Source organism: Panthera leo, chromosome F3, assembly GCF_018350215.1.
Source record: "Panthera leo isolate Ple1 chromosome F3, P.leo_Ple1_pat1.1, whole genome shotgun sequence".
Taxonomy (NCBI): domain Eukaryota; kingdom Metazoa; phylum Chordata; class Mammalia; order Carnivora; family Felidae; genus Panthera; species Panthera leo.
In genome coordinates, this window is record NC_056696.1 from 68,726,538 (window position 1) to 68,998,627 (window position 272,090).

General features: G+C 50.7%; 16 protein-coding genes, 2 long non-coding RNA genes, 1 other non-coding gene and 1 pseudogene across 76 annotated transcripts; 10 read left to right on the forward strand and 10 right to left on the reverse strand.

Annotated features, from left to right (window-relative positions):
• Positions 1–7,736: 7,736 nt before the first annotated feature.
• Positions 7,737–28,371, reverse strand: ATP8B2 (ATPase phospholipid transporting 8B2). 4 transcript variants are annotated; one of them, XM_042925272.1, is made up of 28 exons: positions 28,290–28,371; positions 24,909–24,976; positions 22,877–22,935; positions 22,437–22,550; positions 22,222–22,320; positions 21,933–21,994; positions 21,767–21,839; positions 21,395–21,465; positions 21,086–21,165; positions 20,106–20,264; positions 19,833–19,921; positions 17,875–18,071; positions 15,610–15,818; positions 14,918–14,961; positions 14,468–14,633; positions 14,157–14,345; positions 13,891–14,006; positions 13,643–13,807; positions 13,444–13,555; positions 13,239–13,344; positions 13,004–13,148; positions 12,621–12,804; positions 12,295–12,518; positions 11,844–11,927; positions 11,328–11,573; positions 11,082–11,220; positions 9,363–9,493; positions 7,738–9,180 (listed from the first exon to the last, which is right to left on the reverse strand). In XM_042925272.1, the coding sequence occupies exons 2-28, from the start codon at positions 24,937–24,939 to the stop codon at positions 8,914–8,916; spliced, it is 3,561 nt and encodes a 1,186-aa protein (XP_042781206.1). In that variant the 5' UTR covers positions 24,940–24,976; positions 28,290–28,371; the 3' UTR covers positions 7,738–8,913. The 4 variants fall into 4 exon arrangements, with proteins under 4 accessions (XP_042781203.1, XP_042781204.1, XP_042781206.1 ...); XM_042925271.1 differs by lacking the exon at positions 28,290–28,371 and adding an exon at positions 25,162–25,270; XM_042925269.1 differs by lacking the exon at positions 28,290–28,371 and having other exon boundaries at positions 7,737–9,180; positions 13,643–13,762.
• A 540-nt stretch (positions 28,372–28,911) lies between these two features.
• AQP10 (aquaporin 10) lies at positions 28,912–34,183 on the reverse strand. 2 transcript variants are annotated; one of them, XM_042926201.1, is made up of 7 exons: positions 32,972–34,183; positions 31,595–31,748; positions 31,127–31,253; positions 30,465–30,602; positions 30,248–30,366; positions 29,783–30,000; positions 28,912–29,331 (listed from the first exon to the last, which is right to left on the reverse strand). In XM_042926201.1, exons 2-7 carry the CDS (start codon positions 31,697–31,699, stop codon positions 29,178–29,180), a joined length of 861 nt encoding a protein of 286 aa, XP_042782135.1. In that variant the 5' UTR covers positions 31,700–31,748; positions 32,972–34,183; the 3' UTR covers positions 28,912–29,177. The 2 variants fall into 2 exon arrangements, with proteins under 2 accessions (XP_042782135.1, XP_042782134.1); XM_042926200.1 differs by having other exon boundaries at positions 31,595–34,183.
• A 1,460-nt stretch (positions 34,184–35,643) lies between these two features.
• HAX1 (HCLS1 associated protein X-1) lies at positions 35,644–38,263 on the reverse strand. The gene is made up of 7 exons (XM_042926261.1): positions 38,116–38,263; positions 37,388–37,650; positions 37,023–37,216; positions 36,494–36,545; positions 36,263–36,369; positions 36,044–36,134; positions 35,644–35,891 (listed from the first exon to the last, which is right to left on the reverse strand). Exons 1-7 carry the CDS (start codon positions 38,166–38,168, stop codon positions 35,806–35,808), a joined length of 846 nt encoding a protein of 281 aa, XP_042782195.1. The 5' UTR covers positions 38,169–38,263; the 3' UTR covers positions 35,644–35,805.
• Positions 38,264–38,529: 266 nt separating this feature from the next.
• LOC122212392 lies at positions 38,530–39,455 on the forward strand. The gene is made up of 2 exons (XR_006199121.1): positions 38,530–38,644; positions 38,746–39,455. It is a non-coding gene; the product is annotated as an uncharacterized LOC122212392 (long non-coding RNA).
• On the reverse strand, positions 39,171–78,713 carry UBAP2L (ubiquitin associated protein 2 like). 16 transcript variants are annotated; one of them, XM_042926249.1, is made up of 28 exons: positions 78,639–78,713; positions 74,521–74,650; positions 73,759–73,836; positions 73,090–73,200; positions 68,468–68,669; positions 68,005–68,100; positions 67,554–67,599; positions 67,040–67,152; positions 62,980–63,032; positions 61,320–61,405; positions 59,314–59,485; positions 56,113–56,311; positions 55,245–55,522; positions 54,910–55,082; positions 53,255–53,444; positions 52,492–52,546; positions 51,702–51,876; positions 51,311–51,383; positions 50,145–50,340; positions 49,976–50,064; positions 48,953–49,006; positions 48,282–48,363; positions 47,328–47,545; positions 46,769–46,874; positions 42,134–42,201; positions 41,208–41,405; positions 40,752–40,802; positions 39,192–39,249 (listed from the first exon to the last, which is right to left on the reverse strand). In XM_042926249.1, exons 2-28 carry the CDS (start codon positions 74,608–74,610, stop codon positions 39,211–39,213), a joined length of 3,291 nt encoding a protein of 1,096 aa, XP_042782183.1. In that variant the 5' UTR covers positions 74,611–74,650; positions 78,639–78,713; the 3' UTR covers positions 39,192–39,210. The 16 variants fall into 16 exon arrangements, with proteins under 16 accessions (XP_042782190.1, XP_042782189.1, XP_042782192.1 ...); XM_042926254.1 differs by having other exon boundaries at positions 39,193–39,249; positions 41,208–41,402; positions 68,501–68,669; XM_042926253.1 differs by having other exon boundaries at positions 39,193–39,249; positions 68,501–68,669.
• LOC122212514 lies at positions 48,426–48,561 on the reverse strand. Its single transcript, XR_006199190.1, has one exon. It is a non-coding gene; the product is annotated as a small nucleolar RNA SNORA58 (small nucleolar RNA).
• Positions 77,738–89,367, forward strand: CF3H1orf43 (chromosome F3 C1orf43 homolog). Of its 3 annotated transcripts, none has more exons than XM_042926264.1 (8): positions 77,738–77,944; positions 79,553–79,654; positions 83,209–83,292; positions 84,042–84,159; positions 84,365–84,418; positions 85,029–85,195; positions 85,283–85,341; positions 88,922–89,367. In XM_042926264.1, the coding sequence occupies exons 2-8, from the start codon at positions 79,592–79,594 to the stop codon at positions 89,115–89,117; spliced, it is 741 nt and encodes a 246-aa protein (XP_042782198.1). In that variant the 5' UTR covers positions 77,738–77,944; positions 79,553–79,591; the 3' UTR covers positions 89,118–89,367. The 3 variants fall into 3 exon arrangements, with proteins under 3 accessions (XP_042782198.1, XP_042782196.1, XP_042782197.1); XM_042926262.1 differs by lacking the exon at positions 77,738–77,944 and adding an exon at positions 78,970–79,286; XM_042926263.1 differs by lacking the exons at positions 77,738–77,944; positions 83,209–83,292 and adding an exon at positions 78,975–79,286.
• Positions 89,368–89,469: 102 nt separating this feature from the next.
• CF3H1orf189 (chromosome F3 C1orf189 homolog) lies at positions 89,470–95,159 on the forward strand. The gene is made up of 4 exons (XM_042926265.1): positions 89,470–90,186; positions 90,486–90,526; positions 94,227–94,356; positions 94,922–95,159. The coding sequence occupies exons 1-4, from the start codon at positions 90,154–90,156 to the stop codon at positions 95,021–95,023; spliced, it is 306 nt and encodes a 101-aa protein (XP_042782199.1). The 5' UTR covers positions 89,470–90,153; the 3' UTR covers positions 95,024–95,159.
• Positions 92,685–93,400, reverse strand: LOC122212376 (annotated as a pseudogene).
• A 1,810-nt stretch (positions 95,160–96,969) lies between the features above and the next one.
• Positions 96,970–105,690, reverse strand: LOC122211901 (translation initiation factor IF-2-like). Of its 5 annotated transcripts, none has more exons than XM_042925428.1 (3): positions 105,182–105,690; positions 97,709–97,963; positions 96,970–97,289 (listed from the first exon to the last, which is right to left on the reverse strand). In XM_042925428.1, exons 1-3 carry the CDS (start codon positions 105,664–105,666, stop codon positions 97,256–97,258), a joined length of 774 nt encoding a protein of 257 aa, XP_042781362.1. In that variant the 5' UTR covers positions 105,667–105,690; the 3' UTR covers positions 96,970–97,255. The 5 variants fall into 5 exon arrangements, 4 of the variants coding, with proteins under 4 accessions (XP_042781362.1, XP_042781364.1, XP_042781363.1 ...); XR_006198893.1 differs by lacking the exons at positions 96,970–97,289; positions 97,709–97,963 and adding exons at positions 97,977–98,439; positions 100,815–101,034; XM_042925430.1 differs by lacking the exons at positions 96,970–97,289; positions 97,709–97,963 and adding an exon at positions 100,535–101,034.
• TPM3 (tropomyosin 3) lies at positions 100,164–128,508 on the forward strand. 14 transcript variants are annotated; one of them, XM_042925414.1, is made up of 10 exons: positions 100,175–100,332; positions 101,002–101,127; positions 112,411–112,544; positions 114,123–114,240; positions 114,357–114,427; positions 115,073–115,148; positions 116,484–116,546; positions 116,716–116,785; positions 117,805–117,883; positions 118,635–120,612. In XM_042925414.1, the coding sequence occupies exons 1-10, from the start codon at positions 100,216–100,218 to the stop codon at positions 118,636–118,638; spliced, it is 858 nt and encodes a 285-aa protein (XP_042781348.1). In that variant the 5' UTR covers positions 100,175–100,215; the 3' UTR covers positions 118,639–120,612. The 14 variants fall into 14 exon arrangements, with proteins under 14 accessions (XP_042781356.1, XP_042781354.1, XP_042781348.1 ...); XM_042925422.1 differs by lacking the exons at positions 115,073–115,148; positions 117,805–117,883; positions 118,635–120,612 and adding exons at positions 115,704–115,779; positions 125,935–127,147 and having other exon boundaries at positions 100,164–100,332; XM_042925420.1 differs by lacking the exons at positions 115,073–115,148; positions 118,635–120,612 and adding an exon at positions 115,704–115,779 and having other exon boundaries at positions 100,164–100,332; positions 117,805–118,394.
• Positions 128,509–129,471: 963 nt separating this feature from the next.
• Positions 129,472–215,538, forward strand: NUP210L (nucleoporin 210 like). Of its 5 annotated transcripts, none has more exons than XM_042925404.1 (40): positions 129,472–129,695; positions 130,829–130,965; positions 139,788–139,937; positions 141,295–141,388; positions 141,959–142,109; positions 143,052–143,184; positions 144,561–144,719; positions 145,811–145,879; positions 146,923–147,029; positions 147,647–147,787; positions 161,893–162,030; positions 162,734–162,889; positions 165,675–165,873; positions 168,077–168,222; positions 175,643–175,864; positions 177,151–177,324; positions 183,919–184,111; positions 185,876–185,964; positions 186,388–186,492; positions 186,796–186,897; positions 187,846–187,974; positions 188,321–188,448; positions 189,243–189,375; positions 190,034–190,096; positions 190,462–190,641; positions 191,257–191,337; positions 191,432–191,563; positions 193,943–194,101; positions 195,419–195,510; positions 197,861–198,035; positions 199,183–199,358; positions 200,177–200,394; positions 202,189–202,325; positions 205,748–205,874; positions 208,730–208,879; positions 210,255–210,505; positions 211,199–211,400; positions 214,094–214,198; positions 215,169–215,243; positions 215,321–215,538. In XM_042925404.1, exons 1-40 carry the CDS (start codon positions 129,496–129,498, stop codon positions 215,416–215,418), a joined length of 5,676 nt encoding a protein of 1,891 aa, XP_042781338.1. In that variant the 5' UTR covers positions 129,472–129,495; the 3' UTR covers positions 215,419–215,538. The 5 variants fall into 5 exon arrangements, with proteins under 5 accessions (XP_042781338.1, XP_042781339.1, XP_042781342.1 ...); XM_042925405.1 differs by having other exon boundaries at positions 139,806–139,937; XM_042925408.1 differs by lacking the exon at positions 190,462–190,641.
• A 485-nt stretch (positions 215,539–216,023) lies between these two features.
• On the reverse strand, positions 216,024–217,435 carry RPS27 (ribosomal protein S27). 2 transcript variants are annotated; one of them, XM_042925438.1, is made up of 4 exons: positions 217,322–217,435; positions 216,623–216,731; positions 216,396–216,506; positions 216,024–216,107 (listed from the first exon to the last, which is right to left on the reverse strand). In XM_042925438.1, exons 1-4 carry the CDS (start codon positions 217,418–217,420, stop codon positions 216,079–216,081), a joined length of 348 nt encoding a protein of 115 aa, XP_042781372.1. In that variant the 5' UTR covers positions 217,421–217,435; the 3' UTR covers positions 216,024–216,078. The 2 variants fall into 2 exon arrangements, with proteins under 2 accessions (XP_042781372.1, XP_042781373.1); XM_042925439.1 differs by lacking the exon at positions 217,322–217,435 and adding an exon at positions 217,013–217,085.
• On the forward strand, positions 217,102–222,801 carry RAB13 (RAB13, member RAS oncogene family). Of its 4 annotated transcripts, none has more exons than XM_042925434.1 (9): positions 217,102–218,406; positions 219,155–219,190; positions 220,500–220,560; positions 221,347–221,407; positions 221,673–221,750; positions 221,858–221,947; positions 222,036–222,101; positions 222,202–222,255; positions 222,433–222,801. In XM_042925434.1, the coding sequence occupies exons 1-9, from the start codon at positions 218,367–218,369 to the stop codon at positions 222,508–222,510; spliced, it is 564 nt and encodes a 187-aa protein (XP_042781368.1). In that variant the 5' UTR covers positions 217,102–218,366; the 3' UTR covers positions 222,511–222,801. The 4 variants fall into 4 exon arrangements, with proteins under 4 accessions (XP_042781368.1, XP_042781370.1, XP_042781369.1 ...); XM_042925436.1 differs by lacking the exon at positions 217,102–218,406 and adding an exon at positions 218,413–218,571; XM_042925435.1 differs by lacking the exon at positions 217,102–218,406 and adding an exon at positions 218,419–218,571 and having other exon boundaries at positions 220,500–220,555.
• On the reverse strand, positions 220,375–221,016 carry LOC122211905. The gene is made up of 3 exons (XR_006198894.1): positions 220,896–221,016; positions 220,604–220,810; positions 220,375–220,520 (listed from the first exon to the last, which is right to left on the reverse strand). It is a non-coding gene; the product is annotated as an uncharacterized LOC122211905 (long non-coding RNA).
• Positions 222,802–225,954: 3,153 nt separating the features above from the next.
• Positions 225,955–228,178, forward strand: JTB (jumping translocation breakpoint). The gene is made up of 5 exons (XM_042925437.1): positions 225,955–226,141; positions 226,318–226,355; positions 226,552–226,634; positions 227,193–227,272; positions 227,656–228,178. The coding sequence occupies exons 1-5, from the start codon at positions 226,059–226,061 to the stop codon at positions 227,810–227,812; spliced, it is 441 nt and encodes a 146-aa protein (XP_042781371.1). The 5' UTR covers positions 225,955–226,058; the 3' UTR covers positions 227,813–228,178.
• CREB3L4 (cAMP responsive element binding protein 3 like 4) lies at positions 228,084–232,575 on the reverse strand. 3 transcript variants are annotated; one of them, XM_042925410.1, is made up of 10 exons: positions 232,104–232,575; positions 231,842–231,948; positions 231,407–231,656; positions 231,132–231,250; positions 229,615–229,707; positions 229,378–229,484; positions 229,190–229,258; positions 228,931–229,015; positions 228,658–228,754; positions 228,084–228,534 (listed from the first exon to the last, which is right to left on the reverse strand). In XM_042925410.1, the coding sequence occupies exons 1-10, from the start codon at positions 232,243–232,245 to the stop codon at positions 228,341–228,343; spliced, it is 1,263 nt and encodes a 420-aa protein (XP_042781344.1). In that variant the 5' UTR covers positions 232,246–232,575; the 3' UTR covers positions 228,084–228,340. The 3 variants fall into 3 exon arrangements, 2 of the variants coding, with proteins under 2 accessions (XP_042781344.1, XP_042781345.1); XM_042925411.1 differs by having other exon boundaries at positions 231,842–232,016; positions 232,104–232,196; XR_006198891.1 differs by having other exon boundaries at positions 228,444–228,534; positions 228,658–228,789.
• A 3,682-nt stretch (positions 232,576–236,257) lies between these two features.
• On the forward strand, positions 236,258–240,031 carry SLC39A1 (solute carrier family 39 member 1). Of its 3 annotated transcripts, XM_042925890.1 has the most exons (5): positions 236,263–236,289; positions 236,456–236,595; positions 236,835–237,053; positions 237,220–237,350; positions 238,422–240,031. In XM_042925890.1, exons 3-5 carry the CDS (start codon positions 236,867–236,869, stop codon positions 239,073–239,075), a joined length of 972 nt encoding a protein of 323 aa, XP_042781824.1. In that variant the 5' UTR covers positions 236,263–236,289; positions 236,456–236,595; positions 236,835–236,866; the 3' UTR covers positions 239,076–240,031. The 3 variants fall into 3 exon arrangements, with proteins under 3 accessions (XP_042781825.1, XP_042781824.1, XP_042781823.1); XM_042925891.1 differs by lacking the exon at positions 236,456–236,595 and having other exon boundaries at positions 236,258–236,289; XM_042925889.1 differs by having other exon boundaries at positions 236,265–236,595.
• Positions 240,032–240,570: 539 nt separating this feature from the next.
• CRTC2 (CREB regulated transcription coactivator 2) lies at positions 240,571–249,808 on the forward strand. The gene is made up of 14 exons (XM_042925561.1): positions 240,571–240,772; positions 243,748–243,849; positions 243,937–244,053; positions 244,569–244,630; positions 245,208–245,276; positions 245,428–245,531; positions 245,635–245,664; positions 245,805–245,869; positions 245,952–246,001; positions 246,120–246,370; positions 246,675–247,105; positions 248,202–248,456; positions 248,903–249,089; positions 249,217–249,808. The coding sequence occupies exons 1-14, from the start codon at positions 240,620–240,622 to the stop codon at positions 249,435–249,437; spliced, it is 2,097 nt and encodes a 698-aa protein (XP_042781495.1). The 5' UTR covers positions 240,571–240,619; the 3' UTR covers positions 249,438–249,808.
• Positions 249,809–250,894: 1,086 nt separating this feature from the next.
• DENND4B (DENN domain containing 4B) lies at positions 250,895–263,300 on the forward strand. 8 transcript variants are annotated; one of them, XM_042925808.1, is made up of 29 exons: positions 251,298–251,482; positions 251,809–251,891; positions 252,142–252,481; positions 252,902–253,154; positions 253,350–253,419; positions 253,631–253,800; positions 253,875–254,119; positions 254,414–254,480; positions 254,582–254,640; positions 254,834–254,978; positions 255,181–255,356; positions 255,491–255,591; positions 255,869–256,084; positions 256,375–256,520; positions 256,845–256,984; positions 257,064–257,190; positions 257,585–257,791; positions 258,056–258,184; positions 258,952–259,123; positions 259,378–259,545; positions 259,740–260,128; positions 260,241–260,363; positions 260,453–260,622; positions 260,708–260,843; positions 261,034–261,270; positions 261,727–261,844; positions 261,936–262,101; positions 262,192–262,256; positions 262,386–263,300. In XM_042925808.1, the coding sequence occupies exons 3-29, from the start codon at positions 252,165–252,167 to the stop codon at positions 262,529–262,531; spliced, it is 4,458 nt and encodes a 1,485-aa protein (XP_042781742.1). In that variant the 5' UTR covers positions 251,298–251,482; positions 251,809–251,891; positions 252,142–252,164; the 3' UTR covers positions 262,532–263,300. The 8 variants fall into 8 exon arrangements, with proteins under 8 accessions (XP_042781744.1, XP_042781746.1, XP_042781747.1 ...); XM_042925810.1 differs by lacking the exons at positions 251,298–251,482; positions 251,809–251,891 and adding an exon at positions 250,895–250,914; XM_042925807.1 differs by having other exon boundaries at positions 251,298–251,903.
• The last annotated feature ends 8,790 nt before the right edge of the window (positions 263,301–272,090 follow it).

The following is a 272,090-nucleotide window of genomic DNA, read 5'->3' on the forward strand; positions in this document are numbered from 1 at the left end:
AGCTTTCTACCAATCAGTTTCTCCTGTCATATAACGGATTTTGTTTAGAAAATGTCTCTCTCTTTGATCCTCTTGTCTATCCTTGGCCCATGGCACTGGAGGCCTAATGCCACGATAGCGCATAAGCCATTTTGGACTTTCTGGCAAATAAGCAAGACCTCCACACAGCTCAAGGGTCTTTCCAAAGTGGAAGCCAGTATGACCTTATGCCACTGAGACTCAGGCAAGAAGAGTTGATTTAGAGCCCCCGTCACCACCACCACCACCACCACCACCACGGTCCTCACCTGGGATCCCCTCCCGTGAGACGATGCATCAGAGATGCTCAAGGAACTGGCCTTACTAGAACCCACCTTGACCCCTTCTGGCGCTATTCTGAGTGCGGTTGTCCAAACACCCCCAGTGTGCAGACTGCTTGTGGCCAGCCCGCCTGGTGCTAAGTACACAAGTTGAAAGCAAGCATTTAGAAATTTTATTGCAACATGGTGGCAGAGAGGGAGGACCCTAGGCTCACCCTGTCCCATGACTATACCCAGATAACTATCAGATCCTCCTAAACACCCCCCAAAACCGACCTGAAGACTACCAGATCAAACTCCATAACTAGGGGTGGAAAAGAAGCCATGCTGAAGAAAATAGGAAGACATGGTTTGGGAGGGAAACAGATTGCGGCCACTGTGGTGGGGAGGGAGCCGCAGTAAGTCACGGAGAAGGGTGAGAGACAGACTAGCGTACAGGGGAGTACAGGGAGACAATGATTCCCCATAGCAACTGGCTGGGAAAGCAGAAGGTGAGAGGGGCTGAATTTCGAGTACTTGCAACCTGGGGCTTAAGGCCTGGAGTTTTAAAGGTCGATGGGCATGGGAGGGGAAAGTGTTGGGAGCTGGGGGGAGGGGGCATCGAGCAGCTCCTGGACAGAAAGCAGAGCAAACAGCTTGCAGACACACAGCATGGAAAAAGAGATCTGAAGAGCATCTGGGACACACAGTGGGGAGGTTATCTGCTCTTCTCCAACTGCATCCCAGAGAGGCGGCATTCACAGAGAGACCCTTCCAGAAACAAAGGCACTAGCAGGCACCCTTTCCCTCCCCTGCCTCTCAGGGTAAGTACAGGGCACCTGTGGGAACCAGTGCAGTGCCCACATCGCTACCTAACTTGCTTACACCAAGCCCCGCCCCCTCGCACTCCAGAGGAACCACCGCTGCCACTTACGCTCGCCCCACTCCCAGCACAGCAAGCTCCCAACCCCAGAAGAGCGGTCCGAACTCCTGCCCACACCACATCTTTCAACCCAGGAGTTTTGCAAGGCCTGGGTTCTGGCGGTGGTGGCAACAGGTTTCATCTCATAAGCAGACCAGAGCACATCGACTTAAAAGCTGCCACGTTCAGGCCAGGGACCAAACACTGCCCACAACAGGCACAGAGAGCCTCTGCAGACGACTGGCTTGGAAGGTAAAGCAGCCAGGACACGACAGCAGAGTACATGCAGGCAGCACACACTGGAGATACTCCCGGAAGCGCCAGGCCCTGGGCAACAGGGGACACTATGAAGCAGGGCACTACAGGACCTCTTTTTCATAAGGCCATTACCTTCAACAGCAGGAGATGTAGCTGACTTTCTTAGTACACAGAAACAGGCACAGAGACTTCGACCAAATGAGAAGACAGAGGAATCTGTCCAGTGAAAGAACAGGACAAGACCACAGTCAGAGATCTAAGTGAAACAGATAGAAGGAACAAGCCTGATGGAGAATTTAAAGTCATGATCATAGGGGCGCCTGGGTAGCTCAATTGGTTAAGCGTCCGACTTCGGCTCGGGTCAGGATCTCATGGTTGGTGAGTTCAAGTACTGTATCAGACTCTGTGCTGATAGCTCAGAGCCTGAAGCCTGCTTTGGATTCAGTCTCCCTCTTTCTCTCTGCCCCTTCCCTGCTTGCACTCCATCTCTCTCTCTCTCAAAAATAAACATACATACATACATACATACATACATACATACATAAAAATAAAGTAATGACCATAAAGATACTCGCTGGACTTGAGAAAAGAGTGGAGGACACCAGTGAGACCATTAACACAGAGATAAGGAATAACATAGCAGAGATAAAGGACTCAATAAGTAAAATGAGAAGCATGCTTGATGGAATGAACAGCAGGCTGGAGGAAGCAGAGGAACGAATCGGTGACCTAGAAGACAGAGTCATGGAAACCAACGAAGCTGAACAAACGGGAGAAAAAAAAGAATTACGTAAAACAAGAAGAGACTTAGGGAACTCAGTAACTCCATCAAACGTAAAAACATTTGTATTATAGGAATCTCAGAAGAAGAAGAAAGAGAAAAGGGGCCAGAGAATTCCTTTGAAGAAATAACAGCTGAAAACTTCCCTCATCTGGGGAAGGAAACAGATATCCAGATCGAGGAGGCACAGAGAACCTCCAACAAAAGCAGATCCACACCAAGACATATTGTAATTAGAATGGCAGAATAGAGTGGTAAGGAAAAAATCTTAGGGACGCCTGGGTGGCTCGGGTGGTTAAGGGTCTGACTCTTGATTTCGGCTCAGGTCATGGTCCCACGGTTCATGAGATTGGGCCCCATGTCTGACTCTGTGCTGACAGCACAGACCATGCTTGAGATTCTCTCTTTCTCTCTCTCCCCCACCCCTCCACCGCTGTCACATGCTCTCTCTCTCAAAAATAAACATTTCATTTAGTTTTTTGAATGTTTATTTATTTTTGAAAGGGAGAGACAGAGCATAAGCAGGGGAGGGTCAGAGAGAGGGAGACACAGAATCCGAAGCGGGCTCCAGGCTCCGAGCCGTCAGCACAGAGCCCGACACGGGGCTCGAACTCACGGACCGTGAGATCATGACCTGAGCCGAAGTCAGACGCTCAACCGACTGAGCCACCCAGGGGCCCCTAAATAAACATTTTAAAAATCATTTAAAGGGGCGCCTGGGTGGCTCAGTCGGTTGAGCGTCCGACTTCGGCTCAGGTCACGATCTCGCGGTCCGTGAGTTCGAGCCCCGCGTCGGGCTCTGGGCTGACGGCTCAGGGCCTGGAGCCTGTTTCAGATTCTGTGTCTCCCTCTCCCTCTGCCCCTCCCCTGTTCATGCTCTGTCTCTCTCTGTCCCAAAAATAAATAAACGTTAAAAAAAAATAAATTTAAAAAAAATAAATAAATAAAATAAAAATCATTTAAAAAAAGAAAAAAAGTCTTAAAAGCAGTAAGACAAAAAAAGACAGTTACCTAGAAATGTCGTCACAATCCCCCTTTGCTGCAACATCCAGGCTCCTGATCACTTTCCTTCTTCCGGTAATCTGGTGTAATACCTTGTATTGCTAGCACCAATGCTAATAAAAGACATTATTCTTTACAGAAGTAGGAGTCCATTGCAGAGCGGAAACTGAAAAGGCTGGCCGTTCACCAGAAGCACTGTTTCATCCGGCATTTTCTGCCCAAATAGCCCTGAGCCCACTTCTAGGGTGTCTGCAGTCCTCTTCCTCTGCTGTCCTTCGTGTCCCCTCTGTCACTGTGTACACCTGGCCCTCCCCTGGTACAGGTGGAGCCCGGACTCGTGAGCTCATGCGTCTCCTTGTGTGCACCCGAGGCCCCTCCCAGTGCGCCACAGGGAGGGGAGGAGATGGGAAGGAAACGGGGGAGGCTGAGGGTCGGGGAGCCACGGACAGCGAGTTGTTACGAAGACGTCTCTGTTAAGGTAGGGGATAGAACACGCTCTAACAGTCTGTTAGCCTGACCCCTTGACTTCCTCAGCGCTTAGACAAGTGGTGTGTGGGCCTCCTTGTGTTACTTGCCCCCAGACCCATAAAGGCTCCAGGCAGGCCCGCCCGGAGCATCCCAGACGACTGCTGGGGAACTGTGTGCGCCCTGTGAAGGCACAGCAACGTTTTACCGCGTGGCCTTCAGGGGACCCTGAGCCCATATGACTAAGAACCACTTGTGAGATACCGCAGAACATTTGACTGAGCTTCCGGACGCAGGGCAAGGGCTGCTGTGGGCTTAGACCTACAGGACGGCCGTCATCGCTGACGACGTCGGTTACGTCTCCACAGAGCAGACACTCCGCTCCGCTAGGGCTCATCCCTTCCCCTCCAATAAAGGCCCGAGCTCCAGCTCCGGCAAACCCACCTTGAGTGCCTTTCCCGGGCCCCGGGACAGCGGCTGGCACCCATCGGTTTCCGGCACGGGGTGGGCCGGTGCCCGGGAAGGGGGCGCCTTGGGCTTACCGCTGTGGGACGAGAGCGTGGCGTGCACGAGGGAGTGGGGAGTAAGCCCTGGTCCTTCCCTTTCTCCTGCAGCTCCCTGCTCACCCCTGCAAGACCTCAAGTAAACCTGGTGTCCCATCCTCCTCCTCCCCATGCTGGGGCCCACGTGGGTCACTGCTGGGCCCCGAGGGACAGAGACAGTGTCCTTCCCAGGAGTTTTAACCCCGCCCCCTGTCATAGCAGGGTGGACAATTTCTGCAGAATCTCCAGCCCAGGAAGTCCTAGCGTAGGGGACTCCTATGTTCTCTGTCCAGAAACATTTGTTAAGGGAAAACACCCCAGAGTTTTGTTTGTTTTTATCGGTTCTAGGCCCTAGGGGATGTTTGGGAAAGGCCTCCCCTCCTTGTCAGCCCAGCAAGATGGAGTACCGGATCCTTCTGTGCAGAGAGCTGCACGCCCCAGCAGGTCTGGGAGTCACTCCCTGGGGTCGGACACCGAGGCCGCAGAGGAGGGCCTGCACCGGATTTGAGAGCAGACCAGAACCAGAGGAGGGCCTGCACCGGATCTGGACCTCTCCTGTCCCTGACCTTAGGGTCCAGTACGCCGAACTCACACCCCCACACAATGGTAACACATGGGTGTAGGCTTTCCCGACTTTGTTCTGGAAACAGAGATAAGAGGGAGAACTCAGCCCCTCCCTTCAGCTCCAGAGCTCAGCTGTTAGTGCTGGGACTCCGCTGAGAGGTCCCTCCTCGTGGAGACTACAGTCCACAGCCCTGCGTCTTCATGGGCTCTGGCGGGCACGCGGCTGGACGCGGCAGTCTGTCTGGTCCGGCACATCTCTCCCCTTCCCCTGTGTGACCAGGGAGGCCAGCGTGAGACTCTCTGTTTTCAGGCTCCTCCTGCAGGGGCAGATAGGGCCGTCGTGACCCTGACTCGGTCGCCGTCCCCGGGAAACAGCAGCTCAGGACGTCAGTTCAATTGGTCCCATGCTCCGCATCAGGGAGCATAAAATGTACGCATGACGGCACCAGAACAGACGCGCTGGGCTTTCCCCCGGGACTTGTGTGTCTGGCTCTAGTGACTGTGGTCTGGTTCGGGTGACTGTGGACATTGTTTGCCATTCACCGAAGTGTGGGACCCAGCAGGAGGAGCGGATGAGGAAAATAACATTCGATCTGGGACATGCTGGATGTGAGCGGCTGGCGGGTCATCGGAGAGGAGACGCCTGAGGGTCGGTCAGATACAAAGGCCTAGAGTGTGGGGGGCGGGCAAAGAAGTCCAGTCCGTAGGTGAATGATAGGGACAATCCCAAATCTCACTTATTTTTACTTGTTTATGTTAAACGTTTATTTATTTTGAGAGAGAGAGAATCCCAAGCGGGCTCCACGCTGCCAAAGCAGAGCCCAACGCGGGGCTCAAACCCACAAACCGTGAGATCACGACCTGAGCGGAAATCAAGAGGGCGACGCCCGACTGACTGAGCCGCCCAGGCGCCCCTCCCAGATCTCATTTAAACCCCGGGTTTCAACGGAGCCTCGTAAGGACCTTAAGCAAACCAGAAGAGCTCAGAGCCAAGAAGGAGCCCTGGTGGCAAAGAGCAGAGGAAGATCTCCCAGAGCAGCCAGGGAGCAGTGATGACCGTGGCCAACAAGGTCAGATGCAAGTACGAGACCGCAAGCAAGGTCAGACCTGGAAATGGCCGCTGGACAGCCGCCGAGGGTCGAAGGTGATCCTAGTGAAAGCATTTAGGGGGTGGGAGATGGGCAAGGGCCGGGGAGTGGGGTGGGGGGGGAACATTGGGCTGAGCTCAGGGAAACAGGTGAAGGGAAGGTCAGGACAGGCAGAGAGGCCCCTCCAGGGGTGGGCAGCTGAGGCAGGGTGTCGGAGGGAAGGGGCAGAGGAAAGAGGTGAAATCCCAGTAGCCAGAGGGGCCTGCTGGATGGGGGCCGTGCCCTGTTCTGCCCACGGAGCAGGGGACTGTGGCCCGGGATCTGGCAGGAGAGCGAGTGAGCAGCAGAGGTCAGAGGCCATCTGTGTGCAGGGAAAGGACGGCTGAGCCCCAGGCTGCAATCTGGGAGGACACGGCTCCAGGCACTTGGGGTGCCCGTGGGAGCGTGGCGCCCTCAGACCCATCTGCCGAGTCCGAGTGGACAGGAGAGCGGTGGCAACAGGGACACGTGCCCAGGTCCACAGCGCGTGCAAGGAAGCGGGAAGTCAAGGGGGAGCAGTGGGGGCCTGGCGCCAGGCGCCTCATACGGTTCACACGGTGGAAGGTGTGTCGGGCGGCCGTGGCAGCAGCTGGTCCCCACGTGCACCTGGGGAGCAGGGGGAGGACAGTCCCTCCATGGTTGAGCAGGACCTCCTCTCCCCTCCCATCCCCCCCCCAAACCCACAGCATGGGAGGGTCTGTCTCAGGCGGGGGTGGGGCTGGGGGCGTCGCCAGAAGGGTGACCCAGACAAGGAAGCTGGGAGCCCAGCCAGCCTCAATGGATTAAGGCCTGTTTCCCTGTCCTGGGGGGGAGGGGAGGGGGGGGGTGGTTGCCGGAGGCTCAGGATTCTGGAAGGACCCAGGGAGAGGCTGCAGGCAGGTGCCAGCGTGTGTGCAGGGCCCTGTGGGGCCACACCACCCTGGACGATTTCTCCTCAAGGAGAAAAGCGATCTGGTCTCCACTCCCCCCTCCAGCCCCATTAGCAATGAAAAAGAGGAAGATTGTCACTCGTGACAGAAGGCTGGTTAGGTCACAGGGGAAGGGGGGGGCGGGAGGGGCGCCACTTGGCCCCCAGGGATCCAGGGCCTCCCCCACTCCCCCTGCCCTGCAGGAAAGCTCACTTTATCTGCTGACCTCAAATTCCTGCCCCTGCCTCGACAACAGGAGACTGGAGGGCCAGGCCAGTGGGAAAGGCTCCAACTAGGGGCTAAAAAAAAGCAACTCACACTGTTTACCTGTTTCTTTCCCCACCCACTTGGCATGTGTTAGGAAGGTGCGGTTGGCTGCTGTTTGGAAAAGCAGATGGTTCAAGGCCCTAAGCACCCAGCCATTGGCCGCACACACAGTCCCCGAGGTCTGCCCACCTTCTAGCTGACACATGGTCCCAGAAGCCTGCAGAGGGCACCTAGGACCCACCAACAGCCCTCCTCACCAGCGGCACCCCCCCCCCCCGGCCGGCAGCCCCCACCACCAGCCCCCACCCCGCGGCCCTCCCCAAAGCCCCCACCCACTCAATTCCTCTAAGAAAGCTGGCCTTTACTTTTACCACCAGCCTTGATGAAACGTTAGAAAACACACAAATGACACACGTCTCAGAAATTGGAATTTTATAAAAAGGCATTTTTTCTCTTATGTCCATAAAATGATAGAATTCTTGCAAGTATAGAAATGTGTCATAAATTATACAGAATGTTCCTTAATTACAGCTCAATGCAACTTGGTACTTTCCTCCCTCCCTGAAAAACGAGAGAGAACCAAAAAAATAATATATATATAACTGTATATATATATATATATATATATATATATATTTATATAATATAGACAAACCAAATATGAAAAAAAATCATTTCCTCTTTGGTATAAAAATCAGACTCTCACCTTGAGAGACACACAGACAGACATGATGTTGGGTTTGTAAACTGTGCGGCCAGAAGGGACCCCTGCCCTTTCCCCCCTGCCCAGTGCACCTCCCAGGAGGCGCCCACATCGAGTGTGAGAGTTGCACACCCCTTCCAGCCACACGCCATCCCTCAGCACCCCCCCCCCCGCCACTGCCAAGACTGAACTGGTACCAAGCAGCCCAGGAGAAGCCTGATGGGCGGTGTGGACAGTGGGGAGGAAGGACAGGCGCCCGGGCCCCCCTCCCGCGGGCTACTGGCGGGAGGGGTGGGACCCCTTGTTTACCAGAGGGAGGAGCGTGGACCCCGCCGCAGGCTGGGTGCGGGTGCAGGAAAATGCCAGAGGAGGAGGAAGGGAAGACAGGACTCTGCAGGGAACCCAAACCCACATTTAAAGAAATCTTTGTTTTTAGGACAACATCTTACACCCAGCTTGACGTCACTGAGAAGGACAGGCCACCCTCCCAAGGCCCCAGCCCAATACCAGCAGGACTCAGGACCCAGGAAGGGACGTGTGTTCGGGGAGGGGTAGCACTTCACTCTCAAGGTGAGGAAGGAGACTCCGATGGGACCAGATCCTCCTCTGTGCTCCACCAGCCCCAAGGGCCCACCAGCAGCTGGAGGCCCGGGCAGGGGTCCCACCCCAGCCACCCAGCCACCCCGTGCAGCCCGGTGGCTGGGGGGCGGGGGGGGAGGGACCCTCCTGTGGACCAGCCCCCTCTCCTACAACATAAAAGTCGCTCAGAGGCCCCCTCCACTTGCCAAATAAAAAAGACAAAATGGAACCAGACACAAACACAAATCAAGGAGAGACGCACACGACGTGAGGGGCACGCGGGCCCCAGCAGGTCCCTGGCTTCCCGGCGATACATTCTCGTGTAATTCAGGAACAGGGGCTCTCGGCCCCTGGGGTGGGGGTCGGAGGGAGTAAAAAAATACAGAGATTTGAGCCTCCCCACGGGCCCCGGGCAGGGCAGGGGTGGACCCAACCTCGGGCCCTTCTGTTTTTGGTTCCGCTTCTGAGCCCTGTCTGGGCCGGAATCCGCAGGGAGGGGTGGGGGGGGCGGGGAGCGTCACCCCTTCAGGGGCTTGTCAGGGGGGCTGCCCGGGCTGTCGCTCCTCTTCCTGCGCAGGCTCTCGATCCAGCCGGAGCCGGAGCGCGTGGCGAAGCCAGCCAGCCCCAGGGAGCTGAGCCGCATGTTCTTGCCGGACATGATGAGCTCCCCGAAGCCCTCCTGGTGGGCAAAGGCGTAGCCCGAGCGGCGGGAGCTGGTGCGGCCGGGCCTCCGCGTGCAGCGGTGCTGGGCCCTCTTCTTCCTCACCAGCTGGCTGTAGCGCACCTGGGGGGGGTGGCGAGGGGCCGCGTCGGGGGAGGACTCCTCGGGGAGGGGGCCCGGAGCGCCCGGGACAGAGTAGGGCGGGGCATCTCTCGGGACCACCAGGCGGCCCGGAGTGCGGGCACCCGAGCCCGGGGACTTTCTGACACGGGGTCCCACCCCCAAGCAGACAGCCGGGCGCTCACCGTGTCAGAGAGATCGGGCTTCAGGCTCAGCTTGAGGAAGCGAAAGGCGACCACAGGCAGGATGCAGACGACCGTGGTGAGCGCGATGGTCAGCCACACGGTGGGCTGGGCCAGGCTGCTCTGGGCGTTGCCTGCGGACGTGGGGGGCCACAGGCAGACGAGGGGCAACCCACGTCAGCTCCCGAGCCGTCCCCGCCGCCCAAACGTGTTTCCCCAGAACCTCGGACCTCTACCGGACGCCTCTTCTGCCGTCTCACGGCCCCCCTGCACCCCCACCCCTACTCCCTGCTCCAGGGCCTCCCGGCTCAGGAGATGCCACCCCCCGCTCAGCTGCTCCAAAAGCCCCGAGTCAACCCTGACTCCTCCCTCGGACGCCCCGTCCACCTGGGAAGGTGGCCGCGGCCGCCTGCCTCCCTCACGCCCTCACCCAGATGGTCACCAGAGCCTTGCTAACTGGTCCCATCTCCACCCTTGCCCTCTGTCATCCACGAACCAGTAAGAGCCGCCCTTCAAAGAACCATCGGGTCTCTGACGCTTCCCTGCCCCTAACCCTCCACTGACCTCCGGCCATATTCCAATTATACTTCAAACTCCTGACCCTGAACTAGAAGGGCTTAACGATCTGGACCCATTCTTACCCCCTGACACACACAGCCAGGTCCTGCCCGCCAGCCTCCCCTCTGCTGCGGGGACCCCTGGGGAAGCCCCCTCCCTTCCGGCTTCCTCGTCCTGGCTCTCTCCCCCCAGCTCTGCCCCCCCTTTATTCACATTTCTCTGTGCCGGTGTCCCTTCTCCAAGGTCTTCCCTCACCGTCCCTGTCCCTCTCCACCCTCTTACGGTTTTCATAAAACTTACTACTTCTAGACGTTTTATCTGTTGATGTGTAAGCTCTCGTGTCTCTCACTGAAACACGAAATCCGTGAGAGAAAGGATGTTGCCTGTTTCTGTCAATTCCTACAGCAGGTGCTGACTAGATGCCCCCGGGACAGACAAAATCCCCAGCACCCGGGAGAGTGGGAGGCGTACAGCAGGTGCTGACTGGATGTCCCTGGACAGACAGACGGACAGACCCCCACCACCAGGAAGAGTGGGAGGCATACAGCAGGTGCTGACTAGATGCCCCTTGGACAGGCAAGATCCCCAGCACCTGCGAGAGGGGGAGGCATACAGCGGGTGCTGACTGGATGTTCCCGGATGGACAGACGGACAGACCCCCAACACCTGGGAGAGGGGGAGGCATACAGCGGGTGCCACTGGCCACCACACTGCTGTTTCTACAGTAACCCTTTGACACCACGCCCCTCCCTTTCCTCACAAAAACAACAGAAAAAAGCTCCTGGTAAGTCAGCAGCACGTCTGACAGCCTGACGATCCACCCGACGCCTCGGATGTCCTACCTTTCCAGCCATTTCCGCTTCCGGCATTCCGGCCTAGAGTCAGAACCCACAGCCCGGGCTCCGCTCCACCCACGGCAGCCTCCTCTGTGGGGCTGCCCCTGACCACCCCATGCAGTCGTCTCACCGGCCTGGAGGTCGGCCCCTGCTTGACCCTGACGTCCCTCTGAGCCTGACCCCGCGCGGCCTGGTGGGACCACTCCTCACCGTCACGCCCTCTGAGGGCCTCGCAGAGCGCCTCGCACACAGGAGCTGGACAGACGCCCCGTCAGTCTGGAACAGCTGGCCCCCCCCCCGGACTCCAGCAGCAGCCCTGGGGACTCACCCACGAACCGGAACTGGTTCGGGAACATGCGGAAGAGCCCATCGCTGTGCATGGCGAAGAGAATGGCGAAGTAGACCGCCAGGCTGCCCCAGATGAAGAAGTGGTTGATGGCCGTCCAGTAGCCCGTGTCCAGCCCGATCTGCGGCAAGCGGTGGTCACAGGCAGGCGGAGCGTGCCCCCGTGCCCCTCCCTGCCCAGGGCAAGCCCCAAGGCGGGAGCGGGGGCGGGGCTCAGGTCCCCCCTCACCTGCACGCTCACGACGATGACCAGCGAGGTGGCCACGGTGACTGCGAAAGACTGATAGTCGGCCAGCTGGGCGCCGTCATCCCGCGCGGCCTCGGCAAACACCCCGTAGGGGAGGAAGAACACGAGCACGGATGCGTAGATGCCCTGCGCGATGCAGATGAAGAACTCCCGCTTGTTGAAGAGGAGGTTGAGCTGGCCCGGCTCGTATAGCTTAGGGTACTCCATGCTCCGCTGCTCGGGGACGTCCTGCAGGGCAGGCCCGGGAGGCCTCAGGATGGGCGAGGGCACAGCGCGCCTCGGCCCCCGCCCTTCCAAATTCTTTGCCCGAGAAACTCCACCTCGAGCCAGCTGTCTCCCCCCCCCCCACCCCCCCGTCTTTGTCCAGCACCCCAAGGGGTCACGGGCCACTGCGGCCAAGCGCGAGAGCCGCCTCCCGAGGCACCACAGGCAGTGGGGACACGCGCCGCCATCCGCGCAGTCCCTCCCCACCCCGCTGGATCCCCCGGCCCTCCTGACCTGGTCGAAGACCCCCATAGCCAGGACCGGAAGGGAGGTGTACACGATGTTATAGAGCGTGATGAAATATTGGTCGTAGACGGTCTGCAGAGAGAGCAGAGAGCAAGAGAGGCGTGAACAGTAGTCTCTCTTCAGCACAGATCAGGCAGAAACAGGATGCTGAGCGGCACGCGGCGCCCATGGAATTTTCTGGAACCTGTCTCTATTCCCTCGACAAACGTTGGTTTTTGTTTTAAGTAGGCTCCACACCCAGTGGGGGGGGGAGGGGCTTGAACTCATGACCCCAAGATCAAGGGTCTAGTGCTCCGGCTGAGCTGGAGCCAGCCGGACCCCCCCCCGGGACAACCAGACGTGAGCCAGACAACAGCCGGGCCCTACGGGGACTGACCGACGGACAGGATGGAAGGCCTGTGCCCCGAGGAGCTCAGACAGGTGAGCAGCAGGCCCCTACCTGGGCTGAGAAGCCACAGAAGAAGCCAAACCAGAAGTGGACCATGGTGAAGGCGAAGTTCTTGTAGAAGAAGTAGCAGAGGAACTTGCACATGCGCAGGTAGGACCAGCGCCCGTGCACCAGCAGGAGGCGCTGCAGGAACTTGAACTGGGAGAAGGAGTAGTCGGAGGCCAGCACCGCCTGGATGCCCTCCTGTCCGCTGATGCCCACGCCAATGTGGGCCGCTGCAGGGACGAGTGGGGACGGGGTGGGGGGCGGAGGCCACACGTTCAGAGTCCCCGTAACGGCGGACCCCCCCCCCACCCCGTTTGCACATCCACCCTCACTTTTGATCATGCTGACGTCGTTGGCTCCGTCCCCAATGGCGAGGGTCACGGCCTTCTTGTGCTTCTTAACCAGCTCCACCACCTGTGCCTTCTGCAAGGGGGTCACGCGGCAGCAGATGACGGCCTTGCAGGCACAGGCCGTCTCCAGGAACTCCAGCTCCATGTCTGCCTCCAACGCGTGCGCCTGCAACACAGAGCCTGAGAGAACACCGTCCTCCCCGGGGGACCGGGAGCCACTCCTCCCAGCCCATGAAGGCCACGGCCCTGCGGTGAGGTCACGGGCGTGACAACAAGGGACAAGGGGAGACAGAGCAGGCGCAGCAGCCGTGCGGGGAGAAGCGCTCTCTGGGAAGGCCTCCCCCACGACGCACGGGGACGCTCACCAGGCTGTGCCCGTTGATGACCAGGGCGTACTCCCCAGCGACAGCCTCCAGGACAGACGTGAGCTTGGAGGAAGGACGTTTCTCCTGGCAGGTGAAGCCGTTCCCCATGGTGTGGGGTGAGTCCATCATCTTCTCCCGGGCTTTCCTGGGGGGTCGAAACGCGGCTGTGGGCTTCCGGGACCGGGGCAGGGCCTTGGAAGTGGGGGACATCTGCCTGCCGCGGGCCTCCGGCTACCTGAGCTCCTCCCGCACTTCCAGAACAGTGTGGCCGGTGACGACGAACACCTCCGTCACATCGTCCGTCAGCATCTTGCAGGAATAGCCGATGTTCACAGCCGTCTCTACCAACAGAGAGGCCGACGAGGTCAGCACCCTGTCCGGCCTGAGGTCTGACTCGCGACAGGCCCGGTGCTCCCGACGTAGTTTCCTATGCCCCTCACCTTGCTTGTCCCCGGTCAGCACCCAGATCTTGATGTTGGCCAGCGTCAGGAGGGCAATGGTCTCCGGAACCCCCTGCTGCAGCCTGTCCTCAATGGCCGTCGCACCCAGCAGCTGCAAATCCCACAAGGGGCCCTGACGGGACAGCCCCAGGCACGAGCCCTCCCCGACTCCCCCCCCGGCCCACGCGGCAGCCCGTACCATCATGTCGCTCTCAACCTCCTCGTACACGCTGGCCAGCCTGTCCTCCCGGCTGTCCTGGGCCAGGCTGGCTTGGAGCCGTCGCTGGGCCCACTCCTCATAGTACTCTTCATCCAGGTCCTTGTAGGCCAGAAGCAGGGTCCTCAGCCCTTCCCCTGCGTACTCCTGGGGACGGAGCCAAGGTCACCCCGGCCCCGCCCCTCCCAGCACACGGCGTTCAGAACCGAGGCCCTGCTCCCCACACCTACGTTCAGGTGGTCAGTGGTGGTGTTGAGCAGCTCCTGGGTAGAAGGGTGGAGCCTGTCCAGCAGGATGGTGTCAGCCCCTTTGCAGTAGAGTCGGATCCTCCCCTCTGGGTTCCGCACTATGCCGCCCACAGGAGGAGAAAGTCCCAGACTCAGGCAGGCGAAGACCCCCAGCCTCAAGACACGAACGAGGACCCCCCGGCACACCTTACCCAGTCCGGGCCAGGACGCTGCCCCGCATGCCCCCAGCAGTCCACTCCCGGCCTCACCTACGACCGACATCCGCTTGCGGATATTATTGAAGTCCAGGATGGCCAGCAGCTGATAGGTGACGGCGGTGCCCATCTCGTGGACAGTGATGGTTTTGGGGGTGCGAGAGCGGAACACGAAACCGAAGTTCCTGGCCGCGGTCACCAGGGCCCCCTCATCCGGGGACTGGGCTTTGTAGTACAGCTCTCCTGTGTGGGCGGGAAGGACACACACGCTGGAAGCGGCCACCTGGAGCCACACGTCCCGCCAGGACCCCCCTGCCTGGCCGCGCCCCAGGACAGACTCGAGGCTCCGAGACTGCCCGCCTCACCCTCGTTCTTCTCTTCCGACATGACGGTATGACACAGGGAAAGGAGCCGGAAGAACTCATGGGTGTGGGGGTCCCCCATCTTGACGGCCTCCAAGAGGGTGGGGTCCCAAAATAAGAACTTCTTGTCAGCCAGAGGATTGAAGGAGAAGTCGACGGGCTGTGGTCTCTGCAGAGGAAAGGGGGCAGCAAGCAGAGGCTGGGGGTCAGCCTCAGGCTGCATCTGGGGGGGCTGCCCCCACCCTGTCTCCTGCCCAGAGGATCCAGATGCTGCCCACTGTGAACCCCCAAAACTCTCACTTCTGCTACCAGTTCTCCCTGCAAACACCCGTTTCTCCAAGCAGCTTCTGCTGCTTGACCAGAGAACGCACCCCACTGTCTACACCCACCGCTACCGGTCAGGCGACCGGTATTTAATCGGCACGGAGAGTAACCCTGGAGGCTGGACCTTACCTCTCCCAATTCAGCTTTGTGTCCCAGGACATCAAACACGTCCCCTACACACTCCGGGACAGAAGGAGAGACGCGGTCAGAGCTCTCTCAGAGCAGCAGAGAAGCCGGCACAAAATCCCCACAGCGTCGGGGACCCTCAACCCCAAACCCTGAGCCAACTAACACAGATTCGCACCCCTGACTCCAGGCACCTGGGCCTGAGGGTCACGGCCCCCGAGCCCCCCATCCCTGACCCCACCTGCTCTCCTGCCAGGGCTCCCCGGTCCCCGCAGATGCTGGTCACCCTACAGGCCTAACAACAGATCAAGCCCCACACGCCAGCCGTGGGCCCGAGCTATTACAGAAAGCAGAGAGGGGCTCACTGTAAGAGCCAGGTCCCACACACCCTGTCCCCAGCCACCCCGTGGCTCGGCCGCCCCGAAGACACAGTCACATTCCAGAGACTCACAAGGGCCCTGAGCAGCAGCACGGGGAGCCGCACGGACGCCCAGCGTCTCGGGCTTCACCTCAAGCAGCCGGGGAGCCCCCTCCTGCCTGGGGCCAAGACCGGGGTGAGGGCATCCGCAGAGGGCAGGGGAGGGGCTCCGCGGCCGTGTCCTGACCAGGGGTGCCAAGCGCACGCTCTCCTGGCCCCCCAGACCCAGCAGGACGGAAGCGGGACGGGGGCCCCAGGCCCTCGCCGCGTGCCCTACCGTAGCTGCGGCCGCGGACGGAGCACTTGTGGAAGACCATGACGTTCTGGGTGAGCGTGCCCGTCTTGTCGGAGAAGACGTACTCCACCTGGCCCAGCTCCTCGTTCAGGGTGGTGGTGCGGGCCTCGGCGGGCGTCTGCTTCTTCACGCAGAACATCTTCCTGTCCCAGTTGATGAAGTAGCTGTGGCCCAGGCGGATGACCTCCACGCTGCAAGGGGCGCGGGGGCAGGACACGAGGCTCAGGCAGGAAGCCGAGGAGGCCCCCACCCACAGGGGCCTTCGCCGCAAGCCCCCCGCCTGGGGACGGACGGACGGACGGACAGAGTGGACGCCTGGGCAGGAAGGGCAAGGACGGCCCCCGACCCCGACCCTCCGGCGCTCTCCGGACAAGAAGGTGCACGGGGCCTGGGCAGGCAGGACACACAGTGCAGGCAGACAGAGAGGGACCGCGGACCAGGCTCTCGGCGAGCTCTTACCTCGGCGCTAGTAACACAGAGCCCGTGCGGAGAAAACAAGAGAAAGTGTGTGAGGAAAGAAGAGAAGACAGACAGACAGGGGGGCCCTGGCGCTCACTGCCCACAGCGAGCCCTCTCCTTCCGCCCGGCTCAGGCCTCCGGCTCTCTGAAAGGGCGCAAGGCGGCCGCAGACGCCCACTCCGTGTGGGGAAATAATGCCGAGCGACAGGGCGCTTTCCACATCCCAGGGTCCTCCCCGTCCTCTTGCCTGCAGGGCGCTGCCTTTGGGGTACGGACTGCCAGCGCCCCAGGGAGGCGGCCGTCGGGCCAGCACACATCGGGGCGTGGGGCACACCTGGAACCCTGCTTCTGACCCGACCGAGGCTGGACCAGGGTCCAGTTACCCGGCAAACGCGCAGCTGGCTGGACGTGTCTTCTCGGCCTTCTCCCCACCGAGCGGGTCGCGCCCCCCAACACACCCTGGAGCCTGACTCAGCAAGCGGCTTTCTCAGGCTGCAGCCAGGGGCACTGGATCCGAAACCCAGACAGCAAGCCGACATGGGGGAGAGTCAGATTGCAAACGAGAAAGCATTTCAGCAGAAACGAGGAACCAGCGATGGCAGCAAAGCACACGGTCCACGTGAGGGCTCACAGGAACCCCCTTCGAAAGCTTATTTTCCAGTCTAGTGTCTCCTGTCAATGGAGTATCAAGGCGTCCCTACAAAGAAGGTGGAACCGGACTGTTCCCGTTTTACATGTGGCCACACCGCCGCTCAATGACCTAGAAAAGCCCCCACTCTACCCCCCAGGGCGCGTCTTCTCCCACTGCCGTGGGGGGGGGGGGAGGGGCGGCAAGGGAGGACTACCTGGGGGTGCCTGTGAACCAGACACGGCACGTGGGAAGAGTCCCGAGCACCCGGAAAGTATTTCCTTCCCAGCGTCTCTGGTCCCCTTATCTTAAGCACAAGGCTCGAAGAACAAAGGGAAATTTCCTCCTTCCTCTCTTCCTACTCCTTCCTCCCCGGCGGGTCCCTGTCAACATTCTCTTCACCTCAAACACCCTAGAGATCTGCTACATCCCGGTCCGGCTGCTGGCCATCGACAGCCAGCGCTTCCCGAAGCATTCCTGGGATCCGCTGTAAAGAATCTTCCGATGGTTTACTACGAAGTCTACCGGCACAGAGCCAACACCCTCCAGGGCGAGGACCGAGACCCTGGGCCCCGGGCTGCCCTCTCACCCACTCCCCGGTCCCGCCCGCATGCCTCCCCACTCGGGCTCCACCTTCCCTCGGCCCAGCCGCCTCCTCAGATGTGTCCCGACCCACTGCCCAGCGAGCGATGCCCTGCCCACTCCTGTGGGACTCTGTGCCTCCCACACGGCATCGCGGCGGGAGGGCGGCATCTCCCCTCCCCCCAGCCGCCCTGGAGGGCGCCCACAGCTGCGCCCCATGCCGGCCTGCAGGTAGGCTGACTTCACAGCCCTCGCACCCATCAGGGTTCAGATGGCTCCCTCCCCAGACCGACACTCGGAAGGAGGCCCGTTCCTAACACTCTCTGGAGGTGGCACAGTACAAAGGTGGTGCGCAAACGACACGTGCCCAAGAAATCCACACGGATCTTGCTCTGACACGGTCCAAAGTGCCGGAAGCCGCGCGAAGTCTGCTCCACGCGCAGAGGATCAGAGGGCAAGAAGCTCGAGGCACAAACAGCAGGTCTGGGTTCCTCCCCCAAAGGGCTCACCTTCACAGAAACGTTTGCCTGGGGGCCACCTGGGCTGCCCGGCAGACTCCGGGGCGCAGCACTGCGTACCTGACATAGAGCGATATGGGCACGACGGTGTTGAGGATGATGATGTAGGACCAGAAGGAGAGGAAGCCAGAGAAGAAGGCACTGTCCACCGCCTCGTCCCAGGGCAAGTAGACCTGGAAACGCGTCCCGACCTCGTGCTCCCAGATGGCGTTGCCGATGGCCAGGATCACCCCCATGCAGACCAGGAATCCAAAAATCTGGCGACAAATGAGAAGCAGAGGCTAGGCTCTACTTGGGAACCCTCCGAAATCAAGCACCTCCCTGAAGGTCACCACTCATACGTCCACACCCTCAAAAGCTCAGACATCTTTAAAATGGCGGCATGCTCCAGCGGGAAGCGGCCAGAACCGGTGACCGTCACGCGGCCTCTCCCCGAACATCTTGCTTAACTGTATGATGGGGAAGCCCCAACAGCCGCGCAGCTCCCCAGTCTGCCACCACGGAACCTTCCGAGATGGCGAGAACGGGTGTGAGCAACCTGCTCCCAACGTAACGAGGCAGTTTGGTGGAAACCACCCATTTACTTGGGCTAATTAAGCTTCCACAAGCCAACAAAAACGTCCAGTTTCTGTGACGTTCGCTATCTCGTACGGAGTACCAAAAAGCTTTTTCAATCAGGGAAGCAAACGGTGTCTTCACAGATGCAGATTACCGTGAATAGAAAATCTTCTAAAGGTTGTAAAAAATTCTTTTGAATGTCTGAATCTGGGGAGTGCCTGGGCAGCTCAGTCAGTTAAGTACCCGACGCTTGATTTCAGCTCAGGTCATGGTCTCATGGTTCATGGGATTGAGCCCCACATTGGACTCTGTGCTGACAGCATGGGGTCTGTTTGGGATTCATTCTCTCTCTCTCTCTCTCTCTCTCTCTCTCTCTCTCTCTCCCCCTCTCTCTGCCCTTCCCTCCCTCTCTCTCTCTCTCTCTCTAAATAAACAAATAAACATCTAAAAAAAATAAAAATGTAAATCTTGGGAGTCCCTGAAAAAGGATCATAAAAAAGTTTCAGTGGTCAGAAGAAAAAACTGACACCACTCTATTTCCAAAGCAGCATCCACTGACAGGAGCCACCCAGGTGCCCAAGGACCGCCAGGGGCGATGAGAGCCTTCGTGCGACAGGCTGAACCACGCTCCCAGAGGCTGGGTCTCCACAGACCCTTTGAGGCCAGAGCAGAACCTGGCCCACCGGAACCTGGCCCAGCCTTCGCAGGCTGGCAGGAGGGCAGGGGCTCCAGAAGGGGAGGAGAGCCCAGCAAGGAGCTCAAGTTTCTAGCCAGACAAGACGAGAATTCAGGAAGTGCCAAAAACTAAAACAGAAACTTTTCCTTTGGGGTCCTCCACTCTTAGAAGTCGGGGAAAAGGCCTAAAGGAACTTTTTCTTTCCCCTCCCTCCCCACCCCACGGAGGCCTCCCTGTCCCTCTGGCAAAAGCAAACAGAAGGTCACAAGCTGCACAAAGTTACCACCGTGACTGGAACCCAGAGAGGGGAAGACGTGATTTACTCCCTTCAAGTTCTTGATTCACACACGTTCCTACGGGTTTTTTAAACAACATCCTCCAAGCCTGAAGGGGGCCCGAAATCAACACTGCCCGTGAGTGGCTGACCTGCCGGTGGCTTTAAAACCAAAACCTAGGGGCGCCTGGGTGGCTCAGTCGGTTAAGCGTCCGACTTCAGCTCAGGTCACGATCTTGCAGTCTGTGGGTTCGAGCCCCGCGTCGGGCTCTGGGCTAATGGCTCAGAGCCTGGAGCCTGTTTCCGATTCTGTGTCTCCCTCTCTCTCTGCCCCTCCCCCATTCATGTTCTGTCTCTGTCTCAAAAATAAATAAATGTTAAAAAAAAAAATTAAAAAAAAAAATAAATAAATAAATAAAACCAAAACCTAAAGCTCCACTGCTGACCAGGCAGGCAAGGCGGGAGCACCGGCCCGGGCACCGGAGGCCAGGGGCCTGTGTGAGGACTCACCCAGAGCACCAGGGTGTTCATTAGGCGATCAATACTCGTTCTCTTGAACTTCGTCCTGCCGCTGTTCTGCATCAGCTTAGTGTCAGGACCTAGGAAGCAGTGGCAGGGGCTGCGGAACGAACAGCCCATCTGCCCCCGGGCTCCTGCCCGTGGACCCCAACTGCAGCACGGGAGTGGAGGAGACAGAGGCTATCCCGAGGCGCCTCCCACGTGCCTGAGGGCGGCCGAGGCTCCACTGCTTACTCTTCTTCCCCTGCACCCCAGGAGGCTCACCTGCGAAGACCACCAGCCCGAAGCACCACTCGGTGTTACGCAGCACGCAGCCCCGCAGGAGCATGTTCTGGTTGCTCAGCGGGAACTTGCTCTCCTTCCAGTAAAGGACCCCACTGAACTTGTCCAGCTTGTTGTTCGGAGGCTCGCAGACCACCTCACCTGAGCGGAACGCAGAGCACCGTCACCGCTGGCGCCGTCCACAGTCTGACGGCGAGGCGGCCGGCGGCCAGACAGGTACCGCCACACACGGCCGGGAGCACGCGGACCCGGGCAACTTTGGGGAGGAATGAATGGAGATCGAAAGTCACGGACCCTCGGGCCCAGCTCTGGGGACTGTGTTCTACGGCAAGCACGGCATAGGCCACAAGTTTACCGAAGCATTCTTTGAGCGGCAAAAAGCTAGAAACAACTGAACAGTCGAGGGGCAGTTGAATACAATACGTCGATGGCGCAACTTGACGCAGTTGCTACACCGAGGTACGTTCCTATAAATAACGGTAAGACACAGACAACGAATTTAATAGCTGAAACAAAGGCAGGACGTAGAGATCTGGGTACAGTAGGATCCCACCGCTCTGTGCTCACAGTTGCCTGAACACAGACAAAGCGCGGACGGATACAGTGTGCCTGGCCGTCTAAAGAGGGTGGAGCTGGGTGGTTTTTCCTTACACCCACTACGGCTCCTCTTGTTAGAAGGACTACGTGTCATCATTTGGAGCTGAATGAGAAGAAGAAGAAACTGAATTTCTCTCAACATACACAGCCAGGAGGGAGCTATCAGCCCTGAGGACCCCCGGAAATGGCCATGAACTCGAGAGCCGCCTGGCATCCTGACCCCCACCGCCCCCCTCCCGCCAACCACCACTGCGACAAAGACAGGTCCCGGGAGCTGCAGCACAGCAAAAAGGAAAACGTGCAGGTGAAACCTCAAAACCCAACTCACGTCCTCTACCTGAAGGCCGCTCCCCCAAATCACTCACCGTCAAACTTGGCGAGCCTGCTGATGTCCCCCAGCTCCGAGGTGACCGGAATAGCCTGCCGCACTTTCATGTTGGTCTCTCTGGAAGGACAGCATCCCTGAGTCCTGGTTCTCTTCCCTTCCCCCACATTCCACCTGGGGGCACCTGACCTCAGGGCATCGCCCTCCTCCACATTACTGAGTGGCTCAGAGCCTTCAACCCCTAAAGTTTCCAAAGGGTATAGATCCCAGACCTGGGAACCTCTTCCAAAACACAAGCCTCCTACCCTTAAGGAGGCAGAAGATGTGTGACACCAGGCGTCCGACTTACCCATCGAGCTCTGCTGTCTCGATGTAACACAGACCGTGGGGCTCACTGCTGGAAAGGAGGAGGAGATCCGCCTGGAGAGAAAGCCTGGTGAGGAGCCTGAAGACCATCCTGCATCACAACGCACGCTTCCCTGGTCCCTCCCTTCCCTCAGTGTTCTGGGTTTGCTTAGTCCCAAGCATGAATGGCCAGAAAGGAGTCAGGCCCAGGTGCGCTAAGAGGACAAGAAGTTTCCCACTCAAGGAAGTTTCCTTCCATAGGTGTTTAAGAGGCAGTGGTAAACCATGAAAGACTTGCTTCTTTCTGCCAAAACAAAACCAAAAACAAAAACAAAGGGAAGAGCCTCGTAGGCCTAGAGGGGCACCTGTCCCTTACCGCCACAAACTGGTTATTCTCCAGTTTGATGATATCGCCAACACGGACGTTCATCCACTGCTCTTGCTGGAGGCTGAAGCAGTGACCAGAGCAGAGAGGTCAGGAGCTAGAGGAAGTCCCGGGGACCCTTCCTCCCGAGGGCCCTCGGTGGCCAGCAGGCACTCACCTTCCATCGATCAGCACTTGAGACTGCCGGTTATTCACCTGGTTGTCACTCTTGTGGCGGAACTGAAGACGGGACAACGGAGACAGTGAGACACCGCCCCCGCCTTCGGGGACCGAGAGGACTGCGGGATGCAGAGAGCGCCGCCCCCACCTTGTGTGCACCTGTCCACAGATCTACCCCCTCCCTGGCTCTGGCTCCGCCCCCGGCCCCGGCCGAGATATCAAGGACGTGGAGGACAGCGAGGCGGGAGCGGAGGCGAGGAAGGGGCGCGGGGACAGGAGCGACTCACGTAATCGTCGGTGGCATCTTTCACAGCTGTGATGGCGAGGACAAGGACCAAAGGCACAATGGTGGTGAACCAGGACAGGGAAGACACCTGCGGAATCAACTACAAGGGCAAGAGGGCTCTGAGGCCCCATCCACGCCAGTGCTCCCGCCCGACCTCTCTCCCCCTGACTTTACTCGGCTTCGTGAGCTGCAGAGGGTCGGCTATAGGACGCTCACCTGCAGAATGAGAAGGAACAGGAAGTAGGTATTGGCCACTTCCTGGAACTGCTCGAAGAGGTTGACAGGCAGGAAGGTGAGAATATTGTACTTGGAGGTCTTGATGCAGTTACTCTACGGCAGAAGATGACAAGGCGGCTTCTCACCATGACCCAGAACCAGAGGGAGGCTGCACCCTCCCCCTGCACTTCCCAAACCTCTGCCCCCAAAAGCCAGCCACCACAGGTGTGGGAGGAGGAGAGGGCAGCGACCAGGGAGTCTCATGGGCTGCACGTGCCCTCCTGCGCTGACAGGCGAAGGAGCGAGAAGTTAGGTTCAGCGGTCGCAGGCGGAGCGGTGCCAGGAGGCTGCCTGCCCCCCCCCCCGCCCCCCCAACCCAGGCCTTTGCCCTTTTGCACGCAGGAGGGGAGCAGGAGGGGAGCAGGCGGCTAGTCACTTACCGCGTACTGGAACTTCTCATTGTACTCTCGGTCGTTGGCTCGCGCCCTCCTCTCTTCTTCTGCAACAGAGTGACGCGGCACTCAGCGGGGGCTACCGGCCGCCTCGTCAGGGCCTTCCGCTGAGGGCCCGTGGCTCTTTCCACAGTACACAGTTTGAGGGAGTCGATCCCACGCCTGAGGTGTCCCTCAATTCTTCCCTCTGGTCCCTGTCACCACCAGCCTGGCCACGGGGCTCTGCGGGCATTTGTTCCCAGGACAAGACAGCCTCTCCCTCTCCCTTCCTCACCGACAGCAGCAAGGCTGCTAGGGGCACTCAGGTCCCCTCCCCCGTCCCTTTAATTAACACCTTAGGCTTTATGGCCTCAGGAATCCCCAGAGAAATAGCAGCTGAAGACAAAAAGCATCCTTCTCCTGGGAGCACCGCCCCCCCCATCCCCCCCAGGTCCAGCCATGGTGGCCCTGCTCCTATGCTCCTAACCTGCGGGGGGGGGGGGGGGGGACAGCAAGACAGGGTCACCGTGCTCTACAACCGCTCTGCCTCTGCGGCAGCATCCCGGCCCACGGTCCCACGTGTGTACCCCCTACAGGAGCCTCTGCTTGTCACATGTCACCAGCAGCGCCTTCTGACTGGCCCACAATGACATCACCTTATTTCAAAGCTCCTCTTCAAGTAGGAGAAGGGGGGGTCAGGGATACGGGTCATGCAGACCAAGACAGGGACGAAGGAGTCAGGAACGGGATGTACTCTGAAGGGCTGTTCCGAACTGTAACCCTTCCTGTGCCATCCGCACTTAAACAACACAGTTGCCACTAACCAAGTGACAATTGAGCAACACCTATGCGGAGCATCCCCCAACCTGGGGCTGCAGGCAGCACGTTTGGGTCCCGGAACATGGGGGCGCCCAGTGAAGGGCTCCCCAGCCCACCTCTGTCCCAAGGGCCAGAGGCTGAGAAGGGGGGGTGTCTTGGGGCAGTAAACACCGCATCGGGCCCGGGCTGGAGCCAAAGGCAGCATTCCAGAGCCTGCCCCTCCCCTCTCCAACCCTCACCCCTCCGAGCCCGCCTGCAGCAAAGCCTCAGACCACAGCATCCTCTGCCCACTCAGCGGTCCGTCCTGTCCCCGTCCCCACGGGGACACTTCACTCCCAGGAACTGCCGCAGCGCAGAGGGGGCCCCTCGGGCGGAGACTCCTACCAGGGAGCGGCAGGGACCTGGGGGTCTGGAACGGAGAAGCCCAGGAAAGGCTGGGGGCACCAAACGGGAGGGCGCAGAGGGGAAGCACGGCTCGGGCGGCCGCCAGGCGCAGCTCCCGTTACCTGTCCCCCAAGAGGGCTTCTTTCTGCTCCAGGAGGGGGGCGCCCCGGCCCGGGCCCACTTCTCGGGCATCTCCTTGGGGACCGTCATGATCCCGGTTTGAACGGGGGCAGAGCGGGCAGTCTGTCGGTCTGTCCTCGGCCTCAGCAGCGCCGACGCGGCGGCCCCCCCGGCAGGCGCAGGAGCCCCGGCCGCCGGGCGCGCGCCCCACCTGCAGCCCCGGCCATCCCCGCGACCGCCGCCGCCCCCAGGCCCGGTCGCCCGCGCGCCCCGGCTCCGCCCCCCGCCCGCAGGGCAGCGCCTGCCAGCGCCGCGTAGGCGATGCCTCCGAGCCCCGCCCCCGGGGGGGGGGGCCTCCCGCCAGTGTCGTCCGGGCAACCGCTTTCCTCCCGCCCCCGCCCGCAGGAAAACCCGGCGGGAGGGGGCGCCGAGGGAGCGATGCGCTGACAAGATGGGAACACGGCTCCCCAGGCCCAAGACGAAGCCTCCCGAGACGAGGGGCAGGTGCCCCCGCGACCCCGCTAGGACCACAGGGGAAGAATTCGGGCATCCAGGGGAAGAATTCGCGCCCCTAGGCGCCCCCCCCAGGATGGGCGGGGCTGTGAGCCACCCTCCTTCACACCCAGCCAGTGGTCCCCGTTCCCTTTGCTCCCTGAGCCATGGTAACACCCAATCCCCACGATCCCGCGATTCCCCCCGCCCCCGCCCGCCGTCTTACCTGGGGGGCGCTTTTTTGCACACAGCGCCATTTCACCCAGCAAGGTCCCAGCAATCCCATGGGAGACCCTGCAGGAAGGTGACACACGCGTGAGGTCAGAAAGCCGGGGTACCTCTTTATTCCCCTCTTCACACTCCTCGGAAGGTTCCCTCCCCCAGCTCTGACCTTCCCCCACTGCCTCCCCCAGGCCTCGGCCCTGGAAGGGGGTGTGCGCGCGCGTCAGGACTGACGCCTAACAGAAGCCAAGACCTACAGGGAAAGGAAGTGGCCACACGGGAGGGCACAGCTCCCCGGAGACCCATCCCAGGGGAACGGACGCCGGGTGCCCTCCGCGTGCCCTCCGGGTGGCCGGGCTCACTGGAAAGCAGAATTTCTACCAAGGGTGGGGCCGAGGGAGCCCGGGCCAGGAAACACCTGGCAGAGCCTCAGGAAACGGGCCGCAGCTCCGCCCTGCTCAAAATTTACACCCCCCAGCCCCCACCACTGGGGCCTCCATTCTCACCTCCTGTGCTCACACCTCCCAGCCCATTCTCGCCTCCTCTAGGGCTCACACACCCCCCAGCCTATTCTCACCTCTAGTGCTCACCCCCAGCCTATTCTCATCTCTAGTGCTCACCCCCCAGCCCATTCTCACCTCCTCTAGGGCTCACACACACCCCAGCCTATTCTCACCTCTAGTGCTCACCCCCAGCCTATTCTCACCTCTAGTGCTCACCCCCCAGCCCATTCTCACCTCCTCTAGGGCTCACACACACCCCAGCCTATTCTCACCTCTAGTGCTCACCCCCAGCCTATTCTCACCTCTAGTGCTCACCCCCCAGCCCATTCTCACCTCCTCTAGGGCTCACACACACCCCAGCCTATTCTCACCTCTAGCGCTCACCCCCAGCCTATTCTCACCTCTAGTGCTCACCCCCAGCCTATTCTCACCTCTAGTGCTCACCCCCAGCGCTCACCCCCCAGCCCATTCTCACCTCCTCTAGGGCTCACACACACCCCAGCCTATTCTCACCTCTAGTGCTCACCCCCAGCCTATTCTCACCTCTAGTGCTCACCCCCCCCAGCCCATTCTCACCTCCTCTAGTGCTCACCCCCACCCCATTCTCACCTCCTCTAGTGCTCACACACCCCCAGCCCATTCTCACCTTTAGTGCTCACCCCCCAGCCCATTCTCACCTCCTCTAGTGTTCACACCCCCCAGCTTATTCTCACCTCCTCCAAGGAGCTCACCCTAGAGGCATGGCCTTCACTTCCTGAACACAGCCCCCAAGCCACTTCCTCTCAGTGTGGGTCAGCTGCCCTTTTGGGCCAGCAGCAGGGCCTTGCCAACCCCGGTGGGGAGTCGCCCTCTGTTGCCCCCACAAGTCCAGCCCAGTCAGGGTGGCAGGAGTCGCAGGCTCCGGGAGCATCAGTCACACAGCCCCTTGCTTCCTTCCATCTTCCCCCGTCCCTCCCTTCACCTATAGAAGTAAAAGGCCTGACCTATAAGGCGGGGTCACAGAGCCTCATCCCTATCCCCAGCATGACCCACAGGAAACTGCCGGCCAGGCTCCAGGCACTCTTGTGACCCCTGCCTCTGTCTGGATAAAAGTCCCCCCCGCCGCCCCCCCCTCCCCCCGTTCGTTCCCCTGACTCCAGTCTCCTGTGCACAGCCTGCTTGCCTGTCAACCCAAAAAGATACTAATTGCCTGTCTGCCCAACCTCTGTAATTACAGACTCAGGCCACAGCCGGGGGCCCACACCAGCCTCCGTCCCTTCACTAACCCTGACTCCCTATCTGAGCCCCAGATCAGGCAGAAATCCTCCCAGACCCTCCCCAAAACCAGCCTCCAAGGGTGCCTGGCCCGGGAGGAAAAACCTCATCCTCGGTTCAGGGATGCCAAGCCCTCCTCCAGGGGCCCCGGCCAGGGTCTCCACCCAGTCTGGAGTATGAGTCACGGCAGGGTGGGGTGTGGACGGAGAGCGTAAAGGGGAGGATGGAAGGGTGGGCACCACAAGCTGCAGCCCCACCCTCGGCAAGGGAGGCAGTCAAGAAACACCACTGGCCTGAAGATGTGGGTTTGGGACCCTATGAAGGAATTAATAAAGGAACCACACACCCTTTTAGGAGTCAGGAAACTGCACGCGGAGCCCAAAAGTTGTTTTACGCCTCAGACCCTGGGAGGAACCAAAGTGAGACTTGGTCCCAGACCTCGTCCCCAGAGGGGGGAAGGGGGGGGGGGCGGAGGGGCGGACTCATAGGGAGAGAACAGCAGTGGCGACCTGGAACAGGGACCCTCTCACTCCTCCCAAGCCTCACACAGCCTGGGTTTCCTGAACCATCAGGCCCACCGGCCACGTCGTCCTGCCTGTCGCCCTGCCCCAGCCCCCTCTGCAGCCACATTTGGGATAAAAATAGCCAGTTCTGGGAAGAAGGCAAGATCCATGGAGGAACACGGCTGCTCCTGCGGGACCGGTCCCTGCTGCCTTCCAGCCCAAACCCTGAGAGGCTGAGCCCTTCCTTCCGAGGAGGCAGGCAGGTCAGGGGGAACAGAAGGAAGAGGAATCCTAGACCCCCGGCGACCCTGCCACCTTACATCGCCAAGGACGCAAGCCAGGACGCGGCCCCCAGCTCCTAATCCCCAGGGCCCCTCGCCACGGCACCCCTGGCAGTCCGCACGCACAGAGACCTCCTCCACCCGCAGAAGACCAGCCCGAAGCCCCTTCTCAGGGCGCGCAGACCCTCGGCCCGGGGTTACTGCGCCGTGCCCCCGCCCTTAAGCACCCCACCCTCCGCCGGGCGCCCAGCTCCCGGGCACCCCATCCTCCGCCGGGCGCACGCACCCCAGACCCCCAACCTCCCGGGCCCCTCATCCTCCGCCGGGAGCACGCACTCCGGACCCCCAGCCCCCCCATCCTCCGCAGAGCGCAAGGCCCCCGGACCCCCAGCCCCAGGCCCCCCACCCTCCGCCAGGCGCATGGCCCCCAGACCCCCAGCCCCAGGTCTCCGGACCCCCATCCTCTGCCAGACGCACGGCCCCCGGACCCCCAGCCCCAGGTCTCCGGACCCCCATCCTTCGCCAGACACACGGCCCCCGGACCCCCAGCCCCAGGCCCCCCATCCTCTGCCAGGCGCACGGCCCCCGGACCCCCATCCTCTGCCAGGCGCACGGCTCCCGGACCCCCATCCTCCGCCAGAAGCACGGCTCCCGGACCCCCAGGTCTCCGGACTCCCATCCTTCGCCAGACGCACGGCCCCCGGACCCCCAGCCCCAGGCCGCCGGACCCCCCCAGCCCCAGGCCGCCGGACCCCCATCGTCCGCCGGGCGCACGGCCCCCGGACCCCCGAGCCCCAGGCACCCACACCCTCGCCCCCGCGACGCCCCGCCCGCCCCGCCTCACCTCTCAGCGCGCCGCGCCCGGCGCCCGCCCCGGCCGCCCCGTGCTGCCCATGCCGGGGGCTGCGGCGGGGGGCGCTCGGCTCGGCTCCCCGCGGGCTCCCGCCCCCAGCTGCAGCCCCGCTCCCCCGGGGCTCGGCCCGCTACTTTGTGTCAGTTTCGGCCACGGCGGGGCGGAAGTGACGGAGGCGGCGGCAGAGGCGGGGGGCGGGAGGGGGGTTTTGGGGAGGGGGGAGGGGAGGAGAGGCGGAGCCGCCATCTTTATGCGGGGCGGCGGAGGGGTCTTAGGCCTTCCGAGGCCGCGGCCCCCACCCCAAAAAGCCGAGTCAGCCGGGGATAGAGAGCCGGGACGTTTTTATTCGGAGGAGAGGGGGCCGGGGGCGCGTGGCGGGGCAACGAGTACCCTCCCCCCCAGCGCGCGCCCCCGGGCCGGGGCCCGCACCCCTCTCCGGGAAGGACGGCCGGAGCGCCTGGGCACTGGGCCGTGCTTCAGTTTCCCCCCTTGAGCCCCCTCCCCATGTGGGGGAAGCCGCCCCGCGAGGGCAGCGCGGCCGCGCCGAGGTTCTGGGGCCGGGAGCCCGGGAAGGGGCCGAGCTCCGCGGGAAGCGCCCCTCCCCCGGCCTCCCCCAGGCCTCCCCGGGCGCACCCTCTGGCGGCCGCTTTGAGGCACTGTGTCCGCGGAGGCCCCCAGGGTCCGAAGACCTGCCGGGGTGTGGAGGGCAGCAGGGGCCTGGCCCTCCCAGTTCGCCCTCCCAGTTTGGGAGGAAGCCGTCCTCTGGCCACCGTCCCGGATCTGCGGCCCCTCTTCAGTGTCCACAAGCGAGGCGAGGGCTCCGTGTCGGGATCAGAGCTCACGCTGCGGCAACAGGGCAGAGGCAGGAGTTTCCAGGCCTCAGGCTGTATGTTGGGCAAACTCTAGATCCAGAGCCGGCTCTGACTTCTCCTCGGGGTGGTGGAGAGCCACCAGCAGCTGGTATGTGGCTGTGCCAAGAGTCGCCCCCACCAGAGGGGCCACCACAGGCACCCACCACCAGCCATTACCAGCACTGCAAGAGAGGGACATAAGGAAGGCTTCAGGGGGAGTCCTCTGGCCTCTCCCTGAAGGACCAGGGGCGGTAACAAGAGAACCTCCCTAAAGCAGCCCCAAGGGGGATGGACGCCAGGAAGACCAAGTCTTGGCAACACAGCACAGCGGTTAGGGTTAGAGAGGAGCCCCCAGGAGAGCTCGGTCCAGCCTCTTGCCTCAGGGAATTATGTGAATATACCCATCTTGTGATGCGGTCACAATGCCAAAAGGTAACAGGACAGACGTGCCTGAGAACACAGCCTCTACTGTTTCCGGGGAAAAGGTGGAGGAGAGAAGAAGGGGTGAGGGAGAAAAGGAGAAGCAGGACTTAGATGAGGGGCACTGTCCTGAGTCCGCGAGGACTAGGGAAGAGGAGAGAGCTGGGGACCCAGACTCAGAGGTGTCAGGGGAGGGGCGAGGCTGTCTCTCACCTGAAGACTTCAGGGCCCCAGCCAGCCACGTAGGTGAAAAGCCGTGGGCCCAGGTCCCGGGCAGGGTTGAGTGGGAACCCACAGTTGGCACCCAGGGATAGCCCGATGGCCAGGATCAGCAGCCCCACAGCCACAGGCTCCAGACCTGCAGGCACTCCCTTGTTCCGTGTGTCCAGGATGGCCAGGATCCCCACAATCAGGATCCCCGTGCCCAGCACCTTGGAGTCCACAGAGGCAGAGGGGCCCCCATAAGCTGTCAGATGACCCAGCTGCCCCTTCTCTCCCAAGCACCCTAGGCCACCACCTCATGTCCTCTGACTGTCCAACACAGGCAACTGGGGTGGGGGTGCTACAAAGACAGACTCAACCCCATATCCCACCCAGAGCCCGGACAATAAGTCGTCTGGGAGCCCAGGGGACAAGGGCAAAAACTGGGGCCTTCCCAGGTCTCCCCCTCACACCTACCTGATCCAGGAAGCCATTGTTCAGGGACAGGTAAGGGGCAGGATAGGTGGCAAAGATGGAGGCTGTCTCCTTGGGGCCGGTCACCGTCAGGTTCCCGCCTGTATAGTTCTGTAGGGCATCTGCAGGAGGCAGGGGAGGCTCAGGACTTCCATCTTTGTCCATTCAAAACCATTGCAAGGCAGTCCTGGCCACACCCAGACGGCCCCGACCCTGTTACCGTAGTAGACAGCATAGGTGGCTCCAGAGGCACAGAAAGCAGATAGAAGCTGCACCAAGCAGTAAACGGGGAACTTGGCCCAGGGGAGGCGTCCCAGCAGGCACATGGCCAGGGAGAAGGCTGGGTTCAGGTGGGCCCCTTCAAGGATCGGGAAGAGAAAACCAACATCATTAGGTGTGGCCTCCTGGTGCTCACCAGGTCCCGCCGCTGTTGCGTCACAACTCTCAAGGCAGATGTTACTTGTCCCCACCGGGTGAGCGGCTCAGCTCTAGGACATTCTGCAGCTTGCTGAGCTCACACAGTAAAGCCCAGGGTCTGCCCGCTCTTTCTACGACGTGTTTGTGTCTTGTGATGGGGCTCAAGGCAGACACACTGGCCACTGGCACAGCATGTGTCTGGGGCACAAGAAGGTGAGGCCCCGGGGCAAGATGACACCGAGGCCTTCAGGCGGGGGACACAAGAAGACAGACTTACCCTAAAGCCTTGCCACAGCTCCCTGCCTAGGTGAGTGGAGGAGAGAGACACGGAGGGGAGGGGAGGGGCTGGCCCGGGGCCAAGGCATATCTGGGTCCAGGGCACTAGTCAAGCTCAAGGAGACAAGTCCATGAGTCACCGTCACCACACACTCACACATGCACGTGGCCAGACCCCACCCTCCTCACCTGAAACGTTACCACCCACGTAGATGGCTACGGTCACGGCCAGAGAGCCAGCCAGAAACATGGTGAAGAAGTTGCCTTTCGTTTCTCCACTGGTGACGGCCTGGGCTCCAGCCCCCTGGGTGAGCAACTGGTGGGGAGAGGGAAGATGAGGAGCGGAGGACCAGGAATGGGGAGCCTGGAAGCCTGGAGCAAGGCTGGGAAGGGGAGCGGCTGAGAGAGAGAGGGCACCAAAGTAACAGGAGGGGTCAGCAAGAAAGGGGGAGGAGCAATAGAGGGAAAGGAAATAGAGGAGCTGTGGGGGAGGAGTGAAGACTGGGAAGGGAGAGATGGACGGGGGCTGGAACGGAAGGGACAAGGGCAGGGACAGAGATGGTGCACAGTTGAATGAAGTGAGACACCAGGATGAAGAGATAGAGGCAGAAACGTTCGCCCTCCTCCCCTCTCTCCTTCCCCCGTTACCCGGCCTACCATGAGCACAAATACACCCAGAAACTCTGCCAGGCACTGCCGGGCCAGGTGGCTGCGGATCCGGAGCCGGCCCTTGACGTCGGCCAAGGGCTGGCTATGCAACATGGTGGGGACACCTTGTCTCTGGCTGCTGCCACACAACCACAACCACCGCCTGCCAGGGAGCGGGGGAATGATAAGGGAAAGACTTTAAAACCAATTAGCGCAGCGCCTGAACAGCAATGTCTGCACACGTGTGTAGGCTAGCGAGCGCAGAGATAGTAGAGATAACAGGAGAATGTCCAAGGGCCGGCTCTTGGACCAGAGCCTGGAGTTTGCCCAGGCTGTGTCTCTTCCATCTGTCATCCCCGTTCCTCCCAGGAGTAGCCCCCTCCTGTGCCGATGGATGGGCCGGTGGGCCGGAGGAAGTATCCCGTGCCAGCCCTTGGCCTCGGCAACCTGCTCCCGCCCCGCCCCTGGTGATCTGGAGAGCCTCAGGACTCGCCAAGGCCGCGCAGCTACTTAAGGGAGACGTCTGAATTCCGATCCAGACCTTCTGACCCTCCGTCCCCTATTGCACAATGTCACTCGTGTGGAACATGAAGCTTTCCCCCCTGCAGAACGCCACGGGCATCCAGAGAGGCTGGGGTGAAGACCGGAGACTGCAGAAAGAAAACCCACTCACGCGATGCTTGCGCTTCCCTCGCGCGGAGCCCCACCCCGGTTAGAGTGCCCTAGCTCTGCCTTGGCTCCAGACGAGTGTGAAGCACTCGCACCGAGCCCCACCTCCCTTTCTCGGCACGCCTGTCACCCCCAGATTCCGCCTAACACACGGCAACTTCTTGGTTCTTATCGCAAGCCTCCAGTTAGGTTCATCCAACAGGAGTCAAATTCTAGACGCTGGAGAAGCGGTGGTAAGCAAATGCGTTGCCCGCTCTCCTAGAGCTTATGTGCCGGTAGGTGGAAACACGTACATTTACAAAATCCCGTATATAGTTCACGAGGTTCTTGAGCACTGGGCCACGGGCTCTGGCACAGTCCCGGGCACATCTGTTCACGATACTCCTTTACTAGGTTTCGTGGGTAAAATGCTCTACCCGGATGCCCTGTTTGGGACCAATGCACCCATTTCCCAGCTGCTGGGAATATCAGATGCTGATTGCACACAGCTGCTTCCCTCATGGCAATGCCTCCCGTGGCAGGAGACGCCTCACCCAAGGTCACACGCCCTCCTGTGGGGCCTGTCGACGACGGTTGATGCAGGATACAAAGACGTGGCCTCTCCGTCTCAATATGGAACAACCCTGAAGGGGCCACTCCAACTTCCAGGTTCCCCACGGGATCGGCTGAAGCCTCTCTTGTAACCTCGTTGCGTGTCAGTTTCCCCGTTCGCCTAACCTTGCCTTCCTCACTTCCTTACAGGTGCATCCCGCGAGCACTAGGACTTCCCGGTAAACCTTGTTCACGTAGCTTCTCGTTGGGAGTCTTTCTCCAAGGAACCCAATTCAAGCCCGTTGGTTTCAGACGTGGTTCCACAAATTCTAGAATGAATCTGGGTGACTGTTCACAGTCTGGCTGACAAGAACCCACGGTAGTAGGTAGAATACTGATAGTCTCTAGCTTGCCGAGGTGGGACAGTTATTAAAATTGTCAGCAGTGGCCAGCTGCGAGGGGTTACTGGTTGAAAGGATACGCGTTAATGGTCTCTGCGGCAGTTGAGAGCCTGAAGGAAACAGAAACTAAGTCCACAGAACTGATCACCAAGTCCAGGCAGACTGTGAAACCAGGTGGCCCCACGACAGCCCTTAAGGGAAGCCTAACCTATATCCAGTGGGCATCAGAGTGGAGGGCCAGCTCCAATGTTAATTGTTGAGAATGAATTCTCAGCCCCGGGCTTCCTATGCCAAGGCTAGGTATTTTAGGACCCTAACCTTGAGGAGGTTAGGGTAGGATCCCGACATTTGAAATAGGGACATCTGGGTAGATGCAACTGAGAATCTTGAATCTCGATTCCTCTGAACCCTCCCTTATTTAGATTTTTCCTTTGTCTCGAGCGTTCTGAAATAGTGGGTTTATTTTCATCCTTGGTATTTAGCATATGGTGGGTCTTTCAGGTTAGAAGTAAATATTCTTCACTTCTGGGATATTTTCTTGGTCTGTTTCATCGATGGTTTGTACCATTCCAGTTTTATTTTTTTTCCTATTTTCTTTGAAAATAATCTTTTTCAATCGAAGTATAGTTAACATATAACATTACTTTCAGGTGTGCATTGCTGCCTGTTTTCTATATATCTATTACTTGGTCTACCTTCCTGGAGAGTTTCTCAACTTTATCGTCAGAATCGTTTTATAGATTTTCATTTCTGCCATCACATTTTTTTTAACTCCCCAAAGTTTATTCCTCTTCATAGGAGTATGTTCTGGCTGTATGGACGTATCCTCTTATATTTCTAAAGACATTAAAGACGTATCCTTGCTAAATTTTCATCTCTCTGCAGACTGTTTCTCCCAAGTTGCTTCTTTAGTTTGTATGCGTCTCCAGCTTTCAAGCTGTGAGCCATCCACAGATGTCCGCTAGTCTCCAGCTCCGTGTGTTTCTGTGATGCTCTGAAAAGCTGGTTAGAAAAATCAATCGCATTCTTACACGTTAGAAGTTAGAGAGGGGAGAAACAAAAGTGGGAGTGTATGTTCTACTAAATACAACTACACAATTTTAAGATGTGATATGGGCACAGAGGTGGACAAATAGATTAACAGAAAAGATAGACCCAGCACAACGATCTGTGTGTATAAAATATATTTATAGTATTTGTATATACATATGCATATGTACTTTTCCAACTAGAAAAAAACAAAGTCGGTCCCCTGATTCATAGATTCGTAGCAAATAGGAAGATACATTACAGGTGGATCTAAAACCAAAACGCAGGGGCGCATGGTGGCTCAGTCAGTCAAACATCCGACTCTTGGTTTCGGCTCAGGTCATGACCTCACAGTTCCGTGGAGTTGAGCCCCACATTGGGCTCCTTGCTTTAGCTGTCCCTCTGCCCCTCCCCCGTGCACTCTCTTTCAAAATAAGCATTAAAAAACAAACAACACCTAAATGTAAAAAACAAACCTAGTAAAATCCGTGAAGGAGAAATAAAGGAGAGTGTCCTTTCAACCTTGGGTGGGGAGGTGTCTAAATGACACAAAGAGCACTAAACATAAAGAAAAATATAAACTTTGCTATGGTAAGTCAGCTTCTGTTCACCAAAACATATAATAAAAAGACAAAATTTCATCAGTGTATATCTTCTTTGTTCTTGTGATACGTCTCCTTAGAAAAATCCCTTTATCGTGTGTCGTTTTGGTAAAGTTTTGAGGAAACAGAGGTAAACATACAAAATCAGCCCCTCCCAGCCACAGTACTAAAAGAGTTTTTAATGAGAAAAAAAATCTAGTAATGTTTGTGCTAGTTATATTTTCTCCAACATAAAGAAAAAAAAAAAAAAAGAACATAGCCAGTAAAGGAAGAAATATTTGCCAGTGTATTCCCTCAAATTCTCTCATGAACTGCCCCATCCTAGGGAAGCAGCCATCACCCATTTCCACACGGGCTTCCTCTTTTGAGAATTTTTTTTTTTTTAATTTCTTAAATGTTTTTATTTATTTTTGAGAGGGAGAAAGAGAGCGCCAGCAGGGGAGGGGCCGAGAGAGAGAGAGGGAGACGCAGAATACTAAGCAGGCTCCAGACTCCAAGCTGTCAGCACAGAAACTGACGCAGGGCTGGAGCCCACGAACCGCGAGATCCTGACCCGAGCCAAAGTCAGACGCTCAACAGACTGAGCCACCCAGGTGCCCCCCCTTTTGAGAATTTGTGCATTCCCCGATAGAACTCTTCCTGGAGTTGTCTCTATAGTTATCTCTTCCACAAGAATAATCTACCGGGGACCTGACCCTATTTATCAAATCAGGGTTTGGAAGCAGAAAAAAGTTAAAGAAGAAGGCGGCCGTGGGCCAAGATAATCTGGGAACCCCTGGATGGTGCTAGAAAGTGGAACAGCCTGGACAGAACTAAGACCAAAGAATTAGCATAAATAAAGGTTTTATTGGTCACTCCGGGTGAGTCACATACTGACATACCCCCAATTCACTGCTCCGCACACCCCAGGCCGAGGTGGCAGGACGCGGAGACACGGATGGTGAGCAAAGCGTGGAAGGGATCTGAAGGCCGCTGAGGCTTAACAAGGCTACCGGGGCCGGAACCAGCGTCCTAGGAACAAATCCAGGATGGAATAGGTGTCATCCAGGCCTGGAGGTGCTGGTGATTCTGGATCTAAGGAAGAAAGTGATACACAAGGACACACTAAATGAAAGAGGATGAGCAGAGGACAAGGAGAGGAATAATATTAAAGGCTAGAAAAGTAAGGGTTCCCCTTTCCCAAGGAACTAAGAGACAGACCCTTTTGATTCACACTCTTCACTCACCATCTCTAAGGCCGCCGTCTGCTTCTTGATGGGTTACTGTGGTCTCTGTCCGGCCCTCACTGTCCACCACAGTTCGGCGCTCCTCTACCGTCTACAAGGAGAAGCCCCGACCAGATCTCTAACAGCAATAAAGGTGAGCCCACTGGTTTCTTTACCTAGATTGCGCTCTCCATGGCATCCCCTGGCCACAGTTCCTTTTACCCCTCTCTTCCAACTCACCCCATCTGGCTTAGTGATCTTGGTCACAGAGACGCTCTTGAAATAGGATTTGGGCTGGGGCTGCAGAACTGGACCGAGGCCCTCCTGGGAAACCTGGGAATCAAGATCTAGAAGGGCAGAGAGAGGAAACACAAAATCAAGAGTCCAAGGGAAAGAAGGGGTCAAGTGTGGCAACAAAAACTTCAGAGGAGAAGAGAGGGCAGGTTAAATGTCCTCTACCTCCACACTCACCGTTGTCTTCTCTGGCTCTAGAATGGGGGGTCATAGGCCACAAATCATCAAACTGCAGAAGGCAAAGGAGGTGAAATGATACCTTTCAACTTGAAATTTGAGAGGTCGTAACCCAAAGGTTCCAATACTACCTTTCCCTGGGAGAGAGAATCCCACCTAGGACAGCTTTTGTTTTACTCATCTCTTTCTCCTTCCTACCTGTTTTCTCTCTTCTTCTACCAAGAAAGCTTTCCTGAATGGACGCTTTCTATCCTTCCTGACAATCCTGCCTTGTCCCAGAATTGTAACAGACCAGTGATTTTTTTTTTTTAGAGAAAAAGCAGAATCCCCATCCCCTCTCCCTCAACCTCCCCCCCCCCCCCCCCCCCCCCCGCTGCCAAAATCCTACAAGAAGCTTAGTATAGAGAACAGATAAACACACTAAGTGGAGAGCCTGGGATCCCACCCCGTTAGATTCTCGCACGGCTCCCAGCCCTTGCCCTCCATTAGCTGTCTCCCACAGGCTCTCACTCCACCCAGAAGCACTCACCAGACCAAATGGCCTCTGGGAGCCCCAGTCCGGCGTTGGTTTGGGGGATTCACTTCTTGCATCACTCTCCAAGGTCCCCCCAAAGATCCTGGGCTGGTGACTATCTGGATACTTAAGCATTGAGTCCCGGAGAGTCTGTCCCTCCTGCCGTCTCTCACCAGGTGTCTCTGACTCAGGACCAGGACCGGGAAGTTCTGCAGAAGGTGGCAGATTGGTGCTGGGGGTGGGACAGGACTTGGGCTCTTTGAAACCTCAATATCACCCATCTTGTCACCCCCCCCCCCCAACCCCCAGCGAATCTTGGCAGGCTAATGTCACCCTCCAACCCAGCAGGAACCACAGGTTGACCGGGGACAGCCACACACCAGGAGGGCGGGAAGGCAAGGTCCAGGCCCCCATCTCGCTGAAGATGTTGTTAAAATCCTGCATTAGGTCATCAAAGCCGAAGTTATCATGGAAACGCATCCCTCCTCCCGGACTGAAGCTGAAGCCGAAGCCAAATTCCTCCGGGGGCTGCGGACCCTCAAACCTCGAGCTCCCACGGCCCCACGTGGCTCCTTCTTCTTCCTCTTCTTCATCATCCTCATCTTCATCTCGAGTCATCCCTCCAAAAAAGGGGTCTCTGTGGCTGGGAGTGAAGGCAGGTCGACCAGCAACATTTTAGTACTTTAAGCCACAAAGTCAGCTCGTGGGCGGCAGAGCGGGACGCGAATCGGGTGTGCAGAACGGAGGTGAGGGTTGGAGGGCTGGCCCTGGGTTTTTGTTCGCTTCGTGGGTGTGGATGTGTTTTCTACGGGAGGCCGTCGGCTTTTTGCTTTGTTTTCGTTTCTATCAACGCCAGTCCTCACCTGGCGGCCCCCCGCAGTGACCCAGGGCCCTGCTCACCTGCCCACTGTCCCCCCGCCCGGGCCCCTGTTGCATCACCCCAGACCGCGGTTATCCCCGCCCCCGGCGGCCGCCCAGCGCGGCGCCCTCAGTCCCGCCCGCAGCGGGTGACGGAGGGCGGAGGAGTGCGGTTTCCCAAGGACTGGGCGTTAGGGCTCAAGCTCCCCTCAGAAGACCCCACCCTCGTCCGATCCCGACCCACTCTAACCTCCGAGGTGGAGAAAGGCCGAAAAAGCCCCGAAAGAGATCAAAGAGGCTCATCCCCGAGTAGGGACTCGAACCCGCGGACCCCACCGAGGCCCATTCGCACCCGGCGGCAGCCTGGGCCCCGCGACCGGAAACTGAGCGAGGCGTCGGGCCACTTGCCGGAAAGCAGGGCTGCGAACGAGCACACTGTCGCAAAACGGCCGTCAGCGCGGCGCGGGCGGGGCGGACAGCGCGACTGGGTCCGGGCGGCGGGCGGGCGTCCCGAAATCGCGTCTCCCGAAGCTCGCCCGCCTCACGCGCCGCCTCCCCCCGCGCCGCCACCGGATGGCCTGGGCGCTTCGACGGCGTGAGGCTGCGTGGGGCCGGCCGCCGCCGCCAGGGGGCAACCGCCGCCCGCGCTTCTGGTCTGAGTTCCCCGGTCGGTCTCGGTCGGGGACGCGCGGACCTAGCGCTCTCCCGCTAAAGGGGTGTCGTTAAGCGGAGTCCTGAGCCCACCGGGCAGGCTCTGCGACCAGCAGGGCAGAGGCTCGGTGAGAGGGCGAGGGGAACCCAGGGAAGGCTTGCGGGGGGGTGGGGGAGGGGGGGAGTTTGGAGCTGTAAGTACCCCCTCTCCTGTCTCTGAATTTTCCAGCCTGCCGTTCCCTGCACCACCCCCCCCCCGCACCGGGCCCCGGCCTTGGTCTCCAGACCCCTCCCGTACAGAGAACTGCCGAGAACTGCTGCGCTGACCTCCAGGTTCCCAATCTGACAGCTGCAGGTCACCCTGCCTTCTCTGCAGCTCATTTGCCCGGACCCATCTGCATTACACTTGGGTTCTTCAAAGCCGTTTTTTCCAGCTCCTTATTAATCCTCTCCCTTTCCACCCAGTATCTGCTCCCACTCCCTCCACAGCCCGAAATCTGCTGCAGATGAGCAGTTTCCGGAGGAGATGCGAATTTGGGTGGTTCTTTCTAGGCTGTGAAGTTCTTGGGGGAGGAGGGCAGGGAATTCCCTTAGAGCAAAATACTAGCAGCACTTTTAAGGGCAAAGAGCTCTTTTTATTCCATGGCCTTCGGGGAGCCTGGAGCCCGCTAGAGGCCCGGCTGGTGTGTGACGCTCATTCACCAAGCTGGTCACTGACGAGACTGAGGAAGTCCTAGACGGAGCAAGAATGGGCAGAGGCTGAAGGTAGAGGTTTTCTTTTTATATATACAAGACACATTAATCCATTAAATTTGAGGACACAGTACAAAAAAAAAAAACAAAAAAAACACTTCAACTAATTCATCTGACAATGCTGTTCATATTCATGACGCCATTTTTTTGTTGTCTTGTTTCCTAATAATAAAGGAGGAGACTTAGGGCTGTTGGGCTGATATATATTTGGGGGTCCCCCCTCCCCACCTCATCCATACACCACCAGGGTGAACAGGAGGAGAAGGAAGGCAGGGCCCACAGCAAAGTTTCATAATCTTGAATGCAAGGGGGGAGGAAGAGAGGAAAGGGGGGAGGGAAAGGAGAAAATACAAATCCTATAATACATACAACAGAGTGGGGGGTGGGATGGGAATGGACAGACATGAAGCTGAGGCATGGGGTGGGCTGCTGGGGGTGGGGGGGGCAGCAGAACCCCCCCCCCCCCACATTCCTTTCTTTGATGCCGTTTCCGTAGTTGCCAGGCTGAGAAGCCCTCTCAGAAGATGGGACCAGGAGAAGAGGCTCAGGGCCTCAGTTGGCCCCCCAGCTGTAGCTGTTGTAGGCAGACTTGTTGGTCTGGGGCTTCTGCGGGATGGAGCTGGTCTGGCTACGTTGCCCGCTGCCCGTCTGCAGGGAATGGGACGATGAGGAGGAGGAGAAAGGTGTCTAGTTAGTGGGACAGATCTGTGACATCTTCACATGCAGATCTGGAAACTCTTGCTCTCCCCTTGCTTAGAGAAACTACTCTGAAGTTTACTTCCAAACCACAGAACATTTAATTTCTATAGCTGCTAGGGTGCCTCGGACAGGGAAGAAAGCATTTCCAGCCTTTAAACGGGGGAACGATGACAAGACAGCAGGACACCTTTCAGAGACAAGACTGTGAATGAGTCCTACCCACTTTCCACCCCACCTTCTCCCCTACCCTCACTGCTCTGAGAAAAGGCTACTCTCTCTAGAGAGTTATGGCCTCTTGGAGATGAGTGACAAGATGATTTCGTTTTCGTTGATCCCACGAATACCTCAACTGGGAAGGCTGTCTCTGACAGCAAGGCAGCCCTTACTTATCCCAGCTCCCCAGCTCCCTGGGACGCAGGAGAGGTCACCTGTACCAGCCCATGCCCCCCCCCCTCCCCCCATGGCACAGCGGAGAGCCCATTTCAGCCAAAAGGCAAGAGAGACAGTCTGAGGCCCCAGGCTCCAGACGCTGCCCCAAGAATCCGTTCCGATCCAGTAACCAAGTGTTTCCAGAGTCGCGGAAGGGCAGAAAGAAAAAGAGGGCACCAGGGAGGGGAGGGCAAGAGAGGAACAGGAGGCCAGAGAGCTCAGCAAGGTGTCTGTGTCTGTGTGTCCTGATCTGTGACGGTGCAGCTTTTTGTCTTCGAGTTCCCTGAGGCTGTGGAGGTGAAGTGGGGGCCGGGAAGGAGTGGGTTCAAGCACATCATCATTCAGTTTCATTACCTGCTCCTCCTGCTGGCGCGGGCAACACAGAATCATCTGCAAATATGGTAGCTGAGGCAGAACCAGGATATATGGAAAATAAAGGGACAAACTTTGACAATAGAACTCCACCATTAGAAGGGAAAGCTACAATGTTGGGAAGGGGGGAGGCCGGGAGAGGTCAGAGGGTAGGTGTGACCCAGGTCTGATGGGATGAGGGCAGCTGTGCTACAGGAGGTAGAGGAGAAAGGCACCGAAGGAACCGGGCGGAGAAGGTTTCAGCCCGGCCCCTTCTCTGACCGCTCCTCTGCCGGCAGCTTGTGTCGTGTGCGCTTGTGTCTGTCTGTGCTGTGTGCCCATGGCTGGCGCTGGGAGGGGTGGGTGAAGGCGGTGGTGAGGAAGGGTAAGAGAAGGAAAGGGGGGAGTTTCAGGGGACAGGAAGGAAGAGGAAGGGAAAGGAGAGGGGAGAGCTATTACCTGGCCGTCCTGCTGCAGGTGGTGGTGGAGGATCTGGGAGTGCGGCTGCTGATGGGGGGTCAGAATGTGCATGAAAGGGGCAGGTGGGTAGGCAGCAGCTGTGGCTGGATTGATGGGCCCCCCGCTTCCTAGGGCTGAAGGCAAGTTGAAGGAGGCGGCAGGAGTGCCGGAATGAAAACCTTGTTTCTCGAAGGACTGCTGTCCAGGGGGTGGGGAGAGACAGCAAAAGGGGTCAGCAAACCAAGCCCTGGACTCTCTGAGCCCAAGCCCTCCACCCACTGAGGGCGGCACGCAGCAAAGGAGGCGCACCGCACCTGCACCGGGTGCCCGGGTCTGCCTCCGCTGTGCTCTTTGGGAGCCGTGTGATCCTGACAAAAGTACTCCCTCTCTGCCTCCGTCCTCTCCTACATGAAGCAGGGGTGCCGTGGGCTCCCTAGCCGTGGGGCCCACACGACAGGACGGGTGTGAGGCTGCCCTGTGACTCTACAGTCGCAGACCATCTGCAGCTGCTCCCCTACTGCCACCCTGGAGCTTGGCCACGAAGCGCTCCGCCAGGACTCCTGATACTTCACGGTCGCTCCCACTGTGTCTTTACAAAGACTGGATCGCACCAGCTTCCCTTCAGTCCGTACTCGTCATCTTGGAAAGTTACAAGAAGGCTGGCGGTGGGCAAAGTCAGGACAGCTGCACAGTAAATCCCGCATCACAGCGATCGGCCACACCTCCCCTTCCTGAACACTTCTCTTGCTTGTTCTCAGAGGGCTAACTCCAAACTTCTAGAAATTGAAATCTAGAGACCACTCATTTTCTGGGATGGGCTTCCTGACATCTCTCAGGTTGTTCTTGTTCACTGAGCTTCTGTCATTGCAACGCCACCTCCTCTGCGTCCGTTATCTTTCCAGCTGTACCTCGAGCAAGGCACCTACCTGGGTCTTGGAGTACACGGAACCCGAGATATCTGGCACGCCCGTGTTACTGGAGGTGACTGACACACCTGGGGGAGGAGGAAATAGGAGTTAGCTCAGCTGGCTGCCCGGCCCCCCTCTCGGGGGGAGACGGTGTGCGCAGCCTCTAGCTAGAGCACTGCAGGGGGTCCTGCTGTGTTTCCAGCTCAGGTCAGTCCTGAGAGATGAGGGTTCATGCCCCAAGTCTGCCCTTTCCAGGTGCGTACTGAGTATGTATGTGAGGGGGCGAGTGAAGGGAGCTGCTTTTTGTGGGGCAAGGCTACAGGCAAGCCTCACCAGCATATACCTTTCAAGACGCTTTTGTGCCAAAGCCCAAAAGAAACGTATTAAATGTTTAACATCCGTTTCAAATCAACGCACCCAGACTCCACTCGGTCCTGCTCCTGAAGACAGGTAGTCTGGGATCTTCCTGTTCACAAAGAGACACTTTTGGGCTCAGGACTGCATGCTTTCGCAGCCTAAGGTAAGCACCCAAGGAGCATTCCAGTCCAACCCCAAGAGTACGGCCCGTTGTCAGTCTTGGCTCACCTGGCCCCGCGTCTCCAATTCTGGCGCTTCTAGGCCACGTACTTAGGATTTAAAGAGCCCACACAAAGGTGCATTTCCAGCTAAGTAACTGAGGCCCAAGCACGGGGAGGTGGGGAGGGTAAGGAAGGGAGTGGAGTATGTTGTCTCCTCCAGTCCAGGTGGAACACAAAATCCGACGTCCTCATGCTTTACACCCTGAGCTTCTCCCGGGGACACAGGCTCTCATCCACACTCCCGATGACTTGTGTTCCCCGGGTAAAAACCCCCTGCCGCCAGGCCCACTCCAAGGAAACCAGGACAGCATATTCCTCGTCTCGATTTCTAGTCCTTAAACTGAAATACACACTGTACCCTGGGGTATGGGGCAATGGATCGAGAAAAAGCCATCAGATAAAATAATCCAGCGTCTTACTAAACAAATTTTCTGCAAAGATTTGAGGAAAAGCAATTCAAAATTAACTCAGAATTTAAAACACACTTAAGATATATTCGATCTCATCACAGGAGATAAAATGAAACTTCAGAAAAACTGCATTTCAGCCTGTGTCCCTGGATCCTTCTCCTGCTGTTCGAGGCCCTCGGATGGAAGAGCTTCTCAGAAGCACCGTGCCAAAGTGACCAAATCACAAGTCCCCCCACAACTCAAGAGCAATTCCCCCGTCCAAGTCCAGAACCCAAATCCTCCCAATGCCTAGGATGGAGGCAGCCTCCCAAGGTGGAGTCCACCTTGGACAACCACTTCAGGATCCTCCCGGTACGTGTGGTGTCTTCACCTGGAAGCCCCGCCCATAGCACAAACCCAGATCGCTCCAAGAAGGTGCCGAAGAAAAATCGCACAACTGCAGAAACAGCATGGAAAATACCACCCCTCCTCAAGCGGCAATTCCCCCCCAAAGGCCCTGAAGGAGAAGAAGGGATGATACAGGGACTAACGGGGTAGTGCCTTCCCTTTCCTTCTCAAACCCCAGGTGCCCGTGTGCCAATCACTGGTGGTGGACCTGACTTTAAGGACAGTTCATTTGCCACGGCACCGAGGAGGTTTGTGCGGAGGGCCGACAGTGAGGTGGGACGGACGGGATACAAACGTTTTTGAGGGAAACGAGAGACGATGATTGATCTTCACTGCAAAGGTTCTAACACCTTGTGGACACCCTGGGCCACCCCATGCAGGACAGGACAAATGGCTAACTGGTTTCTCGAGCTGGGTGGTAGGGAGCAATTTAGCTCCGGAGTGCCCCTGCCCCACACACCTGGGCTCAGTCTTCCCAGAGGCTGGACCAGCTAAAATCCAGCTTCTAGTCCTGAGGCCGTGGTCCGGGTGTTGGGCGAAAGGACTGGAGACGCAGGACACGAGAGAACACCGCAGCAGCCCTAACAGCCCGAGTGTGAGCACTAGAGGCCCTAGACGTGACCTGTGTGGCTGCCCCACTTCCCCTGCACCTGCGACAAGAAAGCTCCTCAGACTAGAGTTCTCTGGCTTTCCAACAGTCAACGCCCCGCCTATCCCCCCCCCCCCACCCCCAAGCAGCTACGAGCACACTGACAGGAGGTGGACAGCAGGGAGGAGAAACGAGAACCAATGCCTCCCCGCGTGGCAGCCCCAGAGGGCTGGGGACAAATACAGAGGAAGTGGAGTATCCAGGTTTGCACTTAACGAAGGATGATGCTCTCGCCGGACGAGTTAACTCTGTAAACAAAGGGGCGACGGTGCGCCAGCAGCTGGATCGAGTGGGGAGAGCTCCCGTCGTCACGGAGAAGTGGAACGAAACCTCTCCCGCACATCCTTAGCTACACCCACAAGTGCAAAGCAACGAGTAGTCCACAACCCCCGAGCAGTCTCGAGGGACTGAGAACAGTGCTGCAGGCCAGCACAGTTGTCACAGCCGGAGTCATCAACTAGCTGGTCACTAAAGACCCGATCAGCTCTCAAGCAGCCATCTGGCCCGGGGCCTTGGAAGCCACTTCCCTAAACCAGCTCCAAACGCCACCTCTTTCTGCCTTTCGCCATGACATGACACTCCAAGCTGTTTTTGTCCTTTCCCTCTGCTTCCGTCAGAGGCACAGGAAAGATCTGAGTGAAAAGTGAAGCGCTGTACTAAGCATGGAGAATCAGGGATTTTCTGCAAATAGCTTTCTGTACCATTCAATCAAAGGGCTGAAAACTGACGCTGCCTCCCCCTCTCCCACTTGATAAAATCACCACGCCGAGAAGGTAACAGTTCTCCATCCTTTGGCTACACTGGGGTTTGATTGAGAAGGCCCCCCTCCACCCTTCATCCACAGCACAACATTGGCTCCTAGTGTCCAGAAAGACATGCACGGAAAGAACGCCAGAGTTAGCTAAAGAAATACCACAGTTTATTGAAGACTACAAATATTTTGTTACAAGGTGAAACTACATCCTTCCAGAAATCAAGAGCAACGGCAGGTGTGTGCATTGATGCTTCGGAGGCGCTGCACCGCTTGGACTCGGAATGGGTAAGACAGGGTCAGACACGTGGGGGAGGGGGAAACGGGGGCAGGGCAAGTTCAAAGCCCAGAAGGTATCCACCAACTCATTTCCCCAAGCCACGCAGGCCATGGCCTCAGCTCGGCAGGCTCTCCTCAGTGGTCTGGTTTCTGAAACAAGACTTCAGTGCAAATTTATACACACACACAAAACACAGCCCCCAGCCTTGGGCCAAATTAGCTCTCTGCCGTCCAGAAATGCTTGTAAGGGGGTGGATATTTTCTTCCTAAAAGGAATCAAATACATAAAAATAAATGAATTTAGAGGTTGATGAGGCACGGGATGACAAGAGCCCTCCGCGGGGTTGGGAACTGGGGGTTCTCAAAAGACTGTTACAGCGGATTTCTGAACTCTTATTTCTGAACTCCATAAGAGCCTTGGATTTCCAGAATCAGGTAATGCCATTCTCTTTTATTATCGATCACCTACCTCTTAAAATTCTTGAACCTGGTCCGGCTAAAACCTAAATCTAACGTTCTCAGAATGGGGCCGCGCCAAGTCAGAAAGCTGACAATCGTCCCCACCAAGGATTAGGGTGCACCTCGCCCGGTGAGAGGGGCAGCCACGAGGAGCGGGGCATCTCAGGATTTCTCCAGGCTGAATCCGGACTCGCTCCAAGTGCTCCAACAGTTCAAAGCTCCATCTGGTTATTAGTTCCCAGACCTACTGCCCTCTGTGCTCAGCTCAGAGTTCCCCGATGACTGAAACCCTCGGGCAGCTGACCCACCTGGGGCCCACACAGTGGTGAAGAACACAGACGCAGCCCCCTCCGAATCACCATGACACCACACGTGAGCTTAGGATTTTGAAGAGCCCTCAATCCCAACTCTTTCCACTGCAAAATCCTCCTCCCCACATTCATCTACAAGTCACTGAAAAAAGCCGATGGAACTGTCCTCCACGAGTGGGGTACAGGCCTCACTAGAGGAGCAGGGGACAGACCAGTTATCTTTCAGGTCAGTTCCTACGTCTCTGCCCTGCCATCAGATATGCAGACTTTGCCAAGAGACCAGCCATACAAACGAAGGACCCTCTCCCTCTGTTGAGCTCTCGCACCCCACACCTTTCTCTCCATACCCTAGGGCTCCCAGCTAGGGAACGAAAAGGGGCTGTGTGAGAAAAGCAGTGCCACCGAAAGGTTTAAGCCCAACCCGCCGGGGCACACTGGCTAAGAACCCACCCAACGCTGCTGGGCGGGGATTCTCCTTGAGAACTACCGGTACCAGACGTTCTCACGCCTGTCCCCACTGACAGCACAGTAACGTCTTGGGGCCCCTTGTCCTGCGTCCCACCCGAAGTTTAGGCCAGCCAACATATTCTGACAGCCAATGCAGGCCCCGGGGCACTCCCATCGTGAGGGCTGGACACACGTTCTGACACCAAGCACGTCTGCTGGTGCCGCTCGGACACCCGTGTCGGTCAGACGTGGACAACCCTACGTACAGATGCTAGCACGCACACCTCACCAACCCTGTTCTCTCAAGCACATCCTCCTCCCCCAAACTCCTTTAGTCACATCCTGCAGAAACCACGGACAGCTGGGGTCAAGGGGTGCTTACCAGTGTTGTATCCGTGAGACCCATATCCACTTGGCTGTTGGAAAGGGGTGGCTGATGCGTTCACACTGACATTCACACCATGCTGCTTGGAAGAGGTAGGAGCCACCTGGAGAGCAACAGGGCCAGAAGGGAGGTGAGAGAGTGACAGAGAACCGTCACCAACCTGCCCCGGGAACTAGGCACTCAGACGGCTATGGTCTTGAGGCAAGCTGACCACAGTCTGCTTAGGAAAATGGGTTCCCTACGGAGCTTTAGAAAATCTACCAGTGAAGTCAAGAAACGGTAGTTTGAAGGAAGGGCAACTGCCAAGTGGCAGGAGGGAGTGAATGACAGTCTAGGGTCCAAAGCTGGACTGTATCATCTCCCCTCTTTAGAGAACTCGAAGAACAGGTAGTCTCTATCCCAGTACCTCCAATTCCAGCCCCCACCTCTCCCAGGACAGAGGGGGAATGGTTTTTCCTCATCCATTATTAAAAAACCATTTAGCCATGAAGGCAGCTAGGATAGGGTCCAGGGGCTGAGCTTCTTCACCAAAACGAAGCCAAACCCAGGTACTCACAGGGAACACAGCAGGCCCATACTGGAAGGTGCTGGGGAGGCCCGGAACCCCTGTGTAGTATGGCAGGCTGGTGTAACTGTAGCCAGGAGGCAGCGCCGGGTTCAGGAATGTCTGCTGCGTCGTGTGGTGAGTCTGCGTCTGGTTCTGTTGGGGTTGGGCCAAGGTTGTGGCCGGGGCCGGGGAGGAGGCATCCCCGCGGCCGAACTTCGTGAGGTCACCTATGACAGGAGAGAGTAAATATACCGGCTGTCTATTTCACCCCCGACCCCAGAGCACAATTACTTCTCCCGGTTTCACAGGACTCCAGAAGACGCCGATTAAAGACCGTTAAAGGTCAATTCTTTGAATGACATTTTCTCTACGGCTCCATTTGGCATTGCTGAGCACACACTCCGCACTGTGCTAGTCGAGCCTGATGTCAAATGCCTGGGCAACGATGTGGGAGACAGGCTCCCAGAGTAAAGCATGATTTCAGCCCCACCCTCCCTGCCTTCCCCTGCTTTCCCTCCACAAGGAACACTCCATGCTGCACTCAGCAGACAAGGACAGGTCAAGGAAAATGATACGTCAGAGAGGTCAGGCATAAAAACAAGGATCACAGCCTAGTGAGGCAACCAGATTGCCGCTGTGAGCAGGGAACAGGAGCAGAGACAAGCAGAGGAAGGCCATTTCAACCCCTGCACTTCCCGGAAAACACTGCAGAATGGCAGAGAAGCCTGTCGGGGGGTCATCTGGAACCACAGGGAGACAACAAAGTAGGACGAGAAGGAAATGGCCATCTTCAGTAGCATCCCAAATCTACCAACCCGGGTTCATCACATCTGTTCCAGACCTTCCGCCAAAGGTCTTCATTAAAGTGAGAACTGGGTCCCTGCTCGCCATTAACCAGGTTTTTGCCACCAGTCCCAGCACACACTCCTGTCATCTGCACCCCCCCCCCCCCCCAAGCCGTACCAGAGTAGGGGTTGCTGGCCAGGCTACCGTCCCTCCCAGTCAGCGGTGTGGTGGGCGTGGGAAATGGGATGCTGTAGTAATCCTAGAAGAGACAAAGGGCACACACTGGATGCCACTCATCTGCTCAGCGCAAGGTGAGAAGCAGGATGTCGGGAGCGCTGCATTTATCCAGCCGGCGAGCGAGCTGGCTGGAGCTGGTAAGAACTCCCCGTGACTCTTGCACACACTGTCCCCCTCGCCCGGCCACGGGCAGAGTCAGGCGAGGTCTACGGGTGTGCCCAACGGGAAACAGGTCGGGACCATCGGAACAATAATGCTCTCGAACCATTAGGTGTCGTCCCCAACAGTCCACTGCTACCAAAAAATAGATTCTCCTTCTGTAATTCAAAGTGTCTGACGTGTCAGAAAAAGCATCCAGAGAGCTCTAGGGTATTCTGAGCTATTTTTAAGGTTAAAATTTGTTTACTTTAAAGAGGTCACAACTGACGAAAAAAAAAAGCTACCTTAGAGCTGACCCACTCCCCCAGTCCCTGATCTCGAATCGGGGTTTGCGTCTGGAGGTATAGGTTGGGAAAGAGCTAATGGGGGGGGGACTTATCAACCGAGCACCTGAAACAACCCCCTCAAGGCTGTAAGGTCGCTCTCTCCTCCTGCCCTAAGCACACACTCACCAAGGGGAATCTCGTCTGAAGCATCTGTAAGTCATCGTAACCATATACTTGAGGCTGGAAGACACAAGCATGTAACAGTGTTCACGTAACAGTGTTCACAGGGATTGGCTACCACAGAAGCCAGCCAAGGTGCCAAGGGACAAAGTCAGTCAACAGAACATCCATCCTCGTTCTTAGGAGGAACAGAACATAGGTTACTTCCGGCAGTTCCCTTTAAGAAGAAAGAAGTGAAGTACAGACTGGGTGATTTATGAAAGGTCTCGAAACTTGCCATGAGCCACATACCACCGATCCAACCCAGAGGCAGCGGTGGGGCAACAGGAGCCAGGTACGAACGGCCGTCAAACACACAGCTTAAGACTCATCTCTTTCAGAAAGGATTCACATCTTACTTGTTTTCTCTAACGTATGGGGACTAAGACGTTATGCTGATTATTAAAAAATGTGCAAACCATTATCGAACGTTTCCTGTGTACGATGCTCGCTTAGACACTTTCTGAGAGGCAAGAACGGGTGTCTTTTTAAACATTTCAAATAAATAGCCTTTACCTTAACTGGCACCAAATCTATGAATCTGACAGAAGATACACCAGGACACAAAGCTACCACTTGTCAAACCACCTACTCTCCAGCAGTCTCAGATCAGGTCAGGGAGCTCTGTTCTTCCCAGGTCACAGCCAGCTGAGAACCTCACAGACAGGGACTCAATCCTACCCAAGAAAATAATTCTCTGAGAAACTGAGAGGGATTCCAGGCGGGCACTCTGGCCTTTAGCTTCTGAAGCCTAGAATTTGTTTCACACAGAGAAAATATACAATAGGAGGAGTAGCCTCCGTTTAGTCCTTCCCCTCTAGAAATGACGATTTGTGCCCCAAACTACGAAGATCAAAAACTGGTTTGCTTACATGCGACAACCACTCGTTTATTCTCTATTTTAATTACAGTCTTCCACCCGGAGCCGGAGCTGTAAAGAGTAGCCACACCGTCTTCATCTTTTGCAGAAGCTGCTTCAGCCTCACTTACCGGGTAGGCGTGTAACAGCCCCGGAGCCATGATGTACGGATTAGGCAACAACGGCGGGACCCCGGGAGGGAGGTTGGGAGGAGCTTTTCCTAAAAGAGAGATCCCATTTTTACCCAGTCACACGATCACTCCTCTCCTCCATCCCAGAGGAATGCCGTCCACCTTCTACCTGAAGTCGTAGCGACCGAGCTCCGAGTCGAGGCTGTGACGGTGGAGTTGCTGCTGAGGCTGAGGCCTAAGCTGCTGCCGCCGTGGAGACTGGAGGAGACACTGACCACCGGGGGAGGCGCAGAGACCGCGCTGGACGTGGTGGAGAAAGTGCTGGAGGAAGAATGGAGGTTCGCCTCACTGTCCACGCTTGTGTGCTTCAAAAAGGGGGAGCAGTGGATGAGAAGAGGAAACAGCGATCAGCAAGACAGGTCAGGAGAGGCACAGCCCCTTCTGCAGGCGAGAGCACATCAGCCTCCCAATTAAAACGGCCGAGGCAGAGACCTGGGTGTCCTCCACCAAAGGAGTTAGAAGAAATCGCGCAGTTTGCTCCGGCTGCCTGTTCCCCAAGACGCAGCGTCAGGCAGGGATCTAGTTAACAACACCGGCTGCACGCCCTCCCGTCAGGGCACATGCGGACAAACACGCCAGGAACCAATGCTGGCTGGCCGGCGAACAGTTCGGGTCAGGGAAATACAGCCTAGCCTTCTCTCCCACGTTCCCCTTCAGTAGTTCGCCAAGTTCTAATGAACTTAAACCAGAAACAGCATACCTGAGGAAAAAGAGTCTTCCAGGGGAGCCTTAGCACTCGTCTGCCCCCCGGTTTCCGGCAGACTAGACACCTTTGCCCCAAATGGGTCTTCCTCGCCGTCTCAGCTTAACCCCACAAATGCTCGTCCTAGATCACCCCAGTGAACTTAATTCTCGGATCGAAAGCTTTCCTCTGGCCTTAACTTTCAGAGGACACCCGGACCCTGATTATCTTCAGCAGCCCTGTCCAACACACCCCCCACCACGGAGTGAGAACGGCTGCACAGAGGCTCTCACAGGCTCCATCAGAGCTATGAAGCCCCGCACACCTCAGTGTTAAGAAGGAATAAAAAAAGGCAAAGCTTCAGGAGTCACGTCCAGGGCTTTGAGAATTGGCCCACAGCTCAGCAGTATCTCTAGGTTCTCCTGCCTCTCCTGCCTTCCGACATCCTTTTAGTCCATTCCTGCAACCTCAGATCAACGATCACTCCGCCACCGCACGAAGGGATTTCCAAGAATCTCTTCTCGGGAGTCTCGCCGCTAGACTCCTCTAAGCGTAAGAACACCACCCTTCCTCTTCAGCCGCATCACACTTACCAAAAGAGTGGATGTAGAAGTGCGCCCAGAAGACGTGGATGACGAGAGGGTGTTCTGCTGCGTCGATAACGTGCTGCAAAGAAGAGGCAGCCGTCAGTCACGGTGCTGTGGTGACCGACCTGGAGCTTCCATCAAGAACACTGACGAGGACGTGCGGCGGTATATGGGACCAGGAGGACCGGAGACCGGGGGGAGCTCCGCGGCCGGCCAGGGTGGGGAGCAGACACAGCGAGCGGGGCTGCTGAGGAGAGAGAACAGGCCTCTCTCTCCTACCCCACAACTTGCAGGTCGTGCCCGCTAACACGGCCCCTGGCAGGCAGCAGGGACAGGGCGGAAGCAGAGAACTCTACCTCTCCTCCCAACCCCAACATCCACCTGTGACCCAAATCACCTGCTGTGTTGTGTGGTGGGAGCGTTTGCACTCTCCTCACCGTGGCTCAAGCCACCCAGGGGGGATGAGTGTTGACTGGCCGCTGTCAGCAAGGAGGCTGCGGACACCGTCTCGCTGAGAGGGGAGATGCCGGAAGTGGAAGGTGAGTCAGACTTCACTGCAGAGCCTGTAGCACCTGGAAATAAAGAATAATTATCTATCCCATCAGCGGAAAGGGAGTGTCTCTGACAAGCGAATGGACGACTCCGGTCTCAGCCATCCCCGAGACAAGAGAGGAAGTTATTTAATAAGGGACTACTGTGATTACATAGACTCTCTTATTATTTTAAATTTCTTGTACATTTATTTATTTTTGAGAGAGAGAGAGATGGACAAAGACAAAGCGTGAGTGTGGGAGGGGCACAGAGAGAGGGAGACACAGAATCCGAAGCAGGCTCCAGGCTCCGAGCTGTTAGCACAGACCCTGACACGAGGCTTGAACCAATGAATCGTGAGATCATGACCTGAGCCGAAGTCGGGACGCTTGACCGACTGAACCACCCAGGTGCCCCTAGACTCTCTTATTTCCAACATTTCAGAGCACTGATCTCACTTATCCAGTGAAGGGAACCGAGGGTACTATCACTCTTCTAGTCAGAGAGCCCTGAGACAGGTCTGAGAGAAAACAGCAGGGCAGGACCACACGAAGACTGTGACCAGAGAAGCCAGGGTGCTTCCCACTATGATCGAAGAAACGCAAACATATGAAAAAGAGAGGAAAACCACTACAACATAGAGGAAAAAGCCTCACCTTCAACAGATTGCGTGGTCTGTAACTGTGTGGCCTGCACAGAGCTGAAGCCATTCTGGAACAAAAAACAGAAGAGTAAAAAACAAACTCAAGTGAAAAGTCGAGTTAGCACAGACTCCGCTTAACTTCAACCAACAAATCTTTCAGAGACATTCTGTAAGCTAACCAAAGGATTAACATAATGCAGACGATCTAAACAAAACGAATTTAAAATGGCAACAAGATAGACCAACCCCGTGTGACCCAAAGCAACAGAAGGCAGCGCCCCCAAACTGCTCAAGAGATCCCAAACCCAGAAGAGACACAGGAGAGGCCTGGGGGTCCCTGGGGGAGGTTGGGGAAGGAGGACCGTTCAGCCAAAGCACCCACTGTTCTGGCTGCACGGGACTGTCAGTCCGCTCCACAGCACCTCTGGCATATGCTGTCCCCTCCCCGGGCCGAGACACGGCAAGGTGTCTATCGATACAGACCCAGAAGTCCAGCACTCAGATCTTCGCGAGAGAGAAAACGAGTACTTGACCTTGATCCTACGACAAAGAACGAATCTCTAGTGCTGGCTTTAGTTTTCTGACTATGAATCTCCAGGCTTGCTGCAAAGAACTTTTTTATTTCTCCAACCACAGAAATGTGTTTTTTTCAGCTTCTCAGTCAGTACTTCTGTGGCATCCCAGCACCATTTGTCAAGAAGGGAAACACTAACACTGGAGACACTTTGCCCAATATTGTCTTAAACAGCACCCAGGGACTCTCAAAGCCACACTACCTTTGCCTGAGTCAGGTCCTTTTGGGGTGATGAGGAGATGGAGCTGGGGTACCGTCGAGTCTGTGTGGACCTCTGTTCATACAGAGGGCCCTGAGCATTATTTGGGGAGGTATAGGTTGTCGACTGAATTGGACCGCTCTGATAACCGGACTCCTGACTCTGGTTAGATGAAATTGTAGATGAAGATTCACTGTGGGGAGCGCAGAAGGAAAATCTCAGAAAACCAAAACAGAACAGATCCACGGATACTAAGGACATGCTGGAGACCTACTAGAGTAAGTTGATTATAATCAAAAGGAAAATTCCCAGCAGCAAATAAAAGACAATTTTCTCTTGACAGCAATAGGAATTTCCACATCCTACAGAGTCAGGGGTCTGAACTCAAACTGCTCGCCTACATTCTGTTTTAAGAGAAAGAGGCAAAAGCAGAAAGGATAGACTTTTTTGATCCTTCTGATATATCCTAACATGAACCCTACGCACAGGGAAAGTCATCTGTTTCTCACATTCATTTTAAGGAATTCTGGGCTCCTGGCTCTGTCAGAAACCCTATTAAATATAAGGTACTGGGTAGAAACTCTTGAGAAAAACTATGAAAATATTCACATGACTTAACGGCAATTATAATCCAACAGATTAGGCAAGGACCTGATGCTTGTATTTTTAAATTCAAGGGACTGAAGAAAATAGCCTAGTCCCTTAAACTCTGCCAGAACTTTTTCTTTAAATATTTATTTATTTTAAAAGAGAGAGAGCACACGTGCACACAAGGAAGGGGCGGTGGGCAGAAAGAGAGGGAGAGAGAGAATCCCAAGCAGGCTGCGCGCTGTCAGCTGACGAGGGGCTTGACTTCACCTATCGTGAGAACATGACCTGAGCTGAAATCAAGAGTCGGATGCTCAACTGACCAAGCTGCCCAGGTGCCCCATCCTCCAGGGTTTTCTATTGCTTATGTTGGCCCTTTGTGACACTTACCAGAGAAGGTAGGAAAGTCTCTTTTTTACTTGTGTCATCTATTGATGCTACCTCTTTCTTAGGAGGCCAGAGTCCTACCCTTCATATGCATAAGGCCCACACCAAAGGACCAAAGATGTCAAAAGCATTTTTAGCCAGATGCCAAGGTCCTCCTGTTAGAGGTGCTATACGCACCTCTTAAGAACTGGGCGTGGGGACGCCTGGGAGGCTCAGCCAGTTGTGCGTCCGACTCTTGATTTTGGCTCAGGTCATGATTTCATGGTTCAAGAGTTCCAGCGTGGAGCCTGCTTGGAATTTTTCTCTTTCCCTGCCCTGCCCCCCCAGCCCCCCCCCCCCCCCCCGCCCCAAGGAACAGCACACGGACATGTGCTCTCTCTCTCTCAAATAAAAACTTAAAAACAAAAACAAAGTGGTGGATGTTTCTGTTAAAAAACCAAAAAAACAAAAAACAAGAACTAGGCGTGGACACTCCAGAAGTATGCAAGAGGTATATTTCCATCTGTTTAGTGTTACAGATAATCTTAGTAACAGTATTTTGAAATGCTTAACAAAATGCTACAATCGGCTACTTTTCCTTCAATCAGAGGCTTGGGCCTCTTTGGAGTTCTAGGAATCGGCAAGAGACAGAAAAAGTGGTAAAAGCCTGACAAAAAAAGTCTTGGTTGAGGTTTCCCCTCTACCTGGCTGTGCTGGTATAGAGGCTACTTGGAGCCTGGCTTGAAGAGGCGCTCGTGGTGGGGGTGGACTCGTAATCAGAAAGGACAGGCTCTGACCCAAACTGCAATGCCCCAAACTGCAGGTTTAGCCCTGAGATATCTGCTGAGCCAGGCATCTCCACAGCCAGAGCAGGAATCTGTAACGAGAAGGTAATGGTTTTATTACAATCTTACTGTAAGACTGATAAAAAAACACAAAAAACCTGTCTCAAATTTGCAAACTATCCCCTCACAATCTTGATTCCCAAATCCCGCATCACCTTTGCCCTAAAATGACACCCATCACAAAGTTCAAGTACCTTAGAAGTCAAGGAGGCCTTTTTCTTCTGCTGTTTCAATTTCTGCTGAGCCGGCTGAGGGCTGGAGGACTGGTTATCTGAAGACCCGGGAGACATCTGTGGGGCCGAGGTGGATTTGCTCGGCAGAGGAGAAGAGGGCGGTGGAGGTGCAGCAGTGGAGGTGGCCACCGTGGGCGGCTTCTCCTGAAGGAACACCTCCATCATGGCTGAAGACGGGGTGAAAGCCTGGCGTTTGCTGAAGGGGCTGTGTACTGTGGAATCGTCTGGGTTCTTCAAATCTGCACGGAGAGTCCCGGTACATATGGGGTCAGGGATGCTGATGATCGTCAGTGAAACGCTATTATCCTCTCTCGAGCCATAAACAAGGCCCTCAAGAATCAGTACGTCACATAAACGAGTCCTCACCTAGGACTCACTCTCATTTCCAAAAGTGACAATCACACATCCTATCTGTTCTAAGTACAGCCTAATCAAATCAGCACTATTAGCCTGCTTGTGTAAGACAGGAACCTACAAGCTGTCCGTGTTTAGAGCGAAAGGTCCTACATAATGCCAAGCCCACAAACCTCCTAAGGCAACGTTCTTTCAAACACTGAAGACCAATCTCGGGAGAGTCCCAACACTCCGTGGTCAACAGAAGACTGCAACTACGATGCAGATGTCTAAATTCGGTTAAAGAGACACCGAGCCTCCAACTTTTTACTACTTCCTAGCTTTCTGAACTCAGCCTGTGTGACTAGAGGGTATCAGTCATGGGAAACTAGCCAGGTGGCTGTCCTTCTCCTGACTTCAAGAAACATTCTCCACCCCCGACTCCTGCAAGCTCCTGGTGGTAATGTTCCAGCACGTCACTTTCCACCCTTCTCACCGTACTGCACCAGCGATGGGGACTGCGAGGCGGAGCCCATGTCCCAAGAGGAGGTGGCGGTGGTTCCAGGCTGAGAATGCTGTGCCGCCAGCTGGGCCAGGGCCTGAGCAGTCTTGAACTGCTCCAAGAACTGAGAGCCCGTGGTGCTGCCACCTTTGGCTTCGCCGACATCGCCAAACCCTTTCCCCAACATGCTCACCTGCAGACCGACACAGAGAGGGATGAGAGAGACCTACGGCAAGCAGATGTGTTCACCGCTTGGAAACACTTGGAAAGTCACTCAGACACAGGGGGAGCCAGGAGAGACCCGACAAGTAAAGAGTATCACCAGACTGAGTACACAGTCTAGTCCATTAGAGCACAGTCTCTGGAGTCAGACTGCCTAGGTCCAAATCCTGGCTATGTAAGTATGGAAAAACCTATTTGTGATTTCTCTGTACTTCATTTTCCTCACCTGAAAGCAAATGAAAATAGTATCGCATAAAGCTGTAGGGGGATGAAATAATGTATTAAAGCATTTAATATGTGTATGGTACATAATAAGCACCATTAAAATTTACACCATTACTTCCTCCCCCCTCAGGTATAAAGATCTAATGACTGGTGGAATTTTTCTCCTTTAAAAATTTTTTTTATTTTTTTGTGTTTTTTTCAAATGCTTATTTATTTTGAGAGAGCAGCAGGGGAAAGGGAGAGGGAGACAGAATCCCAAGCAGGCTCCACACTCAGCACGGAGCCCAGTGTAAGGCTCGATCTCACAACATGACCTGAGCCCAAATCAAAAGTCGGACACAACCAATTGAGCTACCCAGGCACCCCGGAATGTTTTTCCTTTTAAAGGTTTACATCAGGCATCTAGGTGGCTCAGTTGTTAAGCATCTGACCTCAGCTCAGGTCATGATCTCACGGTTCATGAGTTCGAGCCCTGTGTCGGGTGAGCAAGAGCCCCACTTCGGGCAAACACAAACCCTACTTCGGGTGAGCCCTGCTTCTCTCTTTCTCCCTCTGCCCCTCACTCACTTGCACACGCACACTCTCAAAAATAAGTAAATAAATAAAAAGGCTTCAATCAACCAGTATTTGATTATTTTTTTAAACTGTTTTTTAATGTTTGTTTATTTTTGAGAGAGAGACAGAGTGTGAATGGGGTAGGGGCAGAGAGAGAGGGAGACATAGAATCCAAACCAGGCTCCAGGGTCCGAGCTGTCAGCACAGAGCCCAACGTGGGGGGCTCAAACCCACGAACTGTGAGGTCATGACCTAAGCTGAAGTCGGACACTTAACTGCCCAGGCGCTCCAAGCAGTACTTGATTACTAAATTAATATGAAGGCTAATACGAAATTTCAGTTCAGCCATTAAGGCTCATTTTGCCCCTTCCATTAAACAGCTCAAAAGTAACAAGGAGAGCTAACTGGAGCCTCACTTCAAGACAAAGAAAAGAAAGCTAAGGGCCTGTCAACATCTCTGCACCACACAATCAAATAATGAGTCCGTATGATTCATTTTCTCTGTGTGTATCCAAGTTCTATAGGACAATCACGAATAAGAAAACAAAATTTACTCTTATGCTTTTGGGGGATTTCCCCTACTCCCTACTGCTAGGTAAGACCGCCAGCCTAGTCCAGCAGATGAACCACATGGCCTTGACTACTCCAAAACATCTTCAGGGAGTTTCGATCTAGTTTCCCTTAGGTTCTTATTCAACCATATCCTTCCTCATCACCATCAATGAGCAGCGCTCTCTTAAACGAAACCAATCAGTCCAACTCAAGGGAAGACATTTTTCCCACTTCAGTCTATGTCACAAAATTATACGAACAAAAACACAAACACCCGAAGTTGAGTTAAAAGTATAGGACTATGGCAGGGAGATGATCCCACATGGTAACGATCATCAGATATTCTACAAGTGCAAACCTTTAAAGATACAGCAATTATGTAATGTCCGTGTATAGGGAGCTCCTATGTTATTTAGATTAAAATTTTGTTTTACATCTATTACATTTTAGGGAAAATTGGTTCTCTAATGTTTCTTTCTTTCTTTTTTTTTTTTGAGAGAGAAAAAACACAAGCAGGGGAGAGGGGCAGAGGGAGAAAGAATCTTAAGCAGGCTCCATGCTCAGCACAGAGCCTGACATGAGGCTTGATCCCACGACACTGCAATCAGGACCTGAGCCAAAACCAAGAGTTGGGACGCTCAACTGAGCGAGCCACCTAGGCGCCCAAGCATCTGACTCCTGATAGCAGCTCAGGTTGTGATCTCAAAGTCATGGGATCCAGCCCAGTCCCAACACTGAGCTCTGCGATGACAGTGTGGAGCCTGCTTGGAGTCTCCCTCTCTCTCTGCTCCTCCCTGCACACTCGTGTGCACTTTCTCTCAAAATAAACAAACATTAAAAAATAATAAAAATGAAGTAATCGTTATAATCCTACTACTGGAAAAATAAAATTATACGCAAAAAGAAAAAAAGAGAAAGTTTTTCTTATGATTTGTTAAAAAAAACACTGGTCCTTGCATCACTGTTTACCCTTAAATGATTCCTCTGCTATAGTTAACGACCTCGAATTTCTTAACTGAGTCAACAATTCCCATGCCTGAAGTACTCTAGGTGTTAATAACCAGTACCACTGCTGCTCCCACATTTGTGTGGCCTGATCCACAATCTTATTTCATGTTCCCACAGCCCTGTATGGCAGGCAGAGCAAGTGCTCTCATCCCCACCTACAGAGAAGGGGAGGGGCAGCTAGTAAGCAGAAACATTCAGGAAAACCCCAAGTTTTTGGAAGCCGAGTCCAGAAACATCTGGTTTAAACAGATTTATATGGCAATTCTGCTATCGAGAAATAGGGAAGTGCTACAACTTCCCATCAAAGTTTAACTAGAATTGAAAAAGGATTAAAATTTGATGTCATTTTTTTTTCCTCTTCAACAGCAATGTTATTAATTAACACTTGGCACAGTGAGTGTCTGGTAAGTGATACGGACTCACTTTTAGAGGAAGATTCAGTCTGTCCAAAACTAAGTCCTCCTACTGCACAGCACCCTACTACCCAACTCTGTGTCCCTACCACCAAGGCTACTTAGTGGGGGCTACTTAAGGCTACTTAAAGGGGATGTTTTACCCCACCCCAAACCTGTCACCGGAAGGCAGTACTCCACGTACGTGCTGGAGTTAAAGGGCACTGGGTCTCCTACTTACCATACTGTGATGGGAGAATGAGTTTCCTGAAGCAGGCTGTGTTATGGCGCTCTGCTTTGAATTACTGAACACCAGAGGCTGCGCAAGAGAAGGAGCCTGAGATGGATCCAGATTAGAGGAATCATTCTCCATTGAAGATGGTGTCTTCCCCAACAGAACAGCAAGGTCGATTCTAGTGGAGAGACAGAACATACTCATGAATAATGACAGAACATTCTAGCATTCCCAACTCCCAGAGTATGGTCAGATCAAAATAAAGTCACTCATCAAAAACACAGAGACCAGAAATGCTTAATTGACCAAAATAAATGATGTGTAAGAACCACTACAGGATCTAGCTGTGTTCTAATGGCACTGTCAACCATAATAACGTTAAATATTTCAATTTAGTTAAATTAATTTCATGGAATAGCAAATGTTAGTTTTAATGCAACAGCTTCACATTTGGGCCAAAATTTACAAAATTTTTAACGAATATTTTAATAACGAATACCTGCCATTACCAATACCTAATACACAAAAACTTGCCAGAGCACCGGCACCTTCAAATATCTTTGGAATTGACCTCCCAACTTCCATAGAACTTCCCAAGTCACCTGTGGTCTAAGGAGCACACGTATAGTTCCGCTTTGCCTCTAGTTCTCAGCACAGGGCTCCTAAAACCCTTAAAATTTCCTAAGTGTCTCTTGCTATTCGTAATGAGCCTCTTTCAACCAAAGTCCATGCTAACGAGGTTACTCAGGGTGGGAGCCCCACCCCCCCAGAGCCGCAGGAAGTGGGCTGCCACCAGGAATACCAGCAATGGGATTAGAGGGTTAGAACTCTCAGCCCCAGCACTCTCTCTTTACCCACTTCTAGAATCAGAACGAGCTTGGAGACTGCCTTCGACAGCCAAAGGCTTAGTCAATCAGGCCCATCTAAGTAATGCAACTTTGATTAACACTCTAGAACAGGGAGATTCAGTGAGCTTCTGGGTTAGTGGATGCACTGAATGTTGATGAATGTACTGGGAAGGCACCCCACCCCCTGCCCTGCGTGTGCATCTCTTCCAACTGGCCACTGTACCTGAGTACTGGTTATAACAAACCGGTTATGGCAAGTAACTCTTCCCTGAGTTCTGAGTCATTCTAGCAGATTTCTGAACCTAAGCAGAGGATGAGGGGTGGGGTAGGCTTTGAGAATCCCCACATCTGCAGTCAGCCAGGCAGAAGGGTGTGGGCAGCCTGGGCACTCATCTGCAGTGGACCTCGCACCTCGGAAGCAAGGGCAGTCTTCTGGGATGGAGGCATCAGTCAGGGTCTGTGCTAACTCTGGCAAGTGGCAGAACTGAACTGAATTACTAAATACCTTGTTGGTGTTCAGAGAATTGAAGGACTGATGTCAGTAAAATGAGATACTGGCGTCAGAAAAACAACACACATCGCCTCTGATGCCCCTAATGTCCTATTCCTAGCACGCTTCAGGCTTCTGAGTTAACGGCTATCATACCCAGGTCTAGAAATAATCCAAGAGGCTTTCTGGGCATAAAAATATTCCTAGTAAGTGCACCTCCCTCTACTAACCCCAATAACTAAGGTTCAAGTTCTAAAAAATTCATTAGCCAGATCCTAGGGGAAAAATGACCATTTTACTCAGTAGGCTTAGCAGACAAAGATTATTATAAAGCAAGAGAAGCAGCTACTGAACAGTTCTGCAAACTGAAATAAATGAAAACATTTCCATGTTTAACTTTACCTTACTACCGGACAAGCTCAATCGTGCTAAGTTTTAATTCAGGTTGACCTATGTAATTAAAGGGGCTATTCTGGAAAGAATCATCTTTAAAATTGTAAAAAATGGACTCCCATTCAGTAGACCAACTCTTAGAACCCGATCAGCCTCACATGCTTGCTTCCCGTTACTGCCAGCACCATGGGAGCTCGAGAAGGCCCACTGCTGCTCTTCCTTACAGCCCCTTCTCACCAGCCCCATTTGGGAAAGGACACTGAACTTTACCACACACTTGCCTCTGACCAGCAGTGATTGTCACATTCTCCGCAGGCAGAGGCACTGAAGACACATTAGAGGCAGTGAAGATCTTGGTCTCAGAAAGCTGGAAAACAGAAGGATTAGTCACTTCTGGTGTTAAGTGGACTACAGTCAGAAACCTGGCTCAGGCAAGGGGAACTTAACACCAAGGCAAAGGGAAAACGCTCAGAAAAGAAAGCCGCCCAGCCAGAGGAACCTACGTGGACTGACCTCCATTACCCTTCTAGATATGACTTTATCAAAAGAGTGTAAAATCAAGAAACCCTATGAAATACAATGGGAGTCACATGATATGCACGCTGAACTTACAGAAAGCTGAATACACATGCTACAAAAAAGAGAGAAAACCTTTTATACTTTCCCATTAGAGTTCCCAACTCACACCCTTACCCAAACCAAACTTTATCTTCCACTGCTCCTCTCAAAGAAAGAAAGGTTACAGCCAAGACAAAGACAAAATGAAAGAAATTAATTCCTGGCTTTTGAGCAGTAAGGACCCAAGTGCTGGTGAATTAGGGTCTCTGTAGGGATGATTTCAACTATATGCAATTTTTGCCTTAATAGTGACTTTATTACACCTACCCTTTGCATTCTAAGACCCTAAAATTAGGTAAACAATTGTAGGGAATAACTCATTCCACCATTCAAAACTTGCTTTGGTTTTGTTTTCACTTTTTGACTAAAATCTCTTCTCCAAAAACAGGGAATCCACTTCCCCAAATATATCATTCTCTGAAAGTTGCTTAAACAGACCAAACCAAATCCTAGAAAGTATTCACGAGGCAGTCTAGCTCAGTTACAACAGAAAAGAAATCATCCTCTAATGCTGATGCATCTGAAATTTCAAACACTCAGGTCTGGCAAACCCAAAGTTTGGTCACCATGTCACCATAAAAGCTGCCTTGCCTAAACGTATACGAGTATAGAAAGCAGACTGAAAAAATGTTAAAACAGGATTTAATCCATGATCACTGAAAACTACAATTCACAACAAAATCCTGACTGTGACCAAGAACGAGCAGAATTCTTTTACTCAAGTGCTACTCCAGTAAGCTCAGAGTGCCGGCTTATGTGCCACCTCTCTGACACCCATGACTGAGCTGTCCATGTTAAGTCACGCTGGAAGATCAATACTTTCATCTCAACTATGAAGCTGGGCTTCAGAACCAACCAGATTGTGAATTCGAGGACGCGGTACTCTCTCACTTCGCACCCACCTCTCAGCCAATCACAGGACCAAACACCAGTGCCCGAATAGGAACTAAATAGCCGAACTGGCTCAAAAGAAGTCATGGGCCACCAGCAGCTGTTACTCAAGGCACTACCTGCCTAACTCCATTTCTGGTGCTCTCCCCAACCACCATCTCTTGCTGGGACAAATCCGACAATCAGATATTGGACTTACACAGGTGCACTTGCCCTTTCCATAGTCTGGTTCCATAGAGTCCTGTTCATGCCCAGTCTCCTTCATATAACATATGTGAAATGTTCTGGCTCAGAACACTATTTTGGATGTAAAAGTTTTGGGTCAGAATCTTAAGGGTGAATTTTGAAGGGGTAGAAATATACCCATTTTCTATCCCTAAACACCACTAAGGGACAGAAAGCACTAGTGAGGAGTGACCCGGGAATACCTACGTCTTCATTCCAGTCTTCAGTCCCCCACTCCTCTGCCGCGGTCCTCCACGCACCTGGCAATAAAGGAAAAACAGTGAAGTAACTTAAGTGCCAGTACACAGCATGTGCAAAAACACTAACATATTAATAGTTCCGGCAGCCGGAAGAGTAACCAGATTTTAGTAATCAGAAGAGATTCCTAGGTTCCAGGGGGGAGGAAAAGACTATTTAGAAAGGGATACGTCAGAAGACCAGGGTTTTTCATAAGATTATGACTTCACACCTACTTCCAGGCTTTGTTACACAGCTTTAACAGCAGAGATAGTGGGGAGTGGGGGAGCGAGGGGCAACAGGTCCAATGCTCCAGGCAACCTCTTAAGACCCCTCAAGCCCTCTGCCTTAGTGGTCAACTCAAGTGACAGCAGCAGCCAATTTACACCAGAACGTACACTACGCCTTCTCACCTGGTAGGAGACAGCACGACGGGCAGAGAGAGAGTGGCGGTGACGGGGGGAACACGAATGGCTGCCATGTGGCAGTGGAAGGGCAGCGGAAGGCAGGCTTCCAAACTGCGGGCACTGACAACTACCTGCTATCAGAACTCAATGTAAAAATGCACACTCAGCAGAAGTCAAGTGTATCGACCTCACTGGTCAAACCGTAAGAAACCCTCATGGGTCTGTTCTTTTCCACGCCTTTTCAGAAGACATTGGACAAAACTGAAAAAGCAAACACGTCTGTTATTATCCTGGTCCTAATCCTACAGAACGTGACCTCTAACCTGCCAAGGGCACAGCGCAGACAACGCAGTCGTATACTTGCCCCATGTTGGTCATAACAAAGTCAGGATGGTTTCTATAGGAAAGTTCCATCAGCAGTAAAACCACCTTCCACACTTCCCTTGTTTTGCTTCACGTGTACATATATCCTCAGAAAAGGAAACTGTTCTACGAGAAGCAGGATTCTTCCCTTCAACTGAAAGACCACAGTAAGAAGTAACACCTGACTACCGCAAAGAACAAGAACACTCCTTATTTTCTTCTCTAAAACAACAGTACATGTTGATCAATTCTTCAAGCCTTCTCTCCAAATGGAGAAAACTTCTTTTAAGAATTACAGTCTGGGGCTCCTGGGTGCCTCAGTGGGTTGGGAGTCCGATTTCGGCTCAGGTCATGATCTCGCAGTTCACAAGTTTGAGCCCCTCATCGGGCTCTGTGCTGATGGCTCGGAGCCTGGAGCCTGTTTCAGGTTCTGTCTCCCTCTTTCGGCCCCTCCCCCACTTGCTCATGCACACTCTCCCTCTCTCAGAAATAAACATTAAAAAATTTTAAGAAAAAGAAAAAAAGAATGAAAATCTGGCATTCAGATATTCACTGTCACCGAAGAGAAATCTTCTAATACCTATATTCCCATATGAAATTCTTCTAGGGGCCCCTGGTAGGCTCAGTCAGTACAACATGAGATTCCTCATCTCAGGATTGTGAGTTCAAAGCCCTACATTGGGTGTGGAGATTTCTTAAAAATAAAATCTTTAGAACCCTATTTCATAAAGAAAAAGATAGTCATTATAATGCTTCTTCCAGGACCACTTATAACCACACAAGGGAAATTCCGAACCACTTAATAATGGCAACGTTCTCCAAATCACACTAAAGTCCAATTTCAGTTCAGACAAATTACAAACCACATTCTTCTCTCCCTCTTTGGTGACACTACTCTTCCTCTCCATTGGCATCCAACCTGCCTTGGATAAATGGAACCCAAGATCTGGGTTAACACATATACATAATCCTGGAGTTGGAAGTGACCTGAGAAGTTATCTCCTATTGATGGGCTCTCTGTCAAGGCAGCAATGTTCTCCTGCACTCTCGTGACTAGTCTAAGACGCAAAGGAAGAATGCGGATGCCTACTTGATCCAAGACAAGATGCACAGTCATGGCCAAGAAGGCTGTACTGAAAAGGCACGAAAGAACAGTAGGAGTGCTAAGGCTCTGAGTGATAGGTAAGGGTTTCCATTCTGTCAGCAGAAAGCAGTCAATGTAAATGTTAAATAGTCATTAAATGATCAAAAATTTTTAAGAAAAAACAGGCACAGAATATGAGAAAAAAAGGCAGAAAAAGAAAAAAAAAAGCAGGGAAACAGAAAAATGACATATCCACAGATATTCCAATTCATAAAAATCTATAAAAATATCTGGGGCAGTTAGGCACCTGGATGTATCATACCAGGAGCAGTCTCAAATTTTCGGGGATAATTTGACCCCTCAACCCCACTGAAATCAAGTCCTGAAACAAAAAAGAAAAAAAAAACAAGCAATGAAATTTTGCTTCTGAATGAGAACATTTGCCCCAAAACAATTCCCACTGTACCTGTGGATATTTTAAGGATAGGTTTCAATTTCTTTTTAAATAAAAAAGGGGATTTGAAGTTTGCTATCATGAAAACACAAAAAGAGATCATGCATGAATGTCACTTCATATTGTGAAATTAACAACAGCAGGAACGCATGAAGCTACACCCAACACGTTCACACGCACAAGACGAGATCAGCATCACACAGCTTTTCATTCAGCCACAAATCCGATTTCGGATTCTAACCTCCCAAATCCGCTATTCTCTCCTCAGTATAAATAAACACACACCTCATCCTTCCTTGCTTTCCAAACCAGATCCTCGCTGAAAACAGCTAAGGCTTGCAATCTAGGACTGGGACTCCATGCCTGATTTTCTATCCACAACTGAAAACAAATCCCTTAATGTCTACTATCTTTTCTGCCAATGAGAAAAAAGCCAAATACCCAAAAACTAGTGCTCAAAAGCAGTCTTCTGGTATTCAGACTGCTACCACACTGCCTCTACAAGCCATCAAGAGCGGCGTTATACTTCCTAAAATAACAAAAAGACAGTTCATAGCCAAATGGTCCGGGAGTTAAAACAGATTTCCATCTTGTCAATAACTCAACTTCAGCCCCATCAATGGGATAACTGTATTTAAAACAAATTTGTAAAATAGCTGGTAAATTAAAAGCACATAACATTCAGGATCTGAGGTATAACGTCTTGTGGGCAATCGATGAACTGTTTGTGCCAGAGACCCTCCTAAAGAGAGAGAGAAACATCAATGATCTTTGAAAAGGGGCAAAGCAAATAAATAGATAAGGAGTTAAAAAGCTGAATTCACACTCTACTATTAACTCATTCCCCCCTTTATAAGGGAAAAAAGTCTCAAGTTCTTCCTGTGCTGGCTCAGCCACAAAGAAGCAGGGGATCTCGTAAGAATACAATACAATACTCCGCAGCCCAGGGGCTGTCCTTACTTAAAGGGGTAAAAGTATCTTTCACTCCCAAACACATTGTGGGTTGTCTGTCCCACAAGCCTAACATACCCTTAAATATGTATAGCCTACTCAGACACAAACACCAAAAGTCAGCTAACCAAAAAAGCAACCTTATTCAAATCCCATAATATTCTTCCACACCCAGAAAACTATTCAATAACAGCTAGAAAGCTGCGGCTTCCTTCTTGCCCAGATACTGAGATTTTCCAAAAATGAAGGTAAAAAAGATATTATCTCAGTGCCAGAAAACAAACTGACAGTGGGCTTTGATTCTGGGCCTTGTTCATCTCTACAAGTGGTGACATAATTAACTAATTAATTAATTAAGAATACTTTTTCAAAAGACAAAGCTAGAAACCCTAACAGAAACACTAGGAAACACACCTGGAGCTAATGGCAGCCACACGGTGTAACAGAAAGAGCATGGGCTCTTAGGGTCAAACAATTCTGAGTTCAAATACTAGCAAATTTCATGACCACCCTTTGAGTATAAGGTTTGGCATGTGGAGATGACGAACAGTGTCAATTTCACAGGTGAGTGATGAAGACCAAGAGAACCAGCACGTGTAAAGTGCCCACAGGCACACAGTCAGCAAGGAGAACACACAGTATTTCGATCGCCATCCCTTCCTCCCTTATCTCTGCACCAAAAACTATTCCTCCACTTTTTATATGACCATAACCTCAAAATAGTTATTTCCTTAGGTTTTTAAAGACCAGAAACAATAAGCAGTCACTCACTCGTCCCATCATCTGGTTCGAAGTGGCCAGTGTTGTTCCACGTATTCCCGCTATTATTGCCATAGTTGTCATCGGTATTGGCCGGTTCTGCATAATCAGCTGGGTTAAAGGTTCTGAGGGTGTGGGGAAAAATAGCTTAAAAGAGTCTGTGACCTCCAAGCAGCACCAGCAAAAATGAACAATCCCATGGAATAATCTCAATTTATGTCTACTACCTATTTTGGGTTAGGACACCTATAATCATAATAAAATCCACACTGAATTTTGGAAAACAGCAGATACATGCATTCAAATGAAGTTATGAGCTAGAGGTGATCCAAGTAGTAAATGCTTATCTCCAGCACTACATCTACACACTCATCTGATTAAGTGGTCTAGAAATCTTTCTGATCACATTTTGGTTAAGGCTGCACATTATCCTCAGAGTATCAGGACACTAGCCGCTCTAGGATATTATGTTAACGATTAGGGGGAAAAAATTTAAAGACTGTGACATCAAATCAATGAAACTTACCCCATTCCTTGAGCAGAAAACCTTCCTCCCCGTCTACCAGAGCCACCTTAAAGGAAAAAAAGACACAAAGAGAGGAAGGGAGAAATATTTTAAAAGTCGATATAAAAAGTACCTTGCCAATTGAGGCAACTCTGGAATAATAAGTGGTTGATATTATTAGATGTTCTTTCTTTCACCCTGTAGTATAGTTAATATAACACAGTAGGCAATCACTACTATTGACAGATTGTTCCTTTGCTGACCAAGCTTCTGGGTCCTTAAGCAAATACATTAACATAAACGACACCTACCTTCTTTCCCACTGCTCACTCAGCAATCTCTAGAATTTGCATGATTTCTCAACAATTTAGGTAATGAGATGTCATGTGAATGTTTTCAAATAAAGACGACCCCTACAGAACGAATAAGAATACCCTGCCCCCCATATCCGACCCCCCAAGAAACTGATCACCTCTGCCTCTGCCACGTCCTCTTCTGCCTCGTTCAGTGCCTCTTCCAGAAGGTCCTCCACTCTTAGTGCCATCTAATCCGTTTTCCTGACCCCGAACTAAAATGAAAAACACAGATAGCCAAAACAGAGTCAATGGAATTTATGTAAATATGTAAGCGGCACATACAGATGGTGGTGGGGAGACAAAACCAAGAGGAGATAATGAGATGGAAGGATGGGACATGATGGTTACCAGGGGAAAGGTGATGAACCACAACAGAGAGCTAGAAGTCAGACAACTTTATAAATGACTGCAAGGTAATTTCATGCCAAACTGGTAGCTGTAGCTAGAAAACGCTACATGTAAGAGATACCAAGGTCTCAGAATAAATGGTGGCAAGAAAAAAATCAGAAGGATGATATAATGGTTACTAGGTCCAGCCTACCAGGGCCCTGACATCCCTGAAATCCAGACATTACTGACCCACAGCTGGTTTTGTTAAAGCCCCATGCATACACTCTCGTCCACGGCTGGCACCTCTCCCCCGTCTTGGTGGCCCACCACGTCGCCGACTATAGTCTCTGTCACGGTCTCGATTTTCTTTGCCTTCCTCGTTGGATTCCGTTTGGCCACCATCCTTCTGTCCTGAGACTCCCTTCTTCTTCCCGACCATCTCCCACGAATGCTAAAGAAGGGCAGAGCATTCACATCTAATCAATATGGATTGCTATCGGGAAACCACAGATAAAAGCTGGGAAACTGTTAACCATTCTCCTCTCATCATCCAAATCTAAGATACTTCCACTAACTTATGTCTGCTTAAATGGAGGGTACAGACAGAACCTCGAAACAAATTCTATACCTATCACTGAAAAATTGAAGTCCTTCTTATAGGGGAGGCGCTTATAGCTAATGGACTGCAGGGATCGCTTCCAAAAGGATTGCCAAGATCTGGATCCGGTGCAGTCACGTGGCGTATCAGTCAAAGGCCTAGTTATTGGTCCCCATCTTTCAAGTGTGTTTCCTGGGCTGAAAAAATTAATTTCCTTCAGATTCAGTGACTCCTAACTTTTTCATACACAGTCTTATTCATGTCAAAGGAGAAAAGGAAACTAAAAGTTTCTAAAGGTTAACTTTGAATTCAGAATGAATCAACAGCATTTGACCCTTGGGCACATTCTCTAATCAAACAACCCAGCATTTAGAAGAATAATAACTACACCTAGTCCTCACCACCATCCCCCAGCCCCACTCCCTGACACACGCACCAATTTCCTTTGCTTTAAAGACGAAGTAACAGCCAGGAAGGCATAGCCCTGGCCCGGACACAGTGGACTACAGGGAGCCTTCTGTTCCAGGTTTTACATCTGTATTCTCCCTATACTCCCTAAAGTGATATAACCCAATTAAACTTTCCCCAAAGCAGAATAATCTATAATTCATTCCAGACTGCAGAAGGGAAAATTCGTGGTAAGGAAAATAAGCTAAAAAGTCCTGCAAAAAACCTCATTCCTCAAAAAATGAATTTTATAAACACACACGCCTTGATTCACAATTATTTTTGCAGAAAATATGTACAAAAATTCCCAAACACCAAGACTACCATATCTTTACTATCCTGGTTACCATCTTACTCAAACAACAATGACCCAGTGCTCCGCAACGGCTAATTAATATCTAAAGACTTCCAAGAATGTGGACCAAGTAGAATACAAAATGGCTATTAATTTTTCCAGGATTGATAACATGGTCATACAGAAAAATATCCTTCTTTAAGGGAAGCATGCTGCAGAGGACTTTTGACGTCTACAACTTACTTCCAGCCAATTCCAAGTGTCCATAGATGGATGAATAAACAAAATGTGGTATACACATTTAATGAAATATTTTTCAGCATTAAAAAGGAGCGAACTTCTGACACATGCCACAATATGGACAAACTCTGCAAACGCTATGCTAAGTAAGAAGACGCAGAGAGACAAATATTGCATGATTCCACTTACATGAGGTACCTAGAATAGGCAAATTCATAGAGACAGGATAGAAAAGGTTACTAGGAGCTGGGAAGATGGGGAAAGGGGGAGTTACTGTGTAACGAATACAGGTTTTTTTAGGAAACGACAAAGTCCTAGAGATGCATAAAGCTAATGACTGCATAACATGGTCAGTGTACCTAATGGCACAGAATCATATACTTAAAAATGGTTAAAATTATACATTTTAAACATTTTTACTACAGCTTAAAAAACTTAAGCTAAAAACTACATTTAAAATTATACCAAAATCATACCCACACGTTCTAAAGAGCCTACAATAGTTTACTAATAGTTTTTGAAAAAATTATCCACCCAGGACCCGGTGGCTCCTTGTTGCCTACTCTTCCAGTCCAAGCTTATTCCACATTACGGCTTCTGAGTCATTTTATGCTCACAGTAGCATCAATTCTTAAGTAACAGTGCCGCTATTATAATTAAATCTGCAGCAGGAACCCTGGAAACTACATTCAAAATAGTTAGCTTATAGGGGCATCTGGGTGGCTCAGCTGGTTGAGCATCCGACCTCGGCTCAGGTCATGATCTCATGGTTCGTGGGTTCAAGCCCTGCATCAGGCTCTGTGCTGATAGCCTGGAGCCTGGAGGCTGCTTCGGATTCTGTGTCTCCCTCTCTCTCTGCCCCTCCTCCACTCGCACTCGGTCTCTCTCTCAAAAAAGTAAATAAACGTTAAAAAAAAAAAAAAATAGCTTATAGACTTTTCAGCTGGTCTATCTCAAAACCTGTCAAGTTTCAGAAACCTGTCCCCTTTTCCGTTCTCTATGGTATGCACCAGCTGCTGGAACTACCTGGGTTCTATAAGGAAAAGGAATTACTATGATCTTCCCAAGGGTGGTGCCAGTTTTCTGATACGATCTCATCTACCCAAATACATCCAACACCCCCTGGCAGCAAATATTACTCCCAACTGGTTTCATTAGCAACTTATTTATGGCATAAGCCTATGTTCTCCAGTTTATTTTCCTTTTTGACATCACAGAAGGTTAGATTTGTAGCACTAGGCAGAAGACGGTGAAAGGTGAAACAAAATGTGACTTTTGCAAATTAATTAATTTTAAAAAATCCAGCTCAGTTGGTTAAGCATCAGACCCTTTAAATATTTTTAAAATGTTTAGTTTTGAAAAAAAAGAGAGAGAGAGAGCGAGCGAGCAAGTGAGCAGGGGAGGGACAGAGAGAGAGACGGACACAATTCGAAGCAGGCTCCAGGCTCTGAGCTGAGCTGTCAGCACAGAGCCCAATGCAAGGCTTGAACTCTTGAACCGTGAGATTGTGACTTGGGCCAAAGTTGGATGCTTAACCAACTGAGCCACCCAGGTGCCCCGTCAGACTTTAGGTTCAGGTCATGATCTCACAATTTGTGAGATGGAGCCCCACATCAGGCTTTGCACTGACAGCAAAGAGCCTGCTTAGGATTCTCTCTCTGCCTTCCCCTGCTCATGCATGCACTTTCTCTTTCTCCCCTCAAAAATAAACAAACTTCAAAAATAAAAAAAAATCTAAACTTTTAAAAGGCGTAAGTACTCCTACATCCACCCCCTATCCACAATTATTCTAAAGTAAACTCAAAATAAGCCAAAGACTCTATTATCTGATTATCCAGGCAGTCATCTTCAGATAAGGTCAATAATGTAAAATCTAAGACCACACTTTTTTTTTTTTTTTTTTTTAAAGTAAAGTCTACGCTCCGAGATCAAGAGTTGCCTGCTCTACTGACTAAGCCAGCCAGGTACCCTAATACCACATTTTTGAAGAGAAAAATCCACAAATTTAAATTCAGTGGTTACAAAAAGTTTTCCAATGGGGCACCTGGGTGGCTCAGTCAGTTAAGCATCTGACTCTTGATTTCGGCTCAGGTCATGATCTTGTGATTTGTGGGATCTGCTTAGGATTTTCTCTCTCTTCCTGCCCCTTTCCTGCTCCCACGTGCACATGCTCTCTCTCTCTCTCAAAATAAATAAAAGGTTTTCCGTTATTATTTCCTATTGTCTCAAGGAAAATGACAAACCCCCAACATTTAGTTAACGTGATACTCTAAAACTAGTAGCCTGACCTCTCTAAGGATAAACTCTGGGTATCTATCCCAACCAAAGATCCCCAATGTAAGACCAAGGAAATGAAAATTAGTTCAAAATGATACACTGCTCATTGAAACAAAACAGTTCTCTACTAAGCAGCACAGGAACACCCCAAAGGTTAGTAAGGCAGAATCCCTGTTCTTAAAGGACTTAACAATTTGGGACAATGATAAGACAAGCACAAAATTATAGGGATCTCATTAAGTAGAAAAGAGAAGAGGTGAAATAAGTGAAATTCTAGGGCAAGCGCTCCTCCAAGATGATAGGAGCCCCTATCATCTCCAGGGTGGTCAACAGGCCGTTAACTCTTTTTCTGCCACCTCAACAGAAATAAGTTCAAGCGACGAAAACGTACTGTAAAATGTAAAGGTGATATTGATGAGAATGTCTTCAATTCAGAATCTACCAGTTTGTGACTCTGTTCAACAGCAATAAAACAGGTGAGCAGAATGTTCTCTGATTAGTAACGAAGGCTATTATATACCATTTCTAATTCAGACTAACCCACTCTTGAAAACAGTCACTAGCCTGGAATGAATAATTTACTCTGGGCTAATTAAAAGAGATGGATTTTGGGGTGTCTGGGTGGCTCACTCGGTTGAGCGTCCGACTTCAGCTCAGGTCATGATCTCACACTCGTGGGTTCAGGCCCCACATCGGGCTCTGCACTGATAGCTTGGAGCCTGCTTCAGATTCTGTCTCCCTCTCTGCCTTTCCCCCACTCACACTCTCTCAAAATAAACAAACCTAATAATAAAAAAAATTTTTAAAGAGATGGATTTTATCTGTTTTCTATTTATTGTACATAAATTTTCGGTACTTGCCACCCGCAGAAAACAACCTCCTCGACCGTTCTCTGCTCCATTTGGAGAATAAGGTACTCTCCTTTAAGTTGAGTTACTCCACTTGCTATTTTTAGAATATTCTGAGCTTCTCAGCCAGGGACCCACTTTCCAGAACGCTCTATTAACACTTTACCGTATCTGGGTTTCCTTCCAGTAGGACATTGATGGCTCTGTTGACATCTCCATTGCAGTCATGTAAAGCAATGACACATTCATCCTGGTTCTTGCCTGTGATATCAATCAACTGAAAGAGAAAAAAATCAGCAACATGAACGAACTTGCACTCTTCATAAAAGGAAGCCAGGTGAAGAGAGAAGACACCAGCTGAATCCAAAAGAACCCCAGACTTAAAAAAGCAAAATATGCAGAATTTTGGTATTCTAGCTCAATAAGCAAAACATTAACACCTGTGATTACAGATGATGTCAAAAGTATTTACACAATAAAGGAGCTTGTAGAGATCAAACCCAGAAGCACACAGGTTTCAGCATACCATAAATTTCTACATTTCCTAGATGCCACAACTGCTCAAAGTTGCTATAAAAATGGCATCAACAAAATCATCCAATAAACAAGAAGTGAAAATTAAGATAAAACCTTTTCGAACATGGTAGCTGTCCAAAGAAGTACGGTAAATCAGACAACAAGAGCATTTATTTATTGGCTTAACCTATTATGTTTCAGGTCATAATTCTTTTAATATCTGCAGGAAAAAGTACCCTAACAGACATCTATGATGTTAAACTATGCTTTAATCCTGATGTCTTTTTCCATCACTGCCAGCAATTAGCAATACACTCACTTGTTTCACCTTTTCCTCAAAGTCAGCATCATTATGGTCTGAAATCATCTGTGCAAGTCGAATCTGTTCCGCAGTGGCCTAAGAATGGAGATGAGTTCAAGAAAGCATGATCAAGAGACAATAGTTTAGAGAAATAAGAGGGACCTATGTAGTCAATAATCCACCCCACCTCTCAGCCCAATTTCCTTCTCCTTGTTACAAATGACCAATAAAGTGCTAACACCAGTTAAGATGCTTACCTCTGCAAAATGACAAAAAAATAAACAATGAACCTGTCACCATTCCACTCTACAATCCCTAAAAAAGCAGGGAGCTTTTTCACCAATGTTCACAGTTAAAGAAGCTCCCATTGTGGGATCACAGCACCTCTTTTAAACATCCATGCCTTAAATAATTGACATTAATATATTTGCAAAGTCATGTATAAACCCCGTTCCTGTTTCTGCAAGGACCAATGCCACCCTCTTATATCTGGCCTGACGATAACCTAAGATTTAGTCTGAGGAAAACGCTACCTTGGAGATACAAAGTACAGGACCCCTTCTCTCCAAGTCTCATAATACAGCATCAAAAAACAAAAAGCAAGCATGCTCATCATGGCCTACCACAACAGTCATCAGGCCCTAAGTAAAGAGGAGAGGCAAGGACTAGAAAACAAAATAAAAAATGCAAACCGATAATCCAGAGCAGAGAATGATGCTGCACTGGATGGGAACCAGTATCAATCAGCAATGCTGGCAATGGATCCCTTGGGTTCTTTACCTGTGGCCGCTGCTTGTGCTGTGTCTGGTTTTGGTTCTGAGGTTGTTCCCAGTTTCCCCGGGCTCGGTTCGTGCCCACCGACGTCATCATTTACAGTATATACAAATAACAGTATTTACAAGGTAGAATACTGAAAGATTAAAAAAAAATTCAGATATTAAATATGGGCAAAACAGGTTTTCAACCTCTTTCATCAGCACCTTCAACCAAACATGTTCACCAACCAAGAAGAGTCATCTGTTCTTGAGACATACTCAGTTTGATAAATTCCTTAAGGAACAATTGTTAGTAGTCCATTTTTATAGAAGAAATATATAAAGCATAGGTGACGTGCCGGTTTAAGTCATGCGCATGGTTTGGTTACTAGTCCCTATATGCAGCTTTGTGAAGTTTCGCAAAACAATGTTAATAATCAAAAGCTTTCTACACACAAATATCTAAAGCCCCTTTGACAAAAGGAAAGCAAATCAGCAAAACCTGGAAACAAAAGCCTTCCAGGAAGGGAACTTAATCTATACTCCAAACAAATAAAAACAATTTAAAATAGAGAAACTCAATCTACCTATGAAAACCGCCCTACCTCCCTTACAATATGTAAATTGCATGCAACCCCCATCACTTGGGAAAGGACAAGCTCAAGTCTAGATTTCCTCCCTCAAGCGCGCTCGCGCTCGCTCGCTCTCGCGCGCTCTCTCGCGCTCTCTCTCTCTCTCTCTCTCTCTCTCTCTCTCTCGTCATGCAGTGGGTGCTTCCATAACCTTCAACAAGGCAAGTATTAGCCCCAGTGACTTTGCTCAAGAACCTCAGTTCCCTGGATAATTCCAACACACTATTTTTGCAACTACTTTCTGTTGCTCTCCTAGTCCACTGTTCTGAGGCACCAGAATTGCAATTACCCTTTACCACTCACCTTAATATACAGAGAATTCCAAATCTGTCCCAAACCAAAAGGGTCTGGCACAAAGTTTTTATTTGCAAGAAAGGGCTTCTAGGATATCATTTTAAACGAGACATTACTGCCAGCAAGAGGACTTTGTTGAGACAGAAAACACACAGGGCCTTCCCAAAACCAGAACGGTTTTTGTTATTAACACTTCCAGCAGGCTACGATTCTCCTGAACTTAAGTTCCTTCCGTTCATACTTTGCTTTATATCGCAACCTCAGCTGCTGCGGTGAGTAAACAAAGAAAATACTCCTCCTACGACAGAGTGGCTCAAAATCAGATGTTTAATCTGCATGGTTTTATTCCCTTCCAAAAAAGGTACGTTTATATTTTCTGTTCTACATGTAACTTTTTTCATTAATGAAACTTTATACGGGATAATTCTAGACTCCCCAAAAGCCATTGCTGGATTTGAGAGACATAGGTTGGGCCTCTAAAGAAATACAGAAGGATTAATTATTAGGGAAGTGAATCTTACTGTTTCTCAGGTCTCAAAGAAAACAAACTTCCCTGAAGATAAATTCTTCACCAAAGCGGATCAAGAGGCTGCAGAGGTCTCTCTTTTGATGCAGTCATTCAGACTGAAGAGTTTTACATTCTCTATCACCAAAATTTTTAAGAAAATTTCAGAGCTAATTCTTTAACCCTTACCTCTTTCTGCTACATATGTGCACAAAGGCCTGTAAATATTTCTAGCTACTACAAAACTATTTGCTACACAAATAGTCCATCTTCCCAGACTAGTCAAGTTTCAACACTCACACACACACCAAAAAAACACGTGTTCTTTAACCAGTACCCCTGGATTCAAATCAAAGAAAAAAATTAAAATTAGACGAAAACTAATTACGCTTTTAAATAATTGGCTCTAAAATGAAATCTCTAATGGAAATAAACACTCCTGTAGCTTACAAATACTGCTTTCTACTTCTCTTGTGATTTCAACTTAATAAGTTAATACTAGATATGAAAGCTGTGACTAGCAATATGAACTCCATATACCATACCGGTCAATGTAGATATATTAAAAAGTCATCTTGAAAGCCACATAATGACTCAAGGGAAATAAAATGAAACAAAAAAAAGAACAGTCCAGAAGACTCCCTCTGTTAACTTCAATTTCTCTCTTACAAGTGCTTTGAAATGTGCGACTAAGAAAACTTTACCACCTAGGTAGTAACAACACTGAGCAGCAGGTCAAAATTAAATGACCTGGGATGGATCACTGGAGGGCACGAAATTAGTAGCCTTTTGGTAGCAAGCAGGGACACATACCTAGAGTTATCACAGTGGAGAGGAAGAATCTTGTTAAGTATTTTTCCTTAGAAAATAAAAATATTTACGGGCAACATGTGAGAAGTGTTGGAGACCCAGGGAAAAGTGCAGGAATACAGGTTTCAACACAGGAGTGCCTTTGACCATTTTTTGAAAACCAGCTACTTAAAAAAAATAGCCAAAGAAATTTTACAGAAAAAAATAAAGATCAAGTATTTATTGAGTATCTACTATGTGTCCAGTACTTTAGAAAATACAAAAGCCATAGGACTTGGTTGCTGCCCTCAGGGAGCTTACAATCTAAGTAGAGAAACAATTCAGACACTCAAGCTGGACTGGGGTAGCTACCTGTAACAGAACAGCTGATTCCCCTGGATGTTTTGTGGAAATGACCCCTGCATCCCCTCGTCCACAAACTTGAATCTCGTTTTAAAAAGCGTACTTGCCAGTTAGGGCACATGTAGCAAAAAAGGGGCTTTAGGAGTCGGCAACAGTACATGTTAAGGTCTCTCATCCTCAGTTACATGACAGCAGTACTGGCTGCTCACAAGGGAAACGGTCACTGGCACGGTCCGCTCTTTTAAGGACAATGGTGTAGCATCTCAAACCCGCTGTAGCAACCCACGCGTAACCAACACGTTCCGGTTCTCCGGGGATGCTGGCTGTCACGGACCCCCATCATCTGCCAGCAAGTCACACCACACATCCCCACGGCGGGATAAGGGCGGTGAAAGGTGGACGGGGAGAGAACAAAAAAAAGGATTTCTCCATCCAGCAATCGGGGCACTCAGAGGCAAAAAACGGTAACAACAACAACAACAACAACAACAAAAGAGCCTGCTCCTGTGGTGTTTTTCCTTCCCCATCACCCTACACCAGAGGTGGCTACTTTTCGAGACGGGTGGCGGAGCGGTCTCCTGTTTGTGACATCAGTTTGCAAAGCCATTTAGGGACTGTCCACAAAGTGGAGGGTCTGAGGAAATTCGGGATTCCTGTCCTATTAGGCGAAGAGCGGACCCGCACCCCAGGGCCCCAGGGACGTCCCTCGGGCGTAACACACCCTGTGGGGGTCGGCCCGCCCAGCTTCCCCAACAACATCCTAATCGTCCGGGGTCCCCCAAACTCCAGCGTGGGCCACGGCACGCTGGCGACAGCGGCAGGGAAGCCGTCCCCCATGCCGGGGCGCTGAGAAAGCAGGACGGGCGGTAAGAGGAGCTGACAAAGAGGCTGGAAGCGGACAGGGGACGCGAGCCCACGCGTGGAGGATGGGAGGCTCGCCCCGCTCAGCGCCACATCGGGAGCTCCCGGGGCCAATCGCCGCCTCACCTCCCACCCGGAACAAATTAATCCTCCGCACTCCGAACTGAGGGCCACATGGGGGGGAGTTCGGGGCAGCTCCACCCCGCCGTCCTCCCTCCCCCCCCCCCCCCGCCACCCCCAAACCAGGCCGGATCCGGATCCGAGAAGGCCCGCAGCGGGCTGCAAAGGGACGCCGGCCCCCGCGGCGTCCTCACGGCAGCGGCCGGGCCGGAGAGGGCCCTACCTCAGGCGGGGCCCAGGCCGCGCTCGCTCGCGCTCTTCCTCGCTCTCCCCGCTCGGGCTCTAGCCGCATGGCCCCCCCCTCCGGCCGCCCAAGCCCCGCCCCGGCCACGCTCCCAAATCGAGGCCCCGGCTCCGGCGCGGCCCACTAGGCCGCAAATCCAACCATAAACAAAACCTCCGGCGGCCAACTAGGGGGGAGGGGGCTGGGGAGGGCGCCGGGCTCGCACGACCGGGAGGGGTGTCCAGTGGGGGAGCGCACGGGGCGGGGGGCCGACTGGGGGGGGGGCCCGGCGGGGTACGGGAGAAGGGAGGGAGAGGAAAGGGAGACCGCGGATTTAAAGGGGCCGCGGACAATACCCGGCCCCGCCGCGCTGCCGCTGCCGCCGCCGCCGCCGCCAACGCCGCTGCGCTCCCAACTTTACCTCAGTCTCCTCCACACTGACACCCCGGGCCGCGCCGCCCCTGTCACGTGATGTAAGGTTCCCTCCTCCCCACCCCCTCCCTCCTTTCCCCTCGCGCGCTCGCTCTCGCGCCTTCCCCCTCCCACTTGCCTGCCTGCGTCCCCCGGCACGTGACGCGAAAAGGGACGCGCACGCAAGCGCGCGCGCACTGCCCGCCACGAGCCCCGGCGCTGCGGCTCCGCGCGTCCGCCCCGCCTCCGCCGCGTGACGCACCGTCGGCATCCGCTTCCTGTTCCCGGCGTCGTCCGGCGTCGCCCGGCGTCTCGGCGCGCGCCGGTGCGGGCCTGGGTCACGTGCTGGGGGGCAGCGGGAAGGCGGCGTTCTGGTTTCCTGGGCCCCTGTCCGCCATGTTTTCAGGCCGGCTGAGCGTCGGTGTTTCCCCGTGAGGAAATGGCCGGGGAGTTTCGGGGAGCCCAGGCGCCGGGGCCTCGGCGGAGCCCAGGCTGACCCGGAGCGGTTGTGCGCGGGGCGGGAGGCCATGGCGTCCGGCAGTAACTGGTTGTCCGGCGTGAACGTCGTGCTGGTGATGGCCTACGGGAGCCTGGTGAGGAGACCCCGCGTCCCGGCCCTCCGCCCCCAGCTGCTCGCTCACCCACCTGCGCCTGCCCTGGGCTGGGACTCGTACCTGCCCCCGGAGCGCCTGGGGGGCCGAGCGCCCTGCCCCTCCCCCCTGGCCCCCGGGCGTGCCCCGAAGCGGCCCTGAGCGCTTGCAGCTGGGGACCTCAAAGGAAGACGTGCCCCCCCCCCCCTTTTTAAAAATTACTGTGTTTTTGCTAAAGATACTGTCCTTTTTTCCTATCTCTTGGACAGGTGTTCGTACTGCTGTTTATTTTTGTGAAGAGGCAAATCATGCGCTTTGCAATGAAATCCCGAAGGGGACCTCACGTCCCCGTGGGACACAACGCCCCCAAGGTAGGTCCTTAAGGCACGAGGTCGGCCTGGTTCTGCAGCTCCGTCAGGGCCTAGAGTGAGATGGCCTTCGCCTTCGAGATGGCTTTGGTTCCCAAGGTCCCTTGTCGCTCTCGCCGCGCTCGGCCGGAGAGAGAACGGTCGGCGTGGCTCTGGCGTCCGCTCCCCCTGCTGCGGCACAGCGTGCACTTGGCGCAGAAGCAGCAGTTTTGGCATCTGCGGAGTGAAGGATTGGGACTAAAGTTTGCTAACTCTGTGGACAGAGTTCGCAAGCTCCACGTGCCGCCCAGTGTTTCCTGTTTTAAGGTTTGCCTTAGGGCGGCGGGTTAGCCCCAGGTCCCGGAGAAGGATCTGCCGCCGCACTACCTTCCATTCCTGGGGGCCTCGTCAATCCCCTAGTCCCCCTAGTCCTTCGTGTTAGGAGCTGAAACCTGAGAAGGAAGCAGCTGACCCCAGGACATGCCCAAGGGGAATAGTCCAGGAGTCTTCACACTTTCCCCGGTAACTATCTTCCTTTCCTTGGCTTGTAGATCTCTACTGATGACATTTTCTCCGTCTCCCAGACCTCTTTCCTGAGTTCCCTGTTTTTATATGTACCGCCTTTGTAGCATTTCCACAAACCTAAGCTGGAAATCAGAGGTCTAAACGCCACCCCCAGTCCTGCTTCTGTCTTCGGCTTCTGGCTCTCTCTGATCCAAGGATCCAGCCGGGATCCGGCTACACATGTTAGGTTTCCAGTCTTTGCCTGTGCTGTTGTTGGGGCATACAGTGGTCTTTGGTTTTCTCTTGGCTAGCTGGTTTGCTCTTTAGATCTTAGCTCAAATGTTGTTTCCTCTGAAGAAGAGAGTTAAAACAGTTACTACCTGTTTTAAAGTAGGTGATCTTTTTTTTTCTCATAGTATCCTGTTTTTCTGGATACAGTTTTATCACAGATTTTCTTTTGTGTTTGCTTGTTTAATGCTTACCTTCCATGAGACCATAAGCTTCAGGAATGCAGGCACCATGCCAGTTTTGTTCACAGTAAAGCCAGGGCCTGTGTGTAGTGGGCGCTCAGTAACGTGTTACTGAGTGATAAACAGGTTAGTGGGAAAACCGGAGCTAGTACACAGTTCGCTCAACTCCTGGCTGGGTGTCCTTTCAACAACCAGTGCTGTCAATCTTCCTTTTTTTTCGTTCTTGGCTGATGTATTTCACGGAAAGCCTTGAGGAATGTGTCATGGTGTAAAAACTCAACGGTGCTTCTTCTATGTTCCCTCAGTTCTCCAGATGCCACCTGCCATCCATAAGATGGTTATAGGGTTGGCTACCAGTACACCATGATCCAATCAAAACTTTGATTATTGGGGCGCCTGGGTGGCTCAGTCGGTTAAACGTCCAACTTCTCAGGTCATGATCTGACAGTTTGTGAGTTCAAGCCCCACGTTGGGCTCTATGCTGGCAGCTCGGAGCCTGGAGCCTGCTTCAGATTCTGTGTCTGTCTGTCTCTCTCTTTCAAAAATAGTATTTTTTTTTTTTTTTATTTTTTTTATTTTTTTTATTTTTGGGACAGAGAGAGACAGAGCATGAACGGGGGAGGGGCAGAGAGAGAGGGAGACACAGAATCGGAAACAGGCTCCAGGCTCCGAGCCAACAGCCCAGAGCCTGACGCGGGGCTCGAACTCACGGACCGCGAGATCGTGACCTGGCTGAAGTCGGACGCTTAACCGACTGCGCCACCCAGGTGCCCCTCAAAAATAGTATTTTTAAAAATCTTTTTAAAAACTTTGATGATTTTGGAGCATCCTGGACTACATAAGATTCCTTTCCTTTTAAAAAATTCTCTCATTTAAATTTGTATTCAGCAGCTCTTCCTGCCCATGGGTCCTGTCCCCATGCTTTAATAGAATGACCTTTTTGCACCAAAAAATAAAAATAATAAAAAATAAGTTTGCATTCGTTGCTAGTGGAAGTGTAAATTAGTAAAACTTCTTTGGCCAATAACCAGGTATTATCTAGTAAGATTACACATGTACCTCATCCCATGGTGCAGGAGTTCCACTCTTACCATACAGAAAGTAATTTTTGTTCGTGTTGTACCAGAGGACATGGAAGAATATTCGTGGGGCAGGGCCTGCCTGGATGGCTCAGTTGGATAAGTGTCCCAACTTCAGCTCAGGTCATGATGTCATGGTTCCTGAGTTCGAGCCCTGCATCAGGCTCTCTGCTGTCAGCACAGAGCCTGCTTAAAATTCTCTGTCCCCCCTCCCCCCCGCGCCTCTCTCTCTCTCTCTCTCTCTCTCTCTCAAAAATAAAACATTTAAAAAAAAATTTTTTTAAGAATATCCATGGCAGCAATTGTGATATTTCCAGAAGAAATTCTTAGGCCAAACGTCTACTCAAGAATATATCTATGATTTATTTGTATTTTGGAATACTAGGAGTGAAAGTAAGCTCAACAACGCGAACATATGGACACACATGAATTTCTAAAGCATTTTTTTATTTGTAAAATGTTTTAACATTTATCTTTGTGAAAGAGAGAGAGTGTGTGCAAGCGGGAGGGGGGGGGGGGGGGGGGGGGAGAATCCCCAGCAGGCTCCAGGCTCTGAACCGTCAGCACAGAACCCAACGTGGGGCTCAAACCCACGATCGTGAGATCATGACCTGAGCCAAAGTAGGACGCTTAACTGACTAAGCCACCCAGGTGCCCCAATTCTAAAGCATTTTTAAAAAAGAAAAAGACAAACATGAGTGAATCTCAAAAACATGCTGAGTAAAAAAACCCAGCAAGCCATTCAAAAAAGAGTATCTTTTGTTCCGTTCCATTTATATGAAATTCTGGAACACACAACTGTATCGTTAAAAAGTACATAATTATTGCCTGGAGCAGGGAAAGAGGTTGACTGCAGAGGGACATGGAGAACGTTTTGGGGTGATGGAAATGTTCTGTCTTGGTTGCAGTGGTGGTTGAGTGGGTGTATTTATTTGTCAAAACTCAGTCCATGCAAATTGGTTGCGTTTTATTCCATGTAAGTTCTAACTTAGTAAAGTATTTAAAATTTTGAAAAGACAAGTTGCTGAGGAATTCAAAAAGTATTTTTTCATTTGTGTGAAGTTTGAAACCAGGCAAAGGTAAACAGCTTGTTCAGGTTGATATGTGATAAAACAGTGAAGAAAAGTAAGATTGTTGACAAATGAACATTGGGGGTGTTGCATTTAATCAGAACTAGGCACACATGGCTTCAGGAGAGCAGACATAGATGTTCATCTTCACAGTTTTCATAATTACTTAAAACGTACATAGCATGTATTTCACGTATGATCTATTCCACGGTGGCAGTTGCTAAAAAGTTACAGGAAGCGGGGCGCCTGGGTGACTCAGTCGGTTAAACGTCTGACTTCGGCTCAAGTCATGGTTTCACGGTCCATGAGTTCGAGCCCCGCATCGGGCTCTGTGCTGACAGTTCAGAGCCTGGGGCCTACTTCGGATTCTGTGTCTCCCTCTCTCTCCGTCTCTCTCCCACTCACGTGCTGTCTCTCAAATAATAAATGTTAAAAAAAAATTTTTTTTTTAAAAGTTACAAGAAGAAAAATCTGCTGGGGCTCTGGCAGCCCTTTTAAGTGAGAGAGATGGACGTGGACTTAACAGTGGTTGCTTCGGGGTGAGTGAGGGGTGACTGTAGTATCTCTTCGAAGTTTGTATCATGGATGTGAATTAACCTACTTAAAAAATTAAGTGTACTCCAGAAGAAAGCTTTTAGAAGTCCTGTGATCCACCAGGTAGGGTAGTCTCCACACTGTTGGAAACCACATACAGGTATCCTCACAGATTTTTAGATTATGATTTTCACTTGCTGTCCAGTTTTTCTCTTCCTCCAGAAGTTTGTTAGAACACCTAACCAAGATCCTAAATTCAGTTGAGTCAGAAATCATGTTGATGCCATAGAACTTGAGGAAATTCTGGCAGGTCAAAGGTCTAGCTTAGAGGGTTGCGTGCGTGGCTCTGTCAGTTGAGCGTCCAACTCTTTGTTTTGGCTCAGGTCGTAATCTCACGATTTGTGGGTTCAAGCCCCGCGTGGGGTTCTGCGCTGCTAGTGCAGAGCCTGCTTGGGATTCTCTGTCCACCCGCCCCTCCCTTGCTCACACACTAGCTGTCTCTTTCTTTCTCAAAATAAACTTTACAAAAATTTTTTTAAACGGAGCTAGGTTAGAGATGTGCAGTTGGGGGAAGTTCTTAGAGAACCCGAGCCTATCCTTATATTTTTCGGCCTGACCTGGCAATGTTACCAGCAGATGAGCGTTTTTTGTGCTGCTTTTGTCATAGCTGCTCGCTTGCTCTGCCCCATTTCGAGGCTGACGGGAAGCAGAGTACAGGATAAGTGATCGCACGCTCTTTTCTCTGTGTGAACAGGACTTGAGAGAGGAGATTGACATTCGGCTGTCCAGGGTTCAAGACATCAAGTATGAACCTCAGCTCCTTGCAGACGGCGATGCGAGACTGCTCCAGCTGGAAGCCCAGGGAAATCAGAGTATGTGGCGTGCTCTCGGAGGACGCTTGAGTGAGGAATCCCATGCGTTCAGAATTCCTTTGCTCTCTGAGCTGTCAGCATAGCTGCTGGGCACCTGTGGTTCCTCTGTCGCCGGGCACATGTGAGATGTGGGGAGGCAGTTTATTGGCTTGCTGGAGTTTGAGGAATCTGAGGTCATGCCTGTGACCAGTCTCTTTCTCAACAGGCTGCTACAACTACCTGTACAGGATGAAAGCCCTGGACGCCGTCCGCGCCTCTGGTAGGGGCGACTTGATGGGAGGCTGAGGGCCTGGCCTGGGAGGGGGTGGGGGGGCTGTGTATATTAGAGCTTATGCTGCTTCTGCCCCCCGCTGGGAGGAATTTCCTGGAGTTTTGAGAGTACTGGGTTATTTTGTCTAAGGAAATGATGGCGGCGAGTTATTTCTTCTTCAAAGGGTGAATTTGTTTTATTGTTTAGACCTTTAGTTTCGTGAACCGGATGGTGGTAATTTGCTTGTTTTTCTACACAAGACAAGTGACACCCACGCTTTTTCAGTAAGACCGAGATAAATGGTTCTTGAATTTTTTCTACCGTGTGACCATTGTCAAGTATGCTTTGTTTCTGCTGAAACGTGGTTTACGTCTCAGAGCCGGAGTGAGCGGGGGGGAGATGGAAAGGAGACACTGTCGGTACCATCAGTGGAGCCTCCGGTTGTGTTGCCAGCACCCCGTGACCGCTCAGACGCGGCTCTGGGCCTCCGGTCGTCTTCATTCCATTAGAATTGCCCCCCAGTTCACTCATTCGACCCATTCCTAAATTTGGAAGGTTAACTAAAAAGACTAACAAACGGGAGAAGGGTTATCACTGTGCTGTGTGATTGTCTCCTCAGAGATCCCGTTTCATGCTGAAGGCAGGCATCCCCGTTCCTTAATGGGCAAGAATTTCCGTTCTTACCTGCTAGATCTCCGGAACACTAGTACTCCTTTTAAGGGTGTGCGCAAGGCCCTCATCGACACCCTGCTGGATGGCTATGAGACAGCCCGCTATGGGACGGGGGTAAGCCGGATGGCCACTTTTTCCTTCAGGGGACTAAAGGGATGCCCCAGCCTGAGGGAGTCCCACTCTTCCTTCCTCTTTCCTCAGGTCTTTGGGCAGAGTGAGTACCTGCGCTACCAGGAGGCCCTGAGTGAGCTGGCCGCCGTGTAAGTGCGGGGGGCGGGTACCGGAGACGACACCGGTGGTGCTGGCCCACCCCCAGCAAGATGCCCTTCGTGAGCAGTAGTAACAAAATCACAATGACGAGCTGTCTTGTTCTGCCTTGCTTGCCTCTGAAAGCGTGTGCTGCTCTATAAGAACACAGTAGGAGAAGCTTCTCCTACTTTTGTGCTCCCTCTTTTTTTTTTTTTTTTTTTTTTTTTTTTTTTTTTTTCTGTTCAGCTCAGTAAAATGTCAGAATTGGTGTAAAATGTAGACCAGTAAAGGGAATAAAGTTGAAAGTTGGGGCACCTGGGTGGGTCAGTTAAGTGTCCGACTTCTGCTCAGGTCATAATCTCGTGGTCGTTCGGGCTCTGTGCTCACGGCTTGGAGCCTAGAGCCTGCTTCCAATTTTGTGTCTCCTCTCTCTGCCCCTCCCCTACTCACACTCTGTCTCTCTCAAAAATAAACATTACAAAAATTTAAAGGGGGGGGGGCTAAGGTTCCTTTTTTCTTTTTTTTAATGTTTATTTTGAGAGAGAGAGAGAGAGACAAAGCATGAGTGGGGAAGGGGCAGAGAGAGGGAGACACAGAATATGAGGCAGACTCCAGGCTCATAGCTATCAGCGCAGAGTCGATGTGAGATTCAAACTGAAGAACCATGAGATTATGACCTGAGCCCTAAGTTGGACGCTTAACCGACTGAGCCACCCAGGCGCCTCCAGGGAATAAAGTTATTTTTATGTTTTTTTAATGGTAACTGGATCCTGGACGCTTTAAAAAAATTTTTTTTTGAGAGAGAGTACAAGCGTGAGGGGGGCAGAGAGAGAGGGAGACACAATCCAAAACAGGCTCTGAGCTGTCAGCACAGAGCCCAACACAGGGCTGAAACTCTAGAACTGTGAGATCATGACCTGAGCCAAAGTCGGACGCTTCACTGACAGCCCCCCAGGTGTCCCAGAATAAAGTTTTTCAATACAGAGATTCTTCCTCTTTCAGGTTCCAGTGTTTTCCTTTCATGTCTTGGTCTGATAACAATCACACGTGCCCCCCCCACCCCATTTTTATTACCACTCACAGCTTTAGGAACCTTGTTTGAAACTAAGGGCATCACTAAAGCATCAGCTGTTGAGTTTTTGTGTAATAGGAATCTCGACTTCTGTCTGACAGTGTTTAAAACATGCGCTGGCGTGGGTTCATGGTGTTGTTCATACAGATGTTCAAAGGGTGGAGAGGGAAAGCCCATGTAGAAATAAAAAGTTAGTTACCAGCCTTGAAAAGAACCGTGTCCATTTTCTGCCGTGTTGAATAAGGCTCTTTCTGAAAAGGTAAGGAGTATGTCTGTCCTGTCTTTTCTCTGTTCTTAAAACTAAACTACCTTGTTCCAAAAACAAAGGGTTTGGTAAAAACTGCTCAGAAGAGGAGTGAGAGCAGGGGAAGACGAGGAAGGGTGCTTGTTCTGGAGGTCAGGCAGAAGGCCTGTTCAAAGCATGGTTTCTTTGAACCAGAAATACCTTCTGGTTCTAACTCAGGTGAAGTCTCTAGAGTCCTCAAATTCATAAAGATGGGAAGGTGACAGTGCCGGGGGTGGGGGGTTATTGCTTACTGGGGACAGAGCTTCAGTTTTGCAGCATGAAAAGAGCTCTGGAGATGGGTGGTGGAGATGGGAACACAGCGGTGTGAATATACTTAATACTACTGGACTGTAAACATTTAAAAACGGTCTATTTTACCACAGTTTTATTAAAAGTTCAGTCCTTGAGAGCACCTATATGACTCAGTTGGTTAAGTGTCCCGACTCTTGATTTCTGCTCAGGTCATGATCCCACGGTTCGTGGGATTGAGTGCAGTCAGCTCAGAGCCTGCTTGGGATATTCTCTCTCTCTCTCTCTCCCCCTCCCCCTCTCTCTCTCTCTCTCTCTCCCCCTCCCCCTCCCTCCCTCCCTCCCTCCCTCCCCCCTCCCTCCCTCTCCCCTGCTTTCGCTGTCTCTCTCAAAATAAACAAATACGCTTTATAAAAAATCTTTAAAATAATAAAATCAGGGCACCTGGGTGGCTCAGTTGAGCATCCAATTCTTGATTTTGGCTCAGATCATGATCCCAGAGGTCATGGGATCAAGCCCTGCGTTGGGCTCTGCGCTGAGCATGGAGCCTGCTTCAGATTCTCTCTCTCTCCCCCTTTGCCCCTCTCCCCTGATCACATGTACTTTCTTTCTAAAATAAAATACATTCTTAAAAAAATAATTACAAAAAACTTTAGTCCTCGTCAGCATGTGGCTGGCTCAGTTGGTAGAACGTGCAACTCTTGATCTCAGGGTCATGAGTTCAAGCCCAACATTGGGTATGGAGATAAACTTTTAAAAAAATAAAAATTCAGGGTACCTGGGTGGCTTGGTTGGGCGTCCAACTTCAGCTCAGGTCGTGATCTCACGGTTCCTGAGTTCAAGCCCTGCATTGGGCTCTGTGTTGACAGCTCAGCCTGGAGCCTGTTTCGGGTTCCGTGTCTCCCTCTCTCTCTGCTCCTCCCCGCTTATGCTCTGTCTCTCTCCTTTGAAAATAAAAACGTTAAAAAAATTTTAAAAGAAAGGGACGTAACAGTAAAAAAGTAAATAAAAATTCACTCCTTGATTTCTGGTTTCTAGAGCATTTCAGTGAGGTTAGTGAAGACGAGGCCCTGAAATCTGACAGATTCCTGTCCCAACTCTGTCCCTTACTAGCTTTGTGACCTTAGGCAAGAGGGCCCTCAGTTTCCTAACTTGGAAATTGGGGATATTACTGCCACGTAGGGATATTGGGATGGCAGTAAATTAGATGTTGGTAAAGGACCAATTTAATGTCATAAGTACTTGATGGCTATTTCTGTTCTTATTTTTTGGTGTTCAGTTTTCAAGGGACTTTTTTTAGATTGGGAGTATATTAGTGGCATAGATGCAGGAGGTGAATCAGCAGAATTAAAAAAGTTTTCTTTGGGGCGTGTGGGTGGTTCAGTTGATCAAGCGTACAGCTCTTCATTGTGGTTTCTCAGGTCATGATCCCAAGGTCGTGGGACTGAGCCCCATATCAGGCTCCACACTAGGCATGGAGCTTCCTTGGGATTCTCTCTCCCTCTGCCCCTCTCCACGTGTATGCACGTATACTCTCTCTCTAAAATAAACTTTAAGAGATAACAAATAAAGGTTTTCTTTATAGCGAGATGAAAATGTTGAGCCAGGGGTGCCTGGGTGGCTCAGCCGGTGAAGCGTCTGACTTCGGCTCTTGTCATGATCTCACAGTTTGTGAGTTCAAGCCACATGTCGGGCTCTGTGCTGACAGCTCAGAGCCTGGAGCCTGCTTCGGATTCTGTCTCTCTCTCTCAAAAATACACACTAAAAAAAGAAGATGTTGAGCCAGAGGCAAGGACTCTGGGAAAATTGTTTTCTCTGCTACTTCTATCAGATGGGCTTTTAGTCACTAGTTTATAAGATAGGACAAGGACAAGGGATCACTTGTGGCTACCACCATGTTTATGGAGTGGTTGAGTCTTGCTTGAATTGCCTTCTCGTGTTAGTCGTCATTCTGTCCGTGACCTGCCCTCTCTGTATCCTCCAGGGTCAAAGCACGAAGCGGGAGCTCTCAGAGACAGCACCAGTCAGCCGCCAAAGACCTAACCCAGTCTCCCGAAGTCTCCCCGACAACCATCCAGGTGACCTACCTCCCTTCCAGTCAGAAGAGTAAACGTGCCAAGCACTTTCTTGAACTGAAGAGCTTTAAGGACAACTATAACACACTGGAAAGTACTCTGTGACGGGCTGACGGACACCGCTCCTGCTGCTGGTAGCCTCGGGTCGTCTGGCCGGTGGGCGCCAGTCAGCCGAAGTCCCACTTCGTCCAGAGCTCGCCTAGAGGATCGTTCTCCAACCTGTTCTTACGGCCAGTTTCAGAGAATTGGTTAGGACTTGATTTTCCCTTGGTAGCACTTTTTTCTGGAGTTGAATTCAGATGTTTTTCTTAATGTTTCCATCATGGCTTCCTTAAAAATCCTCACTTGGTTTTGATTATAGTTTGTTCATTGGCCTTTTCCCCCCGTCCCCAGACTATAAATAGTCCTAAATTGTAAGAGTTGGGGGAGCCGGGCCTGGTGTATTCTATGTCTGCCCCTTCATACGTAGGTGGATGGGAACCGTTTGTGTTTGAGACATCGAGTTGACTGGTTGGAAAGGCAGACGTGAGCTGGTGGGGAGGTCTGGGGAGGCCGTGAGGTACGCAGAACAACTTGCCTGGTGCTCCGTGGAAACCAGGCTGTGTGGAAACGTTAACCCGACCTGGTCCCCGGAAACGCGAGGATCGGCCTCAGGCTTTCTTTACATGCTGTCCTGAATAAACGGGAAAGGGAATGTTGGCACCTGACACGATCCCACCCCCCCTCATTTATTGGGGACGCTATATGGGACAGTGAAGCAATGGTCAGACCGATGCCCTGCTCTGACGTTAAAACTAATAAAATGAACAATTAAAACACGTGATTCACTCCTTTATAGGTGCCTTTTAACCAAACAGGCACAGGATATGTTCTTTGGACCTAGGATCATATGGATGCTCCTTGAGACCCCGCGGAAAAAACCCTAAAATGGGGGCTCTGGTCTTTGCTCCTAGAATAGCCTGACAACTGGGACTCGCTTCTGGTCTCCAGGGCAACAGGCCAGGTGACCAATCGGGTCGCAGACCCGGGGTCATTGTTGGAGGCAGACGTGTTGCCATGACTCCCGAAACCTGGGTGACTGGATGATACAGAGACAAGAGCCTGCTTGTGTCCTGGGCCGGTGTCCCGCAAGCGTGTGGACATGTCTGGGGGAAAGGCCACGAAAGTAGAAGAGGTGTGCAGAGCTGGGGGGTGGGGCGGGGCCGGACGAACTTCCCAAATGGGTGACCCTCCGGTTTCCTGAGGTGCCCTGAGGTGAGCGGGTGGGAACAGCAGGAGACTGGGTGGTTCCACACCGGCTGCTCCCAGGCTGCTCCCTGCGCACTTTCTGGACCCAGTGCCCTCACTTCTCTCTCGGGAAAGGCCCATGAGCCCCCTCCGGGAGGGTGCTGGGGACAGGGCGTTGGACTGAGGGGAGGGTGCTGGGGATGGGGTGCCAGCCAGAGGCGGATCAGCGACTCGCTTTTCTTGCAGAGTTTTCAAAGGGTCCTGGGATTTAAGAAGATGGCCGACAGGTAATTCCTGCTTCTGTCCTTTCCCTTTCCCCTCAGCTTGACCCCTGCACCCTCGTGTCCTCCCCACCCCCCTGGCCACCTCGGAGACCTGCTTCGCCCTCCGGGGCTCCCGAGGAAGGACACTGTGGTGTGCAGGCCGCAGCATGGACCGGCCTCCCGGTGCTCACTCGAGCTCGTTCCCCGTGCCACCCAGATGGCTTTACTGTCCCTTTCTTCCCATCCTCCCAGGGAGAATTGGAGCAAGTTTTTGTTGTTGTTGTTGTTGTTGTTTTTTAAGAAGAATGCAAGTATTTGTTGTATCAATCGCGTGATTGGTGCGCCGTATTTGTTGAATGAGCGAATGACTAGACTGGGCTCTGTGTCTTCACCTGGGGAGCTTTGTAAAACACGTCCGGACCTCAACCCAGAAGACGTCACCGCGTGGTCTGGGATTGGGGAGGATAAGCCTGGTTTTTAAGGTTTAACAGGTGGTTGTGCCCAGAGCTGGCAAAGATGTGAGGTGGCAAAAATGCATACAATTTTAGTGAGAGTCCAGATGGATGCAGCCTTTTTACAAACACAGTCTGATGGGGGTGCCTGGGTGGCTCAGTCCATTAAGGGTCTGATTCCTGATTTTGGCTCGGGTCATGATCTAACGGTTTGTGACATTGAGCCCTGCGTCGGGCTCTGTGTTGTCAGCCCAGAGCCCACTTTGGATCCTCTGTCCCCAACTCTCTCTCAAAAATAAATAGAAATTAAAAATATTTTCGGAGATGCCTGGGTGGCTCAGTCGGTCAAGCATCAGACTTCGGCTCAGGTCATGACCTCACAGTTGGTGAGTTTGAGCCCTGCCTTGGGCTCTGTGCTGAGAAGCTCAGAGCCTGGAGCCCGCTTCACATTCTGTCTCCCTCTTTCTCTGGCTCTCCTCCACTCACACTCTGTATGTCTCCCTCTTTCCCTGTCTCTTTCCCTGTCTCTTAAATGTTTAAATAAACATTTAAAAAATTAAAATCGTCAAACATGATCAGTTCTTCAAAAAAATATTTTTACAACATAAACAAAAACAAAGGTAAGTTTGATGAAATCTGTCAAAACTTAAGATCTCAAAATTCACACGTCCTTAGAAGTGGCAGCTGTACTCCTAGGGAGTTGACCGTGCATATATATGCCTGCAAAAGCTCTAGAACATACATAAACAGCATTCTGGACAGCATTGTTTACAAAAGTAAACCAGGGCACCTGGCGCGCTTAGTCGAAGGGCAAGTGACTCTTGATCTCGGGGTCTTGCGTTGCAGCCGCGTGTTGGGTGGAGAGATTACTTTAAATTTTAAAAAGTAGGAACAGCCTACCTCGTTAAGTGATGATATAAAAATACTAGGCAGCCTTTACACAGAATGAAGCAAGTGTGTATGTGTTAGGAAAGTCCAACTGTTAACTACTTCCAACAAATGTATGAGTGCGTGGTAATAAAAAAATATACTTCCTAGTATATGATAGAAAAACTTTCTGGAAAAATACACAAACTGGTAACTTTGAGAACTGGGGCAGAAGAACAAAGCTTTCAGTTTTCATTTGGTGTATATATATACATATTTTTTTGTTTATCCCGAGAGTGAGTGAGCACATGCAGTAGGGCAGAGAGAGAGGGAGAGAGAATCCTGGCCAGGCTCCACGCTGTCAGTGCAGAGCCGCACCGAGGTCGAACCCCCAAACCGTGAGATCGCGACCTGAGCCGAAATCAAGAGTCGGACTCTTAACCCAGTGAGCTACCCAGGTGCCCCAGGATTTTCTTTTTATTTTTTTTTTAATTTTTTTTTTTAACGTTTATTTATTTTTGAGACAGAGAGAGACAGAGCATGAACAGGGGAGGGACAGAGAGAGAGGGAGACACAGAATCGGAAGCAGGCTCCAGGCTCTGAGCCATCAGCCCAGAGCCTGACGCGGGGCTCGAACTCACGGACCGCGAGATCGTGACCTGAGCCGAAGTCGGACGCTCAACCGACTGAGCCACCCAGGCGCCCCCAGGATTTTCTTTTTAAATAGTCTGTACACCCAGCATAAGGTTTGAACTCAGGAACCTGAGATCAAGTCACGTGCTCCACCGGGCTAGCCAGGTGCCCCCCCCCCCCTTTTTTTTAAGCCCAATGTATTTGTTTACTATATTCATCACCACAAGGGCTCAACCAGAGACTTAAACCAGAGTGACCCCACAGCTTAAGGCACACAATCCTAGGGGCACCTGGGTGGCTCAGTCGGTTAAGTGTCCAACTTCAACTCAGTTCATCACCTTGTAGTTCATGAGTTCAAGCCCCACGTGGGGCTTTGTGCTGACAGCTCAGAGCCTGGAGCCTGCTTCAGATCCTCTGTCCCCCATCTCTCTGCCCTTCCTCCCTCTCGTGCTATCTCTCTCTCTCTCTCTCTCTGTGTGTCTCTCAAAAATAAACATAAAAAATAAGAAAGATAACGTAGAGAGGCTACACAGTCCGGGTTCTTGGCTAAGGACCAGCTTTGAGCAGCTTTCTTGCAGATACTTGTTAAAGGCTGTGGGGGTTTCTCCAGGCTCAGCAGCGCGTGTGCTCAAAGGACTCTCGGTGTTGAGTTCTCGCGGGCCCTGGGTGGGCAGCGGGATGGTGCCGATGTCATACAGGGCAGACCGCTTGTCCTTGAGGATGTCCAGGCAGATGTCACCCTGGGTGTCCAGGTCTGGGTGGCAGCAGGGCATGAGGACCCTCCCCCCGGGTGTGTTGTCAGCACTGCGGGACTCCTGGGGGAGCTGATAACTTCAGGTCTTCACATGCTGTGCCCACCGCTCCAGGGATGGCCCCACCCGTGTGAAAGGTTGCCTGATTCAGGGAAGGCAGAAGTTCCTTTGTTGCCAGACACCACGGGGATCATCGACTCCTGCTGGGGCATCTTGCCCCCAGGACCCCCCCCCCCCCTCGCCCCCAGAGGCAGTGACACTGGCAGCCACTGGGTCACGGCTCTGGGAGCAGTGAGGGCAGTGAGACAGGAACTTAGAGCGTGATTGCAACTCTCATTTAGTATATGAGTCTTTTTTTTTTAATTATTATTTATTTATTTTGAGAGAGACTGCGTGCACACGAGCCGGGGAAGGACAGAGAAGGAGAGAGAAAATCCCACAAACCGTGAGATCGTGACCTGAGCCGAAACCAAGAGTTGGACGCTTAACCGACTGAGCCACCCAGGCGCCCCGGAGCGTGTGACTCTTGATCTTGGGGTTGTGAGTTTGACCCCACGTTGTGTGTAGAGATTACTTAAAAATCTTAAAAAAAAAAATAAAACTCAAGGGTTCTCTGAGCAGAGGACACGTGTGAGAGAGGTGGGGGGAGAGAATGCATATTTCTCTCATGAATTAAAAAACCTTACATGATTGCAGAATGTTGTCTAGCTAAGGATGAGAATCATGGTGTAACGGAAGGTATTCATTTTTAGACTGGATTTTGATACCCAGGTCTGCCATTAAGTGACCTTAGGCAACTCACTTGAACTTTGTTTCCGTGCGTGCCGTGCAAAATTAGTATCTCTGACGCACGGTTACGATGATCAAGCAGCCTGTGTATTCAACGCAGACTAGGTTCTTAGTTAGTTACCCTTCAAGGAGTTGGCCGTGTTCTGACATGCGCACAGAGGGTCCGGTGATGGGGTTTGTGTCACCACTCCTAACTGACCCAGTCAGCTCCTTCCTCTGTACCTGGGGCAGGTGGCAGAATTCACACAACCACTGTGTGTGGCAGACGACGCTGGGCCAGAGGAGAAACCTGTATGCTGCCCTAAGGACGCAGGACACCAGGGGACAGGAGTTGGCACTGGCCGACAAGCAGCTGCTGATGGTGAGTTCTCGCAAGGGTGACCTGAAGCCTCACCCTCACTGCCCCGCAGAGTCCGCCGGGGTCCCAAGCTCTTCACTGCTGCCGGTACTTGCCCAGTGTATCTGCCTCTGAGGTTTTCAGCATTACACTAGAGCAGTACCGGGTCTCGTCAAGTGGCTCTTCGCATCCAGCTGCAGGTGACCCGGCCTCAAGTCCCGGGGCGCGGACTAGTCCTCGCTCCCCTCGTGTCCGTGCCCAGCACCTGCCTCTCACAGCCCCTCTCTCCCGGGAGAACCCGGTCGCCAGCAGGTCGCCACCTGCGTGTCCCGGTGCCTGGCAGAGGTCACGGTTCATGGTGTTCTCGGCAAGTAATTGCCGAACGTGGGGTTTCATCCACGGAGAAAGACTTGCGTAGGCTTCCCCTGCAGCGCGCAGCCTCCATGCTACCGCCTAGCTTTGTGGCGCAGCTGAGTCCAAAGCCAGGAGGACGCACGCTGGACTGCCATCGCGGGAGAACGAGGAAAGGGCCAGCCTAACGTCACACTCTGTTCTGCCCCCCCCCCCCCCCCCCCCCCCGCCCCGCCAGGCCCGGCGAGCGGCCCTGCACCAGCTGCTTGAACAGGAGCATCGGCAGTACCAGCAGGAACTGAATCTGACGGGCAGAGCATTTTACGTGGAGAGACTCTGACGGCGCCCAAAACAAAGCTGGCTCTTAACGGCTCGAAGGCGGACATATGGCTCCTTCCACGGCCCTGAATCCCTATTGGTTGCAAAAGTGTTTAGCTGTACCCGTGATCTTAAAACAGCTTCCTGGGTTTTGCTCACTTGCCTCTCCGATCTCACTTCCTCTCGTCTTTTCCGTCTTCCTGGACAAATAGCTCTGAGTGTGGCTGTTCACCCGTGGGTGCCGTGGCGCTTGGCTGGCAGGAGGCCTGGGGTCCCGTGATGAGACCTGGGACAGGTCTCTTCCCTCTGGACTCGAATTCCCACCTCTGCAAATTGACAGGGTTCCAAACTCCAGTGCAATGAGGGGTGAGGCAGCTATAAGGAAGTAAGGAGCAGCGATTTATGTGAAGCTGCTCAGAGCGTGTACAATCTCACGGCCTTCAGATTCTCAAGAATTCTAAAAGGTACTGGTTGGTCACATGCATCTGTAGGCCACAGAGAACCTTACTTATGAAGATCTGCTTTACATAAAATGACATCACAAGCCAGAGAGACCCCCGTTGTGCAGCCGGTAACAGGTGCCAGGACACATTGTCACCGCCAGGCCAGAACAACTTCCCGGTCCCCTCACCGGCTGTCAGCATCCTCGTTGGCCACTTGTCCTGTCCACACGGAGCTTGTCCTGCCCTCTGCCCCGTGCGGCTGTGTGCGCTGCACAACTCTGGTCTCCCCGTCCCGCCGCCACCCCCTCCCTCCGTCTGGCTCCAACCCTCAGTGGGCATTTCTCCCCTCCGACACCAGAGCCCCCTCCTTTTCTCCCTGCACACCCCACCGATGGGCACAGAGAGGCAGCAGGTATGGAGAAGGGTGTGGGCTTTGGAGTCAGGTGTGGGTTCTAAGTCTGGTGCCTCTTAATTGTTGTCACCTTGTGTAAGTTACTTCTCTGAGCCTCAGTTTCCTCTTCTGAAAATGGGGACAGTGATGCCCATCTCATAGGATCATTATGAGGATTAAATAAAATTTCATAGCGAGCAAGCCTAGTGCTTGGCACACAGCCGGTGTCCTTCCTTTTCTCTCTCAGGTTTCACTGTGACCCTGGCCGTTCACAAGCCCCTCGCCACGCCCTGGCCACCCCCATGCACCCGAGATGCCACTTCACCCCACGCCTGTGTCTGTGCCCCCATGCACCCATTCGTCCTCACCTCCGACAGCCCTGCTTCCCAAGCATCTCTAAGTCAATGACTCACGAGTTCCTGTAGCCAACAAGGCATGGGGCTCACGGGCTGGGAGGCAGGCGCGGACAGGGGAGGAAGGCAAGGTGACGCATTACGAGGGACAGAAGCAGGCGCACGCGGCCTGGATTTGACCTGCAGCCTGAGGCTGGGTCTCTGATCCTGCGGGGGACCCCCCACCCCGCCCCCGCCGGTCTTTCATCTGCCCACAGCCGCCTCCCAGTGGGCCCTGCTGTGTACATTGTCCAGGAGAGCCTCGCCCCAGAGCATAGCAGATCTGGGTTTGAATCCTGCCTCTGTCACTGCCTGCCTGCGTGGCTTTGGGCCAGTTACCTTAACTTTCTGGGCCCCAGCTCCTCGTTTGTAAACTGGAGATAATTCCTACCTCCCTGGATTGCTGTGGGGATGAAATGAAGCACTTTGCAGAGAGGTGGTGCATAAGGTCCGATAAACGGTGAGCCATAGTGTTTTCCTGCCCCCTGAGAGTTTTTTTCCTTTCTCACCTCCTCTCTGTTGCCTGGCTGCTCCCCAGCCACCCCCGACTCCTGCAGCAGCCCCTTTACTCCTCCTCATTCTTTTTATTGGGACCCACACAACACCCCACCCCTTCTGCCTTGGTCCCTGACCTTGGCCTCTCTCCCCAGGGCTTGTCAGAGCCCGGCTGGCTCCGGTATTGGCAGGCTGCCCCCCCCCCCCATCTCCTGTGACCCCCCTCCTCCCCCCGCCTGCTCTGTCTGCTCTGATCACATCAACTGTTCCCCCCGGTCATAGCCACCCAGCCAGCCCCTTTTCCTTCTGGGGCTGGCACCTTCTCCACCTCCAGCCCCAGAGGGTCCGGCCTGGTTCGAGATGGCCACACAGGAGGCACCGCCAGGAGAGTCAGATCCCTTTTATCGGGGCCACCTGAGGCCTGCCTAATCAAGCCCCGAGGTCAGTCTCCTTCTGAGAGAACTGCTCCTCTTCTACATCAATGTCCCCAAACATGAGGTGCTTTTCGCTCCTGTCACTTCCCAGCCTCTGGTTCACCAGGGCAGTTGAGGCTCCCAGAGAAGGGAGCTGAACATGGGGGTAAGGGTAAGGCTGGTGGTCACGAGAGCAAGCATTACACACACACCCCGCCCCCCCCGGTAAGAGCCATGGGGAGCAAGGACACGAAACGACAGCACAGGGTTAGCGTGGGGCTGCGCGCCCTCTTGTCAGCCTTCCCCTGGAGGGCCGGAGGCGCACAACGGGCATCGACTGGGGCTTTGGACAAGCTATTGATCTAGATCAAGGGCACTGTGGAGTGGGTATATGTGTGGGGCAGGGTGGGGGTGGGAATCCGGACTAATGGGAACACGGACACACGGAACAGGCCTGGGGCTGAAGCAGGGCACCCCCGCCCACCCCCGCACGGCCGCCCGCTGCAGCTATAACTCGGGCTCCGTTCTGCCACAGCGGAGACACACCCGCCTGCCGCATGACGGTCAACAGACCTGATCCTCCTCAGAAGAGACCCCCCCGGCGGGGAGCCAGGCTGGACCCCTGTGAGGGAAGACGCTGGGAGAAGAGCACCAAGGACTGTGGGCTTCTTCCTGGCAGAGGGGCTCCGCCCTTGATCTCCTAAAGTCTTCGTTTCAGTTCTGCCAGGCAGGGCAGGCCATATACCTTCTCCGGAGCCCGGGCTGGAGCCCGCCAGGGGCACAGGTCCCTCACCTCTTCCGGACACCCAAGGGTGACTTTGAGGGTGCCTGGAAGACATGGGGAGAAGGGGAGAAGGAACAAGATGATGGAAGAAGCGCGCTGGAAGTTTCTCATGGCCACTTCTCTGTAGTACTTCAGAGCAGGAGGACTCCAGGATGCTGTGGGCTGAAAGGCCCTCGGCAGTCTGGCGGGGTGATCTGGAAGGTTAGGAGTTCCGTTCGAAAGGTAAAGCAGGGTGTACAAGCACCCCCCCCCCCAAAAGGCCCTCCCCCGGAAAGCCTCAGGGCAGTGGGAAGGAGGCTGGGGAGGGCAGGCGGCTGGGCCGGCCTTCAGTGCCATGGGCGCGACATCAGGGCGAGAAGCTCTGTGTGGGAGCCCTTGGAGAGGATAGGTGTCCGGATGTGGAGCCCTGCCAGACAGGCTTCCTGGTCTGGGCCAACGTGATCCAGCAAAGGCCAGGCGCTGGTGGGAGAGGAGCTGATACAGGGACAGCACGAACGGCAGACGAGTGAGAGCCAGCTGTCTTGGGAGGCAAAGAGCAGGGGTCAGCATCCTTCCCCAAGGAGATGGCTCTCCATGCAGGCAAGCTTGGTGGCCGGAGGGGAGGAAGGCAGACGACCACCAAAACTCTCCTGCCTGCTTCTGTGTGATATGTTTGATATTGGGTTGTTTAATTAGGAACCAACTAAATATCAAACATATTCTTACAGCAGTGGGCAATTTGGCATCAACCTCTGGGGCCCCTTTACCGAACCGCTTATCTCCAGGGTCCCTTTGGAACACCGGTGGCTGCAACCTACGTGGGTCTCACTCTTAGGCTGGAGAGCTCGTGCGGGAGTACAAGAGCAGGAACTGGAGTTTCAGTTCGTCCCATATCTTTCCCTTTTACTGGAAGGGATGTAGCTCTGATCTTCTGTCCTTGTATTTTTTTCCTCCTTATTCAATACTGCCCTCACCCTTATTAACTGCTGCTTCCTGGCCCTGGGACTCTCTTCTTCACTAGTCCTGCAGCGAGGGTCTTTGGTTTCTCTGCTTCCCTTCAAGAGTCAATTGATAGCCTATCTGCCCATCTACCTCTAGTGACTGGAAGACCTCAAGAGTAGACTCCAGTGTTGCCCCGTGCCCTGGTGGGTGTCTCAGTTACCCCACTGCTGGGGCTTAGTATTAACGCTAGCCATCTTTCCTTGACATATGACTAATTAGACACATTCATAGTCTTCTCTGGTAGCTCTGGTCACCTTGAACAGTGCCCACCTCTCCCCTGGCATACTCTCAGATTGTGTGGCACTGGTGTACTGGGATCAATTGCCACCTGTCAGTAACAGGCTCCAAGTGGAGGAATGAACATGGCCTGGAGTCAAGCCAGGGAGAACAGAGCTGGCACCGATGAGGACTGTGATGGTGGATGGCGGTAGGTTGGGTAAGGAGAGAGCAGAGGACAAGAGTGGAGAGCAGCACAGTGCTTGGTCAGTGTGGGTATGAAAGTTCTACCTAAAGACCACTGTGGGCAAACAGAGGGCATGGTCCCACCCAGATTACTCTGATCCTCCCCTGCTTCTCTCCCCCACCTCACTTGAAGCTCTGGGAGGACCTTCCAGGGACCGACGGTCACCGCTTACTGTGTCCCTGTGGCTCTTAATGGGGAGGAATGATGTCTCCCTGCCAATTAGAGACTCTTCAAATAGCACAGTAATTTGATCTGGGGATCCGGGGGAATTGTCAGGGATCATCACGAGTGACCTCTCCTTTTTCACTGTTGCTCAAGCTCCCTGAATGCTGGGAATCAAAAGGTAAAACTCAACCAGTGGACTTTGACCAGCATCCAACACAGAGGGGGGTGAGGGTGATGGGGAAACGGAAGGGCAACTAGGACCCTCTGGGTGAAAGCTACGCTCCTAGAATTGCCAAAGTACCCTCCTGTATTTCAGTGTTCTCCCCTCCCCTCGCTCTTTTAAAACACCCACAGAGCTGCCCAGAGGGTGGAACGTGCCAGGGTCAGGGAGAACCTCTCCCCTCCCCCACTTTCCATTGTCTAAAATCAGCCTCAGCTGTTCCCCCATTTTTCTTTGCTGGTGATGTCAGTCCATCAAAGTATCTCACCCTGCGCTCCCCCAGGGAGAACAATAATGGGATGGAAGGAGCTGGAAAGACCATATTAGGAACAAGAGGTGGAGCCTTGAGCAGAGATAAAAGGCTCGAGCCTGGGGGCCGCCTAGTCACTCAGCCAGCTGCCCTCCTCTCCTGCCCTGGCCTCCAGTTCTCCAGGTTTCTCAGGCGAGCTCACCAACAGCCACAGCTCATGATGGAGGCCATCAAGAAAAAGATGCAGATGTTGAAGCTGGACAAGGAGAATGCTCTGGACCGGGCAGAGCAAGCTGAAGCGGAGCAAAAGCAGGCAGAAGAGAGAAGCAAGCAGGTGGGTGCTGGCGCCGCTCTCTCTTGCCTGCTGGCGAGCAAGACTGCGAGACGGGAGAGGGCTCTCGTGGGAGAGGCAGTGACCACCAGCCCAGCTTGTTCTTTGGGTGGGAGGGACTCTCTTCTTCCCCAGCCGCACCGGATAGGCAGAGGACATCCAGCGTCTCGGCTCCAGAGCGCCTGTGTGACCCTGGGAAATCCAGCAGCCCCCTCTGAGCCCCGGTGTGTCTGCCAGATCTAAATGGGGTGGATCATGTTCTGGGAGAACCCAGTTTCTAGAGGAAAATGTGGGGGCTGGGCACACAGGATCTCTTTTCCCTTGATCTTTTTTTAAGATTTTACTTTTAAGTAATCTCTACACCCAACATGGGTCTCGAACTTATAACCCCGAGATTAAGAGTCACATGGCTCTACCGACTGAGCCAGTCTTGAGTCCCAGGCATCTACACCCTTACCACCCCAGGGTCTTGGATGAAAACCCACCATGGCTTGGTCATCTTAAGGTCAGAGATCCCAGGGTCACAGGTCAAGGCATAACTCCCAGGGCAGTCGGTGGAAGTGGCTAGGGAGAAAGTATGCCTCTTTGGGAGTGAGCACAGGGGTCTGTCAGGGCTTGGGGGCCCCCGGTCTGGGCCTGCTCCATTGTGTGTGACTCGTGGGGCTCCTGCAGCTGGAGGACGAGCTGGCGGCCATGCAGAAGAAGCTGAAAGGGACAGAGGATGAGCTGGACAAGTACTCTGAAGCTCTGAAGGACGCCCAGGAGAAGCTGGAGCTGGCAGAGAAGAAGGCTGCTGACGTACGTATGACAGAGTCGGAAGGTGGGTTAATCCGCATGTGCAGAGCGCCATGCTGATAGGACGAAACTCCACGCTTGGACACACACATACTTGTGGATTCAGAGTGTAGAAATAGATGCTCGCGTGCATTTTTGCACACAATCACATGCTGACGTACCCTCCTAATGGCATGTTCATTTGTTCTTAAATGTCTCATTTTTGTCTCATCCTCAACCCAGGAACTTCATTATGTTTCCCAGGACCCAGACAAAGGGAGGGGTCTCCAGGTCCAGACTGCTATCACTTTTCCCACCTCCTCCCCCATGCCACATTCCTCGCTTTTGTGTCCAAGCCCTGGCACGTAGATGTGGATATTAATAGGGAAACTCTCATCTCTCAACCGCCCAGCAGAGCCAGCTCAGATTTCACAATGGGACAAAAGAGGTCACAATGACCCTGGCCCTCTATGGGTTTATTTATCTGGGCCACTGTGGGCACCTGCCCTTATGCCACGGAGACACCACAGCAAGCGTTGCTCATGACAGGCTGGGTAGCAACAAGGAGTCTTACAGGGGAAAAGGGGTCACCACCAGACCATACTCTGTGGCAATGACTCACTCACTCAGCTTCTCTGCAGTTGGGTTCAATTTTTCCATCTGAACATGAAATAAATTGTTTTTTTCCACTTCATGTTTATCCCGTCACCACCTACTTCCATTTACCCTCAAGCTTAAAGCTTTAGCACAACAGTAAATGAGAGGCGACAAAGGAAAGAAGTTTGGAAGAAAAGTGACATAACAGCAACAAAAGAAAGTGTGGGATTGATGGAAATACAGTCAATTCTTAGCACGGAGTTAATAGGAAAATAGGAGCATGCATATATATATATATGGATGTATGTATATACCCACACATACACATATTTTTAGGAGCACATATACTTTTTTTAATGTTTATTTATTTTTGAGAGAGACAGAGCGTGAGCGGGGGAGGAGCAGAGAGAAAGGGAGACACAGAATCTGAAGCAGGCTCCAGGCTCTAAGCTGTCAGCACAGAGCCCGATGTGGGGCTTGAACTCACAAACGTGAGATCACGACCTGAGTCGAAGTCAGACAGCTAACCGACTGAGCCACCCAGGTGCCCCAGGAGCGCCTGGTTTTGGAAAATAGAGAGACAGAGTGGGTCATTCGCAGATGTTTCCAGACCCTCAAGTTTGGCCTCTTTGCTCTCAGGCCCATCATCTCCCCTTTGGCACTCTGCCACCTGCAGTGGCCAGGGAACGTAACGAGGGCTGTTGAACGTATCCTGCCAGAGGTCAGAGATACAAAGAGGATCATATACGTTATACATATTTGTCGTTTCCAAGAGTTTAGTCCCCTGCAAACTATTAATTCTTCCTTCTTGGAAAACTGCAGAAAACACAGGTTACCTCCAGAGGTTTGGGCAAATGCTTGAGGGCCTGTTGGAACTACCTGACCAAGGTTCCGGGTCTAGATGGATAGATGATCTCTCTGGCTCATAGGGACAGAAGTTTTCGCAAACTGGCAGTGTCGGGTTAAGGGGAGTTTTATGAGATGTTGGGTGACGACTCTCCTGGAGAGTCTAAGGCTAAAGCGGCAGGTATGTGGGTTGGAGGTGTCCAGGAGCAAGGAAAGAACAAACAAGTCTAACCTTCGATCTTGGGAGAGAGAAACACAGAGGCTCTAGATGACACCCCTATTTCACTGGGAAGATAAAGGAATGTCCTGGGGATGAATTCTGTCTGTCCTACGCTGTTGCACACATACAGACACACACTGTCATCCCCCACCCAGACAGGGTGGGTTCAGTATATTCACTCGAAAGGAGTTACTCATGTTTATATAGGAACCCACCAAAAACCCATTTCAATATGTAGTATGTGGGTAGAAAAAGTTGTTTAACTTCTCTCCCCGTTAGCTTTCCCTACAAGTCAGCGAGTACCCTCAGAGGCGTGCCCGAGGCCAAGAAGTGGGGGAGGAAGGCTGTGAGCAGCAGGCAGAAATACGTTAGGCTAGGAAGGAAGCAGGAGGAAAGGTTTTTTTTTCTCAGAGCTGGGGTTAGCAACCTTCCACCTGTGAGCTAAATCCTGTCACAGCCTCGTTTTGTACAGTTTTACTGGAACGACACCACGCCCATTCGTTTGCATATCATCTACAGGCTTTGTCCCATGGAGGTCAACACACCCTGTGGCCTGCAAAGCCAGAAAAACTGTACTGTCTGGCCTTTCCCAGAAAAAGTTGGGGGATTTCTGCCTCAAAGAATCAGAGAAGGAAAGTGAAGTATTTATAGGAATTGGAAAAAGCGCTGAATAAGGAGGAAGCAAAAGGTTTAAAGCAGAGAGCAAGGGTCAGAGTCACCAGCAACATGATGTCTGCATCTTCGGGGGGAGGGTGCGCGTCCAGTACAAGTGTTCCGGGAAGTTCACAGCTCAGCTCCTACCCTCGAGGCTAACAGAGCAGATTACTCTGATGTGGATATAAGGGCAGGAGAGGGAGTGGAGGGAGTCAACGACTCATGTTCACACAGGGAGTTCTGGTTATCTGAGCAGCTTTTCTGGAAAGCACAGGATTTGCTGGATTGCTTGAAGAAAGAAAAGGGCAAGGGTATGGCAAGGTCAGTACAAGCTTCACCTTTTCATCCCTGAATTGTCTGAAATCGTTTTCAAAAAATTGTAACAAAGCATACATCACGTTTGCCATTTTAACCACTTTTAAGGGTTAGGGTTAGGGTTAGTAAGAACATTCACGTGTGTAAGGGCTTCTCAACCCGAGGTGAAGTCAGAAGCTCATTAGGGTAAAGCAAGGGGAAAGAGGAGTGCAAGGTTAGGACAAAGAGTAATACCAGACGTGAGAGGGGTGGGGGATGGACACGTACACCTGCTGATACATTGTTGTATTGTTGGTCACCAGGAAAACATTAGCACTGGGCCCTTTGCTGCCCGTCCATCATGCCTTTAAAGGGTATCAGGAGTCAATCCACCTGTTTCCCTGGATCAAGAGAAGATTATCTGTTCACATCTACCAGACTCAGGAATACAGCGGTGCTCCGAGCAGCCTTGGGTTGGTCTGCGTTGAGGGCGCCGGCCGCTTCGCTAGGGCAAAGGGAGGTAAACAGCGCCCCCTGCTGATCATCACCCAGATGCCAAAGTCTCACTTCTGTCTCCATCTTCTCTCTGACCAGACTTCTCCAAGAAGAGCTGGAAAAATTCTTAGGCCATCAGGGTAGAGTTTACTCCCTGTTCTTCCTTCCCAGTTCCAGGAGGGAAAAAACAGTACACAGCGTACTCTACCAAGCAAATTATTTACTGTTTGAATTGTTTCCTCTAAACAGCTCATTGCTCAGTATTTCTAAAAGGAAATAGGAAGAGGAAGCCTCTGGAGGGAGTGTCTTCAGAACCAGGCATTGAGGGCAGCGCCTGTCTTAACCTACCAGTCATTTCAGGGATCAGGAGTCTTAATCCTGAGTCCTGCTCCGCACCATAATTTTGAGGGGAAAAGAGAGTCGCAGCAGACGAGACATTTGTCATGATGGCTTACAGGGAAGGCAGGCGTACAGTACAAACAAGTAGGAGAGAACAGGAGGTAAAATTTTCAAGTCCCTTTACTATTGTGCTTCCAGAAGTCCCACGTGGCAGGGACTGGGAGGCAGTTTCTAACTCAGGGCCCCTGAAGGTAGACGTGGCAGTGAAACTGTTTAGTTATCACCGAACAGAGGCTCGGTTCCACAGGACGTTTGCTAGGCACTCACGTGGCTGTTGCCCAAAGGGTCTGGTAACAGTGATCTGTAAGAGAGGACTCCTTCCTGATAAAATCTTTCTCACCCGCACAGAGAAATGTGACGACTGATTACCATACCTAAATTACTCAAGGTTCGGAAGGCCTGGCAGGTTGGTGAATCGCTGGTGCACAGCGACCCTCCAAGGTGACGGGGGAAGGACGAGATCCGTACCGATGCCAAGGGAACGAGAAGTCCGCCATCCTGGCCTTTTCTCTCACCCCCGGAATTCCCTGCCTGGACTTTCAGGCGGTGGGTTAGGGTGGGAGAGAAGCCTACCTGGGCCCACCCGGAGCGGAGCGGAGGCTGCAGAGCCGGGCTCTTCTGAGGCTGGGGCCCAGCAAGCCCTGGCCTGTCCCGGCACCCGAGTTGGGAGCCTGTGTGCGGTGGGTGGAAGCCGGGGCGGCGTCGGGTGCGCGGTGAAGGCGGACGCCGCGCGGCCCGGCGGACCTGCTGCGGGGCAGAGGGCGGCCTGTCGCGCGCCTTCCGGTTGCCATGGTAGCCCGCGCCCGGCGCTGCCCCGCCCCCCTTTGGTGGGCTGGGAAAGGCCCCGCCCCGCGCTCGCGCCGAGCACCGCCCGCCCGGGGTCTGTCGCGGCAGGGCGCGGCGGTGACGCCACATCCGGGCGGGTGGGCGAGTTCCGGTATTTCAGGGAGGAGCAGGCGGAAGTGGGGGTGAGAAGCGGCTGCAGCGCCGAGCGGAGGAGGCAGGAAGCCGAGAGCGAGCAGGGGCTGGGTGGGCACCATGGCCGGGATCACCACCATCGAGGCGGTGAAGCGCAAGATCCAGGTTCTGCAGCAGCAAGCCGATGACGCAGAGGAGAGGGCCGAGCGCCTGCAGCGGGAAGTGGAGGGGGAAAGGCGGGCACGGGAGCAGGTACGGAGAGGGCGAGGCGCGCGAGGGGAAGCGGGCGCTGCAGCGGCCGGGACCCCGAAGGGGGGCCCTTGGTTTCGCGGCGGAGCGCGGGCCGCGGGCGCCGGCTGACTCGGAGATGAGGTTGGAGCCCGGCGGATGGGTGGGGCTCACCCGCGGCTGGACCAGAGGCGGACGAAGGGGGAACTGGGCGCTCGGGTGAGCCGGCTTGACCTTTGAAGGAACTGAGCCTCGCGGGGCCTGGAAAGTGGTTCTCCTCCTCCTCCTGTCTCCCCGCTCATTCATTCAGTCCTTCGGAGGCTGGCGCGGCCAGGGGAGGGGCTCAGCGGCCTCTCCCTCCCCCACTCCTCGGTGAAGGGTGGGGTGGGGGGGGGGGAATTCGCTCTCGTTAGAGGTTTCCGGCCCAAGGGGGGAGAGTAGGTGGGTGCCGCTCTGGCCTGGGAGGGGCAGGGCCGGCTTACTGTGCGGGGGTGGGGGTGGGGGTGGGAACCGCCGGAAAGCCCCCGGCCTGGCCTGCTGGCAGCCTTTCCGCTCCCTCCTCCAGCTCAGGAAATGAGGCTGCAGTCGGCCGAGAGGAAGCGCGGTGCCCTCCCTGGAGGAGGTTAAGGCCACAGCACCGCCTCCCATCCTCCGGCCTGGGGCTCTTTCCTTTTGTGGGGGCAACTGCTAAACCCACTGTGTCAACCGCCCGAAGCAGCCCAAGAGGAGTTGGTACCTCACTCACTATGTTAGTGCGAATGTGCGAGCCAACAAAACTCGCCCGGCCCTAGCCCTGACGACCTGGAAGGCGGGGACTTCTGCAGGATTCTGGCCTTGATTGCTGAAGTGTAATCAGTGCAGGCCCAGCCGGCTGAGAACACTTCTTCCAAGCGCAGCCGATAAGCCAGTTTGTGTGGCCGAGACTCAGATTGAGTGCCAATTTCTGTCAAGGTTTCTGGTTGACCTCGGCAGTGTGGTTCGTGCAGACAAAATAACGAGTTCCAAGGAGCCTCTAGTGACACTCTGTTGTTTCCCAGTTGCCCGCCACGGTGTCTCTTTTTATTAAAGATAATATTGGCTGAACTGGAAGTTGGAACATAAAATGTTGATGAAATGAATGGTGATTCGCGAAACTGCTTTCTGCTTAGAGGAGGGCCAGTAATTTTAGTAAGCCACAAGACTTTCCAGGGTCTAGGGTACAGGCTAGGGGGTGGAACTGATCTCCTGACTTGGTTTTGGAGAATCTTGAGGCTGGAGAGAAAAGTAAGTGTTGCTAAAATTTGAAGACCTTACGAGGAACTTCTGTGGTTTATTGGTATTCCTTGTTGTTCTCTTGCCTGGTCAGTTTTGTTTTTGTTTTTGGTTTTTGGTTTTTTTTTCCCTGGCTGCTCCACTGGGGAGTGGCTGAGAATTACTGTTTTGGGGGGAGAGTGGGAGATTGCTAGAATGCTCTTGTTTTTCTACCTGGGCGTAGAAATGCTGGGGTCTTGTCTTCTCTGTCATCTTTTTCTCAGGGGATTTCCCCCATGTTCATTATATATATTTTTACGTTTATTTTACCTATTTTGAGAGAGAGAGAGAGCGAGTGTGCCCACAAGTGAGGAGCACAGAGAGGGAGAGAGGGAGAATCCCAAGCAGGATTCACACTGTCAGCGTGGAGCTCGATGTAGGGCTCGAACTCCCCAACCGTGAGATCATGACCTGAGCTGAAATCAAGAGACCGACTGAGCCACCCAGGTGTCCCAGTGTGAGTAGCTTCTAATTATCAATTCAAGTGAGATGGACTGGCTGGGTGACTCTATGGCTAGTGACACTTCTCGTTTCCTTTGTTCTGCAGACTAGATCCCCTTAAAGAAGGCAGGGTTGGCTTTTAAAGAACCGGCCCCGTGTATTGAGCTGCAGAGTGTTAGGCTCAGCATTGAAGTGTGGGCACCCTGGGGATAGTTCTAGGGTGGGTGACGCCCCTTCGCCCCCCCCCCCCTCCCGGCCGGCTTCCTCGCAGGAAAACTTGGCCTCAGTTTCCCCCTGGTCTTCCAGGTGATAGGCAGAGGAGTGAGCAGCTCGAGATGTTCTTTACGGTTCCTTCCTCAGCGCCTGCCGGATTTGCTTACTGAGTAGAGGTCTAGTGAGGAAGTCTTCAGATGGGGAAGTAGGGTGATAGTTAAAGGTTGATGAAACCAGTTTCTTCTTTCTGTTCCCCAGCTTGAGGGAGCTTAACCGTTTGGCTTTCTGCTCTGGTGAGCTTTGAACTCCTCCTGAGGAGGGAGGGGTGCTTGGGCTTGGCCTGTTACCCTCTCAGGCATTCTGGAGTGTGGGTTCGGCAGCCTCCTCCTTCCTCTGGAGCTGGAAGCTGGGCACTCCCTGATGGTATCTCAGGCTGTTAGTGGGATCATCACTTAATTATTTTTCTGGCTGCTTTGTGTGACCCTTCGCTCTTTGTTGGGAAGCTGGGTGAGTCCAGAGCTGAGACTGCAGTTGTTCTGGGAGCGGCCTTTCTTTTCTGCTTTTAGTCTGGAGACTGACCTTTCACAGTGTAGCATCATGGCAGGTATACTTTCGGTTCTGAACCTCCTTTGCAATTCTTGCTAAACTTAAACAGGGGGCGTAAACATAATGTTCAAATGCATCATTTTTCCTTACCTGTTTGTTTTGTTTTTGATGGTGATAACAATACACATAACATAAAATTTACTATTTTAACCATTTTTTAAATGTTTATTTTTGAGAGAGAGAGAGAGACAGAGCGTGAGCCGGGGAGGGTCAGAGAGAGAGGGAGACATAGAATCCAAAACAGCTCTGAGCTGTCAGCACAGAGCCTGACGCGGGGCTCGAACTTAAAAACTGTGAGATCGTGACCTGAGCCGAAGTCGGATGCTTAACTGACTGAGCCACCCAGGCACCCCTGTTTTAACCATTTTTTTTTTTTTTTAAATTTTTTTTTTTTCAACATTTTTTTAAATTTATTTTTGGGACAGAGAGAGACCGAGCATGAACGGGGAGGGGCAGAGAGAGAGGGAGACACAGAATCGGAAATAGGCTCCAGGCTCCGAGCCATCAGCCCAGAGCCCGACGTGGGGCTCGAACTCACGACGTGGGGCTCGAACTCACGGACCGCGAGATCGTGACCTGGCTGAAGTCGGACGCTTAACCGACTGCGCCACCCAGGCGCCCCTGTTTTAAACCATTTTTAAGTTTACATACAGTTCACCTTATTTGTTTTTAATACCTCTCTCTCCTAACTTACTCTGGTATTTCCCTCCTTTTTTCTGGTCTGAAAAATTGAGAAACACTATTGAAGAAGCGAGTGAGCTTTAAAACAGCAGGTTTTGGGGCGTCTGGGTTTGGGTGGCTCAGTTGGTTAAGCGTCTGACTTCGGCCCACATCGGGCTGTATGCTGACAGCCAGAGCCTTCTTGGGATTCATTTTCATTCTCTGTCTCCCTCCCTCTCCCTCCCCCCCACCCTCCACCCCCCATTCATGTGCACGCACGTGCGCGAGCTCTCTCTCTCTCTCTCTCTCTCTCAAAATAAATAAAAGCAAAACTTAAAAACAAAAAACAGGCTTTTGGCCCTATTCCCCATTTCCAATCTCTGGGGGGATTGGAACGCCTGTTGTGTGGCTCTCCTTTTGCTGGGTCGGGTGGACCCGGCAACAGGCTTTATCACCTTTCTTTGGTTTAGGTTTACTTTCCTGCTGATTACCTTTCTCTTTCCCTCCCGTTGGCGCACACACTCCTGGGGCGAGGCAAACAGCCCTTTGCTCTGGAGTCTCCACCTTTGTTTACTCTGTGGCAGATAGCTCTGCTCCCTTCCTCACACCTCCCCCCCCCCCCCCCCCCCCCCCCCCCCCGTGACTTTAAAGTCCCTAAGGACACAGTGTCACCCCGGGTAGATACACTTGTGTGGACACCGTGAACCCCGGAGTACTCCTTTCTTCACAGGCCCAAGCCTCACTTTTCCATTACTGGTTTCCTTTGATCAAAATTTCATCTGTGGCTTTTGTCTAAAAAGAGAAACCCCAGAGTGGCAGAATGCCAGATTTAGGCTAATCCCCTTCTGTCCTTGGCCCTGATTTGCCTCCGAGCACCAGCGCCCTAGCACTTCCTTGCCTTGAGGTGTGTGGCGCGCCTGGGGAATCTCTTAAGCCACACTCTTTTCACAGCTGAAGCTGTGGCCAGCCTCCTCCTCCTCCCCCTTCTTCTTTTTGTTCTTCTAACATTTATTCACCTTTCAGAGACAGAAAGACAGAATGCAAGTGGGGGAGGAGCAGAGAGAGAGGGAGACACAGAGTCCGAAGCAGGCTCCAGGCTCCGAGCCGTCTGCCCAGAGCCTGACGTGGGGCTTGAACCCACGAACGGCCAGATCATGACCTAAGCCGGAGTCGGATGCTTAACCGACTGAGCCACCCAGGCGCCCCGTGTGGTCAGCCATCTTCTAATGTGGAGGACCCTGTTATTACCTGAAGGAAAGACCTCAGAGTCTATCCCCCAGGCTGGGCAGAGGTGGATGGGCTGAAAGTTCAAAACCACATCTGGACGTGCTAACCCTTGGGTAATTAGAATAGCACAAGGTTTAATGTTTCCTGTTCTGGTTTGCAGAAGTCCGTCCCGCCCAGTGTCTTGCGGGACTTGATTGACCCGGAAGGGATGAAGGGATGGGTGTTGTGCGTAGGTTCTGGCTTGAAGGAAGAGTCTTCCCTTATTCCCTTAGACATAGTCCTAGATCTTGATCCTGCAAACTTCTGTTTCTTTGTAAAGAGAACTGATCTTCTGTAGGAGGAGCAGAAAGAGAACAGTGACTGGCTTCCCCCCCCCTCCCGCCCAGGGTCTCTGAAGCTTTGGTGGGGACACCCTGTGGCAGGTTCTGCATTTGATATAGGCTCCGTCAGTGTGTGTCAGTGTGTGTGTGCGTGCTCTTGCTCTCAGGAGGGCACCAAGAGGTGCCTTCTCCTCCCTCTTCAGCCTTGCGAAGAATTCTATTGTAATTGCTGATTTGTGGGAGAAACTGCCTGCCAGATTGTTGTCATGGAAACTGTACACCCTGCCCCCGTAGTCTGTTATCTTCTCCATTTGGGAACTACTGGTGAGCTGGATGGAGACTTAGATTTTATGAGCTTCCTCCAAATCTGGTTCAATTCTTTTTTATAGTCCTAGGCGTTTGAGGGAGGGAGATGGGGTAAATCATTGCACCGGCCGTGATTTATTGGCCTTGCCTGATAGCTTGACTTGTCCTTGTTATCTTGAGTCCTTAACCTTTTTGGACTTGTGAAATGTGTCCGAAGAGACATCTGTTTTCCTGGAGGAAACAGGATCAGGGGACACTTGTCTTTGTGGTATTTTGAATAGTGTAGTTAGAGACAAACGGGTTCTTAGTAACTTCAGCTTGTGTGGACTCGTGACTTTTCTTCTGTGGGTTGGTGGTTATATAGCTCCAGACCCTACAGGACTTTGAATCTCCCATGTTTGTATTTGGAAATTTTTGTTAAGAAGCTGATTCTTAACAGGAGTCTTTTGGGCTGCATCCCTCCCCATAGGGGCTGGTGACCCAGATTATTTCTGTAGCTGCTCCCACCCCTGACTGCCAGGAGGAAATCAGGGTAATGGAATTCAGGCACAATCTGGACTGTAGAAGAGAGATCGTGTTAACCAAGCACTTGGATAAGCATCTGAACTGGGTAGCATGCAGAGCAGGTGGAGTCCTTGCATGGCTGAGGCAGTCAGTGTGCTTGCCACCAGGAAAGGTGTAGGGACGAGAAAGGCAGTCATGACAGGGGGGCTTTTCTGCCAGCGGAGTTCATCTACACGCAGGCTGCCTCCTTTCCCCGTTTCTCACTCCACTGCCAAGGAGGAGGCAGGGGGCGGCTTGTGTTCTGGCCGGGCCTTTGTGTGGGCTGGAGTCAGGGAGAGGACTGACAGCAGCCGGGAGGAGGCTGAGGCTGAGGGATGACCGTGGCAGTGGAAGGGAGTCACCGTTCAGAAATCTGCAGGAGTCGGGGTGGACACGGAGGAAGCATTCTCCTCTGCGCCGCCCCCCCACCCCCTTTTTGTATGTCAGGCAGGTAGTTTTAGTTAGAAGAGCTCCTCGGTGTCACCTTTGAAAAGGTGGGGGGTGGGGAGCAGGTTGCAGAGATTGGGGGTGGGGTGGGGAGCCCAGCGTTGCATCCTTTTGCGTTCTGGTCTGGACCGTTATTCTGAAAAACGTTCTCTTGGCTAGTGAGTCCCCTGGTGTATTAGAATAAGGTCGTTGGAGGGTTAACAATTTGACTTCAGCACATTAATAGATAATCCGAATTCCTTCTGATTTTTCCACTTTACAAGACACTCGAAAGCAGACTGCAGAGAGGGCAGGACGCCCGAGCTCAGGCGGGAGGAGCCCTTCGCCAGACACCTTTCCTGATACCAGTGTGCTCAGGAACTTGACCCAAGTCCAGAAAGGAGGCGGTGCTGTGTGGCACTGGGCTGGGCAGGGAACTGTGTTTTAAACCGCTCTTCCTGTGGAGTGCCCCGAAGTCGGCTGGTGGGAAAGGGGGAGATGGGCGTGTGTGCATGGTGTCCGCGTCTGCGCCGGGACAGGTGTTGCCGCGTCGGACCCTGCCTTCTGCTTGGCGCTCAGTCCCAATCTCAGTCCGACTTCTGTCCATTTCTCATTCAAACACAGGCTGAGGCTGAGGTGGCCTCCTTGAACCGTAGGATCCAGCTGGTAGAAGAGGAGCTGGACCGGGCCCAGGAGCGCCTGGCCACTGCCCTGCAGAAACTGGAGGAAGCCGAGAAAGCCGCTGACGAGAGCGAGAGGTGAGTAGGGGAGCCTGTGGGGTGGGGCATGGGGTGCAGAGGGACCTGCAACACTCGGGTCAATGCATTTCACTTCAAGACAGAGTGAGGGTTCCCTGGACTCCGTGACCTTTTGCAATTGGTGTTACCCTATAAATTGATCTAATGGTTGTTAAAGAGGGCCACCAGGATGGCCTCCACTTAGTGGATCGTGGCCTTGTTTGTGAGACGAGTTCCCCTAAAGCAGTGGTTCTCCAAGTGAGGTCCCCGCCCAACAGCACCTGGCGCTGGGTGAAAATTCAGGCAGACTCTCAGTCCCTCCCCTGATCTAAGAGTCCGAAATTCTGGAGATAGAGCCCAGCGATCGGTGCTGAATAAGCCTTCTTAACCTTGGCCGCACCGTCAGAATCATGGGGGTGAGGGGTGGGGACCGTTGGGGAGTTAAAAATACTGCAGTGCCTGGAGTTATGCCCCAGTTCAGTTGGAGCCCATCGTGAGAGGGGTGTGGGTGGTGGTGATGGTGTTTAGATTTTTTGTTTTTTGTTTTTTTTTTTTTTAAGTTTATTTATTTATATTGAGAGAGAGTGACAGAGAGAGAGCACAAGCAGTGGGGGGTGGGGGTGGGGGACAGAGGATCTGAAGCAGGCTCTGCACAGACAGCAAAGAGCCCAATGCGGGTCTTGAACGCACGAACAGTGAGATGATGACCTGAGCTGAAGGCAGACGCTTTAACCTACTGAGCCCCCCAAGCGCCCCCTGGGTGTTGATGTTTTTAAAGTTGGTCTGATGATTTTTATGTGTGCCCAGGGTTGGGAACCAAATCACAGCTCACCTTTGTTGAAAGTAGTCAATTGCCTTCTTGCCGCTGTGGGGTAAACCAGAACAAAGGTGTGTGCTGACACGCGTGGGGTCAGACGAAGGCTTTCAGAATCAAAAATGCCCTGTCGGACGGACACAGGTTGACATCGTGCTGCTGGGAGAATGTGTCGCGTGGCTGTGTGTGCTCTATTACAGAGCAGGGTGCAAGTTCTAGAAAGGGAGGAAGGCCTGGTACACAACAGGGTAGTGTGTCATTCTGTTGGGGTTTTCTCTTCGTGAAACATTTCTGGAAACTTTATGAATAGAGTTTTCCTCTGGTGAGCAGGACTGGAAGGGCTTACATTGTGCCCTTAAACCATACCCTTGAGTATTAAGTGTATATTCTTATTATTATCATTTCAATTTTCACTTATTTATCTATTTACTTACTTATTTTAGAGAATGAGCGCGCGAGTGAGTGAGGGGCAGAGAGAGGGAGAGAAAGTGCAGAGCCCGATGCGGGCTCCAGCTGACCAACTGTGAGATCATGACCTGAGCCGAAGTCGGACGCTTAACCGACCGAGCCACCTGGGCGCCCCTTAAGTGTGTGTTATTTTTTTTATAAGAGAAAGCTAATTTTTTTGAAAAGGTTTCAAAGAAAACAAACTAAGATGGGGAGCTGTGGGAGTTCTTGGGTGGCAGGTAGAGAGGGGCCGGCTTCTAAAGGTGCCATTCAGGGCCCCTGAGGGTGGAGCTGGTGGCAGACCCATCAGGGCCGTGTCTGTCCTTACCGTTTGGCAGAGGCATGAAGGTGATTGAGAACCGAGCCCTAAAAGACGAAGAAAAGATGGAGCTCCAGGAAATCCAGCTCAAGGAAGCTAAGCACATTGCGGAAGAGGCGGACCGCAAGTATGAAGAGGTGGGCTGCCTCGTGTTTCCCCCTTCTCCCCAGCGTCCTTGGATTTCGGAAAAGAGCCACGGGGGAGGGAGATGGCTTCCTCTTTGCTTCACTGGGCCGTCCGGGGTCTTCTGTAGGTGGCTCGGAAGTTGGTGATTATCGAGGGGGACTTGGAACGCACAGAGGAACGAGCTGAGCTGGCAGAGTCGTGAGTATCTTGCTCCCCCAGTCTTGCCCTCCCGTTCGGTCCCTTCCCCTTTGGCTTGCGCATTAACGTGAATAAACTAGTGTTCCTTCCACCTTGTTAAACAGGGCCTAGAGAGTGGGCTTTTTTTAGGCCCTGAGAATGGCTACGGGCCCTTCTTACCCTGGACTAGTGACAGGTGCCAGATGAGTTTCCGTTATTTCTCGTAGGGGCAGTTTGCAAATTGAGGGAAAATAAGGACTAACGAGCAGATGGTGAGTGGTCACCTGGCAGGCCCTACAGGGTCCTCCCACCCGAAGTCTGCTTCTCCTTGACACACTGCCGTGGCCATGCCGGCTTGAGATTTGTCTCTTCTGTACCGTGTGGCCAGTCTGGGGGGGGCCTCAGGGCGAGGGCAGACATGAAGAGCTCCCCCGTCGGCACCTTCTGGGCCTTGTGTAACAAGTCAGTGCTGATGCATATATATCTGTGCCTCCTCTCCATCCCCTCCCAGACATGACACACCATGTCCATGGCGGTGTTGTCTTCCCATTTTTTGAAAAACAATTTTTTTTTTCGTTTTGCTGCTTGTTTTCTTGCTGTGTCCTCTTTGACCTTTCTCCCTCCCCACAACCTGGCTTGTGCGATCCCCGTGACCGTCACTAACAGCCGTTGCCGGGAGATGGACGAGCAGATCAGACTGATGGACCAGAGCCTGAAGTGTCTGAGTGCTGCTGAAGAAAAGGTACTAACATTAGCCCCCACCCCCGGCGAGGTTACGTGCACGGCGTGGTTTCGTTGGGCTTGGTTTTTGTTCTTTGTTTTGCAGCTGCCTCCCCTCCACTGGTTGGTTTGTTGAGTGCCTTCTCACCTCTCCGTGGAATGCTCCATTCTGTTCCTCTTACTTGCCATCTTTCATGTCTTCTTTCCTAGTTGCCTTACGCCTCTGCGCAGGGTCTCTCCTTCCCTGGGGTGATCCGGGGGACTATTTGGGTCGGGCACATGTTCCCACCTCCACCCGAGGTAGACTCGTTCCTGTAGTGATTTTTCTCAAGTGTTTCATTAGTGTCCGACATCCTGGGTCCTAGCCCAGGAGGGCCCAGCGTCTGTCAGGCTCTGCGGTCCGGGGGAGGGAGGGCTGACACTTGCTCAGGTGACCTGGGAACTTCTCTTTTCCCCGTATGCCTTCCAGCTCTCTCTACATATAGGTTCAATTCACGTCTGTGTGTCTCTCTCTCCCTTTTTTTTTATTCTCGCCTTCTTCCCCTTTCCTCTCCTGCGGTATGTAAAACATTCACAGTAAGTGTTCTGAGCTGGAGGAGGAGCTGAAGAATGTCACCAACAACCTCAAGTCTCTTGAGGCTCAGGCGGAGAAGGTAGGGGCTGGTTGTGACAGTGACAGGCTCTGGGGCCTGGGCCCACCCAGCCCTGCCCTTGATGAGAGACTGGAGAAACCCAGTCCTTACATAATCTAGTGAGGCATCCTCGTCATCCATATCCCGGGATTAATGCTAATTCCCGTGTGCTCTCGTTGCTTTAGTTCAGATCACTTCGTGGTCTCAGGTGCTTGGGGGTCATGTTCTGCTCAGGCTGATACTGATGTGCTAAATAGCAGTAGTCATGGGTCCCCAGAAGTTTTCTAGCAGACCAGTGGGGGCAGCAAATAGCAGATCCGAGACCCAATAAGCGAGCAAGACAGAGGACTCGTCTTTAGTGTCACATGGGACTGTTTCGGCCGTGTGGCTGGCCTTGGGGTGTTGCTGTACCTCCTCGTCAAGCAGGAGGAAGGAAAAATTACCTCGTTGGGTTGATCGGAGTAAGGTCAAAGCTTAGGTCCGTTTTAAAGGTAAAAAATCCAGAGGATTCTAATTTGAGGGTATCAAGGCCTTAAGGATGTTGACTTGTGGATTTTAATGATCTCTTGTCCAGAAATGGGCCTTGCTCTTTTCTCGCGGGCCAACCACACATTAAAATCTGAGAGGATTTCACTGGAAGAGGGAATGTGGTGGCAGATGGGGTGGTAGGATTGTCTGTGTGAGTACGTTCTACTCTGAAACTCGCATTCCAACTTCTCTTACAGTACTCTCAAAAGGAAGACAAATACGAAGAAGAGATAAAGATTCTTACGGATAAACTCAAGGAGGTGAGCTGAGGGAATTCTAGGGAAGGAATGAAAATATTGAGAGGTGTATGAGGCCCTAACTTGGACTTAGACGAGCTGGCTGTGATTGTGAAGGGTGTGCAAGTAGAAGGTGGAGACACAGAACTCTTCTTGCTCATCTCTGACTCCGTCTGCTGTCCCATTTCCCCAGGCGGAGACCCGTGCTGAGTTTGCCGAGAGGTCAGTGGCCAAGCTGGAGAAGACGATTGATGACTTGGAAGGTATGGAGCCTGGGAGCGGGATCAGAGCTACAGAGGAAGACCTTGCCCGTTGACCGCTTCCCTCCTTCCCCGTGCACCAAAGGGAGTCGGCGGGGACCTGGCACACGTCCCGTGCCCTGTCCTGTGCCACAGCTGGGTGAAACGGGTCAAGACCCGGAATTGGAGTTTTACACATACACCCTCTTCCTTTTGGTCAGACTTTATCTAGTATTCTGGAATTGGCATCCTTCTCTTGGAGGAGACTGGTCATGGCTGCATTTACCTCCAATTGGCTGGTCTGAAATGGTGGTCTCTGGGGTGAGATGGTGGCCATACTTTGATGGCAGTGAGAGCACGTATTACCCCACGGCTGCATTCGGCCATCCTGTTCATCGCTTCAGCTGCGGGCGACCTCTCCAAGAGACACGGCTGTGGGATGTCCATGTCCCAGAGCTGGCCAGTCCGAGGGGCTTTCTAAATGCACTTTGTCCCCACGTTTTGGCGGCCGTGTGCACTGTGAGAAAGGACGCCGTGCTTTGAGAACTCTGACATAAGCTCTGGGTGGCACACCATTCTCTTACCTGGGGAGGGTTTGGGGGAGCAGCCTGCAGAGCAGAGGGGCCAAGAATACTGGTCTTGATCGGTAGATAGAGAAGAAGTGTCTGGATCTTAATGTGTGCTTTCTCCTTTCTCTGTTTTCATCAAATTAAGTGTTATCCCTGCTGGCAATTGGATTAGCTGGGTGGGAGTGGTAGCTGCTTGAGTGCATTTGGTAGCAAGAACGTCTAGTCACTGCCGTGCCTGGGTTCTCCGCCTTGACTGCAGTGGACTAGAGGCGGCAAGAAGCCCAGTGGTCTGGGTGGGGGGCAGAGGATCTGAAAATGGCCTGTTGTGGCCGCCAGGGTGGATGTCCTCCTAACCTGTGGTATTAGACCCACGGTCACACTTCTCCTAATTTCTAATGATTCCCTCTCTTCATTTGCTTCTGATACCTTTCACTCTGTCCCCTGGTTCCTCCCTGTGTTCCTGTGCCTGTCCAGATGAGCTCTATGCCCAGAAACTGAAGTACAAGGCCATTAGCGAGGAGCTGGACCACGCCCTCAATGACATGACCTCTATGTAACTATCTGACAGCAGAGCGGGGCTGGGGCCTTGGCTCGTGGGTGGTTGGGGCTCCAGGCTGTGCATAGTGTGCTTTGGTTTTATCCTCTGGAAACGGGGGTCTTCACTCTATCTTTAAACTATTGGTGCTGGTTACTTGTTGGCAAAAGCTGGGGTGGCATTTAATATTGAATCAGTTGTAGCACCCTGATCGATGTGTGATTTTTTTTTTTAAGTATATTTTTGTTCATAGTCCCTTCATTATATCCATGATTTTTTTCTATTTGCTTCTCAAATTTAGTCTTCTCAGAGGGGACACCGCTGAAGGTAGAACTATGTCATCAGATAACTAAGAACGTAGGGCCCAGAGAGCCAGTGGCTTGGGCCCTAACGTTGATTGCATGACAAAATTCAGATCTCCTGTGTGTATGTAATTTGTGCCTGGTATTGAACTTCAGGAGAAACACCCATGATTGGAAATCTCAAATTCAGCAAAGAATTAAGCCGACTCCCAGAGCAAGCCAGGCGGTAAAAAGCACCAAGAAGAGTTACTGGGGACTTCATCCGTTTGCTGTGGACCCCTGACCCTTGATGCTAATCCACCTCTTTGTATCTGTCCTACTAACCCTGAGAAGAAGCCAAATGACTCAGGCTGTGCTATCTGGCTGTCTTTTCTCCTTCCTACTGCCTTCTCTTCCCTTTTCTCCCAAATCGCTGTGTGATTGATGCTAGTCCTTCTTACCTAGAGTCTCCTTACTTTTTCATACAGATAACCATCACCGTTTCTGCTCTGTTCTGGATCTGCCCCCTTTCCTCGGGGAACCCAGCGCCCCACTCTCGCTCTGGATTCCATTTGGGTCGGCCTGGCTGGTCCCCAAGGCATTAGGATGTAGGGGGGGCACAAAGCAACTTATGTATTCTTCCACCCACTCCCCCCCCAAATTAAAATGTTAAGCTGCTGGAAGCCTCCTGCCACCCTGCATTTGTGTCACTGACAAAGCTGCTGCTGTCCCTGAGGAGGAGCCTTGGGGGTGTGATGTGGGGAATAGCTATTGTAGGCTCTCTCTCCTCTGACTTATATAATCAAAGCCACTTTTGTGTGTGTCTATTCTTTCTTGACATTTAAGCTCAAGTGATTGGAGTCTGTCGGAGTGGTGGGCTAGCAGAGGTTCCGGGCGGGGCGTGTGTAGGCCGCGGGAGGTCTTTCACCTCCATTGCTTGGAGGCTCCCATCCTTTTCAGTTAGCTCCTCCTCCTCCTCCCATAGGGTCCCAGTGCCTCCCGATACGCTTTCTTGGCCCTTTGTTCAGTGGCTCACATGGTGCATCTTCAGAACACCTGATGGTCTCAAATGTGTTACCACCAAACTTGACTTATTAGGTCATCCCAAGTCACAGAGAAATCCATAGAATTTTCAGCCGTTCTGTTTGTTCGTTCAAACCCTTCTAACACTCGAGGTATACTGCCGTTTGCCTGCCGGCATGTGGTAGTGGGACATGAGACGCGATCAACGGTTGCGATTGGGAAAACTAAACAACCAGTCATCCATGTTTCAAATGGTTTATTACATACATAAGAATGGTAAATTTCTGTTAGTAAAACCGTTCCTGGTTTACGTTGTGGAATTACACGACAACTTTTTGCAGACTCCTCTTCCAGTTTGCACAGCCGCGATGGCTCAGCCTGGGTAGTGCAGCAGGCAGCTGTACTTACCTAAGCACCTGAGTGGCGTCCACTTAGCACCTCGGTTTCTCAGCAGATTATATATTTAAAACTTGCTTTTCTTTTGGCCAGTTAGAGCCCGGGGCAGAGGTTTTCCCTAATCTAAAACTTCCGGTTGTATTGAATTCAGGTTTCTTTCTGTTCATACCATTTTTTCTTGCTACACAGCCTTTGGGATTAAGGTAGAGATTGATTGATTCAGCTAACGCTTAACTGGTGTCTTTTAGGCACAAAGAATTACGGCGGGACAGAAATAATCAAAGATGGAGGCACCATCCCCATTTTTAGGTTGCCCAGAATCTAGTAGGGAGAGAACATAAATGAAGCTACAGGTGATCTGTGGCTTAGCCACAAATACCAAACTGTGGGAATTCAGAGGGGACGGGTTGGTTCCAGTGGGATGGTTAGGAGAGACTCACAGAACGAGGCACATAGTAGGTACTTAATAAACATGCTAAAACTTGCTTTTTCATTTCTACCGGGTTCTAAAAAATTGGATTCCTGACAAACAGATTTGATTGAGGGATAGTGAATATTGAGCATTTGGGTCAAGGACCAGCGGAGGAGTAGAGGCATAGATAGAGACAGGAAGGACGTAGCTGTAGAGGTAGATGTAGACAGTAGAGGCAGGCGTGTGCAGGACTCAGGTGTGGAGTTTTAGTTTGTAGGCGACGGGGATGCCACCGGGGGTTTCGAACAAAGATACGTTCTGATCTGAGTAGCAAAGGAGAAGAACTGATTCTGCAGCTGAGTCAGTGTTTCACAAGGAGAGCAGATTATCAAAGTGGCCCATTAAGACGGTGATTCCCAAATTTCAGTCACTTGCATGCTACTTGGTGGCTTTTGCCATATTCCTGTGCTCCCTACGTTATTTCTTCCTTCATATTTACTCGTTTTCAAATTTGTCTTTACATAATTCTAATTTGAAACCAAAGGTTTGATGTGTGCTAGTGATTTTTCCTGATGCACATTAAAGCAACACAGCAAATACGTTTTTTTCATTTTTTTTTTTTTTTTAAACGTTTATTTACTTTTGAGACAGAGCATGAACGGGGGAGGGTCAGAGAGAGAGAGGGAGACACAGAATCTGAAACAGGCTCCAGGCTCTGAGCTGTCAGCACAGAGCCCGACGCGGGGCTCGAACTCACGAGCCGTGAGATCACAACCTGAGCCGAAGTCGGACGCTTAACCGACTGAGCCACCCAGGCGCCCCGCAAATAATGTTTTTAAAATTTTTTTAATGTTTATTCATTTTTGAGAGGGGGGGAGGGGCAGAGAGAGGGGGAGACACAGAATTAGAAGCAGGCTCCAGGCTCTGAGCCGTCAGCACACAGCCCGATGCAGGGCTCGAACCCACGAGAGATCGTGACCTGAGCTGAAGTCGGACGCTTAACCACCTGAGCCACCCAGGCGCCCCGCAAATACGTTTTTTTGAAGTTCACAAGTATAAGCTTCCAGAGACCTCCTGACCTAGCACCAGCAGCGAGTATGCTCCCTAGTTGGAGAACAACTAGGGTAGGTTATTTCGGTTTTCCCAGAGAGAACCCTCCATACAGAGGCGGCGCTATGAGCGGCACTCAGCGTGAGGAGGAAAAGTCAACACTGACTGCTTTCGAGCCTAGGAACGTGGTGGCATTAAACATGTAGAGAGGTCACCTGGGCCTGGTTTGAAGAAGAAAGAGAAGGTAGAAGAGAACAGAAGTCTGAGAAACTGGCAGGCATCCAGCTGAAGACAGAGTTCGGGGGTTGAGGGGACAAACGGACGTGAGAGAGACTTGGAACTCCATAAAGGGTGGCAGGCAGTTTAGAGCAGGAAAGCACGTCAGAATCCTGAAAGACCGCTGCACGTGTAAAAAGGAGAACGCAGCAGACAGGAAGCCCTGTGCAGAGGAGGAATGTAAGTGGAACTGGGTGGAGGGAGGACGCAGGACAAGGTGTGGTGATCATATAAACATTTACGGCTGGATAATTGCCGGAGCGTCTCCACTCCAACAGGTTGTGAAGGAGGAGAACTCGAGACGAGATGCTGTCATTGATACTTTATTAATTTGAGGGTGCGTTTTGAGCATTAAGGTCAAGGAGCAGAAGAGTGAACTAGTGGAAAGAAAGTAAAGGCAAGAAATTGAGCCTAGAGCAGTGATGTCCAGTACAGCAGCCGCCTAGCCACATACAGAGCCTGCTGAGCGCTCAAAACGTGGCTTATGTGATTGAGCTAAAATTCTGATGTTATGTGCTTTTGGTTCATCTAAATACAATTAGCCACATGTGGCTAGCGACTGCCTGCTGTGTTGGATAGTACGATTCTAGGTGTTTTAGTTTTGGGGCAGAAAGAGTTGACGCAGAGAAAGGCTTCTTACAAAAGAGAGAGGTATGTGAGAATAGATAGATGTTCGGAAAAAAGTGAGGTCTTTTACTTCCGGTCGCCTGTCTCTCTCCCTGGGCATGACTGGTGTGAGGGAGGACGGAGCCAGCAGAGCAGAGTGAAATTTGAAACAGTGTGTGGTGCTCAATTCAGTCTTCCATTTAATACAGAAGCCATCCTGTTACTGGGGCCTGGACTGGCTATGGAAATGGGGTCAAGAAGCCGCGTTGGTAATCCCAGAGCAAAGCTCTTGATCTCTTTAACTTTTCCCTCTTAATTCTTTTTTCTTTTTTTAAGTTTATTTATTTATTTTAAGAGTGAGAGAGAGAGAGCGCGCGCGCGTGCACGTGCGTGAGCAGGGGAGAGGGAGAGAGAATCCCAAGCTGGCTCCATCTGTGCCGAGCCCAAGACCAGGCTCAAACTCATGAACTGTGAGATCGTGACCTGAGCTGAAATCCAGTTGGATGCATAACCAGCTGAACCACCCAGGGGCTCCCCATCTTAATTTCTAAGGTTGAATCACAGGCTGGTGGGTTAGAGTCCTTTTCTACCCTTCCTTACCCTTGTTCGGATGAGGCATGACACGCGGTTCAGGAGCGTTCGCTGTCCTGTGGTTTTGGGCAGCCTCGTCTTAGCCCTGCTCAATCTCTTTCTTTCTCTATGGTACTGCTTGACCACTCCCCAGCTTTAATATTAGGGAGAAGTTAAAAAAAAAAAAAAAGCAAAATCTGTTCTTTCTCATCTCTTGAACTGTGAGGCTTTAAAGCAGGTATTGTTCCCTGAAGCATCCCCACTCCCCTTTCCTGTTACAGAATGAAATGGCCCTGATTCAGACCAGTGAGGCCTAGGGATGTGTAGCATCCATGGGATTGTTCCCTAATTAACTGGACGTGGCTAAAAGGAACATCAGACCAAATGGATTCTGTGGCTTGCCTTTTTTGTTTGTTTTATTTTGCTGTATCAGGGAACCAAGAACTTTAATGAGCTGGTGTCTGATCCTGAAGTTTTAATCACTAGAGATTGCAGAGTTAGAACCCTTATTACTGTTACTGAGTTCAAGCCGAGAGCATGACCACACTTATTTTCTGGCCTCATACAGTTCTTAGGGGACTATGTGCTCTAGAGCTTAATCAGGCAAGAAAATGCTTCCACTTCTCTCTCTCTTTACTTCTTCCCTACATGGAACAAAACCCTCATTGACCAGGCCGTTGTGAGGGATAAGATTCTGATAATACCCTTCTTCCCCAAGACAGGAGTGGCAGTCACACTGTCTTGGATGTGGTTGCTCCTGAGGAGTCAGGTGGTACTCCTGCCACAGAAAGCTTAAGAAATGAGAGTTCAGGGGCATCTGGGGGGCTCAGTTGGTTGTGCGTCTAACTTCAGCTCAGGTCACGATCTCACGGTTTGTGAGTTCTAGCCCCGCGTCAGGCTCTGTCCTGAGAACTCAGAGTCTGGAGCTTGCTTCAGATTCTGTGTCTCCCTCTCTCTCTGCCCCTCTCCTGCTCACGCTCTCACTCTCTCTCAAAAATAAACATTTAAAAAAAGAAAAATAAGAGTTCAATAGAAATTTGAACCCCTGCGTTTGTCAGAGAAGCCCCAGTGAATAAGACAGGTGCGGTTGTAGACCTCACGGAGTTTCTGGGCTAGTGTGGTGGTTCTCAACGGTGGATAATTCTGGGATGTACAGAACAGTCCCACTTAGTGCTGTCTCCTGCCCAACATGTGTGTGCAGCGTCCTCTAGTTACTGCCCCCATACATTTCCAAATTTCTTTCCAAGGGGAGAGAAGGGGCAATAATTGTATACGTATAAGAACCACTGCTTTAACGAGACGTGCAATTCTAAATGTTCGCTCCAGTTCTGCCTTTTAGTACAACTATTATTTTGGTTATTCCCTCCCAGCATCATTTTGTGTGTATATGTATGTTTTCTGTTTTGATGGTGTTCATAAAGTGGCAAATCTTATTGGGACCATACTGGCCGTCATCTTCCAGGTAGAACTGGAGAAAACCTGCCCGGAGGGCAGCGTGCCAAAGCACTGCACCTTGACCGTGGGCACAGTCAGCCCACAGATGCAATTGATTTTAAGACAGAAGAGGGGCGCCTGGGTGGCTCAGTTGGTTAAGCGGCCGACTTCGGCCCAGGTCACGATCTCGCGGTCCGTGAGTTCGAGCTCCGCGTCGGGCTCTGTGCTGACAGCTCAGAGCCCGGAGCCTGTTTCAGATTCTGTGTCTCCCTCTCTCTGACCCTCCCCCGTTCATGCTTTGTCTCTCTCTGTCTCAAAAATAAACGTTAAAAAAAAAAAAAAAAAAGACAGAAGAGTATGTCTTGGGCTTGCTTCAGCGGCACATAACACTAACGTTGGAAAGGTGGAAGAGGGTGGGTCTTTATACTGAGGTCCTGAGACCATTTTGGAACAGACTGAAAACACTGGAAGAAACTTATTTGTGAACTTGAGAAACTGGTACTAGTAGACCAGGAAGGTCTGTCCCTAAGTTCCCATCACGCCCGTGCTCGTCTGATGGATTTGGTTTCTCCCTGCCCCCTCTTTAAGGTGTGCTGCAGGGGGGAACATTCAGCTACAGTCAGTGTTTTGAGCACTTAACTATTTATATCGGGAATGCTTTTGGTTCTGAGAAACAGCTTAACTGTAGCTTAAATAAATATGGGACTGGCTTTTTTTCTCCTGCAACAAGTCAGATTTGAGCAGCTGTGGCCGGGGGTAACTGTGTTTCTCTGACTCTCTTGGCCCTCTTGTAAGTTTGAAATCTGCAACTCTCATCCTCACATCCGTGTTCAAGGCAAGAAAGAAAGCTAGTTTCCCCAGAAGCTTTCCAGCAGATTACCCCTATATCTCATTGGCCAGAACTGGATCCCTAACAGCAAGGGAGGCTGGAAAAGGGAACAGGATAATCTCAGTTCACCTTCCCTGGAGCTAGACACACTGCTGACCCCAACGGGATTGAGTTCTTTTAAAATTTTTTGTTTTTGTTTATTTTGGAGAGAGACAGAACGCAAGAGAGGGAGAGGCAGAGAGAGAGGGAGACAGAATCCAAAGCAGGCTCCAGGCTCCAGGCTCTGAGCTGTCAGCACAGAGCCTGACATGGGGCTCGAACCTAGGAACCGCGAGATCGTGACCTGAGCCGAAGTCAGATGCTCAACCGACTAGGCCACCCAGTCGCCCCAAATGTCCTTTTTTTGAAGAAATTTTTAAAATATTTATTTTTGAGAGAGAGAGAGAGAGAATAAGGGGGGGGAGGGGCAGAGAGAGAGAGGGAGACACAGAATCTGCAGGAGGCTCCAAGCTCTGAGCTGTCAGCACAGAACCCGATGGGGGACTCGAACCCACGAACTGTGAGATCATGACCGGAGCCGAAGTCGGACGCTCAACTGAGTGAGCCACCCAGGCGCCCCCGGATTGGGTTCTTTTAGAAAAGGGGAGGTGGGGTTTTGATTGGATAGGCTCCTATGCTGGGTTTACCTCTGAGCGCCTATAACAAGAAGCATGAGGGAGTAGGATTGAATGGATGTAGGGATATTGATCCCAATTTATCATTCACAATGCTGGATCGAATGCTTTTACAGAAAAATGTACCAACTTTTTACCTGAGTTCCTTTCAAACCCTGAATGTTGTAAATATAATTCTTGTAAGCCAGCTGTGCTCCTGCCTTTGCCCTGGGTCCCTCGTCTGTTTTTCAACCCAAGGAGTAAATACCTTTGTGAAATAGATAGATTTTTCCTTCTTAAAGCGTTGTCCTTGCGACTTGTGAGCTTGGATTATTTTATTCCTCTGTTGGTCCTCGCACTGCCTGCCTGCGTCCCACTGCCCTGGGTCTGAGTCCTCCTCGCATCCACAGATGCTTGTGATGTGTACCAGCTAGTCCGAGGTTTCAGGATTTATTTCTGGTATTCCACTAACACCCTTTTTCTCTTTCTCCTCCTGTTTCCTCTTCTCTTGTTTCCTCGCCTCTCTGTTGCTGCTGCAGAGCGCCTCTACAGCCAACTTGAGCGAAACCGAGTGCTCTCTAGCGAGCTGAAGCTAACGCTGCATGATCTGTGTGGCTGATGGGCAGGGCTCCCTCTGCCCGTTAAGCTGAGCTTACGGCTCACACCACTGACCTGGACCCCAGCAAAAAGCTGATTGTTTTTTTGAAAGGCAGTTTTGCCCTAAGCAAATTGCTTTTTAATTGGGGCAGTGAGAGTATTCCTGACTTCCCCACCGCTGTGTAGTGAGAACAGTTGATAGTGTTTCCATCCCTTTTCAAGAGATAATGGATGAAGGAGGGAGGAGCCCGCGAGAACAGAGCAAGGGAACCTGGGAGAGTTTTCTGGTTTCCACCCTTACTTGCTGCTCTTTCCCTGTGTGCCGACTGTAAGCTGTGTTCCCCTTGGCATGGATGTTTTCTAACAATAAAAGGACTGATTGGACAAGATGTCGTGATTGCTTCATCTGCAGGCCCAGAGACGGGCCCTTCTGAGCCGGTGGACAGAAGGGGAGGGAGAGGAAGGGGTGCGGGCCATCAACAGATCTGTGGTTTTGCTTGCTAGGTGTTCAGCTGCTGCTTTTTTTTCCTGACGTTTTCCTTCTTGTTTCTTTTTGCTGGTTTTATGCTTAATTGTAAGTAGCTGTCGGAAGCTAGTTGTGAGCCGTAGCTCTCCACAAACCTCCGTTGAGGTTTGCTTACGTTTGGTAGTGTTCTTGGCTTCAGGGGCTCTGTGATAGGCTCTGGGGGTCTTTCATTCATCCCACCAGTTGTTCCTCTCCTTTCCATTTTGGAGGAAGCTTGTAGCGCATGAAGATCTTGTATTCTCAGGGTGAGACTCTGATGTTTTTACTGGTGGAAACATGCCCGGAACCATGCAAATAAGTACCATCCTACGGGCAAAGCCCCGAAGAAAGAATGGCTGATGCTTAAGGCTGCCTCCTTCGGGGACTGCAAACTGAAAGCCTTGGTGGGTGTGGCTATGGGAGGAAATGACTGATAGGTCCCCAGCCCCTTCCCCCAGAGGTATAGCCACACCTGCAACTCCAGGGGGCTCGCCAGAGTCCCCGCAGAAGTGGGTGGCGCAGTGGCTCAGGCCTGGCGCCGGGAAGGCGGTGCTTTGGTAGTCTGCAGCCTTCCTGCAGCAGGAGCGATTCTCACGGTGGGCAGACCTTGACCTTTACTTCTAGTTCTAGTAACGTCTCTCCTTTACACCCATTAGATAAGCTGAAATGCACCAAAGAGGAGCACCTCTGTACACAAAGGATGCTGGACCAGACTCTGCTTGACCTGAATGAGATGTAGAGCACCCCAGTCCCGCCCTGCCGCTGCTCCTCCCCCTGACCCTGACTCCGCCTGAGGCCAGCCTGCCCGAAGCTGGCCTGGAAACTGAGGGCTGATCTTTAACTGGAAGTCCGCTTTCTCCTTTTTGCCGCCTCTCCCACCCCAACCCCTGTATCTTTTTCGCCAAACTGTCTCTGCCTCTCCCCTGAGATTCCAGTTGGGCTTGAGGCCGAGCACCTTTGGGAACAACGTTTAAGGGAATGTGAGCACAATGCAAAGTGTCTTTACAAGCATGTTGTGATGTACACATTTTGTAATTACCTTTTTTTGTTGTTGCTGTAGCGACCCATTTGTAAAACATTCCTAATAATTCCACAGTTCTGAAGCAGCAGTCTTAGTCCTTCCTCACTTGGAAGGTTTGGAAAGTTAACTTTTCAGCCTAACGCACACTGCTCTCTCTGCAGAGGAGGGAGAGCGGCAAGGCCTGCCTGCCTACTGAGGGCCAGAGCCCCGAAAGGTACCCACTCTGGGAAGCTTCGTTGCTCTGTCCAAAGTACCGGCCAAATTAGAAAGGTGATTCCAGGAGGAGTTAGCCAAAAAAGTGTGGCTCAGGGTTTCAGCTTTAAGGTATCTTTGAGCAACTTTAATTTCTTTTCATCAGAAGTGACCAAACAAATTAAGGTGTGAGACCTCTGTCTGAGACCAAATCCTTGTCCTATCCTCACCCCTCTCTCTCCTAACCGCTCACAGAATGGATCATGTCCCCTTTATGTTGAGGTGACCACTTATTTGCTCTCCTGCCTCCTTGAAAGAAGAAAAGAAAATTACGTGTTTGCCACTGATTTAGCCACATGAAACAAACTTATCTCGTCACCCTTCTCTGGGACTGAAGCTGCTGTCTCTAAAAGTGCCACGTCATTGTGCTTTGTGTTAGTGCTGGAGAAATCTTGAATAGCTTACGTACAAAACCGTTTTTAAATTTTATATTATTTTGAAACTTTGCTTCTTTAGGGTTGGGGCACCTTGGCCACTCTGTCAGGCTGAGAACTGTACAGTCTGTGGGCTGACGGTGTGCTGATCTTTTAAAAGTTTCTTTCCCTGCCCAATCCCCCCTTTTGGTGAGGTTTCTGTGAGGTCTGTTAGGTGTGCATCCGGCAGCTTCTTGGCTTACAATGCACTGTCCTTTGGTGTGCTCTCTCCGGGGCCGACTGAGAGAAAGAAACCAATAGTGCAACTGTTTTGATACTGAAAATTGACAACTGTCTTTTTGAAATAAAGAACCAGTCCCTCCAATTCTCAGACCTCCTTGACTTTTATTTACTAATCCAAATGCGCTTTCTCCACAGGAACTATGAGGTTTGAGGTAAAAATCAGATCTTTGTGGGTGGTGGCAACAGGATCTCATAGAGAACACACGCTTTGGAAGCAGACCACCAAAACTGGATTCGAAACTCAGCTCAGATTCTTACTTCTATGTACTGATAGAAATAAGTTGTAAAATAGAGATAATGTGTATTATCAGGGTAAATGTGAACATCAGAAATAATAGTTATATGCAAGGCCTCTTCTAGGTTACTTAAGTTAGCACTGGCGCATTCAGGGCTTTTCCTTCACAACTGTGCTGGTTCCAAACCACGGATTTATTAGGCTCGGTGCTCCTTAAATCACTTCAACACTGTTCACACGCTGCCCTGTGACAGCCTTTGAGCCGGTAGTCCGTCGGGTATTTGGAGAGCACAGGTTAGTTTAACCAGGAGTGTTTGCTCAGAGACCGGCTGTGCACGTGGACGACCTGAGCCTTGTGGTCGCCGGGGTCTGGCATTTACTGCACTCTGGCCTTGAGGCTGGACACGAGTCCGACTCCTAGTAAAAAAGACACAGCTCCCTTGACAAAGTCAGCTGTTTATGCCAGAGACTGCAAATTTTTTTCCATTTATAGGCACCGACCAATGCTACCTGGAAATTACGGCCAAAAAAAACCCACCAAAACTTTTTTCTGCTAGGAGCCGAACACAAGGTAGGCAACGGAAGACATTAAACTGGGAGAAGTTAGCCCTTCCTCGACATTTTGCTCCTTTCTTTGCGGCCAAAATTTAGGGAACTTGCCCCCCCGAGCACGTGGCAGGCTTCCCGCCTCCCGTTGCCACGTGCCCCTCCCTAGCGCTCCCACAATTCCCGGCCGGGAGGAGGCACCGCCCCCTGTGGCGTCGCGCCCGCGGATTGGCCGGCGCCGGCGGGCCGCGGCCTCAGTCGAGCTGAGGCGCGGAAGCGGCGGTCGCCATGACGGACTCCGGGGCCTCGAGGCCCCGACGGAGCCGGCCGTTTGTCGGCCGGCCCACGCCCCGCGTCGCGCTGCTGCTTCAGTGTCTGCTTGGGACCCTGGCCAACAAGCTCAACGTGCCGCAGGTGTTGCTCCCCTTCGGCCGGGAGCCGGGCCGCGTGCCCTTCCTGCTGGAGGCGCAGCGGGGCTGCTACACCTGGTGAGGGGGTGCGCGGGCTTCCTGTGGGGGCCCTGCCGCCGGGCCCGGGGACGACTTCCTGGGAGCGGGGCGCCTTTGGTGGGGGGGCCCCGGCCACTCGCCCCGGGCGGCTCTCGCTCCGCGAGGGATCCCCGTGCGCCACTGCGTTACTGTGTTCCGCGCCGGCAGAAGGGGGAACTTGGGGGACGGGAGGAGGGCCCCGCTGGGTGGCCAGGACCGCCCCCTGTGCGACGGCGTGTTTCAGGGGCGACTGCCGCGCGGGGGCTGGGCGGCCGCGACGTCGCCGGGTGCGAGAGCCTCGCGGACGTGTCCGGGCGCCGCTGCGGCCTGAGCGGCGCCGGGGTCTGCGCCGTGGACGCCGCTCACCTCCCGCTCGGCGGCCCGGGGCCTTCGCGGCCTCGTCCAGGGTGAGGCAGGGAAGCTCGGCATCAGCGCCCCAAGAGGAGGTTTCTGGGTCTTGGCTTCGTTGGGTTTCGTTTCGTTTCGTTTTTTGTTGCTGTTGTTGGAGTTGGACTCCGACCTCCTCAGTTAGGCGGCCTTTCTACCTCAGCAGCCCGTTTACATTGGACCGAAACACGTTGCTCAGAGCAGGAGAAATCTCCGCCTTTCCTTATTGGGCACACATCAGTGTGTTTACAGACCGGGGGGACACTATGGCAATCTTCTTTTATTTTGTTTTTAAATTTCATTTAGAGAGAGACAGCGGGGGAGGGGAGAGAGTGGGGGAGACACTGAGAGACGGAGAGAGAAGGTCTCAAGCAGGCTCCACACTGTCAGTGCAGAGTTCGTGGCAAGGCGAGAAACCCATGAACCTGGGGTCGTGACCTGTCCCCAGATCAAGAGTCGGGGGCCCAACTGACTGAGCCACCCAGGCGCCCCTGTAACAATCTTATTTGAAATATTGACGGAGGAACATAATACTTGTATAACTTTGCACAGGGGATCTTTGGGGAAGGTTCTCATCAGTCTCTCACTGAAATCTTGTGTCTCTGAACACGGTTCCTATTTTAAAGTGTCATTTACATGCACCTGATTAAACGTGACATGGGAAAACTGTAAGAATCTGTGTTCTGCTAAAAGTTCATTTTAACCCACATTCTTATCTCCAACCCTGAAGTATTTTATTCTGGCAGGCATTCTACCCATCATGACGCAGTAACCGTTGAGCCTTTATATGAAAATGGCACCTTATGTTCCCAAAAAGCTGTGCTCGTTGCTGAATCTTCCCAACCGATACGCCTCAGCAGTATTATTCTTGCTCGAGAGATAGGTACGTTGAGAGAAAACACATTATGAAATTGTTCGTCTGGAGTAGAATAATCTGATATCCTTTATACACGATTAATACAGATGGCGCTTCAAATAGAAAATAGAAAAAAGCATTCTGCAGTGTAAACCCTAATCGTGGCATCCTATTCTGTGACTTTTTTTTTTTTTTTTTTTTTTAATCTAGCACCTGGCATGGTGCCTGATACAGAGTGGAAACCGTAGTTATTTGAATCAATAAAGGAAGGAATTACTAATTGGAACTAGCGTGATTGTGTTAAGGTCTGAGGTGGGTCTTGAATGAGGCAAAAGGTAGTATGAAAACAAGTGCTTCTCAGTGTGGTCTGCGAACCTGTGCCATTGGCATCATCAGTATCGCCTGGAATGTTGTTAGAAGGGTAAGTCCTTGGGGTGCCGGGCTGGTTCAGTCAGTGGAGCGTAGGACTCTTGATCGTGGGTTGTCCCACGATTGATGTAGAGTAGAGATTAGTTAAGAATAAAATCTTAAAAAAAAAAAAAAAAAAAAATGGAGCGTCTGGGTGTCTCAGTCGGTTAAGCGTCCTGCTCTTGGTTTCAGCTCAGGTCATGCTCTCACAGTTTGTGAGTTTGAGCCCCAAGTTGGGCTCTGCGCTGACAGCGTGGAACCTGCTTGGGATTCTCTCTCTCTCTCTCTCTCTCTCTCTCTCTCTCCCCCCCCCTCTCTCTCTCTCTCTCCCCCTCTCTCTCCCCTTCTCTCCCCCTCTCTCTCCCCTTCTCTCCCCCTCTCTCTCCCCTTCTCTCCCCCTCTCTCTCCCTCTCTCCCCCCTCTCCTTCTCCCCCCCCTTCTCCCCCCGTCTCCTTCTCCCCCCTCTCCTTCTCCCCCTCTCTCCCTCTCCCCCTCTCTCCCTCTCCCCCTCTCTCCCTCTCTCTCTCTCTCCTCCCCTGCACGTGCTCGCTCTCTCAAAATACATAAACTTGGAAAAAAAAAAATGAAATCGTTAAAAAAAAGGAAAAGAGGTATAAATTCTTAGACCCCAGTTTAGATCTGCTGAATTAGAATCTCAGGGGTGAACCCAGGGAATTAACAACCTCTCCAGTGATTCTCATGCACACTAAAGTTTGGGAGGCACTGCACCATTCTGTTTTAGACCAGAGCGGCTGGAGAAGTGCTATCTGTACCCCAAATCAAAGCAAGGCTTTTTGCAGCCTAGAGTTTCTGGCACTTCATTGCTATAATGATAGGCCAGAAATATCTGTATAGTTTTAAAGTATTTTGATAAGTGTATGTCTGTACTGTGTTATTAAAGAGAAGTTCACGGGGCGCCTGGGTGGCTCAGTTGGTTAAGCATCCGACTTCGGCTCAGGTCATGATCCCACAGTTCGTGAGTTCGAGCCCCACGTTGAGCTCTGTGCTGACAGCTCAGAGCCTGGAGCCTGCTTCACATTCTGTGTCTCCCTCTCTCTCTGCCCCTTCCCTGCTCATGCTGTGTCTCTCTCTGTCTCAAAAATAAATAAACATTAAAAAAAAAAAAAAGAAGTTCACATCGTTTGGCATATCATATTTCATGTGATTGAAGATGCTGTCTATTAGAAACCTGTTTTTTTAAATATACCACTAAGAAAAACATTGCCAACTAAACCGTGTTTTTCTTCACCTAGAATTTCTACTTTATGCCTGTGGAAGAACTCTGACTGACTTAATTAGATTGTTATTTTTATTATGTATCACTATTATGCCTAATAAAAAGGAAAATATAAATAAAATAGACTGGTTAAAATATTTCTTTTTTTAATAGATTTTTAAAAATGTTTTATTTATTTTTGAGAGAGTGCAAGCAGGGGAGGGGCAGAGAGAGGGGGACAGAGGCTCAGATGCAGGTTCCTCACTGACAGGCTGACAGCAGTGAGCATGAACCTCGAGATATGACCTGAGCCAAAGTCAGATGCTCAACTGACCTAGCCATCCAGGGGCCCCCTGCTTAAGATGTTTCTAAAACTATTTTAACATTTCTGCCTCAGATGTAACACTTTTTGGCCGGATATCTTCAACCTCTGTGTTTGTCCCCACAATATCATCTTCTGTGCCATGAAGACTGCTGGGGATGAAGTATTTCTTAAAAGAATCAATCAAAACCAGTAACACTTAAAAGCTGGGGCACATGACTGGCTCAGTTGGAAGAGCATGCAACTCTTTTTTTTTTTTTTCCCTTAAGATTTTATTTTTAAGTTATCTCTATACCCAGCATGGGACCGGAACTCGTAACACTGAGTTGCATGCTCCACCAACCGAGCCAGCCAGGTGCCCCAAGAGAGTGTGACTCTTGATCTTGTGGTTGTGAGTTCAAGACCCACATTGGGAGTAGAGATTACTTAAATAAGTAAAACTTTTAAAAAACCCACAACACCTGAAAGCTTTAATATTGGCCTCTTAAGTTAGCTTTGCACTTACATGGAACTGATCTTTTTTTTTTTTTTTTTTTGTCTCCAGTTATGGAAAAGTGCCTAGTACATCTGAGTTACCACCTTTCTTATCCCATCTCCTTAACCAGTTGATTCCCAGGGGATTAAAGAGTGTACTGCCATTGGCACCAGCTTTTCTTCCTACTACTAATACCCATTCTACAAGTTTTGATGAAAACTTTTAATGTTTTCACATAGGGAATCAATGACAACTGTGTCATGACTGTCTGGCTGACAGCAATTATAACATGTCATCAGTTACAAAAATCTCAATTTCAGGGGCACCTGGGTGGCTCAGTCGGTTAAGCGTCTGACTTTGGCTCAGGTCATGATCTCGCGGTCTGTGGGTTCGAGCCCTGCATCGGGCTCTGTGCTGACAGCTCAGAGCCTGGAACCTGTTTCAGATTCTGTGTCTCCCTCTTTCTCTGACCCTCCCCTGTTCATGCTCTCTCTCTGTCTCAAAAATAAATAAATGTTAAAAAAATTTTTTTAAAAATCTCAATTTCAGAGATGTTAAAATATCAAAAAAGGAGTGCCTTAGAATCAGTGAAATATGGTTATGAAGATTCTCAAAGATGAGGATCTTTGAGGAATATGTCATGCAAGGCAGCTGCAAATGGATAAAGAAGGATCCCATGGTCAGAAAAGAATTGTTTTGGTCACATAAGCAATTTTTTAAAAAGTTTGTTTATTTATTTTGAGAGAGAGAAAGAGCAAGTGGGGAAGGGGCAGAAAGAGAGGGAGAGAGAGAATACCAAGCAGGCTCCGCACCACCAGTGCAGAGCCCAACATGGGGCTTGAACTCACGAACCATGAGATCATGACCTGAGCTGAAGTCAGACACTTAACCAACTGAGCCACTCAGGTGACCCTTACATAAGCAATTTTTAATGTCATTACTCTTAACTCTGTGAATTCATTCTGATATCAAAAGATTCGTTTACACAGTTGCTAGGAAAAATGTCAAATCTGGCTCTCACCTTAATTTTATCTGACTTGTATATATCCCAAAGTTAAGTATCTTTTAAATCAGTTTTCCCAAATTTGATATTAGTACAGTTGTGTACATAGATGACAAAATGCTCAACGATAAATGCTATTCTCAGTGTCCTACCAGGTACGTTCTCCTGTGAGAGGAAAAGAGCACTCTGAATGGGGGAGGCAGAAGAAGGAGAGGACATTGTGGAAGAAAAGTATATGCCTAAGAGAGATTGTTCATTCATGTTTAGGTGCTTAGAATTTTATGTTTTTGTTGACACTGTAGTAAAGCAAATTAGTGGCTAGGACAGAGATGATGGGTAGAGGTAAGAGACTTGAGGTGGGTGGGCGTGTTTTATTTGGTAAGAGTGCTAGATTTCTTTTGATTTTTGTTCTGTTTTGACTGGGTGCTACCTCCATTTGGTAAAACCTTCAAAGAATATACAAAGTTATATAGTGAAAAGTAAGCCTCTGATGTCATTTGTTCAAGAGGCAGCCACTTTTCTGTATCCTTCAGAGGCCGTCTGAATATATGAATATGCCATTTTCTCGTGGGAAATCTAGATTTTTAACCTTAGGTAAAGGACAACTAGAGGAGTTTGAAGATGAAGGCATGATTTTAGCTTACTTGGAGGATAAAGAAAGGGTCAGACAACTGGATGATTTTGGTGTGGGTAGAGAATATAGGGTGAGCAGTACTTTTTGTGCTATGCTCAGCGTGTTGGTATTCTGTAAACTAATCAACTTACTAGTTGATTAGTTGCTGCAGTGGATTATAATTGTATAATCAAGAGGAATTGATTGGGGAGCTGGGATGAATATGAAAGTCAAGGCAGGAAATATTTACCGTTTCTGCTCCCTCTTTTTTTTTTTTTTTTTTTTTTAAGTTTATTTATTTTGAGAGAGAGAGAGCACAAGCACAGGAGGAGCAGAGAGAGAGGGAGACAGAGAATCCTAAGCAGACTCCATGCTGTCAGCACAGAGCCTGATGTGAGGCTTGAACTCATGAACTGTGGGATCAGGACCTGAACTAAAAACGAGAGTCAGACGTTTAATCGACTGAGTCACCCAGGTGCCCCAACTCCTTTTTTTGTTCCTGGCTCTGCATCCCTTTGGTTCTTGAATACTGGCTTCATTCTCTTATTTTTTTCTTTCTCCTTCATCTCCCTGGGTCAATTTTTCTTTCTATCTCATTTGTGTTTCTTTCATTATTACCTTACTCCTGTGTGTACCTGAAGTAATATGGACATGTAGATAAGAATATTCATTATATTATCTAAAAAAGTTACTCATTTCTTTTTATATTTAAAAGAGGTAAGTTGAAGGTATGATATTTCTCTTAATCTCTCTAAATTTATCCATAAATCATACAGGGTAATTTCTTTTTCTTTATGGTCAGTGGCCAGGTATTGAAAAGCTTTCTCCTATAGAAGTAGTCAGATGGGTAGTCATTGTGTGCATAAGGCCTTTCATATATTTTATGTACGGTCACACTGCTTTGGACCTACCATTTCCCTACGTATTTCTCCACGGAAGAAAAGTATTTAATTACACATTTAATTAGTGCTAGATTATGCAGTGCTTAATTATCTAATGTATATTACCTAAGGTCACCTTCTTTCCTTTGCTGTCCTTGGAACACTTCCTTAATGGTGTGTTTTTACCAGCAGATCCCATGACGTTTCTGCTTTGATCATAGGTCCCATATCTTGGTCTTCAATTCTTTTAACATCAGATCTTTTCAATTAAATATTAGGTAAAAGATTAATCAATTAAGTTTTTAAAAATAATTTTAGTTTATTTATTTAGTTAAACTTTTCTTAATGTTTATTCATTTTTGAGAGAGAATGCGAGTGGGTTAGGGGCAGAGAGAGAGGGAGACACAGAATCCGAAGCAGGCTCCAGGCTCCAAGCTGTCAGCACAGAACCCGACGTGGGGCTCGAACTCAGGAGTTTTGACATCATGACCTGAGCCGAAGTCGGACGCTCAACCGACTGAGCCACCCAGGTGCACCCCAGTTTTAGTTTATTTTTAAATGTCTGCTTATTTATTTTAAGAGAGAGACAGAGAGTGTGAGTGGGAGAGGGGCAGGGAGAGAGAATCCCAAGCAGGTTCCACACTCAGGGCAGAGCCCAACTATGGGGCTCAGTGCCACAAACCATGACATCATGAGCTGAAATCAAGAGTGGGACACTCAACTGACTGAGCCACCGAGAGCACCCGTAAAATAATTTTAGATTTATAGAATCCATGCAAAGATGTACAAAGAGTTCCTCTATACCCTTCACCCAGTTTTCTTTTTTTTTTTTTTAATTTTTTTTTTCAACGTTTTTTATTTATTTTTGGGACAGAGAGAGACAGAGCATGAACGGGGGAGGGGCAGAGAGAGAGGGAGACACAGAATCGGAAACGGGCTCCAGGCTCCGAGCCATCAGCCCAGAGCCTGACGCGGGGCTCGAACTCACGGACCGCGAGATCGTGACCTGGCTGAAGTCGGACGCTTAACCGACTGCGCCACCCAGGCGCCCCAGTTTTCTTTAATGTTCTATGTAATGTACTTTTTTTGCTCTAGGATTTAAGACACCACATTACTAAACTAAGTTGTCATGTTTCCTTTGTCTCCTGTGACCTGTGATAGTTTCTCATACTTTCTTTGTCTTTCATGACATTGGCACTTTTAAAGAGTATTAGGTATTTTGTAGAATGTCTTTCAGTTTGGATTTATTTGATGTTTTTTTCATGATTAGATTGGCTTATAGATTTTTAGGAGGAAAACAACAGAAGCAAAGAGCCCTTCCAATGCATTATGTCAGGGTGTACATGGTATCAACATGATTTATCACTAGTGATATTAAGCTTGATCACTTGATTAAAGGTAGTGCCTGTCAGATTTCTCCACTGTAAAGTTACAATAAGTAACTTTCCATATGCTATTCATTAAAAATCATCACTAAGTTTGGTCCACATTCAAAAGAAAAGAAATTAAGCTTCACCTCCTAGAGGGAGGAGTGTCAAAGAATTTGTGGAAGTTATTAAAACCACCATAGTAACTAATAAATACTTGAGAGAAGCTTTGATATATCTTGTTTGTTTTTAAAGTTTCACGCATTAATTTATTTTTTAAAAAGTTTTTTTAACATTTTTTTTTTTTTTTTAGAATTTATTTTTTTTTTATTTATTTTTGGGACAGAGAGAGACAGAGCATGAACGGGGGAGGGGCAGAGAGAGAGGGAGACACAGAACCGGAAACAGGCTCCAGGCTCCGAGCCATCAGCCCAGAGCCCGACGCGGGGCTCAAACTCACGGACCGCGAGATCGTGACCTGGCTGAAGTCGGACGCTTAACCGACTGCGCCACCCAGGCGCCCCTTTAACATTTATTTTTGAGAGAGAGACGTGGGGCCCGAACTCACGAACTTTGAGATATGACCTGAGCCAAAGTCAGATGCTTAATCAAATGAACTTTATTTATTTATTTTGAGAGAGAGCGAGCGCACAGTGGGAGAAGAGCAGAGAGAGAAAGGGAGAGAGAGAATCCCACGCAGGCCTGTGATGTCAGCTCGGAGCCTGATGTGGGACTTGAACTCACGAACTATGAGATCATGACCTGAGCCAAAGTCAGATGCTTAACCAACTGAGCCACCCAGGCACCCCTGATGGGGATTTTCTATTTCCCTCATCCTTTCCACACTTTAATAGCATTCTTCTGTAAGGAAAATAACCTACATCTTACAAACGAGTTCCCATTCGTTCATTCATTATTTATATAAGTATTGACTCATGGAAATTTATTTTTGGTTTATAATCCAATATTATCATAATTTATTTTGTTACTTCTTTTTCTGGCTTTGGCCACTGGGAACTCTGTCAGATTGACTCCAATGTCCTTTGGGCTTGCCCAATCTTAATTAAATAATTAGTTTTAGTACTTCCTTACTTTTTAGCACCATAAGATGAGCCAGGCTCATCTTGTATTTTCCCTGACCAGCCATTTCCTGAGGAAGTTCTGGTTCTTTTTGTTAGAGAATTGTATTTAGAAACCAAGATCTCGGTGCTAATGTACTGGTTGCTACTGTAGTGTCATAGTTTCTAAACCCTCTCAGGGGACAGTGCTAGGAAATATATGTATATACACTAACCCACATATATACATAGATCTGTTTACTTCTGTATCCATTTATCTGCATATAAACTCAAACGTGAGTTATTGATATCTTTGGTTCTAATCCTGTACCACAGCATAATTTCTTTGCTAGTGAGAAACCTGCCACTCACTATCTACAGTATATTTACTTATTTACTGAACTTCGGTGTAAATATAAAGTAGTTTTGGTGTGATTAAATCAAGTTTTGTATTTCTCATGAAAGGAAGGCTAGCTTTGCCTGAAGTAGCATATTTTGATGCTCCTGGGGCTGTTTTGAAGGGCACTTGCCTGTGTTACCTAAGAAACATTTCCCTTTGATTTAAAAATTCCGTAAAAGCAGATCCACAACTAGGGACAGAGTTTACCCGTGATGTCCGTTGGTAATTTTGGGTATTGCAGTGGTAGTTACTTTGCTTTTTGTTTCTTGTAGATAAAGCCGAAACTAAAAATGTAGAGTTAAAGCAGCAGAATGAGGGAGCTATGTAGGCAGTTCTCTAACACATGGTAAATATGAGAGGTGGGAATATTGTTAAAAGATCGTACAAAATAATTTTTGTTTCATTCTCAATTCATTCTGTACTGTTTCTATTCGTGTTTCTGAATTTCATTATGGCTATATTGACTGGAACTGTGGTTGGGTCTAATACATTGTTTCCAGGCTTTTTAACCTCATAGTCTAGAAAAAAACACTAGAAATAGAGAAGTTTATTGGCAGGACATATGGTTGTCACCCTTTTACTTTCCTAAATAAATACATTAAAGAAATCTATTACCATGATTTCATTAAAAATTTTAATACTTCAGAGCTCAGGTAGAATATAATAATAAAGTATATTCCTTTATTTTATTTTATATTTTATTTTTTTAAAGATTTTATTTTTAAATAATTTCTTACACCCAACATGGGGCTCAAACTCACAACCCCAAGGTCAAGAGTCACATGCTCCAATGACCGGGCCAGCCAAGTGCCACTAAACTATATTCCTTTAAAGTGAATGCATGTAATTTTATTACTCACTATGTTAAAATTCGTACTTTTTCATTTTTCCATGACTGAATGGAAACATCATTATAGATCAGTATTTGAGAACTACTGTTGGTCTATTGTCTCTTATAAATAGTGGCTTTTGTATTTTTTCATTGTGTTCTTTTCTTCCACAGGTTGAAAGCAACTGTTATAGCCTTTCTTCTTTATAATATAGAATAAGCCTTTGTGTGTTTGAGACATTGAATAGGTTCATGACCTATTGAATTAAATTCTCAGTTTTTGGGTTCATCATAGTGACTGACCACGAACTGCGCTGCGATGTTAAGGTTGATGTGATTCACAGCATTGAAATTATATCTCGAACCCGGGAGCTCTATGTAGATGATTCACCACTGGAACTGATGGTGAGGGCATTGGATGCGGAAGGTAAAGGACTTCAGAGGAGTCAAGAAAATTACCTAAAATAATGTAATACTTCCTCGTGTTTGGCACTTGGAAAAAAGCAACTTGAGACATAAAAGGAGATTAGAAATCGTATTTATTTTTTATGTGAAGCTCATGCCCGTGAGTGTGGTTCAATGTATTTGCTACATACTTTCATAAAATGTTTCTGCTTATTTAATTATTGGTTATCTCAGAAGTTTTTTAACAGTCCAGATTCTGCCACTGAGCTTCTGCTAGTGGTGCCTAGGTCAGCCATTAAGAATATATAATTTTTCTTTTTTTTTGGAATTTATTACTAGCTCTGTTTTGATTAGTCTACTTTCTTTTTTTTTTTTTTTTAATTTTTTTTTTTTTAACGTTTATTTATTTTTTGGGACAGAGAGAGACAGAGCATGAACGGGGGAGGGGCAGAGAGAGAGGGAGACAGAGAATCGGAAGCAGGCTCCAGGCTCTGAACCATCAGCCCAGAGCCTGACGCGGGGCTCGAACTCACGGACCGCAAGATCGTGACCTGAGCTGAAGTCGGACGCTTAACCGACTGAGCCACCCAGGCGCCCCGATTAGTCTACTTTCTATAGGCTACGGGAATTATGTGTAAACCTACGAAAAAGTCTTATAATTTTATTTTTCTTGAAACTGATTTTATATTGCTTCTAGTATACTATATTAATGTATAATATGGTATTTAAAACATTTAAATTTATTGCCACACTTTTTAAAAAATTATTCATTTTGAGACAGAGAGCATGAATGGGGTGGGGCAGAAAGAGAAGGAGAGAAAGAATTCCAAGAAGGTTCTGGGCTCTCAGCACAGAGCCTGACACAGGGCTTGATCCCAGGACTGTGAGATCATCATCTGAGCTGAAATCAAGGGTCAGACACTTAACCAACTGAGCCACCCCGGTGCCCCTATTGCCATGCATTTTTGTAAGAGTAATTTTTTAAATCTGAAAAATGAATGTATTATAAATATTTTGGAATCTAGTTTTTATAAAATGTTGGAGGGACTGGGGGTTGGGGATGCCTGTCAACCCTGACGTAGACCTTAAGGTGGCCTTTATGTAGAAAGGAACAGAAAAAGTGGCATAACTTTTGTCAGCCAGAAGTTGATCAACTTGAGTCCTTTCTACATTCAGAAAATTTGTGTAGCAACAGCACTTTTGTTCATGTAGGGATCTTCCTGGTATATGTGTTTTAATTCATTATTGATAGTGCTTCTATTTGTTAATGGAAGAGGCCTAAAAATAATTTTAAAGTTAGATTTCTCTTTCTTGTTAAAGATACCTGAATATTTTTGAATATGTGATTCTGTCTTGTCTGCTTTTGGCTTGCTCTACAGGAAATACTTTTAGTAGTTTGGCAGGGATGATGTTTGAGTGGAGCGTTGCCCAGGATAAAGAATCAGCAAGAGAAGAATTGTCTAGCAAAATTAGGTAACATTGAAACCAAACATAAACCATCTGACTTTGAAGGAGGCATTTGCCTTTGGGTGGCACAGTGAGCAGCAACCACTTGTACGGACTTTGATAATCCTGCCATCTGGGCTTTTTTGGAACAGATAAATTTGCCAGGGGGAAATGTCTTTGATAGAATGACATATGGTGTGGGCATAGGTACTTTATGATCATTTAATTTGAACCGCTGCAGAGGAACTCGTGAGCTCAGGACTATATAATTGTTTGAACCAGGTGTATCTTCTGGCGGTTTTGTTGAGCATGCTGTCTGCACATGCTGAAATACAGTGAGTGAATGGATGATAGTATGAAATTTTGTCTTTAGTGCTAAGAAATTGCTCTCAGACAGTCCCAGGTGTTAGTCCCACAACAGTGTTAGCCACAGGCAAATTAAATACTTTTGTTCTATCTAATCCTATGGAAAACACAATTTAAAACTTTTTTACACTGTATAGACTTTGAAGAGACTGTTTAAAGTCTCTTAGGGGCTTTTGGAAGATGACTCCTTATTTGATTACACTAGAAACAAACTTTGTTTTATCTCTTAAGGATTCTGAAATACTCTGAAGCAGAATACTCTCCCCCAGTGTATATAGCTGAGATGGAAAAAGAAGAGAAACAAGGAGATATGATTTTGGTGTCTGGGATCAGAACTGGTGCTGCTGTTGTAAAAGTTCGAATTTATGAACCATTCTACAAGGTAAAAAGTTTGTGCCATAAACTTAGATTAAAGAACCTTGCCCGTGGAATATAATTGTTTGGGTTTTTTTTAACGTTTATTTATTTTTGAGAGAGAGAGCATAAGCTGGAGAGGGGTATATACAGAGAGAATCCCAAACTGTCTCCACACTGTCAGTGAAGAGCCCAATCCCATGAACCCGTGAGATTATGACCGGAGCTGAAATCAAGAGTAGGACACTTAACTGATTGAGCCACCCAAGCACCCCGAAAGCAATTGTTTCTTATATTTATCTATAGCGGAAGCCCTCTAATCTGATATGATTTGGGTCAGTAATTGGTCATTTAATTGAAAAGTCATTTGAGGGGTGCCTGAGTTGCTCAGTCATTTGGGTGTCTCTTTTTCTTAAATTTTTTTTAAGTTTATTTATTTATTCTGAGAAGTGTGTGAGTGGGGTAGGGACAGAGAGAGAGAGGGAGACAGAGAATCCCAAGCAGGTTCCGCACTGTCAGTGTAGAGCCCAGTGTGGGGCTTGAACTCAAAAACCGTGAGATCATGACCTGAGCCAAAATCAAGAGTCAGGCACTTAACCAACTGAGCCACCTAGGCACCCCAGGAAAGAATTTTTAAATATCTGTAAGATATTTTATTATTTTTAAAATGTTTATTTATTTTAGAGAGAGAGAGATGGAACACAAGCAGGGGAGGGGCAGAGAGAGAGGGAGACACCAATCTGAAGCAGATGCCAGGCTCTGAGCTGTCAGCACAGAGCCCAGTGCAGGGCTCAAACCCATGGACTGTGAGATCATGACCTGAGCCAAAGTCCGATGCTCAAGCAGCTGAGCCACCTGGCGCCCCTCTATAAGATATTTTAAAAGAAACTTGTAAGAAGTAAATTTTTAACAAGGAAGATGACCTTCAGGATTTTGCCTATGGAACCTGTTTTTTTCCTTCCTCTTTTAGAACGTGGCAGCAGCATTGATACGTCTGCTGGTTTTGGAGAATATATTTCTTATACCATCCCATGATATTTATCTCTTAGTAGGAGCATATATTAAATACCGAGTTGCAAAAATGGTGCAGGGAAGAATGACAGGTAAGGTGATTTATCTTTTCCTAAGACTTAACATTTCCCAAATCCTTCCTGCTGACAGTAAGAGAAGCAGCTCCACCTTATGTATACACATACTTTGTGTTTTTAGATTTTGTGATAAAGTATTCCTAAAGTGCTATACCTGAGATAATATTGGATAGAGATGGTCCCCATATCTTGAACAGGCTAATGCTTAGCATCAGTGCCTATGGGCTTCTGAATTCTGGTACTAGTTTTTTTTTTTTTTTAAGTTTCTTTTTTTTTTTTTTTTTTTGAGAATAAGAGCACAAGCAGGGTAGGGCAGAGAGAGAGAGAGAGAGAGAGAGAGAGAGAGAGAGAGAATCCCAAGCAGGCTCCACACTGTCAGCAGAGAGCCTGACATGGGGCTCAAACTCACAAACCGTGAGATCATGACCTGAGCGAAGTCAGATGCTTAACCAACTGAGCCACCCAGGCGCCCCTGTTACTAGTTTTTTTTTTTTGTTTTGTTTTGTTTTTTTTTTTTTTTTTTAATTTTTTTTTTTTTTTCAACGTTTTTTATTTATTTTTGGGACAGAGAGAGACAGAGCATGAACGGGGGAGGGGCAGAGAGAGAGGGAGACACAGAATCGGAAACAGGCTCCAGGCTCCGAGCCATCAGCCCAGAGCCTGACGCGGGGCTCGAACTCACGGACCGCGAGATCGTGACCTGGCTGAAGTCGGACGCTTAACCGACTGCGCCACCCAGGCGCCCCCCTTGTTACTAGTTTTAATAGGGCAAGTGAGGAAACTTTACCAGAGGGACTTGAATGATTTTTGCAAAAGTTTTTTTTTTTTTTAATTTAAAAAAATGTCTATTTATTTTTGAGAGGGAGAGAGACAGAGTGTCAATGGGGGAGGAGCAGAGAGAGAGGAAGACACAGAATCTGAAGCAGGTTCCAGGCTCTGAGCTGTCAGCACAGAGCCTGATGTAGGGCTCGAACTCACAGACCGTGAGATCCTGACCTGAGCCAAAGTCAGACGCTTAACTGACTGAGCCATCCAGGCACCCCACGAAAGTTGTTTCTTGAGAAGCTCAGCTCATTAACTGAAAACTCAACACTCTAATGATCCCAGAAGTCCCATTCAGTTTATAAAGTGTGCATTGGATCCATTAGCATTAGTCCTTTCCTTACTTAGTGGGGATCCTCCCTGCTACTTTCAGTTCACTGGTTTTTAAGAATGCAAGCAAGGTCAACAGTTAACTCATGTAGTATTCTCCCCCAAAATGGCTAAATGTTGAAATTCATCATAGTGGGAAGGAAATTAGAAGCAGATCATACTCTTATTTAGGCCTGCTTCCTGATTTTCCTCTTCTAATCCAACAATATGCTGTTGTATGTATTTTTCATGTCTTACAGAGGTGGAGTTCCCCTTAGAACACTACACGCTGGAAATGCAAGACCACAGAATTGCATTTAATGGGTCTCTTTCCGGGAAGGTGGCATTACTGGATGAGAAGACAGCCACAGTGACTGCTGTCCAACTGGGCCAAACTAACCTTGTCTTTGTCCATAAAAGTATCCTTTTCAAGTTTTAGCTGCTGATCTATGTTTCCCTGAGCATACTAGACATGTTCCTTGATAAAGTAATTTGGTAAAATTATACTTATTTTGTATAGTTTTATTTTTAACAAAGAACTATGAATTATTATCATCATAATTTCTAACAAAGGGTAGGTAGAGAAAAGAATAGTTGGAACTTGGGATCTGTTGATTTCAGTACTTATTTGCAACCTCAGTTAAATTATAATTAGGAGATGGGAGGAAGACAGCTTGAAGAAACTTGTGTGAATTTTACTTAATTTGTTCTTTCCTATTTCCACATGAATAATTGAGAAAAGACGGTATGGTATTTTCTGCAGTAGATGCTTAATTAATATTTGTTAAATTGAGTTGAGAGTAATTCTTTTTTAATTTTTTTTTTTAACGTTTATTTATTTTTGAGACAGAGAGAGACAGAGCATGAACGGGGGAGGGTCAGAGAGAGGGAGACACAGAATCTGAAACAGGCTCCAGGCTCTGAGCTGTCAGCACAGAGCCCGACGTGGGGCTCGAACTCACAGACCGCGAGATCATGACCCGAGCCGAAGTCGGCCGCCCAACCGACTGAGCCACCCAGGCGCCCCTTTTTTAATTTTTTAAATATTTATTTTGAGAGGGAGAGAGCAAGCACGAGTGGGGGAGGGACAGAGAGGGGGAGAGAGAGAATCCCAAGCAGGCTCTGTGCTGTCAGCACAGAGCCCAAAGTGGGGCTTAAATCCACAACAGGAGATCGTGACCTGAGCTGAAATCAATAGTCAGATGCTCAACCAGCTGAGCCACCCAGGCGCCCTGGCAGCTAAATGAATATTAAAAGCATGGACCATGATTTTTTTTCTATCATTCCATTTTCTTTAAATTTGAAATTCAAGAATACTTGATTCCTGTGATGACTGCGTCCCTCAGACTTTTCTCAGAAGTATACACATTTAAGTTTCTGCTTTCCAAAAGATAATAAAAGATAGGATTTTTGTTTGTTTCTGTTTGTACATTTATTTTTTTCTTTGGTAGTTCACATCTGTCTTTTCACCCAACTCTGGTTCATATGATTTTCTTAAGAAGAAATTAAGATGTCCATATGAGATCCGTGTCTGGACTCCCAAATTGCACCATATATGTTGTAGAGCCTGGATTTTTAGGTATTTTTAGATAATAATTTTAAGAAAAATGAATAGCTTAAACTATTTCACTAGAAAGAGTGCATTAGAAACTAGAGTGCTTTTATTATTATTATTTTTATTTGAGAGAGAGAGAGAGCATGTGCATGCGTGGGAGGAGCAGAGGGGGAGAGAAAGAATCTCAAGCAGGTTCCACACTCAGCGCGGAGCTCTATGCAGGGCTCGGTCCCATAACCCTGGGATCATGACGTGAGCCAAAATCAAGAGTCGGATGCTCAACCAACTGAGCCACCCTGGCACCCTTAGAGTACCTCTTTAACCTTCGAATTTAAACTTCTTTTGACATGTTTTCTCACACTGTTATGATGGTTACATGCTATCTGTTAAGAGTGAAGCATCTTGAAACAGATGGTGAAAAAATAGGAAGATGCATGTGATACAATATTGGGTTAGGAAAAGAGACTTTATTATTTTTTTAAAAAAATTTTTTTTGACGTTTATTTATTTTTGGGACAGAGAGAGACAGAGCATGAAGGGGGGAGGGGCAGAGAGAGAAGGAGACACAGAATCGGAAGCAGGCTCCAGGCTCTGAGCCATCAGCCCAGAGCCTGATGCGGGGCTCGAACTCACGGACCGCAAGATCGTGACCTGAGCTGAAGTCGGACGCTTAACCGACTGCGCCACCCAGGCGCCCCTGGAAAAGAGACTTTATACAAAGAAAGAAGAATACTAATGTCCTTAGGTCATATGAATCTAATATTACGTAAAGAAGCTGAAATCTTGCCTGACACATTAGGAATGAGCAAAATTGTGGTTTGTTTGGTATACAGATATAAGTGAGAGTGTTTCTTTATACCTGAGTTGAACTAAGTGAAGCCAGGATCTTTAGAACTCCAAATTATTATACAACTTGATGGAGGGAACCAAAAGGTCAACCTTGGAAACCATGTCCATCTGTTAGCAAATTTTGGACATTGAATCATTTGTATAAGTTTGTATTTTTTAATTCATTGTAGAAAAATGTTGGCCTCTTCTGATACCTTTGTTTCTTGATTTGTGTACAGATTTCACAGTCCAACCTGGAGACCGGTGGAGTCTAGAGGTGGGACAGGTGTATGTCATTACAGTGGAAGTGTTTGATAAAAGCAGCACGAAGGTCTATATTTCAGATGTGAGTGTCTTTTTTGTATTTTTCTAGCCCCTCTTGTGGATGACTTCTTGAGTGGGCCATCTTTCTGGCTACGAAGGGTTTTTTTCTTTTGCTTCCAGATTTTACTTTTAAAGTTACTACTTTATGGTTGTCATTAAATAGTTCTGTCCTTGAGAAATCCTAAACCAGCAGTAAAATATATAGTTCAGTGATAATTCTAGAAAAGAGGTGGAGAGGGTCTCATTCACCGACTCCCTTAGAGTTGGTCACCCCCAGCGACATGGGGCGAGGATCAGTGGCGCCACAGACAGCAGTGCGGCACTCATGTTTCAGCGCCCTTTTGTTTTCCCTGAAAACTGTCAACGTATAGAATGGCAAAAATTATACCCAAATTTGCATAAAGTTTGACTCTTTCTATTTCTGATCACTTGCCATTAATGAATCTTTCAAAAATTAGTATTTTAAAATTATATCTTTCCGACTTTCTATGACGAGATACTTTCCATGATCAGAGCAAAGGTATTATTTTTATTTATCCCTAGAATGCATATCCACACCTTTTTTTAATGCTTTGGGGTTAAGATGGAGTTAGTGAAAAAACATCTCCAGTTTCGTATTGCTGTTGGGCTAATTTTCAGAATCTCAGGATTATGTTCCAGTTCCTACAGGAGTACTTTGAAGAGCAGCTCACTACGGTGAATGGATCTTATCATGTGGTAAAAGCCCTGAAAAGTGGTGTCGTGCTGATAAATGCATCCCTGACTTCCATCATTTACCAGGTAGGAATTTATTTTTATTTAATTCAAAAATTTTTTATTAGTTTATTTTTTGAGAGCGAGAGCAGGGGAGGGACAGAGAGGGAGAGAGAGAATCCTAAGTAGACTTCACACTCTCAGCCTAGAGCTGGACGTGGGGCTCGAACTCGTGAACCGTGAGATCATGAGCTGAGCCAAAATCAAGAGTTAGATGCTTAACCTGCTGAGCCACCCAGCCCCCCCTACCAGGTGGGAATTTAAAGGATAATCTTTAAATCCTGAGAACCCTGATGAGGGTTGGATGACTTGTTGATTTGCAAGCAGATACGTGGCATATTCCACCTGTATCTTTCAATAAAAATGAAAAAGAAGACGATAAACCGTATACTTGGTAGTTTATACCTGTACAGATTTCCTGTTGCAGTTTTTGTTATTGCTCATATTTGCATTTCTGGTCATTGTGTATACATTCACCATTTGAGGTTCCTTTAAAAAATTATTTGGGCGTACCTGAATGGCTCATTCAGTTAAGCATCCAACTCATGATCTCAGCTGGGCTCTGTACTGGGCGTGAAGTTTGCTTAAAATAAAATAAAAAATAAAAATAAAATAAAATACATATTCATGTGCACATTTCTTTGTGTTGTCAGATCCACATAGAGTACTTTCTATTCCGAAAATCCAAAGGATTAATACGTCAGTGTATTTGACCATGCCACCAACCTTGAACTTTTTGCATTGTTTCCATTTCTTATTCTTATAAATGCCATAACTGAATTTCTTTGTACATTTTTTCTTTTGGTTAATTTTTATATGACATAATGCCAGATTTCTGATTTTTAAGTTTCTGATTTTTAACAGCCTGCCAAATTTATCTCCATCTCCCAAACCTATTTGTTCTTCACAGATCCTTTCATCTGGTTATTTAAGACAGATCCCGAGTGGCCCTTGACTCTTCCTTCCCCCTCACCTGCTACATTCAGTACACTGTTGAATGCCATGTCAATTCTTGTGAATGTCTCCCAACCCATTTTTTACTATTCCCATGGTGATTTTCACCTAGACCTTCATAGCAATTTTCTTCCTTCCTTCTTTCCTTCTTTCTTCCTTCCTTTTGCAATCTCTGGGGCTTGAAATCATGACCCCAAGATCAAGAGTTGAATGCTCTACCAACTGAGGTAGCCAGGAGCCCCTCACGTTTTTTTTTTTAATGTTTATTTATTTTTGAGAAAGAGAGAGACAGAGTGTGAGCCAGGGAAGGTCAGAGAGAGAGGGAGACACAGAATCGGAAGCAGGCTCCAGACTCTGAGTTGTCAGCACAGAGCCCAAAGCAGGGCTCGAACTCACAAACTGTGAGATCATGACCTGAGCCAAAGTGGGACCTCTAACTGACTGAGCCACCCAGGCGTCCCTAATTTTTATTTTTTTAAATGTTTTATTTATTTTTGAGAGATAGAATACGAGCAGGGGAGAGGCAGAGAGAGAGGGGGAGACAGAGAATCCGAAGCAGGCTCCAGGCTCTGAGCTCAACCCACTGGGCCACCCAAGTACCCCAGTTTCTTTTTTCTTTCTTAACTTTTTATTTATTTTTTTAACAATTTTTTTTAACGTTTATTTATTTTTGAGACAGAGAGAGACAGAGCATGAATGGGGGAGGGTCAGAGAGAGGGAGACACAGAATCTGAAACAGGCTCCAGGCTCTGAGCTGTCAGCACAGAGCCCGACGCGGGGCTCGAACTCATGGACCACGAGATCATGACCTGAGCTGAAGTCGGACACTCAACCAACTGAGCCACCCAGGCACCCCTTTTCTTAACTTTTTAAAAAATGTTTATTTTTGAGAGCATGCTTGAGCACGTGTGCAAGTGGAGGAGGGGCAGAGAGAGGAGGAGTAAGAGGACTTAAAGTGGGCTCTTTGCTGACAGCGGAGAGCCTGATGTGGGGCTTGAACTCACAAGCCATGAGATCATGAGCTGAGCCAAAGTCGGACGCTTAACCCACTGAGCCACCCAGGCACCCCTGTATAGCAGTTTTTTAATGGGTATTCCTACCTCTGATATCACCCCTAGCTGGAACCATATTCTAAAAACTACAGAAATTGTGTGTTTACTGTTTAAATTCCTTTGGTGGCATCCCATTGGTTTTAAGGTAAAGTTAAAACTCCTTAATATGGTTTTCATAGGGCCCTCCATGACAGAGATCACAAAGGGGGTGATCTCTAGCCTATATCTTGGTTTGTGGTCTTTTTATTTTGGCGTGCAAACTTTCCATTTATTTATTTTTTTGACCTTTTATTTATCTACTTATTTTAGAGAGCGAGAGAGCATGAATGGGAGGGGGGAAGAGGGAGAGAGAGAGAGAATCTTAAGCAGGCTCCAGGCTTAGCACAGAGCAGATGTGGGGCTGAATCCCATGACCCTGGGATCATGACCTGAGCATCAGTTGCTCAACTGAATGAGGTGCCCCAAAAACTTCTTTTTAATTGAGAAATTTTATTTATTTTTTACTTATTCTTTTTATTTGACGGTTTCTTTTTTTTTATTACTTTAATTTTTTTAAATGTTTATTTTTGAGGGGCGCCTGGGTGGCTCAGTCGGTTAAGCGTCTGACTTCAGCTCAGGTCACGATCTCACGGCCCGTGAGTTCGAGCCCCGCGTCGGGCTCTGGGCTGATGGCTCAGAGCCTGGAGCCTGCTTCTGATTCTGTGTCTTCCTCTCTCTCTGCCCCTCCCCCGTTCATGCTCTGTCTCTCTCTGTCCCAAAAATAAATAAACGTTAAAAAAAAAATTAAAAAAAAAAAAAAGAAAAAAAATGTTTATTTTTGAAAGAGAGACAGAGTGTGAGCTGGGGAGGGACAGAGAGGGAGACACAGAATCTGAGGCAGTCTCCAGGCTCTGAGCTGTCAGCACAGACCCCGACCATGGGGCTTGAACTCATGGACCAGGAGATCATGATCTGAGCCTGAGATGGATGCTTAACCGACTGAGGCACCCAGGTGCCCCTTAATTTAAATAAAACCTAGGATTTCTGCTTCTCTAGGTTATATGAAAATCTGACAGGGGCATCCGGATGGCTCAGTTGGTTGAGCATCCGACTTAGGCTCAGGTCGTAATTTCACTGTTTGTGAGTTCAGGCCCCGAGTTGGGCTCTCTGCTGTTAGCCTGCTTCGCATCCTCTGTCCCCTTCCCTCTGCCCCTCTCCAACTTGCACTCTCTCCAAACAGAAAAAAAGAATCTGACAATGATTAACTGGGACAGACTACACCATTTAGACTATGCTTTTAATTCTGCTGTTTCCCTCCATTCACTATTATTTCATATTCAGCTTAATAGGCCTGTCTAGGGGTGCCTGCGTGGGCTCAGTTGGTTAAGTGTCAGACTTCCGCTCACGCCATGATCTCATGGTTCATGAGTTCAAGCCCCATGTCAGGCTCTGTGCTGACAGCTGGGAGCCTGGAGCCTGCTTCGGATTCTGTGTCTCCCTTTTCTCTGCCCCTCCCTTGCTTGCGCTCTGTCTCTCTCTCAAAAATAAATAAACATTAAAAAAAAATGCTGTGAGAATTTAATTTTGTGACTCTACCTGAATGATTGGCCCAAGACAACTTTTCCAGTTGCAGGTCTTGTCACTCTCTCTCCATTATGTATCAACCACACTGAACTTCCAGTTTCTAGAAAATGCATTCTTCCTTTTTGCCTCTAAGTTTCCTTTCCATTTGTTTATTTTCATTGTTATAAACAAATATAGTTTCTTTTGTCTATAAAACTTTGTGTACTCAGTGTGAAACATCACTTCTTCAGGCCTGTTTTCCCCTTTCATATATATTCTCAGAACTCCCAAACTTCCCAGGTCATAATATTCATCATATTTTACTGTTATTATTTGCTCCTTTTATCACATTATAAACTTTGAGGGCAATGATTATGCCTACTTTGTTCACAACTGTTGCCCTAACATCTAACAGAGTGACTAACATGTTGTTGGCAGAAATAAGTATTTGTTAAGTGGTGTTTGGGTTACTTCTAACAATTTTAGGTTTACATTCATTAGTAAAATATGTCCATTTTTTTCAACAATATTTACTCAACAGTTTTTTTTTAAGTTTACTTATTTATTTTGAGAGAGAGTGCAAGTAGGGGAGGAGCAGAGAGAGAGAGGGAGAGAGAGAGAATTCCAAGCAGTCTCTGCACTGTGCAGAGCCCAATGCAGGGCTCGAACTCAGGAACCATAAGATCATGACTTGAGCTGACGTCGGACACTTAACTGACTGAGGCACCCAGGTGCCCCTCTTTTGTTTTCAATATTAAAAGAATTTTTTTTAAGTAATCTCTACACCCAACATAGAGCTTGAATTCATGACCCTGAGATATCAAGAGTGACATACCCTGGAGCACCTGGGTGGCTCAGTCAGTTAAGTGCCTGACTTCGTTCAGGTCATGATCTCACAGTTCGTGGGTGCTGACAGCTCCTGGAGCCTGCTTCAGATTCTGTGTCTCCCTCTCTCTTTGCCCCTCACCTGCTCATGCTCTCTCTCTCTCAAAAATAAATAAACATTAAAAAAATTTTTTTAATAAAAACAATGTGACATACTGTACCAACTGAGCCAGCTAGGCACCCCCTCAGTTTTTTCAATAATATTTAATACACAGTGATTTTTTTTTTTGTACACTGTATGGCATTTCTGGCAATTTGACACTATTCTAGAATCATTCTTCAATCCCAAAGATCCTGCTTTTTAAAAAATAATACGTTTTAAAATGAGCTCTCACCATCACCTCTTTATTTTTATTTATTTTTTTAATGTTTATTTTTGAGAGAGAGAGAGAGAGAGCAAGAGAGGCAGAGTGCAAGTAGGGGAGGGGTAGAGAGAGGGAGACACAGAATCTGAAGTAGGCTCCAGGCTCTGAGCTGTCAGCACAGAGCCTGACGCGGGCTCAAATTTGTGAACCGAGAGATCATGACTTGAGCCGAAGTCAGATGCTTAACCGACTGACTCACCCAGGCGCCCCACACCCTTACTCTTTTAAAAATTGGTTTTATTTTGATATTTTTGCCTAATTATGCTGTTCATCAAGTTCAGATTTGGTGTGGAAATTGTAATTGACACCTACTGTACTCTTTTTTTTTTTTTTTTAAATAAAGCTTCACTAAAAAAAATTTTTTTTAATGTTTATTTTTGAGAGAGAGAGAGCACAAGCAGGGGAGGGTCAGAGAGAGAGGGAGACACAGAATCTGAAGCAGGCTCCAGGCTCTGAGCCAGCACAGAGCCTGACGTGGGGCTCGAACTCACAAACTGTGAGATCACGACTTGAGCTGAGGCCAGATGCTTAACCAACTGAGCCACCCAGGCACCCTGACACCTACTATACTCTTAATTTGGTGAGGCTAGAGACAGTTCTTGGGTTTTCCTAGTTTCCTTAATACCTAGTCAAGAGATAGTAATTCATCTTTTTTGTGTTGGGATTAAAATGTGGATTATATATGGTCCGAAATCGGAGAGTCTTCATTGAATATATTGGAGCACTTAACCATTTTGGAGGAAAAGTTATCATTAATAACTTTCTTAAACTGTTTATTTTGGAATTATAGATTTACAGGAAGTTATAGAAATAGTACATAGGACAAGATGTACAGATGGCCAATAAACATATAAAAACATGTTCAACATAATTAGTCATTAGGAAAATTCAAATCAAAATCATAATGAGATACCACTTGACACCCACTGGCTGAAAATAAAAAGGACAGACAATGATAAGTATTGATAAGCATGTAGAGAAATTTGAACCCTTACACACTCTTGGGGGGAATGTGTGTAAGTGAGTAAACGGTGTTGCTGCTTTGGAAAACACCTGGCAGTTATCAACAGACAAAATATAGAACTACTGTGTTACCCAGCCATTCTGCTCTTACGTATATATGCAAGAAACATGAAAACATTTTGACTCAAAAGCTTGTGCATGAATGTTCATAGCATTATTTATAGTAGAAAGTGGACACAACCCAAATGTTCATCAGCTGAGGAGTAGATAATAAATTATGGTGCATCCATATTCCATACAATGGAGTATTTGGCAATAGAAAACAAGTACTGATATATGCTACAGCATGGGTAATTCTTGAAAACATTATGCTGAGTGAAAAAGCCAGACACAGGCCACATGTTGCATGATTGCATTTATGTGAAATGTCAAAAACAGGCAAATCCATAGACAGAAAGCAGTAAATACGGTCACCTAGGACTGGGGGAGGGAGTGGTCAGCTAGGGATGGGAGAGGGAGTGGTCACCCAGGACTGGGGGAAGCAGTGGTCACCTAGGACTGGGGGAGGGAGCAGTCACCTAGGGCTGGGAGAGGGGAGTGGTCACCTAAGGCTGGGGGAGGGAGTGGTCAGCTAGGGCTAGGAGAGGAAGCGGTCATCTAGGGCTGGGGGAGGGAGTGGAGGGCTTGGAGAGTGACAGCTAAGGTGTAGGGTTTGGTTTTGGTGTAATGAAAATGTTCTAAAATTGATTGTGGGGATGGATGAAAAACTGAATGTACTAAACATAATGCCCTTAATATTTATCTAAATTGTTAACATGCATCAATATATAATTTAAAAACTGCTGAGTTATATTCCATTGTATTGATACACTAGAGTTTTTTAACCATTCAGCTATTGAAGGACATTTTTTTTCCCCTAGTATTTGGCTATAATAAATAAAGTGGCTCTGAACCCTTTTTATTTTTAAGTTATTTATTTTGAGAGAGAGAGAGGGAACAGGGGAGGAGCAGACAAGGAGAGAGAGAATCCCAAGTAGGCTCTGTGCTCTCAGCACAGAGCCTGACACAGGGCTTGAACCCACAAAACTTTGAGATCATGACTTGAGCCAAAACCAAGAGTTAAGACACTTAACCAACTGAGCCACCCAGGTACCCCAATAATTCTAATAATTTATCTATAGAATCACTTATATTTTATATCATATCATCTGTAATTGACAGATTTGTTTCTTTCCTGTCCTAATCCAATACCCACTTTTTCCAATCGTAATGACTTTTACTTTTTTTTCTTGCCTTATTCACAATCTCCAGTACAATGCCAAACAGACATGGTAATAATGTTTCTGATCTCAAAGGAAAGCTTTTTCTCTGTTAAGTGTGATGTTTAGTTTCTTTAAACAATATGCCCTTTCAGGGGTGCCTGGGGGGCTCAGTCAGTTAAGTGTCCAACTTCAGGACATGATCTCACGGTTCATGGGTTCAAGCCCCGCATGGGGCTCTGTGCTGACAGCTCAGAGCCTAGAGCCTGCTTCAGATTCTGTGTCTCCTTCTCTCTCTGCCCCTCCTCTGCTCACACTCTGTCTCTCTCTCTCTCTCAAACATAAATAAACATAAAAAAATTTTTTTAAAGGTATGCCCTTTCAAATTACTGAAATTTCCTTTTATTCCTAAGTTCCCATATCCTAGATGAATGAATGTTATATTTCAGTGTATATTTCCTGCAAACGTTAAGATGATTCCGTAATTTTGGGGCACCTGGGTGGCTTAGTCAATTAAGCGTCCAGCTTTGCAGGTCATGATCTCTGGGTCTGTGAGTTCGAGCCCCGCATCGGGCTGTGTGCTGACAGCTCAGAGCCTGGATCCTGCTTCGGATGCTGTGTCTCCCTCTCTCTCTGCCCCTCCCCTGCTCACACTCTGTCTCTATCTCTCAAAAGTAAATGTTAAAAAAAAAGATGATTCTGTAATTTCTTTTTCTATTGTGAATTTCAGTAATTAATTTTTTAAGTTTATTTATATTTAGAGAGAGAGAGAAAGAGCACACAAGTAGGGGAGGGGCAGACAGAAAGGGAGACTGAGAATCCCAGGCAGACTCCATGTTGTCAATGCGGAGACCAGCTTGGGGCTTGAAGTCCTGAACTGTGACGTCATGATCTGAGCCACAATCAAGAGTCTGACGCTTAAATGAGTGAGTGATCCAGGTGCTCCTGTTACTTTCTTTTCTATTTTTTGGAATAGTTTCAGAAGAATAGGTTTTTAAAAAAATTTTTTTAATGTTTATCTAAGAGAGGGAGAGGGAGAACGAATGGGGAGGGGCAGATAGAGAAGGAGAGGGAGAGAATCCCAAGCAGGCTTTGCACTGCCAGCACAGAGCCTGGTGTGGGGCTCGAACTCACAAACTGTGAAATCATGACCTGAGCCAAAGCCAAGAGTCAGACACTTAACTAAGCCACTGAGGCACCCCCAGAAGAATAGGTATTAATTCTTCTTTAAATTTTTGGTAGAATTCACCTCTGAATCCATCTGGCCCTGGACTTTTGTTTGTTGGCAGTTTTTTGATTACTGATTCAGTTTCATTGTTGGTAATCAGTGTGTGCAATGTTCCTGTTTCTTCCTGTTTTAGTTTTGGTAGGTTATATGTTTCTAGGATTTAATCCATTTCTTCTTGGTTGTCCAATTTGTTGTCATCTAGTTATTCATAATATTCTCTTATAATTGTATCTCTGTGGTTTTGGTTGTTATTTCTTCTCTTTCATTTGTGATTTTATTTATTTGGGTCCTTCCACTTTTCTTTTGGATAAGTCTGACTAGAGGTTTATCAATTTTTTCCCCCAAAGAATCAGCTCCTGGTTTCATTGGTCTGTTCTCTTGTTTTTCAGTTTCTATATCATTTATTTTTGCTCTAATCTTTATTATTTCCTTCCTTTTGCTGGTTTTAGGTTTTGTTTGTTCTTTTTCTAGTTCCTTTAAGTGTAAGATTAGATTGTTTATTTGAGATTTTTCTTGCTTCTTGAGGTACGCCTGTATTTCTATAAACTTAGAACCACTCTTACATCCTAAAGGTTTCAAACCATTGTGGTTTATTTTCATTTGTTTTTGTGTACTTTTTTATTTCTTTTATTTAATGGTTGACCCATTCATTGTCTATTTAACCTTCACATATTTGTGGTCTTTCCAGATTTTTTCTTGTGGTTGACTTCTGGTTTCATAGCATTGAAGTCAGAAAAGATGCATGTGACTTCAGTCTTTTTGAACTTGTTGATGCTTGTTTTGTGGCCTAATATGTGTGATCTGTTCTGGAGAATGTTCCACATACACTGTAAAAGGATGTATATTCTGCTGTTTTGGGATAGAACGCTCTGAATATATCTGTTAAATACATTTGGCCCAGTGTGTCATTCAAAGCCATTGTTTCCTTGTTGATTTTCTGTTTTGATGACCTGTCCATTGATGTGAGTGGTGTGTTAAAGGCCTGTAATGTTATTGTATAGTAATTGTAATATCATTGTATATTGTATTGCATTTGATAATAGTCAATTAGTTCCTTTATGTTTTTTATTAATTGTTTTATGTGTTTGGGTTCTCTCATGTTGGATGCATAAATATTTACAATTGCTATATTTTCTTGTTGGATTGTCCCTTTTATTATTGCAAAGTGCTCATCTTTGCCTCTTGTTATGGTCTTTGTTTTAAAGTCTGTATTGTTACTTCAGCTTTCTTTTGACACCCATTTGCATGATAAATATTTATCTGTCCCTTCACTTTCAGTCTGCAGGTGTCTTTAGGTCTAGAACGAGTCCCTTGTTGGGATCCTGGCTGGCTCAGTCAATAGAACATGCGACTCTTGATCTTGGGGTTGTAGGTTCAAGCCCCACATTGGATGTAGAGATTACTTAAAATAAAATCTTAAATAAACAAAATGGGTCTCTTGTAGGAAGCATATAACTGGGTCTTTGTTGTTGTTGTTGTTTTATCCATTCTGTGTCTTTTGATTGGAGCATTTAGTGCATTTACTTTCCAAGTCATTATTGGTAGTTATGTATTTATTGCCATTTGGTTACTTGTTTTCTGGTTGTTTCTGAAGATTTTCTCTGATCCTTGTCTTTCCCTCTTTCATCATATGCTGGTTTTCTTTAGTGATGTATTTGGATTTCTTTCCTTGTATTCTTTGCTTATTTATTAGTGGTTTCGATTTGTGGTTGCCATTAGGTTTGTATATAACCTCTTCTGCATAAAGCAGTCAATATTAAGCTGATGGCTGTTTAACTTTGAACCCATTCTTTCTCTTCTCCTCCCCATGTTTATGTATATGTTGTCATATTTTAGATCCTTTTATTTTGTGAGTTTCTTGAGTGAGTTTTTACAGAAATATTCATTTTTACTTCTTTTGTATGTTCTACTTTACATACTCTCACTAATGGTCTTCCCTTTCTATTCATAGAGTCCTCTTTAGGTTTCTTGTAGGGCTGGTTTAGTAGTCATGAACTTCTTTAGGTTTTACTTGTCTGGGAAACTCTCTCTCTCTGCTTCCATTCTGACTGAGAGTCTTGCTGGATAGAGTATTCTTGGCTGCAGGTTTTTCTCATGTAGCACATTGGTCATGCTACTCCCTTCTGGCTTGGGAAAAATCTATTGATAGCTTTATGGGTTTCTCTTGTATGTAATTGTCTTCTTTTGTCTTGCTGCTTTTAAGATTTTTTCTTTTTTTTAATACTTTTTTTTAATGTTTTTGTTTTTGAGAGAGAGAGAGAGAGGGAAAAGAGCACGAGTGGGGAGGAACAGAGAGAGAGAGGAGAACAGAGGATCCAAAGCAGGCTCTGGGCTGACAGCAGAGAACCCAACATGGGGCTTAAACCCACAAACCATGAGATCATGACCTGAACCAAAGTCAGACACTCAACTGGCTGAGCCACCCAGGTGCCCCTTTAATAATTTTTTTAATGTTTATTTATTTTGAGACAGATAGAGTGTGTGAAAGTAGGGAAGGGGTAGAGAGAGAGAGAAAAAAAAAAAATCTCAAGCCTGCTCTGTGCTGTCAGCACAGAGTCAGACATGGGGCCTGATCTTATCAACCATGGGATCATGACCTGAGCTGAAATCAAGAGTCAGACCCTTAACTGCCTGAGCTACCCAGGCGCCCCTAAGATTTTTTCCTTACCACTCTATTCTGCCATTCTAATTACAATATGTCTTGGTGTGGATCTGCTTTTGTTGGAGGTTCTCTGTGCCTCCTCGATCTGGATATCTGTTTCCTTCCCCAGATGAGGGAAATTTTTAGCTATTATTTCTTCAAAGGAATTCTCTGGCCCCTTTTCTCTTTCTTCTTCTTCTGAGATTCCTATAATACAAATGTTTTTACGTTTGATGGAGTTACTGAGTTCCCTAAGTCTCTTCTTGTTTTACGTAATTCTTTTTTTTCTCCCGTTTGTTCAGCTTCGTTGGTTTCCATGACTCTGTCTTCTAGGTCACCGATTCGTTCCTCTGCTTCCTCCAGCCTGCTGTTCATTCCATCAAGCATGCTTCTCATTTTACTTATTGAGTCCTTTATCTCTGCTATGTTATTCCTTATCTCTGTGTTAATGGTCTCACTGGTGTCCTCCACTCTTTTCTCAAGTCCAGCGAGTATCTTTATGGTCATTACTTTATTTTTATGTATGTATGTATGTATGTATGTATGTATGTATGTTTATTTTTGAGAGAGAGAGAGATGGAGTGCAAGCAGGGAAGGGGCAGAGAGAAAGAGGGAGACTGAATCCAAAGCAGGCTTCAGGCTCTGAGCTATCAGCACAGAGTCTGATACAGTACTTGAACTCACCAACCATGAGATCCTGACCCGAGCCGAAGTCGGACGCTTAACCAATTGAGCTACCCAGGCGCCCCTATGATCATGACTTTAAATTCTCCATCAGGCTTGTTCCTTCTATCTGTTTCACTTAGATCTCTGACTGTGGTCTTGTCCTGTTCTTTCACTGGACAGATTCCTCTGTCTTCTCATTTGGTCGAAGTCTCTGTGCCTGTTTCTGTGTACTAAGAAAGTCAGCTACATCTCCTGCTGTTGAAGGTAATGGCCTTATGAAAAAGAGGTCCTGTAGTGCCCTGCTTCATAGTGTCCCCTGTTGCCCAGGGCCTGGCGCTTCCGGGAGTATCTCCAGTGTGTGCTGCCTGCATGTACTCTGCTGTCGTGTCCTGGCTGCTTTACCTTCCAAGCCAGTCGTCTGCAGAGGCTCTCTGTGCCTGTTGTGGGCAGTGTTTGGTCCCTGGCCTGAACGTGGCAGCTTTTAAGTCGATGTGCTCTGGTCTGCTTATGAGATGAAACCTGTTGCCGCCACTGCCAGAACCCAGGCCTTGCAAAACTCCTGGGTTGAAAGATGTGGTGTGGGCAGGAGTTCGGACCGCTCTTCTGGGGTTGGGAGCTTGCTGTGCTGGGAGTGGGGCGAGCGTAAGTGGCAGCGGTGGTTCCTCTGGAGTGCGAGGGGGCGGGGCTTGGTGTAAGCAAGTTAGGTAGCGATGTGGGCACTGCACTGGTTCCCACAGGTGCCCTGTACTTACCCTGAGAGGCAGGGGAGGGAAAGGGTGCCTGCTAGTGCCTTTGTTTCTGGAAGGGTCTCTCTGTGAATGCCGCCTCTCTGGGATGCAGTTGGAGAAGAGCAGATAACCTCCCCGCTGTGTGTCCCAGATGCTCTTCAGATCTCTTTTTCCATGCTGTGTGTCTGCAAGCTGTTTGCTCTGCTTTCTGTCCAGGAGCTGCTCGATGCCCCCTCCCCCCAGCTCCCAACACTTTCCCCTCCCATGCCCATCGACCTTTAAAACTCCAGGCCTTAAGCCCCAGGTTGCAAGTACTCGAAATTCAGCCCCTCTCACCTTCTGCTTTCCCAGCCAGTTGCTATGGGGAATCATTGTCTCCCTGTACTCCCCTGTACGCTAGTCTGTCTCTCACCCTTCTCCGTGACTTACTGCGGCTCCCTCCCCACCACAGTGGCCGCAATCTGTTTCCCTCCCAAACCATGTCTTCCTATTTTCTTCAGCATGGCTTCTTTTCCACCCCTAGTTATGGAGTTTGATCTGGTAGTCTTCAGGTCGGTTTTGGGGGGTATTTAGGAGGATCTGGTAGTTATATTCATGGGAATATATTCTGGGTATATTCATGGGACGAGGTGAGCCTAGGGTCCTCCTAGGTTGGGGTCTGCCACTATCTTCCCTAGCCCCCAGAACACCCATATCTTATAGCAGAATGATGTTCTCTTAAACTGAAAGACTTATTTTCAGTTTATGATCCAGCTACTTTAAAGACTGAGGAGAAAATTCAGGGCCATTATCACAGATGTGAGAATGTTAATAAATATTTCAGGGGTGCCTGGGTGGCTCGGTTAAGCATCCGACTTTGGCTCAGGTCATGATTTCACAGCTCATGGGTTTGAGTCCCATGTCGGTCTCTGTGCTGACAGCTCAGAACCTGGAACCTGCTTCAGATTCTGTGTCTCTCTCTGTCTGTGCCCCTCCCCTGCATCACACACTGTCTCCCTCTGTCCTAAAAATAAGTAAACATTGCAAAAAATAAAATAATAAATATTTCATATTTCTGGGCTTCTTTAAAAACCAGATAGATAAAAAAAATTGATTGATTGATTTTTACCTTTGTAGGGAAAATGCCAAGATAGTTGAGTGGGGGCAGTTGTTTTATCTCTATACATTCCCCCCCAATCTTGCTGTTTCTTTAATGATGAAAGGACTGTCTTTTTTTTTTTTAATTTTTTTTTTAACGTTTATTTATTTTTGAGACAAAGAGAGACAGAGCATGAACAGGGGAGGAGCAGAGAGAGAGGGAGACACAGAATCTGAAACAGGCTCCAGGCTCTGAGCTGTCAGCACAGAGCCCGACGTGGGACTCGAACTCATGGACCGTGAGATCATGACCTGAGCCAAAGTCGGACGCTTAACCCACCAAGCCACCCAGGCGCCCCAATGAAAGGACTGTCTTACCCCTAGCACCTTTAATGTTCCTTTTATTCTGAGTAGCTTGGCATATCCCTTTGTCTTCGTAGTTTACATATTTAACTGATGGTTGTTCAAGGGTCTTTCTTTCTGAAACTATGGTATCTCTTCTTATGTTGATAAAACTTTGTTATGTCAGGAAATTTTAACAATTTTCCCAGATGGTGATACTTATTTTAACTCTGATAAAAGCCCTTTCGTTATTATTGGAGTATAGAAGCTGTGGTTCTTCAGTGAATAGGAATATTTATTTACTTCTTTTATAGAAAGAAACTGGTTGCATAATTCATTAGCACACCATTTTGCTGATGTTTTGCAAATAAATGAATGTGGATTGTAAAAAAGTCCTTATAAAATCTGTTTTGCACCCTTTTCCCTATAGAATAAAAATATTCAGCTTATAAAATTTCCAGTTGTACATCAGCAAGAAGTGAAGATTTATTTCCCTATCAAGCTTACACCCAACTTTCTGGCATTTCCTCATCATCCTATGGGAATATTATATCGTTATAAAGTACAGGTATGGTGTTCTATAATACGAAAAAATTTACAAAGAGATAATTCAGTTTCTCTGATAGCTTAATTTATTGAAATTTGGTTAATGTTTAAAAATTTTCCCCCTAATCCTAGTAACATAACCCAGTTTCTGGTGACAACCAAGTTGTTGTTGAATACTATCATCTTGATAAGACATGCTGTACTTTCGGTCTCTCTTCCACATATTCATTACTTGTGACTTTTGTAAAGTTTTGTCAAGCTCCCTTGTGCCCTTTTTGACATTTTGTGATAGTGCCATTACATAAGCTCCCTTTGGTATTTCCCTACCCAAGTGCCTACTTTCCTATAGCATCATATCTTCTTAGCATGTCCAGAAATAATTTCTTCTTTTTTTTTCTTTTGATGTTTATTTATTTTTGAGAGAGAGAGAAAATGAGCAGGGGAGGGGCAGAGAGAGAGGGAGACACAGAATCTGCAGCAGGCTGCAGTCTCTGAGCTGTGAGCACAGACCCTGATGCGGGGCTCAAATTCACGAACCACAAGATCATGACCTGAGCTGAAGTCAGATGCTTAACCGACTGAGCCACATAGGCGCCCCCAGAAATGATTTGTTATATAGTTTTATTATTTCTTAAACTTTATTTCACTGGGTTTTACTTCTTTGCTTAAATTTCATTTTCCTCCATTGGCAGTTAAATATAAATAGGGTTGTTATTTTTTCACAGGTAGAGGGTGGCAGTGGCAACTTCACTTGGACCTCTTCTAATGAAACAGTGGCTGTGGTGACCACCAAAGGAGTAGTGACTGCAGGCCAGGTCAGGGGGAACAGTACTGTTTTGGCCCGAGATGTACAAAATCCCTTTCGATATGGAGAAATTAAGGTAAATAACTCTCCAAAGATCCTTATTATCACCCCTGAGACACTGCTGGCTAAATTTAAGTACAGAACAAATAAAAATAATAAATTTAAGTACAGAACATGTTTTTTTTTTTTTTTAATGTTTATTTATTTTTGAGAGAGAGAGAGAGAGAGAGCGAGCACAAGCAGAGGAGGGGCAGAGAGAGAGAGGGAGACGCAGAATCCGAAGCAAGTTCCAGGCTCGAACCCACGAACCATGGGATCATGACATGAACTGAAGTCAGATGCTTAACCGACTAAGCCACCCAGGCGCCCCAAGTACAGAACATGTTTAAAAATCTTTCTACTCCAAATTGGGTATTTGAAAATGAGGCTCAAATTCAATCTGAAAGTACATATTCCTTAAATATTTCTGGACCTTGGTTGAATCCTGCTTCACTTCACAGCCAGTTACTGAATGGGTATTCTTGTTTCCTTATCTCTCAAGTGGAGATAATGATAGTATCTACTTCAGTGGGTTATTGTCAGAATTAAATGAGGTAAGGTTTTTTCAATGCTTGGAATATATTCAATAATTAGTTATCTATTTTTGTTACTGTACTTTGTTATTATCACATGACCTTCGTAATAACTTTATTTTTAGTCTCATATTGCTTGTCTTGATTAAAAACTTCTTTTTACTATATAATCGCATTCTTGTTTTTCCTCCACTTTTGATATATGTTAACGTGTGTTGTCCCCTGAAAGACTTAGCATTTTCTTATCATTCAGTGAACATTTACTAAGTACTCTTAAGGCACTTAACTCCATACTAGATATCATAGGACATTCAAAGCAACATAACATATCATCCCTGCTTTAAAGAATCTAAATTCTATTTGGGAGATCTATTCACATGAATTTAAATAACATTTTAAGGGAATTATGTGAGTTATTTTAAAGCAGTATATGATTGAGAGCTACTTGAATTGTGTAGTAAAAGTATTATTAATATATAAAAGAAAAATCCTTGTAGATTTGACTACTTAGAGACTGTCATGAAGAGATGAGAATTTGAACAAGACTTTGAAAGATAGAGCCAAACTAAGGCCTAAGGATCAAACTCAACCTGCTGCTTTTTTGATAAAGTTTTATCAGAACACAGCCACCCTCATTCATTTATGTATTGCTACTTTTAAGCCACAACTAGAGAGTTGGGGGTTGTCTCAGAAACTGTGTGCCCCCCCTTCCCCCCCCCCCCACAAGCCTAAAATGTTTGCTATCTAGCTTATTCCAGAAAACTTTTGCTGATTCCCACAGTAGATAGTGGAGAGCCATCCCAGGTTTTTAAGGTCAATAATATGGTAGAGCTTGTGTTTAGAAAGTACCTGATTATTTTTTTTGTCGGTCACAAGTATAATATTAAACAACAACAAAAAAAGGAATGGAAGATATTTGCTAGTGCTATGTACTAGTAGATTAGAATTGATCGAAGGAAGAAAGGAAGGAAAAGTGTCCAGTTAAGCCTGACTTAGTAATATGGTATTGAGAATAGAGAAAAGGGGGAAAATGAAGTGTTATTTTGCAGGTAGACTTAGTCAGATTTGATGCCCAGTGGAGTGGGGAAGACTGAAACATTTAAAGACAGGGGTTTCTGCAGCTTTGGCAGCTGGATGAATATAAAATGCAAGAAAAGGAAAAAGGAAAAGAGGAAGATGATGAATTCAGTTTTGAATACATTTAGTGTGATTCACCTGCGGAGCATCTGGGTGAATATTTGTTATTGATAATAGGGTTCTGAAGTACAACTGAAAGATTAGGACTAGAAATAAACATTTGGAATTATCAGGATATGGTTGGTCATTGAAGTTTTGGAACTGGGTAAGGTTTCCGAGGAAGAGCGTATAGGCAGAAGAGAAGGTGAACTCTGAGTAATATGTGTCATTTTAAGGGATGTAGGCAGAACAAGATGAACTAGCAGAAGGACCAAGGAAAGTGACAGAAAAAATAGTCCCTTTGGGCTACCATAACAAAATACCACAGACTGGGTGGTGTGTAAACAACAGAAATTTATTTCTCACAGTTTGGAGCCTGAGAAGTCCAAAATCACGGCACCAGCAGATTTGGTGTCTGGTGAGGGAAAATTCCAGATTCATAGGAGGCTGTCTTTTTTGCTGTAACCTCACATGGTAGAAGGGCTAGGGAGTTCTGTGGGGTCTCTTTTATAAAGGCACTAATTTAATTTCATTCATGACCTGATCAGCTCCCAAAGTCCTCACCTCCTAATACCATCACTTTGGGGAATTAGGATTTCAACATAGGAATTTGGGGGGGGGGGGGGACACAAACATTTAATCTATAGCAAAGACAAAAGATATTTTTTAAAAGATACTGAGAAGAGGAAGTGCTTTATATCTGAGGTTAGCAAAGTTTTTCTGTAAAGGGCCAGACAGTAAATATGTTAGCATTTGTAAACCATGTATATATACTCTCATATTCTTCTTTGTTGTTGTTTGTTTTAAAACCTTTTAAGGATGTGAAAACCATTCTTAGCTTACAAAAACTAAGAAAATTGGGCACTGGCCATCATTTGCCAGATTCTTGCTGTATGGTGTTAGATGCTTTAGACAAATCAGTTGACGAAGGAATGAAATGAGTGACATGATTAACACTCCCTCCCCAACACACAGTATATGATACATATTTTTGTACATAAAACATACATATGTGTTTACGTATGTGTGTATTTAAATACTTAAGGAACGCTTTCTTTTCTTCTTAGACTTTCCTGACATAACTTTCTTGAAAGATTAATTTTTTCCCTCTAGATATATGTCCTGAAACTGAACAAAATGGAACTGTTACCATTTCATGCTGATGTGGAGATTGGCCAGATTATAGAAATCCCCATTGCAATGTATCATGTAAATAAGGAGACCAAAGAAGTCATCGTGTTCACAGACTGCTCTCATTTATTGTTGCATCTGAACATGGATAAGCAAGGGGTCTTTACTCTTCTCAAGGAAGGTAAGAGTAAGCCTTTTATTTTCTCCTTTCTTTGTCTTCGAATGAAAGGACCAACCATCAATTCAGAAACTACAAACTATAGTATAAATTCACATATTACCTTTCTTTGTAGTACTTTTATTTATTCCATCAACTGCCTTGTTATGATGTAATTTAAAAACAAAGGCACAGAAATTGAATAGCATTTTCAGAGTCCTTGTAGCTATTCCTTCAATTCCTATGAAGATCTTTCTAATCTCAAGCTTCCTCTTTAATATATATATCATACATCTTTCTAAGATAGATGTAGTGACATTATTAAATTTATTCAAAAAAAGAAAGTATCTTTTTCTTTCTTTTTTTTTTTAAATGTTTGTTTATTTTTGAGAGTGGAGGAAAGGCCAGAGATGGGGGGACAGAAGATCCAAAGTGGGCTCCGTGTTGTCAGTGGGTTTTGAATCATGAATGGTGACATCATGGCCTGAGCTGAAGTTGGACGCTTAACTGATGGAGGCCCTCAAGGCACCCCAAGAAAATATCTTTTTTTTTCTTTTTTTCATTTTTGAGAGACAGCATGACGGAGGGAGAGGCAGAGAGAGAGGGAGATACAGAATCCGAGGCAGGCTCCAGGCCCCAAGCTGTCAGCACAGAGCCCGATCTGGGGCTTGAACTCACGAACCATGAGATCATGACCCGAGCAGAAGTTGAACACTTAACTGACTGAGCCACCCAGGTGCCCTGAAAATATCTTTTTCTAATGAAAAGAGAATATGAAAAGAGAATATGAAGAAGCTATCCATAAAGACCAACATCATTTTCTCTTACCAAACATTATGTGTGATCCTGATTACTATTGTCTTTTAATCAGTAATAACAGTGGGTAGCATCCAACATTTACTTAGCTATTTGCTATTTGCTAGGCTCTGTTCTGAATACTTTTCATATATTAGCTCATTTAATTCTCACAGTACATCTGCAATTTGGACTTCTCCCTTGCCAAGTGTACTATATAATATCTCTTTTGGAATACCTGGGTAGCTCAGTAGGTTAAGCATCTGACTCTTCATTTCAGCTCAGGTCATGAGCTCACGGTTCGTGGGTTCGAGCCCCGCCTCGGGCTCTGGGCTGACAGCGTAGAGCCTGCTTGGGATTCTCATCTCCCTCTCTCTCTGCCCCTCCCTCACTTGTGAGTACTCTCTCTCTCTCCTGTGTCTCTCAAATAAACAAACATTAAAAAAAATAACGTCTCTTTCCTCTTCTCTGTTCTCAAGGTGTGTCTCCTAATTTTTAGGCCCTCACTATCTCTCACCTAGAATATAACAACATCCTCCTAATGCTGCTTGCCTTTGATAATCCATGGCCACCACATGGAGTTTCATGAAACTTACTTTCATTACTTTTCCTGCTCAAAAATTGAGAGGCTTCTCACTGCTGGTGGAATAGAGCTGAAATCCTTAAAGTTTATGTTCAAGGCCTCTACAAGAAAACCCAGTGTGCCTTTTATAACTTCATATTTTGGCTTCATATATGTCTCTAGCCACACAAACTGCTTAAGTGAAAATTTCCCGTATAGCCACCCTTCACGTACTCCTGCGTATCTCATTTGTATTTCTGTCTTTGCTCATTCATCACTTGAGATACATCTTATACATGTCTAAATCTTCCTTTACCTCTCCAACTAGAAGTAATCTTTCTGTTTTCTAGACTTCCATGTTTATCATTTTCTTTTTTTAACTTTTATTTTAGAGAGAGAGCATGAGCAGGGGAGAGGGGCAGAAGGAGAGAGAGAGTGAATCTCAGGCTCCAGGCCCAGTGCAGTGCAGAACCCAACCCGGGACAAGATCTTATGAACCATGAAATCATGACCCGAGCCAAAATCAGGAGTTGGACGCTTAACTGACTGAGCCACTTAGGCGCCCATGCTTATAATTTTCTATTAATACTTTAATTTATGTAAATGTTCACTTTCCCGTTCTAAACTATAAATGCCTTTGCTGATATATATGTTATGTTCCTCACTGAACATAAAATTGTGTCTTACCTGATACATGTTAATAGAAGGAACAGATTTTTATATAGATTTGATATAAACATCTGGGGCCTAGTAGTGGATGAGATCAAGATGTTTTTTAATGTATTAAAATTCTTATATTTCTGTAGACTGATCCCCATTGAGAACTGACTGCTTATTACCCTAATGAAGTCATGTTTTTTTGATTTGCAGGTATTCAAAGACCTGGACCAACGCACTGTTCTAGTACACATATAGCAGCCAAATCTCTAGGCCATACTCTGGTAACAGTGAGTGTGACTGAGTATGAAGAGTATTTGGAGAGCAGTGCCACGTTTGCTGCTTATGAACCCCTAAAGGTGAGGCATTTCATGGTAAGGAACTGGCATATCTTTTCATGGAACCCACTGTGTCCACTTAGAGTCTTGCCAGCTGTCTGTGATTTCTGTGAAAGATCGGTTATATTTGTGTTCTCTTTATTTACCACTCCTTCACTCCTAGCTCTACAGTTCTGTCATCAAGCCTGAGTATCAGGGAGTGTACTCCCTCATGTGTCTGCCACAGGAATATCTTCAAGCTCTATCAGCAAGTTGTAGGTCTTTTCATTTCTTTCTTCTTTTTTATTGAGGTATAAAATATGTATAGTAAATTACATTAAGTACGCTGATCTTAAGGTACTATTTGAATGTTTACATGTGCATATATACCTGTAAACATGACTCTGAACAAGATATTGAATATTAGTATGGTCTCTTTTAAAGAACTCTGAAAGAAAACTTGATTCTAGAGAGGGAGGTCGTCATCTTTTACCCTTTATACTTCAAGATTTTCAACAGAACAGTCATTATGGAGGGCCCTAAGGACTGGCCCGTTATAACTGGGACACTACGGCAGGTGGCAGTTCAAAACAAATGTAGAGCCTGGGATGCTTTCATAGTGGATCCCTTCAAGAACTACAACTGATGTCTAAAAGTTCTTGCTAATAGATACACATCCTGACTCAGTGACTCTTGGGACAAGGAGACACTCAATGGGGGGGAATTAACACTAACGAAAGAGGCAAGGTAAGTTGTTAATTGTAGTTTTGCATTTTAAGTTGGGCTTATTGCACGTTATGCAGCATAAGTATTAAACATATGGTTCAAACATATTTATTTGTTCTCAGTGGATGAATCTTCCTACTTGCTTAATTAAATGAAAGTACTTGGCTGTGGTTCATTGTCATTTCATTAGGTTTTCTATTTTATGATTATTCCTAGCCTTATTTTATATTTATTGAGTCTCCACAAATCAGATCTGCATGGATGAAAACCATCGTTAAAGGAGAGGAAATAAAATGATGGTTTTCCTTTTCTTTCTTTTCTTTTTTAATTTTTTTAGTGTTTATTTTTTTTAATTAATTAATTTATTTTGAGAGGGGTAGCACAAGCAGGATAGGGGCAGAGAGAGAGGGGAGGGAGGGAATCCCAAGCAGGCTCTGCACTGTCAGCACAGATCCAGGTGTGGGGCTTGAACTAACGAACTGTGAGGTCATGACCTGAGCTGAAGGCAGATGTTTAACCAAATGAGCCACCCAGGCGCCCCTTAAAGTTTATTTTTGAGAGAGAGAGAGAGAGAGAGAGACGAACATGAGTGGGGGAGGGGCAGAGAGAGAGGGAGACAGAGAATCTGAAGCAGGATCCATGCTGTCAATGCAAAGCCTGATGTGGGGCTTGAACCCATGAACCATGAGATCGTGATCTGAGCCGAAGTCAGATGCTCAGCCGACTGAACCACCCAGGCACCCCTGATGGTTCCCTTTTCTGTGTAGTGCTTTGGTCATAAATTTTCCCCTTTACCTTCTTAAAAGAGTACATGTGTTCTACCTTTGTTATCAATATTACGTTTCAGTACATGGTATAGTTCTCAATTTGTCCTTGTACATGGAATTTACATTCAATTCAGTTGATCTGGTTAATTTTGAACTATATATTTAGGAGAAAGGAATAGTTTGTCTTGCTTTCTCAAGGAGGCCTTCTGTGAAACCTTTGACTAATTCTGTTTCTCCTATTAGAGGCTTGTGTGCACACTGTAGTGTGCCTTTTTGTAATGCTCATTATTCTCTTTACCAGCTTCAAATCTGTCTTTCTCAGACCGTGAGCTCCACTGTGAGGCAGGACCTCATTTGACTTTTTATTACTATATCCCCCAATGAGCCATCAATGAATACTTGTTGAATTGACTTACAAATACGTTATTTAAGAGAGTACTAGACACAGGAATGTTTAATTTTAGTAATTTCAATTATCAGTATGATTGACTAATTCAGGAAAGAAATACTAAGACATGATTTGTTTACATTTTTAGAATGATTGCTCAACTCTGTACTTCATTTTGCAACTTAGTCAATATTGTAGACACTGTGTGGCACAGGAAAATAACCTACACTTTGATAATACTTTATTCTCCTAAAACAAGTTTGTTCATCTATAAATAGGATAGCAATCTTGACTGTACCCCTTAAGTGAGAGTTCTTTGAAAAATAGGATGAAGTGTATAGATGTATTACTTTATATATTTAGGACAAAAGTTATTTGCTAATTTAATAGAATATCCATTTAATGGATAAATTCTTAGAAACATATAATCTTCCAGAGCTGAATCAGGAAGAAATAGAAAATCTGAACAGCATGATTGCTAGTAATGAAATTGAATCAGTAATCAAAAAACTGACAAACAAAAGTCTAGGACCAGATGAGTTCACATGTGAATTCTACCAAACATTTAAGGAGGAGTTTATAGTTATTCTTCTCAAACAATTCCAAAGAATAGAAAAGGGAGGAAAGCTTCCAAATATATCCTACAAGGCCAACATTACCATACTACTAAAACTAGACAGAGACACCACAAAGAAATAAAACTACAGGTCAATAGCACTGATGAACATAACTGCTAAAGTCCTCAACAAAATATTAGCAAAGGGCATATAACAATAGATTAAAAGGATCACTCACAAGTGGGATTTATTCCAAGAAAGCAAGGATGGTTTCGTATTCATAAATCAATGTGATACACCGCATCAACAAAACACATGATAAAAATCATGATTATCTTGAGGGTGCCTCAGTGACTCAGTTGGTTAAGTGTTCCATTCTTGATTCTGGCTCAGGTCATGATGTTACAGTTTTGTGAGTTCAGGCTCTGCGCTGATTATGTGGAGCCTACTTGGGATTAGCCCTCTCTCTGCCCTTCCCCCTGCTTATGCTCTCTCTCTCAAAATAAAGAAATAGACTTTAAAAAAAAAATCATGATTATCTGAACAGATGCAGGAAAAGGGTTTGACAAAACTCAATATGCATTCATGATGAAAAGTCTCAACAAAGTGGGTTTAGAGATAACATATGCCAACATAATACAGACGATGTATGAAAAAAACACAGCTAACACCATACTCAATGGTGAAAAACTGAGAGCTTTTCCTTTAAGATGAGGAACAGGACAAGGATGCCCACTGTCACCACTTTTATTCAACATAGTACTGGAAGTCCTAGCCATACAATCAGACAAGAAATAAGTGGCATCTATATTGGCAAAGAAGTTAAACTATCACTGTTCACAGATGACATGATACTAAACATAGGAAATCCTAAAGACTCTACCAAAAAAATACTAGAAGTATTAAGTAATAAATGAATTCAGTAAAGTTGCAGGATCCAAAATTGATGCCCAGAAATCAGTGGTGTTTCTATACACTAATAAGTAGCAGAAAGGGAAATTAAGAAAATAATACCGTTTACAGTTACACCAAAAAGAATAAAATACCTAGAAATAAACTTAACCAAGGAGGTAAAAGACCTGTACTGTGAAAACTATAGAACACTGACGAAAGGAATTGCAGATGACACAAACAGATGGAAAGATGTTCCATGCTTGTGGATTGGAAGATTTGATATAATTTAAAATGTTTTTAAATGTTTGTTTATTTTTGAGAGGGAGAGAGCATGTGCAGGGGAGGGGCAGTGAGAGAGGGAGACAGAGGATCTGAAGCGGGCACTGCACTGACAGCAGAGAGCCCAATGTGGAGCTTGAATTCACGAACCGTGAGATCATGACCTGAGCTGAAGTTGGATCCTCAACTGACTGAGTCACCCAGGGGCCCCTTATTATTATTATTTTTAATGTTTATTTATTTTTGAGAGATACAGAGAGGCAGAGGATACAAGGCAGGCTCTGCACTGTCTGCACAGAATCCAATGTGGGGCTCAAACTCATAAGCCGTGAGATCATGAGCTGAAGTTGAACACTTAACTGACCGAACCACCCAGGTGCCTCAGAATTAATGTAATTTTTTAAAGTTTATTTATTTTGAAGAGAGAATCCCAACCAGGCTCCGCACTATCAGCATGGAGCCCGACGCGGGGCTCAAACTCATGAACTGTGAGATCATGACCTGAGCTAAAGCCAAGAGTCAGACACTCAACCAACTGAGCCACCCAGGCACCCTGCCCCAGAATTAATGTTATTAAAATGTTTGTATTAGCCATGTAATCTACACAGATTCAGTACAATTCCTATCAAAATACCAACAGCATTTTTCACAAAACCAGAACAAATAATACTAAATTTATATGGGACCATACAAATGACCCTGAATAGACAAAGAAATCCTGAGAAAGAAGAACAAAGCATGGAAGTATCACAATCCCAGATTTCAAGATATGCTACAAAGCTGTAGTAATCCAAACAGTGTTGTACTGACACAAAAATAGGTATGTAGTATGTAGATCAATGTAACAGACTAGAGAGCCCAAAAGTAAACCCAGGATTGTGTGGTCAATCTTTGACAAAGGAGGCAAGAATATACAATGAAGAAAGGAGGGTCTCTTCAACAGATGGTGTTGGGAAACTGGACAGCCACATGAAAAAGAATGAGACTGGACTACTTCTTTCACCATGCATAGAAATAAACTCAAGATGGATTAAAGACCTAAATATGAGACCTGAAACCATAAAAAACCTAGAAGAGAACTGGGGCTCCTGGGTGGCTCAGTCGGTTAAGCGCTGACTTCAGCTCACGTCATGATCTCACGGGTTCATGAGTTCAAGCCCTGCATCAGGCTCGCTGCTGTCAGCCCAGAGCCTGCTTCAGGTCCTGTCTCCCTCTCTCTCTGCCCCTCCCCCACTCATGCTTGATCGCTCTCTCTCTGTCTCTCTCTCTCTCTGTCTCTCTCTCTCTCTGTCTCTCTCTCTCTGTTTCTCTCTCTCTCTCTCTCTCTCTCTCACTCACTCTCAAAAATAACCAAACATTAAAAATAAAAAGGGGCGCCTGGGTGGCTCAGTCAGTTGAGCGTCTGACTTTGGCTCAGGTCATGATCTCGCGGTTTGTGAGTTCCAGCCCTGCATCCGTCTCTGTGCTGACAGCTCAGAGCCTGGAGCCTGCTTCGGATTCTGTGTCTCCTTCTCTCTCTGCCCATCCCCCACTTGTGCTCAGTCTCTCTCTGTCTCTCAAGAATAAATAAATGTAAAAAAAAAATTTTTTAGGGGCGCCTGGGTGGCGCAGTCGGTTAAGCGTCCGACTTCAGCCAGGTCACGATCTCGCGGTCCGTGAGTTCGAGCCCCGCGTCAGGCTCTGGGCTGATGGCTCGGAGCCTGGAGCCTGTTTCCGATTCTGTGTCTCCCTCTCTCTCTGCCCCTCCCCCGTTCATGCTCTGTCTCTCTCTGTCCCAAAAATAAATAAAAAACGTTGAAAAAAAAATTAAAAAAAAAAAAAAATTTTAAAAACAACTAAAAATAGAAATACCATGGGGTGCCTGGGTGGCTCAGTTAAGCATCCGACGTCGGCTCAGGTCATGATTTAGTAGTTCATGAGCTCGAGCCCTGCATCGGGCACTCTGCTGTCAGCACAGAGCCTGCTTCGGATCCTGTCTCCCTCTCTCTCTGCCCCTCCCCTGTTTGCTTGTGCACATGTGCTCTCTCAAAAATAAATGTTTTTTAAAAAAATACCATATGATCCAGTAATTCCACTACTAGGTATTTAACCAAAGAAAATGAAAACACTAATTTGAGAGGATACATGCACCCCTATGTTTATTGAAGCATTATTTACAACAGCCAGGGTAGGGAAGCAGCCCAAGTGTCCCATCGGTAGGTGCATGGGTAAAGAAGATGTGGTAAGTATACACATGCACAAACTGGAATATTACATAGCCATAAAGGATGAGATCAGACCATTTGTGACAACATGGATGGACTTAGAGGGTATTATGCTAAGTAAAATAAAGAAGTCAGACTGAGAAAGGTAAATGATTCCATATAATGTCACTAGTGTGGAATCTAAAAAGCGAAGAGATAAACAAAAAGCACAGTCAGTCTTAGGAATACGGTGAACAGACTGATGGTGGTTGCTAGCTGGGAGGGGTCGGGGTTGGGCAAAATGGGTGAAGGGGAGGGGAGATACAGGCTTCTAGTTACTGAACGAATGAGTCCTGGGAATAAAAGTCACAGTGTTAAGGGAATGTAGTCGGTGCTACTGTAATGATGTTATATGGTGACAGCTGGTAGCTGCACTTGTGAGCACAGCACAACATACAGAGATGTCGAATCACTATGTTGTATTCTTGACACATTTAACATTGTGTGTCAACTATACTCAAAATATATATGCATTTTAAATGCCTATACAGGGGTGCCTGGGTGGCTCAGTTGGTGGAGTGTCTGTTTGACTCTTGATTTTGGCTCAGGTCATGATCTCACAGTTTCTGGGTTTGAACCCTACGTCGGGCTCTGCGCTGACAGCATGGAGCCTGCTTGGGACTTTTTTTTTCTCTCTCTCTCTTCCCCTCCTCTACTTGTGCTATTTTTCTCTCTCTCAAAATAAATAAATAAACATTAAAAAAATAGTAATTCCTAAAAAATTTTTTTAAATGCTTATACAGCTATTGTTCAATACCTTTTATGTGCACAATATTATATCAAATCCAGCTGAGGGAGATAAATTCTCTTTCATTATTTTATTTTTTTTAATGTTTATTTTAGAGAGAGAGAGAGAGAGAGAGAGCACACGTGCACACACACAAGTGGGGAAGAGGCAAAGAAAGAGGGGGACAGGATTGGAAGTAGGCTCAGAGCTGTCAGCACAGAGCCTAACAAAGAGCTTGAACTCATGCACCATGAGATCATGACCTGAGCTGAAATCAACAGTCAGATGCTTAACCTACTGAGCCACCTGGGTGCCCTGCATAAGACTTATTAGACTCACATATGAAGCATTTGACACATTTAAACAGCATTAGGAGGGGTGCCTGGGTGGCTCAGTCGGTTGAGCGTCCAACTTCGGCTCAGGTCATGATCTCGTGGTCCGTGAGTTCGAGCCCCGCGTTGGGCTCTGTCCTGACAGCTTGGAGCCTGCTTGGGATTCTGTGTCTCCCTCTCTGCCCCTCCCCCACTCATGCTATGTCTCTCTCTCTGTCAAAAATAAGTAAACATTAAAAAAATTTTTTTTTAAAATAAACAGCTTGAGGAGATGACTTAATGTACAAATGAATAGTACAGATGAATGCTGCAAGAACTTAGAGGATGTGGAAGTGGTTGTGGTCTGGAATGATTAGACATTAATGGGTGAAGTGACCCACAGGCCTGAATATATCGGTAGGATCTAAATTAGTACAGGGGTTGAGAAGCTTCCAAGTGAGAGGCATCATGTACATGTCTCCTGGTTTGGGAGTTAACAATCTACGAGTTTTTCACTTGAGAAAACTGTTGAGTTGACCAATCGAGGATAATTTCTTTGAATGTCATCAGGCTGTAAACCCTGTGGAAGTGGCATTGGTGACATGGCGGTCTGCAAAGGAAATGGTATTTGAAGGGGGCCCGTGTCCATGGATCTTGGAGCCCTCCCGATTCTTTTTGGAGTTGAGCATGGAGAAGACAGAGAAAATTGAATTAACACAAGTCCGGCTGCCAGCTAAGCGAAAACAGAACCAGTACATCTACCGGGTGCTGTGCCTGGATTTAGGGGAACAAGTAAGTAGAAAATATGTTTTCCCTAACATTTCTTTTAGCAATTAATACTCCAACAAATCTTTTGTGTTTCTAGCCATTCCTTTTCAGATTCTTTTTTTTTTAATGCTAATTTATTTATTTTTCAGAGACAGAGTGAATGGGGGAGGGGCAGAGATAGAAAGAGGGAGAGCATCTCGAGCAGGCTTCACACCATCAGTGCAGAGCCTGACATGGGGCTCAGACTCTCAAACCATGAGGTCGTGAGCCAGCCGAAATCAAGAGTCAGATGCTTAACCAACAGAGCCACCCAGGGGCTCCCTTTCCTTTTCAGATTCTAATAGATTTCATTTATACTAGATAGGAAAATTCTAATTACCAGTTACAGGCCTTGTAAAAAAACTTCTGCAATCCTTTAAATGTACTCAAAGATTTTACTCATTCGATAATTCTGACAGTTCACTAAATGGTTCAAGATTCTTTTGTAATCATGAGCTTATTTCAGTCACTTTATCACTATAATTCAAATCTTGGTTGTCTAGACTAGATGTTATATGGTTCCTCACCTCCAAAGAATGCAAGGAAGGGAAAGTTAAAGTCATCTATTAGCAATTTTGATTGATTAGCAATTGTGAGTGGTGAGCAGTTTTGAAGAACCAGTTAGATCTATGCAGATAAGATAGTATATTGCCTTTTATCAGTTCAATTAGTTTTATTATTTTAGAGGTAGTGATGGATCCGCCCAGCTATGCCCTGCTTCTATCAACACCAGAAACAAAGGTTTGCAGTTTGACTGGGGTTGAGAATTCAGTGTATGACTCTGTGTAACCAGCCCACAAGAAATCGATATGTGATTTTAATTAATAAGAACTGTGCTTCTTTCTAAAGTCTCTCGTGAACTTTGTTGTGTATGTGGCTGGCTGTCAGCGTCAGAGTCATCACCCCTGTTGGAGCCCTCTAACCTTTTGTCTCCACGGTCTGTTACTCATTTGGTGTTCCACCAGAGAAAGGTTGAAACACAGAATAGTTTTTCCACTTTTTACCAACTGATAACAAAAGATTTGGTGGAGGAAAAGACTGAAGTGATTGATCAGAATTAGATTTTTTAATGTTCCCTTTGCTTACAAATTTCCGTGATACCCTTGTTTCTCTTAGCACAAGAACTATGTGCATAGATTAAGAACTATGATGGTTATGATGTCCGGAGACACCCTATACTGGAGATTGAACGATTCTAAAGTGTATAGATTGGCCCAGCTGACATCGAGTGTCCACTCATGGTTGCCTCTTGCTCCGCTGTTTCCTTAAAGGCTCTGACATTCCGAATTGGAAATCACCCAGGTATCCTGAACCCTAGTCCAGCTGTGGAGGCTGTGCAGGTACGCTTCATGTGTGCCCACCCTGCCAGCATGTCAGTAACCCCAGTGTACAGAGTGCCAGCTGGTGCCCAGCCATGCCCTCTGCCACAGCACAACAAGCAACTGGTGAGTACAGTGGTGCCAACTAATTTGGCACTTTTGTATTCTGTGCCTTAGAGATAAATGCTCTGAAGTATGGCTTTTGTCTTATCAAAGTTACACTTGATCTTAGCCAAAAGGCCGAGAAGCAATTGTTGTCTTACTAAAGTTAAGGAGACTGGGGGCGCCTGGGTGGCTCAGTCGGTTGAGCGGCTGACTTCGGCTCAGGTCATGACCTCGCACTCCGTGAGTTCGAGCCCCACGTCAGGCTCTGTGCAGGCAGCTCAGAGCCTGGAGCCTGCTTTCGATTCTGTGTCTCCCTCTCTCTCTCCCCCTCCCCTGCTCATCTCTCTCACTCTTAAAAATCAATAAATGTTAAAAAAAATTTTTTTTAAGTTAAGGAGACTGTTTTATTTGTTATTCATTTCATTCCCTGATAGTGTCTGAAAAGAGATGGTTAAACTAGGTTAGAATTGGCTACACCTAGTGACATTTGATGACTTAATGACTTTGCTTACTGTACATAGATACATAGTCAGCTTATAATTATGGCAACAAGCAATGGAGATGTCTCCAAACTTCCAGTTAGTTTGGTTAATATCTTTCCCTCACAGATGTTTTATTGGCATTATTGGTAAGTAATAGAATTTATCTCTACTCCAGACCCATGGAGAATAATGATAAGCAATAGCGTGGCTAGTAGGGAATGAGGAATAAATGAGTTTTCTAACCTTGAAACTAGAACATCAGACTATAAACTAAGTGAGGTGGACTTTAATTCCAAGCATAGGAGAATAGAAGTCATTTCTTAGAGAACAGAACAACCAATTATTCCTGTTTAGAGATGGAGAAACCGAGGCTCCTGGGAGTTGAGTAGCTTCTCCAAAGTCATAAAGCTACAAAGCAGCACATTCTGTCTGACTCCAAAGCTCTTGTTTTTTACTTTTATACTATTCTGTCTTTTTATTATAAAATAACAAGAATATGAGATGTTAGGGTTAGGAACTCATTTTTTTCAGAACTAAATTCCATGTGAAATATTATTCGAAGTTTATAAATGATTTACTTCTTTAAAATCCACTTAGATGGAGAAGAATAAAAGTTATCTGTATAGTTGTCATTCAGTGTCACATTTTTCATTTGAAATAATTTAAATTTATAAAAAATTTGCGGGGTGCCTGGGTGGCTCAGTCGGTTAAGTGTTCAACTCTTGATCTGGGCTCAGGTCATGATCTCGAGTTTGAGTCCTACATCGGGCTCTGGGCTGAAGAATCAGAGCCTGCTTGGGATTCTGTCTCTCCTTCTCTCTGCCCCTCCGCTGCTTATGCTCTCTCTCTCAAAATAAACTTTAAAAAAATTTTACAGAAAATTTGCAGGAAAAGTACAACTTCTTATCTTGCAACCATTTAGGAGCAATTTACAAACATATTTCTCCATACTTTAGAATTTATTTTTTTGGAATTAAATATAATATACATACCATAAAACTGACCCTTTTAAAAGTGTACAAGTGGTGCCTGGGTGGCTCAGTCAGCTGAGCATCTGACTTTGGCTCAGGTCGTAATCTGTCAGTTTGTGGGTTTGAGCCCTGCATCGGGCTCTGTGCTGACAGCTCAGATCCTGGAGTCTGCTTTGGATTCTGTGTCTCCCTCCCTCTCCCCTGCTCGCGCTCTGTCTCTCTCAAAAATAAAAAAAAACAAAAAATAAAATAAAATAAAACACTAAAAATAAATAAATAAGTGTACAATAAGCGTACTTTGTTATTTCCTCTTCGACCCAGTCCTTAATTTAGGAGTGTGTGTTAATTTCCACACATTTGTGAATGTCCCAAATTTCCTTCAGTTGGATTCTAATTCCATTGTGGTTGGAAAACATACTTTATGATTTAAATCCTTTTGAATTTATATATAAATATTATATTGACTTTTTATAAATGTATTTATTTATAAAATGTATTCAGACATGTTTTGTGGCTGAATACCAGGTCTCTCTTGGAGGATACTTCATGTGCACTTGAGAAGAATATATTCTGGTGTTGGGTGAGGTGTTCTACAGATATGTTAGGTCTAGTTAGCTTATGGTGTTATTCAAGTCTTCTGTTTCCTTGTTGATCTTCTCTCTAGTTGTTCTACCATTATTGAAAGTGGGCTGTTGAAGTCTCCAACTATTATTGTTCAATTGTCTATTTCTCCCTTAAATTCTGTCAGTTTTGCTTCATGTATTTTTGGGGCTCTGTTATTAGGTGCGTATGTATTTATAATGGTTATATCTTTTGGGTAGATTGACCTTTTGCAACACAACAATGCAATTCTGACACTAACTGCCTAGAGTTGGCTCACACTCCATAGTTTTAAGTGTACAGTTCCCAACAAAACTGTCTTCACTTCAGACACCAGCCACAGGTTCAGGTATCCACAGGCCACCCACATTTCTGACCAACTGACTACAAATTTTGGGATTACTACAACCACTACAGGTTTATTAATTTGTTAGAGTGATTCACAGGTACAGCTTTATTATAAAAGATAGAAATCAGGACCAGTGAGATGAAGAGACACATAGGGAGAGGTCTGAGAAGGTCCCAGATCTAGAGATTCTGTGCCCTCTATTCATGGAGTCAGGTTTGTGTGTGATACAGAGATGGAACACATTGATGTGTTTGTTCACCAGTGAGGAAGCTCCACTGAGCTTTGGTGTCTAGAATTTGTGTAGGGGCTTCATTATGTAAATATGATTGATTAAATCATTGACCATGTGGTTGAACTCACTCCAGCTCCCCTTCCCTCCCTGAAAGTTGGGTTGATGTCAGCCAGCTCAAAGCCCCATCCCTCTAGTCATATGGTTGGTTTTTCTGGCCTGACCAATGCCCATCCTGAATCATCTCAGTATAAAGTCAGGTGTGATCCATAAGCCCCACTATGAATAATGGATATACTCCTGTTACTCAGGAAATTCCAGGGGTTTAGGGGTTACTTCTCAGGAACTCAGGACAAAAGCCAAACCATTTCTTTATTATAAAACATCCTTTTATCCCTACAAAAGGTCCTTCTTTGTCTCTAGTGACAACTTTTGTCTTAAAGTCTATTTTTTCTTTTTTCTTTTTTCTTTGTTTAATTTTCAATTACATTTTTGAGAGAGAGACAGAGACAGAGTGCGAGCAGGAGAGAGGCAGAGAAAGGGAGAGACAGAATCCAGAGCAGGCTCCAGGCTCTGAGCTGTCAGCACAGAACCTGACGCAGGGCTCAAACTCACAGGATAGCAAGATCATGACCCAAGCTGTAGTCGGACACTTAACCAACTGAGCCACCCAGGCACCCCGAGTCTTTTTTTTCTGATACTAGTAGAACCATTCTAGCTCTCTTTTGGTTACTGTTTGTATAGCATATCTTTTTTTTTTTTTCATTTTATATTTTGTTTCTTTGTGTCTTTGAATCTAAAGTGTATGTCTTATCACAGTATACAGTTGGATCATGGTTTTGTTTTTGTTTTTTTTTATCCATTCTGCTAATCTCTGCCTTTTGATTGGAGTGTGTCATCTATTTACATTTAATGTAATTATTGATTAGGTCGGATTTACATCGACCATTTTGCTATTTAGCATACGCCTTTTTTGTTCTTCTTTCACTTCCTTCTTTTGTGTTAAATATTTCTAGTGTAACATTTTAATTCTCTTGTCCTTCCTTTAATATATTACTTGGGGTTATTTTATTAGTTGTTGCCCTAGGGTATACACTTAACATCTTAAACTTTAACAGTCTAGTTTGGAATAATACCAGTTTAATTTCAATAGTGTACAAAACCATTGTTCCTATTAAACTCCATTTCTTCTCCTTCGTTTGTGCTATTATTGTCATAGTCTTTATACATGCATGACCATCAAATAGATTTATAATTATTGCTTTATCCATTTATCTTTTAAATGGGACAGGAAAAAAAGAACTACAAACAAAAGTATGTTTATATTGTCTTGCATATTTACCTATGTAGTTATCTTTACCAGGCTCTTTATTCATTCCTTCATGGGGATTCAGGTTCCTGTCTAGTTGCCTTTCATTTCAGCCTGAAGGACCCCCTTTTCTTTCTTGTAGGGCAGGTCTACTGTAAGCAACAAAGACTTTCTGTTTTTGTTACATCCAGGAATGTCTTAATTTCTCTTTCATTTTTCAAGGATTATTGTGCTCAGTATAGAATTCTAAGCTGGCAGTCTTCTTCTTTCATCATTGGCTTCTGTGGTTTCTTATAAGAAATTAGGTGTTAATCCTCTCTCTTTCTGCTTTTATGATTCTGTCTTTCTCTTTGACTTTGGAAAGTTTGATTATTATGTGTCTAGATGTATGTATCTTTGAATTTATCCTACCTGGAGTTCTTTGCACTTCTTGGATGTTTAATGTTTTTCATCAACTTGGGAAGTTTCTAGCCGTTGTTTCTTCAAATATCCTTTCTTCCTCTTTTTTCTCTCTCTTTTCCTTTTAGGACTCTCATTTTACATATGTTAACACACTCAGTGGTGTCCTATGAGTCTCTGATGCTGTTCATTTTTCTTCATTCTTTTTTCCTTCTGTTCATCAGACTAGATCATCTCATTTGATTTATTTTGAAGCTTTCTGATTCTTTCTTCTGGCTGTTCAGATCTGCTGTTGAGTTCCTGTAGAGAAATTTTCATTTCAGTTATTACACTTTTCAACTTCATAATTTAATTTTGGTCTTTTATTTATTCTCTATATATGAGACATTATTTTCATACTTTTCTTTAGTTATTTAGACATGAATTTCTTTAGTTCTTTGAGCAAAATAGTTGACTAAAAGTCTTTTTCTCGGGGCACCTGGGTGGCTCAAAGGGTTGAGCACCTCACTGTTGGTATCAGCTCAGGTCATGATCCCAGAGTCATGGAATCAAGCCAGGCGTTGAGCTCTGCACTGAACACAGAGCAGTTTCTCTCTCCCTTTGCCCCTCTCCCCCCTGCACACTCTCTCTCTCCTTCTCTCTCTTAAATTAAAAAAAAATTTTTTTAATTAAAAAAAAACTCTTTGTCTAGTAAGTCCAGTGTCTGAGCATCTGCAGGGACAGTTTCTGTCAGCTGCTTTTTTTCCTATATATGGGCTGTACTTTTATTGTTTCCTTGCATCTCTAATAATTTTTTGTTGAAAACTTGACATTTTGTATATTTTTTAAATGTTTATTTATATTTGAGAGAGAGAGTGTGAGCAGGAGAGGGGCAGAGAGAGGGAGACACAGAAACCAAAGCAGGCTCCAGGTTCTGAGCTGTCAACACAGAGCCCAAAGCAGGGCTCAAACCCACGAACCATGAGATCATGACCTGAGCCAAAGTCGGACGCTTAACTGACTGAGCCACCCAGGTGCCCCAAAAAGTTGACATTTTAAATAACATAATCTAGCAATTCTGAAATCATATTGTTCCCCTTAATAGGTTTTGTGGTAGTTACTGTTTTTTGTTGTGGTAGTGGTTTAGTAACCTTTTCTGAACTAGTTCGGTAATGTCTGTATTCTTTGTCCTCTGTGGCCACCAAAGTTTCTGCTAGGTTAGCTTTGTGGTCAGCTAATTGTTGGATATAGATTTCCTCAATTCCAGGTATATTTGTGGGTATTATGTTAAATTTATAGATAAATTCAGAATAACTGAAATTTTTATGATGTTGAGTCATCCTTTCATATGATGTATGTTATATATGTTTCACAAGAATATATATCTATCAAGATCAAATCTAGATCAAAAATAAAACACAGGTATAGAAGATACTTTGAGGGACATTGGGGAAAAATAAATATTGACTGTATATTAGATGAAACTGAATTAATATTCTTGTGTGTGCTAATACTGTTTTTCTTAGAATATTCGCATTCTTAGAAAATGCATGCTAAATTACTTAGGGGTAAAGCGTCATGATATTTACATCATTTAGCAAAAAATAACCCAAGGGCACCTGAGTGGGCTCAGTTGGTTGAGCATCCAACTTCGGCTCAGGTCATAATCTCGTGCTTTGTGGGTTTGGGCCCCGCGTTGAGCTTTGTGCTGACAGCTCGGAGCCAGGAGCCTGCTTCAGGTTCTGTGTCTCCCTCTCTCTCTGCGCCTCCCCTGTTCACACTCTGTTTCTCTCTCTCTCTCGAAAATAAACAAACATTAAAAAAAAAAAAAAAAAAAAACCAGACACACACACTTGGTTGGAGGGTAGGAAATTAGAGGGAGAGACAGATAACACAAATGGTGAATCCAGGTGAGATGTGTCTCGGTACTCATTATACTATTCCTTCATCATATCTGTTGGTTTGAAAATTGTCAAAGAAAATAGATTGGGAGAAACATGAGCCCTAGCTTCAGGGATATCTTACTGCCTCCTGTGTTGTTTTTTTCCTTTTTTTATTTCTTTTTTTTTAAATTTTGAGAGAGAGCATGAGTGTGAGTGGGGGAGGCACAGAGAAAGAGGGAGAGAAAGAATCCCAAGCAGGCTCCATGCTGTCAGCACAGAGACCAATGTGGGGCTTGAACCCACGAACCATGAGATCATGACCTGAGCAGAAACCAAGAGTCAGACACTTAATTGACCAAGCCACTCAAGCGCCTTGCTTTTCTTTTCTTCTTCTTTTTTATTTTTTTAATGCAGATTCCTGTATCAAGCCTGAGGGACACAGTCTTGGAACTGGCAGTGTTTGATCAGCACAGGAGAAAGTTTGATAATTTCAGTTCACTAATGCTAGAATGGAAATCCTCAAATGAAACACTAGCTCATTTTGAAGATTATAATTCAGTGGAGATGGTAGCAAAGGATGATGGCAGTGGACAGACCCGGCTGCATGGTATTATGGTGACTTACACACCCTTTCACATAACCTGCTAAATGTTTCTGCACTAAGTATTCCCCTTGAGTGATGGTTTATTTTATTTATATATATATTTTTTCATGTTTGTTTATTTTTGAGAGACAGAGCACGAGCGGGGGAGGGGCAGAGAGAGAGGGAGGCACAGAATCGGAAGCAGGCTCCAGGCTCTGAGCTGTCAGCACAGAGCCCGACACGGGGCTCGAACTCACGGACCGCGAGATCGTGACCTGAGCCGAAGTCGGACACTTGACTGACTGAGCCACCCAGGCACCTTGGTGACAGTTTATTTTAGATTTTATCATACCTCTCCTTTCATCTTTGATTATTGTATGTTTTAGCAAACATAAATGTAGATTTCCTTGGTTGCAAAGCTAGGGTCTAGGATGCAGTATTTCTCACAAGAATGTAAAATTACTTTTTAAAATATATTTATTGCCTATTATTTACCTAATAATGAAAATTTTATTCATTTATTAGAAAATATTTACTGGGGTGCTATTAAATGTAAGGGCCTGTGCTAGGCACCTGAAGGTGGAGTGGTACGTGAGATAGTCGCGGCCTCTGCCTTAATAGACTTCAAACATTACAACTGTGTTAGGTGTTTTGATGGGCAGCTATGAGGTGCTTTAAGATTTACAATAGGAGAACCTAACCTAGTTCAGAACAGAGAAGGCCACCTGAGAAAGTAACATTGACACTGAGACCTTAACATTGCAGGGGCAATAGAAAGAGGAGACAGAAAAATGAGCCAAATAAAGTGAGTGAATCCTACAGAAGGGCCAGAGGAACAAGCAGAGGTCCTGAGAGGCCAGCGAGCCCTCATATGTAATTGCTTCTCAAGCCTCTGCTTGTATCACATTTGCCATTTCACCAAAGCAAGTCAGCTGCCAAAACCAGAGTCAAGGTGGATGAGAACTACTCAAAGGCATGGATACCAGCAGGCACAATTATATGGCAGTCTACCACAGATCAGTCCCAAAGGTGAAGAAAAAAGGGGTACAAAGGCCAACCTTTAAATTTCTGGCATGAGCATTTAGACGGATGGTATATCCATTCATGGAATAAGAAACACTAGAGAAGGGGAAGTAAAGATTCAGCCTTCTCCCCACCCACAGGAAACTTACCCATAGGACAAGTCTAAGAGCTTGGGAACGTGGAAACATAGTACTCAAGTGTATGTAATACTGTAATGCTCTAATACCATAATACTGTAATACTGTAACAGTATGGTATAGTTAGTGTAAAAAATGGTAGCAAGGAGGGGCGCCTGGCTGACTCCATGGTTAACTGTCCAACTCTGGGTTTCGGCTCAGGTCATGATCTCAGTTTTGTGAGTTTGGGCCCTGCACCAGGCTCTATGCTGATAGCTCAGAACCTGCTTGGGATTCTCTCTCTCCCTCTCTCTCGTCCCTTGCCCACTTGCTCTCTCAATCTCTCTCTCTCTCTCTCTCTCTCTCTCTCTCTCAAAATAAAGAAGCTTAAAAGAATAAAAACTGTTTCTGTAAAAAAAATTTTTTTAAATAATAAAGAAGCTGAGAAATAAAGTGGTTGCTCAGGGTCCCTTAGGAATATAGCGGCAGAGTCAACACAAAAACTCAGTTTTCAGTTTCTTGTGTATTTCCCCACAAAGTAGTTTTTCCTCTATGCAATAAAACATCATTTGGGAAAAACTAGGGCAAAATTTGGTTTTCTGGAGACATTTTTGTGTTCTACATGTTATTGTTTCTCCTATATCTCCAGGTCATCAGGTCCTTAAGGTACATCAGTTAAAAGGGACTGTACTCATTGGAGTCAATTTTGTGGGCTATTCAGAGAATAAAAGTCCAAAGGTAAGTGGAGACTATTATATTAGAAATAGAAATCAGGGGCACCTGGGTGGGTCAGTCGGTTGGGTGTCCGACTTTTGGTTTCAGCTCAGGTTGTGATCCCAGGATCATGGGATCAAGCCCCATGTTGGGCTCTGCACTGAGATTCTCTTTTTCCCTCTGCCCCTCTCCCCTGCTCGTGTGCACTCTCTCTCTCTCAAATAAAAAAATTTAAAAAAAAAAGGAAAGAAATGGAAATCACTGAAATTTAAGGCTTTTCTTTAAACGTCATTTATTTATAACTTAAAAATCCATTTATAACTAACTCTGAGAACTATGCACCTCTCTGATTCTGTTATCTTTGGCATGTGAAAGAACATTGGGATCTTCTGTCAGCTGAGGAATTAAAAGTTTATACTCACCTTTGTGGTGCCTGTGTGTTTCTAGGAACTTTCCAACTCGCCCAGATCTGCGGCCGTGGAACTGCTCCTAGTAGATGATGTAACTATACTGCCTGAGAACGCCACCATCTATAACCACCCTGATGTGAAGGTAGAAGTTGGAGGGATCTAGTGAAATTAGATCTGGTTGGAGGGGAAGAGTATTAGGTTATTAAGGTTAATGTATGGCAATAAAAAAAAAAAAGCTCCCTTACACATTGAAAATCAGTGATAAGCATATGTAACACACGTGTAATACCTTGGGTAGTAATACTTTAATAATCATAGTTTGTCTTTGGTCCATTGACCTTAATCTTTTAATCTCATACTCTTCCTTCAGTAGCTAGGAATTACTTTCTTTGACTTATTTATAAACCGAATAAAATGGAATATTGTTTGTCTGATCTTTCCATAGGAAATATTTAGCCTTGTGGAAGGATCTGGTTATTTTTTGGTCAACAGCAGTGAGCAGGACATTGTCACCATCACTTACATGGAAGCAGAAAGCTCTGTCCAGGTAAGTTCTAGAGATAGGTCCCAGGTTGATAGTCTCAGGTCGAAGCTCATTCTTACGAAAATGATTGGGAAAAAATGCCATTGTGTGTCTCGAACTTGTTATAAAAGTAACATTTGCCTCTTTTTTTTAACCTACATATATTCGCCAACCAAAAACAAGGTTTTTTTTTTTTTGTTTTTTTTTTTTTTTTTCCTTCAACTAGCTGGGCAATTTTTGCTTCTGGTTAAAATGAGACCGTATAGGAGACATCTAATTGTAAGATTTTCATTAAAAGAGGGTTCGTTTCTATAAATTTCAAAGGGTGGTTAATTAGATGTGCTGTCGACTTTATAACCTGAGGATACAATGTTTTTAGCCAGGATATGACAACTCAATATATTAAGCTATCTTTGTAGTCAGTATGCCAAGGCATTTGCTTTTAGTTGACTTTTAGTAATAAAAATAATAGCTTACATTAGCATAAGTGTATATTTCCTTTCCTTCTAAAAGCTCAAAGGAATGTAACTTACCTTGGTCATAATGTTTGTTTTTAAGAGGGTGGATTCAGCACTGCTTGCAGGTGCCGTGCTGGGCAGGACCCACAACACAGGACAGAAAACCAGGTCTTCCCACTGCTTCCCTCCCGCCCCATGGCCCCCGTTGCACTGGTGATTTCAGCATAAATGGACTGGATTTTCTTCATGAAATCCTTTCCCCATTCGTAGTTAAGAAGCTGGATATGTATGTTGTATTTTGCCTCAATTCAGTCAACTTAAACTTTGCTCTTTATCAGTTAGTATTTGTTAAGGGTGCATATTGTGCTGTGCCTAAAACATGTAATGTGACCTCTCAGTTCCCATCACAAAGGAAGTAAGTTGTTGTATTTCGTGCTTTTAGTGAAAATAGTTGTTTTGATTATGCTCAGGGCACGTGTGCTTCTTTACCCAGCTCCCATCTTCTTCCTTCTAGTTAGTTCCAGTACATCCTGGATTTCTCACCTTGGAGGTCTATGATCTGTGCTTAGCTTTCTTGGGTCCAGCAGTGGCCTACCTCAGGGTATCAGACATACAGGAGCTGGAGCTTGACCTGATCGATAAGGTGAGAGACATTTGCTGTGTTGCATCAGAGAAGCAGTTGCATCAGAGAAGCAGGCCTCGTTTTCACCCTGTAGCCTCACTTCACGTAGTCTTTGTGGCTCCTGTGTGTGCACCAGGACCTTCAGTGATGTTCATGGAAATACCTGTCCTTAAAGAACAATGCTCCGACATATAAGATAAACAGTACTCGCAGCTAAACCGGCACGTATGGGTTAGGGCCATTTGATCAAAACCTGACCGGGAGCATTCAGCGCAACAAAACACTTTGTCACCCTCAAAGAGTTATTAGACTGTCCTTGGTGAATGACATACTCCTACTAAAATTACCTTTCTTTTTTAACAACTAGGTTGAAATAGGTAAAACTGTGTTAGTAACTGTGAGGGCTCTCAGCCCTTCCAAACGCCCATTCCGAAATAAGTACTTCAGAAACATGGAGCTTAAACTGCAGTTGGCTTCTGCCATCGTCACCCTGACGTGAGTGCCACCTCAATGCCTCCTCCCCAGGCTGAGCACCAAGCGCCTGCTCTCCCTGTGTTCTTCTCTCCTTTTCTGTCCCAGGGCCTTTCAGCCCGTACTCTCCCCATATCCAGCTCTGTACAAAGTGCCCCTTCCATGTTCTCAGATATGTTTTGTGGGACAGATCGACACATCTCATGAATACTCCCATCTCATGAAACTTCTTGGATGATATCCCTTGGGGTGCTTCAAGACAGAGGACCTTCAGAAATCTCCCTAGAAGCAGAGGTGCTGGTACTCCCCTCTGTGAAAGGGGAGTACAGAGAATCCAGGGCGGCTTAGGATTTGCAGTTTCGCCAGCGTTTGCAACGTTGCCCTTATTCCTTTGGAGCCTTGGAATAAATATTTGGCCTTCAGGAGCTTTCTGCCTTTGCCATGAACTTTGTCTTGACTCTGGAAATTAATTTCCTGGCTGTTCCCTCTAACTACAGTTAAAATGAACAGAAAATGTTAATTAAAGCATCTTAGAAAGAAGCATAACTGGCTGCTCTTAAAATCAAATCTTTCTCGGGTGGCTCGGTTAAGTGTCCGACTTCAGCTCAGGTCATAATCTCACAGTTTGTGAGTTCAGGCCCCGCATGGGGCTCTCTGTGGTCAGCACGGACCCAACTTTGGATCCTCTGTCTGTGTCTCTCTCTCTCTCTCTCTCTGCCCTGCCCCCACTCACGCACACCCTCTCTCTCTCAAAAATAAATAAAAACATTTTTAAAAAATCAAATCTTTCTTACCTAAAAACACATGTGTCTTTGTAGGCTCATGGAGGAGCAGGATAAATACTCTGAAAATTATATCCTTCGAGCTGTTGCTATTGGGCAAACCACACTTGTGGCTGTTGCCAGGGACAAGATGGGGAGGAAATTCACATCACCCCCTCGCCAGATTGAGGTAAGGAAACCATCTCATCCAAAATCCATACCTCAGCTCATTTACCTTTATTCATCTTTTTCTGTTTAGTTTGCACAAGTTAAAAATCACTTGATGGAAGAAAATGATAGTTGTCTGACTCTTAAAGCAATATGTAATTTACTTTAGGTTTTTGTTTTTCTGTGTAAAAGTAATATGCTTCTTGTAGAAAATTTGGAAGGCAAAAAATACACAGCATGAAAATCACCTATAATTCCACTACTTAGAGGCAACCATTATTAATATTTTGGTGTATTTCCTTCACTTTTTCCCCATGCTTATTTTAACATGGATGAATCATACTGGTTCTTTTTTCATTCTAATCTTATATCAAAAGTATTTTTTTATGTCATTAAAAGCTCATTGTTGGCCATTGGTAGTTGTCGAAGCTGGGTGATAGGTACCTGAAAGAGCATTTTACGATTCTCTCTTATGACCACTTTTATTCTGATAAGTGGATATATAATTTTTAAGCATTCTCATTTATAATTTTTTGCTACTGTAAATAAAATTTATATTTATAAATGAAGTAAAATACATCTGTGTATAGGATTTTTTTCCCTAGAATAAGCTGCATGATCATTTGTTACAAAATTGACTCTAGTCCATCCCTGTTATCTTTGTGTTTTTCTTCTTCAAGGTGTTTCCTCCATTCAGACTTGTTCCAGAGAAAATGACACTGATTCCAACCAACATGATGCAGGTGATCTCAGAGACAGGAAATACAATTCACCCTTTCTTCTCACCCCACTCTGCCTCACTCCAACACAAAACACACCCTTCCTCCTATTGGCCTGCTCTTGTCTACTCCCAGCCAAGTACAGCAGGATCTGATAAAGAACAAAATTAGTTCTTTCCTGTCCCCTAAAGAACAGGGTGTAACCTACCTCTTGGAACCCCATAGATGTTGTGTGGCACTTGGATTTCTTCTGCATTTGAGTTGATGTGGGATATGTCTCTTGGGAAGTGGGGGAAGATAAGAGGTCAAGTTGCTTGGACAAAACATTGGGAAAAGAGATATGATTTCTCCCCATGTTCCAGGCATTCACTGGCATGTTTAAATTCCAGGTAATGTCTGAAGGTGGCCCCCAGCCCCAGTCTATCATTCACTTCTCCATCAGCAACCAGACTGTGGCTGTTGTGAATAGGAGGGGGCAGGTTACGGGGAAGGTAGTTGGCACAGCTGTGGTCCATGGCACCATCCAGACAGTAAATGAAGATACTGGCAAAGTCATTGTGTTTTCCCAGGTATTTGTTCTTTGTTCTGCTCTGCTTCTACTTTTCCAGCTGAGAACCATATTGGGGGATGTGGGGTGGTGATGAGGAGGGTGTCAGCAACCCAGGAAAACCCTTTGAGTCCTTTACCTGACATCCTCTGAACCAAGCGTAGGAAATATGTAATCTTTAGTATAAAACACACACACACACACACACACAAAAACACAGAGTATTTGGCATTGTTATAAGACATAGTCCCTATCCTTAAGAAATTGTTTAGGGGGGCGCCTGGGTGGCTCAGTCGGTTGAGCGTCCGACTTCGGCTCAGGTCATGATCTCGCGGTCCATGAGTTCGAGCCCCACGTCGGACTCTGTGCTGACAGCTCAGAGCCTGGAGCCTGCTTCTGATTCTGTGCTCCCCCTCTCTCTCCGCCCCATCCCTGCTGTACTCTGTCTCTCTCTGTCTTTCAAAAATGAATAAACATTAAAAAAAAAAAGAAATTGTTTAGGGAACAAAAACAATCTATAGCATATTTTGTTGTTGTTGTTGAATGCCCCAAGTAAGCACAGAGTAGTTATCATAAGCATCTCTGCCTACTGCACAGACAGCCCCTTGTAATCCAAGCTTGCTTCCCTGTTGAACAGGATGAAGTACACATTGAGGTGGTTCAGCTACGGGCTGTTAGGATCCTTGCACCTGCCACTCGACTCATCACAGCGACTGAGGTCAGTCAGGTGGCTCCATTCTCAGTGCCTTCTGGAATGCAGTGCCAGCTGGGCAGGGCTTACAGCAGTACAGCACAGCCCCACTTCTTTTCAGATGCCAGTTTATGTTCTGGGAGTGACCAGTACCCAGACTCCTTTCTCCTTCAGCAATGCCAACCCCGGACTCACATTCCATTGGTCCATGAGCAAAAGAGATGTATTGGATCTGGTACCCAGGCATTCGGAGGTATGAATTTTTTAATAAAGTATTTTAATTAAGATATATATATTGTTTTAGACATAATGCTATTTATTGCACACCTAATAGACTATAGTATAGTGCAAACATAATTTTTATGTGCACTGGAAAACCAGAAAATTCATTTTCTTAATTTATTGCAATATTTACTTTATTGTGGTGGTCTGGGACTGAACCTGCAGTGTGTCTGAGGTGAGCCTCTACTTGGTGATAAATAGCTTTGATGGGGCGCCCAGGTGGCTCAGTCAGTGATGTGTCCAACTCTTGATTTCAGCTCAGGTCATGATCTCACGGCTTGTGGGTTCGAGCCCCACATCAGGCTCTGTGCTGAGCATGAAGGCTGCTTGGGATTCTCTCTCTCTCCCTCCCCCTCCCCCCCCCTCTCTGTGTGTGTCTCAAAATAAATAAACTTAAAAAAAGAAAATACGTTTGATGTGTTAATGCACATAGCATTAAGCCTTAATCAGAAACCTGAGAAAGAAAAAAAAGAAAAAGGTGGATGCTACTTTACCCACTGTCACCTGAGCATCAGTTCGAGAGAGCTTGCCCAAGGTGGTCTGGGCACAGAAGCAGCCACCCAGGTCCTTGGAAGGAAGAGCCTGTGGCCAGGTTACCCAGTAGGTCCTGACTCAGTACCCACAAGAATGAAGAATCAGAGGTGGACTTGGGAGAGAACAGAGGGGTTACAGGAGCTATGATTAATAAGGTATTTCTGGAGCCAGCTAAAAAGAAAAGAGAAGTCTAAAAAACAGCTACAAAATCTATTTGCAGCTCTTCTGAAAATATTCCTAGATCTGTAGTCTAGGGAAACTCCTGTCTGTCATGGAGTCCCCTGAGCCTAGTTATACTTGGAATGAGGAGAGAGGAAACTGTATGCAGTTGGGCAGAGTCCTGAACAGGGATTCGACTCTTCTTCTTGACTAGCAAATAGGGGTTGTGTGAGAACAGGGTGGCCTGGGCCTCTGCATCTGTCCTACCTCTCCCTTTCTCCAACTTTATCTAGAGGACCATTCAGGGACGCCTGGTGGCTCAGTCGGTTAAGTGTCTGACTTGACCTCAGCTCATGTCATGATCTCACGGTTCATGGGTTCGAGCCCCGCATTGGGCTCTTTACTGATGGCATAGAGCCTGCTTGGGAGTCTCTCTCCCTCTCCACCCCTCCCCAGCTCTCTCTCCCTCAAAATAAATAAATAAAAACTTTAAAAAGAAATTTTAAAAAATTTTTTAAAAAAATGAAGCACCACTCTCCTCCAAGAGAAGAAATGATTGAGAGCCGCACAGTCTCCCCTCCTTCCTTAGACCCTGCACAGGCGAACCAAGGGGTGAAATGGGAAGAGAAAGGTCTCCAGCGCCCCTCATGTGGGAGGCGGCCTGCACTGTGGTGTCACCATGTAGATCAAACAATTATAAACCGCTTTGCTTTAGCATAAGACTTCCTTCCAGACAACTGATTGAGATCTGCATATAAGAAAAGGGAATTTTTATATAGGGGAGGAGGGAAAGGTGATTTTGGAACTTGGGACTCTGTGTGAGTAAGGAGAGCTAGAAGAAAGGTCTTGAGGGCTCTGGACAACAAAAAGGCAGGAGAGAGAGGATTGGAAGCAAGTGCCCGAAAGGTAGGCAGGTGTCCACTTCAACACCTGCCTTAGTGTCGGCCCTGCCTTCCCGACGGCCTTGTCCAGTCTGGGCCAGAATGGTGAGTGAAGCCGTGGGAGACAGTCAGCTAGTGTGAGCACTGCCCTAAAGCCCGAACTTTCCTTCTCATCCTCTTGCTTCCTTGCCACCACTCTGAGCTCCGGAGGGTATATTGCCTCATTTCTCCCAATTCAGGCCCTACTGTCTGAACCTATTTAGGAACTCTTCCTTCATTCCATTCTTCTGTCCATGGATGAACTTCAAGATAACATGAGATTCTCACAGAGGCTTGCCAGAATTAGGTGAGTGCTATACACAGAGTTCACTTTAGGAGTTCCTGTGTTGTTGGGAATTTGAAAAGAAACAACACTGAGAATAATCGTTGGTACCCTAGTTCTTTTCTATAGACGTATCTAGCATCTATTTTCCTTATTGTTACAACACAGAGGGAAGTGTGCAGTGATAATTAATGAATTTCTTTTCTTTTTAATTTTTAAATATTTATATTAGAGAGACAGACAGAACACACAAGCGGAGGAGGGGCAGAGAGAGAGGGAGACACAGAATCCAAAGCAGGCTCCAGACTCTGAGCTGTCGGCACAGGCCCTGATGCAGCGCCGGAACCCACGAACCAGCGAGATCATGACCTGAGCTGAACTCAGATGCTTAACCAACTGAACCACCCAGGTGCCCTAATTAATGACTATTTCTTAATCCATCTCTGTTTTCTAGGTTTTCCTACAGCTCCCAGTAGAGAATAACTTTGCAATGGTTGTCCACACAAAAGCAGCTGGTCGGACCAGTATCAAAGTCACTGTCCGCTGTATGAACAGTTCCTCTGGGCAGCTTGAGGGGGATTTGTTGGAACTGTCTGATGAAGTTCAGATACTGGTAAGCTCCCAAACCTAAATCTTATTTTTACATGTCAAGGAGAAGAAGGTTCTACTCTCTTATCATCCATGAGGAGCTTGGTCTGGATAGAGGTAGAGAAATTGCTAGAGGGAGCCCTAGAACAGGCTTATAGTTTCTAGATCTCTGTCATTCTTGCTAATTGTGTCTATATAAGTATTGCTATTAGAAAGTGTAGAACATTCAGGGAGGGGGACAATACATAAGAGACTCTTAAATACAGAGAACAAACTGAGGGTTGCTGGAGGAGCTGTGGGGTGGGGGGAGAATGGGCTAAATGGCTAAAGGGCATTAAGGAAGACACTTGTTGGGATGAGCACTGAGTGTTAAACATAGGGGATGAATCCTTCCTCTCTGCCCCCATTTCTCTCTCTCTCCCTCTCTCTCTCAAAAATAAATAATAGGACATTTAAAAAATTAAAAAAAAAAAACCCATAGGGGATGAATCACTGGAATCTACTCCTGAAATCATTATTGCACTTTATGCTAACTAACTTGGATGTAAATTAAAAATAAATAAAGAAATAGAAAGTGTAGAACATGCACTCTCCTCAACTCCCCACACAATGAACATAGGATATGAAACCATAATAACTAAAGAGGGATTCATTTCTGAACTGCTCTGCCTAACACGGATATTATGATACCATCCACTTAGCTATATTCACAGATTTAGAAGGAGATTTAAGCCTAACTTCCGGGAAGGTGTGGAAACACAGACAGTTGGTTTCTACAGGTGTTCTCAGGCTGAAAGCTAACTGGCCTGGTTGTTGTTAGAGTTCAAAAGAAAAATTGTCATTTATGGAGGGCGAATAAGTTTGTTTACCTCTCAATTTGGGCCTGATTTTTTTTTTTTTTTCCTTTTTCTATTTTTTTCCTTTATTTTGGCTTTGTTTCTCTGGTTCGGTGAGGGGCAGAGGAAAGAGCACTTTGCTAGGAGGTAGAAAACCTGAATAGTGTCCTTTGCTAATTTGTTATTATAGGTTTTATGTTCTCAAATCTGTATTCGGGTTACCAGAGCTAAAATTAGAAAATTCAGAATTATTTTATACTTAATATCTAAGTGATACAGGGAATGTGGTCCATGTGAATATTGTCGGAAGCAGGACTAATACTAGATTTGTGCTGTAGAATACCGAGGTATATTTGAAGTGTGGCTCATTTGGAAAGGAGCGTCGTGGATGGACCCTTAGACTGTGCTGAAGTGAGGTGGATGTGGGTTTGTAGTTGTCAGTTTGTGAGCAGAGGTCACCATTTGTCTTCTCCCGAAATGAGGAAGAACTCATTTTCTCATTATAGGTGTTTGAAAAACTCCAACTGTTCTTTCCAGAGTGCCAGCCTGAGCGAATTCTGATGCCCATGAATTCCCAGTTCAGACTGCACACCAACAGGTGAGGAGAATGGAGAAGGGCAGGCCAGGTTGTTAACCTTACCCTCGGGAAAACATTGAACATGGAAAGAACTGTTGCCTTCTAGGTGATTTTTCTAACACAAATAATAATTTTTTTTTAGTTGAAGGGAAATTCATGTAACATCAAATTAACCATTTTAGAGTGGACAGTTTGGTGGCATTTAGTGTATCACAGTATTGTGTAACCGACACCTCTCTCTAGTTCCAAAATATTTTCATCATCACCACAGGATCACCCATCAGCAGTCACTCCCTGTCTTCCCCCACCCTCTCAGCTTCTGGAAACCACTGTATGAATGTGGATTTCACTTACGTGGAATCATGCAGCATGTGTGTGACCTTTTGCATTGGCTTCTTTCAGTTAGCATGTTTTCGAGGCTCATTTCCATTATAGTATGTATCAGTATTTCATTCTTTTTTATGACTAAGTAATACTCCATGGTATGGATATAACATCTTTAGTTTATCCTTTAATCTGTTGTCAAACATTTGGGTTGTTTTCACCTTTTGGCTGTTGCAAATAGTGCTGTTATGAGCATTCACATACAACTATTTGTTTGAATACCCGTTTTCAGTCCTTTTAGCTGAATAATTTTTTAATGATAAATATGTGATGAGATTTGATTTTTATTTTTTATTTATTTATTTTTTTTAAAAGTTCTAACTTTATTATTTTTTTTAACGTTTATTTATTTTTGAGACAGAGAGAGACAGAGCAAGAACGGGGGAGGGTCAGAGAGAGGGAGACACAGAATCCGAAACAGGCTCCAGGCTCTGAGCTGTCAGCACAGAGCCCGACGCGGGACTCGAACCCACGGACTGCGAGATCATGACCTGAGCTGAAGTCGGCCGCTCAACCGACTGAGCCACCCAGGCACCCCGGGATTTGATTTTTAAAGACATGGGCAGACCTAAAGTGTAAGACAGGAAGCCATCAAAATTCTAGAGGAGAAAGCAGGCAAAAACCTCTTTGACCTCAGCTGCAGCAGCTTCTTACTCAACACGTCTCTAGAGGCAAGGGAAACAAAAGCAAAAAGTGAACTGTTGGGACCTCATCAAAATAAAAAGCTTCTGCACGGCGAAGGAAATAGTCAGCAAAACTAAAAGGCAACTGACGGAATGGGAGAAGATACTTGCAAATGACATATCAGATAAAGGGTTAGTATCCAAAATCTATAAAGAACTTACCAAACTCAACACCCAAAAAACAAATAATCCAGTGAAGAAATGGGCAAAAGACATGAATGGACACTTTTCCAAAGAAGACATCCAGATGACTAACAGAAACATGAAAAAATGCTCAACATCACTCATCATCAAATACAAATCAAAACCACAATGAGATACCACCTCACACCTGTCAGAATGGCTAACATTAACAACTCAGGCAACAACAGATGTTGGCGAGGATGGGGAGAAAGAGGATCGCTTTTGCACTGTTAATGGGTATGCAAACTGGTACAGCCACTCTAGAAGACAGTATGGAGGTTCCTCAAAAAATTAAAAATAGAATTACCTTACGACCCAGCAATTGCACTACTAGGAATTTATCCAAGGGATATAGTATACTCTTTCAAAGGGGCACATGCACCCCAATGTTTATGGCATCACTATTGACAATAGCCAAAGTATGGAAAGAGCCAAAATGTCCATCGACAGATGAATGGATAAAGAAGATGTGGTACATATATACAATGGAGTAATACTTGGCAGTCAAAAAGAATGAAATCTTGCCATTTGCAACAACATGGATAGAACTAGATTGTATAATGCTAAGCAAAGTTAGAGAAAGACTTCACTTATACGTGGAATTTAAGATACAAAACAGATGAACATAAGGGAAGGGAAGCAAAAATAATATAAAAATAGGGAGGGGGCAAAATATAAGAGACTCTTAAATACAGAGAACAGAGGGTTGATGGGGGGGGGGGGGTCTGGGTGGGGGCATGGGCTAAATGAGTGATGGGCATTAAGGAGAGCACTCGTTGGGATGAGCATTGGGTGTTGTATGTGGGGGATAAATCACTGGATTCTACTCCTGAAATCATTATTGTACTATATGCTAACTAACTTGGATGTAAATTAAAATAAAAATTTTTTTATAAATAATAAAACCTAAAAATAATAAAAAAATAAAATTAAAATAAAATAAAAGACACAGGCATAATCCAAAGGCAGACTTTTGCTTAAGGAACAAATAAGCACATAACATGGAGAATGGCAGGCATTTTCTTCAGAGTACAGCCTCTAACGGGGATCCTGGCAATCCCTACTCCTTTCTTTCTGGTCAGAGCCCCCAAGAGATGCTACTTGTTCCATTTGTTCCCTAGAGAAGGGGCCGCCTTTGTGAGTTCCCGTGTTCTCAGGTGCTTCCCTAATTCATCTGTCATCGAGGAGGATGGTGAAGGGCTTCTGAAAGCCGGTTCCATTGCAGGCACTGCCGTGTTGGAAGTCACTTCTGTAGAACCTTTTGGAGTCAACCAAACAACCATAACTGGAGTTCAGGTGAGTTCAAGGACTTACTCACAAAAATAAAGTAATACCATGGCCTGAGAGGCAGATTTCCCGGTTTGAGAACTAGAAACTTCTCTGGAAGTCAGAACAAACTGGAAGATAAGACACTGTTGATGTGGGTACAAGCCATCAAATTAAAGTGGTCTTTAGAGGCCTTGCCACAAAAGGGATTAGCCTCAAACTGGCACACTTCTGAGCAGCTTTGGCAAAAGGATGTGGGAGAAGGGTAGAGCTATTGCTATCAAAATTAGGCTTTGATGTTAGAATTTAAAATTTTAGTCTAGGAGAGTGTGATGCTAAGTGAAATAAGCCATACAGAGAAAGACAGATACCATGTTTTCACTCTTATGTGGATCCTGAGAAACTTAAAAGAAACCCATGGAGGAGGGGAAGGAAAAAAAAAAAAAAGAGGTTAGAGTGGGAGAGAGCCAAAGCATAAGAGATTCTTAAAACTGAGAACAAACTGAGGGTTGATGAGGGGTGGGAGGGAGGGGAGGGTGGGTGATGGGTATTGAGGAGGGCACCTTTTGGGATGAGCACTGGGTGTTGTATGGAAACCAATTTGACAATAAATTTCATATATTGAAAAAAAATTTAGTCTAACACACAAAAAAGTATTTTGTAAGCATCAAATACCTCCCGTATTCCAGCCACTGTGTTCTCTCGTGTGTTAATCTCTTCTGACTAGCACAGAAACCCTGTGAGATCAGCATCACTATCTGCACTGAGCTGATAGTAAATCTGAGACCTAGCACGGTTAAATGAGGCTCTGAAGGGTGGGGCGAGGGGGTGCAAAGCTGGGCTTCTTCGCTGCTTCACACCTTATCTCGCACAGTGTGAAAACCCAAGCTACAGTATTCTTGATAAATGATCAGTTCTGTAGCAATCAGTATGGAGGAGCCCTCTGCACAAAACAGGTGAAGTGTCTGCAGTCTTTTCCTCAGGAAGCTCCAGCTTCTCTCCACACTCCTGCAGCTTTGATAACTAAGGAACCGTTTCCCGTACTGTCCCATTTCTTACTACTCTGATTTAAGTCCTCTCACATCAGGAGCTGCTTCCCGTGAAAGCAGCACACCGTTTATTGCGGACTGTTAACTTCATCCGTCACTGCTCCTCTCCAATGGTCCTTCCCCCGCAGGTGGCACCAGTGACATACCTTCGGATGAGCAGCCGACCTGTGCTGTACACAGCCCGCGGGAGGACTCTGGCAGCCTTTCCTGTGGGTGTGTCGCTCGCCTTCACTGTCCAGTTTTATAACAGCATCGGAGAGAAATTCCACACACACAACACCCAGCTTCATCTGGCTCTGAACAGGTGTGGGGCCAAAGGAGTGGTGTGCATGCTGTGGTAGAAGTTGTGCGGATGGGCTAGGGTTATACAGTGTAACTCCAGTAAATTCCTCTCGTGCTCTCTACTCAGAATCTGATCTTTATTTTTTTTCATTAGAATGGAAAACACCAGAATGGTGTTGGCTGGTTAATGAAGAATTTCAGGGTGTCTTGAATCTGTCAAGCCCTAATTCACACAAAGCTCCCATAGGGAGCTGGTTGGAGTATTATTACCAAAAGCTGTACTGGAGGGGCGCCTGGGTGACTCATTCAGTTGGGCGTCTGACTCTTGATTTTGGCTCAGGTCATGATCTCACCATTTGGGGGATTGCGCCCCACGTCAGTCTCTGTGCTAAGGAGCCTGCTTGGGATCCTCTCTCCTCCCTCCTTAACCCCTCCCCCACTTGCATGCACTCTCTTTCAAAATAAATAAGTAAACTTAAAAAAGGAAAAAAGCTGTACTGGAAAACAAATTCTTAATTTAAAAAAAGGGGCTTACTGGCTACTCTGTGTATGAAGGTAATAGACCTGACCCCTGGCCACCCCTTGCTTGCCCTCCACCATAGAACTCTTTCTCAGGATCCCTGCCTGGCTCAGTAAAGCACGTGACTCTTGATCTTAGGGTTGTGAGTTCGAGCCCCATGTGGGGTGTAGAGGTCACTTAGATAAATAAAAAACTTAAAAAAGAATTCCTTCTGAACCTTTGAGCTGTTGAACAGAAAATGCTGTGAGCAGAGCTCTGCCACCAGAACTGTGTCCTAACTGTGATTTTCAGAGACGTCTGCCTTTCTCGTTTCCTTTCAGAGATGATCTGCTCCTGATTGGGCCAGGGAGTGGGAACTACACTTACATGGCTCAGGCCGTGAACACGGGGGTGACGCTTTTGGGAATCTGGGACCGGAGGCACCCAGGTGTGGCAGATTATGTCCCTGTTGCTGTGGAGCACGCCATCGAACCAGACACCCAGCACACCTTGGTTGGAGACGTCATCTGCTTCAGGACTCACCTCCTCAACCATGACGGTCCGGACACCTTCCCTCTCTTAACTGTACAGTCGACAGGATGAGAAAGCACTCATTCCTTAGACAAACTTTTCAAAATGATTTAAAATTTTTTCTTAACGTTTACTTATTTTTGAGACAGAGAGAGAGAGCATGAACGGGGGAGGGTCAGAGAGAGAGGGAGATGCAGAATCTGAAACAAGCTCCAGGCTCTGAGCTGTCAGCACAGAGCCCGACGCAGGGCTCGAACTCACGGACCGCGAGATCATGACCTGAGCCAAGGTCGGATGCTTAACCGACTAAGCCACCCAGGCACCCCTCAAAATGATTTTAAATCTGAGGACCTAAGGGCGCCTGGCTGGCTCAGTTGGTAGAGCATGTAGCTCTTGACCTTGGGGTTATAAACTCGAGCCCCACGTTGGGTGTAGAGATTACTTAAAAAAATAAAATCTTTAAAAATCTGAGGGCCTCTCTGAGAAATAAGAAATTGTGTACATGTTAACTGATCTGTTTACTGCCCATTTCTCAGAGGCCAGCCAATTAGAAATCAGCCAGGAATATTGATCATGCACCTCCTGAACACATAACTTGCTATATTACCATGTAGACGTTACAATTACCTTGCCTTCTCCCCCATTCCCAGCTTCTGAAGGAGGATAATTGATAAATTGAAGAGCAGTAAAGGATGAAATAAAAGGAAGGAAAGGGCAATAAGGCTTTAGTTCCAAGAACTGACTGAGCACACAGCTTTGTGAGGGACATTTGAAGGCCTAACTCTTAAATATATCATCACTCTAGTAAGGTTTGGCCTTGTACTGGGCTGAACTATACTGGTCATCAGCAAAGCGTTTCTGTCCTCAGAAGTACTATTGAGTTCAGGAAGATCAGTCTTTGGTTAGGAAGTGAGTATTGATTCTCTGGGTTTACAGAAAGCACACTGCAAAGTGGTGGACCCTGCCTGTGTACATTGAAATCATCCACCCGAGTTGGACCGGCAGGGATGGTATGGGTTTGGCTTTGTAAACTCTTCCGGGAACTGTGGATACATGTGTTTGAGTACTGTGATGTGATGTGGGGCCAGACTCTGTATATTTAGGGCTTGATGCAGGGGGCGGCCATTCAGCCCAGGTCAGGCCCCCCAGTCCCATGATGACTGATTTGCAAGGAATCACTACTAACACCTAATCCAGGGCCAGTGAGCTAACCCTGCTTTAGGATTGAAAGAGTTACAAATCATCAAGAGATGATTGTTCGTCTCTTGTCAGTGAAACACTTTCACTTTACCCCTTTGCTGGGTTTTGTCAGGATTGTCCCTCTGTCTTCCATTCTGGAATTATTTGGGCATCCTGAATCTATACTGCCTATGGATGACCAAATGCCAGGATCTGTGATCTAACACAAACTCAAGGTTGTGTTCCTCTGCCACCTTGAGACTTAAGCCAAAGCAACAAAACTTCTCTCCTGCAGTCTTGCGGTCTTCTGCTGGTGTCTGTCCGTCAGTAACTGAAAGAGAATTACCCCTGTGTGTATAAAGAGTTTTCTTTTTCCTAAGGAGAACAGTTAAGGTCTCCAACTAAGTAGCTCCTTCTATGATTCTGAAGGTCAGTAGTTCTTGTTTTATTTTGTGGGTTTGATGGTACATGAAGGGGAGCTGACATTCAGAAAATAAAGTTCTCTTCAAAGCTGGATGTTCCTCCTAGGAAGAGATATCTGTGTGCTTGAATGGTCTACTGACTGGGAATCTGAATACTCTTAGAGTGACCACCAAGTTACATCTGAGTTTGCGGCCATGTGCTTTCTCTTGTTTTTTCCTAGGTGAACCTGGGATATGGATGATTTCTGCTGACAACATTCTGCAGACAGACACCGGCACTGGAGTGGGAGTGGCCAGGAGGCCAGGAGTAGCAACAGTCTTTCATGACATCCCAGGAGTGGTGAAAACATATCGCGAGGTAACCCTAACAAGGCCAGGATGACTATTTCCATATTTAGGGATATGCATATAGAAAACACATCTAGTGGTGGGGGGATGCGTGGCAGGCTCAGTCAATAGAGCATGTGATTCTTGATCTTGAGGTTGTGAGTTTGAGCCCCATGTTGGGTGTAGAGATTACTTAAAAAAATAAAATAAGGGGCGCCTGGATGGCTCAGTCGGTTGAACGTCCGGCTTCGGCTCAGGTCATGATCTCACAGCTTGTGAATTCAAGCCCTGCATCGGGCTCTGTGCTGACAGTTCAGAGCATGGAGCCTGCTTCGGATTCTGTGTCTCCCTCTCTCTCTGCCCCTAACCCACTCACATTCTGTCTCTGTCTCTCTCAAAAATAAATAAACCCTCTGTTCTCCATATTTAAGAGTCTCTTATGTTTTGTCCCCCCTCCCTGTTTTTATATTTTTTTTGTTTCCCTTCCCTTATGTTCATCTGTTTTGTCTCTTAAAGTCCTCATATGAGTGAAGTCATATGATATTTGTCTTTCTCTGACTAATTTCACTTAGCATAATACCCTCCAGTTCCATCAACGTAGGTGCAAATGGCAAGATTTCATTCTTTTTGGAATGTTTGTTTATTTTTGAGAGAGACGGACACTGCACAAGCATAGGAGGGGCAGAGAGAGAGGGAGACACAGAATCCAAAGCAGGTTCCAGGCTCTGAGCTGTCAGCACAGAGCCCGAGTTCCAACTCGCGGACCACGAGATCATGACCTGAGCCAAAGTCCCATGCTTAGCCAGCTGAGCCGCCCAGACGCCCCTCTCTTAGGCTTTCCTGATTGCTTAGCACACATCTTGGTGACGGATGCACAAAACACATTGAGATAAAGCAGAGACGCTCAGTTCAAAGCTACAGAGCTGAATGCTGAGCTGCTAAGTGTGGCTCCCGGGGAGGGCTTGTCTGCGGTAGCTCCCAGGGAGGGGCTTGTCTGTGCTGCCGCCTCTGCACGGCTTGCTGCAAAACAAATGCTGAAGGCTGTTTTTGCCTTTTTTTGTAAAAGCAGAAAATCCTCTTCAGATTTCTTTCCTTAGGGGAACCAGGTGCTAACGTCTTTCAGAAAAGCAATAGGGCTTAAAGCAAATTTTCTAAAAGTGGAGGGGTTCTCATATTTCCAGGAGGGAGGGAGTGTGTAACTTCTGGTGTACAGCTTTAAAAAAAAAAAAATGAAGTGACATTTAAACTGAATCTTGAGATCTGAATCATGGCACACACAAAAATAAATAAAAACAAACTGAGTCTTGACAATTAGGAATCTGGCAGATAAAAGAGAAGGCATTTTATTTATATTTTAATTTTAAAAAATTGTAATTTTTTTATTTTTTGAAGAGAATGCATTTTATTCTTTTAAAAAAAATTTTTTTTTTATTTTAGAGAGAGGGAACACGAGCAGGGGAGAGAGGCAGAGGGAGAGAGAGAGAGAGAGAGAATCTCAAGCCTCCTCCCCACCCAGCCCAGTGTGGAGCCTGAGTTAGGGCTCTATCCCACAAGTCTGGGATCATGACCAGAGCCAAAATCAAAAGTCAGACAGTCAACCAACTGAACCACCCAGGCGTTCAAGAAAAGGCATTTTAGACTACAGGCATAGATGTGCAAAGACAAAGATAGATGATGTTTGAAGACCAGTGAATAAATCAGGATGACTTTGGCAAAAGTTTATAAAGGTAGAGAGGGAAAATCAGATAACATCTAAAGAGAACTTGTATCATGGGCAGATAAGAGAGCTGGGACAGAGGCAGCATGAGAAGATAATTTGAGAAGGAGATTGAGAAGCATCTCTGTATTAGGAAAGCAGAGAGAAAGGGGTCACAAAAGGCAAGGGAGGGACTGGTCTGTGCTGTCAGAGGCTACAAAGAAGTCAAAAGATCTCGATATCCTCGTTTGTGTACTTTGAATAATCCTCATGTAATTATTCGCTAACAGACACTCATTGAGGCCTCTTCTGTTTCAGCCCTGTGTTAGGCTCTGGAACACAAAGATGAAAAAGACAAGACTTCCCTTACTGAGCATTTAATGTAACTAAGTTGGTTTCAAGGTCCTTGAACATTTGAAAAAACAAGAAACTATGGTGGTACTGAGGATACTGTGTTAAAATATACATTTAAGATGATATAATGTCATAAATAATGACATATAATGACAAGATTATAAATCTTTTTTTTTCTTTTTTTTTCCAACTTTTTTTTTTTTTTTTTTTTTGTTAATTTATTTTTGGGACAGAGAGAGACAGAGCATGAACGGGGGAGGGGCAGAGAGAGAGGGAGACACAGAATCGGAAACAGGCTCCAGGCTCCGAGCCATCAGCCCAGAGCCTGACGCGGGGCTCGAACCCACGGACCACGAGATCGTGACCTGGCTGAAGTCGGACGCTTAACCGACTGTGCCACCCAGGCGCCCCAAGATTATAAATCTTTAAGTTGAAGATTTTTGGGGGGAAAGGGTCATCTTTATCTTCTCTCATTGTAATCATTAAACACTTGCCTTAAATACAAAGCACAGTACAAGGATATACAAAGTTAAACTAGAATCTCAGCTGAAGAACTTAGATTCTAATAGGGGTGATTTTTAACAAAAATAAAGATACCTGCAGGATAAGACAGAACATTACACATATATTGAAAGAAGTAAAGGACTTTGAAGTTTCAGAAAAGGTTGAGATTATATGCAAGAGAGAACACTCTGAAGAAAGTTGCACTTGTCTTCAAAGGCATTTTATTATGTGTTTATTTTTAAGATTTTATTTTTAAGCATTCTGTATAGCCAATGTGGGGCTCAAACTCACAACCCCCCAATCAAGAGTCATGCACTTCATGGACTGAGCCAGCCAGGTGCCCCAATTTTTAAAATATTTTATTTTATTTTATTTTATTTTATTTTATTATTTATTTATTTATTTATTTATTTATTTATTTATTTATTTATTTATTGAGAGAGACAGAATGTGAGTGGGGGAGGGGCAGAAAGAGAGGAAGACACAGAATAGGAAGCAGGCTCTGGGCTCCTAGCTGTCAGCCTAGAGCCCAACGTGGGGCTCGAACTCCCGAACTGTGAGATCATGACCTAAGCCAAAGTCAGACACTTAACTGACTGAGCCACCCAGGTGCCCCTAAAAATTTTATTTTTAAGCACAAAGGAATTTTAATAGGAAGTCCTACGGAGGGAAGATGTCAAACGGAATAATGAATAAAGATCTTTTAGAAAAAAAAAATGTTTTTTTCTTCTCAAAAGTGAGCAGATGTTGTGGTTCTCAGATATGTAATGAAGTGGAAGGGCAGTTTGCACTTGTGTGAACCAGATGCTTTTTGGTTGAATGAGTTATGAAAAGTGGAGGGGGAGGAAACAAGATTTTCTAAGAACTTAGGTACAGATTTTCCTTTGGTTTGCTGACAGGTGGTGGTCAATGCATCATCAAGATTGACGCTCAGTTATGACCTCAAGACCTACCTCACCAATAGCCCCAGTTCAGCGGTGTTTAAGCTTTTCATCACCACTGGCAGAAATGGTGCTAATCTCAAAGGTCAGGAGTCTCTTTATAGGTCTGGGTGATTGTTTCCATCTTTCCCATCCTCCTTCAATTCATTTACCCCTTTGACGAGTAATCCAGATTTCCTTCTATTTGAAAATTGACTCCACCTCAACAAATAAATCATTGATACCTATGACTGGATATCAAAAAATGACTGGATATCAGGTTTTGAAATAGGCGCAGCCTAGTCTCTGTTTTCTTTGTAGTTATAATCGTGCCTGAGAATAGGAGGTGGCCTAAACCAGGGATTTCCAAACATGGCCGATTTTCAAGGTTACTCAAGGACATTTTTCAAAAATACAGTCTTAGGCCCCATCCCGAAATTTAATAAGTTTGGGATAAGACCTAGGACACAATTTTTTTTCAATTTGTTACAGTTTGCTGTCAAAAAGAGGTGGGGTGGGGGGAGGGGGCACCTGGCTGGCTCAGTCAGTAGAGCATGCAGCTCTTGATCTCGGGGTCCTGAGTCCGTGCCCCACCTTGGACGTAGAGATTACTTAAAAAAAAAATAGGTGTGCCTGGTTGGCTCACTTGCTTTAGCATCTGATTCTTGATTGTCATTTGTGAGTTCGAGCCCTGCATTGAGCTCCACACTGACTGCAGAGCCTGCTTGGGATTCTCTCTCTCTCCTTATCTCTGTGCACCTCCTGCACTCTCTCTCTCAAAATAAATAAATAAACTTAAAGTAATAATAACAAAAATTAAAAAATTTTTAAACAGGGTGGGGAGGAAAGAAAACTAAAATACAAGAAACTCCTAGTAGATTCTAGGTGCTGTGTTAGCAACTTTTATATATTTTTATCTCATTTAACAATCTTATGTAGTATTCATCATTTTTTAAAAGTTTATTCGTTTTGAGAGAGAGAGAATGCGCATACATGAGCGGGGGCGGGGGGGGGGGGGGGGGGGCGGGAGTGGCAGAGAGAAGGGGGAGAGAGAGAAAATCCCAAGCAGGCTCCACATTGTCAGCACTGAGCCAGATGTAGAGCTCAGTCTCACAAACAAGTCATGAGATCATGACTTGAGCCAAAATCAAGAGTCAGACACTTAACCGACTGAGCCACCCAGGCGTCCCAATTATCATCATTTAAAAAAAATTTTAACATAATTCATTTTTGACAGTGAGAGAGAGCATAAGCAGGGGAGGGGCAGAGAGAGAGGGAGACACAGAATCCAAGGCAGGCTCCAGGTTCCGAGCTGTCAGCACAGGGCCTAACGCGGGGCTTGAACTCACGGACTGCGAGATCATGACCTGAGCTGAAGTTGGATGCCCAACCGACTGAGCCACCCAGGTGCCCCTATCATCATTTTAAAGATGAGACATACTGGGGTGCCTGGGTGTCTCAGTCAGTTGAGCGTCTGACTTCGGCTCAGGTCATGATCTCGCAGTCCTGGAGTTCAAGCCCCTCATCGGTCTCTGTGCTGCCAGCTCAGAGCCTGGAGCCTGCTTCGGATTCTGTGTCTCCCTTTCTCTGCCCCTCCCCTGCTCACACTCTGTCTCTCTCAAAAAACAAACATTAAAAAATAAAAAAAGAGAAATACTGAGTCTTAAGAGCAAGTTACATATATAAGGTAACAAGTCAAGTCGGTGGCAGAAGTGGTAGATCTGCTCCACTCAAAGTCCACGTAAATCCTTTCACTCTTTTTTTTGAGGGGGGGGTGGTGGCGGCAAGGAACACTCAAAACCAAGGAGAGATGTCCAAAACATACTTACTGTCTATAAAACTTTATTAAAAATTTTTTTTAATATTTATTTTTGAGAGAGCACAAGTGAGGAAGGGACAGAGAGAGAGGGAGACCTAGAATTGGAAGCAGGCTCTAGGCTCTGAGTTGTCAGCACAGAGCCCAGTACGGGGCACAAACCATGCGATTATGACCTGAGCCGAAGTCCAAAGCCAGTTGCGTATTGCTTAACCTACAGAGCCACCCACCAGCCGCCCCTTGCTAAGTTTTGTTTTGTTTTGCTTTTATTTATTTAATCTCTACACCCAAAATGGGGCTGTGACAACCCTGAGATTAAGAGTCACACACTCCTCTGAGCCAGCCAGATGCTCACCCCTTAAAAAAATTTTTTTTAATGTTTATTTTTGAGAGAGAGAAAGAGAGCATGAGCAGGGGAGTGGCAGAGAGAGACGCACACACACAGAATCTGAAGCAGGCTCCAGGCTCCGAGCAGTCAGCACAGAGCCCGATGCAGGACTCGAAGTTGTGAACTGTGAGATCATGACCTGAGCCAAAGTCAGACGCTCAATTGACTGAGCGACCCAGGCGTCCAGTTTTTTCAATTTTTTTTTAATGTTTATTTTTGAGAGAACACGTGAGAGCAAGGGAGGGACAGAGAGAGGGGGACAGAGGATATGAAGTGGGCTCTGTGCTGACAACAGAGAGCCCCATGTGGGCTTCGAACTTTCAAACTGTGAGATTATGACCTGAGCCGAAGTCAGATGCTTAACCAATTGAGCCACCCAGGCACACCGCCCTCCCCCCACCCCCCCAATCCCTTTTTAAAATCAAGCTAGTGCTGGGGCGCCTGGGTGGCTCAGTCAGTTGAGCGTCCGACTTCAGCTCAGGTCATGATCTCACAGTCCGTGAGTTTGAGCCCCGTGTTGGGCTCTGTGCTGACAGCTCAGAGCCTGGAGACTGCTTCGGATTCTGTGTCTCCCTCTCTCTCTGACCCTCCCCCGTTCATGCTCTGTCTCTCTCTGTCTCAAAAATAAATAAAACCTTTAAAAAATTTTTTTTAAAAATTAAAAAATAAATAAATAAAATCAAGCTACTGCTTCTATTGTATGTCTCCTCTTTTATAAATTCTTATGACACCTCTTTATCTCTTCTCTGCTTCTTAGGGTCCTGTACCTCCAGTCAGGCCTTGGCCATTACAACAATACTTCTTCCTGAGACCCTTGTGGTGTGCCATGTGCAGTTCAGTAATACTTTGCTAGACATTCCAGCAAGCAAAGTCTTCCATGTCCATGCAGGTTTCAGCATGGAAAGAGGTAGGTCCCATCCCTTGAGTCTGGTGCCCTTGTTCCCATCTTTGTACAGTCATCACTTCTTATTGGATTGCATTTATACTTTACAGTTTCATCTGCTGTAGAACTGTGGAACCTTTCTCAAGCGACATTTTTGTTCTCTCCATCCAATAATGTTCAACATGTCCCTAGAACACCCACCCTGTGCTTTTCTTTTGTCATTTACTGTTTTCTTCTTTGCTGGTCCCTGTTACTGCTGGGCTTTTTATCCCCAGCAAGTAGCAGTGTTTGAATGTTTATTGTTGAACTGAAGGATATTCCAAGCAGAGTAAATGAACTAGCATGAAGTAGAAATAGGCATGACATTGGAATGGTTTCATATAAATCAACTGATGTAAAATGAGGATTTGTGTCAAACACAGGCACAAGTAGGATAGTGCTACAGCCCAGGCGCCTGTCCTGCAAGGCCAGCAGTGCCGTGCGAGTAACAAGCAGCTACTGAAGGCAGGCTCCCTCAGCACACCGGTGGGCACTGAGAACACCCGGTGCCAGGACAGGTGCTGGATGTACAACAGGGAGCAAGACAGGGCTTTGTACCGTCACTAGTGCTGCACAGGGTGATCCATCACAGAATAGAGGCCACACGGGATGCTGCAGAGTCCGAAGGAGGAGGGGCATCTGACTCCTTAGATGGGGGAGGGAGGGTTAGAGTTTGGTTTTACAGAGAAAGGGCCTGTGGAAAGGTGACGAGGAGTGAGCTAGGTATGAAGAGGCCAGGATATCCCAGGCAACAGAGAGCCTGGAGCTTGGCAGGACACAGAATGGAGACGGAGCAGTGGGAGGCAAGGAGGGGAGGCCGGTGAAAGGGCCACTGCAGTAACCCAGGCATGAACTGATGAGGTGGCAGCCCAGAGTCCCAGGGGGGTACTAACAGAGGGGTAGGCGTCAGAGACATTTCGGAGGATGAGTTATAGGAAGATTTGGAGAACGACTGGATATAGGAATGAAGGAAAGGGTATCTGTCAAACAATACTATTGCCAGAAGTAAGGCCATCGAGATATGGTTTGACAGAGACGTGCCTAAACGACGCGCAAAGCGTCTTTCACAGACCCTCTCCTGATCTCAGCTGCTCTTGGTTATTACTTCATTCTATATCCCCTTAATGTCCCTGTTTGCACTGTGGTATTTACTACTCCCTGATATGTTGACTTACGCGACGAGTTCAGCTGTGGGTGCCGGGGACTGTGTTTTCCTCTGGCATCCTCCTCACCAGTGGCCAGTAGTCTGCTAATAGCGGACAAAGTGGAGTTCACGTTTTCTTCTGAATTTGCTTCCTATTCTAAGTCAGCTCAGCAGAGCCTCTGAACCTTCCTGCCCAGTGTTTCATCTTTTTTTCAGGTGCTTATGTCTGCCTGATCAAGGTCCGACCCCAGTCAGAAGGGCTGCTCCAGGCCCTGAGCGTGGCTGACACCTCAGTCTACGGGTGGGCCACACTGGTCAGTGAACGCAGCAAGAACGGAATGCAGAGAACCCTCATTCCTTTCATCCCAGCCTTTTACGTCAACCAGTCAGAATTGGTTCTTAGCCACAGACAGGATGTCGGGGAGATAAGAGTGCTGGGGGTGGACAGAGTTCTGGAGAAGCTAGAGGTATGTGAAGTACTGATCCAAAACCTAACCGAAATCAGGGTTTTGAAAAAGGAGTCTTTATTCCTAGTCCAAGAGCGAAGGAACAGTCATTGAATGACCTGATAAAACTCAACACGGGGAGTTCTTAAAACAGAAGGAAGAAAACCTGTCCCCTTCACAATGCCAGGGGACTCTGAGTGCAAAATTTAGGTCATGAGCTGCCAGTCTGGAAGAGAATGCCAGTGCCATCTGAAAACAATCTTTAGGATTCTAGGTTGAAACTTGTTTGAAGGCTATTTCCTCACAGTTTATTTTCTTCCCTCATCTACTGTAACACACCTGAGTGAAAAAGCAGACGACTGGGGCACCTGGGTGGCTCAGCCAGTTGGGCGTCCGACTTCGGCTCAGGTCATCATCTCACCGTTTGTGAGTTCGAGCCCCACGTCAAGCTCTGTGCTGACAGCCCAGAGCCTGGAGCCTGCTTCACATTCTGTGTCTTCCTCGCTCTCTGCCCCTCCCCCGTTCACCCTCTGTCTCTCTCGCTCTCAAAATAAAACATTCAACAAAAAAATTAAAAAAAAAAAAAAGCAGACGACTTACTGCCAGGTTGCTAACTAGGAATACAGGGCTCTTACTGTATGTGTAAGACTGGAATGCAATACTGACACAAAACTGATTTTCTTCTGTCAAGTGCCATTTTATCTTTCCTCCAAGGTCTTCCCCAGCTCCCCAGTTCTAGTGGTCTCTGGCCACAGGCACTCTTCCCTCACACCTGGCCTGGTGGTCTACCCCGTGAGAGTGGTCAACTTCACCTCCCTCCAGCAGACGTCACCCGTTTTCATCAACATTTGCTGTGTGCTCACCAGTCAAAGTGAGGCTGTGGTAGTGAGAGCTCTGAAGGAGAAGTCTGGTGCAGGTGAGCACTGGGGGGCCCTGCTTACAATCCAGAGGAGTTGGGACCATCTAAGTGTTTCTCAGTTTAGTTCATGAGAAACATTCAGCCACCTGAGCAAGATTACTCAAACTACCTGGGGCACGGATCTTTAATCTCCAAATCTACACAAAATAGAACCTTCGCGCAGCTTACTGATCACCGAGAGATGTTCTACATAACTTACGTAGTGAAGAGTAGTTATGTCAGTTTAACATGAGCTTCTCCGCGCTGTTAAATGTACTACTTTTAAACCTCTTGATAAATGTTTCTTCAAAAGTTGCTGGCAGATCTTTTTGCATCAGGCAAGAGACAAAGGATGATAAACCTAGAAGTCTTAGCTTTCCAAAATGCTGATTCTAGCCGTTACCCAGTTTGGAAACTGTGCCAGGTATGGCTGGGATGGGAACACATGTAGTCATTGAAAAGTGTTAGGAGAGCCAAAGAATCATCCTCCTTGTATCGTCACCTCTACTTGCATATCCCTCCAGAGAAACTGGTCTTTGAATTTACTGGGTGTGAATTGGACTGGACCCTACCTAGTTCAACTCCAGTGGGAGGAAGGTCTGTTTCGGCAAGCACCTGAGATGTACTGGTCATGTCCTAAGTGCATTTTATATGCATTTTATTCTCTCATAACTCTGAGGTGAATGTTTCTCCCTTTAAGAGTTGAGGAAATGGAGACGTTCAGGTTCCCAGCACTAGAAACAATTCTCAACTCTAACCTGTGTTCTTTCTTGTTGTTTCTAAATCTAGAGTTAATGGGTTTCTGCAAAAGCCCATGGATGGAATTCAAGGTGCCGATGACCTTCAATGGTGGGAAATATTGCACCTTTATTTTCAATTAACTTCTAACTGAAAGTTAGTATTTCCACTGACTTTATGAATATAGGCAACAGACCACAGTAACAGCAGTACGTGTGACTTTGTCACCAACAGAATTCAGATATTGTCATGTTCCAATTATTAAAGTTCTCTTCAAAATTACATAAAAATTATAGTTGTTATTAGGTCTGAGGTTAGATCTTTCTTGTTGCTGGAGCATATTACAAAAAGGCGTTTTAACGTTTTTGTTAAGTGTTTAACATAGCTATGTTACAAAAGTTTTTTCCACCTTGGTTAACTTTGATATAATTGGTTTCTTTTTTAATGTTTATTTTTGAGAGAGTGTGAGGGAGAGAGAATTGGGGGGGGGGGGGTGGCGGGCAGAGAGGGAGACACAGAATCTGAAGCAGGCTAAGGTTTGAGCTGTCAGCACAGAGCCTGAAGTGGGGCTCGACATGGCCTGAGCCGCAGGAGATGCTCCACCCAGGTGTCCCATAATTGGTTTCCTTTATTCCTACGTATTTTGTTTTGCATTTGAAAACATTCCGATAGGATCCACAGGCCAAGTCGTGCACAGCTCAATGGTTAAGAACCCCTGCATTTCTCAGAGACCAGAGGGACCAGTGGGACTAACACAACCTCGGAAACGGGTGGGTAGGAGTGGTCAAAGATCCAACCCAGCCTTCAGCTCATTCACACAAGTATTTGAGTGCCCATGGGCATATGCCAGGCATGGTACCTACTGCAGAAATCAGAGTTAAGACAGAACCTGATTGGGGAGACAGTTAGTTTGGTGTAGCCAGAGCAAAGGGGCACTAGAAAGGCTGTTAAATGTCACCCAGGTTTTATCTTGACTCTTACCCTGTAAACATTGCAAGCCAAAAGCTTTCAACAGTGGGACCTGATCGAGGGTTAGTGTAGAGAATTTTGTTTTTAGTGCATCTATATTTAAGGCAATGTAACTGTTCTTCGGAGAGAAGCGGTTTGCAAACAGTTCTGAAACAAAGTCCCAGGAGAGGGAAGACCAGTTACAAGTCCAGAGGTTAGAGGGCCTATACCAGGGATGCAAAATAAGAACCAGGTAGAGAAGACCTGAAGTTCAAGGAGTTTGGTGGGGTAGGAGTTCATTTGTGGACACTGAAGAATTTGAAATAACCAAAGTCAGATGCCAAGTGTGCTTCAAAAACAGGTTTTATTGGGGACAAATCAGAATGTTCCCTAGAAAGGAGATCCTGAGTAAAAAAGGACAAGGGGACCCATGGGATTTAAGAGGCGGTTGGTGATGCAAAGAGAGGTTTCAGGTTAGAGGGATTAGAACTACAAGTTCAGGGGCGCCTGGGTGGCTCAGTCGGTTAAGTGTCCAACTTCAGCTCAGGTCATGATCTCACGTTCAAGCCCCAGGGTCTGTTCTGACAGCTGAGATCCTGGAGCCTGCTTCGGATTCTTTGTCTCCTTCTCTCTCTGCCCCTCCCTGCTCATGCCTCTGTCTCTTTCCCTCAAAAGTAAATAAACATTAAAAAAAAAACCTACAGGTTCAGTCGCCACAACCACAAACCTGGTGAAGAGAAGCAAGTCGCTTGGAGTTAAATAAAGTACACAGAAAAGGTTAACGGACATTTTAAGGTAGCAGAGTGTTTAAATGCCCGTTTGTAAGTGGAGAAATTACAAGGTTCATGGATTGCCATGTATTACCTAGGAGACAGGAGCAAGCCAAAAACAGGTAGAGGAGCCAAGTACACAACCTACCTCTTTTTTGAGAGCTTCTGCTGGATACCCATGACCACGCGTTAAGTACAGCAACCTGCCCTGAATGCTTTTAACTGTGACCTTGTTTTGTTCTGACCAACGCACAGATCAATGTGAAGATTCCAGTGTCCTCCAGAAGTTCCTGGGTTCTCACCAGACCATCCTCTTTACCCTCTTTGCAGTGCTAGCTTCAACAGCTTTTGTTTTTCTAGGTAAGGAGCCCTTACATTCAGCAGCGTGGACTTTTGACTTAAAAAACTGCCTTCGGGGGCGCCTGGGTGGCTCGGTCGGTTAAGTGTCCGACTTCGGCTCAGGTCATGATCTCACTGCCCGTGAGTTCGAGCCCCGCGTCGGGCTCTGTGCTGACCGCTCAGAGCCTGGAGCCTGTTTCAGATTCTGTGTCTCCCTCTCTCTCTGCCCCTCCCCTGTTCATGCTCTGTCTCTCTCTGTCTCAAAAATAAATAAATGTTGAAAAAAAAATTAAAAAAAAAAACTGCCTTCATTTAATTTCACCAACTATCGAGAATAAAAATCAGCTGCTTATCACGTCACTCATGACAAGCAGTTGCAACTCATTCAGCCTTCTCAGCGCTAGTCACCTAGCGGATGGAAAGTCCTGCTCAACTTCCCACCAAGAAGCAGTAAACTGCATGTGACACACCCCACCCAGAAGTGGAAACCACTGCTGAACCTGGAGAAAATGGCTCGTTTTGCTCAAATTCAGAGCTATTCTAGATGAAACAGAAACTTAACACGCTATGGTCTATACCTGCATTTTTCTCTCACCTTTTTAAAGTTGAAACTTCTGAGAAAGAGTGCGTACACGCGCGTGCACGAGTGGGGGAGGGGCAGAGAGAGAAGACAGAGGCGGAGAATCCCAAGCAGGCTCTGCACTGTCAGTGTGGAGCCCACCTTGGGGCTCAAATCCACGAAACCAGACGACCTGAGCCAAAATCAAGAGGTGGACACTTGAGTGACTGAGCCACCCGGGCACCCCTGAATTGAAATACTTCTAAAATCACTGGAATGAAAAGTTCCTATACTCTTCTTCTTAACTCAAAGCATTATTCACTTTTCATAGAAGTACTTAAATATTTTGAGTTAAACTTGCTCAGTAGGGTCTTTTTCCAACAAAAACAGATCTGCCTCTGGTGACCTCTCTCTCCCTTGTTCTTTTTCTAGCATACAATGCCTTCTTAAACAAGATACAGACAGTTCCAGTGGTTTACGTACCGACCCTAGGAGCACCACAACCAGGTAAACAATCAGCACCCTCACCTTTGAAAAGCTCAAACATCCAGGTTTATTCATCTCTCTTCCCGCTTGATTTCTAGGTTTTGTCCCCACACGTTCTCCCCCCCCTTTCATGAGTCCACAGTCCCCACCGGTCCAGAATCGGCTGCAACACTGGCTGTGGAGTGTACGGCACTAACGTTCACTTGGACACGTCCCCTGAACTGTAGACGACTGGAGATTTCTGGCCCTAGACCAGGAGCCATAAGCCCCCAAACAAGGCTTCTGAGAATTATAAAAGGTTTTAAGCTATTCTACACTAACGTGTGCCAGACTGGGTTTTTTTAGTAGTTTATTTTGAGAGAGCATGCATGCCTGCAAAAGTGAATGGTGGGAGGAGCAGAGAGAGGAGAGAATCCCAAGCAGGCTCCATGCTGACAGCAGGGGGCCTGATGCCAGCCTTGGATCCATGAGATCAGGACGAGTCAAGATCAAGACTCAGATGCTTAACTGACTGAGCCACCCAGCCGCCCCTGGCTGTCTTTTAGAAATCAACTGCTGGTTCCGAATTCTAAGAAAATATACAAGTGAAAGAAATACCTCATATATAGTATCTCAGATTTTTATCAGGCTCTTAAGACGGACTCAATGAGCCCAGCTGGATAGAAAGGTCCCAAAGGGACCTTTTAAGTGCTTGGTCACTTACTTGCCCCAATTAACTCTTAGCAGTCCGCTCTTCTGGTTGTCCCTCAATACTTGAAACAGGAACTTCCTAGCAGTAAAACCAAGACAATAAACAGAACGTATCCAAAATCTGTTTATTGGGATAGTTCCCCACTCATGTCGACTCAGGGTGCGTTTAGTGCTGCTTCCGTCTGAAGGAGCATCCTGCAAGGAAAAGGTTCAGAGGTCACCGGACGGCAGCGGCAACGCCGCTGCGCCCCACTGGCTCTCCTCGGACGTCCCGCGGGGAGCTCGCAGTCGCCAGCTCCCGTGTTGCGCCTCCTCCCCCGTCGTCCCCGCTTTAGACTGGAGCGTCCGAGACTAAGAAGGAACATGAGGTTCCCGAAACTTTTCCGGGGCGAGGCGGGTAGACGGAGTCGACTTTCAAGCAAGGAAAGCACGACCCTCCCTCTAAAGCTCGCGACAAAGTGAGGACACCGCGCAGCGGCTCACCTTCTGTGAGCCTTGCTTTTCCTCCTGTCGGCTGGCACAGGACGGTGGAGCAGCCCACACACAGCACCACCGTCTGCGCGTGGCTGAACACGGTGGTGATTTTGTAGCACCCTGCGAACCAACAAGCGGGGAGTCGAGGCCAGCCCGGCCCCCGGCCCCCGGCCCCCGGCCCCCACCCCGCGCCGGCCGCCCCGGGACCCTGAGCGGCCCCCGCCCCCGGCCCTCACCCGGGCACTTCACGTCCATGAAGTAGGAGTTGGGGCTCTGCACCAGGCGCTTCTTCTTGTGCTTCCTCTTCTCCTCTTCCGGGGACGGGTGCAGGAGGTCCTTCGCGAGCTGCGGGAGGCAGACGGGCGCGGTCAGGGCGGCGGCGGGCCCCGGGCGGCAGCGGTTCCACCAGCAGCAGCAGCGGCAGCAGCGGCAGCAGCCCGCGCCGCCCGGCGTCCGCAGCGGGGCCGCCATCTTACCGCCGCCCCGGGCCGCGCGGCCCCCGCCCCCGGCGCCCCGGGCCCGAGCCCCGGAGCCCGCGGCCGGCCCCCGCTGCCCGTCCGCGGCGCAGGGGCGCGAGCGCGCGCGGGCGGCGAGGGCTCCGCCGGGACGCGGGCCGAGGAACTCACGGGCATGTTCTCGTGGGCAGGTCGTCACCGCCGGAAAGGAGCGAAAGCGGAAATCCTGCCGCTTATATCCGCCGCCCGCCGGAAGTGACGCGCGCGCGCCCGGCCGCCATGCCGGGGTCCGCGCGCCGCCCGTGGCTGGAGCGGACGCCCCCCGCCCGGCCTGCCGAGGGGGCTGCGGCGCGACCCCAGCCAGGCCCTGCCCTTCTCGACTTCCTCCGTGTTCCCCAGCTGGTTTCCTTTGCCATGTTAACACCGCGGGAATGTAGACACGGCGGAAGCCCTCGTCCTGGTTCCCACCTCCTCGCCTACCCTCTTAACCGCTGTGAGGTTTTTTGTTGTGTCCTCCCAGCCTTTCTCCTCTGACGGCGGTCCCGTCAAGTACTCGGGTGCTCCCCGCGGCGAGTCCATCCACGACCGCCGTCAGGTCGCCCCCTCCCCGTCCCCTCGCGGCCCGCGCGGTACCGCCCACCCTCTGCAGTGCGCGCGCGGGGACGGCCGCGTTGGGACCCGTGCGACACACAGACGTGCCTGGGACAGTGTTTGCTCCTGTGGCGCGGGTGCCGCCCGCGGGGCGTCGTGCAGCCTGGCGCCGGTGAGGGACGGGCGCACTTTGTTCTCAGCGCCCCGCTCGCGGCCCAGAAAGTCCCGTGAGGAAGTGACATTTAGGCCGAAATCTGAAGGACGTGGAGTCCACCGTGCGACTGTCTGGGAGAAGCCAAAACCCGGGGCCGAAGGAGCGTGGCGTAGCTGAGCAGGGGGGAGGCGAGGCGGCCAGAGCGAGCTAAGGGCTGAGCGCACGGGCCTAGTCCAGGGAGACCTGAACCCCCGGGGCTGAGGAGGCCACATCCCGGCCAACGAAAAAGTAAAAGAACGGGCAGATTTGTGTCCGAACAGTCCGGGGGGATATGGCAGCGTGATTTCAAGGACGGGTGCGAGACGGCCCGGCCGGGGGGGAAGAAATAGGGAAACCGTGGAGTTTGTGGCACGGCTGGAAGGCCGACCGGGAGGCGAGAGGACGCGCAGAAGGGGACTGGCAGGGGGCCAGCAGAGGCACAGCCCGGACACTGTGCGCGGACGGCTCGACTGGCCCCTGTCGGAGACGCAGACGCTTTGCATACTGTGTTTCCACCGGCACCGACAGCCTGTGCCCGGATCGCCGTGTTCCCACGCTCCAGCGCCCCGGTGGCCTCGTCACAGCCTTTCCGCGAGGGATGAGGGCGCGGCCTCCGCTGTGTTCTCAACATGCGCGCCTCGTCGAAAGAACGAGGCCAGACATTTTCAGTCCCAAGCTCTGTCTTGCCGCACTGGCTTGTCGGAGAAACCGCACACGGTCCCAGTTGGAGGGCTGTTGCTAATGAAACCCCGAACGTGTCTCGGTCGAGACGGAGGGAGGGGTGCGGCGGGGCGGGCGCTGCGTGTTCACTCTGCTCCACCAGGGGGCAGACCCGCCCAACAAGTAGCCTTGTCTTCCAGAGCATCCCGCTCTTTTCAAACGGAGCTGGTCTCCCAACTGAGGGCTGGGAACACCAACACCGGAATTCGCGCGCCGCCCCTGCAAGGTTTCCGTCCCTTGAATCAGCCCCGATTTTTGTCAGCTCCCAGGGCCATCCCCACCTCCACCCTTCTTCCCGCAAAACTTTCCCTTTTCCCCTAATTCCTCTAAAGCTCGTCCTCCTCTGCTCATTTGGGTGAAACCTCTGGTTCCATTCACCCCAGCCTCCCTGGCCTAAGACTGCCAGAGTGAGATCAAAAGAGGGGAGTGATGGCAAGCCAGACGCTGTGTGGGTGGGAAATGGCCTGGGAGACGGGCCAGCCCGGGCCCGGGGAGCAGAAGGCCGGCCAGGCCGGGCTGCCGCGGCCGCGGGAGGAAAGGGGTGGGCGGGCAGGGGGTGGGGCCCAGAGGAGTGCCGCCTCCCCTCTATCCCGGAGCTTGGGCGGAGAGGGAGGAAAACTTCCTGGCCTGGGCTCCGGGCAGCTCCGTCCGCCAGCCCTCCGATCCCGCCTACCAGTGCCCGGAGCTTCCCCACCCCTCCCCCGGCTCCCCAGTGTCCGCCATGGCCAAAGCCTACGACCACCTCTTCAAGTTGCTGCTGATCGGGGACTCGGGGGTGGGCAAGACTTGTCTGATCATTCGCTTTGCAGAAGACAACTTCAACAACACTTACATCTCCACTATCGGTGAGCCCACTGGCCATATCCCAGAGCCCCTAATCCCGCATGACCTCATCCTCAGGCTCCCAGATTACTCGTGGCCCCACTCTTTACCACCCCCCACCCTCCACCCCCCACCCCTCCTTAGAGTGAGGCTTCTGAACTCTAGCCTCCCAACCCCTGACTCAGACCCATCCGTGGAGCATATCTCTGGATGGTACCCAACCTCTAAACTGTCTGAGGCCTCCAGGTAACTTCTCAGCTGTGCCAGCTCCTGGGGTTCCCGGGACCACCCTTCTCCCTCACCTCCCCAAATGCACATGAACCCTTCTCGATTTCCTGCTCCACTCCTCTCCCCCACCCCCACCCACCTCCCTGTATTTCCTGTAACCCCTCTCCCTGAAGGCGGCTTCCAGTTCCGCCAGCCTCTTTCTGCCCCGCTGAGTTTCAGACTCCCCCATTGCATCCCCACTGTACCAAATTACTTCCCAGTCTCCCTGCCCCTCAACTTAACTGGGGGTTTGGGGGGGGGGGGGGTGGAACAAAGTGGCTGGGTGTGCTGGAGGGTGGCCCAAGGACTGGAACCGTGAATATGCAGTCAGCCAGGCAAGGACGGTGGGAGTGGGGGGACTTTTGGGGGCTCTGAGTCAGCCTGGTGACTCAGGCTCCTCCCTAGGCTCCCAACCGGCTCTGGGGAGGTGCCCAAGTTTCCACCAAGAACACTGCCTCCCCTCCTCCCCTCTTGTCTTTCTTCATCTTCTCTGGCCTGGGAAATAAAACGAGGGGAATCTCAAGACAATTCTGGTTAGAAAAGGGAAGGAAAATGCCTCTCTATCCTAGTTCAGTCTCAGGAGAAATCTTATTTATCCTCAGATTTCTTGCTTGCAAGCCCAGCCTACTAGTTAACTCACACAGACTGGCATCAGCTACCTTTTCCCTGGCTCTTCATCCTATATGGCTGGAGCGTAGACGGTGGTTCTAGGAAAACAGAAAGGAAAAGGAATCTAAAAGTAATATTCTGGGGGAGACACTGAATTCTGAGAGTTGTCACCTGGTTGGCTGAGTGGATCCAAGAGGTGCCTTAAGCCTCCCTGCAGAATTTCCATCACCTACCCCCTCCCACATCCATAAAATCCATGTAAAAACAAGATGCTTGCTACCCAAATACAGGTTTGAGAAAAGTCTCTTAGTTTTATACGTGCAACAAAGTTGCTTCCCAAGTGCACCCCTGCACAGTTTCTAGCCCTGCTGCTGCTCCATGCCGGGTCTCCCCTGCACGCCCTCCTCGTCCCTGCAGAGTCTCAGCCTGAGTGATATATATATGCTCCACTCGTAGGAATCGACTTCAAGATCCGCACTGTGGACATAGAGGGGAAGAAGATCAAATTGCAGGTCTGGTGAGTGAACCCCCAGGACCGCTGGCCACAAACCCTCGTTTACCTCCTGTCACCCTTTCCCTTCCATTTGCCTCCTGTCTCTCCCTTTCCCCACAGCTCCTTCCGGTACTTCTCCATTTCCTGTCGCCTTGCTCAGACGTCCTTCCGTCCCTCTTCCTGCTCACTCAAGTATTTATTTTCAGCTTTCTTGTAACTCTCTTGCCTCTCCTGGCTCCAGAGCATTCTCTGAACTTGACAAATGTCTGCAGGGCTGTCACGTGGAAATGACATTAAAGCAGGTGAGCAGCAAATGGCAGAACTAAGACCTGACTCTGTCTGTGCGCTCCCTGAATTACCTCCAGCCCAGAAAGCCGAAGATAGAGGGCTGGGCTGTCACAGGAAGCCCGGGACTCCGAAGGTGTGCAAGTGGCCGGTGGCCTGAGAGAGGTGTTAAGGTGCAACAGATAAGAGCGGGTTGTGGTTCAAGTTCTGGCTCTGCTGTGGAAGGACTTTCATTAGTTGTTTAGCCTCTCCAAATCTGCGTCCTCGTTTGTAAAATAAGGACAGTAGAACGTGTCTCACAAGTGTAGGGTGAAGATTAGCGGTGCTCGCACGGAGTCATCCTGCAACAAATAGACCCGAGACCTTGTTCCCAGCTGTCTTACCTTCTTTTCCTCCTTTACTGTTTTCTGATTCTGTTCCTTTCAGCCCCCACTCTGTTGCAGAAGCTAAATTCTTAGCAGGGGGGATTCTCTCTTCGGAGAGCTGTTCCCTCTGTGCCGCCCCACAAACGTTCCGCCTCTTCAGGGACACGGCTGGCCAGGAGCGATTCAAGACGATCACCACCGCCTACTACCGCGGGGCCATGGTACGGGGTGTGGGTCTGGACAAGGGGTGAGGCGGTAGACTGCAGGGTTCTGAGAACCGCGGGCCGCAGGGTCGGGTAGGGACGGTGTCAGGGTTATAGTGTGGGGCGTGGAGGGCCCCACCTGGACTAGTGGTTAGATTCGTGGGTAGGGCTTGCAGGGTCGCTTGGAGGGGCAGGAAGCAGGTCCCTGCAGGTCGGGGCAGGGCAGGTCGCTTGGAGGGGAACGTGGCCCAAGGCTCCATGGTGGATTCTTGCCACCTCCCAGGGCATCATCCTAGTGTATGACATCACAGATGAGAAATCCTTCGAGAACATTCAGAACTGGATGAAGAGCATCAAAGAGGTGAAAACCATCCTGGAGAGGCGGGGGACTGGGTAGAGCCCGGAGGGCGAGGGGGCCGTGAAGGTGAGCAGGACCCAACTTTGCTCCTCCTGCCCTTTGGCTCCCAGAATGCCTCTGCAGGGGTGCAGCGTCTGCTGCTGGGGAACAAGTGTGACATGGAGGCCAAGAGGAGAGTGCGGAAGGAGCGGGCCGATCGGGTGAGGCCCGGCTGGGCGGCCAGGGCGGGTTCGGACTCCAAGGGCTGCCTCCACCTTTATCCACCCGCCGCGTCTCTCCACCCCACAGCTGGCTCGGGAGCACGGAATTCGATTCTTCGAGACAAGTGCCAAATCCAGCACAAATGTGGATGAGGTGAGGCACACCCGTGCCTGCCCCCCACTCCCAGAGACGGCTGTTAGGCCGCCACCGTCCCCTCCAAGCTGCTCTCACCAGTCACTGCTTTCCCCCACAGGCTTTCAGCTCCCTGGCCCGGGACATCTTGCTCAAGTCAGGAGGCCGGAGATCGGTGAGTGGGTCGTGCTGGACTGAGCACAGCTGTGGGTGTGTGTCGTGCAAGGAGCGAACGCTGAGGAGGGGAGCGGTGCTAACACCGCCCGTGAGGGTGGGGCCCCTTCAAACAACGTGCAATCTCAGACCCCGGCCAGCTGTTCCCACCCTGACCCCCGTGCGCTTCCACCTCCAGGGAAACAGCCACAGGCCCCCTGGCGCGGACCTGAGAGCTTGTGACAAGAAGAGCAGCGGCAGGTGCTCCCTCGGCTGAGGACCCGGGCCTGGATGCTGGGCCGAGGGCGGGCAGGTGGGGCTCAGGGGGTAGAGGTGGGTAGATGGCAGATGGCCGAGCGGGGAGCAAATGCAGAAGAAAAGGAGGAACGCGAGAGGAGAGAAGGTAGAATAGAGAGGCAGGGAGAGGCGAGGAGGAGAAAGATGGCAGGAAGTCAGAGAAGGTGAGGGGCAGGAAGGGAGGGAGGAGGGAAGCAAGGGCCCTGGGCGCCAGGCCCTCCCTGGACTTGTAAGGCAGACAGAAGTGTAAATAAACAGTTGGCTCGTCGTCGTGACCGGATCAGGTTTTAGGGCCGTGTGAGGGGTGGGCTCGGTGATCCCTCTGAAGCTCTGATCCTACCACTCTGCATGGTCTTTCTCAGCATTAAAGGCCACCACCCACACAGAGTCCCCTGGTTTGAGTAACTGTCATCACCAGAACTGCTCTCTGCTCACCAACCTAATTCCTGCCTCTAAGGTGGCTGGGCTGCCAGAACCTGGCCAGGCTCCTGTGACACCAGGACCTGTGTGCAGCTGTCCCTTTCCTGCGATTTCATGGACAACAGAACAGCAAGGAGGTTCTCTGAACCTGAGGGGCTGGACATCCTTTCCGTGATGGAAATTAGAGGGTCCTTAGGGGCAGAACCTTGCCTAGTATCCAGAAGGGCTCTTTCTTAGGCCTTCCCAGGGGAGAGACAGCCCTGGCCTCAGGAAATAACAGGACCTTGTATTGTTTATCCCATGATTTCTTTAAGCGCCTTTGATTCTGCCAGCAGTCCTTCTAGGTGGCTAGTAGGTGTTATTTTCCACTTTTATAGAGGAGGAAAATGAGGCACAGAAGAGGCTCATTTACTCCTAAATCTTTATTGAGCATCTAGTATGTGCCAAGCACAACAGTCAAGATAATATAACTTTTGGGTGAAACTTGACGTGATGGACAAGCAAATTTTAACACATACTGCTCCTAAATACTGCACAACAAAGAGGCCAAACTACTGGCATGCCAAAGAACTACCACCACCTTGACCCACAGCCCCCCTTTGACCCTTACACCACAGTATCGAAACAGCAAACTTCTCTCACAGGACCTTTTAACAGGATTAATGAACATATCAGATTTGGTTTAGGCAAAATACCGTTAGAAGTGTAACTCGCAGATCTCAAGTTCAAGGCATTTAAGAAATCCCCATGCCTGTGGCGTGGAAGTGGATGGCATGACCCTGGGGTCAGCAGCAAGGCTTTCTGTGCTGCTGTTTCTTGTTGGTACAACACAACACCAGGAAAGGGCCTGGCCGTGCTGGGAGAAGAACTGTGGTGTGGTCGGATAAATGTGTTGGGTACCAAGCTTCCATGGGGTGAAGATCTTACCTGGATCACGTCTGAGCTCTGTAGTCAACGACCCAGCGAGTGTAATTTGCTCCAGGTTATGAGGAAAGACTTACATTTTGTGAATCCCAGGAAGAACACTGACTAACCTTCACCATACCCCAGAGCAAAGATTTTAAAAGCCAGTTTCAGTGTGGAGGCTTATTGTTGCTTGGTAAAGCGAGTGGATGGGAGGGCTTTTGACCCTCGCCTGTCCAGAGACATGGTAGGGTTTGATAAGGAGTAACAGCATGCTAGAAGGTTTCAGCCAAGACTTTTCCTACAGCTAAAAGCCACTGGAAAACACCCACGCGTACTTCGGTAGCGCACAACTTCTGATCCGCACAAATAGTAATGTAGGGGAATGAGCAAGTAGTCACAGAAAAGTAAAGCTCAGTCCTCACAGTTTTTTTGTTCAACTCCTATGCAGTGGTCTTTCCAGTCTGATTGCTCCTGTTCTTGAGCAGCCAGCTTTACTCCCGATGGGAAGTCAGAATTTATGGGACATTGCACCCATAAATTTTAATCCTAAAATAAAGTACCGTAGCCCTGGGGTCGCGGGAGTAGCTGTTATATTTAGGCTAGGAACGCTTCCTGGGAGAGGAGAACGTGGGGTGGCATTACCAAAAGTCTGGGGACGAGCCCTTTCATCTTGAGAAGTGGGGGACAGATTACTATTAGTGACCTTCTTTATGTGAATTTAAATATCTCCTTGATATTTAAGGACCGCTCACACGGTCCAGTTGTCTGGGAGGCTGTAGACCTGTATGTGTGTAAAACTAGGATGAAAATATGGGCAGAGTTAGATAATAACTAACGTCACACAGTAAAGCAAGAGTGTGGGTCAAGTCTCTGCGTTCTGGATACATATCCAGGGTTAACTCCATGGGGATGGAAAGCAGGGGTGAATCTTTGGCCTTGGAGCTGAACGTCTGGGGCTCACGCCTTCGGTCCCCCACTCACTCGCTGGGTGACCTTGGACAATCCCTTATACTCTGAGTTTACTCATAGAATGGGACTGATAACCTACTCTGACTCCTCAGGAATACTGAAAATCAAAACGACCTAAATGTTGGATTCAAAAACTCTGACAGTAATGTGACGCGATGCAATTAGAGAATAAAGGAAATACTTTACTACACATTTCATTTCATTCGTATCTCGACAAAAAACCCTAGAAAATGCACATTAGCATTTCTGTTCTACAGAGAATGCCGAGAGGGTCCTAAAGTCCCGACTCCTCTCTGCGACTTACAACGTCCTCCCCGCACGAATGACGATCCCGTCAGGCGACAGCCGGGCGAGCTAGGACCCGAGGAGCTCGTTCAAAGCACCAACGCGGGGCGGGGTTGTTGTAAATTAACACGCGATGGGGCTGTAAACTGAGGCCGCACGTCGGGCGCAGAGATTACTAAAAACAACTTAAAAAGTGATTAACACGCGCGAAGGCGACATAATTCATCGGTGCACCGTGGGTCTCGGGAGGAGAAAGTGCAGTGTCGCCTCCCTCCCGGGGCCACCGGGGCAGGACGGGTGTCAAGCGGTAGCTTGATGGTGAATCCCAGGCTTTTCCGAGGCGGCAAAGTCCTGGGAGGACGACGCGTTGTTCCTCCCGTGGCGCTGCTCCCCAGCCCAGAAGGGGCCACCAGGCCACAGCCCGGGAGCCACGAGCCGAGAAGCCAGACGAGCCTCGCCAGCAGGACCGTCAGGCCGCGGCGCGCCGAGCTCGACGCCGGAAGCCCGAGTCGCACGGAGCGGAGACTGAGGGCCACCTGCCCAGACGACGAGTCCCGGCGGCCGCGACCCGCGCGCCTGCGCCGACCGGAAGAGCCGCTGGAACCCTCCGCGGTCCCGGCATCCCCCGCGGTCCCGGTATCCTCCGCGGGGCAAGATGGCCGCGGCAGGGACGGCCCCGGAGGTGACGGGGTGCTAGGCCGTACGTCCCTCGGCCTCTCCCGAGGGCCGAGGGGGTGCGAAGAAGTGAGCTCACGGCCCAGCCCCGCAAGTGCGTGCCGGCTTTTCTTGCCGTGGCCATGGGGACGTCCCAATAAAGCCTTTGCCCTGACAGGCAACTGCAGCACCTCTCAGCCCTGATCTGGAACCTCCCGAGGGCTGCGGTGTCGGCGCTCCGACCGGGCGCGAGGCCAGTCCCTCCGTCCCCACAGGCGCGACCCCGAGCACCCCATGCCTACAGGCGCAGGGAGGCGTAGCCTCCCCCAGGGCAGCCACCTGTGCTGGCTGCTCTGCGCTTTCACCTTGAAGCTCTGGTAAGGAGAGGCCGAGGGCTGGGAAGCGGAGGGGGCGGGAGGATCGCCTCGTCCACGCCCCTGGGGGGGGGGGCGGAGTCCGGGAGCAGGCTCCGCGGAGGTCGGGAGTTCCCTGTTTGCCGGCTTCTGACTCTCGCCTCCCCACCCCCACCCTTCCTCCCTCCCCGTCGCTGCAGCCAAGCCGAGGCTCCGGTGCGGGCGGAGAAGCTGTCAGGTGGGTGCTGGTGTGGTAACCCGACACCCCCATAGTTCTGTTTTCTTTTGACGTCCTCCCCTTACCGGGAGCACAGGTGGGAAGGGGTGGCGCCACGCGGAATGAAGGCTTGTAGCTGTGCTGGGAAGTCGGCTGGGCGGAACCTTTGGGGGAAATACCTTCTGGGTCTGGGGCTGGCATTTGTCTCCCCTTTTAGTGAGCACCTCAAATTTGCCGTGCTGGCTGGTGGAAGAGTTTGTGGTGGCAGAAGAATGTGCTCCGTGCTCTAATTTCCAGGCTGTGAGTATCTGTTGTCCCGTTTTTGTCATATCTAGTCCCTCTCGGTTTTACGAAATGTGACTTTGCGTCGTCTTTGTGTTCTTGCAGTTTCAGTGTATGTCCACATTTGAACTTGTTTCCCCCCCTTAAAATGTGCCCTTTCCTTTCTAAGTCAATGGCAACGTTCACCTAATAGTCCTATTCATAAAAAAGAAAGAAAGAAAGAAAGAAAGAAAGAAAGAAAAGAGAAAAAGAAGAAATCTCGATGCCCAACTTGGGGCTGGAACTCACAACCCTGAGATCAAGAATTGCAGGGTCCACCCACTGAGCCAGCCGGGTGCCCCAATCATGATCATTTTTAATCCAGCAGGCTCTGGAACCTGCCCCTGAGGTGTTCTTTTTAATGCATTTCTCATGCCTCCGGCACATCCAGCATCCCCATCAGAACCCTTGTTGGTTCTCTGTTGACCACCAGCTTGGAGCCTTATCAGTTGGGCACCTGCCCCTTCTGAGTGACACTCCTCATGCTTTTGCTGCTGCCCTTTCGTAACCTGTTCTTTGGTCCTTTTCTCCTGACAGAAGACCACTCCTGAGTGTGGTTCCACAGGGTACGTGGAGAAAATCACATGCAGCTCATCTAAGAGAAATGAGTTGAAAAGGCAAGTACCATTTCTCTTCTTGAAACCTAGGTCAGCTCCTCTGTTCCTGTGATTTTAGGTAGTTCACCCAGGTTTTTCTGTCCCTCTGGAGGTAGCCTGGCATATTGGAAGGGGGGCAAAGTATGTGAACCCAAGTCCCAGTTCTGTTTCTGGATCACCGGTCCTATTGTGCGGGTTAATGCCAGCTGTGTTCACGACCACACCAGAAAGAAGCTGGATGATATATTTGAGTGGGATTTGCGTGCGGTGAACACGTTAGAAGGCTTCCAGTAGCTTTCTCTTTTCCCGCCAGATTGTGTCTTGGTGGGGCTTGAGTAGAAGGGCGATGAGAGGGAGAGGTTGTCCAGCGTTCCCTGGGAATAACTATTTCTTCCTGCTCTTAGCTGCCGCTCAGCTCTGATGGAGCAGCACTTATTCTGGAAATTTGAAGGGGCTGTCGTGGGTGTGGCCTTGGTCTTCGCTTGCCTTGTCATCGTTCGTCAGCGACAGCTGGACAGAAAAGCTCTGGAAAAGGTCCGGAAGCAAATCGAGTCCATATAGTGACCTTCTGCCCTTTGACAGGGGTCTTTAGGGACCCTGCCTCAGACAGAGACTTGTGCCCCTCATTCTGGGAGACTGGTGGTGGCGCCCCTTTCTGCGTTTCCTGTCTAGATCGTTAACCAGCAAAGTAAGTAGAATGGTTCCCTTCCCTACTGTAATTTGGTTTGGGACCGGAAGTCATGGCAGCAGGCATGGAAACGGTGGCAACTTTACACCCCAGGTTACCGACTACCTATCTTCTCCTCCTGCTACTTATTTAAAACTTTCAGGATACAATTTCAGCAAAAAAGTTTATTTCTCAGCCAAAACCTGTTTCCCCTCAACCCTAACCCCAAAGAAGAAATAAAGTTGCAGATGTATAAAGTATTGGAAATGTCTCATGTAGCCTGTGCCTCAGGGTACAGACATTTAGGACGTCCAGAAATGATTCAGACCCTTGAAGCCAAAGAATTCTGAATGGGACACCCAGGGGGAACAAGAGCCACGAGGGATCCTGGATTCCTTCTTGTGGCCGGGAAGCAGGTGGGTTCACATCTCTTCCGCGTGCAGCACAGCTCCTGCGTGCCCATTGGGGCCTGTCTTCCCTCCCATCTTCTCAAGCAATGTCCTTGTTGAGCCATTTTCACCCTTGGCCTTAAGTGGCCCCCCTGGTCTGGACTCTACTACTGTGGTCTCCAAACTTTCTGTCATGTCCTTGTGACTTAGGATATTTCTGGAAATCACTGTGGGTGGAGGAAGGAGGGCAGTAATAGAGTGTTCCCTTAGGTGGGGGATCCTAGAGGACAGGACTTCCCTCCCCCATCTTGACTACCCTGAAAAACAGCTCCCCCCTGCCCTTGCCTCACCTCCATGAGGCTGGTAATCCTCAGGCCCAGCTTCCCGGAGACCCTGAAAGGGGCTGACACTGGGCAGGATGATTAGAGCCAGGGAAAAAAGAAGGATCTGGAGAAAACAGAACGTCCTTTGGGCCGTGGGGACTAAAGGCAGGGAGCCAAGGGCAGAATGAATAGAGAGCGGTTGGAGTCATCAGGGATGGGAAGGGGGGTGTGGTCAGGGCTGGGGGTGTTGGGATGGAGGCAAGAGATGGTGGGCGTCAGGGGGTCGGGCAGCAGACTGACCACGACACAAGTGCTGGTCTGGGCAGCTTTGTTGGAGGTCCGGGCAGCCAGCAGCTGCAGCTGGCGGAGCTGAGCTACCAGGGAGCTGGGGAGGCAGGGTGGAGAGTCAGGGCTCCGGCACCAGCACTGGAAGTCAGGGCGCAAGCATGGTAGCCCTAACGCCAAGCCCCTCCTGCCTGCCCCCCCCCCCCCCCCCCGTGGGAGCTCCCCCCGACCTGGGCCCGCCCTCCCCAGAGGAGCAGGTTATGTATGCACTTACACGTGGCACCTCTCCAGCTCCCGGACTTTTTTCTGCAGTTCCTGGTTCTGTGCAGAGCAGGCAGCGGCCCTAGGGTGTGTGGACAGGCGGGACTAAGCTCTGCAACCCTGCGGGCCCTGACCTGCCTGCCCTGGTAAGGAGGCCCACACAGGGCCCACGGAGAGCTGGACACCGACATCCAGACATACCTGCTCTCCAGCCCGTCGATGTACTCTTTCTTCCGCTGCCGACTGTCCTGAGCTGACTGCTTGTTCCGGATCTTCCTCCTGACCTTCTTGAGGACCCTCTCCTCTGCCTGGGGGCCCGGGGGTGTCAGTCCTGGGCCCTTAACCTCCCTCAGCGCCCCACTAGCCTCTGTGGTCCTGGCTCTTGAGAGGCCAGGATGGGGCTGCTGTGTTGGGATACCCTTTGGGGAAGCATGTTACCTTGGTGAGGGGCAGGTGTGTGGGCAGGGAAACCCCTTCCTGCCCCAGCAGACGCTTCTCCTCTTCTGTCAGGAACAAGGTCTGACAGGGCAGCTGGTGGAGAACGGGAGAGGGTGAGAGGACAGTGGGGGAGGGTCCTGTCTTTCCCATCACACGAGGCTGCTCCCTGCGTGCCTTCTGGAGAGGAATACGTAACTGTGAAGTGAGGAGGGGCGAAGGGGCCTTAATTCAGACGGGCTCTGTCTGGGGCCTCCTGGGGCTGAGAAGGGAGAGAAGAGGGGTTGTGATATGTCCTTTGCCCCCAGGCTTAGGACTTCAGGACTCTGAGCAAGCTAGGGAGGGCCGGTTCTGGTCCCCAAACCTTCAGGATATCTGAAGAAGGCAGGGAGCAACTCACTAAGGTAAGGTTTGCTTAGAATGGTTCGCTTTTGCCGTTAACTTCCATCTGGCAGAGTGCGATGTCCAGTCAGGGTCAACCACCGGGAGCTCCCTGGGGCAGTGGCCCATTTTCCCCCAGGGTCTGAGCCCCACTTTCTAGATGGAAGCTCTGTCCCCTGTCAAAGAACTCCCCAAGGGCCACCAGACTGAACAACTTCTCCTAACACAGTCTGTAGGGAGGTAGGGGGCATCTGGTTAGCCTGAGCCTGCCGACAGAGTGACCCGCAGTTCTGGTACTCCTTGAAAGATTTATGCTTCACTTTGACTTAAGAGGAATTTGATTTTGCTTTTGACTCCTGATGATCTTTGGCTTTTAGCCAAACCATTTTTCGTCTTTCTGCCTTTTCCTGATTGTCCCTTCCTGCTCCCCTGAAGCCACAACTCCCCAGTGTTTTGATGCGAATGCAAGCTTAGAAGCATCGGACTTCCTAAGGTCCCTCAGCCCGATTCGGAGATGTTTGGTGTGGATTCTGGTCCCAGCTTCGGCCAGGCTTGCAGGGAGGCCAGAACCCTTTGCCCACATTTTGCACACAAGCAGCTCTGTCGTCAGACAGTGACTGAGCAAGACCCCTTCCTCGCCCCCCACTGCAGGAACCAGTCTAGCCAGCCTGAGGGAGGCAGCTGAGTGTTGCCCACTGTGCTGTGGCCCTGGGCTGTGGGTGTGGCCGCATGGCGCTTCCAGTGGGAACAGGTCACTTGCTGCCCCACACCCTGTGCCAGTCACCAGCTGGGATCCCAGGCAGCCTGCCCCCTCCATGTCCAGACCCAAGGCTGAAACAATGGCCATGCTGAGCAAAGTGCACATAAGGTCTGGCCTTTCTCCCGGGCCCTGTCTCCAGACTCCCTCACCCCACTTTCTCCTTAACTGAGTCATCGCCACCTTACTCCCAAGGGCTTCTGTCTTCCTCGCCCTTTTCTGCACTTAGAATCACCCATGCCTCCCTGGTCTTCAGGCCAATGCCACAAAAATTGGGACAAAGAGATTAGCATCAGTTTCCCCCTCCCGCAGCCTCCTTCCCCATCTGTGTGGGTGCCTGTCTTTGTATCCAGGAGTACTGGATCTGGCTGGCCAAACTCACCAGGGTCGCAGGAGGCACTGGGTTTACAGTGCCTGCTCCGGGCAGGGTGTCGTGAGCATCACAGGGCAGCTCGCAGACCACGCAGGCATCAGGCACCGTCAGTTGTGGGCTCCGCTGACCTGAGGGAGACACAGGTGGCTAGGAGTAAAGGAGACAAAGGGCACACCCTCATGGCAGCGGGGCCTGGCTGGAGGCACAGGTTGGGAAAACCCCTCGCCCCAGGACTAGGGCTGGGCCTGAAAGGCCACTGTCCCCTTTCCGCCAGGAACACTGACCTGGCTGGAGAGAGATGAACCCTACAGCTGGCCCAGCTTCCCCCTGCGTCCTCTCCAGGGCCCCTGCCTCATAGACCACCTCGTAGAGAGCAGGGGGACTGGGTGCTTGAGGGGCGGGAGGCCTGTCTGGACGGCCAGGGTCCTCAGATGGATGGCCACTGTCGCTGCTAGCAGAGGCTCCTGAGCAGTACACTTCATTGGGGTCAATGAAAAGTTTCAGGAAGTCTTCAGGCTCACTGTCTCGAAGGCCCTGCAGTACCAGAGGGAGTCTATGTGTACAGAGAATTCCAGAGTGCTATGGACATGGGGATGGTTACAGATCACGTGTCCTTTAGGGGCTCGGCCTTCAGACGTCTCCAAGTGGAGGCTGAAGCCTGATGGGCCCCTCATCACAGCTGCGCCTCCGCCCACCCCACCGGCATCTCTCCCACTCACACAGCCACGGCCCCCACTGGGCTCCCAGCCTCGCAGCCCCCGTTCTTGGAGCTTCGTCCCCGGGGCCTCCGGAGGTGGGCCGTGCAGTCCCGGCTCCGGGAAGGTCCCTGTTGAGAAAACATCTTCTGGGGACTCCAGCCACGCATCCAGCAGGTCGGGGGTTCGGAAATCCATTCTGCAGAGAGAGCGGGACCAGGGTGAGGGCGCCCTCCCCCCAGCTCCTGGGTTCCCCGCTCCTCCTTCCACCCTCTCCCTGCCTCACCTGCCACCGGGGATCTCGCCTCCGGCGGCCTGACGTCTGGCTCAGATGAACGGCCCACCTCAGTGTTACCCGTCCCCAGAAGCCCAGCCCGCCGGCCGCCCGAAAGGCCACCACCGCGCTTCTTTCCTCCAGGATCTCGCATCCTGGACCGGCCCAGCCAAGCCCCGCCCCCGGCCTGACCCCGGACACTGCAGAGTGGCTGGCGCCTGGCCAGGGGCCACGGCGGGCCCGCGTCTTCGAGCCGGGGGCCGGGAGGCGAGGCGTCCGCAAACCGGCCTTGAGCAAGACACAGACAGCCTCGCCGTTCGGGCCTCCGTTTCTGCTAGCGACAGCGAGTCTCCCTGAGCGTTTGGACGGGCTCCTCAGGGAAGGACGGCGATGGCTGTGACCGGAGCACACCAAGCGCCCGCTCTCGGGCCGTGAGCTGCGTGAGACGAGAGCCCGGCAGGGTGAAGACAAGACACTGTGGGAAGGCCGCAACCCGACGGCCCGAGTCTCGCCGAGGGTTCCCCTCCCCCGCTCCGAGGGGCTCTTTCCACTCTTGACTCTGATGGGACGCCAGAGGTTTGAAGGGCAGGGTATCGAGCCAATGGGAGCGCCGGCTCGAGGCAGGCCGCTCCCCGGGTGGCCGGAGGGCTGCCGAGGGGGCGGGGCACCGCGGAGGCGGGAGGGAGGCCGCGAGCCCGGCGCCGGGGCCGGGGCCGGGAAGCAGGGCGGTTCCGGGGCCGCGGCGGGAGCGGCTGCCTGGCTCCCGGGCCCAGGTTCCGAGCCGGGCGACGGGGAACGACCCGTTGGCCCAAGTAGGAGCTCTGAGCGCGCGGAGAGTGGCGCAAATCCCGTCCGCGCGCCGGGCTGCTGAAAAAGAACAGCGGCTGCACACACGTACTCGTTGGACTGTGGGCCAACGGAGGGTATGATTACCAACAGCATTCGTATAGTTTACAAAATGTTTTCATAAACGCTGTTCTCGCATGTAATCCACAACAGCCCCGAAGGAGACAGGGCAGGTAACCCTTCCCTAACTTCACCGACGAAGAGACAGAGATCCATGATTGCAACGTAGCGATACCGAAGCTCACGATTGTTGGCCTCCTGACTGAAGGGCCAGGAATTCATTTCAAATTTAGCAATGGAGCTACAATGATGTAGCTATGATTTTTGTCTGCCTGCATCCCCAGTAGTGCTTCAGAAAAAGGGTAGCTCCCTGAGAAAAGCAGGACAGTTTGGGGTGTGGATCCAGATCTCAAACTGGTATTTCTCATGAAAATTGGAATGTGCTGAGGGTAAAAACAGGAGCAGGATCCATAGTTATCGAGTACCTATTAGACGGTCAGGCGTTTTCATATCACTCATAATTCTCATAGCAAGTCATAGCTGGAAGAGAGAAGTTACTTTCTCGAGGTTAGTCGGTAAGTAGGACCAAGGTTGGGACGCCTGAACCCATGTTCTTTGTACTCGCTTGTTTGCACTTTCTCAGATTTCCTGCTCATCTCCCTGCATCCTGCTCAAGTCGTCAGGAGAAAAAGCAGGCTTCCTGGACTGATGCAGAGCTCTAAGGAGAGCAGAGCTTCCCCTGCCTGGATCTTTCCTAGAGCAAGGAAGGTTTCAAAGGGCTTCCTACAGGTTGCATGTGGAGAGATGATTAAGTGGAAAATATAGTCAGCTTTCATTAATGTCAGAGCTGGGAAGAACCTCTGGCATCGTCGGCGAGTCTAATTTCCCTCTTTCACCTACTTTATCATGTTCCTGAGACGAAAAATGACTTGCTTAAGATCACACATCAAATTAAAGTAAAGGGGCACCTGGTTGGTTCAGTCAATGGAGCCTGAGACTCTTGACCTCAGAGTTGTGAGTTCAAGCTCCACATTGGATGTACGGCTTACTTTAAAAAGAAAAAACAGAGGCGCCTGGGTGGCTCAGTCGGTTGAGCCTCGGACTTGGCTCAGGTCATGATCTCCTGGTTTGAGAGTTTGAGCCCCTCCCTGAGTCGGGCTCTGTGCTGACAGCTCAGAGCCTGGAGCCTGCTTTGGATTCTGTGTCTCCCTCTGCTCCTCCCCCACTCATGCTCTGTCTCTCTCGTGCTCTCTCAAAAATAAATAAACATTGGGATGCCTGGGTGGCAGTCAGTTGGGCAACCAACTTCACTCAGGTCATGATCTCACAGATGGTGAGTTCGAGCCCCGCATTGGGCTCTGTGCTGACAGCTCAGAGCCCGGAGCCTGCTTCGGATTCTGTGTCTCCCTCTCTCTCTGCCCCTGCCCCACTCACGTTCTCTCTCTCCTCTCTCTCTCTCTCCTTCAAGAGTAAATAAACATTAAAAAAAATTTTAAACATTAAAAAAAGAAAAATAAATAAACATTAAAAAAAAAAGAAAAACATTTTTTTTAAGTTGATTTATTTTTGAGAGAGGGCAAGTTGGGGAGGGGCAGAGAAAGAGGGAGGGAGAGAGAGAATCCTAAGCAGGCCCTGGCACTGTCAGCACAGACCCCAAGGAGGGGCTCCATCTCAGGACCGGGAAATCATGACCTGAGCCAAGATCAAGAGTCAGATAGTCAACTGACTGAGCCCCCCAGGTGCCCCTAAAAGTGGTTTTACTAAAGCACACAGGACCCATGGGCAGAAAGAGCTGCACTGGGGTTGTGATGGGTGGCTGTGACTGATTATATACCTTCAGGTTGGGAGGGGGTTAGGGTCAAAGTGAGTCTCAGGAATTTTGGAAGCAAGGTTCCTAGGACCTTGAAGCCTAGCTGTTGTTAGGAAAAGGTCGTTTATTACCGTTTGGCCAGTCACGAGCCCCTTCAGTGTGTATCAGTGGGCCATATGCTTAAAGGATGATTGTTAACAGGTATCTTGGGGGGTAGAGGTAAAGTAAGTTTCCAAAGGAGTTTTTATATGTTAAAGTAGACTTACAGGATCCTGGGGGTGGGGATAATGTTAAGCTAAGGTTGCCTTTTGCCCTGAGCAAAGTGTCATCATTGAGGCAGCTGAATTCCTAGAGGAAGGTCACTTGTCAGTGGGGTTGTAGGCAGTAAGAGAATTTAATTTTTATGTGTGTGTTTCCTACATCACTTTGTATCCTACCCTCCCATGAGGTTAGAAGAGCATTCTGATAGCACAGGGGTTGTGGGCCAAGAGGATCCAGGCTAAGTAAACAATGAGGGTTCTAAGTTGAAAATAACTCTGGTGCATTCAAGAAACAAAACAGAAGGGAGGCCAGTAGGGCTGGGGGCAGAGGAGTTCAAGGTGAGTTCAGGAAGAAGCCAACCAGATGCCTTGAGGCAGGAAAGCAGCTCTCCCCCTCCCATCCCTGAGCTGGGGCCCACCAGGTCTCTACATGCACAGGGCAGCCAGAAGGCTGCACGAAAGCTCAGGCCACGGATAGTCAAGAAGAGATTCCTTTCAAGAAATGCCCCCCTTTTGGAAGCACCTGGGTGGCTCAGGCAGTTAGGAGCCTGACTCTTGGCGACTCTTGGTTTCCGCTCAGGTCACGATCTCACGGCTGGCGAGTTTGAGCCTGCATTGAGCCCCACATCAGGCTCCACTGACAGCACAGAGCCTGCTTGAGATTCACTCTCTCTCTCTCTCTCTCTCTCTCTCTCCCTCCCTCCCTCCCTCCCTCCCTCTCTGCTCCTCCCCTGCTCACACACTCGCTCAAAAATAAATAAACTTGAAAAAAGAAAGAAAGAAACAAATGTCCTTTCTTTGCTATTTCCCTTTTCCAATTCTGCCTCATCTTTCTCCTTCGTCGTGGGTGCACACGAAGGGAGTCGAGCAAGGAAGTCGGTCCAGGGACGGGAACGTTTTCCCTCGGGCGCCGAGGCCTACAGAAAGGTCTTAGAGCCTCCCAGGGGACAGCCCAGATTGTGCCCGAGACCAGGAAGAAGACCTCAGAGTCGCGGGGGTGGGCCCAGGCTCCAGCCTCGCCCGCGGGCGTCCCAGCTTCCGGCCGACCGGGCCCGTCCCACCGCCCCGGGGCGCCCCAGGCCCGCGGCCCCTGGGCCCGCCCCCTCGCCGCCCCGCCCCGCCCCCGCCGGCCCCTGATTGCTGCTGGGGCACGTCACTCCGGGTAGGACCCCGCCCCCCGAGCGCTCTCATTGGCCGGAAGCGTCTCGGGGGCGGGTCGCGGCGGGCGGGGCCCGGGTCGCGGCGGAACCGGGCCGATGAGGCCGAGGGGGACCCTGGCGAGGTGAGTGTGCGCCTCGGGCCGTGCGGGCTGGGCCGCCTGGGCGCCCGCCGCGACCCCTTCCACGCCCGGGCCCCGACGGTGGCCGTCTGCCCGCCGCTGCCCGCTTCGGGCGCGGCGCTGGGGGAACGAGAACGGGGAGTGACCCGGCCCCAAACACCCTGCTCAGGTGGCCCACGGAGCTGCCCGCGACACCTCTGCGCAGCCCGACCCCCTTCGCTCCGGCCACTCCTTCCTGCAGGGGGCGCATCCTGCCCTTTCCCGAGAGGACCCAGGCTCCTTGGCTGTCTGGGAGCTCCAGGTGAAAGGGTAATGAGCCGCCCACAAGCCCTCCCGCCTCAGTTTCCCTCTCGCGGGGTCCCTGAACGAGCCACTTGGAGGGGTGAAGTCTGCGGGGAAAGAGGACCGTTCCCGCCACAGGAGCGCATGAGTCGCACTGAGTGGGGAAGGTCGGAAGGTGGCAGGGTGAGGGACCTCCGCTCTGCTGACCAGCTCTCCCCTTTGCCCCCCTTTAAGTGACCATCGCCCCCTTTGCTCTGTCTGCCTAGGTCTGACAGTCGTTGGAGCAGCCACAGCCACCATGGGGCCCTGGGGAGAGCCAGAGCTCCTGGTGTGGCGTCCGGAGGCAGTGGCCTCGCAGCCCCCAGGGCCGGTGGGGCTAGAGGTGAAAATGGGGGCCCTAGTGTTGCTGCTGGTGCTCACGCTTCTCTGCAGCCTGGTGCCCATCTGCGTGCTGCGCCGTCCGGGGGCTGGCCCCGAAGCCTCAGGTGAGGCTGCCTCCCTGCCGCCTCCCAGGCTGAGGGTAGGGGAAGGCCCTGGGGCTGAGGAGGGTGACCTAAAGGGGGAAAGTGGCAGTGACTATTGCTTGGGTTGGGGCAGGGGGGCTTGAGGGGGTTCGTCGCTCACTCCTGTCTGTGCTCCACTCCTGCCCAGCCTCCCGCCAAAAAGCCTTGAGCCTCGTAAGCTGCTTCGCAGGAGGTGTCTTTCTGGCCACCTGTCTCCTGGACCTCCTGCCTGACTACCTGGCTGCCATAGATGAAGCCCTGGCGGCCCTGCATGTGACGGTGAGCCCTTGCTGGCTGCATGTGACCTTTCGTGTGTGGGTGTGTTCAATCACATACCTGTAGGAGAGGTGGCTTGTGTGGCTGTCTTCCTGGGGTGCCCCACGACCGTGTGGAAGGCGTTTAGCATGTGGCCATAAGAACTGGGGTTTTCAGTTATGGGGCATAAATTTTCTGTGGTGCACGCCACCCCATCCCCATGTGACTGTTTTGCACCCTTTGACAGTGAGACGAACCTTCTTACTAGGCATGTGACCTGCTCTGTGAGTTCCTGGGTCCCACCTTCCAAGAATGACCCTCACTCTCACACCCCTTTCCTGAAGGCTGTGATAGAGAGCCTGGGAAGGGAAGGAGGCCTGGAGTTCCCGACCAGAAAGGCCATAGTTCAAAGAAGTAGGACGTGAGGAAGGTCAAGTGCGAGGTGTAGGGAAGTCTCGCAGGAAAAAGAGTTGTGTGGAGGTGCCAGGAAGGCCCCCTGGGCTCTTCCTCTTCCTACAACTGAGGACTGAGGAAGTAACACTGATGTACCTGCTGTGACTGAGTGGCGTGTGGCCCTGTGTGACTATGTGTAAGTCTCAATGGCCCCATGATAGTGTGTGGCTCTGTGTGTGAGCACACGGTGAGGTGGGCGACACCTGATCCCTGTGTGCGTGCACAAGCCTCCGTGTCACCAGGCTGTCCGCATCCGTGACTCCCAGTTGGGGGTGGTTTTGCGCCCCCTCCGCAGGAAACGTTTGGCAGTGTCTGGAGACACTACCATTGGGTTGTCAGCTCTGGAAAGGAGGGCTTTGTGCTTGTTCTTGGCACTTAATGGGTACCGGCTTGGGTACCGGACAGCCCCCCAAAATAAGGTTCATCCAGTCCGAGATGTCAATAGTGCTGAAGCTGAGCCACACGTAGTGCTGTGAGGGACGCCATAATCCGTGTGATTGTGTATCACTCTGTGTCTGTGTCACCAAGTGACGATCTTTGTGTAAATGTGTCTGTGAGGGGCCCTGGGTCTGTAACTGGGACCCCTCTACACCCTGACCGTGCACCCTGTGCCCTGAGCTCCCCGCCACCCTCTCCCCACAGCTCCAGTTTCCCCTACAAGAGTTCATCCTGGCGATGGGCTTCTTCCTGGTCCTGGTGATGGAGCAGATCACACTGGCTTACAAGGAGCAGTCGGGGCCGCCGCCTCGGGAGGAGACGAGGGCCCTGCTGGGAACAAATGGTGGGCCGCAGCACTGGCACGACGGGCCAGGGCTCCCACAAGCGGGTGGAGCCCCAGCGGCCCCCTCGGCCCTGCGTGCCTGTGTCCTGGTCTTTTCCCTGGCCCTGCACTCCGTGTTCGAGGGGCTGGCGGTGGGGCTGCAGCGAGACCGGGCGCGGGCCATGGAGCTGTGCCTGGCTCTGCTGCTCCACAAGGGCGTCCTGGCCGTGAGCTTGTCCCTGCGGCTGCTGCAGAGCCGTTTGCGGGCGCAGGTGGTAGCTGGCTGTGGGATCCTCTTTGCATGCATGACACCTCTGGGCATTGGGCTGGGTGCAGCCCTGGCAGAGTCGGCTGGGCCACTGCACCAGCTGGCCCAGTCTGTGCTGGAGGGCATGGCCGCTGGCACCTTTCTCTATATCACCTTCCTGGAAATTCTGCCCCAGGAGCTGGCCACTTCTGAACAGAGGATCCTCAAGGTCATTCTGCTCCTCGCAGGCTTTGCCCTGCTAACTGGCCTGCTCTTCATCCAAGTCTAGGGGGCGCCAGGTGCCCTAGACCTTCCTTTCCTCTCCCAGAGTATGAGAATAAGGAGTGGGGAAGGGAGGTACTGAGGATCAAGGGGTTCTCAGAGATAGGGATGGAGTCTTTGGAACTATCTGACCCATGAGAGGGATGTGGTAGACAAGAGCCTGGCCCTAAGGGACAAGAGATAGTTAAGTCACTGAAGACATGATTGAAGGACGTTCATATTGGGGAAGACACTGAATGCTAGAATCTGGGGTCAGACACTACATACAGGGACAGGCTGACACTGGGAAGGCTGGAGGCAGGTGCCCAGCTGCTGTGGGGTAGAGGTGTAGAGAAGGCACAGCCCAGGGTCGGCTGTCCTGCTGGTTCTAGCCCATTTCAGCCCTCTGTCACTTGGGGGTGGAGTGGACCCCTACTTTTCTTAGCTCCTACTCTCCTCTTAGTCTCCTGCTTCCCTTCTCCCAGGGGACTAGTGCCAAACGGCCTCTTCCTGCCAGTTTTGGTACCTTCTCTGGCTTCTCTAGTCCTGCTCACTTCTCTATTTTTAAAGTGCCAAATAAATCTCTTCCCTCTTTCTCAAAAAGCACAGTGATGGCACTGAACCGTGCCCAACACTTCAGCGGAGGGGCCCTGCTTGCCCTTTATTTGGGGGCAGAAATGTTTGCTGAGTTAGGGCTGGGAGAGGGTTGCCAGAGTCACGGCTGCCACCACCACCACTACACCCTAGGAATATTGAACATGGACATGGTACCCCATGCCCAGATGATAAAAACTGAACTGCCAAAACTTTTTTTTTTTTTTTTTTTTTTCTATACCAGAGGAGCCCCAGGGGGAAGGGGAAGGCTCACCCTCAGCGTTATTTTTGGGGAGGGAGGGCTGTGGACAGAGCCATATTCTCTAGAATCTATTTTACTAACTGACCTGTTTTGGGACTTGTTACCCAAATAAAAGATGTTTCTATATATTTGTACAGTATCTGATTCATTTGTCTTGGGGAACGGGTGGGCACGTGGCCAGTCTGAGAGGGCTTGAGTCCCAGATGTTTACAGGGACATTACCCTGCTCTCCCGATTCTCATTCGGGCCTGAAGACCCAAAATTTTCCCCTTTTGTCTCTTCCTTCTTCCCGCCCTGTCTCCACCCCTTCCCTTCCTCCCCTTCCCCTTCCTCCCCTGCATCCCGCTCCCCTTCGCGTTCGGAGCCTCGGGACAGCTTTAGAACTACTCTTCCCAGCCTGCCCCGTGCGGGGAGGAGCCCAGGGAGGAGGAGTCAAGTTCCCAGGCCCCGGAGCCGCAAGGCTGCTGGGAAATGGGGTCCGCTTCCTGTCCGCGCCGCTCGCCCGGGGCCGCGCAAGGGTCACGTAAACAAACTACAGTTCCCGGCGGCCCCCGCGCGGCAGGTCCGGGCTAGGCTGGGGCCGGGTTCGCGGTGCTCGCCGAGGCGGCGGCGGCGGCGGCAGCGGCGGCGGCGGCTGCGGCTGGAGGCGCGGGCCGGGGCCCGCGGCGGGGCCGGGGCTGGTCCGGGAGGGTGGCGGGGAGAGACGCGCGGGGAAGATGGCGACGGCGGGAGCGAACGGGCCCGGCTCGGCCACGGCCGCAGCTTCCAATCCGCGCAAGTTTAGTGAGAAGATCGCGCTGCAGAAGCAGCGTCAGGCCGAAGAGACGGCGGCCTTCGAGGAGGTGATGATGGACATCGGCTCCACCCGGGTGAGGGGCCGCCCGGGCAGCGGGAGCGGAACGAGCAGCCGCGGAGCGGGGAGCCGGGAGGCGGGGCGGGGGCGGGCGCCAGCGGGAGGGAGGCGGAGCGGGGCCGCCGCCGTCCGGGAGGCGCGGGCGGAGGGCCGAGGGGCCGGAAGACGGGCTTGCGGGGGGAGGCCGGGGCTCGCGGGAGCCTGGGGTTGGGGAGCGAGCGGGGGCCGCGTGCAGAGAGCGCATCCCCGATTGAGTCCCCGGGGACGCTGCTGCCAGCATCCCCGAGGCGGGGCCGGGCCGGGGGCATGGTCCGCTGGGCCCAGCCTGGCGCCTCCGAGTTGGTGATGTCCTCCAGTCGGTTCCCTCTGCCCTGTGGTGCCGCTCTCGGCACTTTCGAACCTCCGGGAAAGGGCCCCTTGAGTGGTTTGAGTCGCAGCGCCGGGTCTAGTGGGGCAGGAAGTCCCCTCCTGCGTCCCTTCCCTTTGCTTCCTTTTTCAAGTATTTCTTGTGGTTTCCTGACGTGAATGTAGGTGAGGACCATCGCGCACAGACTGTGCTTGATGTTTTGCTCTGGCCGCCGTGGAGGGGAGGTGGAGACTTTGAGGCTCCAAAGCGGGTAACCAGTTGGCTCTAGGTCAGGTTTGCTGAGCTTTCTAGGAAGATGTCTGCTTGATGGGTCGGTTATGAGGTGTCTGGCAAGGTCTTCCATGTTTGGGAATATTCATTTCCAAGTAGTTCCAGAAAGAGAGCATCCTGGCCGAGTTGCCTTTGAAGCCCCTCTGGCCTTGGTTTCTTGCTTCCCAGGGCTGGTTGTCGGAGGGAGTGAGGGTGGGAGTTGGCCCAGCTGGGAAGCAGCCCTTGTTTAGGGACACGTTACTCTCCAAACAGCAGGTGAGCGTGTTGCACTGATCCCTCGTGGCAGGGAGCTGGAAGGAACCTCAGGGGACATAGTGGAACATAAATACCATATTTGAAAGCTCTTTTTGCTGGGCTGACTGTGGTCGTGTCTGTGACCATGACTCTGGTTGTACGCTTGTGTGTGTCCAACCCTAAACTGTTAGTCTTTCTTGTGTGTTTTTCCCTCTGAGTTTCCAGAGACCGTGTGTTCTAGTTTGTGGGGGGTCAGAGCAGAGAGAGTTAGGTGGGGAGGCAAATCGCATGTGCCTGTGCATGCACGCACACACACACACACACACACACACACACACAAATCGCGTGTGCCTGTGCACACACACCCCTCCAAGTGCCGTGAGGTTCCTGATCTAACTTTGGACTGCTCTCCTTTTTTTTTTTTTTTTTTTTTTCAACGTTTTTTATTTATTTTTGGGACAGAGAGAGACAGAGCATGAACGGGGGAGGGGCAGAGAGAGAGGGAGACACAGAATCGGAAACAGGCTCCAGGCTCCGAGCCATCAGCCCAGAGCCTGACGCGGGGCTCGAACTCACGGACCGCGAGATCGTGACCTGGCTGAAGTCGGACGCTTAACCGACTGCGCCACCCAGGCGCCCCTGGACTGCTCTCCTTTAGGAGGCAAGAAGGTGGGCGAGAGGCACCGCTTGAGATGCTGCCCTCTGTCTGGACTGTGACTCCAGCACAGGTGTGGGGGGACTTGAGCATCTGTGTGTGCAAACAGAAAGGCCGTGAGAAGTTCAAAGCTGAGGTTTCTGTCTTTGTAGTGCTTTGATTTGTCAGAACGCCGCCTCCACCCACCCAGCCCCTGGGCTGCGCATACAGGTCTAGTGGACATACGAGGCCAGGGCTTGGGGACCCAAGAACCTAAAGCCAGAGATAAGACATCTGGGGCTTAGCTGGTTATCTGGCCAGCAGAGAGGGCTCCTCAGAGGCAGACACAGCTACAGGGGCCTGTGCTACTGAGAGGCTGGGTTATCACACACAACAATAGCAATTCGAGTGGCCCAAACGTTCACATCGTGTCCGCTAAGCTCAGTGGGCCGACCTCTTGGAACAGAAAGTCGCTTTTGACGTTGGCCTGTGCACAACAGTACATGACCCCCGGAAGCTCACCAGTTGCCCCGGGCCTGGGCTTTGGTTAGCAACAGCGTCTGAGTCTCAGAAGTCGGCGCTCACCTCTCTCAGACGGGCTTGAGACGTGTAGACAGGCAAACACCACGCCAGCCCGAGGGTTGTGCCTCCAGGTGCGTCTCCGCAGGGTGGGGGTCAGGTCAGGGACATGGCTCTGGCCCAGGCTGAACTGGGGCATTCCTCACCCCCATTCTCAAGGTTCCCCTGGCAATCCAGAGCCTTTAGAACTAGTTAGAAGGGGGCACCTGGCTGGCTCAGCTGTGGAGCGTGCGACTCTTGATTTCAGGGTTGTGAGTCTGAGCCCCCGCATTGGGTGTAGAGATTACTTTAAAATCTTGGCGGGGGGGGGGGGAGAACTTAAACAGAGGATGGCTTCTTGGTTTTGGCACTGTTTTTCCAGCTCAGAGAGCCATTTCCTGGATATTCTAGTTCTGGTGGTGCAGGCTCTCTGTGTGGCTTTCCTGAGCCTAGAAGCCTGTGCCCTCCGGAGTGGGATGGGGACAGGCCAGCGATAATGGCTCCGTGGCATCCACCGTGGCCTGCCCCTCACGTGCCAATTAGTCCTAGACGCATCTGGAGGGGAAAGTGGAGGTGCCTCATAGGCACCCTTCCCCGGAGTCAATCCACGTGACTAGCCTGGGGGCTCCTGGCAACCCCTCAGGGACTCTGTTTAGACCGCTGCCAGCTGGGACGGGCCGCAAGCAGAATGGCAGGCCCCGCCTGGCAGGGGGATGCCCGCCGTCGGTGGTGGTGACGAGAGTGGCCTGCGGAAGAGCCAGGGCAGTTTCTGCACCAGGTCTCAGCGGACCTGTCCCGCAGCACGGCCTTTTCTTCGGGTGGCCCTCCGGGGTGCTCTGGCAGTGGTGGCACACAGGTGGCAAGGGTGGCCCACAGGGACAGCGGTCAGGGTCCTCCCTGACGTTGCCATCTGTCCTCCGTGTCTCAGTTACAGGCCCAAAAATTGCGACTGGCGTACACGAGGAGCTCCCATTACGGCGGGTCTCTGCCCAACGTTAACCAGATAGGCTGCGGCCTGGCCGAGTTCCAGGTGAGTGGGCGCCAGCCCTGGGGGGTGGGGGGGAGGGCACGGGCGCCCGGGCAGCTGCCCCTTTGACTTATCTGTGTCTTTTGGCAGAGCCCCCTCCACTCGCCTCTGGATTCGTCTCGGAGCACTCGGCACCACGGGCTGGTGGAGCGGGTGCAGCGAGACCCCCGAAGGATGGTGTCCCCGCTCCGCCGCCACCCCCGCCACATATCCTTCCCCGAGGGCGGTGGGGCGGGGTTCCCGGAGAACTCGCGGTGGGAAGGGACTGGGGTCCTCTCCGGGCCTCCCAGAAAGGGCTCCCCCTGGCCCACGTGTCAGCGCTGGCCCCCCCCTCGGGCCCTGCCTCAGTCTCTGGCCGGCGCAGTCTTCGGCTTGCTCTTTGCCGCCAGAGGCAGGACATGTGTCTCCGTGTCTCCTGCCGGAGGGGGGTTTGGGTCCCTCTGCACTTTTTTTTCCTCGCCTTTCTGTTTCTGGCTTTCGGTCTTAGAGGCTTTTGTAGACCCGTTTCCCACGCCCTGTCTGCTTGTTCTCCTTCATTTTTCCAACTCTTCCGGGCCTGGTTCCTTTCTCTCTTCCTTTCTTTGGCCCTGCTGTTGCCCCTTGCAGAAGAGGAGGGGGTGCTCGTTTCTGGAACCGGCCTCCTGTGCTGCCCCCGCTACTCTCTCACCTGGTCTCTGTCCCCACTGCCCCTTCCTCCCTTCTCCTTAACTGGTGCTGCTCACGTCGACAGCTCTCCCTATAGTCCTGCCTACTTGTCTCCTCCCCCGGAGTCCAGCTGGCGGAGGTCAGTGTCTAGGGCAGACGGATCTCCTGTCCACTCTGACGTGTCTCTGGAGGGAGCTTGGGTCGGGGCTAGGCTTTCAACGGCGCGTCTTCCTGATGCGGGGCTGGGAGGGTGGGGGCAGGCGGAGTAGGTGGGTCAGAGTCCGGTCTTGGCCATGTTGACACGGGCGGCCAAGCCTCCCGGCCCAGCCGGCGCGGGACCAATGGGGACCGTGGCCGGCCGGGGTGTGTGTCGGGGGGAGGCGGAGTGGGCGCCCGAGGCGGAGCCCTGGCCCTCAGGTGTCTGGACCTCCCCGCTCACGTCCTACTCGGTGCCTACACCACACAGTCCCGCTGGCCTCCACGATGCCCATTCCACCTGTCCTGGCAGAGAGAAGTTCAAAATTTCCAGATCCCTTAGCTTGATTGCGGGCGAGGGGTCACGGGTCACAGGTAGCAGAAGAACCGGAAAAGAGGCGCGGCCCTGGGTGCCCAGCCCCGTCTGTCTCCGCCTGGGCTGCACAGCCGTCTCCAGCCCCGTGCCTGCTTTCCTGCCCATCGCTAGCCTTCCTCCTGGTGACCCTGTGTTTCCACCCCAGGACGATGCCCTGGGGCAATTTCCCTGCAGAGAAGGGGCAGCTGTTTCGACTACCATCTGCTCTGAACAGGTGACGGCCCTGGCCTTCTCGGGTCGCATCTCGTACCGCAGTTTCTGGGCCCTGCTCCCTCGCTCCACGCCGTCCCAGCAAGCACTTTCCCCTGTGGAGCAGGGCCCGGGGCCGGGAAGCCTGCTCATCTCAGCCTCCCCCCACCCCACAGGACAAGTTCTGACTCTGCCCTTCACACCAGCGTGATGAACCCAAGCCCTCAGGACACTTACCCAGGCCCTGCCCCTCCCAGCATCCTGCCCGGTCGCCGCGGAGGTGAGCGGCCCAGGCCTCGGGCAGGGCAGGGAGTAGTTTCCGCGGCTCAAGCCTGCGGGCGGGGAAGTGCGTCCCGGAGCCGACTCTTCTGCCTCCTTTGCAGGTTTTCTGGATGGTGAGGTGGATTCCAAAGGTACGTGTTCCTTGCCGTGTGTGGATACTGATGGCAGGGGGTTTCTGGGCCAGAGTCGGGGCTTCGAACAGGGCCGGGTGCAGGACTCCCGCGTCCCCAGCTCCGTCGGCCAGTCTCACGGCCAGTCTTTCTCTTTCAAGTCCATGGTGCTGAGGAGAACTTGCTGGACGACAAGCACTTGCTGAAGCCCTGGGACGCGAAGAAGGTCGGTGTGGCCCACGTCCCTCTTCTTTCCACGGGCCAGGTCCTCCTCGGCCCTTGCTAAGGGTTCTTCCTTCTCTCCTCAGCTGGCCTCCTCCTCCTCCCGGCCTCGGTCCTGCGAAGTCCCTGGAATTAAGTAGGCACCTCCGGGAGGCTGGCGGAGGGGCTGGGGGAGACGTGGGAGGCTGGCGTCCAGCCCCCTGCCCCCCGACCGCGGCCCCCACGTCCCCCTCTCTGTCCTTTCCCCCCCACAGCATCTTTCCGTCTCCTGACCAGCCTGCCAGCGTGCCTGTCCTCCCGCCCGCCATGAACACGGGAGGCTCCCTGCCTGACCTCACCAACCTGCACTTCCCCCCACCACTCCCTACCCCCCTGGACCCTGAGGAGGCCGCCTACCCCAACCTGAGTGGGGGAAGCAGTACTTCCAATTTGACCCACACGATGACCCACCTGGGCATCAGCGGGGGCCTGGGCCTGGGCCCGGGCTCGGGCTATGATGCGCCAGGTGAGTGTTCCCCGGAGTGCTGCCTGGCTGGAGGGGCGAAGGGGTGGGGGGCTTGAGCGCCTGGGACCCTCCTGTGACTGTACACACCAGTCCACCCCAGGATTCCCTCACGGCAGGTGTGGCTTTTTCTAGAAAGGTGATGAGGGCAGCCTTCAGGCGGGCCGTGCCGGCCTCACTGTCAGGGACAGAGCAGGGAGGACATCGCCTTGCCACTTTCATAGTCTGGTCACCGCTACCTGTTCTGGGCAGAAGGGGGCCCGGCTCCCATCAGTAACGTTGGCCTCTCTGGTTTTTGTCTGTGCAGGACTTCCTTCCCCTCTCAGCCACCCACCCTTGCAGGCCTCCCTGAGCAATCCCAACCTGCAGGCCTCCCTGAGCAATCCCAACCTGCAGGCCTCCCTGAGCAGTCCCCAGCCCCAGCTCCAGGGCTCCCACAGCCACCCCTCACTGCCTGCCTCTTCCCTGGCCCGACACACACTGCCCACCGCCTCCTTGGGCCACCCCTCACTCAGCGCCCCGGCCCTCTCCTCTGCATCCTCCTCCTCTGCCTCGCCTCCTGCCCTGGGTGCCCCTCCTTACCCAGCTTCTACCCCCGGGACCTCCCCCCGCCATCGCCGTGTGCCCCTCAGCCCCCTGAGTTTGCCCGCGGGCCCAGCTGACGCCAGGAGGTCCCAACAGCAGCTGCCCAAACAGTTTTCGCCAACAGTGTCACCCACCTTGTCCTCCATCACTCAGGTATGCGTGGCTCCCTTCCCTCTGTGTCTCCCTTCCTCTTCTCTTCCTGCTGAGTGCTCTCCCTCCCACCTTCAGCTTTCCTGATGTCTGTCCTCACCTCTGAGCTCCCGTGTCCGCCCTCCCCTCCATTCCTCTGCCCCTCTCGCCGCCCCCCTCCTGAAGAGTGCAGGCCCCGGGGTCACATCCTGGCCCCACGTCTCGCTAGCAGCCGCCTCCCTGGACGGGTGGTCAGGAGGTCTGCCGTGGTCTGTGGGCCTCGCGTGCTCACCTGTAGAACGAGGATGCTTTTGTAAGGGTCACGGGAACAGTTGACGGGACGTGCTTAGGCCAGGCCGGCTCAGGCACACGCTCCAGACATGCCAGCTTGGTCCTTGCCTTGCCTCCCTCCCTACTTCCCGTGCTGTCTGTCTGTCTGTTCTCGTGTCGCCATCCTGTCTCATCCACCTCTCCCATGGCTGTTTCGCACCCACTTCCCAGAGGCAGAGGCTCTCAGATCACACAGCCTCGGCTCCGTTCTTTGTTTTCAAGAGGAGGACGTTGGCCCGAGGGAAAGTACCGTCCAAGCTTACTCTGCAAGTTAGGAGGAGTTGGGACCAGACTGGGCACCTAGCTGAGGGCTCCTTCCTCGATGCTGAAATGCCCGCTCTTCTTTTCTCTTGCCCCTCCTCCTCCACCCCCTTCCCTGGAATGCGTGTTGTGTGATCCGTCTTGACGCAGGTCCCCTTTCGTGGAGGAAAGACTAAGGCCAGGCCAGCAAGGGCTCTGCTCCCTCAGAGCCTGGAGCGAGACCCACGCCCCTCTCCCCGCCCCCCTGCCCTGGTGCCGGCCTGTGGGATGGGTTGCGAGTACTTGCTTGCTGACGGTGCTTAGGAACCACTTACCTCTGCAGCGAATCCCGAGCAAGTTGGGCTCAGACTCATTCGCTCCCTTCCGGGCCGATACGCACGTTGGGAATCTGCACCCAACCCCGGGGTCGCCCCGTGGCACCGTCAGCTTTGTGTCGAGGAAGGTTGCAGCCTAACAGGGTGGGGAACCCCAAGAGTTCCTCTCGGGGGCGCACTGAGGGCTAAGCTTCTCCCTTTCTCCTTGTCTTCAGGGTGTCCCCCTGGATACCAGCAGACTGCCCACTGACCAGCGGCTGCCTCCATACCCGTACAGCCCCCCGAGTCTGGTTCTGCCCGCCCAGCCGCCCACCCCAAAGCCTCTGCCGCAGCCAGGGCTGTCCTCTCAGGCCTGCCCGATGCAGCCCTCAGGCAGGCCACCGCACTGTGGGCTACTGTACCCGCCCAGCTCCGGGGGGCACGGGCAGCAGTCTCACCACCGGCTGATGAGTGACTTCAGCCTGGGGAACGTGAGTGCCCAGGTCTCCGGCTTAGCAGCAGGGGAGGGCCCATGTGGGATTGCCGGTGCGCTCTGAACTGGGAGAGCTGGTTGGGGTGGGGGTGGGGGATCACCCCCTCCAGGTACCAGCACTGCCAGTCTGAGGCTTGTCTCCTCCTGCCTTTGACCCCTGCTCCTGCCCCTGGCCCTCATCTGTCCCTGTACAGCGTGCCCTCTGCCGGCTGCTGCCCTGACTGGCTCTCTTCCCGGCATGCACGCGCTCTGTCCCCGCAGGTGTGGCACCCACACCTGCTCCGGGCCCCGTGCTCGCTTCTGCTGCCCTGCTTGCTGTCTTCACCCTCTCCTCTCATTCCTTGGGATGGGGGTGTGGGGTGGGTGCTTTTCTGGGCAGAGGGGGGCAGAAGGGACACGCCGGTCCGAAGCCCGCTTCCTCAGGGTCTGTCTGTGTGTCCATAGCCAGAGCAGTTCAGCATGGAGAGCCCGTCGGCCAGCCTGGCGCTGGACCCCCCTGGCTTTTCTGAAGGGCCTGGATTTTTAGGGGGCGAGGGGCCAGTGAGTGGCCTCCAGGACCCCCATACCCTCAACCACCAGAACTTGACCCACTGTTCCCGCCATGGCTCAGGGCCCAACATCATTCTTCCAGGTGAGCGGTGTGGGTGGTGACGGGCAGGGAAGGAGGAGAGGACACGTTTGCCGGTGCCTCACGAGACTGAGGAGTCTCAGGAGAGTTTTCCTGGCCCGGCTCTCACCCGTCTCTTCTGCCCACATAGGAGACTCCTCCCCTGGCTTCTCTAAGGAGATTGCCGCAGCCCTGGCCGGAGTGCCTGGCTTTGAGGTGGCGGCGGCCGGGCTGGGGCTGGGGCTGGGGCTGGAGGAGGAGCTGCGCATGGAGCCCCTGGGCCTGGAAGGGCTCCACATGCTGAGCGACCCCTGTGCCCTGCTGCCCGATCCTGCCGTGGAGGACTCTTTCCGCAGTGACCGGCTGCAGTGAGGGGCCTCATCAGCGTCCGTCTTCTTGGCCCTGCCCTGTCACTGGTCCTTTCCTTCCTTCCCCCTGGCCAGTAGAGACTCCACTCTGCCCCCTAGATCCTCTTTCTACCATGAACGAGGGATCCCAAGAATGAGAAAAAAGCAAGGGGTCTTGTCCAGGTGGCCCCTGAACTCTGCACAAGGGGCGGGCCTGGGGGAGCTGGAGGGAGGGCCTAAAGCACTTGTAACTTTGAATCCTCTGTCTGGAGGTCAGAGCCTGTTGGAAGGCAGGGATGGAGGGGAGCCCTGGAGGCGGGGCTTGCCCTGCGCCTGGGGGGTGGGCGGTGCCAGCCCCTCCCCACTCTTCCCCTTGCAATGCAGGAGAGAGCCAGAGTGGATATTATTTTTTATTAAATATATTATATGTTAATAAAAAAATCATATCAAGCTTTGGCGTGGTTTCTATTGTTGGATATGTATCTGGGGGTTTAGAGGGTCCTGGGGCCCTCTTCTCAGCGCCGTTGTGGTTTGTGGAGGGGCCTCAGCCTCAGAATCTGTACCCAGCGTTGAACTTGGGCGTCCAGGCTGGATGAGGACCCCCAGGGCAGCACATGTGCCCTCCCGTGCCCTCCCACCCCACCTGTCCAGGCTAGGCTGAGCGTGGGGACAGTGTGGGGCCCTGGCTGGCCAGGCGCAGTGCCGAGGCCTGGCAGTGAGTTCCGGGTGAGGAGGTGGCCGATGGCTGAGATCGCAGGCCGAAGTTTACCCAGGGGCAGCTGGCTCCGAGGAGGCTTTCACACCAATTGTGGATGCCGGGCAGGACTCAGGCTGGGTCCCGGGAGCGCCTAGGAGACGGCCGTACCTGGGCAGCCTCGGTGGGATGCTCCCGGGTCTCTCGCCACTCGCCTGGAGAGGCTTCCCCTTTCTGACTGCCCTCTGCCCTCCATGCTCTTCCGCACTCACCAGTCAAGGGAGTGGTGTCCCCTCCGGCTCCCCTGCCCCCCTGCTCTCCCTACACCCCACGATGCCGCCCTCTCCTCTTCCTCTTTCCAAAGCCCTTGTCTTTTTCAGAAAAGGGAACTGAGAGCTTGTGGCCGAAGCCAACAGGGAATGCAGTGTCCCCTAAACCTGGAAGTAGGGGTGTCACAGGGTCGGCGCAGCCAGCCGGGGCCTCCTGGGCCGCATGTGACCAGGCCCGGCGGCCTGCGTGCAGGGGGCCCTCCCGGCCGCCAGGGGTCGCGCTGCAGGCGCCGGGCGGGCGCGGCGGGGTCACGGCCGGGGGTGCGAGGTTGGGGGGGGGGGGGCGGGTTGAGGGGCTCAGGGAAAGCGGGGCGCGCGGACGAGTGCGGCGCCCCGGCCGCCTGTCCCTCCGTCCGCCGCCCGGCGGGAGCGAGCCGAGCCCGGCGCCATGTCCGGGACCGGGTAGCCCGCCAGCCGCCCGCCTCCGAGCCGCCCCGCCCGGCCCGCGGGCCGGGAGCCCGGGAGCCGCGGGCCGGCAGGTAGGGGCCGGACCGGGCGGGGCGGCGCGGGCGGAGGCGGGCGGGCGCCGGCTGCGCATCTGGTTCCGCTTCCTCCGCCGCGGGGAAGTGAAAGCGCGGGGAGGGCGCCGCGGTCGGTGCCCCGCAGCCCGGCGGGGCAGGGGCGGGCGCGCAGGTGTGCGGCGGGCGTCCCCCCCGGCCCCCCGCCCCCCCCCCCCCCCCCCCGGCCCCGCGGTTCCCGCAGCAGCTCCCGGCCGGGGCGGCCGCGTGGGGCCAGGGCCGGGGCCTGGCCGGGCGGGGAGGGCATGGGGGGGGGGGGGAGCGCTGCGGGAAGGCGGAGGAGGGGCCGCGCGCCGGGACCGCCGCCCCCGGCCCGGCCCCGGCGGTCCCCCCGCCGCGCGCCCTCGGGCCGACTTCCGCCCGCGCAGCTTCCCCTCCCGGGTTTCGGGAAGTCCCCTCCCTTCCCCTCCGCGGCGCCCCACGCCTCCAGTCCTCCGCTGCAGCCACCCACCGAGCTGCGCCCCAGCTCTGCGCCCTGGGGCTCGGGGACCCCCGGGGCCCCCCCTCTCGGGTTGGGCCATGGCGGCAGGTGAGAACACAGTCGCTCCAGGCCCGTGGGGCTCCCGTCTCCCTCCCTGGGCTCCGCGGAGGAGGGCAGACGGCTCTGGACCCAACTTCAGGATCGTGGAGGTGGGAGGACGCAGGGCTGTTGGGTTGCTGGACTTAGCTTAGGAACAAGGGTACTTGAGTCTGCTTAAAAGACACGAAAACTTGGGTTTTGTGGGCTTCCCTGGAAACCTAGAGGGGCGCTCTTTAAGAACGTTAGCTGGGTCGTGAGGCCCTGATGTTACCAGTAGAGGCGGAAGGTCAGAAACCCCTAAAAAAGACTGTCGGGTTGGCGTGATGTCATTGCAGGCCTTTACAGAAAAGATTGCGATCTCCGCAGTCGGGAGCCAGCACGGGTGGGGCCTTTAAAGGGGATTCGGGAGCAGTCTGAGGTCAGAGCCGAGGTCAGCCGCGAGCCGAGAGTGGCGTTCGGCTGGTTCGGGGAGAGGGCTGGCGCCGCCCCGCGGGAGGGCCCGGGTCTCTTTAAGGGCCTGCTGACGTCACGGGCGGGAGCGCTCGGGGTTGGCGGACCACCACCGGTCCTACCCTCCCCTGGAAGGCCGGGAGGGGTGGGAGCGCTCGGGGTCACCTCCCGGGTCGCCTCCCTCGCTTCTTCACCTCTCCCGCGCTTGACTGTTCCAGATGCAGTGAGTGAGGGGGGGGCCATGGCGGAGGAGCGGCCCCCCCGGCTGGTGGATTACTTCGTGATAGCCGGGCTTTCCGGGAGCGGAGCACCCATCCCCGAGGAGCCGTGGGTTCCCGAGCCCAGCGGGCCCCTGCGCCCTCCGCGGCCGGCTGATCCCATCACGGATGTGGCGGTCATTGCCAGGGCCCTGGGCGAGGAGGTGCCCCAGGGTTACACCTGCATCCAGACCTCTGCTGGGGGCCACCCCTTGGAACTCAGCGCTGGGCTCCTGGGTGGAACTCAGCCCGTCATCTGTTACCGCAGGGGCCGTGACAAGCCCCCTCTGGTGGAGCTGGGGTGCGTGGCCCTCTGCTTGGGGACTGGGCGGCCAAGGGGCCGGTGTATTTTCCTAGTGCTCCCATGGAGGTGGGTCCCCAGCTTCCAGCCCCGCGTCCTGTTTCCTGGTCTGTAAAACAGGGGAAATAACACCTCCTCGGGGTGCAGTTGGCAGGATTAAATGAGGTCACCCACGTGTAGGACGCGGCACAGAGTCAGCAAATGGGGCCTTTTCCTTGTCGCATTTACGAATGAGTGTGCAGGCCACGGAGGGCCCGAGGGGTTGCTGCTGACCAAGAGGGAGAGAGCCAGGGCCAGAGTCCAGCCAGAAGCGGGCCCCGGGGTCCACTCTGACACGGCTGAGGGTGCGAGGCTGGGAGGTAGGACCGTTTAGGCGGATCTGCCCTGGGCTGTTGACATCTGTCTCTGCTCTGTGCCCAGGGTGCTGTACGAGGGGAAGGAGCGACCCAAGCCCGGCTTCCAAGTGCTAGACACGACGCCCTACAGCCACTCGGCCAATCTAGCCCCTCCCGGCCCAGGGCACCCCCGCACCTACCTCACTTACCGGCGGGCAGCAGAGGGGGCAGGGCTGCACGCCCTGGGCATCACTGACCTCTGCCTGGTGCTGCCCAGCAAGGGCGAGGGCACCCCTCACACCTACTGCCGACTGCCCCGCAACCTCAACCCTGGCATGGTGAGCGGGGCCCGCGAGGCGTTGGCGTGAGGGTGTGGAAACCGGGCACAAAGGATGGCCTAGGGCCTCTAGGGCGGGGGTGGACCCAGAAGGGTGGCTCTCGTCTCGGGGGACTCCTTGGGGGTGGTAGAGCAAATGGCTCCCGGAAACGTCGTCAGCTACGTATCTGCTCGTCTCTCGTTGCTTCTGGGACAGTGGGGTCCAGCGGTGCACCTGTGCTACAAGGTGGGCCTGGCCAAGGCCAACACGCTGGTGTACGAGGCAGGTGAGTAGCCCCTTTGTCCCCCCAGCCCCCCCCCCCCCCCCCCCCGGTCTCTCGTGTCCCTCTGCCCTGGCGCCTCTCGGCCGGCACCACCTGCGTGTCCAGAACCCACCTCCCCTCTGCTACTGGGCGCTTCTCTCGCATCCCCTGGTTCCTACACCCCGGAGTCTGATCGGCCCTCCTCCTGGTGCCCCCCACTCCGCCGGGGCCGCAGAGCTGCTGGGCCGCTACCCGGAGGAGGACAACGAGGCCTTCCCGCTGCCCGAGTCGGTGCCCGTCTTCTGCCTGCCCATGGGGGCCACTGTCGAGTGCTGGCCTGCCCAGACCAAGTACCCCGTGCCCGTCTTTTCCACCTTTGTGCTCACGGGTGCAGCTGGAGACAAGGTGGGTGTGCGGGGTGTGCCCCGGGGTCCGGGCTGTGCAGAGCCCGCCTGACGGCCTCTCTGCTCCCCTGCCAGGTGTACGGGGCTGCCCTGCAGTTCTACGAGGCGTTCCCGAGGGCCAGGCTGTCGGAGCGGCAAGCACGGGCCCTGGGCCTCTTGAGTGCGGTGGAGCGTGGCCGGGCGCTGGGGGGCCGGGCCGTGCGCAGCCGCCGCGCCATTGCTGTGCTGTCCCGCTGGCCTGCCTTCCCGGCCTTCCGAGCCTTCCTCACCTTCCTCTACCGCTACTCCGTCTCGGGCCCCCACCGCCTGCCCTTGGAAGCGTGAGCATGGGCACCGTGACGCTGGGAAGGGGTGATGAGGGAGGGCTGGGGAGCCCAGGAGAGATGGGAGAGGTTGCGGTGGGCAGAGGAGCGGGGGCAGGGAAACGCCACGGGCTGAGGGGTGAGTGGGGCCTGAGCTCCAGCCCACGCTTCCTAGTTAGGTCCTGACAGCGCCTGCGTGACCTCTCTGTGCAGCAGGGTCTCTGACGGCAGGCGAGGGCCTCCCGGTGGAGCTCTGGGAGGCCCGAGGTTCTGGGGACAGGTGAAGGACACGCGCATCCCTCTCTTCCCCAGGCACATCTCTCACTTCATTCACAACGTCCCCTTCCCCTCCCCACAGAGGCCTCGCATCCTGGTACAGGTGAGTCCTGGGGAGTGTTGGGGGTGGGGAGGTGAGGAGGGGCAGAGGGAGGTGGTCCGGCCGCCCTCCGTCATTCTGACCTGCGGCCCTTCTGCCCCCAGATGTCTCCCTATGACAACCTGCTTCTCTGCCAGCCTGTGTCCTCACCCCTGCCCCTCAGGTACGTGCCCGGGTTGTGGGGTGGGGGGGGGCGGGGGGGCGGGTGCTGTGGCGACCGAGGACACGTAGGCGCCAGGCAGGAGCGCCCGGCTCTCCAGGTCTGGAGGCCGGGCCCCCGGGGGCGTCTGTGCATAGTGTGTCGGGAGGCCTCTCCGGGGTCTCCTGGTGACCCCCCCGCCTTGCGCTGCCCGCAGTGGTGCCAGCTTCTTGCAGCTGCTGCAGAGCCTAGGCCCGGAGCTGGCCGTCACCCTGCTGCTGGCCGTGCTCACGGAGCACAAGCTGCTGGTGCACTCGCTGCGGCCGGACCTGCTCACCAGCGTCTGCGAGGCCCTGGTGTCGGTGAGTGCCCGTCCTGCCCGGCCCACCTTCCCCAGACTCTGCTGCCCGCTCCTTCCTCCCAGAGGGTCCTCGACCTTCTCCTTGGGCGCGACCTGTACAGCTCCGGTCGGGGGGGCTGTTCTCCAGAGTCCCCCCCACCCCCGCCGCACCCCGTCTGCCGTCCCCGCCCCCGCCTCAGTGGCCCTCATGCCTGGTGCTGCAGATGATCTTCCCGCTACACTGGCAGTGCCCCTACATTCCGCTGTGCCCGCTGGCGCTGGCGGACGTGCTGAACGCCCCCGTGCCCTTCATCGTGGGCATCCACTCCAGCTACTTCGATCTACACGACCCACCTGCCGACGTCATCTGTGTGGATCTCGACACCAACACGCTGTTCCAGTAAGAGGGCCGGGCCGGGCCTCCCCCCGAGCTGGCGTGTGCCGCGCCCCCTGCTCACCAAGAGCCGGGGACAGACTGTGGGGGAGGCGGGACGCGGGCCCCACTGCGCCTCCTTCCTGCTGCCATTCCCACAGGACTGAGGAGAAGAAGCCCCTCTCCCCTCGGACCCTGCCCCGCAGACCCTACAAGGTTCTGCTGGCTACGCTGACACACCTCTACCAGCAGCTGGACCAGAGTGAGAACCCTGTGGGGGCGGGGGGCTAAGCCCACGGGTAGGGAGGCCTGTCGAGAGCTAGGTCTTCCTCGAGGTCAGCGGTGTTGGGATCTCACCCGGTGGCAGTCGGCGAGAGGGCAGGCGGACGATACCCGTGTTCCGAACGCCGGGGTGGGGGCGGACTCGTTCCCGGGGAGGCTGGAAACTGTCACCCGACGGGCGTGCTGGGAGCCGGCGTTGGCTCGGCAAGAGCGGGGGGCGTCGAGGCTGGCCTGACGCGGGCTGCCCTGGTCCCCAGCGTACACTGGCCCCGAGGAAGAGGCGTCCTTGGAGTTCCTGCTGACGGACTACGAGGCCGTGTGCGGCCGCCGGGCCCGGCTGGAGCGCGAAGTCCAGGGGGCCTTTCTCCGCTTCATGGCGTGTCTGCTCAAGGGCTACCGGGACTTCCTGCGCCCCCTCACCCAGGCCCCCTCCGAGGGCGCTCGAGATGTCGACAACCTCTTCTTTTTGCAGGGTAGTCGGGGCGTCTCGGGAGGGCTGTCCGGGGGCCGGGGGTCCCGGAGCCACTTGCTTGCTCGTTCCTTCGCTCGGCAAATGTCTCAATGGGCACAGGTCCGGGCCCTGCGCTCTCCTGGGCTTGGAGGGAGTCCCGGGCACAGAGACGCCCCGCCCCGCCCTCGCGGACATCCCCCCGCTCCCGGTCTCAGGCAGGGGGTGCAGAGGGGGCTCGGGAAGGCTGTGGCCGGCACGTGACCCGTGACCCCGCCTGCCCCACGCTCCCCCCCCCCCCCCCCCCCCCCCCAGGCTTCCTCAAGTCCCGGGAGCGCTCCAGCCACAAGCTGTACTGCCAGCTGCTGCGCACGCAGATGTTCTCGCAGTTCATCGAGGAGTGCTCCTTCGGCTCCGCCCGGCACGCCGCCCTGGAGTTCTTTGACTCGTGCGTGGACAAGGTACTGGGCGCCGTCCTTCCGTCGAGCCACCGCAGCCGCTCGACGCCCGGTCGGCGCTGGGAATGCCGTCCGTGCCCCACGCGTGGCTGCTTCAGTTGCACACCTCCCTCTGGTTGTGACTCCACCCCCCCCAGCCCGCTGCACCTCCCTCCGGTTCTGATTCCGTCGTCCCGCCCCCCCGCCCCCCCGCCCCCCCTGCTGCACCTCCGGGGCCTGGGAAGTGGGGGGCATGGGCCTTGCTGTGCCCTTCAGGGAGGGGGCGGGTCCTGGACACCCTGGCCCGTGCCCACTGTCGTGACCTCGCTCTCTCGCCTCGTGCTTCAGGTGCACCCGGAGCAGGACAAGCCTGAGCCGACGCCCTTGGTGGAGCTGGAGGAGCTGTCGGGGAGCGAGCTCACCGTCTTTATCACCCCTCCCGAGGAGCCCCCAGCACCAGAGGGCAGTGAATCCGCCCCCCAGTACTGGTGAGGGCCTCTTATTCCAAGCCCCGCCGGCTGGCTTCGCGTCAGCTGCTCCTGACGTGGCCTCCCTCTGCCCCTCCAGCTACGACGGCTTCCCAGAGCTACGGGCCGAGCTGTTTGAGTCTCCTCAGGAGCAGCCCGGGGCTCTGCCCGTGCCGGGCCCGACCCGCAGTGCCCCCAACAGCCCTGCCCCCCGCCGCACCAAACAGGTAACTGGGACGTGGGCCCCAGACACCCCTGGCTCCGGCCACCTCCTCATCTGGGAAACGGATGGACTGGCGCCTCCGCCATCATTAGCCGGTGTCCGTGCGCTTGCACGCGAAAAGCACGTGAAACGTTAGCTGCCGTTACCGTTGCCGTCATCACGGTCGCTCTGTCCCGGCCAGTCTGGGAAGCCGGGGGCTTATTGCCTCTCCCGGGGCACCCGCTGGAGGGCCGGCCCGTCTGCCCGGGGCTGCAGGGCGGAAGCCTGAGTGCGGCACCCCTCCCGCCTCCTCGGAGCGCAGACCCTTGCTCGGGGAGGGGGGTGCTCCTGCCCGCCCCCGCCTTAAGACCTGTTCTGGCCTGGCGCTGTCCTCACCCAGGCGTCCCCGCCCCATCCAGGAGATGAAGGTGGCCCAGCGGATGGCACAGAAGTCGGCGGCCGTGCCCGAGCTGTGGGCCCGGTGTCTGCTGGGGCACTGCTACGGGCTGTGGTTCCTGTGTCTGCCCGCCTACGTGCGGTCGGCGCCCTCCCGCGTGCAGGCTCTGCACACGGCCTACCACGTGCTGCGCCAGATGGAGAGCCGCAAGGTGGTGCTGCCGGACGAGGTGGGCCTCCGCGCCCCGCCGCGGGGCGAACCGCGCAGCCGTGGGGAGCCGGGCGGGTGTTCCGAACGTTCCCTGAGTGGGCGTGTTCAGGGCACGGCCGTGGGGACCGACCCCGCGTGTCAGCAGGAAGGGCGGAGACCCTGGGTGCCCCCGGGGACCGGTGGGGTCTGTGGGACGTGGGGAGGCTGCAAGAAGGTGCCTGCTGGGACCGGGGGGGGGGTCGGGGCTGGGAGGGACCCTCATCCTGCGCCCCTCCCGGCCCAGGTGTGTTACAGGGTGCTGATGCAGCTGTGCTCCCACTACGGGCAGCCCGTGCTGTCGGTGCGAGTCATGCTGGAGATGCGGAGGGCCGGCGTCGTGCCCAACACCATCACCTACGGCTACTACAACAAGGTGCCGAATCCGGCCAGGGTGGGCAGGGCGGGCGGTGGCCGGTGTGCCGCGGGGAGGGTGCTGCTCCCTGACGCCCCCTCGGGGACCCGCCCCGTGACCACTGTGTCCTCCCCCGTGCCCGGAGCTCCTTAGCGCCCAGACGGGGCTTCCTCCTGCTTGGCCGCCTTCTCACTCGCCAGAGCCCCGACGAGGCGACCGGGCAGGTCCCGCTGTGACCCACCGGTAGCCGTGGGGTCAGCCGGTGGGCCGGGAGCTGCTCCAGGCCCGCCGCACGGTGCCCGTGTTTGAGCTCAGCACAACCCCATCGTCCCAGGCGGGCAGTGAGGGTGCAGAGGGCTGGTACCTCGTCCAGTGCCCCACGCCCCGGGAGGAGGTTGGGGGGCTGGGTGTGAACACGGGGGCACGGGGATGTTTCCTGCACTCAGGCCCTTAAGCGTGACCCTAAACTGCCTCCTGCTTTTTACACGATGAAGCTAACGGCTGAGAAAGTGAAAAGATTTCTTCGAAGCCATATACTCGATAAGCCTGGGTGCAAGCTGTCTGCGCCGTTTCTGGCTTCCTCCAGACTCCTCAGCGGCAGCTGCTGCTGATTCCCTCATCTGGGCTCTCGCTCCTGGCCGAGCCGTGGGCAGGACCCACCCAGGCAGGACGTCTGCAGGGGAAGGTGGCCCCTGGGTCCCGGGTGGCGTCCCTGAAACCGGCAGTGGCCGTCAGGCCATCGTCGGGGCGTGGAAGTAGGCCATCTTGATGGGCGCTGTGTTTGGCAGGCTGTGCTGGAAAGCAAGTGGCTGTCTGGTACGCCGGGCGGGCGCCTGCGCTGGGCCAAGCTCCGGAACGTTGTCCTGGGGGCCGCTCAGTTCCGCCAGCCCCTGAGGGAGCGGCGGCGGCGGCAGCAGCAGCAGCAGGCGGCAGCGCCAGAGGCAGGCGGTGCCCAGACAGGTGGGTGGGGGCCGTGACAGGCTTGGGGACAGCGGCCAGGCTCCAGCAGAGAAGCGTGGGGGGCCAGGGCTGGCCTCGTGGTGGGCACTGGGTGTTCTGGGCACTCTGGATGGGCTGCGCTTGGCCGGTAAAAAGGGGAGGATGTTCTGCCCGGGAGGGTCCCTGCAACCCCGGTCCGTGCGGGGAGCCCTGTGTTGGAGTAGAGGGCTGGTCTCTAGGTGGCTGCCTCTTGGCCTCGTCCCCGTCTTTTGCAGAGCCTCGTCTGGAGCGTCACTCCCCTACCCGCCCGCTTCAGCGCCAGACCACTTGGGCTGGTCGAAGCTTTCGGGACCCAGCTTCACCCACAGGGCGCCTGGTGAAAAGCGGCAGCCTGGGCAGTGCCCGCGGGGCCCAGCCCACCGTGGAGGCCGGCGTGGCCCACAGTGAGTGCCCTTGTCTGACCCCCAGTCGGCTTTCCTAAGCACTTGCCGGGAAGAGAGGGGTTCTCTGTGGGGGGCGCCTTGGAAGCTGGAGGACCTCGTCTGGGACTCCGTCGGCTGGGGGGGGGGGGGGGGGTTGTGGTGCCAGAGTCCGGTCAGCCAGGGGCCGTGTTTCCCGACTTTTCTCTGCCCCGCAGTGATCGAGGCCTTGGGAGTCCTGGAGCCCCGGGGGTCCCCTGTGCCCTGGCGAGACGGAAGCCTCTCCGACCTGAGCTTGACCGGGGAGGAGCCGGCGTCTGGGGGCAGCCCGGAGGACTCAGGCTCTGCCCTGAGCACCCAGTCCACTGAGGCCCCGGAAGGGCTGAGTGGGCGGACGCCCAAGGCTGGTGGGCGTCAGGACGAGGCCCGCACCCCCAGACGAGGGCTGGGCACCCGCCTGCAACAGCTGCTCACCCCTTCCCGCCGCCCCCCTGCCTCGCGCGGCCCCCCGCCCGAGCTGCCCCCTGACCCACCTCCCCCAGCCCGCCGCAGCCCCATGGACAGCCTCCTGCGCCCCCGCGAGCGCCCTGGATCCACCGCCTCTGAGGTAGCCGGCGAGGGGAGGGTGCAGCTGTGGTGGCACCCGGGGGCCCAGGGGGGCTGCCAGTGCGGAGCCGGCCCCGGGGAGGCCCTGAGGGGGCTTTCTCCTGTGATGGCAGAGCTCAGCCTCTCTGGGCAGCGAGTGGGACCTCTCCGAGTCTTCTCTCAGTAGCCTGAGCCTTCGCCGGTCCTCAGAGCGCCTCAGTGACACCCCCGGGTCCTCGCAGCCGCCCTCCCTGGAAGTGAGGACAGCCCGCATCCCTCCATCGGGGGCGGGGGCGGGGGAGGTGGGAGGACGCTTCCCGAGCCTGGCGGGGTCCTCTCCCTGCAGATCCTGCTGTCCAGCTGCTCCCTGTGCCGGGCCTGTGACTCGCTGGTGTACGACGAGGAGATCATGGCTGGCTGGGCACCTGATGACTCCAACCTCAACACCGTCTGCCCTTTCTGCGCCTGCCCCTTCGTGCCCCTGCTCAGCGTCCAGACCCTGGATTCCAGACCCAGGTGCCCGAACCAGGGGGGGTGCTCCGGGAGGGATGGGGGGAGGGGAGTGGAGGCCCAAGGGCTGACCCCTCTTATCCCTCCACAGGGCCCCCAGCCCCAAGCCTGCCCCTGCCAGTGGCAGCAGAGACGCTCCTGTCCCCGGGGGCCCAGGCCCTGTGCTCAGTGACCGCAGGCTGTGCCTCGCCCTGGATGAGCCCCAGCTCTGCAATGGGCACACGGGGGTAAGGGCTGGCGAGGAATTGGGTCTGCGTGTGTCGCCCAGCAGGGGGCACCGGGGGTGGTAGGGTGCGATGGGCATCGAGGGCGTGGGGCATCTCAGAAGCTGCTGGACGTGGTGGCCCAGCGGGAACCCGGCTCTGAGGATCGGGCCACGATCCTCCCTGAACCACCCTCCCTCTTTGTGCCTGACAGGGCACCTCCCGGCGGGTGGAGGCTGGGGCCTGGGCATATCTGAGCCCTCTGGTGCTGCGGAAGGAGCTGGAGTCGCTGGTGGAGAACGAGGGCAGTGAGGTGCTGGCATTGCCTGAGCTGCCGGCTGCCCACCCCATCATCTTCTGGAACCTTCTGTGGTATTTCCAGCGGCTGCGGCTGCCCAGTATTCTGCCCTGCCTGGTGCTGGCCTCCTGTGATGGGCCCCCACCCCCCCAGGTCAGTGCCCCCTGCCCCTGCTTCCTGAGCGCTCCTTCCCTCACCTCCCAGCTCTGCCCCTTGGGCTTCAGAGGTGGCACCTGCTTTGACCCCTGGCCTTTTCACGCCACTACTCAGCCTCGATTCTCTCATCTGTAGAATGGCACAAGCATCCAGTGCCCGGGGCTGTCAGACATCTCGCGTACCGCCCAGCACCTGTCACAATGCCTCCTTGACGTTTGTCTGTTCATCCCACCACATACGTACTGGGCACCCTTTAGGTCCCGGGCAGCGTGTAGGCAGTAGTGACGCGGCGACTGCAGAACAGAGAGCGTGCTCTCAGAGAGCCCGCGCTCTCGTGGGGGATGAGCGTTCCTTCCCTCTTCTCTCTGACCGCGTCCCGGAACACCGCCGGTCCAGGTCTCGTCCTCTGCCCGCCACCTCCTGAACCCGCCCCCTTCGTCTTGGCCCCTGCAGGCCCCGTCTCCCTGGCTGACACCCGACCCGGCGTCTGTGCAGGTGCGGCTGCTGTGGGATGTCCTGACCCCTGACCCCAGTAGCTGCCCACCTCTCTATGTGCTCTGGAGGGTCCACAGTGAGTCTGGTATTTGGCTCAGGCTGGGAAGGGGTGGCTTCCACGCCCCGAGGGCTTGGTAACCCTGGCTGCCTTCCTTCGTTTCGCACAGGCCAGATCCCGCAGCGGGTGGTATGGCCAGGCCCCGTGCCCGCACCCCTTAGCATGGACCTTCTAGAGTCGGTGTTGCGCTATGTTGGCCTCAGCGAAGTACACAAAGCCGTGGGGCTCCTGCTGGAAACTCTGGGGCCGCCTCCCACAGGCCTGCATCTGCAGAGGTATGGTGCTCCCCTCCGGGAGGTCCCTGGCCTCCTATCCTGGGCTCCGCAGTCGTTTTCTCTCACTCGTCCCCTCTGCCTCCATTGCAGGGGTATCTACCGTGAGATCTTATTCCTGACAATGGCCGCTCTGGGCAAGGACCACATGGACATAGGTGAGGGAGCAGGCAGGGGACCGAGGAGGTGAAGGATCTGGAGCCAGGTGTTGTGGGCGGGGGGGGGGGGGGGGGGGGGGGGGCGCTTGGAACCCTGATCTGTTGACTCACCTCCACCCTCTTCCCTAGTGACCTTCGACAAGAGGTACAAGTCTGCCTTTAACAAGTTGGCCAGCAGCATGGGCAAGGAGGAGCTGAGGCAGCGGCGGGCACAGATGCCCACTGCGAAGGCCATCGATTGCCGGAAATGTTTCGGAGCACTTCTGGAATGCTAGGGACCCTTAAGCTTTCATCTCCCACCTGGGGTGGGGAGGTGAGGGAGAAAGGGTTCCAGAGATAACCTGCTTCCCTACTCCTTCCATACAGGAGTTGGTGACGGCCTGGGAGGCAGGCCCAGCCATAGGCACCGAGTGCATGGGCAGCAGGAAGCGGGACCCACTGTGACCAAAAGTCACAGTCCCCTATCTGCGGCCTGCCCGGTGTGCTCACGCTGATGTTATAGGAGGTGGGGGTGGCGTAGGGGAGTTGGCACAGTTCTGCTCTTCCCCAGATTGTACCAGGAACTCTCTTCCAGGGCACCCACAGATCTGCACTGCCCTGGTCGCGTTACAAGTTTTTGTTTTAAAAAACAACTGGAAAAATACAGAGCTACTGAGCCTTTGCCCTGAATGGGAGGGAGGGATGTCATCCCACCAGTGATGGTTCTTCTTCCCCAGAATTGCCGAAGTAGCCCGAGGCTCTCCGTTACACCTTCCTACCTTAGTGTTTGTATTTTAAGTTATTTATTTTGGAGCCATAGCCCCTTGCTTAGGAGGCTCTTAGGGATGGTGAGAAAGAGAAGGGACACGGGGCACCATGGTTCAGTGGCTTGTAGCTGCGGAAGAGGCAGGGGCCATCTAGAGGAGCCCCAGACCCCCCTCAGGAAGAACTAAAGCCCCGTCCAGTCCAGTCCTTCCCGCCCAGGGCCCGGACCGTGCAATAAGGGTCGTTCCTTGCAAAGTTTTGTTGGATGTAAATATAGTAAAAGCTGCTTCTGTCTTTTTCCTTCTGCGTCTTGTTTCCTGGATCTGGGACAGCGGTGGGGGATACCTTTTCCTTTTCCCCGACCGCACATCCTCCTTTCTGCTTCTCCATCCCTTTGCAGCCTCTGGCGTGGCCGGCTTTCCGGGACCAGGTCTGGTGCCGGTCCCCTGGGGCCCCGGGAGCTCTGAGAGCAAGAGAGGGGTGAGTCTGGCGCTGGCCGTGGTGGTGCCAGTCCGTGTGGCACTTCCGGCCCTCCCACACAATCGCCCCCTTGTCCCTCATTTGTACCCCACACAAAGGCTCCATTCTCCGGGGGCCTTGAGCTCATCCCTGCCTCCTTTCCCTCTCGGCTTCTCCAGCACCGCCCCATAGGACGGCCCTCTCCCTGGTAGTTGGTGTTGGCCCTCTCATCGCCCTGGGGGCCCTGGCAGTGGTCCTAGGCCTCTTCAGCTGCTCTAGCCCCGGTTCCTACTCTTCCAGCCAGGGTCCCAGCCTGGGGACAGCGCCAGGAAGACAGGGGCGAGGACTGAGGCGCTCCCTGCACGTGGGCAACAGGGAGACGGGCCGCCTCGGAATTCTCCCTTTCCTGTATGATGAAATAAATTCCGGAAACAATAATTACCAAAGGGAATTAGCCAACAAAACAAATGCCTTGGGTCCTTCCCCGGCGGGCAGGAGTGTCGGCGGGCAGGAGTGTCAGCGGAGGAAGTAACTTACGTGAGGCTTTATGCAAATTCCTGGGAGTGGAGAACAGTGGCTGATGAGAGAAGTACTATCTCTAAATTCTGGAAGCTTCAAGCCACGGGACCGACCCTTCCCCATCCTGTGCCAAGCATTGGTAGATGCTCTTCCAGGGCCCTAAAAGAGCTGCACAGGAGGGAAGCAGGGGCTTGGGAAATGCCATCAGTCTTGCCAGGGACGAGGAGATGCCTTCTTCAGTGAGGAACCCTCACGTCACCCCAGCTTCTGACCAGACCTCATCTCCCAGAATCAACCTCTTCCTGTGTCTGCAGGGGAGCAACAGCCTTTCTGAAATACACGTTTTTGTTGAGTGTAGAGTGTCCAGCAGTGTGCTGAACCGTCTGGAGGCACAGAGAGGACTTTTAGGGCTCTGTCCCTTACAAGAGCATACAATCTCATTGGTCTAGAGTTCCCCTGGACTCACAATGATAATCATCCTTGTCTCCAGCTTATACCTCTCACCTATGGGCTTCCTTCTAGACACCTACAGACAGATGGGACAGGACTCCAAAGTTCTTCAAACACAAGAATATCTGGAAATTCCAATAGCGAAGTACTCACTATGACGTCTGACAACTGGGTCCTGTGGCCTAGGGAGCTGTATGAGGGGAAGGATATGCCTAAATTACCTGGCTCAATTTTCTCCACCCACACTTTAGAGCAAGTAGGCTTGAGTGTGACAGAATTTTAATTAAATCTTGTCTCTGCCGTTTACTAATTGTATTATATCAGCCAAATTAACTGCTGTGCCTCATTTTTTCCTTGCCTGCAAACCGAGGAGATTATTCGTCAAGATTAGTTATATAAACCATATACAGTGCTAAGCACACTCCGTAAATGCTAGCTTCAAAAAGAGAACGAACAAACAGGCAGTCTGCAGAGGGAAAGGTCAGGTCCGCTCCAACAGTGACCCCTTGGAGGACACACTTGTCTTCCTTGGAGTTTGAGCACCCTAGATTCAAAGTCCCCTCCACGGTCTTCCCGTTGAAAGGTATCTTCGTCAGGCCGGCACCTTCAGCCACCAGGCTCCCGGAGTCTGCTCTCAGCCAGATGGCAGAGAACGGGCAAAACAGGTCAGGGAAGGCCTGCGCCTTCAATGAGGGCTGTGACTTTGTCACAATTCTCCTGGATCCCCAGCACATGACAGGCCCTCTGTCTTGTACGTTAAGTAACTGAGGCAGCGAAGCCATCCACATGAGAAGCAATTTTCAGTGCAGAGCAAGGTGGGAACAACAGGTAGCAATACAAGCTGAATTTAGAGCTAAGAGGTGGAAGTGAGGAAAACTCTCACAATAGTTACCATTTATTACGTTCACTAAGTGCTTACTATGTCCTTGGCACTGTTCGGAGCATTTTAAGTGTACTATTTTTTTGTTTTTAATTTTTCAATGTTTATTTTTGAGAGACAGCGCGAGTGGGGGAGGGGCAGAGAGCGAGGGAGACACAGAATCCAAAGCAGGCCTCCAGGCTCTGCGCTGACAGCTCAGAGCCCAACGTGGGGCTGGAACCCACAAACTATGAGAACGTGACCTGAGCCCAAGTCGGAGGCTCAACCGACTGAGCCCCCCAGGCGCCCCTGAGTATACCGTTTTGAAATCCTCACAAGTACCCTATGAGCTGGGCGCTCTTCTCAGTACCCTCATTTTACACATAGGGAAGACTGCGGCATAGAGAATAGAGATTAAGTAACTTGCATCCAAATCCTACAGCTGGTGAGAGGTATGCAGCCCAGGCAGCCTGACTCCAGAGACCACGTTCTTCATCTGGACCTTAGGAGCCAGGAATTTAAGAATGGGCGCACCCCTCCGCGTGGGCGCCCAGGGTCCACCTATCTTCATGGAGCATCCTCCACCAGTTTCCTTTGCCTTGATTTCTAAAGGATTTGAGGGCTCCTGGGTGGCTCGGTCGGTTAAGCGTCTGACTTCAGCTCAGGTCATGCTTTTCACGGTTCCTGGGTTCCAGCCCCTGGGCCTGGAGCCTGCCTCAGTTTCTGTGCCTCCCCCCGCCCCCTCTAAAAAATAAACATTAAAAAAAAGTAGCAATAAAGGATTCGAAAAGGACATTCTAGCGCTTCCGGAGCCAGTTACCCCTGGTTTCAAACCACTGCCTCCTCCGTAATTAAATGTCCGACCTTTGCAAGTAACTCAACCTCTCTGAGCCCGACCCTGATGTACGTGGGTTCGGGCTTCAGCCCTGCCACTTAGCACGGGTGACTTTGGGCACGTTATGTCCCCGCCTGTACACTGGAGACAACACTATCTCCCTGGAGAGTTAGGAGCAATCAATGAATCAGTCCGCGGAGGGCCCAAAAGAGTAGGTGATGAGCCCGTAGCGCAGCGCTCGCCAGCGGCTCCCCGGCACCCTGACTCCGGTCACTGGATCTCGGTCCTCGAGGAGCTCGAGAACCGCTCTGACAGTTGGGCTGCGGGCAGGGAGGCCGGCTCGAGGCGCCGGGCCCAGGCGCGACCCAGCGGACGCAGCTCCTCGCGCCGCGAGCCCCGCCCGCCCCTCGCCCGAGGCCCCCGCACGCCGGGCCGCCCCGCGCCCGGCACCGCCGGCCCCGGGAGGCTCGAGGCCTGGGCCGGACGCGGGCAGGCCACGCCCCGCGCGCACAGCCAGGCCGGAGCGCCCACGGCTACTGCCCCCGTCAAATTCCGGGATTCTGTCGCGATGAACCACCACCCACCGCGGAGTCTGGTGCCCGCTCGCCGGCCTCCATCTTTGGAGTCGGAAGAATGAGAGCGGGCCGACGGGGAATCCCGGTTTGGGGAGACTGCGGTACGGCGGCTGCCTGGGGACCAAAACGTCTCTGAGGTAAAGTTGCAGCCTGAAGCGATTTTTTGACCCCCGACACTTAATGGGCTGCTGAAGACCCGGATGTGTCTGGGACTGGCCGAGGTACCCATTAACGCGCCCCCGCTAGACCATCCCCCTCCTCCGTTTAGGATTGGGTATTACGTACGCCAGTCATCACTTCTCCAGCCACTCACTCCTCAAGGGTGGGGTGTAGTCCCAGCATCCCGTCTCCTATTGGTGTGGCCGAGAAGAAGAGGGCGGGGAGGCCGGCTTAGGTCGCCCAATGGGCGTCGTGGCGTGTGGGGAAGGCGGAGCCGAGGCGCTTGGCAGCTGCCCAATCAGCGTCCTTGTTTGTGTGGTGCCGCCGCCGGTGCAGCCGCCGCCGCCGCCGCCGCCGCCGCCGCTGCCCCCGTCTGTACCGCAGTGTCTGCTCCGCCCGCCCGCCCCGGGCCGGCCCGCCCCCCTCCCCCGCCCCCGCCCCCGGTCCCGTCGGCGGGGCCCGGAACCCACTGTGCCGTCGCCTCCCTTTTTCGACGCCTCCGCCGCCGCCTGAGGAGGCGAGCTCGCCGGGAGTTACACCGCCACCGCCAGGTGAGGAGCTTTGGCCTAGGCCCGCCTGGCCGCCCGCCCGCCCGGGGGCGGTGAGCAGCGAGGACGGCAGGGAGCCGGGAGGAGGAGGCGGCGGCGGCGGCGGCGGCGGAGGTGGGGGAAGGGAAAGGTGGAGGGCGGGGGAGGGGAAGCGCCCGCGAGCCGACGCCCGCCCGCGCGCCCCCGCCTCGCGTCCCCCTCCCCCGCCCGGCCCCGCGCGCCCCCGCCTCGCGCTCCCCTCACCTCGTCCCCTCCCCCGCCCGCGCGCGCGCTCCGGCCTTTCCCTTCGGCCTCGCGCGCCCCCGCCTCGCGTCCCTCCGTTCCTTCTGCTTTTACTCTCTCTCCCCTCCCGCGCGCCCCGTTTCCCCCGCCATCCCCGCTTCCACTCCCGGCCTCCCGCCCGCCATGCGTCCCCTCCGCTCCTCTCTAGCGCCCCCCCCCGACCCTCTCCGCCCCCGGGGGCGCCCTCGGGGCGTGGGGGCCGCTCCCCGCGCGCGGGGCCGGGTCTCCTGGCCGCCGGGCCCCCCGGGGGGTCCGCAGGGTGCGGGCGGCGCGAGGGTTTTTCTTTATGTAGGTGAAGGGCTCGGCAGCGCGCAACCTGGCCCCTTTATTGCGTCGCCCTCCCGCCGGGGAAGGGAATTGTCCCCGCCCGTGTGGGCGCTTCTCTTCTGTAGCGACTCGGCTGCCCCTGACCCCGCGGGGCTCCCGGGACGCCCTGCGCGTGCATCCCAGCTCGGCGCCTGGGGGTCGTCGGGACTGGGCCCGGCCCTCCCCTAGCCACTCCGGGACCTAGCGTCCTTTCTGCCGCCCCGCCCGCGGCTGCCCCGAGGAGCGAGCCCCGCTGTGGGCGCCCTGCGCCAGCCCGGGACAGCCTTCGCCTCCGTGAAGGCTTGCTCGCCTCTTCGCACTCTTTCCAGACACAAGGTGTTGGCGCCCAGGGCTGGCGCCGCGGTGGAGACCGAGGCCCTGATGGCGGGTGGGCGGCATGTGCGTGTTCGCCGAGCCAGCTCTCAGCCTTTTCTTCTGCTGTCATCCGGAGAACCGGGAGTTTTCTCGTTTCCGATGCGTGGTGGTGCGGAGGGCTTTTGTGTGCGCGTGGGAGAGCCGGGGGACGCTTACTATGTTTCGGCAGAGGGGAGGCCACACTGCGGCGCGAGCTCTGGGTAGCGGCAGCTGGGGCAAAGCGGTTTGCACAGATCCGCGGGGAAGAGCTGGTGCTTTTGAGCGTTTGAAACATTTTTATTTCTAAGAATTTAGTTTTGGGTAGACAGTGCGTGCATGCGATACAAAGTGAATTCTTCCCTTCCGCCCGTGCTGCTTCTCAGTCCTCCTCCCCGTCCACTGATGTCCCATTGTTTTCTGGCAGCAGCAGTGGTGTCTGTGTGTTGGAGGTTAACCTGTTGGGGTGTTGAGTGCGGGCTCCACTGCTTTCTCTGTGCTGCACTGACCTGAACTCTTCCTAGAAGTCTCCTTCACGTGCTCGGTGCCGGGGCCCTGCGGATAGAGTACCGTCCCGGAGTACCATTCCCGTCCGCGCCGGGTGAAGGAGGCTGCCTCTGGGGCTGCTGCAGGTGGTGCTGTGGAGGGCTCCGGTACGTGTGCAAGGAGGGCCCCCCATCCGTGCCGCTCCTTTGGCGACTGACGCCTAGTCACCGTTTGGGGCTGGGCTGGGCCCAGCATCCTCTTTCCTTGGGCGTTCTGAGCGGGTAGCTTGCCGGAGTACCGATGTGGTAGTGCTGTCTTCGTTTGTGGAGGAGCGTCGGTTCTAGCCCAGTGGCCGAGGTGGTCAGCGTGGTGAGGAACGCAGCAGACGGCTGTTGACCAGTAGGAATCAGAACCCAGACCTGCATGCCGAGTGACCCAGTTTGAGAAGCGGTGAGGCCCTGGACTTCTGTCCTGTTTATTCCTTACTTGACAACATGTCCCCGAAGTGACAGGGACCCGTAGCTGGCAGCAGCATCCGTCTTTACCACACTGTGGTCTGCCTCCCCTGACTGTGTGATGGCTGTTAACTTCCTGTTTAGAGGCAGCTCGAAAAGGGTCTGAATAGAGGCTGCCTTCACATCCTTGTTTAGGGTCAGTGTTGACCAGGTTCCCTCATCGGCCCTTTACATCTGCGTTCTGGCGGTGACTTTCACTGCTGTGTTAGCGTAAATCAGGCCACGGGGTTGGGGAGGGAAGAAGTGAAGATTTTCTCTGAACTTCATAGTCCCAGAGTTCATTGAAGTGCTGCTTGTCTCACCCCCTTTCCCCTTCCTCCTTTCCTTTTTCCCGTTCTTCCTTTCTTTAATGGTTTTGTTTTTGTTTTTGTTTTTGTTTTTGACAAATGTTTCTAACCCGCTACACCCTTCCTCCCCGCTGGTTGGGCCTGGTCAGACCTTCAGGTTGGTTGGAATCCGGTTACAGACCTGCAGCATGTGGGGTGGGGTCAGTGTGTCAGTAGTATTGTCCTCCTGATCTTACGCTGGGTCCTCCGGATTCATCCTGGCTTTAAGGAGTGCGTTGTATGTAAACCAGGCCTCTTGTTTCAGTTCACCGTTCCTTCCTTCCTCACCTTCCCCACCCACCAGGCTGGAGGTGCGCGTGTAGGGGAGCAGCAGTTGTTTCGGGACTTTGGAGTATATTCCACGTTAGGCAACCCACTGGGACAAGCAGCCCTCTGCACTCAGAATGCTCGTGTTGCTGGGCTCGTTGAGAAAAGCCAAGCCAACTTTGATTGATTAACACAACTGCTAGAGAAAGTGTAAGGTTTGAGCCATAACTCGGATGAAGGAATTTTCTTTCCCAGACCGTTTGCAGTATTGAACGGCATCATAACACATCGAGGTCCGGTAGTCAGGCATTTTCTGAAGCAGTTTGGAGGGGAGGGAAGAAGAAAAAAAAAAAGACACACCCAGATTGACTATAAATCTAGCCCTGGCGTAAAGCTGTCCACCTCTTGCTCAGGAAAAATCCAACCTATCAGACAATGCCACACAAAGTTGCAGTTCGCCTGCATTGGCTAAGCTTGGGAAAAGATGCATGAGGAAGTTCAGTTTTTGTTGAAAAGGGCTGGCTTTTCGGGGGAGAGCTTCTCTTAGCTGTGTTTAGTTTATCCTCAGTATTCTATTTCTGCGATACTTTCTGCAGATCTTGGTGGCTCCAGAGTCCATAGAGCAGAGACCCCTGTATTCAGGTGGTAATGATGAAGGCACTGGAGGCTAGATCTGATTTGAAATGCTTCCTTTTCATGTTGCATCTTTTACTCTCTTGCGGATGTATGAAATATTCCTGTGTAGTTTTTTGAGTTCATTCAGTTGGAGAGCAGTGACCCAGGGTGGTCAAAGAGCTTAGCCCATCTTTTACACTTCTTAGCTGGTGTCTCCCTCAAATCCCTTAATCTTTGTCTTACATTGCCATTAACTGGCAAGAAGCTATCAAGAGTTTTGGGTTATTGTACCAAAAGCAACAGGTGAATAAGAACACATATTTTGTTACTTTTGAGGTGTGAGACTGGTCAAATCCCAGACCTCAAAGAGTTCTAGTAATTGCGGAAGCAGCTTTGACAACACGTGAATTTAATTGTTACTAACCAGTAAACTGTTGACAAAAAATGACAACACTTCCACATTCCTGAGCCATTTTCTCCTTGATTTTCGCAGATAATATAAAAACATATACATTTTGAAAATAATTCAAGTTATCATTACTTGAATCTGAAAGTCGTGCTTTAAACCTCTTGATCAAAAGTTTCTTGATCTTGTCTCATTTTGGGGGAAGGTGGAATTTGTAATCTCCCCAGATGTAGGCTGGAATGTCAGTAGGATTTAGATTAGACATGAGGATTAATAAGTACCCGTTATAGTTGTGAGGGATTAGAAATGTTAACTGGAGAGTTTGTGCATTTCTTACCTAGAAGTTATTTCCAAAGTAGCTTTTTGAGAGTATTTAAATTCAGACTTCCTGGGAGGAAGGTTGTAGGACTAGTAACTGGCAGGTGGGCCTAGTAGAACACTGGTATAGAGAATCTAGAAATCCTGGGTCAAATCCTAGTTTTAACATTTGTTAGCTACGTGACCTTGAGGAACGCTTCTAATTTTTCCCCCCATCTCACCTGCCCTTATAAGGCTCCTAATTTTTAAATTCTCATATTCCTCAGTAAAAGTCTGTCCTTACAGTGGCCAACAAGATCTTCAATGATCTGCGGTTCCCTACCCCTTCTCTGCTGACCTGTCCTTCTCCCTTTTGCTCACTCAGTTCCAGCTACCTTGACTTGTTACTTAAATACATGAGTTACATTCTGTATCTTAGGATTTTGGCACTAGCTCTTCCTGCCAGTGGGAAATAGTTTTTCCTACAGAGATAATACAAATGACTAATTTCCTCAACTTTAAGTTTTTGTTTAAATATGTCACCTTTTCAGTGAGGTCTTATCCTACCTCTTAAAATTGCACCTTCACCACCCCTCACCCCTAATTCTTCCATGCTCTATTTTTGTTTTTATTTTTTTACAAAAATTTTTAATATTTATTTATTTTTGAGAGAGACAGAGCATGAGCTGGGGTGGGGCAGGGAGAGAGGGAGACATAGAATCTGAAGCAGGCTCCAGGCTCTGAGCTGTCAGAGCCCCGACGCAGGGCTCGAACTCATGAACTGTGAGATCATGACCTGAGCCGAAGTCGGATGCTTAACCAACTGAGCCACCTA

Coding starts and splice junctions, on each gene's coding strand:
- ATP8B2 (XM_042925270.1), bottom strand. CDS start 24,280: ATGACGGTCCCCAAGGAGATGCCCGAGAAGTGGGCCCGGGCCGGGGCG. Junction 15,819..17,874: donor CCCATATCGCTCTATGTCAG/GTACGCAGTGCT, acceptor CGCCCCTTGCAG/CGTGGAGGTCATCCGCCTGG. Junction 13,345..13,443: donor GCTGACCGGGGACAAGCAAG/GTGAGGGGCATA, acceptor CTCTGTTGGTAG/AGACGGCTGTGAACATCGGC.
- AQP10 (XM_042926201.1), bottom strand. CDS start 31,699: ATGTTGCATAGCCAGCCCTTGGCCGACGTCAAGGGCCGGCTCCGGATC. Junction 31,254..31,594: donor TGGGTGTATTTGTGCTCATG/GTAGGCCGGGTA, acceptor TCTCCCCACCAG/TTGCTCACCCAGGGGGCTGG. Junction 30,001..30,247: donor ACAATGGCTTCCTGGATCAG/GTAGGTGTGAGG, acceptor GTGGACTCCAAG/GTGCTGGGCACGGGGATCCT.
- HAX1 (XM_042926261.1), bottom strand. CDS start 38,168: ATGAGCCTCTTTGATCTCTTTCGGGGCTTTTTCGGCCTTTCTCCACCT. Junction 36,370..36,493: donor TAGAGCCAGAGAAGACAACG/GTGAGTGTGGAG, acceptor CTGCCCTTCTAG/ATCTTGATTCCCAGGTTTCC. Junction 35,892..36,043: donor AGACGGCGGCCTTAGAGATG/GTGAGTGAAGAG, acceptor TTTCTTCCTTAG/ATCCAGAATCACCAGCACCT.
- UBAP2L (XM_042926244.1), bottom strand. CDS start 74,610: ATGATGACGTCGGTGGGCACGAACCGAGCCCGGGGAAACTGGGAACAA. Junction 67,600..68,004: donor AGGACGTGGCAGAGGCAGAG/GTGATCAGTTTC, acceptor TTTTCCTTTAAG/GTGGCTCTGGTAGACGGGGA. Junction 42,202..46,768: donor GTCTCACGGATACAACACTG/GTAAGCACCCCT, acceptor CTCCTCCCCCAG/GTGTGTCAGTCACCTCCAGT.
- CF3H1orf43 (XM_042926262.1), top strand. CDS start 79,221: ATGGCGTCCGGCAGTAACTGGTTGTCCGGCGTGAACGTCGTGCTGGTG. Junction 84,160..84,364: donor GGAAGCCCAGGGAAATCAGA/GTATGTGGCGTG, acceptor CTTTCTCAACAG/GCTGCTACAACTACCTGTAC. Junction 85,196..85,282: donor CAGCCCGCTATGGGACGGGG/GTAAGCCGGATG, acceptor CTCTTTCCTCAG/GTCTTTGGGCAGAGTGAGTA.
- CF3H1orf189 (XM_042926265.1), top strand. CDS start 90,154: ATGTCTGGGGGAAAGGCCACGAAAGTAGAAGAG. Junction 90,527..94,226: donor TTTAAGAAGATGGCCGACAG/GTAATTCCTGCT, acceptor TACCTGGGGCAG/GTGGCAGAATTCACACAACC. Junction 94,357..94,921: donor CCGACAAGCAGCTGCTGATG/GTGAGTTCTCGC, acceptor CCGCCCCGCCAG/GCCCGGCGAGCGGCCCTGCA.
- TPM3 (XM_042925420.1), top strand. CDS start 100,216: ATGATGGAGGCCATCAAGAAAAAGATGCAGATGTTGAAGCTGGACAAG. Junction 101,128..112,410: donor CAGAGAAGAAGGCTGCTGAC/GTACGTATGACA, acceptor ATTCAAACACAG/GCTGAGGCTGAGGTGGCCTC. Junction 115,780..116,483: donor TTGAGGCTCAGGCGGAGAAG/GTAGGGGCTGGT, acceptor CTTCTCTTACAG/TACTCTCAAAAGGAAGACAA.
- LOC122211901 (XM_042925428.1), bottom strand. CDS start 105,666: ATGGTGGTGATCCCGGCCATGGTGCCCACCCAGCCCCTGCTCGCTCTC. Junction 97,964..105,181: donor TCCGCTCCGGGTGGGCCCAG/GTAGGCTTCTCT, acceptor CATGTCTTCCAG/GCACCCTCAAAGTCACCCTT. Junction 97,290..97,708: donor TCTCTTCTGAGGAGGATCAG/GTCTGTTGACCG, acceptor CCCCATGTTCAG/CTCCCTTCTCTGGGAGCCTC.
- NUP210L (XM_042925404.1), top strand. CDS start 129,496: ATGACGGACTCCGGGGCCTCGAGGCCCCGACGGAGCCGGCCGTTTGTC. Junction 185,965..186,387: donor CAGAGAATAAAAGTCCAAAG/GTAAGTGGAGAC, acceptor GTGTGTTTCTAG/GAACTTTCCAACTCGCCCAG. Junction 194,102..195,418: donor CTGATGAAGTTCAGATACTG/GTAAGCTCCCAA, acceptor TTCTCATTATAG/GTGTTTGAAAAACTCCAACT.
- RPS27 (XM_042925438.1), bottom strand. CDS start 217,420: ATGGACTCGCCGCGGGGAGCACCCGAGTACTTGACGGGACCGCCGTCA. Junction 216,732..217,321: donor ACCTCACAGCGGTTAAGAGG/GTAGGCGAGGAG, acceptor TGCCTCCCGCAG/CTCGCGAAGGACCTCCTGCA. Junction 216,108..216,395: donor AAAAGCAAGGCTCACAGAAG/GTGAGCCGCTGC, acceptor TTTTCCTTGCAG/GATGCTCCTTCAGACGGAAG.
- RAB13 (XM_042925433.1), top strand. CDS start 219,067: ATGGCCAAAGCCTACGACCACCTCTTCAAGTTGCTGCTGATCGGGGAC. Junction 221,408..221,672: donor CCTACTACCGCGGGGCCATG/GTACGGGGTGTG, acceptor GCCACCTCCCAG/GGCATCATCCTAGTGTATGA. Junction 221,751..221,857: donor GGATGAAGAGCATCAAAGAG/GTGAAAACCATC, acceptor TTTGGCTCCCAG/AATGCCTCTGCAGGGGTGCA.
- JTB (XM_042925437.1), top strand. CDS start 226,059: ATGCCTACAGGCGCAGGGAGGCGTAGCCTCCCCCAGGGCAGCCACCTG. Junction 226,142..226,317: donor GCTTTCACCTTGAAGCTCTG/GTAAGGAGAGGC, acceptor CCGTCGCTGCAG/CCAAGCCGAGGCTCCGGTGC. Junction 227,273..227,655: donor AAGAGAAATGAGTTGAAAAG/GCAAGTACCATT, acceptor TCCTGCTCTTAG/CTGCCGCTCAGCTCTGATGG.
- CREB3L4 (XM_042925410.1), bottom strand. CDS start 232,245: ATGCGAGATCCTGGAGGAAAGAAGCGCGGTGGTGGCCTTTCGGGCGGC. Junction 229,016..229,189: donor GAGCTGGAGAGGTGCCACGT/GTAAGTGCATAC, acceptor CTGCCTCCCCAG/CTCCCTGGTAGCTCAGCTCC. Junction 228,535..228,657: donor GGATTACCAGCCTCATGGAG/GTGAGGCAAGGG, acceptor CTCCACCCACAG/TGATTTCCAGAAATATCCTA.
- SLC39A1 (XM_042925891.1), top strand. CDS start 236,867: ATGGGGCCCTGGGGAGAGCCAGAGCTCCTGGTGTGGCGTCCGGAGGCA. Junction 237,054..237,219: donor GGCTGGCCCCGAAGCCTCAG/GTGAGGCTGCCT, acceptor ACTCCTGCCCAG/CCTCCCGCCAAAAAGCCTTG. Junction 237,351..238,421: donor TGGCGGCCCTGCATGTGACG/GTGAGCCCTTGC, acceptor CTCTCCCCACAG/CTCCAGTTTCCCCTACAAGA.
- CRTC2 (XM_042925561.1), top strand. CDS start 240,620: ATGGCGACGGCGGGAGCGAACGGGCCCGGCTCGGCCACGGCCGCAGCT. Junction 244,054..244,568: donor TCCGCCGCCACCCCCGCCAC/ATATCCTTCCCC, acceptor GGTGCTGCTCAC/GTCGACAGCTCTCCCTATAG. Junction 245,665..245,804: donor TGGTGAGGTGGATTCCAAAG/GTACGTGTTCCT, acceptor TTCTCTTTCAAG/TCCATGGTGCTGAGGAGAAC.
- DENND4B (XM_042925806.1), top strand. Junction 253,420..253,630: donor CACGCTGGTGTACGAGGCAG/GTGAGTAGCCCC, acceptor CCGGGGCCGCAG/AGCTGCTGGGCCGCTACCCG. Junction 254,641..254,833: donor TCCTCACCCCTGCCCCTCAG/GTACGTGCCCGG, acceptor CGCTGCCCGCAG/TGGTGCCAGCTTCTTGCAGC.